We start from the raw sequence: 288,358 nt of genomic DNA, 5'->3' as shown, positions 1-288,358 counted from the left end.
GAAGGGGTGCCCACCACCCACCCCTGTGACCAGGTGGTGCCCGAGGCACATGCCTACCAGGCCTGCTGGGTGGCACAAGCCCTGGGAGTGAGGGGAGTGGGTGAGAACAGCTGCACAGGCCTGAAGAAGAAGAAGGAGATGATATTGGATTTATACCCCGCCCTCCACTCCGAAGAGTCTCAGAGCGGCTCACAATCTCCTTTACCTTCCTCCCCCACAACAGACACCCTGTGAGGTAGATGAAGATATTGGATTTATATCCCGCCCTCCACTCCGAAGAGCCTCAGAGCGGCTCACAATCTCCTTTCCCTTCCTCCCCCACAACAGACACCCTGTGAGGTGGGTGGGGCTTAGAGGGCTCTCACAGCAGCTGCCCTTTCAAGGACAACCTCTGCCAGAGCTCTGGCTGACCCAAGGCCATGCCAGCAGGTGCAAGTGGAGGAGTGGGGAATCAAACCCGGTTCTCCCAGATAAGAGTCCGCACACTTAACCACTACACCAAACCAGCTCTCCTGCAGGAAAGTCACATTCAAACTTTATACTTTTGTTATAAATTTGACTGTATAAACCTATTTCTAGCTTCTCAATAATAATAATAAACCTATATTAACAATGTAAAGTCCCCAGAATCATTGTGTGTTTCTCTGTATGAATGCCAATTACAACCACACACGGGTTTTCTGACCTTCTCCATGTTCTCATTCTTCTGCTTGCCTTTTTAATGCTGTCTCCATAGTGAAGCCCTGACATAGGTCCTGCTTAATTTTTTTTACCCCAGGCTGATGTCATGGCCTATATATCTTTGAAGTACTGACGTAAATGTTTCCCTTTGGCACTGATTGGGAGAGGGTTTTAGCTAGAGTCATTGGAGGTGTATTTACCTGGATGATTAAATGCTTGGAAAAGATGGGTGGGAGGGAGAATCCAATGTCCAAAAGCTTTCAGACATGAACAATCATTTTTCCATTAGGAAAAAAAAAAAGACACCCTTAGATATCTACAGGCAGTAAACTACTTGGCCTGAGGACTTTTATGGCAGTTCCAGTGTTTCACTTTTGTTGCTGATCGGTTTGTATGTGGAGGGATGCTGTCTGCCTCCTATTTATGGAGCTACACTTTTCTTGCTTGTGTTTATATTGCTTGGGGCTTCTGGTACCTTGTCTTGCGGACTAAAGAAAAAGAAGGCTGGGAGGGGAAGGAGAGAGTAAAGAAACAGACCTAAAAGCATTGTGGCAAAGTTAATGTCATGAAGTGGAAATGTACTGTAGCCATCTTTACCATTTTTCTTGACCTGAACAGAAATCTGGAGAAGTAGAGGAGTGGTAAAATTTTCCTTACCACTTTGCAGATCCAGCCAGTTTACTCAGTGGTTATGTACCAACTGTGCTACATTATTGCTTGATAAATGGTGACCTGTATTCACTCTTCATACCAATTTTTGGGATTTTTCTTTGCTCCTTGCAAGAAATCCCTTGAGGGGAAATGGACATGAGGGCAGAGGCGGGGTTTGGATAATTTGGGATGGGGGACTTTCAGCCTGGGAAGAAATATGTCCAGAACACATCTGTGTCTTGGTTTCCTGTCTTTGGAGAGGGGCATTTTTACTGTTTTATCTGTTATTGCTGTGCCATTTGGTTTGAGAATGAGTGGGCTACATAAATGAAATTTAAAACAAAATTATGTATGCAAATTAAATGGAAAGAGATGCTGCATAATTTCATGTGTATCGTTTTTTAAGAAAAAACAAAAAAACAATGTTAAAGCAGATGGAGGATTACCCTCTACCAGTACACTAAATTCCATTATGTTAAACATACTATGTGACATGTTTGGTTAAAGTGAAAAGCAGCAATAATTTTCAGAAGCCAGATGCACCACTGTTTATCCTCCCCCCCCCCCCCAAAAAAACCTCCTCATGTTTCTTTCTACCTTTCAGCTCTGTTTGCCTAGTAAAATGAAGTTGGTTTGGGAAGTTGGTGTGTTTTAGGCCCAGACTGGATGGAATGTTTGGCAGACATGTTGTTGTGACCCCCTCCCCCTAAAAATCCATTAGACTAGAGCAAGGTAATGTCCAATAGCACATACACCCCCCCCCCCCGCAAAAAAAACCCCTTGCCTATTCTGAGCTGTTTTTTCCTAGTGGGATTTAAAGCCTAGGAGGTAATCTTACCCACAGGAAAGAAAAACCAGGAGTCAAATGTTGTGAGGGGAGGGGAGGGTACAACAACCCTTGGCCCACAGCCTAATTGTACACTAACTCACCACTCCCACTTTATTGCTAGTTTGCCTCTGGATGCAGAAGTATTTTGCTGTTTTAAGCACCTCATTTGCCTTGAAAAGAAGACTAGGGGTTTTCCCCTCACATGAGCTGTCAAGAAAAAGGGACTTCAGTCAGCATACAAATGACAGCTTGTAGAGTAATTACAATCCCTCCCTCAACAAAACCCTGTTCTTGTGATTTTTTTTTTAAGGGGGAATTGTCTTGCCTTCAGGATCATTTTCCTTCTGGGTAAATATAATAGTCTTCCTGTTTCAGTCAATTCCATCTATAAATGAGGGTGCTGACAAATGTACATGTGCCTCTCCCTGCCACAGCTAAGCATGTGGCTGCTTTTGCAAACATCTGTGTTTCAGAGTGTGGTGTTGTCCTTGTAGGATGCAAATATTAAACCACAGCCCATATATTCTGTTTGAGGTATAATCCTGTGGGCATGCTGCCTCTCAAAACCCTTTGGTTAATGATTCTTCTCTAATCCTGGTCTTAGTTTAATGGGCTGGTTGAGCTTCCCACTTTTCACAAGCAACTGCATATTCATTTTCAGTGTCCTTTCTCTTATTACAAAATAGATGAGAGGCAGAGAGAATGCTTCAACAATCACTGTTCAGTGACACTACGGACTGCTTTTAGTTAATTTCTGGAGAAGCAATTGAGAGATCTAAATTAAAATTTCAGCAAATTAAAAACTACTCATTTTCGTGTAGACTTATTTCGTTCACAGGCCAATCCTAAACAGAGTTACACCCTTCTAATGCCACTGAACTAAATGGACATGATGATGACGTTGCTGTTTACCATTCAGTCATATCTGACTTTTGGTGATTCTACGGCCAGCTCTTTCCACGTTTTCCGATCTCATAACCGTTTCTTTGAGTTGTTCCATGCTCAGGCTGGTATTGACTGTTATGGTGTCTAGCCTCCATGTTCTTTGGCGGCCTGGTTTCCTTTTGCCACTAGGTTCATGTTTGTGGCTTCTATGCAGTTCCACATGGAGGGAGAGATGTGTGCTTGCACAGAAGACCACTCTTGATGAACAAAGGTTACAGGTAAGTGCAACCCATTTTTATCTTTGTGGCTTCTGTGCAGTCCCACAGGGGCAAGCAACTAGCAGCCTGATTATTGAGCCTAGCCCTAGTCCCCAGACCTTCCGGTCTAGCCCCCCACATCACCCTGATCCCAAAGTTATGCACACACGTCGTCTTAAAACTATGCACTTTAGCTATTTTCTTCCAAGCGCAAGTCGCTTAAAGACCAACACATTTTCCAGGGTATGAGCTTTTGTGAGTCAAAGCTCGCTGAGTCAGATGCAAATGACGACCCCTCAGGTCAGAAGGTGGAAGGGGTGATACAAAGAAGGGCCTCTTAGAGACAGGATACAGAAGTACAATGATAGAGTCTCATTCTCATTTGCATCTGACAAAGTGAGCTTTGACTCACAAAAGATTTTGTTGGTCCTTAACATGCTACCGAACTTAAATTTTGTTCTATACTACAAACTAAGACAGGCCTAGACCTCTTTAACAACTTCCCCAGTTCCTGTGTGAACAGCACCTTCGCTTTCTGGGCCCTGTGTACAAAATGGATGGGGGGGGGTGTCTCTTCTAGTTGGGGTAGGGGAAAACTTCTCTGCTATGTAACAGTTAGCCTGAGTTCCAGTTTTTCTTTCTGTTACAGGTATTTAAGTCTTAGGTGTAGCCAGAAATGTGAGCCAACAGGGTCTTAGTTCTTACCCTGGGGCTTGCAGCCTGTGTCCCTGAATGAAGTTCATGAAAAAAGTTCATGAGGCAGCCACTAGGGTTGCCAATCCCCAGGTGGGGGCAGGGGATCCCCTGGTTTGGAGACCCTCCCCCCGCTTCAGGGTCGTCAGAAAGCGGGGGGAGTGGAGGGAAATGTCTGCTGTGTACTCTATTGTTCCCTATAGAGATTTATTCCCATAGAAAATAATGGAGAATTAATCTGCGGGTATCTGGGGCTCTGGGGGGGAATCTGTTTTTTGAGGTAGAGGCACCAAATTTTCAGTATAGCATCTAGTGCCTCTCCCCAAAATATCCCCCAAGTTTCAAAACGATTAGACCAGGGGGTCCAATTCTATGAGCCCCCCAAAAAGGTGCCCCTATCCTTCATTATTTCCTATGGAAGGAAGGCATTGAAAAGGTGTGCCGTCCCTTTAAATGTGATGGCCAGAACTCCCTTTGGAGTTCAATGATGCTTGTCACAGCCTTGATATTGGCTCCACCCCAATGTCTCCTGGCTCCACCCCCAAAGTCCCCAGATATTTCTTAAATTCGACTTGGCAACCCTAGCAGCCACAGGCAATTCAGGCAGACATAAAACCACTCCCCCAAAGCAAAAGTATAATGATACTGCTTTAGCGTAGTTAAGATTGCCTACATAATGTATATATAAAATGCTATAGTAGAAAAGCAATCCAGTGGGACACCACAAATGACCCTGCTCCCCATGACTAAAGCAGTCGGGAGCTTAAGGATGATGAGCAGGAAGGAGTGCCCAGTGGCTTGAAGGAACTGGGCTCTAAAGGGTGCATCTTTATTTACGAGGAAGTCCCACTGAATCATTTTAGGCATGCTCCTGAGAAAATGCCCACAGGATTGCGGCCAGCTAAATGGATTCAATCAAGATGTTCCAGTTGACCAGTATGCGTGTATTCAGAAGTGTATTCCTGAGTTCAGTGACACAGATCCTTCCCAGCTAAGAGCCCATTGAATGAAACACATGAGGGTGCCTTCTACTGAGTTCAGGCCCTTGGTCTATTGAGGTCCATCCTGCCTGCTCTGACTGACAGAAGTTCTTCAGGGTCTCAGACAGAAAGAACTTTTCCATCCTCTGAAGCAGAGAAGCTGGGAATTGAACCTGAGACCTTCTATGTGCAGGTGCTCATAGAGCACAGCAGGTGCTCTACAATTTAGGCACAGCCCCTCCCCAAATCACTTTCTGATTCAGATGTAGGCTTTGGGGCTGAACCGAAACTCTGCTTCTTGGACACTCCCCTGTTGTTTTTTTCGCATGCTGACAACAACGGAGGTGGCGAGCAGACACATCCATTTCATTGTGCAATACAGAAGTAGGCATTTGCCTCAGTAACCCTATCACTCCAAAGACACAGCTGGAAATGAGGAAGTGAATTTTATATCTTGCAGGCGGTCTGATTTATGTACCTTTTATTATCTGGAAAAGAAAGTTCTAATTGGACAAAATACAGCCAGTGTCATGTAGCTGCGAACTGCCGCCCCAGGTCAAATCCATGCCCTTTGCCTGTTTAGATCCTGCCCTCTGCTATTGTGCTTGGGAATGGGGGAGGGGGGAGAGGTAGGGAGTCTGTGCTGACAGAGACAGCACCTGCTGGCTTATTTACCGACAAAATATTTATTGAAAAGTTATATCCCTACTAGTGTTTTACAGCATGGCAAAAGACACAAAGCATTTGCAAACCGATAGTGTAGCAGCCACAGAATTACAGAAATGGCATTGGCCGCACAGTCCTATCCTGATTTCAATGGGCTTAGACAGGGATAAAGAGCCCCATGGTGCAGAGTGGTAAAAGCTGCAGTACTGCAGTCCTAAGCTCTGCTCACGACCTGAGCTCGATCCTGGCAGAAGGTGGGCTCAGGTAGCCGACTCGAGGTTGACTCAGCCTTCCATCCTTCTGAGGTCGGTAAAACGAGTCCCCATCTTGCTGGCGGAAAAGTGTAGATGACTGGAGAAGGCAATGGCAAACCACCCCGTAAAAAGTCTGCCGTGAAAATGTCATGAAAGCAACATCGCCTCAAGAGTCGGAAATGACTGGTGCTTGCACAGGGGACTACCTTTACCTTTTTTAGGCTGGGATAACTCAGCATAAGACTGGAACTGTCAAATGTACCAGAGTCTTGTTGTTTTGGATTCCCCCTACAGGGGCAAGAGGACCTTCCTTTCCTCAGCAATTGTTCTTCTCACATGTTGACATCTTACCCCCACCCTGCTTCAATATTCAGTCTCATTTACCAAGCAGTTTCTTCTTTTCTAATACCCTGCAAACTGCTTGTTTGAAAAGGAACTTGCTAGTATAGCCAACTGAACCACAGGTCAGCATGACTCAACAAGTAACAGATTTGGAAAATCTCCCAGGAAGATCATGATGTCCTTGCCCGTCTGCAATTTAGGTGAGAAACTTGTCTGCCTGGGGATTTGAACCCAAGCCCCACAGTCCTAGTCCAACACTCTAGCTGCTACACCTCAGTGGCTTTCGGTAAGCATCTAGGTTCAAGAGCCACCTCTGCCATGAATATGGCATGGTCACAAACAAAGCTGCTGCCCAAGCTATAAAACTGGAATAAATCTAGTCCCGCTATCAGAGTTGTGGATAGGGTAAGAAAAACTGAGATCTCCCAGAGTTGAAAATAAATGTATGAAACAAATGCGGAGTTTCCAGTGAGGGTTCTGTGGAGCAACAATCTGACTCCGACAACAATGTTGATTTCCACAACAACCTTTTTGTCTGGTATGTGATGGATGAGAGGGAGGGGACCTGAGTCTGAGGAGTTCCTTGCTGAAGGCTTCCAGATGGACTTAATGATTAGGAAGAGACTGAAACCAGTGGCTTTCTGATCCACATCTTGCAGGCAAGAAGAAGATGATGATATTGGATTTATATCCCGCCCTCACTCCGAAGAGTCTCAGAGCGGCTCACAATCTCCTTTCCCTTCCTCCCCCACAACAGACACCCTGTGAGGTGGGTGGGGCTGGAGAGGGCTCTCACAGCAGCTGCCCTTTCAAGGACAACCTCTGCCAGAGCTATGGCTGACCCAAGGCCATTCCAGCAGGTGCAAGTGGAGGAGTGGGGAATCAAACCCGGTTCTCCCAGATAAGAGTCCGCACACTTAACCACTACACCAAACCGGCTCTGCGGGGGCTTTTCTCTCATAATCAATACATGGCCCAAAATCCACGGAGACAGACAAGGTAACATTTGTTGTTGTTGTGTGACTGGGTCACACAAAGCAGTTTTCAACTGAATCAAGCCCCCGGTCCATCAAAGGTAATGACTCTGGCAGGCAGCAGATTTTTCATAGCATCTGCTAACCTGATCCTTCAACTGGGGGTTCCAGAATTAAAGGTGGGACATTCTGCATGCCATACTCTTATCTCTGAGTCACAGGTATCAACTCATGTACCCGTTGCTACTGCCTTCCCATGTGCTAAAGTTTATTTTACTTGACACCTTTCCATGCAGCTTGGGCATGAAACTTGCCCTCAAAGTGTCTTTCAAAAACAAACCACCAGGACCATTCAAACCAAGCTGAAGCCCATCCCATAATAAATTCAGCCCTCAGCGGTACAAAAACCCACTCGGCTGAGAAAGAGAGAGGGAGCCACGCACAAATGTTAACAAAGGTTAAAACGCTCGGGGCTCTTTAGCTTGGAGAAACGTCGACTGCGGGGTGACATGATAGAGGTTTACAAGATAATGCATGGGATGGAGAAAGTAGAGAAAGAAGTCCTTTTCTCCCTTTCTCACAATACAAGAACTCGTGGGCATTCGATGAAATTGCTGAGCAGACAGGTTAAAACGGATCAAAGGAAGTCCTTCTTCACCCAAAGGGTGATTGACATGTGGAATTCACTGCCACAGGAGGTGGCGGCGGCCACAAGCATAGCCACCTTCAAGAGGGGGTTAGATAAAAATATGGAGCACAGGTCCATCAGTGGCTATTAGCCACAGTGTGTGTGTGTATGTATATAATTTTGGGGGGGCCACTGTGCGACACAGAGTGTTGGACTGGATGGGCCGCTGGCCTGATCCAACAGGGCTTCTCTTATGTTCTTATGTGACACAGAGTGTTGGACTGGATGGGCCGCTGGCCTGACCCAACATGGCTTCTCTTATGTGTGACACAGAGTGTTGGACTGGAGGGGCCATTGGCCTGATCCAACAGGGCTTCTCTTATGTTCTTATGTGACACAGAGTGTTGGACTGGAGGGGCCACTGGCCTGATCCAACAGGGCTTCTCTTATGTTCTTATGTGACACAAAGTGTTGGACTGGATGGGCCATTGGCCTGATCCAACAGGGCTTCTCTTATGTCCTTATGTGACACAGAGTGTTGGACTGGAGGGGCCATTGGCCTGATCCAACATGGCTTCTCTTATGTTCTTATGTGACACAGAGTGTTGGACTGGAGGGGCCATTGGCCTGATCCAACATGGCTTCTCTTATGTTCTTATGTGACACAGAGTGTTGGACTGCAGGGGCCATTGGCCTGATCCAACAGGGCTTCTCTTATGTTCTTATGTGACACAGAGTGTTGGACTGGAGGGGCCACTGGCCTGATCCAGCATGGCTTCTCTTATGTTCTTATGGGACACAGAGTGTTGGACTGGAGGGGCCGCTGGCCTGACCCAACGTGGCCTCTCTTATGTTCTTAATTCCAATCCATTGCAAGCCGTCCCCCTTCGGGACAGGGCCACACGGCACGGTTTTGGAACCGGGCCCTCTGCTTCGGCTCGAAGGCCCTTTTGCCTTGGGCAGCCCTTCCCTTCACTCTGGGAACCAAAACCGGACGGGGGAGGGGGTGAAACGGCGACCTGAGCAAGGGAGGAGCCACTCTTTTCCTCGGCGCCCGGGGCAAGGGAGGCCTGGCGGAGGGAGAGAGGAGGGCCGAGCCTGCCTCCTGCCCGCTCCAAGCCCAGCCCAGCCGGCGGGATCACCTGCCCGAGGGAGTGGCAGGCGCAGGCGGCACAACGCACGGTGGCGGCGGCGGCAGGAAGCGGAGAAGGCATGCGGCGGCAGGAGCCCGACCGGAGCAGCAGCAGCAGCAGCCCTGGGCCGAGCTGAGGGAGCCGCCCGGCCGCTCCCAGCAGGTGGGTGAGGCGCCTCCAAGGAGGGAGGCTTCCCGGGGCGCTTCATCCCCCAACTCGGCCGGTGCGGGACGGGAGCGCAGCCCTCGGGGCGCCTCCGGCTGTGCGCGCGCGCTGGGGGGCTGGAGCGGAGAGAGCGTGCGCGGCTGGCTGCCTGCAGGCTCCGCTGTTCGTCGCGGCTCCTCCAACGGGGACCGCTTCGCTGCTGAGCAAACGGCGTGGACTGCCGAGGTCTCCCTGGGAGCAGACTTCCCTTATGGGAGCTTCAGGCCAGTCGCGCGGGGGCGCTGCTGACTCCTCCTAGGCAAGCGCGCCATAGCAGGGATACGGCCCCAGCCCTCCAAGACCTTCAAGGCAAGTCCCCTGTGCAAGCACCGGTCGTTTTCGACTCCGGGGTGACGTTGCTTTCACGGCGTTTTCACGGCAGACTTTTTTTTAATGGGGTGGGTTGCCGTTGCCTTCCCCAGTCATCTACACTTTTCCACCCAGCAAGCTGGGGACTCATTTGACCGACCTCGGAAGGATGGAAGGCTGAGTCAAACCTGGAGCCGGCGACCTGAAACCAGCTTCTGCTGGGATCGAACTCAGGTCGCGTGTAGAGGGCTCCGACTGCAGCAGTGCAGCTTGACCGCTCTGCGCCACGGGGCTCTCACTTCAAAGTAAGACCTTACTTCAAAGTAAAACATGTATGGTCGTGGGAGACCTCCCTCGGGTTGAGATGGAGTCCGCCTGCCTCCCTGGGCCAAGGCTAGGCTTGCCAATCCCCAGGTGGGGGCAGGGGAATCCTTTGGTTAAAGATGGCCTGGCGGCTCCTTAATCCCAGAGGGCAGAGGGGGGGTCCTTGCTGGCTGCGGATGCTCTGGAGGTGTTCAGAGGAAGCCTCTCCATTATTACTGCTGCCTCCTGGTTTTCAGGATTGACTCGAAGTTTTCTGGGAAAGCTGCTCTGAAATGTTGCAGTGCTGAAGAATGCTCTCTTGTGCTTCAGACGGTCGAGCGATAAAGGGAACACTTTTCATTCTGCTTTCATTTCCCTGCCAGGAAATACTCTGCGCCCAGCTGCTGGTGCCTTTGGGGGCAGCGGGCCCAGACGTTCAGCTTAAGGGCCTCTTATTAATGTTGTCTAGCTGCAGTTGAAGGCACAAGAGCACCCTCTATAAAGAGGGAGGATAATTTGCTGTGCGCTGCCAGGATGCATTTCCAGTCTTTGCAGGTAACCAAAGAAGGGCTTGTGGCTCAGCGGCAGAGCACCCGCTTTGGATGCAGAAAGTTCCTGGTTCAAGCCCCAGTCTCTCCCCTTTAAAAGAACCCGGAAAGAGATGATGTGGACATCTGGAGAGCTGGTGGCACGCCAGGCAGAGTCAGTGAAACCAGCCTTGACAGACCACTGGGCTTCCTCTGATAAAGCAGGTTCCAGCGTCTATGCAGAGCCTTGTGATGTTTTTAAGGACCTCTTTCTCGGATGAAGATGCAAAGTTATTTGGAAATAACCTCCATGGGTTCTTGGAGCCCAGGAGACAGAGAGGAAAAGCATGCAGCTTGGCTTGCTTCTCTGTTTTCTTGGTGGGTGCACCAGCTCATAATGTGTGGGCATTTGCTGCTTTCTTGGTTGTGTGATTTGATTTAGGAAGCGAGGCTGAATTATCGGTAGACCTGCCCTGTGGTTCATGTGTGGATTTCTTGATGCTTTCCAGCTCTGTGCTGTTGGGAGGCAGAGGGATGGGGTGGCCCTGAAGGATTCAGAGGAAACTTGCATCAATATCTGTTGACATCTCTTTGGATTTCTGGCAAGCATCATCTGAACTGAGATTGTATCTGGCAAACATTTATAAGGGAGTATGACAGCTCTCCCCTCCCTGTTTCATTAGGTATTCAAGTGAGCATATTTCCCTAGATCACAGTTTGTGGAGTGGCACATTTTTGCTGTCATTACAGAGTGAACGTCTGACTTTCACACTTCATTTATGCTAGTTACCAAATAACAAACACCAGAATAATTTATTAATCTGTACTGTAACAAAAAGTGGCACCATTAAGATTTTCTGCTTCTGATGCCAAAGAGGCTGTGCCAGTAGAAATTTAGGATGGACAAAAGGATATTTCATTTTTCATTTCATTTTATTCGATTTATATCCCGCCCTCCCCACCGAGGCGGCTCAGGGCGGATATTCTTCCTTCACACAAAATGTACTGTCCCTTTAATAGTAGTTTTAAGTTGCAGCAATTAGCAGATGATCCCAAGTTAGCTGCTTCACCATGAAACGTCCTGTCTGCTGTTTTCTGTATTTCAGACCTTTGTTAAATAGAAGCAGGTCACTGTCATCCCCCCCCCCACCCAACAGCTGGCAACCTACAGTGGAATTCTAAACAGAGTTATACCTAGGGTTGCCAGGTTTGTGTTTGAAATACCTGGAGACTTTGGGGGTGGAGCCAGGAGAAGGTGGGGTTTGGGGAGGGGTGGGGCCTCAGCATGGTACAATCTATAGAGTAGGGGTGGCCAACGGTAGCTCTCCAGATGTTTTTTGCCTACAACTCTCATCAGCCCAAGCCAGCATGGCCGATGGCTGGGGCTGATGGGAGTTGTAGGCAAAAAACATCTGGAGAGCTACCACTGGCCACCCCTGCTATAGAGTCCACCCTTCAAGCAGCCATTTTCTCCAGGGCAGCTGATCTCTGCCACCTGGAGATCAGTAGTAAAAGCAAGAGATCTCCAGGCCCCACCTGGAGGGTGGCACCTTACACTACAGCCTCCTAAATTATTTAACTTAGGATCTGTTTAAGATTGCAGTGTTTATTCCAAAATGACTATTATTTTATTTCTTATAATAGATTTTGAGTCTAGTGGCACCTTTAAGTCCAACAAGAGTTTATTCAAGGTATGGACTTTCGTGTGCATTCTTGTATCTGAAGAAGTGTGCATGCACACAAAAGCTCATATCTTAAATAAACTTTCGTTGGTCTTAAAGGTGTCACCGGACTCAAAATGTTTTATTTTTTAGTACATGTTTATCCTTCCCTTCCTCTTGTTGAAGGACAGGTCCTTCAGAGGCTACTTGCTGTGATGACTAAATGGAACCTCCATATTCAGAAGTAATATACCTTGGAATTCCAGTTGCTCAAGGTCAGCAGCAAGGGGAGGCTTTGACTGCTAAGCCCTTCACTGGATTGGCTACTGTGTTTTTTTTTTTTAATTAGAACTTTTATTTTACCTTTATCCCATGGTGGGGCTTTGGGGAAACATGAACTTGGATCCTGTGCAAGGGGTCCATTAACAGGAGGCATTTCTGTCCGTGGGACTGATATAGGCAGGGTTGGGGAGGTCTTTCCATGTCTTCCCTTTCTACTGCATCTTACAGTGCTCTCCAAACAGAAGATAACACACTGAAGGTCTTATTTGCAGGATCTGATCTTCTCCAGTGCTTTTAGTTAAGTTGCTGTAGGACCTATACTATTGGCATGTTGATGCATTTGTTTCTTTAGAGTGAGGTCCTGCTTTTTAACCATTAAGATCATCAAAGTGATTTAAGGTGATTTAAAAATACCGTATACAAAGATACGATATTATCTTCTTGCCCTCCATCCTCTGTTCCGGATATTAGTTTGGATGTCATTTGGAACAGCTGTGTGAGGGCCTGTGTGCTCACTAGCCCCCCCCCCTTTTTTTAGGTTTGGAAGCCCCAGATGTCCCAAGAGTGAAACATGGAAGAGCCTGGTGCTACTCTGGCTGAGTCCTTGTTCAGAAAGGCAGTTGTTCTCAGTGGTGTTGTCAATCCCCAGTTGGAGGCCCTCCCCTGCTTCAGGGTTATCAGAAAGCAGAGGGGTGGTTTGAATGTCCTCTGGGCATTATACCCTATGGAGACTGGTCCCCATTGGATATAATAATCAATCTGTGGGTATCTGAGGCTCTGGGGGAACTAATTTTTGAGGTAAAGGAACCATATTTTCAGCATAGCTTCTGGTGCCTCTCCTCAAAAAACCAAGTTTTAAAAGACTGGACCGGGGGTCCAATTCTATGAGCCCCAAAAGAAGGTGCCCCGATCCGCCATTATTTCCAATGAAGGGAAAGCATTGAAAAGGTGTGTGGTCCCTTTAAATGTGATGGCCAGAACTCCCTTTGGAGTTCCGTTGTGCTTGTCACAACCTTGTTCCTGGTTCAACCCCCCCAAAGTCTCCTGGCTCCACCCCCAAAGTCCCCAGATATTTCCTGAGTCAGACCTGGCAACCCAGCAGCAGAGAAGTACATGAGCCCACAATTCAACCAAATTGTCTTGTTATCAAAGCAGCTGGCAAAACATTAAATCTGGTCACTGAAAAGCAAAGCAATATCATGGAATGATTACTGTTGATAAATAATGTGCAAATTGATGGTGCTGAATTAAATGAGAGAACACACTGCATGGTTTCTTAATTCTATTAATTTCAATTACCACATTGTCTTTCTTCTATCGAACTTTATAACGAAGGGTCTTGAGACCATGTAGTGTGAGGCAGGGAGGGCGTCTGTATTTTAAATAAACTAGGCCAACAGACTTTTGAATAAGGATTCCCTCATGGCTCACAAAAGCCAGGAGAGAGGTGGAGGAATCCTGTGAGTTGGGAGAAGAGGGGGCTCTAGGAGGCCTGGGGGTTTCTGCTGCAGTATGGCAGTTACTACTGCAGCATTACTGAGGTGCAGGATACAGTCTGTTGTATCTAGGGTTGCCAAGTCCAATTCAAGAAATATCTGGGGACTTTAAGGGTGGAGCCAGGAGACATTGGGGTGGAGCCAAGATCAAGGCTGTGACAAGCATAATTGAACTCCAAAGGGAGTTCTGGCCATCACATTTAAAGGGACAGCACACCTTTCAATTCCTTCCTTCCATAGGAAATAATGAATAGGGGCTCCTTCTTTTGGGGCTCATAGAATTGGACCCCGTGGTCCAATCTTTTTGAAACTTGGAGGGTATTTTGGGGAGAGGTACTAGATGCTAAGCTGAAAATTTGGTGCCCCTACCCCAAAAAACAGCCTCTCCAGAGCCCCAGATACCCGCGGATCAGTTTTCCATGATTTTCTATGGGAATAAATCTCCATAGGGAATAATAGAGTTCCCAGCAGACATTTCCCTCCCCTCCCCCCCGCTTTCTGATGACCCTGAAGCGGGGGGAGGGTCTCCAAACCGGGGGGTCCCCTGCCCCCACCTGGGGATTGGCAACCCTAGTTGTATCTAGTATTTGTAAATACTAAAATCAGGGCTTTCTAATAGAAAAGGCCCAGCAGGAACTCATTTACATATTAGGCCACACACCCCGACACAAAACCAGCTGGAATTGTGCTCCTGCTCAAAATAAAGTATAGCCTTGCTCATTGTTAACAGATTTGTTGCTTTTGCGTTTTATGTTGGGAAAGAAGAAAGTAGAATGGAATGGCTTTGCAAGTGGGTTCCCAAAGGCTAGGCCATACTTGTGTTGCAAGCTTTCATTAGTTTTATAAAAGTTTAAACTGTCATGTTTTTCCTCCAAGCAATAGTGGGAGCTGTAGCTTGATAAAGGTGATGAGAATCTTTAACAGATTTCTAGCCCTGCTCATAGTCTCCAGGATGCGAGAAGACTGTTAAAGTTACCCCACTGAGGGAAAAATACCCCACTTTGTTTAGACGAAGAAGACGACGACTAGACCGTAGATTTATACCCTGCCCTTCTCTCTGAATCAGAGTCTCAGAGCAGCTTTCAATCTCATTTATCTCCTTCCCCCACAACAGACACCTTGTGAGGTAGGTGGGGCTGAAAGAGCTCTCACAGAAGCCGCCCTTTCAAGGACAACTCTTTCGAGAGCCTAGAGATGTGAAGGCCAGGAGAAAAACTGGAAAAATTCAGGAAAAAAGCAGGGTTTTTTCCCTGAAGCCTTTTTTGTTTTTTTCCGAAAAATTGGAAAAATTGAAAAAAAGAAAAAAAAATTGATTATGGAACGTTTTATTTTAACACGATGAATAAAATATTTTAAGACAAGGTGTTCAAATATTTTCCAAATAATTTCTAAAAAATATGTATAGTATCAGATCATTCTAATTTCTGTGCACTGAGGACAAGCAAATCCTAGGTCTTGCCTGTTCATTGAAACTTAGTCCTACACTCCCCTCTATACACTTCCCCCCTCTTCAATTCTTTTTATGGGAATTAGTTTTTTATTTTTATTTAATACTGTGGAACGGAAATATGAATAATCGTTACTTCTGGATTTTTAAAAATTGTTTTGTGAAGGTTTTCTTTGTCTGTTGCACATAAACTAGTAAACAGCTCAGGAAATTGTTGCTCCATTTGTTACTATTACAAATAAATATTATTTAAAAAGTAAATTCTGCTTGTAATAATTGTTTGGATACACTATATTTTTAATATGCTAGTTGTGATAATTTCATGCCAAGTAAAATCGTCCATAGTCATATTTTATGTTCCTAAAGTAACAGAATGACTTTCAATCTGGAAAAGAAAAAAGAAGTGCTAATGTAGCATATTTTTCAATTTTTCCGAAAATTTCCGTTTTTTTCTGGAAAAAAATGTTTTTTTTCCAAGCTTCAAAATTTCTGGAAATTTTACATCTCTATGGCTGACCCAAGGCCATTCCAGTAGCTGCAAGTGGAAGACATTTGCAGCTTGCTTTTCTCACCAACAGTACCCAAAGTGGCTTACAAGACCATTCCCCTTCCATTTAGCCTACACAACAAGAACTCTTGGAGGTAGACTAGGCTGAGGGAGAGTGGCCAGGCCAATGTTATCTAGCAAGCCTCCACTGCAGTGGGAATTTGAGCTCAGGTCTCGGTCCTAGTCCAGCATTCCACCCACTGCATGTGCTAGCTCTGTAGCTATGGGGCATTTGCTTTTCTTCATGCAGAAGAGGAGCTTTTGTAATGCCAGTACATGTTGTAATTGCTGTGCAGGTGCAATTCTCATGACCAGCTCTGACGCCTTAAGTCTTGTATGCAAACTCCCTAAGGTGTGTGTCAAACAAGACTGGTTGCCAAGTTACGTGAGTGGGACCGGCTGTGTATGCGCACAGGGTCCCAGGCTGTAGCCGGCACTTGCAAAGGAATGCTGTCCTGGCATCCATGGCTTTTGCATTTTGACAGAATCCCATTGAAAATGTGGCTCAAGGAAAGTCTTGCTACAATGCTGTGATATCAGGAAAATCTTCAGCTAGCTGGTAGAAAGTCTGCAGTCCAATGCTCATGCATCTGAGAGTAAGTATGTAAGCCTTTTAAATAAGCATGCATTGAGGGGGGGGGCAGAGGTGTGAATCAAATTATATCAATGGAGATCAAGTCATGCTGGGAAACTGACATCACTGACATGGGGGATTAATAACAATGACAATTAGCATTTACTATATCTTGCTTCAAGAAAGGTTTTGTGTGTGTGTGTGTATGTGTCAGGCCCGTAGCCACGGTGAGGCCCAGGGAGGCCATGGCCCCTCCACCCAACCCCCATTTCCACCTGTGTGGCCCCTCCTTTCCACACTGCTCTTCCTACGACCCCATTTTTGCCACCGTTGCCGCTCTCCACAGGCTCTCCCCACCCCGTTCCTGCCTCCCCTGCTCTCTCTGCAGCCCCGTTTTCACCGCCGCCGCTCTCCCCGGGCTCTTCCCTGCCTCCCAAGCTCTCCCCGCAGCCCCGTTTTCGCCACCGCCACTCTCCCCGGGCTCTTCCCTGCCTTCCAAGCTCTCCCTGAAGCCCCGCTTTTGCCGCCGCCGCTCTCCCTGGGCTCTTCTTCCCACCCCCAAGAGCGTGAGAGAGAGAGAGCTGGGGCCCGGAGGCTGGCTGCTGGAAGAACCAAGACTCCACGGCCCCCCCACCCATAATTTTATGTCCTGGACCCCCCCATCCAGAAATTTCTGGCTACGGGGCTGGTGTGTGTGTTTGCATGCCTGGAAGTCATGGTGACTTCTAGCAACTTCTGGTGAGGCTAGGACTTTCAGAGATACGGCTTAATACTGTCTGTCTCTGCCTCCTGGCCTTGGTATGCCTTGGAGGTCTCCTTTTTCAAGTCCTTGCCAGGGTCAGCCCTGCTTAGCTTTTGAGATCTGATGAGATCGGGCTTGCCTAAACTATCCAGGTCAGGTCAAGATGCTTTGATAGAGTTGTGAAGTGCTTTGCTTACATTCTTTCAATAACTCTTACATTAGCCTTGTAAGCCGAGTCAATATTTATTTGCTTAATTTACTATCCAACTTTCTCATTGAGATTCAAAGGGGATTACAGAGTAATAAAATAATGCATACAATGATTGATGCAGTAGAACTGGATCACACACATTAAAGAGCAATGAAATCGAAAGAGTATAATACATCCAGTACACAGCATGGTATACAATGAGGGGGATGTTGTCTCCAAATATTACAGGCAGTTAAAATTGCAACTGTTACCTTTATTCCTGCGGAATTCCATCTTTCCACGTGATTATTGTATGCAAATGTTCTCCTGAACAGCTGTTTTACACACTGTGCAAACTGGTAGATGTGTGGGAGCCTTCCTCTCCTGAATTATAGAGAGTAAAGTTGAAAAACAGTGGCTTGCTCAGAGTAATAAGGTACAATCTGAACTTGGTGTTATGTGATTTTTTTTCAGCCTTATTTGGTGGACTCAAGCAAGGGAATTTTAACTCCATTGCGGAGAACAGGGCTGAAGCTTATTCTGTATACCCTCCAAGCTTAGCACTGTCTTGGTGGCTCTTGGTGTGTCAGCACAGAACCTTCTGCTGAGCGAGGCACTAAAGAGTTTGTAGTTTTGCTTCTATGAGGGAGAAGCAAATTGTCATTTGGGCTGGAATTAAAACCTCGCACCCAACCCCCATTGGGTGCGGACAGTGTGGACCTGGAGGAGATCATTAGGATAATCTATACAGGTCCCAGAAGCAAAGAGTTTAGGAGAAAGGATTGGGGCCAAAAAAGCAGAGAAAAAGGAATCTGAATTTCAGATAATAATTTAAATTAAGTTCGTAATTCTTTGTCTGCAGACTTGTCTTTACTTAATCAACCACTTAGTGTGTACAGAGGGCCTCTTGTTTCCCCATACAGAACGTCTGCAGCTTCTCCTAACGCACTTAGAATTAACAAGCAGGGATTCTTGTCCCAGCAGGTAGAAGGGCTCCCACAGAAATCTGATTCTTTAAAACTTCCATTTTAGTTATTTTTTTTCCAGCCACAAGATTGCATTTGAGCTTTTTAAAATAACTGCTGCTCATAAGCGACAAGAATGAATGCAAAGCTCTGAACGAATCTCTGGCATTTGCTTATTGGCTCCTTTCTTTTTCCTTATTTTGCATAGATTGTTAAAACCGCAACAGGTTTGTCCAAACCTTGTTCCTGAAAGGGTTTATAATCCTAGTGACTTAGCAAATATACCGGAGAGATAATCATGATGTTTGCTATTTTGCCCCCCCCCCCTTGATTTTAAAAGCTATGGTGTTTCTTTAACCCCTCCATTACCGCTTCTTCCTTCATCCCCTCTCTCCTCTGCATCTTAACTAATGCCTCATGCTCCACCTACACCCCTTCAAGCCCCTCCTTCCCAATTCATTTGGTCTATGTCTGGGGTGTCCAAACTCTTTCACACATGTTGTGTGGCTCTTGAAGCCCCCACTGCCCCGTCAGCTGGCTTGGAAAAGGCATTTCTCTTTGAATCACAAGCCAGTTGGCAGCTTGGAGAATGCATTTAAAGTTAAAGTTGCTTTCTTTCCACCTCTTCCACCCTCCCCTTCCTTCCTCTCTCAAACATCTGACATCCATGTCTTGTGGCTCTCAAACATCTGACATTTACTCTGTGCGACTCTTACATTAAGCAAGTTTGGCCACCCCTGGTCTATGTGCTATGCCCTTCCTTTGGTCTCCTGTCCTCTGAGTTTCCTGCCCCTTTGCTTGCTTCCTTTGCTGTTTAACACCAGAAGCCTCTAACCTTGCCAAACCCAAAACTCTCCCTATGGGCCAGGTGGTTGCTGAGCTGCAAATATGACAAAAAGCCATCTCACCCAATTATGACTTCATCCATAGGGAGGGAGGGAGGCTCTAGGCTGCAAATGTGTGTGATGTGTTGAAGGAGCATATGGTGGGAGTGGGGGTAGGGGTGGCAGGAGTGGTGGAGGAGGATTCCAACCCATGTTTTGAAGGGCAGTGTCTGAGGATCTCTTACCAGTCTTTAGGCAACTTTGTGTGAAGTCTTAACCTCAATCAAACTTACAACTTTCCCTTCCCTCTCAGAAACTGGACAGTAAACCCTTTCGTTTCTTGAGCCCCAAACACTCTGAACCAGGTCAGCCAGCTGGAAGGCTCACTGCCTCAAGCACACAGATGTTACTAACAGAGATTTCTTCAACCCAGAGGTGGTGTCTCATGGGGAAAGGGAGATGCTTTGGGGGGGGGGGGAGGATGGTACTGTGAGACCCAGTCTAATATTTGTGAGATATTCCCTCTAATACCAGTGGGTTTGCCTAGGTAGTAATCTTGTTGCTTGGTGTCTTATTTTATCCTCTCTATTTTGGCTGTCAAGTCACAGCTGACTTATGGTGACCCATTGGGGTTTTCAAGACAATCGATGTTCACAGGTAGTTTGCTATTGCCTACCTCTGTATCATGACCCTGGACTTCCTTGGTGGTCTCCTATCCAAATACTGACTTGGGCTGATCTTGGTGACCACAGGTTGGTCATTCTGACACAGACTAATGCCTCACGCTCCACCTACAACTCAAAGGGTTGCTGCAAGAATCAAATGGAGGAGAAGGAGAGTCATGTATGCTGTCATGAGCTACTTAGAGGAAGGGTGATGGTAAAGGTCCCCCAAATACACAAATGTGTACTGGTGGATGTTGGAGAGTGGTATGTGAACAATATGTGCAAATATCATTAGGGTTTGTAGAATCTTTCGGGCTCAAGTGCCGTGTTCTACTGGAGAAAGTTTTCCTTCCAGACGTTTTGTTCTCAGCTGCGGAGAACATCCTCAGTGGCGTTGCAGCCGGAGCAGGCGCTCTGACCTTCTTGGCTGCTGTGCATTGAGTGAGTCAATGCACAGCAGCCAAGAAGCTCACTCAATGCACAGCTCACTCAATGCACAGCAGCCAAGAAGCTCACTCAATGCACAGCAGCCACGAAGGTCAGAGCGCCTGCTCCAGCTGCAACGCCACTGAGGATGTTCTCCGCAGCTGAGAACGAAACGTCTGGAAGGAGAACTTTCTCCAGTAGAACACGGCACTTGAGCCCGAAAGATTCTACAAACCCTAATGATGTTGCCAGCCGTGAAAACCTGAAATCTTTGTGCAAATATCATTTTTGCAAGTTCAGAGAAGTGCTTAAGAATATGACTTTAAGTCCAGCCTGATAATGATCTCCATTGCCTAGTTGCAAAACAGGAATTGCATTTCAGTGGCAGAAGAACGGAACCCACATTTGGCATTGTTGTGTACTCATGTTGGCGACAATCCATCCTTTGGGGCAGGAAAGAAATGTGATACGAGTGTGAAACACTCTGCTGTTTGGCAACCAAACCAGGGGGCTATTGTATTCACCCTGCAGCATTTCTTTTAATTGAGGAAATACTATAGAAAGTGATTTTTAGGAAGTGACTTTGTCTTTTTTTGGGGTGGGGGGGACTTGATCCATAAAAAAAAAAAATTAAAAAGAGGTTTCCTAACAATTTCCTTCATCTCTGAGGCAGCATGAAGTCCATTGTTCTGATTTCCTCAATTTCAACAGTCCGATATTTCATGCTCTGATTCTGAGGTTGAAACAACATCATACCTCAAATGCAAGGCTGCTGCAGAAAAACAACAGCCGTCCCCCTTCGCATCTAGGAAGGCTGATCTGTGCCTGATGTAATTTTCCTGCCTGGCCTCCTTGTCATGGCAGATGAGGAAATGTGCAGAGAAACATCACTGTATCTTCCCATGCAGAATTATTGTTCCCATTTTGCTGATGGAATACTGAGGCCAAGAGAGTGTCTATCTGATGATTCTGTGGCACTGATGAGATTTTAACCCAGAACAGCTGATGCTCCTGCCTACTATGCTGAACCAGAGCTGGATTCAAATCCCCATTTGAGCATAAAGCTTATTGGGCGGCCTTGAGCTGGTCATGCTTGCTCTCTCAGCTTATCTTAATATGCAGAATTGTTGTGACATTCAATTGGCAGAAGGGAGAACCATGGATGCCCTGGAGGAAGGTTGGGCTAAATATGATAGACTTGTATTTCACAAAATGATCGTATAGGTATTACATACTCTTCATACACAATAGGGGAGGGACGGTGGCTCGGTGGTAGAGCATCTGCTTGGGAAGCAGAAGGTCCCAGGTTCAATCCCTGGCATCTCCAAAAAAGGGTCCAGGCAAATAGGTGTGAAAAACCTCAGCTTGAGACCCTGGAGAGCCGCTGCCAGTCTGAGTAGACAAGACTGACTTTGATGGACCGAGGGTTTGATTCAGTATAAGGCAGCTTCATATGTAGGAGGGATGGTGGCTCAGTGGTAGAGCATCTGCTTGGGAAGCAGAAGGTCCCAGGTTCAATCCCTGGCATCTCCAACTAAAAAGGGTCCAGGCAATAGGTGTGAAAAACCTCAGCTTGAGACCCTGGAGAGCCGCTGCCAGTCTGAGTAGACAATACTGACTTTGATGGACCCAGGGTCTGATTCAGTAGAAGGCAGCTTCATATGTTCAATCTAAAGAGAACTGTAGTGTGAAAAGGTTATTCCCCCCCCCCTTACAGATGTTCAGATCTTGTGCTAGAGAGCCAGCAGTGCTTAGAGTGCTGAATGAAGATCTGTGATAATTCAGGTTCAGTTCCCCATTCTGCCATGGAGCTTTCTGGAAGACCTTGGGCCAGTCACATGGTCTCAGCCTAACCTACTTCACAGGTCAGGCTGCCAACTGTGGGTTGGGAACTATCTGAAGATTTTGGGGTGGAGCCTTGGGAGGGTGGAATTTGGGGAGGAGAGGGATCTCAGGAGAGTATAATGCTCTAGGGCCCACCCTTCGAAGCAGCTATCCCCCCACCCTGGGGAACAGTTCTTGGTCATCTGGAGCACAACTGTAATAGCGGGAGATTGCCAGGTGCCACCTGGAGACCGGTAACCCTACTCATGGGGTTGTTGTATGGCTAAAATGGAGGAAAGAGTTCCCCTTGGGGAGAAAGGCAGGGGAGAAGCCAAATAAATAAATAAAACAAAACTTTCTTGATCAAAATCAAACAGGAGTTCAGTGGGATCTTAATGACCAACCAAATGTCTTCTGTCAAAAGGTATGAGTCAGTGCTTCCTTCATCAGATGCATATGAAGTTGCCTTATACTGAATCAGACCTTTGGTCCATCAAGTCAGTATTGTCTTCTCAGACTGGCAGCAGCTCTCCAGGGTCTCAAGCTGAGGTTTTTCATGCCTATTTGCCTGGACCCTTTTTTGGAGATTCCAGGGATTGAACCTGGGACCTTCTGCTTCCCAAGCAGATGCTCTACCACTGAGCCACCGTCCCTCCCCTGCTCTCCAGGGTCTCAAGCTGAGGTTTTTCACACCTATTTGCCTGGACCCTTTTTTGGAGATGCCGGGGATTGAACCTGGGACCTTCTGCTTCCCAAGCAGATGCTCTACCACTGAGCCACCGTCCCTTAATGGCTATAAAGTTGCATTAATGTTGGCATAATGTGCATCTGAGGGAGTGAGCTCCCATCCATGGAAAGATGTGTTGGAATGAAAATTGTTACTGTTTAAGATGCCACTAGGCCCGTGTTCAATTTTGCTGCAATTGACTAATGTGACTACCTATCAGGAAGCAGACATTTCTCTATCGTTTCTCAACTGTATCCTATGCCAATCAGCAGTGCTGCCAAGGGACAGGGAAAATTGTGTGTGCATATGTAATACCCATGATTTATAAGAGTAAATCGCCTTCCACTTTTTAATTTTTTCCCCTTTTGAAAGAGTTATATTAAGGTGAATTCTTCACTGTAATCTCTCCTGTCCTCAAGAAGAACTTGTAGAAGCTGCTCTGAGCTTCAGCGAGGAAAGGATTAGTACTAAACTCTGTATTGGGACATTCCTGGAGATTTGGGGGCAAAGACTAAGGAAGCTGGGGCTTGGGAAGCAGAGGGACCTTAATGGGGTATAATGGCATAGAGTGCACTCTCTGAAGAATTGGAAGGGACCTCCAGGGTCATCTAGTCCAAACCCCTGCATAATGCAGGAAACTCACAAATACTTCCCTCTGTCTGGAGAGCAGTTGTGGTTCCAGTTTTTCAGGCCCCACCTAGAGGCCGGCAACATGATGTATGTTACTTGTATAGATTCCAGTGCAACCAGATGAAAACCAGTTTGATGTCCCCAGCTGCAGGACAGACCCCAATGTGTATCACTCCTTCCTAATCCCAGTTGGGGTGGAATTTGATTTGTACCAGGTCTTTTAACTTGGACTGTACCTTGGTGTGAATCACATGTGAAAATGGAAGGGAGGAGACTTCCAGTCCATGTCTTCTCCTGGCACCATGCTGGTAAGATGCTTCAGACAACAGCAGTAAGACAGACTCCTAACTATCTGCTCTTTGCACAAGAGGAAGCGGCACAGAAGCAAACGTTTTGCAGAGAACAGAGCCAAGATGCAGGAAAGGTGCTAGGCTTCTTGAAAGCAAGTAAGCGACTCTCTTTTTTAGGCAAGGGCATTTTGTCCTCAACATGGACCTCCCATACCTAACAGCTGTAACATAAGAGGCAGTTATAAGAGACAACCCATATGTTTTCCTTAGTGGGGCAAAGAGCATGGGTGTGTGTGTTTAAGGATGGGAAAATGACATGGGGGAGGGAGGGTTAACTTCCTTCCCCTGATCTTTCTCTGACCTGAAATGCCTTCTCAGAGCTGATGTTTTCTGCTGTGGGGTGGGGGGGAGAACATACATGTTACAGATGAGGTTTCACATGATTTGATGTTCCTCCCTAGTAAAAAGCCCCATACTCAGTGTATAGAAAACTACTATGTCAGAAAGGATTGTAGCCGGCGTTCCCTCTAAGCTGAGTGAGCGCGAGCTAGCTCACAGATTTTTAGCCTCCAGCTCACACATTTTTGTCTTAGCTCAGGAAAAAAGCCCCCAAAGCACATTAATGTATGCAGTAGCTCACAACTTTAATGCCAGTAGCTCACAATTGTAATACCAGTAGCTCACAAAGTAGAATTTTTGCTCACAACACTCTGCAGCTTAGAGGGAACACTGATTCTAGCCTAATTTCCTTTTTCTTATATTTGGGAATCTTTGTTGTTGTTGCTGTGTAGTAGCATGCGTTCATAAGAGCCCAGATGCATGTTTAATACCTGTGAAAGTACAAGGCTTTGAATGGAGGGCTGGATCAGACCAGATGTGTACTTTTTGGGAGTATGTTGAGTTCTAACACAGACTCTGTCACATTGCAAAGCCACAATTCTCAACCTCCCTAGGAGGCAATTCTCAAACCGTTATCACAGAAAAGTCACCTGTGGCTGTCTTTTGTCCTTGTTCCCCTTGTGCGGGTAGGTAGGATGGTCATCCGGCTAATATATTTACCAATCAGGTGACTCATCTTAAGAGTCTGATGAGATGGTAACTTCTAGACTATGATCATGCTGCACTCCTTGGAAGAAGAGCAAGAGAAAAACGTGATGGGCAGGAATTTGTGATGGGAGAAGGTGTAGTTTAGTGGAGAACCTGCTTTGCATGGAGATGGTCCCAAGTTCAATCCCCAGCATCTCCCATTCAAAGGACCAGTCCCAGGCATAGTAGGTGATAGGAAAGACCTCTGGCTGAAGAGCCTATCTAAGTAGACAATACTGATTTTGATGAACCCCTGGTCTGATTCAGTATAAGGCAGCTACATGTATGTTCTCCTCTCCCCAAAATGGTGTTCATCCTCTGCCAGTTATGTCCCCAGGCACAGCACTCTTTATCCTAGATAACGGAATGTCAGCCATTCACCCAAGAGCAAAGGAGTGTGCTGAAAGCAAAGAGGGTTGCGCTGTCTGCTGGTGCTGTTCCAGCCTGGCAACTTCATCCCATTGAACTGAATGGGAGCCATTGAGAACGCAGATTCCTCCTCCTGCACTCCAAAGCTCCACGTTTTCATTTTGTAATCCGCAACAACCTGCCCTGGATTCAGTGTCTGTTCCACTAAAAAGGTGGCAGCCAGAGACTGCCTGAAAGCTGTATGGTGTGCACAGGAAAATGGATTTGTGCAGTGAGCTGGACTTAATGAGTTCTGTGAGCGTGATCTTAGGTGCACTTTCAGCAGATTCAAACTAAAGTAATGCCTGTCTCCCCCCCCACTCGTGTACGCACACACATCCAGCCTGTGGCTGGTTTCCGCACACTCGGATGCTTGTTTTGGCAATAAGCTGTGGTGCTCTGATATGTGCGTTGTGTGTTAAGCTTCCCTTGGCTCTTTTCTCTTTCACCAGTCAGGAAATACTGCCCAAATTCGCAAGACTGTGGAAAGAGGGGAGTCAGCTCAGCATCTCACCAAAGAAATGGCTCTTTCTTGCTTCCCTGTGAGCACCTGGTGGACCAGACAGCTCCCGGGTGTTGGATGTAGAAAAGCCAGAAGCAGCTGCGTGCCATTTCCCCACCCCACTCCCCCGTAAAGGTGTAAGCCTGAGAGTCAGGTTCCTGTTGCAGGAAAGGCAGGCAGGTGCTGTGCAGATCAAGACAGGAAGGGAGAAAAGCCTCTTTATGTAAGGTATGAATAAAAAGAAAGGGGAGGGGGAATGTTCACTGAAACCGATCCTTTTTTGAAAATGTCTTTCAGCTCAGCCATCTGAACAGGCAAAACCATCTCCAAGGACTGGCATGGGTTTTACGCATGCTTTATGCCAGTGTGGTGCCATGGTTAAATTTCAGACTAGGATCTGGGAAACCCAGGTTCAAATGCCCGCTCTGCCATGGAGATTTGCTGGGTCACCTTGGGCCAGTTACATACACACACATCAGGCAGGCATTTTCTATGGTGAATGTTGCATGCGAGTGACCACTCCTGGAAAGCAGTCCACACATTTTTTCGGTAGAAGACTACAAGTGTGTGTATGGGATGGAATGGGGTTGGTTCTCTACTTAGGAGGCAGGCAAGCTAGATCTTAGGGACAGTCTTAGCCAATGGGCGGCAGGGACAGTCCATGGCTCCACCCATTGCTGATGGAAGGGAGGAGAAGAAAAATAGTAGGTTCCCACTGTCGCTGCTCATAATTGGCCTGTCCAGGGCTCAAGCAGCCTGCTTCTGGAGACACCTCCCCTCCACCTCACAAGGGGTAAGGGCTACCCTTGCTCGGCCCTGGCAGGAAGGATTGGGGGACAAGTGATTTTGCCCACTTGCACGAACTTACCAAAGTGTCCTGGGCTGGATCATGGTAGATCTGTTGATTCCAGGGCTGCAGGTAACCTTCAGTGCTTCTTGACTTTATATGTATATCTCAGGATAAGCCTGGTCTACTGTCTCCATCTAGTTTTCTAGGGCAGGGGTGGCCAACGGTAGCTCTCCAGATGTTTTTTGCCTACAACTCCCATCAGCCTCAGCCATTGGCCATGCTGGCTGGGGCTGATGGGAGTTGTAGGCAAAAAACATCTGGAGAGATACCGTTGGCCATCCCTCTTCTAGGGGATTCTCACCCCTGCAAAGACTGTCCTCAAAACAAAGGCAAGTAGGCTACCTCTCTCTTTCAGTATCTCTCCTTGGCCCCACTGCATTTGCTTCCTTCTAGTACTGTCATGAATAAGATTGCTGATGGCTTGTGAGGTACAGCAGGTGATCATCAATGGATCTGGTTCGGGGGGGGGGGCACTAAACTAGGAGAGCCAGTTTAGTGTAGTGGTTAAGTGTGCGGACTCTTATCTGGGAGAACCGGGTTTGATTCCGCACTCCTCCACTTGCACCTGCTAGCATGGCCTTGGGTCAGCCATAGCTCTGGCAGGGGTTGTCCTTGAAAGGGCAGCTGCTGTGAGAGCCCTCTCCAGCCCCACCCACCTCACAGGGTGTCTGTTGTGGGGGAGGAAGGTAAAGGAGATTGTGAGCCGCTCTGAGACTCTTCGGAGTGGAGGGCGGGATATAAATCCAATATCTTCATCTACCTCACAGGGTGTCTGTTGCGGGGGAGGAAGGTAAAGGAGATTGTGAGCCGCTCTGAGACTCTTCGGAGTGGAGGGTGGGATATAAATCCAATATCTTCATCCACCTCACAGGGTGTCTCTCCGTTGTGGGGGAGGAAGGTAAAGGAGACTGTGAGCCGCTCTGAGACTCTTCGGAGTGAAGGGCAGGATATAAATCCAGTATCTTCATCTACCTCACAGGGTGTCTGTTGTGGGGGAGGAAGGGAAAGGAGATTGTGAGCCGCTCTGAGACTCTTCGGAGTGGAGGGCGGGCTATAAATCCAATATCATCATCATCTTCTTCTTCACTTTGTATTGCCTTTAGGTTCAGCTGGTGGATCTCAGAACCCTACCAAGCAAACAAATAAAACTGGAAGCCTACCCACCCTTGCTCTCAGTCGTTGCAGGTGGAGAGGCAAGAATAAGCTGTATCCCAGTGCCTGTAATGTTACCCTTATACACCCTTATTGTATAAGAGAAACTGTTTGGGAGGGCAGAAGTGGAGAAATGGTGGAAAGGAGTGCTTGATGGTTCTCCCCTCCCAATCTTGGCTTCCCCAGGTGACTTTTCTTGTTTTAAAAATAAAAGCGACTAGAGCAGGGGTTCCTACCCTTTTTGAGCCTGTGGCTCAATTCTGATTCTGGAATTCTGATGCATGTGGTAGGTACAGGGGGGGAAATGGCTGCCACAACAGGCAGAGCCAACCAATCACAAAATGGCTGGGGCAGGAAGTGGGGACCAACCACAAAATATCAGGGAATGACGTTTGCATAACTTTAATAGAAACTCTTCAACATTTCAGGCAGAAGCTCTGCTTTAATAATAATAATTTTTTATTTAAAGGATGCTTTTTAAAATGAACATATTGTTTAAAAATACTTTCTTGCATAGGCACAACTTACCATCAGTCATTCAGTGAAGATCCTTGTGCCATGGTGGCGGTTGCTGTGAAAGCAATTTTAACAAATCAGCACAGCCAATCAAATCTCCAATGGTCAATTAGAAACCATGCTGGTCAAAAGCCCATCTGACCCCATTCATATGGCTTGCCATCCTCCAGGTGCAGCCTAGAGATCGCCTGGTATTCCAAGTAATCCCCAGATGACAGAGATCAGTTCTCCCTGGAAAAAATGGCTGCTTTGGAGGGTGTGCTCTATGGCATTATATACCAGTGAGGTCTTTCCCTTCTCCAAATGCCACATTCCCCAAATACCACCCCCAAAATCTCCAGGAATTTCCAAACCCAGAGTTGGAAATCTAGTAGAGTTGCCAGTCTCCAGGTGGGGCCTGGAGATCTCCCACTTTTACAACTGATCTCCAGCTGACAGAGATCAGCTCCCCTGGAGAAAATGGCTGCTTTGAAGGGTGGACTATATGGCATTGCTGAGGCTCCTCCATGCTGAGGCTCCTCCCCTCCCCAAACCCCTACTCTCCTGGCTCCACCCCCAAAGTTTCCAGGTATTTTCTGACACAGACCTGACAACCCTACAATTTACTTATGCACTTTCTGGGCATGGAAAACTGTCAGCAGGCATCATGGTGCTGTGTTGAGGACCCCTGAATAGAGCATTTCTTAAATGCAGTTTAAGAGCGCTACTGGATGAGAACCAAAATCCCTCCTGGTTTTTCTTCCTGTTTTCCACCCATGGTCAGCTTCTAAGGAGTCCACAAGCAGGATTATGAAGGCAACAGCACTTTCCTGCCCCCTCCATACCCTGAAGTATGCTGCCTTTGAATATGGAGGCTTATGTTGTCAGGTCCCAAGGCACACATGCTTTGAAATAATATTTGCCCACCCTTTGGGGGCTGATGGCTCCTTCCCATCCTTTGGAAAGGAGGACACGCTCCCCTTGACTGGGCTCCTTGTGTTGATTTTCTCATGAAGTGGGAACGAGATGTTCAGCAGCGGCCTCATTAGGACCACAAATGGGTGATGGCACAGAGATGACAGAACTTGCTTTAAGAAGGAATGGGTATTTAAAAACAAGACATTGTGCTGACAGGTTGAATCCAGCGAACCACAAACCTGCTACAAAAATAATGAATGGTAGGTAGGGTGGGAGGAGCAGGAAGGGAGAGCTCTGGCGATTCAGTTCTTTCCTTTCTTTCACGGGAGCAGGAGCGAAAAGGATCCCTGACCACAGCAGTTGATCATATTACAAAAGTAACTTAACTTTGGCTACACAAAGAAGCCATTGACTTGGGGGAGAATAACCTAGTATGGATTCTGAAGCCAAATTATTTTCTTCTTCTTTTTGGCCAAGACCACTTTGGCACAAAACAGCCTTGTAATTCAGAATACAGAAAACTTGGGGGCAAAAGCCAGAGAGAAGCCAGCATTCCTGTGGTCAGCCAGCCGCTGTCTGAATCTCCCATGTTAGGGTTTTATTTCAAACTCCAATCACAGAGCTTCTCTGACAGGTTCAGATTCAAAGTGATTGGCCCCTCAGAACTTAGACAAGCAGAGTATTCCCCCTCCTCCCTCCAGAAAAAAATCCAGGTGCCTGATGTTTTTGCTCTTGGCCTCTGACAAATTGCTCTCTCAGCTCACTAGCCAGGAGAAGGGGGTTTGCCCCGACCCCAGGTAGCTGCAAGTCTGCCCAGCAAGGCGTTCAGTCAGGGGGCATGGGGCCCAAGGGCATTTAGCCCCTTGGAATGGTCCATTTTACTGGTGGAAGGAGTGCCAAGCTCCTCTCTAATGTAGCAAGGGGATCTTGCGGCTTTCCCAAACTGCAGACATTTCCTAGAATTCTGTTGTGTCTGGCGTCCGTCCTGGAAGGTACAGCACAGCGCACCTGTGGGCGGTGCCTGGAAGGGACAAACGCAGCCCGCCTATGACGATCAGTGGCGGGAAGTTTAACTGGCCAGGATTGGACCTGACCAGGAAGAAGGTTGTTCCAGGAAATGTATATAACAGGGGACCCAGCTCCGCCATGTTGTCCTTGTGATGTACTTGCTAATAAAGCATGTTGCTATCTGAACGTCTCCGACCTCAGTACATTACAATGGCGATGAAGGTGGGATAACGGTGAGCAGTGAGCAGCCTTCCAGCTCTAGTGCTTCTGCAGCCGAGGTCATGGCTACTGCTCCCGGACAAACCCTACCAGCATTTGACATCACCTGGCCCGACTTCTGGGAACCGTGGGTGGACCAGATCAACTACTACATAGAGCTGCACAAAATGGAGGCGGCGGCCGAGAAAAAGGCGCTTCTCCTGAGTTTGTGCGGGGTGGAGATCATCCAGCTGATGAAGCGACTCATCGCGCCAACCACCCTCGCAAGGGCCACCTACGACCAGCTGGTCAAGGTGATGACGAACCACATGGCGCCCCAGCCGTCCCGTCTCACACGCAGGCACGCGTTCTACACGAGACAACAGAGACACGCTGAGTCTGCCGATGAGTATCTTGCAGAGCTCCGTGCATTAGCCCTGCGATGCAGTTTCACAGGGGATCTGGAAGAGATCCTGCTAGACCACTTTGCGGTTGGCGTCCGGGAGGAGAAAATGTGTCGAAAGTTGCTAGCATACGAAGACAAAGACATCAACCTCGCGAAAGTGCTTCGACAGGCAACTGCCTTCGAACAGACGCACACCAGCCCTTCAGCGAACCAGGCCGCCACTGCCTCGATCTCGGACGGCTCCAACTAGGAAGGGGCACATCAGCTTTGCCACCAGCTGTGCAGCAGGCTGAAAACACCAACCCAACCACAGGCAGCGGAGAAGCCAAGCAACAAGTGCGCCAGCTGTGGGGACCCATACGAGCACCGAGACTGCCCCTACCGCAGTGCGAATTGCAGAAGCTGCGGAAAAGTGAGCTACATCGTCCGAGCTTGCAGGGCCAGAACCAACAGGAGGCCCCAGTCCGCACACCATTACTCAACAGACGCACACACGACAGCCTCAGACAGCATCTAGGTAATGAACTTGCCCTTGGACACCCCCGACAAGGTCAAAGTGCAGGTCTTGATCGAAGGGGGTCCCTGCCTGATGGAATTGGACATGGGATCCTCCATCTCCATAATTTCAGAGGAGACCCTAAGTAAATCCTGCCCCCACAACCAGCCGGCCCTCTGGCCCGCGGAGTTCATATTGCAGGACTTTCAAAAGAATCCGGTGCAGATCATGGGGTGGGCCAGAGTTCGGGTGGAGTTCAAAAATTTTAAAGGGGTCCTGGATATACTTGTGTTGAAGCGCCGGCTCACCACCCTATTGGGATTGGCTTAGTTTAAGTCCCTGGGCATCAAAATTGTTGGGGCGGACCACATGCAGGCCCACCATTTTGACCAAGTGTGCCGGGAGTTCCCAGAAGTATTTGATGGGGCTCTGGGAACCTACAAGGGGCCACCTATCACGCTGCAGCTGGACCCCACGATTAAGCCCTTAAGGCTGAAGGCTCAAGGGGTTCCATTTGTGCTTAAGCCAAAAATTGAGGCCAAACTGGACCGCCTTGTGGCCCAGGGGGTGCTAGAGCCCATCTCCCACATCACTTGGGAAACCCCCATAGTTACCCCAGTCAAGCCAAACAGGGACGTGCACATCTGTGCAGACTACAATTCATGATTAATAAAGCACTACAGGACCACCCATACCCTGTCCCAGTGGTCAGCCATGTCCTCGCCTCCCTGGCTTGCTGTAAGATTTTCAGAAAGTTGGATTTGGCCCAAGCATACCAACAACTTCTGGTGGATGAGCAAACGGCTGAGGCTCAGACCATCGTTATGCACTGGGGTGCTTTCAAAGTGCGGAGGCTACAATTTGGGGTCAATGTGGCTCCGGGAATTTTCCAAAGCTTAATGGACTCTCTCCTTAAAGTGATTCCCGGAGTACAACCCTTTTTCAATGATGTTTTGATAGCGGCACCTGACACCGGCGAGTTCTGCTGCCACCTTCGAGAAGTGCTCTGCCGTTTCCAGAATGTGGGTCTCAAGGTGAAGTGGGAGAAGTGCTCGCTTGGGGTGCCAAGTGTGGAGTTCCTGGGGTTTGCAGTGGATGCCATGGGAATTCACCCAACGGCCGACAAGACCAGGGCAATAGTCCAGGCCCCGGCCCCCATTTACAAGGTGGAGCTTCAAAGTTTTTGGGGGCTCCTGAACTTTTACCACTCATTCTTGCCCCACAAAGCAGCCCTGGCCGAACCCCTACACAGACTCCTAGATAAGGGCGCCCCATGGGTCTGGCGGGGAAAGCAGTCCGTAGCCTTCCAGGCGGTCAAGAACAACTTGGTTTCCAATTCCATTTTGACGAGTCCCTCCCTGTGATTTTGGCCTGTGATGCTTCCCCTTACGGAGTGGGCGCCGTCCTGGGCCACCAACTCTCAGACAGGAGAGAGGTCCCCATGGCCTATTACTCTTGGACTTTGAACCAGGCTGAGCGCAACTATGCCCAAATAGACAAGGAGGCGTTGGCAATCGTGGCAGGCGTATACAAATTCAACAGCTACCGGTATGGTAGGCACTTCATGATGGCCACAGACCACAAACCATTGCTCAGCCTACTTGCCCCAGACTGCCAGATGCTGCAGATCCTGTTGCAGCAGGTTCTGCGGTGGAACGAGTTCCTCAACTCCTACACCTACAAGCTAGTCTACCGCCCTGGCAAGGCAATGGGCCACGCAGATGCCCTCAGCCACCTTCTGCTGCCGGAGATGGACCCCGATCCGGCCCCGGCTCACCATGTGATGCTTCTGGAGTCTTTACCGGAGAGGCCCTTCCACGCCGCTGAGGTAGCCAGGTCCACGGGTAGAGACCGCATCCTTACACGCGTTTCGGACTGGGTGGGAAGGGATTGACCCACAGGCAAATTGGACCCTGAATTCAGGCCTTTTGTTTCTTGCCGGGAGGAACTCTCCTTACACAAAGGGTGTATTCTGTGGGGCAGCAGAGTGGTGGGTCCCTCCCCCACTCCGGATGCAAGTGGTCGAAGCCTTGCACGAGATGCATGGATCTATGTATGGTGGCAGGGGATGGATGAAGAGATAGAGGGGTGGGTTAGGAGGTGCCCGCCCTGCTAAGAGTCCCGGCCAACTCTGCCCGGAGCCCCCGTTCACCACTGGGAATCCAATCGGGTGCTGTGGTCCTGGCTACACTTAGATTTGCCAGGGGTAAATATTCTTTATCTTGGTGGATGCTTACACAAAGTGGCTGGAGGTCATCCCAGTTGCTTCCACCTCCACCGCGGCCACAGTCAGAGCCTTACGGAGGGTTTTTTGCACCCATGGGATCCCTGACACTGTAGTGACGGACAATGGCACCACTTTTACCTTCTGGGAGTTCCAGGAATTCCTAAATAGGTACCTCATCTGCCACATATGGTCTGCTCCCTTTCACCCTGCAACTAATGGCCAAGTGGAGCACATGATTCGCACAACCAAGGAGGCCCTGGGTCGCATAGTTCAAGGGGATTGGGACCACCGACTGTCTGCATTCCTATTTGGGAACAGGATCAACCCTTATCCAGCTATGGGTGTAAGCCCCATCAAGTTACTCATGGGCAGGAGGTTAACCACCCGGCTCGATAGGCTACACCCCGACCGGGCCCCAGACCTCTGCAGCTCCCCCGAGACCAGGAAGGCCACTAGGGGGTTCTTTCCGGGGGATCCGGTCTATGCCAAGAACTTTGCAAGCAGGCCGGAGTGGATACCAGGTCAGGTGCTGCGGCTCACCGGGTCCCGCTCATACGAGGTCTCATCAGAAGAGGGGCAGCTCCTCCGCAGACATATAGACCAACTTCGCCACTGCGCCCTGCCGGAGGAACTGGCAGGGCCGCGGGGAACGGGGAGAGCAAGGGACTGCCGCGCCGGGCTCGCTGGGTTCGCTGGCGGAAGAGCCTTACAGGGACAGGGCAGGGGAGATATCTCCACAGGCTCGAGACAACGCTCTGCCGACCGTGCCCCAAAGCGAGGAACCAGCAGTTACAGAACCCCAGGCAGCAGCTCCAGCTCCCCAGATTGAACCTTGGCAGTTGCATAGAGAGTGGCGCCTGCCCGCTTATTTGAAAGACTATGTATCTTGAACTGGGGGGGAGGAGTGTTGTGTCTGGCGTTCGTCCCGGAAGGTACAGCACAGCACGCCTGTGGGCAGTGCCAGGAAGGAATGAACACAGCTCGCCTATGACGATCAGTGGCGGGAAGTTTAACTGGCCAGGATTGGACCTGACCAGAAAGAAGGTTGTTCCGGGAAATGTATATAACAGGGGACCCGGATCCGCCATATTGTCTTTGTGATGTACTCGCTAATAAAGCATGTTGCCATCTGAACATCTCTAACCTCAGTACATTACAAATTCAACGGCTGGGGACAGACTGAAAATGGATCACTGACTCTGGAGACCACTGAATGATCCTCCTTTTCAAGAGCTGAAGGTAGGTTTTGCTCTGGTTAGGCATCCAAACTGGAGCAGGGTTTTATTTTGTTTGTTTGTTTGGAGGGGGGGGGCGGGATATCCATATCATAATGTTGTTTCCTAATCCTCCTCTGCCCAGGTCTTCCTCTTTTTTGCTGCCATCTCTTCCAAAGCTAGGAATTTTTTTTAAAAAAAAAAAGATTGTAGCCTTTGTAAGCCACATGAAGATAGGAAGGGGTGTACTTTTCCAGATTGTGTCCTCACCACAGATATTTCTTTGATTAAGCCCTGCAATGGCTGTTTGCTCCCTGCTCCACTGGAGGGCTTTTTCAGCCTTAAAAAGAAAAATTCAGCCAATGCTAGGCCACTACAATGTAATGGAAATCTGTTGCCAAGTCTCTAGCCCACATTCTTCAATGAACAGCATAACTTGCAGTGAGGTGTGGAGCATATGTGCACAAGCACATAGGTTGGTGACGATGCTGGCCAGAGGTGATACAACCTGTTTTTGCCTGTACTATCAGCACTCAGCTTGCAGAAGGTTGAAATGGGGGAGCTGAAGCAGACTGTTCTCAAAGCAGGGTGTGAAGAATCTGTTCTCTAGTCACCCTTTGCTCACCCCTCCCTCCCTTTTCAGATTTTGCTAGGGTAACTTATGAGGTCCGACTCAGGAAATATCTGGGGACTTTGGGGTTGGAGCCAGGAGCAAGGATGTGACAAGCAAATGAGGGGATCCTCTGCCTCTAACTGTGGATTAAGCACAAAGCACAGTAAGAGCAAGCCGTGGAGATAATACAGGCAAGGAAACCCGAAGGCTCACGACTGTAAATTACTGGCAAACAACAACTGTACAAAATTACAACTATAATCTTCAGAGTATAAAGATACAACATTCAAAATGTGCAAATAACAAACATAAACAATGTGTTTTTTTTCTTTCTTTCTTCACTTTGACCCAACAAGCTCCCGCTGTAATCGGGAGATGACAGAACAGCAGTTCAAATCATATGAAACTCCACTGCAGCCATTTTAGTGATTTAAAAGCAAAACCAGTGCTCTTCTTCAATGGTTGTCAGTGGAGACAAATGCTGTACCCCAAATATCTAAGCTAATCACAAGGCCACAGGCTGGAACCAGCCGTTTCACTCGTAGCTTCATCAGATATTCAAACTGGGGTTGTGTAAATCTTCATATGTTCACACTCATTCTTAAACCTCTCAAGTCAAAGGTTGCTGGCCCCTCCCAGGTCTAACTGTGGATTGGCAACCCTAGATTTTGCTATTAAGACTTCCTGCAGATGTGAAAATGAGGAGAAACGTTTCCAGGTTCTGTCTTGAGACTGGTCAGTTTCATAGGCCCATAGGGGCCTATATTTCTCTATGAAACTGCTCCCAAGCTCAGCTGAACAACTCTTCCACCCAAAGCATAGTCACTTGTTTCTAAGTCCATTGAAATCAGTTTAGAAGGGTGTAACTGCTTTGGATGGCACTGTTAAGCTGTTACAGCCAAACAAAATCAGAGTCCAGTTTCATTTTAGCTCCGCCTCCTCTTCGGGGCACCCTTGACTGCAAATTGTACACTTTTCCTCAGCCTGCTCAAGAATTTTTCCCTATTGTTGCTACCATGACCTTCTGGAGACAGTCTGAAGGGCCCCATCTCTTTCAGCTTTAAAGAGGACAGGCAAGACTGGCCTCCTCCCCCCCTTTTTTTTTTTGCTGAGGGTTTTCAAACAGAAGTTTCAAAAAGGGCTGTATTTTTGGCACCAAGCAATTTGTTATGTGCTACATCTGATAACGTGGCTCATGGTTTTGATGCAGTGTTATTGGGTTGGATTCCACAGAATAATTCTGCTAACAGAAGACTTTTCCTCTAGTGGAAGGGAGAAGACAGATTTCACTGGAAGAGGGCACCTCTGCTAGTATAGCAGATCCATAGCATCCAGTCTATGGGTTTGAAACTGCCCAGAGCTTTATGAAAAGGGAAGGTTAAAAAAAATCAAATTAAATATAATTTCTTACCTGCTACATCTTTATCCTACCTTTCCTCCAAAGAGTTTGGGCATTTCTTTCCGTAAGTGTCTTGTTTTGGCGCTCATCTTGATCTTTCTCTGATGTATGTGTGTGACCCAGCCATGTTCCATAATGACTGAAGTCTCTTTAAGTGTCCAAATGCACATCGGCCAGTCTTCAAGAATGGGGAGATGACAACAGCAGATCCTTCACACGCCACAGTAAAGCTATTGCAGCAACACTAGCCTTCGTCTACCAAAGCTGCGATTATACAGTCATCCTGCAAAGGCTGGAACTTGCTGACAACACACTTTGAAAATTATCTTCATGAATTCAAAAGAGTTCTGTGTAACTGGAAAGTTTGCACAATCCTCCATCAAAAGGCAATGGCCCCACATATGATCTTGCTGTATCTTGTTTTCCTGTAGAAAGTTTGGGTCTTGCCAGAAGTGCAAACTGAAAGGCAAAAACCAAAGAGATCTTGGTCCTTGGCTCTTACCCCATCTTGTGCTTTGGGCAAGCTGGCCCATCAGTTTCATGACCTGTCCAAAATACAGTTAGTTTGTTTTTGTTATTTAAATTGCACTTTTCCCCTTATTGTATTTTGCACTGTTGTATGCTACCCTGAATCCCTTCAGTGGGAAAAGCAGGAAATATTCTAAGCAAGCAGGCCCCCCCCCCCCCCCCCCGCTTCCATTGTCCTTTTGGGTTGTCCTAAACTAGTTGTTGTTGTTGTTTTTTTGCTCTATTCAGCTAGGATCAAGATGACAACGCCAACCCCGACGGCTGAAAACTGCCTTTCCTTGACAAACGGGACCACAAAGTCTCAAGAACATATTCTTTATCAAAGTAAGAGAAACCCAGGGCTGCCGTTTGGGGGGGCGGGTGTTGACATTCTGAGTGTTTCAGCTAGATACCCCAAAAATAGGCAAACAGTTCTATTTCACTATTGAGGGACTTGACAGTGGACTTGAAAGAACCTCTGTCCACATGAGCCTGCCCGAGATGGGCTTCTGGCGCCCTGTTCTGTGTGCCAGATATACCTAAATTAAAGTTGGAGGGTATACAAGATAAGGCCTTCTCAGCTGTGGTTCCCCAACTGTAAAATACTCTGCCTCGGGAGTCTAATCACCTGCCTTCTGGAAAACTAAGATTTTTAAATTCAGAAACTTCCTAATGTTTTCTGTTCTTGATGGCTTGATGTCCTAATCCACTTGTCTCTAAAGTGGTGCTTATGGGAACACCGTACTTGAGAATGTCTTTCCTCATGCCTGCTTGCTTCTTTCCCAAAGCCAAAAGCAAGTCCTGTCTTTCCCCCATCCCCAGGAGCAGGAAATGCTTCAGAAGCAGCTATGGAATATTACCTATAGGGAGTACACATTTGGAACCAACTGCCTCCCTCATAGGAGGGTACTTGCTTTAGAACCTAATATTTTGTGCCTGGCCCTGCCCTTGGTGCCCATTTTGCGATGGTGCCCTGTGTGTGGGTGTGTAAAGTGCCATGAAGTTGACCTGTTGAAACCTCATAGGGTTTTCAAGGGAAAAGACATTCAGAGGTGGTTTGCCATTGCCTGCCCCCATGTAGCAACCCTGAATTGCCTCAGCAGCCTGCCATCCACGTTTTAACCAGGGCCAAATATGCTTAGTTGCTGAGATCTGATGAGAACAGGCAAGCCTAGGCCACCCAAGTCAGGGCAGTGGGGCCCTCTACCTGTCTTCAACATTCTTAAAGTACCCATAGGTTTAAACAAGGTTGGAGATCCCTGCTATAATTCTGTGTTGTTGGGTTCTTGTGCTCTTTGTTGCTATAGTCTGCCTTGAATATTATTTATAAACAGAACGGCATGGCGGTTATAAAGTTTATGAAATAAATTAAGATTCCATGTTCTGTTTATCAAGCAATGGGGGTTGGCTGTATTCCTTCACTGCTGTGCTTACGAGGTGGAGCCAGCCATCACAAGCTCTGTTTGGCAACAGAGGGACTGTGTCTTCAGGGATAACATACAGAGAACTGAAGGGGCAAGCGGCATTTCACTGCTTTTCAAAAGGTGGGAAAGGATGGATCAAAGATGTAAATGCCTGGAAAACGTAAGGGTGGGCCAGCTTGAGAAGCGATGGCAGGTTTGACTTCGGGATATCATTCTTTTTTTTAGCAACAGTGTCCAGAGGGGAAGATTTAGAAGGAAGGGGACTTGTTTATCTTCCAGGCACAAGAGTCCTTGGCAGAGATCAAAGAGCCAAAGCAGGTGTAGGACTTGCATTTCCCGAGCTGCAGCCCCTTAAGTCACAGGGAAAGCTGCTTTTGAAATCGGCAGGGGGCATATTTCAAAAGTTGTCTACGGGGCAAAAATATGGAAGGGGTAATTGTTTTAAGAAACATTTTAAACATCTGGCTGGGATGCCCAGGGTTTTAGGTATGCCTTGAGTAACTCATTGATCCCTGGCCCTAACGAGCAGCTTATTAACCTGTGGAAAGATTGAATTGCGGCAGCTTGTAAATCCTCATTTTTCTGGTGTTCCTTCCTCCCTTGTATTAGGTTCGGGAGCAATTGTGGCGGCCATTGTTGTCGGCGTGATAGTGATATTCACAGTGGTTCTGCTCCTGTTGAAAATGTACAATAGGTAAGTCCAGTGAGTGGTTTTGCCTTCAGGCTCTAGTTTTGCTGAACAAACAGCAGATTGTGTATGGTGCTGGTGGGTGTTCCCACATGTTTTGCTGAAAAATAATTTTAGCATGGGATGGCTTACTTGTGCCAACACTGCTCTGCATTTTTTTTTTTCTTTTTTTCAAGTTCCTCCCACAGAGTTCTATTTTCTGGGACAAAAATATGCACAAAGGGAGTCAATGACTAGGAAGTAGGGTGGAGCTCCAGAGCTCATAGTCCAAGCACACGATCTTGGTATGTATTGTAGGCCCATTGTTATGTTCTCTCAGTGGGAGTATGGCTGCTTCCCACACCAGTTTAGTAACTCTGTATGGGCAAGCTAATACAATGACTTCCCCATTCCCTGGCAGAGGCAACACTGGTGTGAGAAGTAATCATTTCATTCATTCCTCCTCTGTGATCATACCATTCAGATGCTACTGGGAGTGGTTTGAAAACAAAACCCTCTTGCTGAATTATACCAAGTGGGTTTAGGGCTAAAAACGGAGGCCTCCTGCCAGCATGGCTGCATCAGATACATCACTACTTCATTTCCTGGGAAAGCTGAGGGTAGCTCATGGAATTTCTGGATCATGTTTGGGTTTTCCCTGGAAGTGATGTTGAAATGCAGCCAGTGTTGCACCTCCAACAGTCCTACTGGTTACCAGGCTTGGCCTGGTAATCTTGGTAGGTTATTGAGTGTCCTGAAATGGCACAGTTCAGTAAGGGAGGGTATCTTGTTGTGCTGCTGGAGACCAGAGGATCCAGCAAGTCTCTTCCTCAACCAGGATCACAATGTGGGGCAAGGGAAATCAATGTGAATGTCTCACTCACCATTCAAGAACATAAGAGAAGCCATGTTAGATCAAGCCAATGGCCCATCCAGTCCAACACTCTGTGTCACATAAGAACATAAGAGAAGCCATGTTGGATCAGGCCACTGGCCCCTCCAGTCCAACACTCTGTGTCACACAGTGGCCAAATATATATATATATATATATATATATATATATATATATATATATATATATATACACACACACACACACACACACACACACACACAAAAATTATATATGTATATACACATATATACACACACACTGTGGCTAATAGCCACTGATGGACCTCTGCTCCATTATGCATTCATTCTTAAGAACATAAGAGAAGCCCTGTTGGATCAGGCCAATGGCCCATCCAGTCCAACACTCTGTGTCACATAAGAACATAAGAGAAGCCATGATGGAACAGGCCAATGGCCCATCCAGTCCAACACTCTGTGTCACATAAGAACATAAGAGAAGCCATGTTGGATCAGGCCAATGGCCCCTCCAGTCCAACACTCTGTGTCACATAAGAACATAAGAGAAGCCATGTTGGATCAGGCCAATGGCCCATCCAGTCCAACACTCTGTGTCACACATAAGAACATAAGAGAAGCCACGTTGGATCAGGCCAATGGCCCATCCAGTCCCACACTCTGTGTCACACAGTGGCCAAAATATATATATATATATACAAAAAATTTTATATATGTATATACACATATATACACACACACTGTGGCTAATAGCCACTGATGGACCTCTGCTCCATATTTTTATCCAATCCCCTCTTGAAGCTGGCTATGCTTGTAGCTGCCACCACCTCCTGTGGCAGTGAATTCCACATCTTAAGCACCCTTTGGATGAAGAAGTACTTCCTTTTATCCGTTCTAACCTGTCTGCTCAGCAATTTCATCGAATGCCCACGAGTTCTTGTATTGTGAGAAAGGGAGAAAAGTACTTCTTTCTCTACTTTCTCCATCCCATGCATTATCTTGTAAACCTCTGTCATGTCACCCTGCAGGCGACGTTTCTCCAAGCTAAAGAGCCCCAAGCGTTTCAACCTTTCTTCATAGGGAAAGTGTTCCAACCCTGATGAGTCTTGCTGTAAAGTAATATTTGCTGTGCTCTTTTGTAGACGCATGAGGACGCAGCGTGAGCTGGAACCTAAGAATACAAAAGCCTCAATCCCTTCCACGTCAGGACAGAACAGTAATAGCACAGGACGCCCTACAACAGTGACATTTGTCCCTGTGGACATCCACATGCAGAACAGAAGACTGTGAGGCACTATGCTGCTGAGAATAACAAACTAGAGGGACATTTGGGCCTACAGGCTCTAGAAAGACCTGAAATCATCAGTGCAGGCGAAGTGTCATCAGTGGCTGATTTTCTGTGGCTAGTTCGTTATGCTTCTTTGACTTTCTTTTAAAGAGGAGCGACTGAGCAACTCAGAACTGATGAGAGAACACCAGGGTGTGGCACCCAGTCACAAAAATGGTGTTTTCCTGTCTGCAGCTGCTGTTACGAAGGGGCAACTAACACAGTTACCCTGGTGTTGGATAACAGTTGCCAACTCTAACTCAGAAAATACTGGGGACTTTGGGGGTGGGGCCAAGAGACTCTCCCATTCCCTAAAATAAATAAACAAAAATACAGGAGTGCCATTCCCCTGAATAGTCTTCATTTCCTCATTCCCCAGCAGCTGGCTGCACTTCCACACTCACTCTCTCTTTCTCTCTCTCACACAGAGCAGCTAAAATAAACAGTTTGGAAGCACACACTTTGTGGTCTCACTGAGGCAATTTACTCACCATGGGAGTTGTTGAATGTTGTATACTCAACCAAGTTCTTCAGACTAACACAGGAAAACCGGAAGTTCTGTTTTACTGTGCAAACGAATTCTGAAGAGACTGTAAAACAAACGGAAAAACTGGGCTGCTTCCCTTTCTTGCAACAGCCACATTTCTGCAGGCTCGCCCCACCCCCATTCAGCCTGGCTCTGGAGATTTAAAGGCACACACACCTTTCAAAAAAGCAAGCTGTTCCCAGGTGTCTTCTAAACCTTCCAGGATGGAAAGACACATAGTGGCTGTTGGGGTGAGGCTTCTCCCTAGCCAGCTGACTGGGGGCAGGAAGGAGCCTGCTAAACTGGAGGATCCCCTGCTGGAACCTGGGAATTGGCAAACCTATGTTGGATACTATACTGTTACATAGGGTTTTTTCCCCCCTATGTTTGCTTTGGTTCGGTTCATACAGTCCCTCAAAATGATGGATGAGAGTTGTTGCCTGCTGATTGGGAACTCAGACGAGAGAAAGAAGCAGGGGGTCCCATCTGCCAGTATTTGCAACAGTTCATTGCTGGCCATTTTTATTGTAAATACCTAAAGGACCTAGGAAAATGGAACATGAATTGCAACTGGTGGTACAAAAATACACATCCCAATAGATAATCAATTTGAACACAGAACATTAAAACATAAAGAGACCCCAAATGATTTTGTTACATTCCTCAGGTGTAGGTAATCATTGCATGAATACTCAGTGCTGTGGGAAGTATTTTTGTACCACCAGTTGAAATGTGGGATATAAATGTCAAGTATTTTTTCTTAGGGAGGGAGGTCCGTTGGAGTTTTATTGTATTTCGTATGCTTTTTTAAAAAACAACAACCCAGAATCATTAATTTTCTTAAACAAGAAAAAGGAAAAAAGTATAAATATTAAAATAAAGAAATACATATTCTTACTGTCCTTGGTTGTTATCTTCCGGGGTTTCCTATTGGTGTTCTGAGGACCTGCTCCCCTTACTTTTCCTAGATACTTTGTTATCCCATGCCCTCAGAAAAGCCAATGTCTGGGAGGAATGTGGGTAGGGCCTAGTCCGCCATTGTGCTGATGTCACTTCCGGTTAAAACTGGAAGTGACATGGGCATTCTAGCATTTCACAGAATCTCTCTAGTTTTGCCATAGGATTTTTGTAATATGTCATGAGGATCCCTATGTTACTTTCTGGTTTAAACAGAAGTGACATAGGTGCACCAACATGATACCTGCATGCATTCCTCCCCCCTCCCCCTTTTCTCCTGCAGGTACCCCAAGCAATGAAAGCAGATAAGCTCCAAAGGCATGTGAACATGGCAACCTTGTTAAGTAAGCCTGAGGAGTGCCTATCCACAATCTTGAGTTCTGTCATGGAAGAGAGGCAGGATGATAACCCATCTCTACAAGTAGCCCCTACTTTTGCCAGCTCAGGACAGCTCCAAGAGGAAATGAGGAGCTCTCATGTTCAGTGGCTTGCCCATGGCTTCCTGAAAGAACTATTGGCGGTGCATGTGCAGAGTGTAAAACAGAGATCTGTGCAAGAGTAAACTCTGGGAAGAAGGTGAGCCACACACCAGCACCTAGTATAAAAGTAGTGTATTTACAGACTATATACAAAACAACTAGTGCAGTGAATATCATTAAACTGAGTGACAAAGTGCTACGCCAGAATCCAACTCTCGAGTGAGAGAAATACAGTCTGGCACTGTAGTGCTTATATATACAGTGCAGCCAATCATGGCAGTCCATACAGTTGCTGACTTCAGCAGGTACTTTCCCCTGGTTACAGTCCAGCCAGAACCGGCTTGCTGACAAGGTTGATCTGACCTGACCTGTCAGATAGATCCACCTGCTGCTTCTTGCTCCTGTCATGCTGTGGAAGGAGGACTCAATACACCGACAAGAACAGCACATGGAAACAATTGCTCCCGTGCCTCCCTTTAATGAGAGGTGAGGTGATGATCCTAGTACCTGTCCCCCAATTTGACAGCCAATTAAGACATTAAGTGGAGTCCAAGTGTTGTGGTGCCTCCTGACCTCACCTGATGTGTCAAGGTGGGCTGAATCCTTGTCCCTGACAGACTTGTCTTGTGTATACAGGTATATATATTTTTGTATAGGAAGTCCTAGAGTCGTAAGGATATCTAATCAAATTCTCTGCTTAATGTGGGAAATCCACAGCAGTAGTTTTCCTGACGGATGGCTGCCCAGGACTCTGAAGATCTCCAGCAAGGGAAAGGCCTTAACTGTTCTAGGTTACTGGTTCCATTGTTAAATTTCTCCTAATGGTCAACCCAAAGGAAAGTTGCTGTCTTTAGACCAGCATAAATGGCCAACCCAAATCTTGTATCCTAAGGTCATTTTCACATTATTCGCCCTGGGTGTGATGTTGTTGAATAGCATTCCCCCACCCCTGCCTCCCCACAGCATTATGCATTCATTCTTAAGAACATAAGAGAAGCCATGTTGGATCAGGCCAACGGCCCATCCAGTCCAACACTCTGTGTCACACAGTGGCCAAAAAATTTATATATACGCACACACTGTGGCTAATAGCCACTGATGGACCTGTGCTCCATATTTTTATCTAAACCCCTCTTGAAGGTGGCTATACTTGTGGCCGCCACCACCTCCTGTGGCAGTGAATTCCACATGTTAATCACCCTTTGGGTGAAGAAGTACTTCCTCTTATCCGTTTTAACCTGTCTGCTCAGCAATTTCATCGAATGCCCACGAGTTCTTGTATTGTGAGAAAGGGAGAAAAGTACTTCTTTCTCTACTTTCTCCATCCCATGCATTATCTTGTAAACCTCTATCATGTCACCCCGCAGTCGACGTTTCTCCAAGCTAAAGAGCCCCAAGCGTTTCAACCTTTCTTCATAGGGAAAGTGCTCCAGCCCTTGAATCATTCTAGTTGCCCTTCTCTGGACTTTCTCCAAGGTTCTTCCTCCAGGTCCCCCCCTAGTGTTTCCAGAACACGCTTTACTCTGAAGCTTTGAGAAAGATCACAGAAAAGTCTGAGATGGTGGCTGTGCTTTCGGAAAAGTTTGATGGTCCTGCCCCTGTGGCAGCTGTTTTGTCCAACCAACTTTTCTTGCTTGCAGAGGATCAATAATGTAGGCAAAGAGGGGCTTATTTTTTTTTTAATTTCAAGCCCAGAATCATAAAAATTGCAAGCACGAAATAGTCTGTGATGATGGGGGATAGAACTGTCAACTTTTGGAAGGCACAAAGTTAGTAAAGGACCCTCAAACATGAGTAAAACCCAGGTTCCGCCCACCCATAAGTAGATCTAGTAAGTTCACAGGGTGGAGCTCAGTGGTGTCAAGGGCTTCAGTTTGAGATAAAAGATTGGAATTAAATGGCAGAACAGCCAAAAGATGCTAATCCACCTATGGTGCAAAGCCTCCTCCAGCTGAGGTAGGGTTGCCAAGTCCAATTTAAGAAATATCTGGGGACTTTGGGGGTGGAGCCAGGAGACTTTGAGGGTGGAGCCAGGAGACATTAGGGGTGGAGCCAAGATCAAGGCTGTGACAAGCATCATTGAACTCCAAGGGAATTCTGGCCATCACATTTAAAGGGACGGCACACCTTTTCAATGCCTTCCTTCCATAGCAAATAAAGAAGGATAGGGGCACCTTCTTTTGGGGCTCATAGAATTGCAGCCCCTGGTCCAATCTTTTTGAAACTTGGGGGGTATTTTGGGGAGAGGCACTAGATGCTATACTGAAAATTTGGTGCCTCTACCCCAAAACACAGCCCCCCCAGAGCCCCAGATACTCGCGGATGAATTCTCCATGATTTTCTATGGGAATAAATCTCCATAGGGAATCACAGAGTTCCCAACAGACATTTCCCTCCCCTCCCCTCCCCCCGCTTTCTGACGACCCTGTAGCGGGGGGAGGGCCTCCAAACCGGGGGATCCCCTGCCCCCACCTGGGGATTGGCAACCCTAAGCTGAGGAGACAGCTGAAGGGAAACAGCAAAGACAGCTACTGTGTTTACATAAACTACTTTTGAGGCACAGAAATCCTCAGCTGAAAATGATTTAAAATTGGCTGTAATGCTGTAAAGTCCTCAAAAGTGCAGCACAGCAAATTCCTTTGCACTGAAAGGCACTAAATAGTTAACCCACCCCATTCCTTCCATTATATGACAAAGACCTCATCTGGCAACTGACCAGAAAAGCGTGGGGGTGGGACACTTTAATCGAATCATTCCAGCTGGCAACCTAATGGGGCAGATCAGAGGTGCTGCCCAGCACGTGGTCAAGTATGCTTTTGTCATGTTCTTTTCATGTGGCTCAAGTCTGCATGTGTTTGAATTTTGGTGTTCTTTTGCAACATTACATCTCTTCAGTTGGTAGACTTGAGTATGGAACAGAAGCAACTATTTATTCCTTTGGGTTTGGTTCTTACATCTTTGTTTTAATAAAAGAGAGTTGGGTCTGGGAAACTGTATTATGAGTGAAAGACGCCAAAGAGCAGCAGGGACTGCATGCGACCTTGTGGAAATTCTGCGTGGTGCTGCTTTCCTGTAATTTAGAATTAAAAATAAGCCCTCTCCATAAATATGTATCATGAGATTTGTGTCTGTCGCTAACAGCACACTACTTCTTTAACCCCAAAACTAAACACACACACAAGGCTTTCAGTGGACTATTCTTTTCAAAGTTACTGCATGCTAGGTTTTTCATCTTAAGGACAGTGTTGCTGCTTTTCAGTATATGCAACTATGCAGCTCCCTCTATTGTTGATTGAAAAGTTTGCCTATCAACATTGCACAGCAAAGCTGAAACATGATTTTTAAAAGTATTTATACTACAATTTGTTCGCTGCTGACTGACCATAACTATTTGCCAGATCTGAATTTGAGTCTCTTTGTGCCCTCCTGGCATACCATGCTGGGGAAAGCTGAATTTCTTGAAAATCCCTCTCCTACACAACTCTTACGAGTACCTACTTCCTTTAAATCTGAATATTATAATTATGTTACTGTTATATATAAAATATTACACTGCGTACATGAAAAAAGCTTCATTACAATTTCACAAAAAGTTGCCCAATTCTTCTATGTAAAGCTAGTTCTATACAAAATGATTTAAAAAACCCCAATTTTTCTCTTACCTTTCTTGTGAGAAGCACAAGGTTGTGAGAATATTTGCAGATTTTATCTTATTTTGGTATGAGTCCAACACACAGATTTGATCTTATTTTGGTATGAGTCCAATTCTTGTATAGCACAAATATTGTGTTTTAAATTATTACGTTTTATTGTTTTAAAATTACAACTGAAACTGTCATTTTAACAAAATTGTTAGCTGCCCTGAGTCCGCTTGCAGATTGGGCGGCATATAAATTGAAGGTGAATAAATAAAATAAACACGAGTACAAAAGTTTTCAGTAGCACCCCAATTCCCCTGACGTGCTAGCTTCTTGCATCTCCACTTTTTACCTCATGTGCAGCCTCAAGAGCTTCAGTGCATGTAAAGTTTAACCCAGCCCAACAGAACCTTCCTATATCTCCTCTACATGCTTATTCAGAAGTCCCAATGCACTCGTTTTTTTCCAGGTCAACCTGCACAAGATTGGCACCCTGGAGCCAGATTTATCTATTATTTATCTACTTCATTTATAGTCTGCCTTTCTCAGAAGGCAGAATAGTAAATTAAAATCACTGCAACGAAGTAATAATAAATAATACTGCAATTGAGATGGCTGAAATTCTTCATAGACTTTATTGCTTTATTTGTGCTCCTAGCCAGGTTATATAGCTTTATGTTAACTAATTATACAGAGGGCCTCAGAAGCTAAGCAGGGTCAGCCCTGGTTAGTACTTGGAAGACCATCAAGGCAAGTCACCTTCTGTAAGGTGATGCACACCGCGAGGAAAAAATCCCAGCTTCAAGTATAGGTTAATGAAGTATAAGGTTGCTGAGACTGAGACGGGGAAAGATCTTGGGGTCATAGCGGATACCTTCATGAAAGTGGAAATCCAGTGCACATCAAGCAGATACCTTAATGAAAGTAGAAATCCAGTGCACAGCAGTGAAAAAGGCAAACTGTGTTAGGGATTATTAGGAAAAGGACTGAAAATAAAACATTCAATGTTGTAATGACTTGTGTATATCTATGGTGTGGACTCATTTGGAATACTGTGTCCAGTTCTGATCACCATATCTTAAAAGGACATTGCAGAGCTAAAAAAAAGAGTAGAGAGCAACTGAGATAATTAGGGGGTTGGAGTACCTTCCCTATGAGGAAAGGCTGAAGAGTCTGGGCCTTTTCAGTTTAGAAGAGGGACAACTAAGGGGGGGATGTTATAGATTTATAAAATTATGCAAGGATCCCCAAGGCGCAGAGTGGTAAAGCTGCAGTACTGCAGTCCAAGCTCTCTGCTCACAACCTGAGTTCAATCCCGGCGGAAGCTGGGCTCAGGTAGCCGACTCAAAGTTGACTCAGCCTTCCACTCTTCCAAGGTTGGTAAAATGAGTACCCAGCTTGCTTGGGGTAAAGTATAAATGACTGGGGAAGGCAATGGCAAACCACTTCGTAAAAAAGTTTGCTGTGAAAATGTCATGATGCAACGTCACCCCAGCATCGGAAACGACTGGTGCTTGCACAGGGGACTACCTTTACCTTTTTTTAAGAGAGAGTTAAGATAACTTTTTCTCCTTCTCCCAAAATACTAGAACCCAATGAAACTTTTGAACAGTAGGTTCAGGATGAACTAGGGTTGCCAATCCCCAGGTGGGGGCAGGGGATCCCCCGGTTTGGAGACCCTCCCCCGCTTCAGGGTCGTCAGAAAGCGGGGGGAGGGGAGGGGAATGTCTGCTGGGAACTCTATTATTCCCTATGGAGATTTATTCCCATAGAAAATCATGGAGAATTGGTTTGCGGGTATCTGGGGCTCTGGGGGGGGGGCTGTGTTTTGGGGTAGAGGCACCAATTTTCAGTATAGCATCTATTGCCTCTCCCCAAAATACCCCCCCAAGTTTCAAAAAGATTGGACCAGGGGGTCCAATTCTATGAGCCCCAAAAGAAGGTGCCCTTCATTATTTCCTATGGAAGGAAGGAATTGAAAAGGTGTGCGGTCCCTTTAAATGTGATGGCCAGAACTCCCTTTGGAGTTTAGTTATGCTTGTCACAGCCTTGATCTTGGCTCCACCCCCAAAGTCCCCAGATAGTTCTTGAATTGGACTTGGCAACCCTAGGATGAACAAAAGGAAATACTTTACACAGAAAGTAACTAAAATGTGAAATTTGCTGCCAGAGGGCATCATAATGGCCACAGCAATAAGCAGCTTTAAAAGATTAGATTCAGGAAGGATAATTCTATCAATGACTATTAGCCTTGGTGACTGAGCCAGTCACTGAGGGGAACTAATCCGACCTAGAAGGCAGCAGGAGGGGAAGGCCTTGTTCTTTATGTCGTTGTTGGGACCTCCAGAGCAACTGGCTGGCCACTGTGTGAGACAGGATGCTGGACTAGATCCAGCAGGGCTGTTCTTACGGACAGAATCCTAAGGGGCTCACCATAAGTCACCTGTGACTTGACGGCACTTTCCACTAAAAGTCCCATGCAACCTATTGAGGCTACTTCCCTTGCGAGGGTTCGCAGGCTTTGCCCGCCATCCTCTTTCCCCTCTGCTTGGTAAGCAGAAGATCCCAGGTTCAATCCCCGGCATCTCCAAAAAAGGGTCCAGGCAAATAGGTGTGAAAAACCTCAGCTTGAGACCCTGGAGAGCAGGGGAGGGATGGTAGCTCAGTGGTAGAGCATCTGCTTGGTAAGCAGAAGATCCCAGGTTCAATCCCCGGCATCTCCAACTAAAAAGGGTCCAGGGCAAATTGGTGTGAAGAATCTCAGCTTGGGACCCTTTGATGGACCAGGGGTCTGATGCAATATAAGGCAGCTTCATATGTTCAACTCTTGTGCATCACGGTGCAAGCGCGGAAGACCCGCAGCTCTGCCGTGCCCTCCTTGAGAGCCGCAGCCGCGTCCCACTTTTGTTCCACAGAGCCCTTTTGATTGGCTTGTGGCCGTTTTTTTTTTTTTTTTAACGTTCTCTTCCGCGGCGATTGATCCCGACGTGTAGGTCACGTGACCGCGCCCTGGCTCGGCTCGTTCAGGCTCCGCCCCTCGAAACGTCACCTCCGTTTCCTCGCGCGCGGCAGCCCGAAGAGCCAAAGCGACGCGAGAAGGACGTCGCCGGCGCACGCGCGCTCCGCCCTCTTCCTCTCGCTCCCAGCCGCGCGGCGCATGCTGGGACACGGAGCAGCGCTCTCTGCGGCCAGGCAGGAGGAGTCAAGATGGACGCGGGATTCTTCCGCGTAAGTGTCGCTTTCCTGAGGGAGGGAAGAGCGGCGGAATAGGAGAAAGATGTCTGAGCCGTGGCGGGGGTGGATAAAAACTGCGTTATGCCACGGCTCACCTCAGCCCGGCCGGCCCTTTCCCCTCCTTTCCTTTTCCCTCACCCGACCCTGTGAGGAGCGGAGAAAATGGCGGCTCTTTTCCAGCGCGCGGCAGAAACGGAAGGGGGGAGGGAGGGAGGGGGGGAGGGAATCTCCCGCTCTGTTTGCCTCCCCCCCGATTCTCTCGCCTTCTCGTTCCTTGTCTGTTCCTTTTTCCTGATGATTCCCTGGTCTCTTTCGTTAAACTGCTGCTGGAAAGAAAAACGCGAGGAGGAGAATCGGCCTCGGAGAATCTCAGTGGGGCATTTTCCGCCCCCCTCGTGGGCATATCCGTGTTTGCTGGAGACCAAAACAGCAGCCCAGGGACCCCTTAGAAACTAATTAATTTTTATTTATTTATTCGTGATTTATATCCCGCCTTTCCCACAAGTGGCTCAGGGCGGCTTCCAGAAATTGGTCAAACATAAAAAAAATTAAACAATTTTAAATATATAAACAATTAAACATTTAAAACAGTTAAAACCTTAAAAACCAGTAAACATTCCAGTTACATACAGAACAGACGTCTGGCCAAGCTACATTGAGTTCTCATCTTAGCTAGGTGTAGGCTAGCCGGAAGAGGGTCGTCACCTCCTCCGGCAGCTGATTCCACCATGTAGGGGCCATAACGGAGAAAGCCCATAATAGTTTATGCTTGCATACATTTCTTTCACTGTTTTGTTAATATAAATGCGTCGGCCTTGGGGATATACGCCAGAATGCATCAGGCAGGAAGTGAGGTCTGGCTCGCGAAAACTTCTGCTGGAATAAATGTTATTAGTCTTCAAAGTGCTGGTGGACTACTATTTTATTTCCGTCGCTACAAACACACCTAGCATCTCATCTAGAAAGGGCACGTTTGCGCCCCCCCCCATGGGCATTTACAGGTGTGCTGTATGCCTCCCTTTCCCCTCATCCCTCTTTAAGCAGAAAGAAAAAAGAGAGAAAACAAGAAACTTGTGTGGTGAAATCCAGAACCAAAGATAATAATAATAATTTTTATTTATATCCCGCCCTCCCCGCCGAAGCAGGCTCAGGGCGGCTCACGGACATCATGTAGTGTATTTGGTTAAGATCAACCAAATAATACAGTACAGCATACAGCATGCAAGTTTTTTGAGTTCTCCCAATTGCAAAATGTGTTGAATTGTTTTTGGATTTTGCCATGAACCAACATAGCTGCCTACTTTATCTTGCTTGGTTTTTATTGTTGGTGGCTCCTATGGAAGCCCATATATCAGTGAGGCTTGAAGGTGTTTAGTTAAGAAAGGACATCCCATTGAATTCAAGTGAACTGATTGTTTTAAGTGGATATAAAGTTGCAGTGTATGAGCTGTTATTAGACTGGGGTCTGCTTCATCAGCTGGCAAGTACATGCTTGCCTGGATATGTATATCTGTAAAGGGAGGTTACTTGGTGCATGGGTCAAAAGGTCATGAAAAGCAAGCAGGCCAAAAGAACTAACATTTCTGTGTTGAGCTATAATGTAGACAAAATGAGAACAGTTGCTGGAAAACTGGTTAGCGATAATGCAGGCTTCAATGTTTTGTGGAAGATTTGGTCTACAGGAAGGGGATTTTTCAAGATCCGTGTAAAAGTAGTTAAGGTGTGTATATATTTAAAAACAGGGAGTAGAGAAAATGTGCAAATAAGCAAATGCTTCCTTTGTGTTTGGAGGGAAAGGGAAGGTTTGTGTAATTTATTTACTTAATTTATACTCTACCTCCCCAGCTGGAAGTGCAAAGCAGCTTGCTTTGTTCTTTTTTCTTGCCTTTTGTCCCTCACAACAACCCTGTGAAGTAGGTAGGTTAGGCTGACAGCATGACTGGCCCAGGCTTATCCACCAAGAAACTTCCATGGGCAGAGCTGGGATTTGAACCTGGTTTCTCATATCCTAGTCAGATATTAAACTGCTACCTCCCAATCAGTGGCATTTGAACTTTCTATCTTAAGTGAGCACTCTTAATAGTAGCTTCTCTGCAACACAGATCTAGACCATATGTCCAGTACTCCCCGGTGGCTGAAACCTGCAGGAAGTTTTCTCGTCTTAGAAGAGCTTCTGAGAAACCCATGGTGTTGAGAAAATGATGTCTTTCATCATTTCTCCAACACATGGGTTATGTGGAGCACTTTTCCTATAAGTTGTGGGTGGCCAGCCATATACAGCACAGATGGCATGACTTTATGATGTAACACCAAGCTGATGCTGTAAAATCAGCATTCCCTTGTCTTTTGCATTGTAGTGTACATTACAGCAGTGCTAGTGATTTGTGGCATACTTCCCAAGTTTAGCTACCCTTAGGTATGGTTTTTGGATAATCAAGTTATGTTCATATGCAATAATCAACCATTTTGTGATATCTTTGCAAGTTTAAGAGTATGTTGCCATTAGTATTGGAGTTGCAATCAGTAGTCTAATTAAACTTTAATTGGTGAATTGTCCATGGTCCACTTTAATTGGTGAATTGTCCATTGGTCAAATATTCTGTGAAGTCAAGGGTAGCCTTCAGTATGAGGCAGCATACCCTTCTATTGCATTATGGGGTCATATGATACCAGTGTCAGGACTGATAGCCTTTAGCTTCCTAGCCCTGCATGATTTAGGGTACCTACAGCTGCACAGTACATTTAGAGTCATGGATGTGTTACTTTGCCACAGCAAGATGATTTAATTTTGCTAACAGCACATAGTTTACACAAAATATGACAAACGTTTTACATTGTGAGACTGGCATTGAAGTTTATTTCATAATTTCAGTTGTAATTGTCAGTGCAGTATATATTTTGGACTAATAATGTACTGAATTGTATGCTGTAGCTTCACAAGCTTCTGTAAAAGCAAAATAAAAAAATGTCTAGGTATATGGGATACAAATTTTGCTGTACTTGGTGGTGCCAGGGAATTACAGCCCAGTACAGACTGTCAACAAGGTTTGAACAGTGTCTTTTGAGGCGTTGCAGAGTTGCTGCATGGCATGGCACCCAGGTGGACGCTGAGTTTAGTGACTGTACCTGAGCAGCATCCTAAAGATGTTTTGCCAGTCTCTGAACTAGCAACATGCCTATAAAGCCAAGGAGGCACAATTATAATTTTGAGTGATTTATCTGCAGTGTGCTTCGCAAACAAAGTTGAATACATAAAAGTGTATTTTCAGATTTAGTTCCTACAGTGCATAGATTGGATTAGTGCTTGATCAGTAGTTATTTTTATATTCTCTATTTGCATGTATAAAAGAGAGAGAGAGAGATTTGCATGCATAAAAGAAGGCTACAATAAATGGCTTTTGAGTAAATGGTCTGGTTGTTTAAAATGTAAAAGCGTCTTTTATTTAGAAGCCTGATAAAATAGCATGTATGGAAGTATGATAAAATAAAAGTTCCTTCAACCTTTTTATTTGGAAGTATGATAAAAACATAAAAAGAGCAAGTATTTTTTGAAAATGTATAAGCTAAGAGATTATTTGATTACACGTCCCTTTTGGCTTGGAGTAAGAATAACACATTACCAATCATAATAATGTATGTATAACCTGGATGTCTTTAAGAATGCCCACACATATGTAATAGGCCTGCTGTCAAAGTGCCCCATGGTAATGGGATTTGCCTTAATGGAGTGCTTTCAAGTCTGATCACATCTACATATCTCAGAATTTAATCTTTGCTCTTTTATAAGACAACAGTGGTGTTCTTCCCTCTCCTTCCTGGTGCCAGTTGTTGCTTTTCCCTTCTTATACGTATCTGGTAGCTCAGTGTCCAATGTAGTATGATATCTACCATTTGTAATTAAAAGCTACTATTGCTCCACTTTCAGAATGGTATTGGAAGAAACATTTCATTTCAGTGGTTTGCTTTAACTAAAAATCAAGTGATTACTTCAAGGTTGTTCATAGTATTAAAAGTAACTTGTTTTCACTGTTGAGGTTTCATTTTACTTTTCATGGGTGCCCTGTTGTATTTATGAGAATGAACAGAAAATATAAACTAACATATTACAGTCTATTCTATAGCTATCAGTATTGTGAGACACACCTTTAAGCTTTCTTGTGAAAAGCTTATAACAGATGTGGGTGGCACATTATGAAATTTGTTTATCATGAACTCTTATTCAGGATTGCATACTGAATAATAATAAGCTTTATGGACAAGCCAGACCCTTTCAACAAAGCTGTCTAACAATGCAGTTTGTTAGAGGCGGGTGTAGAGACAATTCCTAAATTAGTCCACTGAGTAAAATAGCATTGTGAAGGGCTGATAAACTCATTTAAGTATAGGTCATGTAATTAAACTCTGTTGTACTTTTAGGGAACAAGCGCAGAACAGGACAACCGTTTCAGCAACAAACAGAAGAAGCTCCTGAAGCAACTCAAGTTTGCAGAATGCCTAGAAAAGAAAGTAAGTTCAGTGCAGACTTCCCCACTGTGTATTCAAACAATCTACATTTTTGCAGTGCTGTCCCTTTTGTGTTTTTAGTGAACATCTAGCCTGACCAAGTAGTCTAGAAAACATTGCACACTGTTTTGTGATATCTTGGTCCAAATAAAAGAATATTGGCGCCTATTATGACTGCCTGCAACCTTTGTCTAAGCTGACTTTGTTACCTTCTTCAGAGAGATTCATACTGAATTTTTCTAAAAGCTGCAGAATATAATTGAATTCAAATGTGTTAGCCTGCTATGAATATAGGAAGCCAAAAGTAAGGCTAACAACTCATTGCACTAGAAATAGGAAAGAACTGTTTTTAATTTTGCTGTCAGGTTTTGAATGTGACTAAACAGTGAAGCAGTTTCATTTTACCTATAGCTAGTTGTGGCCGGGTAACAGCTATTTTCTGAAAAAATATGCCAGGATGGTTAAAAAAATTGCTGGAGTTAATTGTTTTATGGAAGAAACCATTTAATTGCTTTACGGAAGAAACCAGTCAAGCCTTCTCAGGACAATTCTGGCCATCACTCTAGGTAGGCTAGACATTTTAATTCCACTGAGGAAAGATTTTGCAAACCATTGGCTTTTAGTGACAGGCAAAAATGGATACTATTCATCATGTTACAAGAATTCAGACATTGGTGTTATAGCATAATTTGCAATAACCTATACTGTTTGACAGTTTGTTGGAAATATTATGCTGATAAGCATAAAATATAGTAATACTTTTGTCTTATGAACACAGGTGGACATGAGCAAAGTAAACCTGGAAGTAATCAAGCCTTGGATAACAAAAAGAGTAACAGAAATCCTTGGATTTGAAGATGATGTAGTAATTGAATTTATATTCAACCAGTTGGAAGTGAAGGTAATGATTTTGCTGTGTGACTTATCTACATATTAGTAAATGTATTGCATAATGCTTTGGAAACTGTCTGAAACTTCTCTATGGAAAACAGTTGATGAAATTAGGTGGGGATGTTGTTACAATGTATATTTGTGAATAAATCACTTTGTAAAACATGTTGTTAAGGTTGGCAGTTTTAGTGAAAGGTGCTTTAGTTTGCAAAACTGCTCAGGTGGAAAAAAAAATCAGACTTACTGTGTTGATTTTGCTGTTACATGTTAAGTTACTTTGACAGCAATTTTCTAATGATGATGTGATTTATGATTTAAAAGGCCTGAACCAAAATGGAAGTTATTCCTTGCGTCTGAAGTATAGCACCATCACCTTATTAGGTCACAGCAGAGTGAGTGTCCAATGTCGCTCTGACCAACTCCCTTGATGATGCAGTGTGTGTTTGGAGGTGAGTTGTGTAAAGTGGCCGAACCAAAGACAGACAAAGCATCCAGCAGAGAGCAATTGGGCAAAGCTTTACACTGCTCTTGAAATTGTGAAGTAGATCAGGTTTAAATGCAAAAGCATTGAGGTGGTGCAGCTCTAAATTGGTAAGAGACTTCTCAGGAGAAGTTGTGGTATTAAGATCAACTTGGTAGAAAATTAACTTGGTAGAAAAAGGTTGTCTGTAGTTGGGGAGGGAGCTAATACACTTCAGAATGATGTAAAACTATCCCTCAGATTGATGTAGAAGGAAAGTTTAATTAAAAATTTGAGCTCCCACTGAAATAATGGCAAAAAGAAAAAAAAGATAAATTGGTAATGGTAGAGCGGGATTGCACCCTTGTAATAAAATTAATCATCAATCTTAAAGCATGAACTGCATTAATAAAGCTGAGTTCATGATAATAGACTCATCATTTATTTTACACAGTCTGCCACTGCATCCCAAGACACAGTGAAATTTTTTCTTTGAACTATTGGCAAAAATGCTTTTGTGCTAATATGCTTTATGCTCAATCTTCCTTCCGAAGAATTCATCTTTATGCTTTGACTGAACAGTTGACCTTTCAACTGAGAAAGGTGTTGCTGTTTAAAAGGGGAGAAAAGGCTATGCTGTATTTGAACGTAAGATTTCATTATTTTTTAACAGCCTTATTTGGAAACGTATATGTTTGCATAGAAATCAAGCTGGGGAAGTAAGCTTTTAAGGGATCAGCTGAATAAAGTTTGTAATAGGAAGTACCCTTCTAACATGTAGTAGTATAATAAAACTGAAATAAGCATTTTTTTAGTTCCCCTTCGTAGAAAGCATGATGTAAAACGTAAGAACTTTTTAAAACAATTTTTTTTCCTTTTTGTGGTTGTGTACTCATTATTGCTTGTTCGTCTTTTGCAATTTAGATAAATGATATAACATTAAACTCAAGGTGGTTGAGTTGCAGTAGGGAGTCGGAAGCAAGCCAAGGGAACATCTTTCTCTACAGGGGACTTGGCGATTCCAAAACCCCCCCCAAAGTTCCAAGAAGAAACTGAAGACACCTGGAATCTGTACTTGCTTTGTGCTGTTGAGCTGTGCTTGTTATATGGACCTTGTTGCTTTGAACAACAATGTTAGAACTCAAGTGCCCATATGTACTGTGAGCCACTCGACCTCTTAATCCTTTGTGGACATTACATAACTGTAAACAAAAAATCCCCAATATGGCAGCTTTTGTTCCATAAGCTAGATAGTGGAGGCTTAGTCTAGTTTGCTGATGAAAGTAAGCAAATGCATGCGTAAATTCTTGTTCAGTTTTCACAGCAGGACTTTCAGGTACATTGTAGCTTTATAAATTCTGTAATGTTAAATAAATGTGCATCTTCTGTCCATTGTGTGGATCACAGTAGCAGCGGAACCAAAAAAATGTTGAGAGAAGAGTGCTTAGACAACTACAAAACATTATAGAGGCATCATAACAGTTGGTATGCTGAATTTTTGCCCTGAGTTGTAGCAGCTGCACAGACCAAAATACTTATGAAATCCACAAAGGATTAACAGGCCATTCTGAATGTATTGGCAAGGTGAGAGAATTGGTAATCTGCTAGGCCTTTTATTACTAAACAGCCTTTTAGAGAGAGCTGTTAAAAACTAGCAGTGAGCATAACAATGTAGTCTCATGGTAGGTGATTAAGTCAAAATTAAAATGAGTTTGTCAGGGTTTGTTTTTTCACGTAACCTGTTTTTCTTCCTGTCATGTATCTCTTTGCAGAATCCAGATTCCAAAATGATGCAAATCAACTTGACTGGATTCTTGAACGGGAAAAATGCTAGAGAGTTCATGGGGGAACTGTGGCCATTACTGCTGAGTGCGCAAGAAAACATTGCTGGTATTCCATCTGCTTTCCTGGAGCTGAAGAAAGAAGAAATAAAACAGAGACAGGTAAGGCTTTCATAGGGCTGGCTGGTGGCAAATGGAAAAATGATTTCTGTAACAGCTTTGTGCTGTTTGCTGACGTTCTGTTTTCATGAGAGGGAGAAATCTTTTAAATTGGTGTGACGTTTTTGTTTGGATTAAGAGCATTAGACTTGAACCTGCTTTCAAATCCCAGTTCAACTGTGGGCTTGCAGGACCAATATTTCAGATAACTGACTTGAGAACAAATTCCAGGTTAACTCTGAAAATCTACTATTTCACTAGTACATTTACTGATTTCATAAATGTGTGTACATCACCTAGTTAACTAGTTCTGATTATTACTAGTTCTGTTTTGTTACTACAGGGCTGGATGACTTTTTTGTGTAGTTAGCTGTTTAGCTCATGTTTGTAATGCAGTGTACAGCATTGATATACCTTGTAAAATCTGTGTGTGGAGAGGAGCTAATACACTGTTGGCAGATGTAGTTCTCAAGCATTGTTTTTCAGTGTCTTCACCACTCAAGGAATTTTGGTGTTTTCTTCAACAACGGCTCCCACTGATATTCTCAGCAGCAAATTAAAAAAAATGCTTCTTCACTTGCCCGTTAAGGTTAATTTCATGGCAGAAATGGCTAAAAATGTGGTTAGCTCTTTAAGAGAAAAAGGACCCAGCCCAGCTGGGTTTGAATACAGTTTTTTGGTCGTACCCAGGCACTTAATGTGAAGTTGCAGGCTGATTGACAGTATCTGAGCTAGTATACTGGCTTATAAATCAGGCTGTCCAAATCTTGCTTCTTCCAGGAATTCATTGTTGTTGGCCTTTAGAGGCAAGCCATTCTCTCCATTGCCTGACCAGTTTTCCCTCTAAGCTGAGTTGGTGTGAGCTAGCTCACAGTTTTTTAGCCTCTGGCTCACACATTTTTGTCTTAGCTCAAGAAAAATGGCCCCAGAGCAAACTGATTCGTGCAGTAGCTCACAGCTTTAATGCCAGCAGCTCATAACAAGACTCCATAGCTTCAAGGGAGTATTTCTGAATGAGAATAATGACCCATCTTGTACATCTGAATGAGAATAATGAAATAGCATATGCAAGTTGAAGTGTTTTGAATTGTGTTGAAACACTAAATGAGGTGGTGGTGGAGGAGAGAGAAGTTCCTTGTATGGATTCAGCATTTGTGGCAGTCTTGTGTTTTTGATTTAAGACAATGCTCTTGTTTTAGATTGAACAGGAAAAATTGGCTTCTATGAAGAAACAAGATGAAGACAAAGATAAGAGAGACAAGGAAGACAAAGAAAACAGGGAAAAAAGGGACCGGTCTAGAAGCCCTAGACGGTAGATATCTAATTGTTGGTGTTGTCATGCATAATTGTCATGCATAAAAGTCCTGCCTGTAGTTGAAGTAATTGAAACCAACATAATGAAGGGGTCGGAGATGCTTTCCTATGAGGAAAGGCTGTAGAATGTGGGGCTTTTTTTTAAAACAGTAATGGGTGACCCAAGAAAGGTTAATGAAATAGTACATGGGGTGCAAAAAGCAGACAGGGAAAACTTTTTTTCTGTCTTCCATCCTACTAAAACTATGGGACAACCAGCTGATGGGCAGTATTTTCAGGAAGGTAAAAAGCTTTGTTAACCAGCATTCATGGGGCCGTGGAGTTGCCCGTTAACAAATATTTACTTGGCTTGTGACCAAGTGACTCAGACTCCAGTAAACTGAAATTTCCAGTAAATTGGTGCCAGTACCTTTTACTGTACTAGTTTACTTAACGAATAATTAAATTATGGAATTTGTTATCAGTGGATTTAGTGATCCCTGGAAGCATAGATGACTTTAAAGGGGTATGTATGTGGAGGGGTTAGGCAGATTCATGACGGGGAGACCCATCAATGGCTACTAGCTGTGAAAAGTCAACCTCTGAAAACCAGTTCTATAGGGAATGTCATCAGGATAAGGTCTTGGCATCTCTTTCCTATTTGTTAATCCCATGTCAAATAGATGCTCCCCTGGTCTGATCCAGCTGGACTGTTATTACATTGTTGTGGACATCTGGACCTCTTCGGTAGTGTAATTTATTGTAGACTTGAACTGCTTTTGGCAATTGTGTCCTCTACCACTAAAACTTAGCTTCACTTAGTTTTATACTGAAAGTGAAGAAGAAGAAGAAGATATTGGATTTATATCCCGCCCTCCACTCCGAAGAGTCTCAGAGCGGCTCACAATCTCCTTTACCTTCCTCCCCCACAACAGTCACCCTGTGAGGTGGGTGGGGCTGGAGAGGGCTCTCACAGCAGCTGCCCTTTCAAGGACAACCTCTGCCAGCTATGGCTGACCCAAGGCCATGCTAGTAGATGCAAGTGGAGGAGTGGGGAATCAAACCCGGTTCTCCCAGATAAGAGTCCTCACACTTAACCACTACACCAAACCAGTGAGTTGCAGACATCAGCTTTACCTTTCTGAGGCAACAGAAACATTGCTAGGAGAGAGTAATGGAAATGCTTAGTTGAAATGAATGTCTGTTTGGAATATTTTAAAAATGGCAGCTAAATTAAATCAAAATTGATTGTAGGCGCAAATCAAGATCTCCTTCCCCTCGAAGGCGCTCCTCCCCTGTGAGGAAAGAGAGGAAACGCAGCCATTCCCGTTCCCCCCACCATAAAACTAAGAGTCGTAGTGTTACTCCTGCACCAGAAAAGAAAGAAGAGACTCCTGAGCCAGAGCCTTCTATCAAAGTTAAAGAAACGTTAATCCAGGAAGCAACATCTACAAGGTACTCTTATTTATTCTTGCTTTTTTATCTCTTGTTACTATACTGCCATTATTCTGGAACTCATTTTTTAAGAGTCATTTTATCATGGCATGACTTGCCTCTTATTTTTGGAGCTTTACAAATACCATTGGAAGTTGTTGGCTTAATGTATGCTGGTATAGTAGTAGGAAGTCCTGTTGCTTGGTGGTGGAGTAGCTGCTTGGCATGCATAAGTTCTCAGGTTCAATCCTTGGCACCTCCAGTTTAAATTATCAGGCTGTAGATGATGTGAAAGACCTCTGCCTAAGACATTGGAATGCTGCCAATCAGACTAATGGATCAGTGGCCTGACTTTTGATTGGATCCAGCCAGCCATTGATTGGATCCAGCCAGCTGTGTCACACAGTCTTTCCCAATTTTCCTCTTTATAACATTCCTCTGTCCAGCATAATTTTTGTCCATGCAAATCTCATAACTTCTGGTTGAGCCTTGGTGGCGGTCAAAATGGACCCCCTGCTTCCATTTACTGCAGTGGAAAAGCTCATTTGATCCAACTCCCTGTGTTCTTGTGTATTTGTACTGTTTTTTGTTGTGTTTGTGACAGTTTTCTGTTAATTGTTTTGGCTGTTAAGCAGAATTGGCTTGTGCAAAAATGGGACTATTATTAGAGAAATGTAAAGTTGTATCCCTTCTAATACCTTGACTTAGATAGCCCAGGCTAGCTTGATCTCATCAGATCTTGGAAGCTAATCAGGGTTGACCCTGACTAGTATTTGAATGGGAGACCTCCAAGGAATATCAGAGTCATGATATGGAGGTGGGCAGTGGCAAACCATCTCTGAATATCTTTTACTTTGAAAACCCTAAGGCACAGGTGTCAAACATGTGGCCTGGGGGGCGAATCAGGAATTGCACAGGAGCTACAGAGCAAAGCTTCTATTTTCTCCATTGGCTGAGGCTCCTCCCTTGGAGAGGAAGGGGGGAAGGCAGAGCTTGCTTTGCCAGGTTCTCTCAGTCACACAGCAGAGCTACTGAGCCAAGCACTTCTTTGTGTTGGCTGAGACTCCTCCGCCTCCTGGTTCCCTTGGGAAGGAAGGCAAGAACCAGAGCTTCCTTTGTCCAGTTCCCTGGATCCCATGGGAGAAATATAAAGAAAGCACCTTTAAGATCAACGCGCTAATATTTTAAGTATGTTTTAAGTTTTTTTTAAAAAAATATTCAATTGCATTTGTCTGTGTCATTTATAAAGTTTATATCTCTGCTACCTAATCTTAAATAGGAACACACACGGCCTGGCCTGACATGGCCCGCCCTGACAAGCTCTCATTTATGTCCGATTCGGCCCTCATAACAAATGAGTTTGACACCCTTGCCTTAACAGGTCACCATGTCAGCTGTGACAAAATAAACCTTCTAATATAGCATCTATCCTGCTTGCTTAATTCAATATTAGTATCTGTCAAGTTGTGCTTATCTCAGCCTTATTATTATTATTCTTTTTGTTGTTAACCCAATTGTAAACCATAGTCTGAAACTTCAAATTTCAATTTCCACAGTGACATCTTGAAAGTACCTAAAATTGAGTCTGTGCCAGATACTAAGGAAATATCTCCAGAAAGAATTTCAAAGAAGGAGAAAGAGAAAGAAAAGGAGAAGAACCGTCAAAGATCTCCATCCCGATCCAGATCTAGATCAAAATCTCGCTCACGTTCTCAGTCTCATTCAAGACCAAAAAGGCGTCATAGATCACGATCCAGGTTAATCTTAAATAACTGTTTTCCTTTTATTTGAGCATATGCCATCTTCCATGGTCATTTAATGTTCTGATACTAAAACTTTAAATGCAGTGAGCCTAATAAAAATGATATACCTTTGAAGATGTTTGTTTTTCTCCATTGATGTCATGATCTACTAGTTAAGGGGGGGTTTTTTCCCTCCAGAGATTCCATTGGAATGTCTGAGCACATTATGGAACTGTATCTTGGTTTGTGTCCATGTGGTTTGAGTTGAGATGCTCATAGGACAGTTCAGGATCATCACTCCAAGCTCAAACTGTGTTGCTTACACTTGTGTATTGGACCTTAATTACTTCTGTGGCACCATTTTTTTTTCAGCAGTAGCACATAGTGGTCTGCCCTATGAATATGGAATCTTTTGGGGGGAGTTTCAAGTCTCAGTCTGAGTAAATTTGTAAGACAGGAAATTATCTCAGTATTCATTGATTGTATTGACAGGTCTTATTCACCAAGGAGACGCCCCAGCCCAAGACGGCGCCCCTCTCCTCGGAGAAGATCCCCACCAAGACGTATTCCACCTCCACCCAGGCACAGAAGGAGCAGATCTCCTGTGAGGCGGTAAGAATTGCTATTTTAGGAGCAAGAGTCACCAACATTTAAAGGGTGCTGGAATATTTGAAGGTGCTGATGTACTGATTGGTTGGACTCATACGATGCCTTGGGGGGAGATAGAGAAGAAGCAACACTGTGAATTTGTAGGTGTGTATAAACCATTGGTACTTTTCATAAAGCTTTGTAGAATGACACAAAACTTCATGGGAAAGGATGTGGGATAAGATAAGTCAGATATCTTCCTGTTATCCAGCACTTCACAACCATTTTGTAATTCATTCACAAACAGATTTACTGACTTGTATATGTGGCGACTTCATTTCTAGAAAGAGCTTACACTAAAGATCAAGAAATAAGCATTATGGACAAATTATTGTTACCGTATTTTTCGGACGATTAGACGCATCGGAGGAAAAGACGCACCTTCCTCCTGGAGGGCGATCCGCTGCCTCTTCCTCTGATCCGGCGCTTCCCCCGCGCCTGCTTGCCTGGCTCCATCTTCTTCAGGCAAGCGTGGGATCGCTCCACGTGGCCCCAGCGCTTCGCAAGCGCCGGCTGCAGAGGGGGCAGCGTGCTTCCTACTTCCCTGTGTGCCTGCCTTCAGCTGTGAGGTTTAAAGCAAGCGCTGGGATCGGAGGGGGGAGGGAGCAATCCCAGCGCTTGCTTTAAACATCACAGCTGAAGGCAGGCACACAGGCAAGTAGGAAGCACGCTGCCCTCTCCACAGCCGGCGCTCGCAAAGCGCCCCCCGAAGGTACGTACCTTCTGACCATAAGACGCACACACTTTCCCCCCCACTTTTTTTGGGGGGGAAGTGCGTCTGTAATGTTAAATAAATGTGCATCTTCTGTCCATTGTGTGGATCACAGTAGCAGCGGAACCAAAAAATGTTGAGAGAAGAGTGCTTAGACAACTACAAAACATTCTAGAGGCATCATAAAAGTTGGTATGCTGAATTTTTGCCCTGAGTTGTAGCAGCTGCACAGACCAAAATACTTATGAAATCCACAAAGGATTAACAGGCCATTCTGAATGTATTGGCAAGGTGAGAGAATTGGTAATCTGCTAGGCCTTTTATTACTAAACAGCCTTTTAGAGAGAGCTGTTAAAAACTAGCAGTGAGCATAACAATGTAGTCTCATGGTAGGTGATTAAGTCAAAATTAAAATGAGGTTGGGGGAAGTGCGTCTTATGGTCCGAAAAATACGGTACATCATTCCAAGAGTAAAAGAAATCTCACCTGTTTGTTTCCAGTGACCCTGAACATGGTGTTCAGGTAGCCAGTTTTGACAAAAATATTCAGATCTGTTAAACATAACTGTTTCTGAATCTTCCTCTCAGAGTGAGGTATGGAATTTTCTGTAGCTGACAGCTACCATTTCATGATGTGCAAAACCAAAATGTATTAGATTGGAGAGGGCTTTGATTTGTTTCGACTTGGAATGTCTCAAATTCCTTCTAAGACCCAGTTTTCTATGATCTCTATTGCTAAGGAGCTCTTACATATTTATACAAGGAATCGTGCAGGCTGGGTTTCTAACACAACTGCTGCAGCTTTTGAGCTTCATGTTTTCAGGCAACCTTTTTCACATTAACTTGCCTTCCACACAATGATTGTGCAGTGATGAGAAGTGTAGGTGTGTGCTGTCAAACACAGTTCATGAAGGCTCCATGAAGCCTTTTCTCTGTGAATGGGGATTGTCCTCAGTGGCTTCCAGAGAATACCAGGGTTGCCTGGAATTTAGCTTGTAAACCAGGGTCCTAACTAGCAGGACCCACTTTCCTAATCTCCTGATTGTGGCATGCTGTTTAACGTTACTGATATGTATAACTGGATCCTGAGGCTTTCTGGCGCTTGTTTTTAATTAAGGTTATGCTGAAAGTTTATTACAAGGACAGTGGTACAACTTGTAATGCTTCTTTTTTAAGGTTGTCATGAACTTTGCAGTGAGGTAGATAATGGCAGCAGAACTCGCCACAGTGTTTGTGTTTATCTTCAAGTCAATTGTTTTAAATAAGGAAGTCATTAATAACCTAGAGCAGAGGTGGCCAAATTGTGGCTTGGGAGCCACATGTGGATCTTTTACACATATTGTTTGGCTCTTGAAGCCCCCACCGCCTTGTTGGCTACCTTGGAGAAGATATTTCTCTCTTTAAATCACTTTAAGGCAGCCAGTGGCTTGGAGAATGCATTTAAAGTTGCTTTCTTTCCACCTCACCCTCCCCATCTATTTTCATCCCTCCATGTCTCGTGGCTCTCAAACATCTGATGATTATTCCGTTTGTCTCTTAAGCAACTTTGGCCACTCCTGACCTAGAGGCTTTTGAAATTCACTTATTCAGTACCTTGGAGAGGGCATTTTTGGGCTATTCTGCTCCTTGAACTACTGAGAGAACCTATTCTATCACAAATAGTAGTTTAGGAAATACAAAATTGCTTGTATTCTGTAGGTTTAAAATTAAGGTGGACAAGCATTTTGGGGGGAGATGGTCTTAAAATTGTTTCTAAAATAATGTGGTTAGAAGCCAATTATCTTTGTGATGATACAGGGCAGTGTAAGCTATCTAAATGTGCTTCGTTAGTGCATGGTTAATAAAAACCTGAATTTTGCAGAAGAAGACGATCGTCAGCATCTTTGTCAGGAAGCAGTTCTTCCTCTTCCTCTTCACGTTCGCGATCTCCACCAAAAAAGCCACCTAAGAGGGTTGTCTCCAGCCCTCCTCGTAAAACACGTAGACTATCTCCTTCTGCAAGTCCTCCTAGACGAAGGCACCGGCCGTCCCCACCAGTAAGTCCACCCCCAAAGCCACGCAGATCTCCAACACCTCAACAGTCAAATCGTGTGAGGAAGACGCGAAGCTCCGTTTCTCCAAGCAGAATCTCAGGTGAAGTCAAATAAACTTTGTTTCTTTGACAGCTGAATGCTTCTTTTGTGTAGCTCTTTCTGTATTGTGTCTGGAGAACTCTGAAAAGTTTTGCCTATCCAGAGTGGAGAGGCCAAATACATCTTTCCACTGCGTACTAAATTTCAAAATGATCATTCCACAATTACAAGCTTTCTCATGTTGGAGATTATCAGAGCATGATGAGCATCCATTAGAAACAATCCAAGGCTTTTTGTTTTCCTGTTTTTCTAATGTTCAGAGTTGCTTGCAAAAATGTTTAAACTGTAATTAATATGACATGACAACTGTTTAAATTCTGGGATATTAAACAACACATAAATTTTACAGACCTAGAATATCAACAGGAAGGATTTATTAATATGCTAATAATCCAAAAATCTTTTCCAAGTATTAACAGAAGACTAAACATATAACTTGGCTTGACAGAGTCCACAGTTATAACTGAAGCATTATAAATAACTCCGCCAAAAGCAAATAACCGGGATTCGGATCCTGTGGATCTGTTCCGCTAGCACGGGTGCTTCCACTAGTCTAAGGAACCTTCCACCAAAAAAGAAGTGTCCTCCTTAGCAAAATGGATCCATTCCCAGTCTTCACTTGGAGCTTAAGCACAGATAGAGATGGCAGTGTGTGTTTGAGAATCTTTAACGGGGAGAGAATGTCCTAAACCATTGTCATCCACTGCTACTTTAGAGGGCAGAGGTGTTTCACCTTGGAGCAAGGTCTCTCCAGAACAGACTTCTCTGCAGGATATGCTTTTCATCTTAATACTCTAGGCATACTTGTGCACCTCAGGGACTACTTGAGTGATAAGATATGCAGTCAAATTTTCCTTGGTTCTTCCTTACAGTTCTGTTGCATTTTTTTTCCAGCACCCAAACATAAAAGTATTGAAAAAAGGGAATCTCCCTCACCAGCACCGAAGACTAGAAAAGTTGAGCTGTCAGAATCAGGTAAGTGTTCTATAGAACTTTTAAAAAGAAAATAAACTTGCATGTTTCTGTGAATGCAATCGGGTTAGCGGGATTTTGTTGCACCTTGTAGGGTGCTTGTAGGGACTTGTAACATGTAAAAAATAAACAGTGGCTATGTGAGGAAGCATCATAAAACTCGTTCTGTAAATGGGGTCTGCATTCTGAATTACTGATATAAGGAATTGGGTCTTAATATAGTCTTTCAATTCACATGCTTTTCAGAAGATGACAAAGGTGGCAAAATGGCAGCTGCAGATTCTGTACAACAAAGACGACAGTACAGAAGGCAGAACCAGCAATCTTCATCTGGTACAGTATTTTGTGCCTTCACAACCAGGCCTGCTTAGAAGAGTTTAGTTTCATTCAGTGGGGCTTAGTCCCAAGCAAGCATGCTTAAGATAACGGTCTTGATATTTTTAATAAAAACACAGACCCCTATTTTACTAATATGAGTTGTTTTCAGATAACTTCTGATCAAGATCTAGTTAGTCAGGTTTCTTTGTGTGCTATGCTAGTAGGGTTTCTGTCCTGAGTTTGATACCAAAACTTGGTTTCTGGAGTTGTTTGCAGACTCGATAGAAACTTAAATGGCTTGATTTTTAGATTTCTTGCTCTGGAACAGGGAATGAATAGCACAGCGGTTAGAGCTGGATAGTGCTTTTGTTGGAAGGAAAACTAGAGATCACTTTGATTCCCTCTGCAAATGCAATCTAGGAGCTAAGGTGGTTTTAGAGACTACATGTGAGAGGAGTCTGGAGGTTGCAGATCCTCAGGCCAGATAAAAGCCCTGAGAATATTCTGGTGGTGGTGGGAGTAGTGGAGGAAGAGGAATCTAGTTGGGGTCCTGTGGCTGGTGACCCAGGATGGCAGCGTAACTTCCTCATTTCCTTGTAGTGCAGAAACATGTGCCAGGAGTCCCATCTCCCTACATTTGGACAGAGCTCACCTGTCCATGTAGTGTGTCTATGGGTGAGGTAGTTCATCCTAAAGCTATCTTTACTCTTTATAGTTTTCAGGCATACTTCAGGTCTAGCAGCGTCTTATACTGCTGACTCTTTAAATATAAGGTGGACTGCCTTTAGAGTTCCTTGGCTAGTTGGAGGTGGGGCACACTCTTTGTTGTACAGTATTGCTTTATTGGCATTTTAGAAGATGTGCAGCCTCCTCCTGTGACTTGATAATGTTGGGTCTCGGGGTAATATTTTCGCAAGAATGTTGTTTCTGTGCAGATCCAATTTTGGGCCCAGGTGGCTCTTATCCCATTCTTTCATCCTCTCAATTTGCTTATGCTTGACCAGAGGCAGAAACTGAGTGCCGTATTATCTGTGTTCTCCTGCTAAGTTCTGTGCTCTGGAACCAGCTGGTCACAGCACAAACTTCACACGCTGTTAGAAATGGTTTCTTTTCACTGGTAACCATGTGTTGTGTGTGTAGAATAGTTTGCCAAGCTTTTCTCAGAACCCAGTTACCTGGTCTAATGTATCCTGAGAGTGATTCTGGTTCTTAGTGAAGATAATTTTGCATCCTGCTTTTCCTTAAGAAAAAGATCAACGGTTGGCAGGCTGACTTTTTTTTTTCCTTATCTGGGGAAATAATGAATGCTGTTTGTTAATGGAAGGAAGTTACTATGTAAATTGAATTTAGATGGCTGCTTGAAAGCCATTTAATGGTATGTGGTACAGTGGGGCCTAGATGATGTTGCAATATAAAAAAATCCTTACATGGATGTTAAAGTGATGGTGTGTGTGTGTGTGTGAAAGAAAGCATGTCTGATAGAGTTAGATGTCTTCTATCAAGCTGTTAGCCACAGAAAGACAATTACATGCATTATGTTCACTCCCCCTCAATTATTTCTTAAAGTAACTTGATATATTTTCATTTTGACCTTGGAAGCTCATGACAGAGTTTTAAGAAACTTCCTGTTCTTCCTCCCCACACCCAGTGGTTTGTTTGCAGAAAGTCTTTGGAAGGCAAGCCCAACTTAACACAAAAATCGTTGTTTCATAAAGATCTTTAAAAAAAAAAAAAGATTACTAATGCAGTGAATCAAACATCACATATTTGTTGCATTTTAACATCTGCCTTCCATTTTGTTACAGATTCTGGCTCATCATCTTCCTCTGAAGAGGAACGGCCAAAAAAGTCAAATGTAAAGAACGGCGAAGTGGGCAGGCGCAGACGGCACTCTCATTCCCGCAGCCCATCTCCCTCTCCACGAAAATGGCAGAAAGATTCTTCCCCTCGGTAACTTTCTTTCTGTTTTGTATGCATTGGTTGTCACTTGCTAGTAACTATTGAGTTACCTGTAACTATGCCATTGTTGCTGAACTCGTTACTGCACAGGTTGGAAGTAAAAGTGTATTTATAGTGGCTGCAATTAAACATTTGTTTTTAATGAATATTGAACAGCAATAACTTTTTTGTTACATTGCTATTTTGGGGGGGTTGAACAAGCCTATTGGTTTTAGGACCTAGATGGGATGGGAAGTACAAGTGAAAGCAGTGCTTGCCTTATCCTTTTCCTGCTAAACACCAAGTTCCACTATTTCTGTTGATTTGATTCTCTTCAGTGTTATCTTCTGATTTCAGTCATTAGGTCTTGTAGAGGGAAATTTTTCTTGAGCTATCATGAAGGGATTGCCTAGTTGCCGAGAATTCTAACTTGGTTACTTTTTGCCTGCTTAATTCATCCTGTCAAGTTACCCTTTTGGGATGTTTTGACTTTTTGTTTTCTTTTTCTTCAACTGCTGTCAGGATGCAGATGGGAAAGAGGTGGCAATCACCAATTGTAAAAAGGTTAGTTAGCAGTTGAACCTGCTAATTAGGACAAATTTCTAAGAGATTATAGAAAGTGTGCACCGGTCACTGATTTAACTAACCATCTCATTGCTCATGAAAAAAAAGTGATATACCAGGGGACTGGGGAGAAGGGAGCGAGTCAAAATCCCTCTCCCAAATCAGTGTCTGTCCACTGGTGCATCTACCAGGAGAGAGAGAAATCAGATAACTGAATTAGTAGGTACAGCCCATCATAGTATATCTGTTTTCCAAATATACGTGCCACTAAAGTTGGAAAGGGATTCTGATTCCTGAAACTGAGCTGCCTGCCTCTATGAAAGTCATAAATAGTTATCTTGAGATCTTAAAATGGACTGCCATTTTTAGGCACTAAAAGTTTAGGCATTCAGGGTAATCTGGACAGTCTATAAAACAAGGGGAACTCTTTGTTCAAAGACAACCGCTGCATTTTCACAGAATTATTCTTGGACCTTTTTTTAAAAAACCCCCAAAGTTTTAACAGTGTAGCCTAATGTTATCGCTAATGCATCCAGTTTCAGGCATCTTACTTTTTTTCATCTGTCACCTAAGTTCTTTACAATGCTACAAGATCTGTTTAGGCTGTTGGGATCTTTTCACAGCATGCACTGTTTAGGTAAAGCTTTGTGCTGATTAAAGGATTTCAGCTGGGTAGCCATGAAAAGTTCATCATTCTCATTCTCATTCTCAAATCACATAAATAGGTATAAAAAGGTCAGTTCTGAGCTAGGTGATAGCAGGAGTAATCCATACTGAGATGTTCCAGAATTCTTGATTTGGTGCCTAAAGGCAGACCTACCTTAAGAGGGTGTTTTGTAAGTGGAAAGCCTTGTGCTGGAAATCATCTGGTATATTCAAGCCGGTGTGGTCATGGAGCAGGGCCTCTTGAGGAAGACTGTAATAAGCAAATAGATTCACTTAGGTTGAGGTTGTCTTAAAAGGTATCCAAGGCCCATCCTGGTTAAGCCTCTAAAAGATGAAAACTAGCACTTCGACCGGGTCCCAGACACCTAATTAGAAACTGTTAGATCATCTGTTATGAGGGCCAAATCTGACATAAGTATCCAAGATTAGGTAGCAAAGATATAAACTTTATAAAGTACACAGACAAACACAATTAAAGGGTTTTTTTTAAATCCTTAAAGCATGTTTAAAAGATTAGTACTCATTGGTCTTAAAGGTGCTTTCTTTGTATCTCCCATGGGATCCAGGGAACTGGGCAAAGGAAGCTCTGGCTCTTTCCTTCCTTCCTCGGGACCAGGAAGGGGACGAAGCCTCAGCCAATAGAAGGAAGAGAAGCTTGGCTCAGTTGCTCTCAACCCCAAGGGAGGAGCCTCAGACAATGGAGAAAATAGGGATTTTGCTCTGTAGCTCCTGTATGATTGAGCAAGCCTGGAAAAGCAAGCTGTGATGCAAAAGGAAGCAAGAGAGAGGGAGAAGGAAACAGATGACAGCCAGTTGCTCAGGGGCCTGATAGGAGCCCACCGGGGGCCTGATTCGGCCCCTGGGCTGCATGTTTGACACCCTTGTGTTAAATTGGTAGCTTCTGAATTGTCTTGCCCCATCAGTATTCTAGCTTTCACGTTCTGAACCAGTTGTCATTTTCCAAGTACTTTTTGGAGGGTGGACACTCTTCAAAGACACCTTTTGTAGAGTTTGTTGTAATTTGGGCTTGATTTCACTAAATTGCTGTGAATTACTCTTTCATTTAAAATAATTAAACTTTAATTGCTTGAAATTGAAGATGATGAGTATGTGGGTGACCCCAAGCTTCATCCAAGCAACTAAGGCTCAACTGAGCTGGGTCTAAATCTGGTTACTGTTGTTGCTTCCCCAGCAAGTGAGTTTATTGAACTCCCTGAACTCCAGCAGCTAATATGCCCAGAGGAGCCCATGTTTCAGGTTGCTGGGTCTTGGCATGTTTCTGTGCTCTGGTTTTGTCAGGCTAGCAGAAGTGTTTTGTGAAAGAGTAACAAACTGGTCATGTTGGGGTTTTAGCACAGTAAAAAAAAGTCTGCATGTTGTTTTTAGAGTGCTCTTCTGCCCTATGACTACAGAAATCAAGGCCAGTTTCAAGATTTGCATACAACCAAATTAGGGCTGAAAATGGACTTGAGATTCAAAGTCTACCCAAGTCCTTGATCAGACCAACAAGTCATAACCAGGCCTATTTTCTTTTTTTTGTGTGGCAGAAACTCCTTTGCATCTTAGGCCACACACACCGGTCACCTTCTTTACCACGCCGAAGGTAACACTGATGCAGCCAATCCTCTTGGAGCTTACAATAGGCCCTGTGTTAAGAGCCCTGTAAGTTCTTGGAGGATTGGCTACATCGGGGGTGTGGCCTAATATGCAAAGGAGTTCCTGCTACAAAAAAAGCCCTGGTCATATCCCTTATGTAGATGGATTTATCAGTGGGTTGGGTTTCCACAACTGTCAAGGAGAGCTGAGGCTTCCAGATCTGTTTCTTTGAGTTTCTGTGCCAGTAAAGGAGTAGTGCTTTCAGGACTGGTCCAGTACAACAGTTTTCTTTGAGGAATTGGTCTGGAAACATGAGGACTCTCGAGTGTGAGTAGGGTTAGTCAGTGTTGTTGCCATTGCTGCATCTTTGAATAGGAAATGTGACATGAATCTGTTGCAAAAATAGAGGTTACATGTTGTATAAAAATGACAGGGAAGATGGGCCTGGTAGCTGAACAGATGATCCTTCCGGCAGCATTGTAGCAGAAGTTACGGACACTCATGCACTGTTACTAGTCTCCTTGTCCGCACACAGCTGTGCTTGCTACATTATGTTAGCTAACAGAAGGTTGCTTCATTTCAAAACTTCCTTTCTTGGCCATTTGTGAGGGGATTCTTCCTTGACATAGCCAGCCAAGTAGATAGCAGTTTAGCAGCCTGTCCTAAAGGCTTGTTGGGAGCCATGCAGAACCATAATAGTGGCAGAACCATACTATCATGGGATGGTTAGACCCTGGAATAATGGGGTTCTGACTGGTGGGTGCTATGAGATTGCCTGGCTCAACAGTACACCACTTTATGCAGTCATACCTAGAACCTAAAAGATGTGCAGATCTGCTGAGTTTGTTTTCCCTCTATTTAGTAGGAGGAGGAGGAGCCCCTCGCCACCTCCAGCCAGAAGACGACGGTCTCCTTCTCCAGCCCCACCTCCAAGACGGCGCCGGTCACCTTCTTTACCACGCCGAAGGTAACACTGTTGCTGTATTGTAGTCATAACTCATGTCATTTAAACATCTCTTAGAAATGTAGCTAGTGGTTGAAGGTGCTTTGGAACTTAGAACAAATGGGTTGGATCCATACATCAAAAATCAACAAATTTTACTGTTTCTGATGCAGGGAACCCCTCCCCTCTTCATTCTTCAGGTTCCACTGTTTCCATGGAGCAACAAGATCAGAGAGACAGGGAAGGCAGGAAAGTTTCATTCAGCTGATAGAAAATTTAGTCGGAATCCAACCCATATCTTCAAAATTTCCTTCCTGTATTGCTTAGGTCTCCATCACCACCTCCTCGCCGGCATTCTCCCACACCTAGAAGATATTCTCCTCCAATACAAAGAAGGTACTCCCCTTCACCACCACCAAAGCGAAGAACAGCTTCTCCCCCACCCAAGCGAAGGGCATCTCCTTCTCCACAGCCGAAGCTCAGAGTTTCTCGCTCTCCACCACCCAAACAAAGAAGCTCTCCACCTCCCAAGAGGCGGTCGCCATCCATATCTTCCAAGCACAGGAAAGGATCCCCACCCAGCAGATCTAACCGGGAAGCTCGCTCCCCACTGCAGAACAAACGACATTCACCATCTCCACGGCCCAGGCCTTCCCGTACCTCTGCAAGTCCTCCACCACTGCGCAGGGGACCTTCCTCTTCGCCTCCACGGCGGCTGTCTCCATCTCCAAGTACCAGGCCTATCAGGAGAGTTTCAAGGACCCCTGAGCCCAAGAAGTCAAAAAAGTGAGATTCCCTGGCTGGTAGAACTCCCTTTGATGTCAAGGAGATAGGTGGGGTTGGTCCACCAAGGGAAACTAGAGATGTGCATGTCCCAAGGCTGTCTCAAATGATTTTTGTGTAAAGATAATGCCTGATATATGTGAGGAGGTTTGATATCATATTTTACTTATTTATTTAGAAAATTTATATGGAGTAGACTTGCTCAAAAGAGGCTTACAACTAATTAAACAAAACCATTATCATCACAAGGATTAATAGAAACAAACGCCAACACTGTTAAACAAGCTAGGATACAACAGCAGCATAAAATATGCACCGAGCAGCCTAGAATAATAGTGCCAGACTCACAGCTAATAAACCTTTCTGGGTAGTAGCGTGCGTATTATTTTGTAACTTAAAATTCTTGTTGGGACAGGCATCATACAGATAATTTCCCCATGTTTCATATTTGAGGTCCCTGCTGACATAGTTGGAAGCATCTAAAACAACTACACCAAAACTGAGAAACTGGCTGTTGCCTTAACTGTCCCAGAAACAGCTCTAATATAAGTTTTAATTTGCAATGGGAAGTCAGGATGGCATGGGGATGTGAGGAGAACAGAAAGAGAACTAATTTTTGAGCCTTTGATTTCAGCATAAAGTTGCAACATCAGAGCCGCCCTGAGCCTGCTTCGGCGGGGAGGGCGGGATATAAATAAAACTTATTATTATTATTATTATTAGAGCCTACATGCGCAGCATGTTTGTTCTAAACTGGTGTGGTGGCTGGAATGTCTTGACTAGGGATGGGCACGAACCAGGGAATGGAGGTTTGTGATGATTCATGAGAAACCACACACACACCCCCGCACATACTGTTCAGTTTCCCAAAGCGGTTTATTGAGTTGGGGGGAGCCTCAACGGGGGGTGCAATATTTGAAGTAGTTTGTGAGACTAAGAGGAGGGATGAGCAAATGTAATTCCACTTATGTCCTTTGGTGGAAGGGAGGAATAAAAAATTTAGTAGACAAAGATATAAATTTGCACAGTTCTGAGATGGAATGGAGAGTTTCTTGGTGGGCAGTTCTCAACTTGGGTGGAGAGGGATGGGATAGAGGAATGCAGAGTGAGCAGCTTAGAGTTGCGTATCGGTGGCATAAGGGGGGAAGAGCATTTGTGTTCTTACATCAGCCTTTTATACATAGGATCAATAAACTTGTGGAGTGTTTAGCCACTTAATTCTTGTTCAGAGTCTGTGCCTTTTGCTAAACTGACGACATTTTCATAAAATTTCCTGTTGTCTTCCTAAGGCCTTCCACACCGAGTCCGCATTCTCCAAGAAGGGGATCTTCATCCAGGTCTGCATCAGGATCACCTGAGCCACCCCCCAAGAAACATCAAGCCCCTCCATCTCCTGTTCAGTCTCGATCACCCTCTGCTCACTGGTCTCCTCCAGCCCCTGCAAAGAAGGCTAAGAGTCCTACACCAAGTCCATCACCTGTCAGGGTGCGTATTTTCTAATTCAGGCGTAGGATCTACTTCTCAAATGTGTCAAAAACACACAAACACTAACAGTGTGTCTCCTTGAGGCTCAGTTGGCAGCCAACCATCTCCCATGCTAAACTGACAACAACATCATTATAACTGACTCCCTATTTTAAAGCCAGTGTTTCAAATGTGAGCACCTTGTGTGTGACGTCTTGGAAGAGGTCTTGGGGGGTGGGGCAGGACCAGTTTGTGCAGTGGGCATTGTGAGGAATGGGTTGTATCTTACCACTCAGCTTGGCTAAGTTCGGAGCCGCCTTCTAAAGGAAGGGCCTCTACTGCTCAGTGGAATGATAGCAGGGTAGAATCTGCTTGTTTTCCTTTACTTGGGAGTGTTTACTTGGCTTGCTGTTAAGTGTTTTGTGTGAACCAAGAGTTAAAGGAACTGCTTGATTTTGTAGAACTCCGATCAGGAAGGGAGTGGCAAGAAGAAGAAGAAAAAGAAGGATAAGAAGCATAAAAAAGATAAAAAGCACAAGAAACACAAAAAGCATAAGAAGGAGAAAGCTGCAGCAGCAGCTGCAATGGCTGCATTTACCACGTCAGCACCAGAAGACCAAGAGAAAAATACAGAGCCCAAAAAGGTGAGGAATTGGGAGACAGGTGGAGCTATTGATGCGACAAGCTATTAGGATGGCAAACATTGGAATATGAAAACTTGTAGTAACCGACATGAAGCTTGCAGTGTTCCAATCGAGTTTAGGAACACCTTTGTTTGAATATGCTGATAGCTTTGAACTATGAACATCTGTAGGCTATGTGACTTCTTCATTTATCCACAAACCTTGTGAGCTCGGTTAGGTTGTTAAGTGTGTGATTGGCCCAAGATCACACAGGCAAGCTTCCTTGGCAGAGTGGAGGATTTGAACCTTCATCTCCCAGATCCTAGTCTGACACTTTTAATTACTACGCCATACTGAATACTAGGTTCTCTCTGAGTGCTTATTTTTCCAGCTAGAATTCCTGACTAGGTGCTGTTTGTCTAAACTCAGAGTTTTGCTGTTTGTATTAGGCAAACTCTGATGGATGACTCGTGGGTTCACATTCTGTGATGACGGAAGTAATTGCTGGCTTTCTGTTATCTTCAGGAGACTGAGAGTGAGCCAGAAGATAACCTTGATGATTTGGAAAAACATCTGCGTGAGAAAGCACTGAGGTCAATGAGGAAGGCGCAAGCATCTCCACCCTCTTAGGCTGAAGCAGGAGTTTGATCTAATGTACATTTTATTTGGTTTGTACTGAGACTTCAATTTCAAAATTGCTAAAATGTGTTTGAGCTTTAGACTTTAACATTGATTGTAATAATTGCTTAGGTTGAAGTTCACCATGTTTAAAACAAAAAGGGCATGGATCTTCATTACAGAAAGGCATTCACAGTGTACTAGTGACATCTTTGACCGTTGACATTTGTTTCACTATAATTTTCAATGCAGTATTTTTCCCTCCTCCCTGAGACAGACCTCTCAACATCTTGGTTTGCCACCTTGGAAATGTCCTAAGCATTTGCAATTTGACTTCCTGACACCAGTAAATTTTGACCTTGTAGACAGTCACTATTCATTCATTAGAAACAAAACAAACAAAAAAAGCCCCTAGCAAGAGTACTTGTGAATCCCCAGGTTTTTCTGTGGTTGCCTGCATATTGTCTCTGCTGAAGACCAAGGTTAGAGTTTGGAGATGGTACCTACTTAAGCCTGAACACAGCGTGTTCACACTAGTGCAACAGGTTTATTTAGAACACTGGAATTTCATTTGTACCTAACTTCTCTCTCCCACCCTTTCTTAAAGGCAGTTCCCATGATCAACAGTCTCAGCAAAGTTTTGCATACAGTTCTGTTCTGTAAAATGTTGTTGTTGCCCCAATCATAGTTTTCTTTCCCCCCCCCTCTCCTTGTCTTGTTGTGGTCCTTCAGTGTGTAACTTTCAGAGCTGTGGTCTCTCAAAGTCAGAAGGACCTGAACTTTGGATATTGTCATGTTCCCACTGGGGGTTTTTTGTTTGTTTTTTTTTTAAAAAAAAAAACCTTAAAGCTATTATAAAGCTTGTGGATTAAACAAAATTTCTAAATTTAATGGATGTCAGTGACTTATTGAGATAACAGTAGTTATCTGCCTTGCACTTAATCTTCAATAAGCAATCTGCTTAGCTTGCAGAAACGTGTGTTATTCCAGTCCTCCTATATGAGCTTAGATTTCGTATGTTATTTTCTCGGCTCCTCAGCTCTTGAAGAGGCAGAACTCCACTGCAAAGTACATTTTTCTGTTCTTCTAGCTCACTTAAAGACAGCTCTTTCATGAGTAGAGGTTCCTGCCAGCGCCTTACAGTAATGAATCTTCTCCTTAGTGGAGGACAGTATCTTCACAAGTGGAAGCAAGGCAGTAGGACCCATGGGTTGTAGCCAAAAGTTCTGTTTTGCTAATAGAGATTTCTTTCTCTTCTCTTCTGCTGGAGGAAGGCCCCACTGCTAGAGGAACAGGACCCTTTTGCAATCAGCCCTGTATCTGAAAGTCATAAAGAAAAGCAGGTAGCCATGCAGGTGTTTTGCCTTGCCACTTAAACTATATTGACCTATAAGGGTCTACTTTCAAGAGTGCCCTTACTGCTCAAATATAGCTTTAATGAAGAGTCTAAATGCTTCATTTTTTAATACTTGTAGACCAACAGGTCATAAATAAACAGGGAAAATTATCTTAATGCACAGACAATATGAGAAACATAAGTATACATTTTACATTAGGAAGAGATGTTATTAAATGCCATGGACAAAATTTCGCAAGGGTCACATTTGCATCGGTATCTACTAGTAACAGCTACAACTTCTTGTTTTGTGACGGAACTCCATTTTTTTTATATAGCTTATGATCCGTTTGTCGTGGGCCAAATTGTGTTTGTTGCAATCAATAAAGAAATGCCAGATGGTGTCTAAATCACCAAATTTGCAGTCACATAGCTGCTCAGATAAAGGAATTCCTAGAAACCTGTCAGCTAGTTCCCCTAGCAGCGGGGCATTTCAGTCCTCAAGGGAAGGTTGGCCTAGTTTTGAATTCAGAGCTACACCGGAATGTTTAATGTTTTTCTCAAGAAGAATAAAAGAAGATGGTCAATATTTTCATTAACTGAAACAATCCTTATGGCTACTCCATACAGAATAATTGGAACAACTTTTAAGTTAAAAATTTGAACAGAACCTGGAACATAGTTTCTACCATTTTGGAAAAAAATTAATATGCTACCAACTAGGGGCATGCATTTGGGTCTACCTGAACTGAAATTATACCCAAAAATCACCTTATTGGTATATAGCCGGGATTTTTCAGGAGGCCAAAAAAATAATTAAAAAAAAAATCCCAGATATATTAGGGAATTAACGAGAAAACCAGGCTGCCTACCAGAGCCCCAGCCCTAGCCTCCAGGGAGAACTCTCCCCGCAGGATCAGCTCCTGGGTAGGCTCTGCTGGGCAGTCCAGCTGAGCCTGTGGGAGAATTCTTTCTATAGCAGGGGTGGCCAATGGTAGCTCTCCAGATGTTTTTTTGCCTACAACTCCCATCAGCCTCAGCCAGCATGGCCAATGACTGGGGCTGATGGAAGTTATAGGCAAAAAACATCTGGAGAGCTACCGTTGGCCACCCCTGTTCTATAGGATTGGCTGCTTGGCAAGCTCTTTGGGGCAGCCTGGTTTAAAGAGACTTCCCCAAAGGGCCTCTCAGCTATTCTTAGCAGCTTTGCAGCTGTGCTCCCCACCCAAGTGTTTTTTTTTTAGCTCAGGTCTGTTGGACCTCCCAAAAATTGAGATTTTCAAAAAATCTTGCATCTAAATACTTTTACCGTTTTAGGATCTGGGTTTTTCTAGGAATCCCAGAATTTTTCTAGATCCAATAGACTCGAACCAAAAAATATTGAGAAAAATATCCCTACTGCCAACACAAGTTTTTGCTTTTTCCATTATCAGCAATTGACATGGTCCCCATTTTAGGTTAGATGAAAAAGGGATACCTAAATATGAAAAATCCTTCACTTGTTGGATTTCTTCACCGTTTAGATTCTACCCAAATTTTTGAGCCTGAGGAATGGCTTTCGCTATGCTGCACTGGTTACAGATTGGATTGACTGATTTCAGTTGCAGTCTTTGCAAGCTTTTGTGATTGTGCTGGGGAGTTTAAGCTTGGAGTATGTCTCCATTTGGCATCAGGCACTTGGAATTGTGTCTACACCCCTGGATATTGGACAGATTTTCAACAAATTCATCTTGCGGCAGCAGTCACTAGATAGCCACTAGAGAGCTTGATGAGACCAAATTGGAAGCCCTGGGAAGATGGCCTTTGCATAACGGTTCTAGGAAATTTAGGGGGGGGGGGTTGGCAGGGAGTTGAAAGTGGCTATTTCACAATCTAAAATGTATTTATGGATATTCTGCCTTTGTGAACAAAGCCAATAGTCTCAACACATACAATTGCAAGGGGGAAACAACTAATTAGAACATTGTAAAAAGTACTTCATGATATTTCAGTAACTTTTACAACAACCCTTTAAAGTGGAGTCTTTTGTTGCTTTGTTGCATATTTGGGGCTAAGAATATGCAGCATGCCTAAAGTCACCTGGTGAATTCATGGCAGTAGGGGAATTACATATTTTGTTGTTCAGCTGCTACACCGCATTGACCCTCAGGGGCTGTCTAAATCAGAATTTTTACTGCACTTCCTAAACATGGAGAGCTTTAAAGAGAGACAAACAGTTTTCACAAAGCCCAGCGCTCTGTACCCTCTGCCCCCAGGCCTGTTCTTGCCAGGAAATGTAGATATAAAACCAGTACCAGTTCAGTTACCTTTATTGGCATTAGAAGAGAAATAAAAGAGAAAATATGAACACATGTGCAAAAAAGTAAAGGTAGTCACATATGCATACAAATACATAAAACATGCCAGCAGGAGTCAAGATAAAAGAACGTTCTTAAAGGAATTAAAATCCATACAAAAATAAGTCAAAATCAATCTGTCAAATACAATTTTAAGTTACAAGACATTACTGCGTATAAGAAGAGCAGGCTGCAAACACTTTGCCACAACATCAGTTATGTTCCCATCAGTGTTGTTCAGTAGTTACAGCAGTTTATATGAATCAGGAAGCTCTACGGTACTATCAAGAATTAACGATAAAATGCTGCGCCGAATAATTAACATAATAGCATTCTAATAACACGTAAGACACTGTTTCAATGGACCGCCTTGCACAAGGGCATAGTCTATTAGCAAAAGGTGTGCTGTTAAATCTCCCAGTTAAAATAGCTGAAGGGAAGGCATTGAACCTAGCAAGAGAAAAGGTTCTGCGTAACGCTGGAGTCTGAAGTTGGTAAAAATAGCAGGAAAGCCCACGGAAGGCAAAATCCCATGATTAAGAGGGGAGCATGTCTTGTTAGCTGCATTGTGCAGTTCAGATAGATGTAAAACCACACGTTCTTCTCTTCCTGATGTTTCTTTGTGATGGGAGACAGCTTTGTGATGGGAAGAAATTGCATAGTGGAGGGAGCTGCTACAGTAAATCTCACTTTTTCATGAGTTAACTCATCTGCAAATCTTGGCATGTCATAGGGATGGTTTGCTTCCTTAGTTCAGGCTGTAGAGGGCATAAGAGCCTGGAACTTCAGACCTCCCTAATAATCCATCATGGGTAACAACAAAATCTGTTCCAGTCCCTTATACAGGGAATCACACCAGAAAGATTTATGGGAAAACACCAAGCCTCTTGATTCCTTCTTTTGCCCCTTCCTCCTTTGATTTATCTATAAATTACTCCCTTCCGATAAGATCCGAAGATGTGAGCTCTGTTCACAAAAGCACATGTAGCCAATGTTGTTAGTCTTTAAGAGACCATTGGAATTCTGTTTTATTTTGCTACAGTAGACGAACCCAGCTTCCCGCCTGAATTCATAGATACGTGCCTACCTTGAATGGTGCAGCAGGACTCAACATTCACATTTCTGCTTTCCTTATTTGGCAGCCACCAACTGTTTTGTGTTTTCAGCTAATGCTTACTGTATTTTTTGCACCATAAGACTCACTTTTCCCCCCCAAAAAAGTGGAGGGAAAAGTGTGTGCGTCTTAAGGAGCGAATACTGCAAAAAATTCACACAAATGCCTCTAAATTCACACAAACGGCTCTAAAAACTAGGTGCGTCTTATGCTCAGGTGCGTCTTATGGAGCGAAAAATACGGGTAATCTAAAAATCCAAGGCTCTGTAAATACATCTAAGGGCAGATAGCACACAGCCCTAGAATGAATGTGGGGTCATAGGGAGAAGAAGCCAAGTAAAATGTAATTACCAGGAGGGCTTTTCTAAAAAGGCCTTTAGTTCATGATCTTCTTTCTCCAATGCTAGCAGTTTTCAGTACAGCTAGGTATAAACAATTGTGCATCTGTATAGAGCACATTATGGATTAGGGGCATTGGGTGGTCGTTTTAAAAATGGGGCTTAATTTTTAGCCATGTGAAGGAATCGATTCATAGCCCCTTCCTGATTCCTTCTAGTTGACCTCTAGGAAGTCAGAAAAACTCCTGTGGTGATCCCAAGTCTCTGCCCAATGCTGTCCCCTTGCTGTGGGTACCACAGGCAGCCATCAACAACTGACAGAATGTTCTCTGCTTACCACAGTTGTATGTCTAGCACTCTGTGCCTGCGTTGCTGTCTATAGGCTCTGCCTGGTTACTGTGCCTCCTGCTGTGTTCCTACAAGCTCATGCAAGGGCAATCTACTGCAACTCTATATGTTCAAGCTATTGCACTCCAGGCTTGGCAAAATGAGCGGCAAAGAGATGTTTGTTGATTCAGCATTGTTGTGGCATGTCTCAGGTAAGGTTAGCTGGAGACACTTGAGAATAGACAGGATAGGCTCTCCCTTCTTGCCCTCCTGTTTGTTTTCTGCCTTTACAACTGTGTTTCTCATTTTAATGCCTTTACAGTTAAAGCAGAGGTGTTGACATTACACACACATCTAATGATGAGAGAGACAGTTTTGTGCCCTGGCTACTTTGCTGAGTTGCTGAAACCACACACTTGGCTCCTTCTCCCTACAACCCCACATTCATTCTAGGGCTGTGTACTATCTGCCCTTAGATGTATTTACACAGCCTTGGATTTTTAAATTCAGCATCAGCTGAAACACAAAGCCTCACATGCTTGGTGTGATGATCCTCCACTGAAGCCCCCTTGGTCATGGAGCTGGCTGGAAGGATACCGTTTTAAAGGTATCCTTCCCTGCCTCCCTGGCACTCATTCACTCCTGGAAAATGGGATTCAGACTCCCATGAAAGATTCATAGGACTGTCTGATGAATTTTTCATTCATTGAGCTGTTTGCCTACTCATGTGAATGGAATCACCTTTTCTCAATAGGATAAAAGCTCTCCCCTCTCCCCCTCCCTTTTTGAAACAAGGCAAATGAATTTTTAAGTAGTCATCCTCCCCCATTTCTTGCAGACCGACACAGGGAGATACAACTATATTTTCATGTAAAAAGAAAATACACTGGAATGGATTTTTAAAACTCTTTATGTAGGTAGCCTTTGAATGAATTCTATATATAATGTCTTAGGACATTAATTAATGAGCCACTTCGGTGGGAAGGGCGGGATTTAAATTGAAATAAACTTAAACATAACAACACCACAGGTAAAAATTCTATTCTGCTTCAGATACGACTGCACAGAAGACGGAAGAAGTGAGGCTGGGAAGCATTTCATCTGTTTTCTGTGACCGGAATTGGTTCCCCAATGCAGCAATTAGCTTGGAGCAGCAGGAGGAGAGGAATGGCAGATGGCATATCTGTATCAGTCTCTTCCCTCTTATGGAATGGATATGAATGGGAGGTGATTTCATTCAGGAGGCAAAGATTATTTATTTATTAAATTTCTAAGCTCCCCTTCCCCAGTCCCATTTCATTGTTTTTCCAAATTAGCCGCCTGCATGCTAATGAGTTAAAACAGCAATAACAAAAAATTATAAGAGTTCCAAACCAGAGATCTTCTGTGCTGGCTTCAGTTTGAACCTGTTAATAGTGATATGAATTCTCCTGCTCTGTGCACAAGAGTGCAGAGTTTTCCTGCATTCTGCTCTGCTCCTGTTTCCCCTTTCTGACCCCTGAAAAGAGAATTCGAAAGGTTCTGGGACACAGATGGAGGAGTCGTTCGTGGGTTGGGGGACTGGACTGGGGAAGGGCAAGGGCATCACATCGCTCTTTCTTTAACCAATTAGTATCAGCTGTCATTTGAGATGTTCAAGGCAAATAAGGCCATCCTCTCAAGGACTAGGTTTGACACCTGAGTTCTGTTCTGGTTTGTCCCCTAGCTTCAGCATGGGAGAGGGAGGGGTGTACAGCAGCCAGCTCTTCCTTCCATTGACAACACTCCAAAGGATGGCCAGTTGAGTGTCCTCCTCTACCAGTCTCTCAGCCTTTTTGAATAACACACTGTTTTGCTTAAGGCCCATTGATCCCTGATGAGAGTTCCTTCCTTCGGGAGAGATGGACTCTCTCCTGGATGTGGCCCCTGTGCTACTGCACCCACTTCCATTGCCACCACCCAGTGGACAAGATCGTACCACTTCAAAAACGTTTGTGTCTCACTGGGTGTTCTCTTCAACTTCCTGAAGCAGCTGCCAAACAGAGCTAGGTAAGATGTCCTGACCTGGATGACTTAGGCGAGCATGATCCCATATCTTAGATCAGGGGTCCTCAAACTACGGCCCGCGGGCCAGATGCGGCCCGCTGAGGACGTTTATGCGGCCCGCCGGGTTATGGCAAAATCAGACCGGAAGTGACGTTCGACCTAAACTCGCGTTAGCAACACACACTTCTGGCACTGGGCTGAGGCGGCGGAGACAGAGTGTGAGGTGATACCGAGGTGAGGTGAGTTCCCAGGCCGGGGTGTGTGGTGTGGGGAAGGGAGAGAGATGCGGAAGACGGAGAACTGACGGCCCGCGGCCTTGTACAGTAACGGCAGTCCGGCCCTCCAACAGTCTGAGGGACAGTGAACTGGCCCCCTATTTAAAAAGTTTGAGGACCCCTGTCTTAGATCATGGGTGTCGAACTCATTTGTTATGACCAGATTTGATAGAAATGGCCAGACAAGTTCTCATTTATATCGTAAACTGTAATGCCAGGTAGTACAGATATAAACTTTATAAAGGGCACAGAGAAACACAATTTTTTTTACTTAAAATAAAACATGCTTAAAACATTAGCACACTAGCAATATTTTGTTTAACAGTCTCTGATAACTGACAGCTCTTGTTCTGAATTGTTGCATCAAAAACAGGAGACAATGTCTGAGCTGTAGCAATCTTGAGTATGCTGTTCTGACGTGCATCTGTAAATTGCAAGCCTACTTTTGATTTGTTGACATTCATTACAGAACATGAAATGGCTGGGCATTGTGAGCTTTTGCACATAAGTTGCTTCATGTACAGGTCAAGAACATGTGAAAGCACCATGACACAGATTGAGGGCTATATATCTACAAAACTATAGTCTTCCCCAGATAAATTGCTACAACTCTTATAAGGCAATGCAAGAACAGAGAGACAGCCATGTATAGTAGTCAGCCTACTATCTGGGAAGTCTTAAGTTCAAAATCCCCAGTCAATCAAAGGAAACTGAAATGTGAAAGAAAAATCAAAATAAATGTGCTGGTGAACTTGGCCTGGACGCACACTGTCGCCTAATCCTGGCTGTTATTCCTCTTCTGGATCATGAAGGCATGAATACAGTGAAGAGGGGGCTGCAAATCCAGTTGCACCCAGGAGAGCCCTGGCATAACCACCCAACAAAACACACAATCTCAGTCTCTCTCTCTCTCTGTAGCAAGGCAAAAAGCTCATACCTTGAATAAAACCTTGGTGGTCTTAAAGGTGCTTTCTTTGTATTGCTCCTCTGCGATCGAGCAATCAAACTCTGCAAAGGAAACACTCCCTCCTTTCCCTTCCTCCTCAGGGAATGAGAAGGGGGAGGAGCCTCAGCCAACAAAAGGAAGAGAGGCTTGACTCAGCTCTGCAGTAACTGCAGCACCCCAGGTTATCTCAATCACGAGGCAGAGCTATAGAGCCAAGCTCCTCCATTGGCTGAGGCTCTTCCTCCCTTTGGGAAGAGGGAAGGAGTGAGAGGCCACTTTGCTCCACTGCCTCATCACAGGGGAGAAATAAAAAATGGCAACCAAAGGAAGCAGGTGAGGGAGAAGGAAACATGACAGCCAGTTGCTGGCAGGCCTGTTTAGAGCTTGGGGCGGGCGGAGAGATCAGGCCCGTGGACCAGACTTTTGACATCCTTGGTACAGCTTCTCTGGCTAGAGTTCTTCCTTTCTTTTATTCTTAGGGGTTTTTTTCTTCCTTTTATTTATTTGATACTAGAGGAGCAGAAAAAGAAAGACTAAAGAGTTTTTAGAAACTGGCAAGCAGTGTTCAAGAGTGGAACACCAGAATGGCAACAATCAAAGCTGAAATGCCCTGGCCCTATAAAATAAGCAGTGCTTCTCAGTGTAAACACTGATGATGACTTGGGCAATCCAGTGAGGATCTCACCTTGTGTCTGATTAGAACAGTTTGCCTGGAGATCATATTGACGTCAAAGTTCACAGCATGCGCAGTTTATGTAATACTGGATGTTGCTGCTGCTGTTTTATTGGCTTTGGTTTCAAAGCTTATTGTTTGACTGTGCCCAGCTTTCTTTTCCTTTTGAACAGACCATGCTGTTACTAAAGTGCAGGAATGAAAGAATAAATATCATAAACATCACCGGATAAAATGTTACACAGTTATCCTTGTTATACAATAATGACAGTGTGCACCCAAGTTGCAACTGACTCTTGGCATCCCAGGACTTCATGGGGTTTCCAAAGCAGGAGATGAGCAGAGGTGGTTTCTTATTGCCTGTCACCATGTAGCTACCCAGTCTTCCTTGGTAGTCATCCATGCAAGTACTAACCATTGCCAACCCTATTTAGCTTCCAAGCTCTGATGAGATTGGGATATCGGGTACTGAGGTTGCTTTAGTCTTGACATCAGGGGATTCCTTCAGGGTTACACTGATCAGATGCCAAGATTGACAAGGAGATCGACAACAGGCTGGCAAAGGCAAATCGTGCATTTGGCCGACTGCACAAAAGAGTATGGAGCAACAAGCATCTGAAAAAAGGCACAAAGATCAATGTTTACAAAGCGGTTGTGTTGACAACCCTCATCTACGGCTCCGAATCGTGGGTTTTATACCGTCATCACCTGCGACTCCTTGAGCGCTTTCATCAGCGCTGCCTTCGCACCATCCTCAACATCCACTGGAGTGACTTTGTGACCAACACTGAAGTCCTCAAGAGGGCGGAGGTTACAAGCATCGAAGCACTGCTGTTGAAGACGCAGCTGCGCTGGGCAGGGCATATTTCTAGGATGGAAAACCCCCGCCTTCCCAAGATTGCTCTGTATGGCTAACTTTCCACCGGCCATCGAAATAGAGGGGCACCAAAGAAGAGGTACAAGGACTCCTTGAAGAAATCCCTTGGCACCTGTCGCATCAACCATCACCAGTGGTCTGACCTAGCCTCAGATCGCAAAGCATGGAGGCACACCATCCACCAGGCTGTCTCTTCCTTTGAGAACGCACGCATAGCTGGTCTTGAGGACAAAAGGAGATTGAGGAAGAATCGCACTGCTACAGCACCAACCCCAAATCAGACTTTTCCCTGCAGCCACTGTGGCTGGATCTGCCTGTCCCGCATTGGTCTTGTCAGCCACCAGCGAGCCTGCAGCAGACGTGGACTACTGCACCCTTCTTAAATCTTCGTTCGCGAAGTCAAGCCAAGAGAGACACTGATCATAGTCTGTAAATACATAGATTTTAATATATGGTAATGAATGTAGGGTAGGATGGAGAGCTTGAAGGACATTGTGCTCCCCACTTTTGAGGGAGTTCAGCTGACCCTTGCTGAGCCACTTAAGAACCTTGAGGTTATACTGGATGCAGTGGTATTACTGGAAAAGCAATTTAATGCAGTTGCTAAAAAGGCTTTCTATCAACTCAGCCTAGCCCAAGAGATGACCCCTTACTTTTATATAGCTGAACTGGCTACCTGGATCCACACCACAGTAACATTGAGACTAGACTACTGCAATGCACAGTACATCGGTCTCCCCTCAAAATCAATTCAGAAACTCCAGTAGATGCAGCTTGGCTATTACGAGGAGCTAGATGGAGCTCATGTATTACTTCCATCTTGCTGGTACTTCACTGGTTGCCCATCAGTTATCAGGTTGATTTAAGGTATTCGCTATCACATACAAAGCCCTTCATGGCCTTGGCTCTTCATATTTGTGAGACCACCTCTCCCCCTGTGCTCTCCCACGACAGCTTGCAGATGCCAGCCTGAAAATGAGCAAAATCAACAACTCCCTGTACACATGCCTTCTCCATTGAGGCCTGCACCTTGTTGGAACAGCCTACCTGAGGAGGTCAGGAAGGCCACTCTCCTGGCTTTCCACAAATGTTATAAAACTGAATTGTTCAAGAGGGCTGTTCTGCACAGGCAATAGGGTTGCACTGTACTAAATGATTCACAAAATTACTTGGGAAATTATTAGGGACTGTGGTCTATACTGCTTATAGCTTAGAACATAAGAAAAGCCATGTTGGATCAGGCCAATGGCCTATCCATTCCAACACTCAGTGTCACACAGTGGCCCAAAAATTATACACACACACACACACATATACTGTGGCTAATAGCCACTGATGGACCTCTGCTCCATATTTTTATCTAACTCCCTCTTGAAGCTGTCTATGCGTCTAGCCGCCACCAACTCCTGTGGCAGTGAATTCCACACGTTGATCACCCTTTGGGTGAAGAAGTACTTCCTTTTATCTGTTTTTACCTGACTGCTCAGCAATTTCATCGAAGGCCCACGAGTTCTTGTATTGTGAGAAAGGGAGAAAAGTACTTCTTTCTCTACTTTCTCCATCCCATGCATAATCTTGTCAACCTCTATCATGTCACTCCACAGTCAACGTTTCTCCAAGCTAAAGAGCCCTAAGCGTTTCAACCTTTCTTCATAGAGAAAGTGTTCCAAACCTGTAATCATTCTAGTTGCCCTTTTCTGGACTTTTTCCAATGCTATAATATCCTTTTTGAGGTGCGGTGACCAGAATTGCACACAGTGTTCCAAATGAGACCGCACCATTGACTTATACAGAGGCATTATGATCCTGGCTGATTTGTTCTCAATTCCCTTCCTAATAATTCCCAGTATGGCGTTGGCCTTTTTTATTGTAATCGCACACTGTCTTGACATTTTCAGTGAGTTATCTACCACGACCCCAAGATCTCTCTCTGGTCAGTCTCTGCCAGTTCACACCCCACAACTTGTATTTGTGGCTGGGATTCTTAGCCCCAATGTGCATTACTTTGCACTTGGCCACATTAAACCTCATCTGCCACGTTGACACCCACTCACCCAGCCTCAACAGATCCCTTTGGAGTGCCTCACAATCCTCTCTGGTTCTCACCATCCTGAACAATTTAGTGTCATCTGCAAACTTGGCCACTTCTCTGCTCACTCCCAACTCCAAATCATGTATGAACAAGTTAAAGAGCATGGGACCCAGTACTGAGCCCTGCGGCACCCCATTGCTTACCGTCCTCCATTGCCCATTTATACTCACTCTCTGCTTCCTATTAATTAGCCAGTTTTTGATCCACAAGAGGACCTGTCCTTTTACTCCATGACTCTCGAGCTTTCTAAGGAGCCTTTGATGAGGAACTTTATCAAAAGCTTTCTGGAAGTCAAGGTAAACATCTATCGGGTCTCCTTTGTCCACATGTTTGTTCACCCCCTCAAAGAAATGTAACAGGTTAGTGAGGCAAGATCTTCCCTTACAGAACCCATGCCGAGTCTTCCTCAATAACCCGTGTTCATCAATGTGCCTACTCATTGATAATCGTTTCTACCAACTTTCCCAGTATTGAAGTCAGACTGACTGGCCTCCAATTTCCCGGATCTCCTCTGGAACCCTTTTTAAAGATGGGGGTGACATTTGCTACCTTCCAGTCCTCAGGAACGGAGGCAGATATCAATGAAAGATTACATATTTTTGCCAGAAGATCCACAAGTTCAACTTTGACTTCTTTCAGAACTTGCTGAAACTAAAATTCTGCTATGGAATTTTGTATCATTTAATAATTTGTATCATTTTATCATTTAATGTTTCATGTTAATAGTAATGCTTTGCTTCAGTTCTGTTTTGAGACTTCTGGTTGGTTCTACAGCCCTCATCCTATCGCATTGTTTACTGAATATCCCATCCATTGATTGTATTGACTCGGACTGTGTAATCCACCTTGAGTCCAAGTGAGAAAGTCAGACTACAAATAACATAAATAAAAAGAAATAAGCTCAGTTTTAGTTGAGGGAGTAAGAACTTCATTCATGTAAGTCAAGAGATCAGCTTCAAGTCCAGTTGTATTTTATGATTCAAGATTTCTCTTTTGTATACTTCCTTGAGTCTTCTTGAAAAGAGGATATCAAGGGAGGATTGCAGCATAATAGATGTAATATGAATGTTCAGCAGCTGATATGCCCTGCCTTCTCTGCCCAACAAGTTTGGGGGTTTTTTGGCTTTCAAGAAACTTTATTGAAAACCCAACACGTTTTCAATGAAACCAAATAAGTAATGTTCTACGCAACCCATGGTCTGGTGTGCCCTCAATCCAGTAAGGCTCACACAAGAAGTCCTGTGAGGAAGAGAAGCTGAAAAGTTTATTAATAGACCAGGAGATAGCTGAGTACAAGGGATAAGATCCTTAGAAAACCCAACAGTTCTCCAAGGCACACAGCAAGAGCACAGGGTTTTAAACCCAAAGTGACCTAAGCAGAATCATTATACAAAAAGGACATAATTGGCTAAACAGGTAACAACCATTTAACCTAATGAGGTTCCATTGGACAATCCCAATTTTGGGAGAATCCTCAAGAAATCGCCAAATGTTTATATTAATAAAGGACACGTAATTTTTTCTTTGACAGCTACCAGAACAGTAAGATACTTTGAACATAAAATGAGTAACATTCCCAAAGGAGTGTCAACATCCCCAGGCTAGGGACCGGCTGCCGGATGGCAATCCTGAATTCCCTCACCTGAATAGAATGAATGAAAGCCTCCCTTGCTCTGAATCCTGGGATCCTGACCCCCTCCCAAGTGTCCGGCAATTACCAACGCCAGAGACCCTGAGGCAGGGGTCCTCAACCTACGGCCTGCGGGCCAGATGCGGCCCGCTGAGGACGTTTATGCGGCCCGCCGGGTTATGGCAAAATCAGACCGGAAGTGACATTCGACCTAAACTTGCGTTAGCAACGCACACTTCCGGCACTGGGCTGAGGCGGCGGAGACAGAGTGTGAGGTGATACCGAGGTGAGGTGAGTTCCCAGGCCGGGGTGTGTGGTGTGGGGAAGGGAGAGAGATGCAGAAGACGGAGAACTGACGGCCCGCGGCCTTGTACAGTAACGGCAGTCCGGCCCTCCAACAGTCTGAGGGACAGTGAACTGGCCCCCTATTTAAAAAGGTTGAGGACCCCTGCCCTGAGGACTAATTTGAGAAGCTAAACAAAGCTCTGGCTGAGAAGGGCAAAAATGCGCTTTCACTTTTGGCTGTGGGCCAAAATTTAGAAAAGATTGCTCTAACTATCTTGTATTTTCTGATTCAAGATTTCTCTTTTGTATACTTCCTTGAGTCCTCTTGAAAAGAGGCTATCAAGGGAGGAATCTTGTTAGAGCAATCTTTTATATCTTAATCCGAACTATATTCTTATAGGCTACATAGCATAAAAATACATTAAAGAAATTCATACGTTTTTTCCCTTGTCCATGTAATCAGTAGGTGTTGCATTAAACATTAAGCTGCCAATGTCATGCATCAGTCAGGCCTATTTAGGGTTGCCAATCCCCAGGTGGGGGCAGGGGATCCCCCAGTTTAGAGGCCTTCCCCCCGTTTCAGGGTCGTCAGAAAGCAGGGGGAGGGGAGGGAAATGTCTGCTGGGAACTCTGTTATTCCCTATGGAGATTTATTCCCATAGAAAATCATGGAGAATTGATCCGCGGGGATCTGGGGGGGCTGTTCTTTTGAGGTAGAGGCACCAAATTTTCAGTATAGCATCTAGTACCTCTCCCCAAAATACCCCCCAAGTTTCAAAAAGATTGGACCAGGGGGTCCAATTCTATGAGCCCCAAAAGAACGTGCCCCTATCCATTATTTCCTATGGAAGGAAGGCATTGAAATAGGGTTGCCAAGTCCAATTCAAGAAATATCTGGGGGCTTTGGGGGTGGAGCCAGGAGACTTTGGGGGTGGAGCCAGGAGACATTAGGGGTGGAGCCAAGATCAGGGCTGTGACAAGCATAATTGAACTCCAAAGGGAGTTCTGGCCATCACATTTAAAGGGACCGCACACCTCTTCAATGCCTTCCTTCCATAGGAAATAATGAAGGATAGGGGCACCTTCATTTGGGGCTCATAGAATTGGACCTCCTGGTTCAATCTTTTTGAAACTTGGGGGATATTTTGGGGAGAGGCACTAGATGCTATACTGAAAATTTGGTGCCTCTACCCCAAAAAACAGCCCCCCCCAGAGCCCCAGATACCCACAGATCAATTCTCCATGATTTTCTATGGGAATAAATCTCCGTAGGGAATAATAGAGTTCCCAGTAGACATTTCCCTCCCCTCCCCCCGCTTTCTGACGAACCTGAACCGGGGGGAGGGCCTCCAAACCGGGGGATCCCCTGCCCCCACCTGGGGATTGGCAACCCTACATTGAAAAGGTGTGCCGTCCCTTTAAATGTGATGGCCAGAACTCTCGTTGGAGTTCAATGATGCTTGTCACAGCCTTGATCTTGGCTCCACCCCAATGTCTCCTGGCTCCACCCCCAAAGTCTCCTGGCTCCACCCCCAAAGTCCCCAGATATTTCTTGAATTGGACTTGGCAACCCTAGGCCTATTCCCCATCAAGGCTATTTGAATAGAAAAGGAGCCGAGTAGAAATGTGTGTATGTGCTTGAGGAGATTTTGGGAGGCCGAGGAGGACAGCTACGTATAGTGTCTTGTGCTGTTTTAAATCATACAAAAGATTATTCATAGCCAGTTATGCTCCACAATATATTTTTAAAAATATTTTTTTAAAAAACCGGTTTCGATGAAATCCTGCACTCCCCATGCTCATTGAATGTGGGAAGGGAACAACAGGCCCCAACCAATGTTCCCTCTAAGCTGCGGAGTCTTGTGAGCAAAACTTCCACTGTGTGAGCTGCTGGCATTAAAGTTGTGAGCTACTGCATCAATTATTGTGCTCTAGGGTCATCCTTCCTGAGCTAAGACAAAATCTGTGAGCTAGCTCACACTAACTCGGAGGGAACACTGGCCCCAACCACTATTTCAGACTGCATGTATATTGCTACTGGGATTAGAGTGGGAGTGCTAACATCCCGGTGGGACCTGGGGATCCCCTAGAATTATAGCTCCTCTCCAGAATATTGATGCCATGATCTGAGGCCTAGTGCAACCTAGAGGGCTGGGAGAAGCCTACACTGGAGTTGTTGGTGGGCCTATATCTCCCAGGATACCTTCTGTCCCTCTGATTGGGTGAAGCAGTTTGTAGGGAAAACTTGCCCAAAGGGGATGGGACCTGGGAGGAAAGGATAAAAGGTCTAACTTCAGAGGAAGGGTTTATCTCACTGCTGAGGCTGGACTTGGTGGAGGTTGCAGCTGGAAAGAGATCCCTCACCCTACGGAGGTGGTGAGTTTTGGCAAAAGAGCAGAGAATATCTAGACTCTAGTCAGATGTGTCGGGGTTTTTATTTATTTATGCCAACCTTTACTGTTTCTTATTTCACTGTTGCACTAAATGTTTTACTATCCACTATTGCTTGAGCACTTAGAATAAAACTGCTATAGTTGATAGGGTTGCCAAGTCCAATTCAAGAAATATCTGGGGACTTTGGGGGTGGAGCCAGGAGACTTTGGGGGTGGAGCCAAGAGCAGGGCTGTGACAAGCATCATTGAACTCCAAAGGGAGTTCTGGCCATCACATTTAAAGGGACGGCACACCTTTTCAATTCCTTCCTTCCATAGGAAATAATGGATAGGGGCACCTTCTTTTGGGGGCTCATAGAATTGGCCCCCCTGGTCCAATCTTTTTGAAACTTGGGGGGTATTTTGGGGAGAGGCACTAGATGCAATACTGAAAATTTGGTGCCTCTACCCCAAAAAACAGCCCCCCCCAGAGCCCCAGATACCCGCAGATCAATTCTCCATGATTTTCTATGGGAATAAAGCTCCATAGGGAATAACAGAGTTCCCAGTAGGCATTTCCCTCCCCTCCCCCCGCTTTCTGACGACCCTGAAGCGGGGGGAGGGCCTCCAATCTGGGGGATCCCCTGCCCCCACCTGGGGATTGGCAACCCTAATAGTTGAACTGCCTGGGTCCTCGTGTCTCCTTAGTCACAGTTAAAAGGTTTTGCTAATAAGGAAGACAGGGGTGGTCGGGTGGTCTGGTCCCTCCCATTCAGACCCTGACCAGAGTGGTGGCAGCCAGTAGAAGGCCCTTCCTGGTCCCCTGCTGTGTGACAATTGAGCTCAGTTCCCCTGGAGAAAATGGATGCTTTAGAGGGTTGTCTGTCTCTGTGGTGTTGTAGCCCACAGAGGTCCCTGTCCTCCCCTGACTCCATCCCCAGATATCTAGGAGCAGCCCAGCCTGGATCCCAACCTTACCCCCTTATCTCCTGGGGGTGGCCAGGGAGGACCTGGCAGCACTAGATCAGGGTCTGTGTGTTCATGGCTGTGGTGAGATTTGAGCTGCAGTCTTCCTGGCGGGTGGTTCGTTCTCTGAAGCACTGGGTTAACCAAAAAGGAACTAAGGGTCCCCTTTGTGTTTTTGTGTTTGAATAAGCTAAATAAAGACCCTTACCAAATTCACCTGTTTGTTCAGCAGCACTCAGATGTCAAATATGGATCTTGCTGTTTTCAATTAAGTCGTGTGCATGGGAAGCTCTTACTATGTTGTGTGCCCAAGTTGCCAGAAGATGCCATGAATAATTGAGCCGCCCACAGGGCAAAAGTAACCTTAGGCAGGTGTGTGTGTGTGAGGGGGAGTGCATTTCAATCACCTGTCCTTGTTTCGAAAGTCAGGAGCTTTTCTGTGTAATAACATATTGCTTGCTAATTATTGACTTATTTATAATGTTTTCTGCTTCAACCTTTCTTGGAGAAGAACAACACTCTTTTCAGAACAAACAAAATTTCCCTCTTCCTCCAAAGAACTCTACCCCCTTTTTATGCTCATGACAATACTGTGAGCTAGTTAAGCTGAGAGGCTGTAACACTGCCCCATGGTCACCCAGTAAGCTTTGAGGCTGAGCAGGGACCTGGATCATAGTCTCCCTGTGCTAACTTCAGTGCTCTAACCATTACACTGTAGTCAAACTCAATACTATAGGAAGTTTGCAGAAGTATAGGTGAGGTAATTAATACATGTAAGGGGTGAGATACCACTTATGCTGGGAAAATGTAGCTACTGGACTCCTGTCTCACTCTCCTGCTATGGACTAACCCAATTATTTTATTTTATTTATTTTTTGAGACTTGTATCCCACTCTACCATGCAAGTGGGCTCTGAACACTGCACATCATAATACACAACAAAACAATTCAATAAAACCATCACATTAAAATTAATCCAATAGAGAGCCAATGCAGTGTAGTAGTTAAATGCGTGGACTCTGAACTGGGAGAACAAGGTTTGATTCCCCACTCTTCTACATGCAACTGCTGGAATGACGTTGGGTCAGTCATAACTCTCTCAGAGCTGTTCTTCTCATAAGCAGTTTCTGTCAGAGCTCTCTCATAGGATGTCTGTTGTGGGGAGTGGCAGGGAAAGGAGATTGTACACCACTCTGAGACTCCTTTGGATAGTGAAGGGCGAAGTATAGATTCAATCCCCTCCTCCTTCTCCTCCATGATTTAAAATACCTGGTGGCAGTTAGTTTTGTTCTAGTATGTGCTAAACTCATGCCAGATAGGGGCAGTGGAGCACTTCAATGATAGAAATCAGCAGATCCCAGCGCCAGTTAATAAACAGCATCATGGAGCAACTGAAAGCAGGGGAGGCCAATGTTGTTTGACGTCTGCTACCTCAACTGAAGGCCTGGTAGAATAGCTGCATTTGACAGGATTAAAATTATCCTTCAGAAAACAGGATGTGACTGCAAAGAATTACACTGGTTTATTGAAGCATAATGGAAATGATAAAAATGAATGAATGAATTTCAGCATAGATGCCTTGTCCTCTTTGGTGGCTTTTGTGCCAACTAAGTGGAATATGTGATGCAAATGCATGATATGAATGCCAATGTGGAAAGATGAACCTTGAAACAACTCAGCATCCGAAACAGTCCAATCCACATGCCACAAGTGCCATCAAAATATAGCGGAGAAGAAAACCTTATACTGTCTTTCAGAGAAAGTAGTGAGAAATAAAAATTAGCAAGTCTCTACCGGGTTAATAAGATGAACCCTCTGCATCTCACTATTATCCCAGCAACACTAATATTGAACATATGAACATATGAAGCTGCCTTATACTGAATCAGACCCTTGGTCCATCAAAGTCAGTATTGTCTTCTCAGACTGGCAGCGGCTCTCCAGGGTCTCTCGCTGAGGTTTTTCACACCTATTTGCCTGGACCCTTTTTTGGAGATGCCGGGGATTGAACCTGGGACCTTCTGCTTCCCAAGCAGATGCTCTACCACTGAGCCACCGTCCCTCCTACATATGAAGCTGCCTTATACTGAATCAGATCCTCGGTCCATCTAAGTCAGTATTGTCTTCTCAGACTGGCAGCGGCTCTCCAGGGTCTCAAGCTGAGGTTTTTCACACCTATTTCCCTGGACCCTTTTTTGGAGATGCCAGGGATTGAACCTGGGACCTTCTGCTTCCTAAGCAGATGCTCTACCGCTGAGCCACCGTCCCTCCCCTATTGTTTCTGCACCAGCAATGTTTTGAGCTGATAGCCCAGCATTGTCCCTGTTTCCTGTAGGGAGTCAGTAAGACTTCAGAACTAAAGAAAGAACTGGGCATGGAAGAAATTGGAGCTAAAGGAAAATAAGAAAACTGCAAAATAAGAAAAGGGTGGGAGGAGGAAGAAAGCAAGATCCAGTCTCCTCCTCCTTCTCCGTCAAAGAGGACAGGAGGTTTATGCTAAAGTGGCATCAGGGACTTTGTTGAGGGGAGAGAATGCTTAACAAACTTGGTCGGATTTTGAAGTGGGACCATGGCTCAGAAATATGGACTCTGGCTTCTTCTTTTTTTAAAGCAGAAGGTCCTCCTAGCAATCTCTGAAATCTCCCACTTAAATGGATCTGATGATGTGAAAGACCTCCACTGGAGATCCAGGAGAACTGCTGCCAGACATATACACAAGACTGATGTTGATATCTTACTTCACTATAATATACTTTTTAAAAGTTTAAATCCATTCTTTCTGATATTGCTTATAGAGCCACTCAAGATGTAATTCTACAAGAAGTTCAGCACCTTCTACATAAGGGTGCAGTCTAAACAGGCCCCACATTGGAAGAACTTGATGATTTTTGTTCAAATTCACAAGTTTTGTATGCTGTCTCCCGAGGACATCTTTTCTCTCATAGACAAAGGATGTTGGTTTCCAGTTCTCGCTTTGAAGGACACACATTTCCAATCATGAGGATTGTACAAAAATTCTGTGTTTCAGATTTGCAGGGCAGTCCTGCCACTACGGTATACAGCCGTTTGGCTTAGCCACAGCCCCAAGGACTTTCACTAAGTGTTTTTCAGCAATTACAGCCTTCCTTAGGTTAAGAGTTGATCTTCATCATAGTCTCTGTGCAGTCCCACACGTGGGTCTTGCCTTCAGCAATGGATCCATACCTTGGAGACTCCAATAGCTCACTAGGAGCGTCTTTCTTGGTGTGACTTCCGTTTCGCTCTGGGGAGCAGGCACTGACTGCGCATGCCTGGAGCAACCGGAAGACGCAACCCCATCCAGTTTCTTTCCAACCGCCGCCCGGACAACACCTACCTCGCTACGTTCCTCTCCTTGGCTCGTTTATCTCCTTTGTTTCATGTGGTATCGTATTTCTTTGTTTTTCTCTGCGTGTGTCTTTCTTTTTTTTCATCTTCCTTCGTCCCTAAAAAAAAAAGAGGCCCTATTACTGCGCTTTCTTTCCCCTCTTCCCCCCCCTTCCCCTCTTCCTTGTCTGGAGCATATGGAAGGGCAAACAACTTTTAAAAAGTGCTGGAGGTGCAGGACTAAAATCCCCACAACCGACGGACATGCCCACTGCCTGTTTTGCCTGGGAGAAGCCCATAAAGTCGAATCCTGCCTTTATTGCACCAACTTCGGGAAACGGGCGAAAAAATCGAGCAGCAAGACTTCAGAGTTTTCTCCTTGAAACATCCCTCCGGGCGATGCCTGAGTCGACTTCCCCTCAGCCTCCCCCAGAAAGAGTAGGAAATTTGGCTGCGTCAGCCACTGTTCAGTCACTGAGAAAGCATAAACCTGACAAGGGAGCTTCCCGCCATTCTGAGACTGGACATAAGTCCTCTAAAAAGTTTCAACACCACTCCGAGTCTTTGGCTCTGGCTCCCAAAAAAGTTACTCGCGATTGCCCTCAGATTACGGATACAGACGACCTCGGTAACATGCCCTCTACGATCGAATCCGTGACCTCGATGCGATGTACTACCGAACCCGAGACTTCGAACCCGTGCTTCACCGAACCCAAGACTTCGAATGCATGCCTCCTCGAACCCAAGAACACTACTCTTGTCCAACCTGGGATCTCTACCCACCACAGCATCAGCCCACAGTTCCAATTGCAACCTCGGCTTCTACTGCAGCCCCTCAGCTCCCCAGATCCCCTCTTCAGGCCCCACTGCCTCCAACTTGTCTGACACCAGAGGCAGAGGTGGATCCTTCCACTCCTCAAACGCCCCCTCAGAACCCAGAAGACTCTGACTCCGATGAGGCACGCTCTTCATGCTCAGACTTGGAACAGCCCTTGTCACCGGGCTCACTGGGTTCAGACCACCAAACCAAGCTGTCTCTCTCCTTCCGACAGTTCAAAGGCCTACCTCAACCTGGTCACAACCATGGCGGAGGCCCTGAATATCACGCTCCCATCTGACTCTCCGAAGATATCGGATGTGGTCCACAACCTGGTCCAGTCAGATTTCCCAGCAGGGGTTGGGGAGTCCACCTCGAAAACAAGACCGTCAAGGGCCTGTGGACCCCGACAGAAAGACGTTTTCACATCAACTGCCTAGAACTTATTGCTGTGCACAGATTGCTCCAGTCCTTTCTCTCTGCACTCACCGGCAGGCATGTACAGATCACCATGGACAACATGGCCATGGTTTTCTGCGTGAACAAACAGGGAAGGACCAGAACTGCCAGACTCTGCCGTCTGGCCGTGACCCTTTGGGAATGGTGCATCAAGAACAATATCCACTTGACAGCCGTTCACCTCCCTGGGGTGGAGAACACTCTGGCAGACTCTCTCAGCAGATTGCGCTTGGATGACCACAAATGGTCCCTCAATCCACTCTATCTCCAGCATATTTTCAATATCTTTGAGACGCCTCAAGTAGATGTCTTTGCTTCCTGGACCAATGCGAAATGCAACCGCTTTTACTCCAGGGGCACCAATGACGCATTCCTTCACACATGGGTGGGACCCCTTCACTACATCTTCCCCCCGATCCCCCTGATATCTCGAACCATTCTCAAGCTCGTTCGGGACGGGACGGACTGCATTTTGATAACGCCCTGGTGGCCTCATCAATCATGGTTCACAAGCCTCCTTCAGCTATCGCATCACTCTTATTGACACTTACCTCTAGCAGCCGATCTCCTAACGCAACATCGGGCTCAGGTGTGGCACCACAATCCTCAACTCCTATGACTTACAGCATGGAGGATTCACCCTTAAACCTGCCGCCCGAAGTCGAGTATGTTATCCTAAATGCAAGGAAACCCTCAACTAGATGTTCTTATTCCCTTAAATGGAAATGGTACTGTACTTATGCAAGGTCCATCCAACTTGACTCTAAGACTGCACTGCTCCCGATGGTCCTACAGTACCTGTTATCCTTGCAGGCCTCGGGCCTCAGCTACTCTTCCCTAAAGGTTCATATGTCGGCTATCTCTGCCTTCCATGTGCCTGTCGAAAGACAGACTGTTTTCTCACACCAAGAAATTGAGTGGGAGGTGTGTCTTCCGGTCGCTCCAGGCATGCACAGTCAATGCCTGCTCCCCAGAGTGAAACGGAAGTCACATCAAGAAAGACGCTCCTAGTGAGCTATTGGAGTCTCCGAGGTATGGATTCGTTGCCGAAGGCAAGACCCATGTGCGTGACTGCAGAGATGACCCCTCGAAGATCATCAGTTACACATAAGCAACCTGTTTTTTTGTTTACCCATATCCAGATGACTGGCTCCTCATTGCAAATTCCAAAGATCAACTGGCATCCCAGATTTCCGTTACAGTACACACTTTAGAGTGATTGCGGGTACCATAAATTTTCAAAAATCCACCCTTACCCCCACTCAAGAAATAGAATTCATAGGGGTGAGATTCTGCTCTAACTCCTGGCTCCCAGACCTGGGCCATACAAAGTTTAGTTGCTATCTTTTCCTGTTCAAGGTTTCAAAAAGCACTTCAGATTCAGAAACCATTGATATTAATGTATTTCACTACATTAACGATCCAGTATGCAAGACTCACATGCATACCTTGCAGAATTGGTTTCCCAGATGTTTTAAGATGGGGACAGACCCACAATAGAAAAAACTATCTTCATTCCTAGAGGAATCATCCACTCCTTGTGGTCACAAGATGATAACCTGTTAAGAGGTATACCTGCGTCTCCATCTATATACAGATGCCTCCTTACGAGGCTGGGAAGGCATTGTAACTTTACATATATCAGTGGACATTGGACTGAAGTGACACTTCATATAAATGTTAGAAATTAGAGCAGTTAGATATACCCTTATTTCTCTTTCAGAGACTGTCTTTGGGAAGAATCTGCGCCTCTTCACAGACAACATGAACACAAAAATTTATAGCTACAAGCTGGGGTCAGGGGGAATAGGCTCCCTCCGACGGTGCAGAGAGGTTTCCCTCCTTTGGGAACACTTTGTTCAAAACAAAATTAACATCATAGCCATATACATAGCTGGACAGGACAATACCTTGGCAGACCAGCTCAGCAGAGACCCCTACTTGACTCACAAGTGGTCAGCGCAAATGAAGTATCTCTGTCCCATTTTTCATACTTGGCGCTATCCTGGTATAGACCTATTCAGTTCAGAATTCAACCCAAAGTGCCACATGTTCTGTTCAAGTACCGCCACAACTAACCACTCACTAGGAGATGCATTCCTCCTCTGGTGGTCTCACCCCCTATACTATGCCTCCCTACCTTCAAAGGGTGATAACCAAGCTGAAATTTTAATAGCCCCGCTTTGACCAGGACGGTCATGATTCCCAGTGTTCTGGACTTTGTTCAAGGGCAGGGGCATTCGTTTACCGGTAGTCCAGGATATTATTTCCATAGGACATCTGCATCACCACAGCGTAGAAATTCTACACCTTCATTTCTCCCTAAATCATTACTTTAACAGGATAGCAGAAGTCTTGCTCTCCTCATATATGCCAGCTACATGGGAATCTTACAAATCAAAATGGAAGCAATTCACTATTTGGGTAAGGGACAGAAAAATTAAACCAGGATCCTGCCTCTTGCCTGAGTTTTTTTGGACATCTCCTTTCATTACTAGACTCAGGGTTATCTACCTCCTCTATAAAAGTTCACTTGGTGGTTATCTCTACATTCCATTTGGGGGGTAGATTCTAAGCCAATATTCTCTAATGCACTTTCTAAAAGGTTTATGAAAGGCTGGTTTAATCTGTATCCATCTGTTAAACCTCCAGTCCCTCCAGTGGAACTTTATCTATTTATATATTATCCCAATTAATTCATAAGCCGTTTGAACCAATGGCTTCCTGCAAGCTTTTTTCCTTATCCTATAAAACTGAATTCCTCATCACAATTACGTCTGCACTCAGGGTAAGTGAGCTTAGGGCATTAAGACATTATGCACCTTTCCTTAGGTTTCATGAGGATAAGGTTGTCTTGAGACCCAGCCTTGAGTTCATGCCTAAAGTGGTCTCTCAGCTCCACTTATCTCAGGACATGGTTCTACCAGTGTTCTTTCCTACCCCCCCCCCCCCCACTTCCCAGCAGAGCAGTCAGTGCATACACTAGCTTTCCCCCCTGGTCCCTTCACATGATATGTTCCCCACTTTTCTTTTTTACTAGTATGTAGGAGATGCATATCTTTCCCCTTCTTTTTTCCTCTGTTCTGACTGGCTGAATTCCAAAAGCACACTTGGCTCTTGGTAATACTTCATAGCATCTCTGTGGCATTAATTAAGGTTGTATTTACAGTCCACTGCATTCAGTAAACAGGATCCATTTTTGTTCATCACAGCTGAAATGCCATCAGAGGGGAGGGGGATTGTTGGAAAATGACTCTCCTTTCTATTAACAAAAAGTTCTTCCAGGATCCAGCCTTGTAACCTAGCTTAGTATTGTGGTAACACACTGGGTCAGTTGCTGGGTCACTGTTTAAAATGTTTCTGAGATTTGTATCAATATGAAGGATAGATATATACTGAACATATGAAATTGCCTTTAATTGGATCAGACCAGTTGTCTGTCAAGCTCAGAGCTGTTTGTTCTAGCTGGAGTGGTTCTCTAGGGTCTTAGGGTCCCCCAAAAAGAAGGGTTTTGCCCACCATTCACTTGTCTGAGGCTATTCTAAACAATATACTTACCATGCTCCAAGTTGTTGAGGTAAGTACTAACCCTGCATGTTGACTGTTGTAGATAAAATATATTGTGAGGTATGAAAGGGGTTTAAAAAAAAATCTCATTGTGCAGTGTCCTTATCCCATCCCCAGAAATGTGGAAGTATCCTATCACATGAGATATTATTAACTTTCTAAAGGAGGTTGTAGAAACCCAGTATTTCATAGAACGACCAGAACCTCGTAGAAGGTTAAAGGTAAAGGTAGTCCCCTGTGCAAGCACCAGTCGTTTCCGATTCTGGGATGACATCGCATCACGACATTTTCACGGCAGACTTTTTATGGGGTGGTTTGCCATTGCCTTCCCCAGTCATCTACACTCCCCCCCCCCCCCAGCAAGCTGGGTACTCATTTTACCAACCTCGGAAGGATGGAAGGCTGAGTCAATCTTGAGCCGGCTACCTGAACCCAACTGCCGCTGTTTTTATTTTGGTTTCAAATAAGACTTATCAAGCCTAGGCAGATAGTAAAGCCATATCCCCTGTGAGGATAATGCAAATGTTCAAAGTGCCACAGATGAAAAAGGTAATGTTACATCATGGAGTTCTTGAGGAGGAATCCTGAGGTGACAAGCAACCAACTCAGCAAGCCAACCTTACATGATTTCCTAGAGCGTCACCACACACAACATGCTCAGTGTGATATATCACTTCCAGGGGACATCATCGCACCACACACGCTGTGCCTGTGAGGAAAGAAGTCCCCTGCTGGCAGCTGGTGAGGATTTGGCAACGCTACTTCCAGGTGACGTCATCATGCTAGGCACATAGCGGTGCACCGGTGGTCATTGGGAGCAGGGCTCCCCCTGCCAGCCAATTCCACGGTGGCAGGTTGGAGGCCTTGAAATCAGGGGAAACCCCGCCCCCGGTGGGAGGCTGGGAACCCTAGGTACAGCATACTCTTACCTTCTCACTGCTTGCCTCCATAGCTGAGGAGATGAGTTAAATCAGCAAAAACATCTGCATGTAATTAAAGAGAATACATTGACTCAAGGCCATTGCTTTAATTGTCAGCATTCTCTGGACTCTGCTAGCATGCTGATAGAAAATAGCAAACAGAGAAAACTGTTTCCAAAATCTGATTGCAAACAATCAAGCCAAGTTTGTGGATGCGCTGTTGTGCCAGTGCCTGAGCACATCTGTTGCCATTAGAGGAACCAGTGCAAAACTGCATGAATATTAAAAGTCCACAGCTTTCAGTTTAGGTTTACAAGAGAGACAGTAGTTTGAAATGCTTAAGTTCTTCCTGGAAAGACACATTTAAAGGTAAAAGGTAGTCCCCTGTGCAAGCACCAGTCATTTCTGACTCTGGAGTGACGTCCCATCATGATATTTTCGCGGCAGACTTTTCACGGGATGGTTTGCCATTGCCTTCCCCAGTTATTTACACTTTACCCCCAGCAAGCTGGGTATTCATTTTACCAACCTTGGAAAGATAGGAGACTGAGTCAACCTTGAGCTGACTACCTGAACCCAGCTTCCACTGGGATTGAATGCAAGTCGTGAGCAGAGCTTGGACTGCATTATTGCAGCTTAACACTCTATGCCACAGGACTCCTCACATCTACATGTAGCTGCCACATTTGCATGTTGCACTCAGGAAGTGCAAATTCTAGGCTCCAAATGAGCAGGGGGTGTTTTGTAGAAAAATAGGTGGTGGAGTTCATCCAGGGATTGTTATGCAGCTGCACCTACTATTCAATGGACAAGGTGGGAAGGAGGAGGTGGAATTTTCAGAAAGGTTCAGGAGCTGTGCTCCTGTGAGCGCCTGCTGAATCCGAGGCCTGCAAATGAGCCAGGAATATTGTACAAAAATGCATTCATAGGTTTCCCCAGCAGACCAAATTGCACCTCTCCAGACTGTTTCAGGTTGGAAAAAATTGAGTGACTAAGTGCAATCCTAAGGAGAACAAAATAGGAGTTAATTGCACCTTTAAGACCAACTTAGTTTTATTCAGAACGTAAGCTTCCGTGTGCATGCACACTTCTTCAGACGAGGAAGGAGGTACAGTAAGCAGAGACACCTATAGGTGGTGGGGCTTGGAATGCCGAGTGGTACAAAGTTAAAAACCAATAGTAGAATAGTAAAATTGACAAATTCAGAAAACCTTTGATCTGGGTTGAATTAGCTTGGGAAACCATAAAACAGTAACATGTCAGAATGTGGGAATGATTGTTAATTTTTCTATTGCTAATAAACCTGGGTCAAAAAGAAGGCATATATTAAACCCATCTTCTACTATATTTTAATGTATTTTTTTCCTTATGGCAAACTAGAATGATGTATATATTTATGTTACATGTTAAAAGGCAAATTAGTTGGACAGGAAAAACTTCTGGGAAAGAAATGCCTTCTTTTTGACCCAGGTTTATTAGCATTAGAATAATTAACAATCATTCTCACATTCTGACATGTTACTGTTTTATGGTTTCCCAAGCTAATTCAACCCAGATCAAAGGTTTTCTGAATTTGTCAATGTTACTATTCTGCTATTGGTTTTTAACTTTGTACCACTTGGCATTCCAAACCCCACCAGCTATGTGTGGTTCTGCTTACTGTACCTCCTTCCTCGTCTGAAGAAGTGTGCATGCACACGGAAGCTTACGTTCTGAATAAAACTAAGTTGGTCTTAAAGGTGCAATTAACTCCTATTTTGTTCTACTACTTCAGACCAACATGACTGTCTATTTGGATCAATCCTAAGGAGAGTTACTCCATTCTAAGCCCATTGAAATGAATAGGCTTAGACTCTACTTAGGATTGAACTGTAAATCAGGGGTGGCCAAACTGTGGCTTGGGAGCCACATGTGGCTCTTTCACACATATGCAGCTCCCAGAGACTGTGGAGGAATGTAATGCAAACTTACTCTCAAGTAAGTGTGCTTAGCATTGGGACCTCAGTCAGCCTCTGAGTGCTGATGCATAGGTTGGCAACTATTTCCACCATGTGTTAAGCAGGGAAGAAGGGGGTAATAAGCAGGCTTGCAAGCTCTTCTCCTCTACCACAGAGGTTATCTGGAGAGCTAGAGCAGGGAAAGAGAGAGCAAGAGCCAAGGGAGCCATTGGAAGGAGGGATGGAATTAAAGAGGGCAGTGCAGGTTTAATAGCTCTAGTAGGAGTTGCATTTACTAACCTTGGTGTCAAGGCAAAGAGAGATGCACAATGATGTTAATGTTGGTGAGTGATTTATATGGTACATGTGTGTTTTCTTCTCCCACTTGTGTCAAAAAACAATTCCCTAACCTTTCCCTATGCTGGTCTTATGGAGACTGTTATTCCCAACTTTTTTTTAAAGTCTCCTTTTTAAAGTGCATACATATGCAGTTTATCTTTCTGTGCAAAGAACGTATTAGGAGTTTTTATAAAGACATGTGTGTAATATTTGTTCATGCATTTGTGAGCGGAATCAGGTGCTCTCCATGTGGGGATCAAGAAGAACCTTCAACTCACGTCTGACTGTTACTCAGGACACAGACCTTGCATCCAACCAGTGTATTTGTACTCCATAACGTGTCACAAGCTGCTCTTTAAGCCCACAGGGCTGCTAATCCCTGGCAGGGGTGGGAAATCCCCATCTCCTCCAGCTCTCATTACTCGCCACCACTCTGAGCAGTGGCAGGAGAAAACAAAAATAAAAAACTGGGCCTCTGGCATGATGGCACTTCTGGGTTTTTCTTGGAAGTGACATCATGCTATCATTGCCACTTGTCCCCCTTTACCTCTTTCCACACCAGTCTCCAGCTGGTTACCAGGCCCTCTTGCTTATACTCTGCCAGATGAGACTGTTTTCCGCCTCCACCCTAGTAAGTGGTTATGACTCATCTTCTAGATTCTTGGAACAACCAACTGCCCGTTGTCCCCCATCAGCACTCAGGCTGAACCAAAGCTTCAAGGGGAAAGTAACTTTACAAAAAAAGGCAGAATGACTTCGGAACATTGGAAGTTGCCTTATATAGAGTCAAATGATCCACCTAGTTCAGTATTTTCTACTGAAGCTCTCCAAGCCTTCGGGCTGAGAGACCTCGTTTCCTCACACCTTCTATCTGAATACTTCCAATGCTAGGGATTGCGCCCAGGATCTTCTGCATGCAAAACAGATGCTCTACCACTAAGCTACAGCCTCTTCCCACATTAGGCCACGCAAGGCAATTAAAAAGCAAAACAAACAGTCTTATATTTACTAATGGCATAAGATGTGACAACTGCAGAGCAATGGAACGATTTGGAAATATCTGGAATGCCATGAATAGTGCCATTAAAAAAACCCAACCATTTTAATATTTCCAAATGTATAAATTTAGAATTTTTCCAGTTTCTAAAATGTACAATTCTGGATCTTCAGAATAGTTCTGGATATTCAAAATCCCATTGACCCAACTTCCTGCTAATTTCCATTGACAGCTTGTATTGAGCTGCCAGGGAATTGAAAGTGAAAAAAGAGTTTTTTTCATCCAGGATGATAGCGGAAGAGAGCAGAAAGTCCCCAATTGAAGTAGCCAGGGATTTTTTGGGGGTGATGGTACTCTCCAGTACTGAATACCAGTATATTTTTTCCCAAGGCTCTCCCAAGTCCTGAGGGAGGGAGGGATTGATGGAAATCAGTGCAATCTTATAAACTGTGTATCGACACACTTTTAAAACACAAAAGCACAGGATTTTCCTGTTGTTTTGCCAGGAAGTGGGGGGGGGGGGGAGAGACTGTGGAGGGAGAAAGGCCTTTGATTTTTATTCATGTACTTGTATCCCTCTTTTCTCTGTACTGGGGACTCAAAGTGGCTTACACAAAAGATGTTACACTTGATCTTAGCCAAAAGGCCAAGGAGCGATTGGCTGGCTCAATAGTCTACCAGGTATAAACCTTGTGTTACTAGCTTCTGTTCCCCCAGCCTTACCAACCTCAGGGGCAAGGATCCAATATTACTCAAGGAAAACTCTGGCATACAGGATAGTTAGCATGCTGCCTCTGACATAGCTCACAAATGGAAGAAGATCTGGGCCAGTTAGTGAGCCTTTTAACAGGAGCCCTCCCCCTTTAAAGCATCTAAGCTGGATCCTCCCCCTTTAAAGCATCTAAGCTGGATCCATAGCAACATACTTCAGATAAGACAGGCAGGTTAACAGGGTGCCTTGGACCTATTACAACTTTTAGTTGCTTTATGCCTCTAGATGAGGAAGATATTTCGGATATTTCTTGTGGAAGTATTGGTGACTCTCACTTATCTCTATCAGAGGACCTTCAGATCAATGACAGTGTCCATAGTCTTTCCCCTGATTCATCTCAGTGTGCCAAGGAGCAAATTATGTTTGATTTGGACTTTATGGGCACACAGTGTTTCCTGATTAGTAAATTGGCTGCAAGATGAATGCAACCAAGGACATAGTTAAATCCAGAACTGCCAACATACAGGGTTTTCTCACAACCTATTCAGAATGGAATCCACAGCAAAAGTATACTTTCGACAAAATTATTAGTATTATTATTAGTATTATTAGTATTCCTAGAGTTTATGAATCGTATTGTATTTTAAATCTTCATATGTTTTAAGAATGTTGTAATCCACCCCGAACCTGCTGCGCAGGGGAAGGCAGACTAGAAATTGAACAAAATAGAAAAAACATTAGTTATCCAGTGAGAATCTCTGGTTTAACTTGGATTAAAGAAAGGCGACCTATTGCTTGAAAATCCTCGAAAACCTAACCTAACAATAAAGGTGGAAGCATGTACCTAATCAAGAATTCCTTGGCTTTTTCAATATTTTGAGGTCATACTCCTGTATGGAATTCAAAACTACACATTAGGGCTTTTTTGGAATGGTCGATTAATCTGCCAGTTAGACTTAATGATCATCAACGTAAATGTGCAACCAACTTTAAGGCCAAATAAGAGATGTACCTTTGATACCTTCAATTATTCTAGAATGTGAGAATTTATTACTAAGATATAATGTGTCGGTTACACAAGTCCTTAATTCTGGACACATAATGCCTTTATTGAGAGTAATGAGTAATAAAATCACAGATAAGCAGATAAATAACAAGGGAAATCATGATTCCATCAAATATGGACACAGAGGATATAGTCTTCTCAGACTGGCAGTGGCTCTCCAGGGTCTCAAGCTGAGGTTTTTCACACCTATTTGCCTGGACCCCTTTTTTGGAGGGATTGATCCTGGGACCTTCTGCTTCCCAAGCAGATGCTCTACCACTGAGCCACCATCCCTCCTACATATGAAGCTGCCTTATACTGAATCAGACCCTCGGTCCATCAAAGTCAGTATTGTCTTCTCAGACTGGCAGCGGCTCTCCAGGGTCTCAAGCTGAGGTTTTTCACACCTATTTGCCTGGACCCCTTTTTTGGAGATGCCGGGGATTGATCCTGGGACCTTCTGCTTCCCAAGCAGATGCTCTACCACTGAGCCACCGTCCCTCCCCTGTATTACTGTATTACAGTCTGTATTACTTACAGACTGAAATAAATGGGTCACATTACAAATAGCAGAATTTATTGACTTAGTTATAAAGATCTAGCCAAAACTTTCTGATGCCGATGTGGCTGACGAATAGTTTTCCTGCACACGTTGGGTCTTTCTGTGCTATTATAGGAACAGTAGTTCATTGTTAAACCTCACTCTTTATTAGTAAGATTTATGTTGGTTAATTATATTTTAATTTATTTTAGATTTTTAATAGATATTTAATGGGTTTTAGTGTGCATTGTAATTGTGTTACGCTATGTTGCACTATTTTTCTTAATGTCGTTCGCTACAGCTGTGACTTAATGCAATAAACTTGACTTTCACAAAAGATTAAAAAAACGGGGTTTTTTGGTAGAGAAAGCCCAGCAGGAACTCATATACATATTAGGCCATACGCCCTGACATCACTCATTCAGTAGGTTATTTTCTGCATATTGACATAGAACAGTACAGTGCCATCAAACATTGCTGGAGAGAGAGATCCACATGCGACAGAGCGGGCAAAGGCAGGCCCAGCTTCTCCTGGGAGGGGGTGCTCATGGCTGGCTCCACATCTCTCGCTCTCTTCCCAAACCCAGTGGAGGCTGGAGGCAGCAGAGAGGATGGAAGGTGTGGTCTTGGAGCACGTGGCTGCCTAGTGCCTTCCCCCTGCCAGAGACCTTTTTATGAGCTGCAGCCCTGGCCAAGCCAACCAGAACTGTGTTCCTGTGCATTCCTGCTAAAAAAACCAAAAGTAACCCAGATAAGAAACAAAAACATAATTTACACAAACAAGGTGGGGGGAACTATGCAGTCCGAAACCAACTCCTGAGCTGGTGTGGTGCAGGTAGGGTTGCCAATCCCCAGGTGGGGGCAGGGGATCCCCCGGTTTGGAGACCCTCCCCCCGCTTCAGGGTTGTCAGAAAGCGGGGGGAGGGGAGGGAAATGTCTGCTGGGGACTCTTATTATTCCCTAGGGAGATTTATTCCCATAGAAAATCATGGAGAATTGATCTGTGAGTATCTGGGGCTCTGGGGGGGGGCTGTTTTCTGGGGTAGAGGCACCAAATTTTCAGTATAGCATCTAGTGCCTCTCTCCAAAATACCCCCCAAGTTTCAAAAAGATTGGACCAGGGGGGCCAATTTTATGAGCCCCAAAAGAAGGTGCCCCTATCCTTCATTGTTTCCTATGGAAGGAAGGCATTGAAAAGGTGTGCCGTCCCTTTCAATGGGATGGCCAGAACTCCCTTTGGAGTTCAATGATGCTTGTCACAGCCTTGATCTTGGCTCCACCCCCAAAGTCCCCAGATATTTCTTGAATTGGACTTGGCAACCCTAGGCGCAGGGTCACACTAGATGTGATGGCATCCTTGTGCCTGATATCAGGATGCTGCTGTCATGTTATATTATAATAAAATGTGTGATTTCAAGATGTCACAAGGGCCTGATAGTTTAAGGTGAATCCTTGTGATTATTTTTGTGTTTTTAAAAAATTTTTATATCCTGGTGAAAGGCCTTGCTCTAATGAATTATATATATTTCCCAATTTAATGTTTTTTTTTCATTGTTTCTGCCTTGCAAGGAAAGAAATACCAAGCGGCAGGAAGGCCTGGACCAGCCGCGTTATGTGAGCCTTGATCTACTGCTGGCCTTAGATGCAGAGGCCCGACCTAAACAAGAAAGCCTGTGAACAATGCTTTCTTTGTGCTTGCATCTTTCTGTGATCCTTGGGCACAATTGGTTTTAAAAGCGCAAGTTTTCTCCTGCCCAGCTCTCCGAGGAAAGCAACGGCTGCAACAAAGTCTCTAAGGAAACTGGAAGGCCATGTGGCTTTGGACAAGCGGCACGGATAGTTCGGTAGCTCCTCAGCTGCAATTAAATCTTGCTTCTTCCTTAGTACCTTGTCCCTGAAGTGCCGGGGCACTTGAAATTTGCTTTAGGATTGCTTTCAGGTCAATGGTGCAGTGATACTCTGAAGTAGAGTTGCTGGTTTTTCCCTCCTATCTCTGTTCCTTTGTCTGTATTAATAGCCTAAGCTGCACACATTAAGAGGAAAGCAGGCTTAGTAAGTAAAGTAAAGTAAAGAAAATTTATTTTTATATCCCGCCCTCCCCCGCCAGAGGCGGACTCAGGGCGGCTCACAGACATGGAACACCATGATTTAAAAATACAATCTAGACAAAACAAATTTAAATACAATTCAATTACATAGGTTAATTAAGATAAATAAAACAGTTGTTATGGATTAAAATTAGGTTAAGGTGCTATAGTTCACAATCATACATAAGATGGCTAGGTGGCTACAGGTCAGTTTAGCCGGGTTCTGTCTTAAAAGCAAGCTGAAAGAGAATGGTTTTGCAAGCCCTGCGGAACTGATTCAGGTCCCGCAGGGCTCGCACCGTCTCTGGAAGTTGATTCCACCATCGAGGGGCCATTGCTGAAAAGGCTTGCTCCCTGGTTGTCTTCAGTCTAGCCTCTCTTGGCCCAGGGATTTTTAAAAGATTTTGAGAGCTAGATCTCAGTGCTCTCTGCTTATGCTTATTTCATAAAAAATAATAAGATCAAAGTGGATGTTAAAAGCACAGCCTCTGTTGTTCAAAGTCAGTTGGCAACCCCCCTAGGAAGCAAGTGAAGTTTATCAACTGATGTAGGTCTTGGACCATTTTTCCTGAAAAGAGATTCAAGAATACCCCACAACAGGTGATGGTGTTGTAGTGAATACACTGCTTCTGGGGTTGCCATCATTATTTGTGATAGGGACATATTAGTGAGTCCAGTTTCAAAATGCATCTGCTGTATGAAGCTAAATGTCTATGTGGCTCAACATCCTTTACCCACGTTGCTCTTGAGAATCTTCCTGGGTTCCAGGTTTTTTAACTGCTCTCTTCCTCTGCCCAAGCCCGGGCCGTTGAGCATGAGAGCCGGAGAAAGAATCTATTGAAACCAAAGAAAAGGTCAGCCCAGCAACAAGTAAAAGAGCTTAACGGATGTCAGAGGAACTTATGCAGCTGGCCAGAAAGAACCTGGCGGGTAGCCATTCTGCATGCCAACACAGCACAGAGCTGTTTTTTCAACAGAGGAAGAAAAGCTCAGTGACGTCCAAGTTATAAAGCACAAGAGGAGGACCCATGAAGACTTGCAGGGGAGGGAAAATTGCATCCCTGCAGCTGCTTCTCACCTGCCTCTGTCTTGCTGACCCTTCCACATGTCCTGATTTTTTTCCCCTCTTCCACCTTCCTGGGAGGTGAGTAACTGGTCCAAGGACACCCAGTGAGCTTCCATGGCAGAGTGGGAATCTGAACCCAGGTCTCTCAGGTCCTAATTCAGAATTCCAACTAGAGAAGCAAAAGGCCTTGATAATACTGGCATGTCTCTTTAAAATAGATGTAATGTGTGGAAATAGGTGGCTGAATTTTTTGCTGGAATAAAAACTCATTCAGCCTCTGCTAGACAGGACAGTTTTCTCCAGGCCTGCAAGCAGTCCCTTCCCTTCCTTTGCTGTCTTCTGCAGTAAGCTCCTTGGGGCAGGGGCCTATCTCTTTTGTATATTTTGTACTGTGCACTGATGGTGCTATGCTTAAGGCAAACAGTCACCAATGTAACTATTCAGTAAAACCTTGAAGGCACTATCCTAAACACCCCTCAATTCAAAACAATAACATCAGCAAAAGTAGGTGATCTGTCTAGTTGGTGAAAGCCACACTGAATAAAATGCAAACACCATTCCGGGTAAACTGTAAACTGATTTAAAGAAGGTTCCGTTAAAAGACAGATAAAATGATTTCATTAAATGTTATTTGTAGTCTTAGCTACTTGTTGAAGTTGCTAAACAGAAAATAATCTGGGCTGCAAGTTGATGCATTTTTACTCAGTTGGAATACCTGTTGACTACAGTGAGACTTAATAAAGCTACAGTTGTTCAGAAACCAAGGATGCTTTCCTGTAAATCCCACTGAATAGGATAGTTCTAAGTATACCTGTTTTGGGTTGCTCCCTAATACCCATCCTGTGCTTGTTTACTCAGAAGAGCCAGCGTGGCATAGTGGTTAGAGTATCAGGCTAAGAACTGGAAAAACCCAGGTTTGAAACCACATTCTACCCTGGAAGCCTACTGGGTGACTTTGAGTCACTCACACACATGGCCTAAGCTACTGTAAGGTTTCGTTCAGGTGTCACTTGGCTACCTCACACAGGTTGTTCTGAAGATAAAATGGAGGAGAAAATGACGTAAGCCACTTTGGGTCCCCACTGGAGGTAGGGTATAACGAAGCAACTGCATTCAGTAGGGTTTACTTCGAAGTAATGGCATGCAGGATTGCAGCCTAACAGCAGTCCTAAAGCTACACCATTCTAAGTCCACTAAAGTTAATGGGTTGAGAAGGGCAATGCTAATCTAATACACATAAGTTTTCACTTAGAAGCAAAGCCTCTCATTAAACACATTCGTTGTAATTCTCTACTAGAATAATGCAGCAGGATCCTGGAAAAATCATTTCAGCCTTGAGTGATCAATTTGCCTCGTAAACTAATGGAAGGAAACTTACATAAATTACAGCGACTATTCCTCATTAAAGGCAGTTTCTTTCAAATTTTGCACTGCGATTGCATGGCTTTTTATTTTTGGTTTCCGTTTTTATGGTTTTTTTTATTTTAGGACTGCAAACCGTCTGGAGTGTTCTTATACAGAAAGTCGCGTTGGGAATGATCCGCATACAAAAATAAAAGGGTCTTCTTGCTACCGAAAGCAGATGATTTTGTGTTGGGAATAGTTAATTCGTCTTTGTAGGTATTAGGAGCTGCTTGGAGAAAAGTTTGTGACATCATGGAAAAGAAGTAGGGGGAAATTGCCAGGCTTGGCCCGCTGTGTGCAGACTGATCCCAGACATTAAGTCACTGGGCCTCTGTCCATCATGTCAGCCCATTTGTGCAACCCCCCCCCCCCCCAGGAAACCTGAAAGCTTTCCATGCAGAAAAAGTGGACTCTACACTATCCCAAATTAGCACAGGGTGCGGTCTAAGTTTCATGCTGCTTTCTTGGAAGTTTAATGCCAGATTAATGACTGATGCATCAACCTCTCCCGTCATCCCACCCACGAGAGCCAGGCTCCGCAGCTGCCTAGGAAAAAAAAATCCTCTTGCCACACAACTGCCCGCCCACCTCAAGCCACGCCCTCTGGGAGCCGGGAACTTCCCTTAGACCTCAGCCCCGCCCTTTCTAACCACGCCCTGTTTTTTTGCTCAGGCCACGCCCCTGACAATCCAAAAGGCTTTCTCTCCTCCACGCTTTCCCTGGGGAGGCGAAAACGCGTCCTAAGCCACGCCCCTTCTCGGGACTAGCCCCACCCCTTCGTATAAATAGCCGGTGCCTCCCTCTTTTGCTTTCCCGTCCTCTTTCGTGAGTGGAGGAGCTTCTGGTCGATGGCCTAAGCCCGCCCCCCCTTCTGGAGACTAGCCCCGCCTCTTCCTATAAATAGCGGGCGTCTCCCGCTTCAGCGGCTCAGTCGCGGTGCCGCCTCTTTCGGCGGAGGTGAGGGTCGGTGCGTGCATGAGAGCGCGGCGAAGAGGGGAGGCGGGCAGGAGCGCGCGTGCCAGCCGGCGGAGCGGCTGTGTTGCCGGGGCGGCGGCTTTCCTCTCCACGCACGAGCCGCTGGGGAAAGAAGACGGAGCCGAGCATGGCGCTCTCGATGCCGGTGAATGGGGTGAAGGAGGAGGGCGACAAGGAGCCGCTCATCGAACTCTTCGTCAAGGTAAAAATGCAACAGCGCCATAAGTCCTCGGCTGGAGAAATCCCCTTTCTTCCAGAGTGTCCACCCGCCAGTCCCATGCACGGAGTCCATCTCGGCTTTTGCTCTTTGTTCCCCAACGAGGGCACCGGCTTCAGACGTCCTCTTTGGCTCATGCTTCAGAGAGTCCTCCTGGGCTCCTCGCTGGCAGCTCTCCCGCTCTCCTACTTAGCAGCTTTTGCTCCCCTCTTTTCTCTCGCTCCTCCTTCTCAGGGAGGGGATCGGCTTGATTTCAGCTGCTCTGCAAGTCCCAGGGCACGAGAGGTGGGTTAGGAGTGGTGGAAATGTTTTAACAACACCCCTGTGCCTTTCAGAAATCCCAGGTGTCACCTCTTGCGGCACAGCTACAATAAAGTTTTAAATTGTAAACTTTCCCCCCTTTCTGCTCAGATGCTTCAAGGAAATCCTGTCTCTGTTTTTGGGGTAGTCTCTCTCCCCCCCACCTCTAGTGCATACACATTAGCCTTCAAGGCACTGCGTTTCTGCTTTTGGAGAGCCTCTCCTCTTCCCTCCTTCCAAGGCGCACACAATAGCAGCAAAGCTGCTGGGTCCCCATTCCTCATTTGCAGATTCTGTTCCTGTTTTGCATTATGGGTCCAGTGAAGTTCCTTCCCTCTAAATAGATAAGGGACCCATGGCACTGTGGGGTACGTAACCGGAGCTTCGGGTCCTGTGGTTGGAAAGCTAGATAGAACTATTTTAAAATAAAACTTAGGTGGAGCTGCTTCTTCATACAGTTTGTCATCCTCTTATCATTTCCTGGCCTTTGCTATGATAAGTTCATTGATTTATTGTAGAAGTTGGAAGTCAGGAATTTTATTAAGCCTGATCAAGTTCTAAGTGGATCCTCTTTCTGCTACACATATATTTTTTTTAGTATTTCCTTGTGTAAAGGGGGAAAGAAATCGGATGGTTTTGTGTCCATCCTTTGGTGATTTCAGACAATCCTCCGCTAACAGAGGCCTGCTAGATTCCCCTCCATGTTTTGGGTATATGCAGCTCAAAACTTTTCTCTTGCCTCCTCAACCATCCCAGGCAATGTATTGCCTCAATGTTGAAGGCTAATAGTCCATATCTTCAACCCCAGCTATTGTGTGGGCTGTGAATATTCCCCTTTAAGGGTTTCCCTACAACTTCTTTCCATAGGGCGGCCTAGTGTCTTTTTATTCCTAGGAGGAACTGTTAGTTTGACAGCCACTGCCTCAAACTGTTACTTTTAAGCTGTCCCTCAGCTACTTCTTAAACTATATTGGTTTTCTTTTCTCACATTCTTAATTAATCATAAGTCTTAGGGAGCATTGCCCATCCCCAAGGCTATAGTTGTCTTGGCTTAGATTTCCACAGTCAGTTGCAAATCTCTTGAAGGGCCTTGTTCTAGACTCAAAACAAGCAAGCCCTTATTCTTTTCCTGATCCCTTCACTCTGTGTCCCAATTCCACCTCCTTTTTGTTACCAAAAGATGTTCCCTTAGAACCTGTCTGGTGAAACTACTTCCTAGCTCCTGGTAATGCCTGGAATCTGCTTCATGTACATTCAGTAGGTAACATTCCCCCCCGAGAGGTAATTTACTGTATTGGGAGAATGTTACCTTTGGGCCTGGTTTTAAGACACTTCTACATTTATGACCACTTTGGTGAATATGTCCCTTTATCCTCTCTCCATTACTTTATACACTTCATACGGAACAACATAAAAACATTTGAACAAGCTACCTTGGATTCTTTTGCTTGATCTTTCTTGCCTCGTGTCCCACCTCTGGTTTCTGGGAGAGGAAGGCTGCATTCAAGCAGATGCTACTAATGAGTTTGTTAGGTCAGGATGAACTTAAAGACCTACAGTAATGTTTGAAATGTTGATAGTGCAGCTCCAGGGCACTTCGTTTGAACATGCAGCGTTGCTGGAAGCTTGGAGTTACCCTGTTGCTTTCATTTGCATCCCAAGATGGGGGTTTTTCCTGTTGCTGAAATAGTACAAATGCTGCCTCTCAGGCCAGCTGTGATTTGCTTCTTCCACTGCTAAAGTTTTGATCCTTCTCTGTCTCACCATGCCCAGCAGAGATTAGCTTCTCTTTCAGTGATGTCTGAAGGAGAATGGTGAATCTTCCCCCTTACCATTCTTTTTATTGTCTCTCTAGCTCTTGTGGTTACATACATTGAGTTTGTTAATGTCGGACGTGGTTTTCAGAAGGGTTAAAGATGACTCTTGGAAAGCTTTTTCTGAAAACAGCTACATGCCTCACTTCTTGCTGTGTGAAAGAAAACATCATCTGCGTCACAAAATGCCCTTTTTAGGAGTCATTTCTCTGTATGTTGCCTTTAGCCCAGGCTGCTGCTTATGTGATGTTTGATGTCCTACCAGATGCGCTGGTTTTAATGCTAATTCAGGACAATCTTGCTTTGGGAAAAAAAGCTTTCCAAAATAAGCTCTGATCTCTAATGTTAATGAAGTTTATCTTCCCTTTGCATTCTTCTCTGCCTCCGTAACAGTATCACACTCCCCACTCCACCCCCATCCCTCTGGCATTTAAGGGGCACAGTTGAGAACAGAAACTTTGAGCTAGAATCAAGGGGTGGGGCCTTGAGGAGTCTCGATGAAGTAATGTTCTGCTGTCATTACTTCATGCAGGCTATGAATAATCCATTACATACTCTTGGAGATAGTGTGAAGAGGTCTGAATGGCGTTCCTCATTCCCTTTCTATGAAGTTTGATTTTAAAGACTATGAAGAGTCTCTTGGGCATTCAAACATCCAATGTGCCTTGGAGGTGTTCATATATGACCTGTCCTACCTCCTGTATCCTTGCCTAATATGCCAGCATCTTTGTAATATAACCATAGGACATGTCAGAGTAGCATATAGTTCCTAGTCTCTGCTTCTGTGGAGAAATGGCACCTTAGAAACAGACCTTTTGCTTTGGTATGTCTAGGTTTGTCTTATGACTTTTGAGGGGCTGAACAGATTTTTTTGAACACTTGGGAAAGATATAGAGACTGCTTTGAACATGGGTTATTTTGAATAGAAGACACATTGTCTTGAGGCATTGTGTTCTTCCAGCGTTTTAGAGATTGTATGAATCTTGTGCTACGTATGATGTGGAGGAGGAGTAGCTTTTGGAGAGCTTTGGTGTTGAGTTACTGAAGGGAAATACCTACAAGTGCCTTACAGTGGGAGCCAAGCTCAAAAACCATTTGTATGTACACAATGCAAAGGCTGAGGAAATTTATTTGCACCACCTGGGCAACTGTGTTTTTGCTTATGGGGGGGGGGGGGGAAGGGATATAGGCTAGGATTCCAGTTTATGCAAACTAGGAAAAAATAGCTGCATATAAACTATAAATCTGTTCAAACAATCATATTCATTCAATCTATGCCAATACCTGTGGCTAGCAGGCAGTGTCTTTGTGGCTTGCAAATACAAGAGGCATTGGGAACTAAGATGGGCGGGAATTTTGGGACATTGGGAGCTAAGATCGGGGATTCCTGCAAAGCCCTTAAAAAGCTGGTTTAAAAATGTATTGTTTGCAGTGGGTAACAACTCTGAGGAAGAAAAACAGCCGGATGTTGCTAGTTTCCAGTGCAGAGGGATGAAACATTCATGGCAGGGGGTGGTTGAGAAAATAGTTACGCTCAGGGCTGCTATAATTCATGGCCTTTTCCTAAGCATGCCCTAGACATATAGATGAAATACAGCATTGCTTTGTAGCACTTATGCTGGTGGTCCGTGGTAATGAATAACTTGAGTCTTTGTGCCTAGCTTCTGGTGGTCTGCCTGCAGCCCATGTTAATTTATAGTGCAAATATTTGCTGGATGCTGATAAAGCAGAACAGGCTTAATAGATCTCATTCCCTAAGAGCTTCCTAGTAGGTTTACATGTATAATTGATAAAGGAGGATTGATTCCAGCCATTAGGTGCAATATTTAAAAACACCCAAGTGGAATGTAATGAATGTGTGGTATTTGTAGCCTGGTTTGAGTATATGCTGGAGCAAGGAAAGTTGAATTTTGAAATGCTGTTATGGATTATCCTTAATGTGTACAGATATTCTCCTGATCCAGAACACTGTGAGGTAGAGGTCACTGTTTCCGGACGGCTGCAGTCAGCCATATTTATTGCAGGGAGCAACAGTGCTGCTACACTGGGTATGCACTGGTTACATATGTAAACTCTGGTTATGAATGTGTAAACTCTGAATAAATTAAACAAATTCAATGTTGTACTTACCTGCTTAGTGTGTTTGTAACTTAGAAGCTTTAATTTATATATAGATGGTTTTAATATAAAGATTTAAGTGTTAAAGGTGAAGGAGAGAACAGCACTTGAACCAAGAGAGGGCAATGTATAATGTGTTCAGATCAGTAGATTTGTTCCGGTTCTTCTCCAGGGGAAGGAGAAAATACTCTGATAGTTAGCAGTGAAGATTCACCCTATTGATTGTTACCTTCATCTAAATAGTAAGACTGGTCTATAACACCTTTTAATTTCTGAGCTGTCTCTAGGGATAGTGAACACACAAACTTTTCTCTTCCAGGAAATCTAGAAACATGGCTAAGAAAAATCCCTTACTCCTAGGATTGCTAGAGGTTAGAAGAAGATGATGAAGAAGATTTGGATTTATATCCCGCCCTCCGCTTCAAAGAGTCTCAGAGTGGCTCACAATCTCCTTTACCTTCCTCCCCCACAACAGACACCCTGTGAGGTGGGTGGGGCTGGAGAGGGCTCTCACAGCAGCTGCCCTTTCAAGGACAACCTCTGCCAGAGCTATGGCTGACCCAAGGCCATCCCAGCAGGTGCAAGTGGAGGAGTGGGGAATCAAACCCGGTTCTCCCAGATAAGAAGAGTCTGCAATCTTAACTACTACACCAAACTGGCTCTCCCATTATAGTATACATGCTGTCTATAATACCTTTAATTCAGTTACTGCTGTTGCCTGATGTTTAGAAAAGAACAGAACTGAGAATGCTGACTGATGCTGTTACAGTATATTAATATGGGTTTGTAGTGCTGGTTGATTTTGGTAATTACAAACTGCTTTCTGATTTGAAAGCTTTTATAAAGTAGAAGCGTTGGTTCTTTTCCACTGCCCCTAAGATCCTTAATATAAAGTGGGCAAGTTTTGTACGCTGACTTTAAAGTCTGCATTAACTGAAGGGTTAAAGGTGGTACCTCCTGTATTCCTGATTACACAACTGTCAGTAGCTGTCTCCCAGCTACTCTTGTGTAAATATAAAGGGAGGAGTTGACACTGACATATATGAGGCATTTCTCTTACTGTGTGGTGGAAATATCCCTGAATCAAATAGAAACTCCAGGCTGAAGGAGTGCAGTGAAACTATAAGTCTGGTATGCAACAACTGAAGTCTGCTTCCAGCTGCCCACATTATGGAAACTGGCTGGTACCAAGCCAGTGTTTCTGGCATTTTAAAAACATCCTGGTAGTAGCCAGGTTTAACTCATTTCTACAAACAGTATAATGTATGTATGCGTTTTGAGATACTGGGTGTTTTCGCACTCACGTTTTACTGGCGCCACGACCCTCCTGACGCCGGCGAATCTGCATGGATTTCGCACCAGAAGCGCCGGCGCTCCCAGAAGCGCCGGCTACTTCCGTCGCTAAGCCAGCGCAAACGTTTTCCTGCATCTTTGCGATTTCCGTTTGCGCTGGCTTAGCGACGGAAGTAGCCGGCGCTTCTGGGAGCGCCGGCGCTTCTGGTGCGAAATCCATGCAGATTCGCCGGCGTCAGGAGGGTCGTGGTGCCAGTAAAACGTGAGTGCGAAAACGGCCTTTGAAAAGCTGGTCTTTAACACAGGCAATGACAAATTCTCTTTAGTGCAAGAGCCAGCCCCAGAATTTGAATGCTAGACTCATTTTTTACTAAGTGGTATAAGCTTAATATATAAACAAGCAATTACAAGAACTTATTGCATATGTCATATAACAAAATATATTTTAATGTGTGCGTTTGCAATAAAAAAGGCCAACTCCATGCTGGGAATTATTAGGAAGGGAATTGAAAACAAATCAGCCAGTATCATAATGCCCCTGTATAAATCGATGGTGCGGTCTCATTTGGAGTACTGTGTGCAGTTCTGGTTGCCGCACCTCAAAAAGGATATCATAGCATTGGAGAAAGTCCAGAAAAGGGCAACTAGAATGATTAAAGGGCTGGAGCACTTTCCCTATGAAGAAAGGTTGAAACGCTTGGGACTCTTTAGCTTGGAGAAACGTCGACTGCGGGGTGACATGATAGAGGTTTACAAGATAATGCATGGGATGGAGAAAGTAGAGAAAGAAGTCCTTTTCTCCCTTTCTCACAATACAAGAACTTGTGGGCATTCGATGAAATTGCTGAGCAGACAGGTTAAAACGGATAAAAGGAAGTATTTCTTCACCCAAAGGGTGATTAACATGTGGAATTCACTGCCACAGGAGGTGGTGGCAGCCACAAGTATAGCCATCTTCAAGAGGGGTTTAGATAAAAATATGGAGCACAGGTCCATCAGTGGCTATTAGCCACAGTGTGTGTGTATATATAAAAAAATTTTGCCACTGTGTGACACAGAGTGTTGGACTGGATGGGCCGTTGGCCTGATCCGACATGGCTTCTCTTATGTTCTTATGTTCTTAAAGTGAAATGATAAATCTTTCATTTCTGAGCATCCCTGAGACACAGAAAATGGGGAGCCAGTTGTCGGTGGAACAAGACTGGATATTGTGTCCCCCCCGCCCAATCCACTCCAGTCAGAATTCTAGCCACAGTGTTCTGTATCGGTGGTAGCCTCTGGACACTCCTCAAGGGTTAGCCCCATGTACAGTGCACTACAGTAGTCTAATCAAAATGTTCCCAGGGCAAGGATCACAGTGACAAGAGCTTTTTTTCCCCACGAGAAGCTGCATCTGAGTCATCTAAGAAACTGGTGAAAGGTCTCCTGGCCACTCTTGCCATCTGCTTTTCCCAGCAGGAGGTTCTTGAAATTTTGATGTGCCCTGGTGCTTCAGACCTGTCGAGTCCTGCTTTAACAGAGTCACACAATTGCAAGAAACCCACAGGCAGAAGAACCCTCCTCCAGCTGTGCCTGATGGCATCCTCCACACACTCAACTGTGTGTGTTCACTATTCACTAACATTGGATTTCTAGATTGTACAGTGGATAAAGCAAGAGAAAACTTACTCTGTTCCAGAGGCAATGTTGAAGGCCTTCTAGTCAAATGTCTCCCGCAAGTGGGTCACTCTGGATCAGTGGGTAGTTTTAATCGGGGTTGGTGGGGTGGGGGGGTGGGGAGCAGAATCTGCTTAGCTCCAGTTACCTTAATCAACTCTCGTCGCTTTTCACTTTTCATACTTAATGTTGAGTGTTTTAACAGCAGGCCAAATCAAGATTTGAGTTTTGTGAGTTCAGAATATGTGGAAACTGGTGCAGCGTAATAGAATATATCTTGAATGAGTCTCCTTTTGAACCGCAGTATAATAACAAAACATTCACCACGGAATGTTGACTGAGTCTACAGTGTACCTCAGAGCCATGAAATAAAAACAAAAGTGCTGCTGTCAGAAGGTAATCTTATTGGCTTGCAGTTGAAAATAATCCCATTAGGCAGAGTCCTCGTTCCAGGTGCAGCTTTCTTGCTAAAGGATAATCCAGTAAAAACACCTTCGCCTGAATCTGAAATACAACTGGGCTGGTGCATTTTCAGAAGGTGGTGATTTCAGACCCAGGGACATGAGAGATTGTATCCAGACCTGGAGGGTGAGTTCTTCAGACCAGGCCCACAACGTCTCTTGTGGAAACGGAGACTAGAGATGCAGTTAGCAGAAGTTGTTGTTTTGTTGACCCGGACTAGGTGTTTAGAATTTATTCCAGGTCTGGGCAATCCCAGCACTTCATATTTTTGGCCATTCTCAGGAACCAACATTGCCCTTCCCTTGTTCAGTACTCTTTATTTAGCAAAATATTTGTTTAAAAAGTTTATATTCTACTTTTCTCCATGATTTCAGTGTGGCTAACAAAATGCCAACAGGCAAGAAAACAACATGAAGCAGTAAAAAAAAAATTACCCTTGCATGTTGTTCCAAGAAATGACCCTATCCAGGCTTCCTGCACAGCTCCAACATGTCACATTGCCACCAGTTGCAAGTAAAAGTCCCTCTGAGGAGAGCTTGTGTGTGCAAGGCCTCCCTAAAAAAGTGAGGATGCCTTTTGAACATTTCTGGCAAGCCATTATATAACATTTGTCTAGTGCTCCAAAATGCCCTAGAATGGGCAGAGAAGGAGTGTGTCATTCTGTGAGACAGGTATAGTGAAAAGGAGATGACCATAGGAGGAGTGTAAATAGCAAGTAGTTAGGTTCATTACTGAATGGTGCTCTTCTTCCAGCCAAGTAGGTACATTGGATGGTATGATTCATTCACAGAATAAGTAATCCTTAGGGAAGAAAATAAGCATTGTCAGATTGGGCCGGGCCTTGTGTGTACCTATTTAGGATTAGGTAGCAGAGATATAAATTTTATAAAAAACACAGACTAAACACAAATATATATTTAAAAAAAATTAAAATATGCTTAAAACGCCTAGCACTCATTGGTCTTAAAGATGCTTTCTTTGTATTTCTCCCATGGGATCCAGGGAGCTGGGCCAAGGAAGTTGTGGCTCTTTCCTTCCTTCCCCAGGGGACCAGGAAAGGAAGGAGCCTCAGCCAATAGAAGGAAGAGAGACTTGGCTCAGTAGCTCTGCTGTGCAATTGAGAGAGTCTGGCAAAGCAAGTTCTCCCTCCCCCCCTTCTCAAAGGAGGAGCCTCAGCCATTGGAGAAAAGAGAGGTTTTGCTCTGTAGCTCCTGTGCAATTGAACAAGCCTTACAAAGCAAGCTGTTATGTGGAAGGAAGCAAGATATAGGGAGAAGGAAGCAGTTGCTTGAGGGCCTGATTTGGCCCCCGAACTGCATGTTTGACACCCCTGCCCTATACAAAGTAGCAGATCAGTCCTTTCCAGGCCACCGTCCTTCCCCACCAGCATAGCGTCTGTCTTATCTGGGTTAATTTTTGGCTTCTTTACCCTGTGTCACTTGATTGCGGCGGGATACTAGTTCAGGATGGCCTTAGAGAAATCCAGGGCGTGGTGTTGTCAGCTTGCTGATGAGTTATCTTCCACAATTTTTGTGGTTAAAAAGAGCTTTAAGCTTCTAGGCACAAAACCGCAAGTAGGCCAGGAACCCACCTGAGATTATGAGGTTTTTGGTTCCATAGGCTAAGCCTCTTGTCAACTTGGTTTCCTACTTTTACATCCTTTTTCAACACGTTGCTGAAATAGCATTTATAACAGAGCAGGTTGATTGTGGCTGCAATAGTTTGGTGAAGTCAGGGGAAGTGTGAGCATCTGGAAGAGGAGTTGGTTGCCCTTCCTTGAGGAAGACGCTGGAAAGCAAACGACCACAACAACTGGCAGGTTTCCCAAGTATTGTGGACCTAGATTCCAGCAATGCACATTTCCATACTCCCTTGAAAATGCTTGCTGGTACATTTAGATACAAGTCCGTGTATTAGTGTCTAGCAAATCTAGATTACAAACTCTAATTCTTGGAGTATTAGCTCTGTATACACTGGCAGGTAGATTGGTTCTGTACTGGATATCTCTATCCAGTGACTTTCTGCCTGCAGACTTTCTCCAATGCTGATCCATAGTGCCTCACTTTAGTCTTTAGGGTAAGTGGAACAATCACTACAATCGTGCTCATTCCTAAAAGGCAGAGAAGCTAGTCATCACTATGGGTTTCTTAAATAGCAGTCATTATTTGTCTCCAGTGTGGCTTAAATAATTCTCTCCCTTTGCCACAAAAGTTTGAGGTAGATTAAGCTGAAAGTGGCTCAGTGTCACCCATTGAGTTTGTGACAGATTGGGAATTTTAGTCTAGGTCTTTCTGGCCCTAGAATGCCGTTGTACCTCATAGTGTAAGTTCTGGATAAACAGTAAAAAGTGTGTGATAGTTGTACTTTTCCAGTTCCAAACAGAACTTTGGTCAAGAGGCCTGACTCTAGGCCTCTTGACTGCAAAATATTCTCGCACAAGGGCTAATTGGTATGGGATGTGGCCAGCAGTGAAGTTATCAAGCAAATGTTGGAAGCTGGTACCATCCCTAACAACTTCCAATTAACAGAAATCCCATACAGCTGAGAGAAATATCTCTCTGAAGTTGTGAAAACTAAGAACAAGGCTTGTCACATGGTTTCTTGGTTTCTCTGACAGCCAGGGAGATTACATCACTCTAAGACTCTGATTGGTCCCAGGGCCCAAGAGCAATTGGAATCTTTCTATAAGTTGCATTATACTTTGCTCAGAATGGGAGCTGCTTGAACCCTTGACGCTTCATAATGCCAGTGACGGCTAGCAGAAAACTTATGCCTGGCTGAAAGCTTTGCTGAACATCCTTCATTTCTGGAACATCGGCAACTATGCGCTTATGTGTTAGCTGGTCTTTTTTATTTTTATTTTTCTTCACAGTCTTGTCTTTAATATATATATTGCACTTAAATAAACCGTTTATTTTTATTAAATTTGTGTGAATCTTGTCTCTGCAATCTCAAAGCCTCAGTTCAGAAGCCTTGGTTAGCTCGCCTGTGATTAAAGGTATAGTTTGGGAACTCAGTGTTGCAAGTGTACCTTGCAGGGCTGATTTCTGGAATAATTTCCCTGAGAGGCTTAAAGGTTGGCTCTGCCTTTGGAATTACTTGGTAATAGTCTCTGAGCCTGGTAGCAGCCTACTATTTAGCCTGAAGATAGGGGATAGACTTTGAGAGATCTTGGTAAAGTTTTGACCCTACCTATATAACCTGGATATTCTCTCTTTTCCTGGGCTTGGGAGGGGAGAATCCAGTATATAGGTAATAAAAGGCATGACTCATGCCTAGAAGGACTTTACCGTTGTCTGATGCACAATCTTCAACTGCAGAATCTTTAGCAATTCCACATTTTTTTAAAAGTCAAGACCATTCAACATTTGGGGTTCTACTAGTCGTTTAAGTGGCTTTGGAATAGCTAAGCCTTTTCAATGGATATAAGAGAAATGGCACAAAAATTGATTGGAAGTGTACTCAGCAATCTTTTTTATGTGGCTGATGAAAGTGGAGCACTTATGTAAACTCACTAGCTACACTTCAAAAGTGAATAAAAAGTCTTTGGCCTCCGGGTAATCTTTCAGCGGGCAGGTCCAGGAGACAATATTAATATGTTAAAAACAGAGCTTAGAAGTGGCTCAAGTTCAAAGGACTCTGAATGTGATTCCTGGAGAAAGCAAACCAGGCTTTTAAGGCATCCCTTGAAATTTCTTCACCTTTGACAGCCATCCCTTCGGTGGTCAGAGAGGATAAGCTCATTTCCTCACCCCCAGCATCTTTGTTGGTCACAATTGGGCCTAATCATTGCCTGAAAACTTTTGCTCAACAAATCATTTTGAGATTTGCAATCTTGGTATCTTTCACTTAAATCCACTATTAAGCCACTGCTTCATGGCTTACCTGTGCTTTTCTTGTGGTTAGTCTTCATGTCCTCCATTGTTCTGTTTCTGACACCATAGCTTAGAGAAGCTCTTAAAGAGAAAAATTCAAATACTGGATTTGATGTAAACTATGCCGATGCAAGTTTTAGAAAGCAAGTTCTGTTGTGAAAATTTACGGCTGTTCTACACATTGACTCCCAACGAAAAAGGGGGGATGGGGGTAAGAACTTCTGTTTATCCTTTATCCCAACTGTATAAACATACCCAGACTTTTCCACACTTGGATATTGGAAGGCTGTATCACATGACCCTCCTTGCATAATAGTAACCCTTAAGTAGGGGTGTCACAAGCAGAGGACTCCACAGGCTGCCACCACTCTGGTATGGGTCTGTCTGGGATGGCTCAGAGCCCCCACCCAAACCCCTTTATCTTTCTTCCCAGCATCTGTGACCAAAGAGGCGTGCAGACCCAGGCAGTATAACAATAACAAGTTTATTGTAAGTGCTCCCAAGCAAACAAGTGGACTGTAACGTTTTTAGTGCGGTAGTGAACAGGGAAAAACAAGACAGTAAAAGTGGTTTAAAGAAATAAAAGCCCTGATGTGACTAGCTACACATTCCCTTCTTCTGCTTTCAACTCGCTCACCTTTCCCTGGGTGAGGGAAGCCTCATGACCGGAACCTATCCCCAGCTTACCCTTTTCCAGAGAGACCACTTCCCTGTCTGTAGCGAGGCCTTTTATTTCCTTCCAGATCCCACCCCTCTGGGCTCCACTGAGCAAGTTTTCCCTTCTAAACTTCTGCCCGCCCAATCAGAGACAGAAGGGAGCCCAGGAAATGTAGGCTACGCTAGGCGTAGGATCATGACAAGGGGAAATAGGTGCCTGAGTTATATTTTGCTGTTGTCATCTTGTTTCAGCTTCTGCATACGTGACCTAAGGACAGAGCAGGGGAGGCATAAGATCCAGACTAAATTTCCTGCTAACAGGAGGGAAGTTATAATTTCCACCAAGTACCCCTTTCTGCTGCAGACATCTGAATGGCACACAAATGCATCAATATATGTGGCCTTGGTGAGCTTTTATTGCAACAGATTGGGCCACAATTGCATCTCAACGGAAAACGCTGGACGTGCCCAACATAATAATTTGTGCTCTGTCATTGCTAGGTTGCTTGTTTCAGCTGTTTGGTATGGCTTCTGTCGTAGTCTAGAACAGCGGTGTCAAATATCCGGCCTGTGGGCCACCGGGCTCTTTTCTCCCCACTCCTCGTCCTGTCTTTACCCTTTGAATCTCCGAGGCTGCCAAAGTTCCCTGCTCTTCCTGCCTTGTCTGGCTGCATCATGAAACAAAGCTACAGAGAAAATGCGGAGTGGATTTTCCATTAAGGTCTCTGTGCCCAGATAAATAGGGCTCAGAGATCTTAATGGAAAATCCATTCCATGTTATCATTGCAGCTTTGTGCTGTTTCAGCATTTCTATAGCCGGTTGAAGCTTATGCTTCCTGGAGTTGTGTCCTTTCAGATAAAGGGTTGATGCTTCAAACCAGCTTGTCTCTGTTCAGTGGACCTGAGAACTGGGGACTAGTGATTATTCTAACTTGGGAACCCCCAGCCAAAGGGAGATGTTACACTGGAGAGCCACTTCCAATCTGAGTAGACCCGGGGAGGGGTGTGGGGAGCTTGCAATGCCATTTAATTGTTTCCCCAGGCTTCAGAGCATTTTATAGTTTTAGTTTCTGCTGTGGTCCTTGTGGGTTTTTTTATGCTTTATTTTAAAAATTACATTGCCAAATCCCACTATTCCCCCACCTTTCCATTTTAAACAAAATATTGCAAGTTTTAACCATGTTTGTATTTTAAGTTAAAAATAATATCTTTAATTGTCTTTGTCTGTGTCCTTTATAAAGTTTATATCTCCACTATCTCACTTTACATTTTATAGTACACATGGCCCAGCCCCACAAAGTCCCATTTGTGTCAGATCCAGCCCTCCTTACAAATGAGTTCAACACCACTGGTCTAGAGCCCTATTTTCAGGCTTTGTATTTTTGGGTGGGTTTTTTGCCAACTTCTTGGCATGGATCAGTGTTGTTGGGGGGGTGTGTGTGGAGATATTTGTGAATTTCCTGCATGTGCAAGTGTTTGGGCTAGATGGCCCTGGAGGTCCCTTCCAACTCTGTGATTCTCTCAAGCTTTTTAAAAAATGTTTTTACTAACTTTATGTAGTTAATGGCTACACTTCCTTTAGAAGTTATAGTTTTGCAGGTCTGGATCTGTTTAATTTGAGCTTACAGTAGCACTTCAGTTTGTTTCAAAGAGCTTGGGAAGCTGAGAGGGACGTGCTTTGCTGTCTGTAGATCCTACTTTAGTGTTCCTATTTATAGTGATGCAGCTTTGTTAGTGCACCTGATGACTCTGCCATATACAATTTGTTTTTGAAATGCTTTGAAGATGGAAAGAACATCATAGGGCTTGTGTTTATTTTTATATGTAATTTTGTGCAGATACACCAATATAACTGTATGAATGTGACTCAAAATGATGGTTTTTGAGTGTTGCATTCAGAATGTCCCAAGTTCTCTCTCTCTTGCATTTTCAGTTAATGACCTTCTTTGACTGAGAGCTTAGAAAGCTGCTACCAGTCAGAGTAGATAATGCTGAGCTTGATAGACCAGTGTTCTGATTTGGTAATAAGACAGGTGTAGCAGCTACTTGTTCAGTGCTGTGGGCATATGTGACGGACTCAGGCCCTTAGCCTGAGTAGCTGAGAAACAGGCTTGCAGCGATTGGCTGGAACACCAAGCAGTGGAAAAGTATCCTTTGGCGGTTTGCTCAGCAGAAAATCACCTCAGGATTTTTAATCAAAGATGGGGGGTCTTCTAGAGAAGTCTTCAGTATACCAGTCTGAAGTGAAGACAGTGGGCTTAGGCTGGGCAGTTGTAAAACCAACTGGATGAAAGGCTGAGAGCGGCCAGAGTGGTTGAGCTCCTTGTGGGAGACAGAGCTGAGTGAACTCTGTCTGGAAGAGGGAGTTTTCAAGCCGCTTGAAAGTCTGAGGGAGATTTTGCCAGTGCATCAGGCAATTTCCAGGTACAAACTAGATCACACAAATACACACTGAGGGGGAGAACTGGATTCTGGTGGTCAGCAGGATTGCCCAAGACGCAGACCAGAGGACTAGCTGTGGGGCTGAGATGCATCGGTATTCAGGGGTGTGAGTCCTGGAAGACAGTGTGAAAGGGTCTGTGAGGGAGAATACTGACACCAGTCAGGAGTTCTCTATGTGTGGGAGAGTGATTGAGATTTGTTATTTTTATGATTTGGCACTGCCAAAGTTAGCGCTAAACATCTGAAGAAACAGCGTTCTGAGTGCCCAGAAGACACAGACAGCCTGTGTGAAGTAGAGTCTAGTGTGACTCTAAAACCTACCTGGTTTATTGTTTATTTTAAAGATATTCTGCCATAGTAGTGTTATATTTTACCTCAGCCTGATTAGTCTCTACTCTCTGTAATTGTTTTATTCTGCCAACCCTCTGCCAATTTGCCTCCTGCATATTGAACAGTCATAATATTTCATCCCTCTCCCTTGCCTTTTGTTACCCAATAAATATTTTGTGGTTTTTGCTTTTAAAACCGTCTGGTGCCAATTAGTAAGAGTTCTGACAGGATTTCCGGGAGTGTTACTGAGGGACTGAGAGAAGGTGACCGGGGAGAAATTTAAAGTGGTCATCCTCCTGAGTGAAGCCTCTGACTGGGTTCCTCACGTATTAGAAATTTGTAATGAACCATAGGGCAGCAATGAACTTTGCATAATAGAGTTGTATATATTTAATTTATACAGTGGTGGTATGTCTTTGCTTGTATTCTGCTTCCCTGCTTTGTGTTTTCATGCTTGCTTAGTTATTTTTTTTACAATACTTCTGTTGGTCTTCAGTTGTTTTCTCTTAGCTTCCTGAAGGAACTTCTATAAACCAAAAGGGGAGATGCACATTTTGAATAAAACAGTGCACTATTTTACGTTACTAGTCTAATTGCATGCCTGCTAGAATAATATCTGTTTAGTTTTTTAAAATTTTGCGAATGATGACTTTTTTGGGCTCCCACAAATGTAGCAAGTGCCAACTTCCTAAGTCACTGACTTTAAATTTACCAAGGTAACCCATGTCAGTTCTGTTTTCATTCAGGGTCTCTGTCCAGACTCTGACCTGGAAATTAATCTTCTTTAACCACTTTCAGGTAGCCTGTAATGCTTCTGAGTCCTGACCACTAATTCAGAGGAGTGGGATTAATTTACCATTCTTAAAATATCTGGAACAGCTTCCAGTTTCAGCACTTTCAAAGTTATTTGTTTATGCTAAGAATAAGACTCCCAGTTAATTACATGTTTGTGCAGTGCTCTTTCCTAAAGGCATCATTTAATCCTTGCATTGTTGGCTAAACAAAGGACTAGGAGGTTTCTTTACATGGAGAAGGGAAATAACTGCCTGATCTGGGCTTGACATCCGTATTAGGCATAAACTAAATATAGTACTGTAAGTGACCCAGGACTGAAGTGTAACATCTGTGGATTTTCATGAGGTCAATGACATCAATCTTTAGATTCTTTCCTCTTGTACTTTTATGGTTTTTTTTGTGCCAACTTTATTAAAAGTTTGTTCTATACTTTGTGGTGTTTTAAAAAGTTGAAGTAGCTTTTGCTAAAACAACCAAGTTTCCGACAAAGCTACTGATCTAGGCATACAAAAGGTCTGCAATTCTTTTCTTGCAGGTTTTCATTGTGAAGTAAAATATGTGAGGTTGCTGGGCCATCTGGTGAACTTTGTACCTGTATAAAGGGTTAAATCTGGGCTGAGTATTTTTTAAAATACATATTTAATTTATATTGTATGTCCCAATGGTGACCTAACTTGTTGCATCATTCTCTCCTCCATTTTATCCTCAAAACAACTCTGTGAGGTATGTGTGACTTGCCCAAGATCACCCAGCAAGCTTTCATAGCAGAACTGGGGATTCAGATTTGGAGTCTATCAGAATCCAGTCCAGTACACACTGACTACACTAGACTAGGTTGGTATGGCAGGAGTGAACAGCTCCACCATCTAGCTATTGTGGAAGTAGTATTCATCCAGCATTGTTAACTTGGTAACTTTACAAATATGAGGGGATTGGGTTGGGGGCCGAGCCTTGCTGGAAGGAGAAGAACTGACTTCCGGGGTTGGAAAAATGGAGAGCTGACCCACTTCTTCCAAGAGGAGTGGACCGGAGGCTTTGTTTTGGGCATAAAGGGCGATTCCAACGCCTGCTGCCTACATTTTCCAGAAAGGGAACTGTCCAAGACATGCTTGAAGAATTTTGAGGGGGTTTACTTTGGCAGACGAGGAGTCCCAGAGGGATTCCTTTTCTGCTTTGAAGAGCCCTCGCTGAAGAATTGCATTCCATCATCTACAAAGGGTCTCCGGGGTCATTAAATTGACAAAAGCTCATCAAGATTCCAACTTTCTGTGGATTACAATAACATCTGAAAGGGAAGAGATCGGTACAAAGAAGAATAGACTTTGTTAAGGTAAAGATCTTTATCTACCACTCTGGGACTAAAACAAGCTTTTTAAAATAAAAAGATTAAGATCTGGGACTAACTGTAAGAGCATAAAGTCAAGAAGGGGGTAAATTTGGAACTTTTGGGACTTAAGATAGGAAAATGCAGAAAAATAACTGTTGTTTGACATACCTGTGGTTTTGAAAAAAAAACCAAAACCCTGACATAATAGAGTTGCTGATCTTCAAGACGAAACAGGAAGTGATGTTTTACAAATATCGTGAGACTACTAACCATCAAGAACGGCCAGAGAGTCAGGAAGTAAATACTGGAAGAAGGAAATCTTCAAGCCTCCAGGGGCATCTCTAGAGCCAGAAATCATAGAGAAACATCGGCAGTCATTAAAGGTCAAAGGTTTTATATTTTTAAATAAAGAACGGGACTTTAAAAGTTTATAAAACCGGCAAGAATCATCCTAAAAAGGAGAAAGATTTTGGACTATATGAGCAAAACTAAATTTTAAGCATTATTGAAGAAAGGAAAACTTTTTGAAAAAGGGGCTTGGAAAAAACGCGACTGCCATTTTGGATTTTATAAAAACTAAAAATTAATATCTTGAGCTAGGAAGCTCAGAGAATGGCGATTTTGGGCTTGTTGGAAATGGCATGCTCTAATCTGTTGAATTCTGTCATTGGTTTGCTGATTGGTGAGGTCAACATTAGAGCCTATTTTGTGCAATGGGAGGACAGTGATGTCTGATCAAAAGCCGGGAACACGTTTGAGATCAGGCTCATTGGGGGAAGGAAAAATGGCTAAACAAGTTCAAGAGCAACTGGATGCGATGGAGGCAAGATTGGCGAAGGTGATGAAGGACTTAATAACTGGAAGTGAGAAGAAACTAACAAAAGAAATTAATTCTAGTGCTGAAGAAGTAAAGAAAGAAATTAAAAAAGAGATTGAAGATCTCAGGAAAGAGTCACAAGCAACAGCGCAGAAGACACAGGAGATTGAAGCTAAAGTCAAAGACCAAGATACTATTATTAAGAAGATGCAGGAGAAAGCAACACTGCAAGATTGCAAGTTAATGGAAAACTTAATTCATTTAAGAGGTGTTCCTGAAAATGAACAAGAGGATTTAAAGAAGTACATTTCAACAATCATTGCTGAGTACATGGGAGAGGACCCTGAGGTGACGGGACCCTTGTATGACTATGTTTACAGGGTCAACTCAGAATTTGCTAGAAAGTGCAAGCTACCAAGGGATTTGGTAGTAAAATTTACTACAAGAGATATGGTGGGAAGGATTTTGAAAAATAAATGGTGGTGGAGGAAAGCAGAGTAAGAATAATGAAGGAGCTGCCAAGGAAGGTCATAAGTGACAGAAGACAATTTAAGAAATTAGCTTAAGGGCGAAGGGAATCAGATGGATTCTACCTGAAGGCCTTGGCTTTCAGTATAAAAGACTGAGAATTACAATAATAGATACTCAAGGCATGGAGAGGTTTTTTGCGGACAATAAAGAATTTGGAGATACAGAATAATTGAAGAATCATTATGGATTACAAACTAATTTCTTGGAATGTAAATGGACTAAATTCACTGCAGAAAAGAAAAGCAATGTTTCATTGGATTAAAAAACAAATTCAATATAATTTGTCTACAAGAAGTACATATTAAACAAATGGATTACAAATTTTTATGGAATAAATCCTTGGGTGAAATTTTTTTTCATTCGCTAAGGAAAAGAAAAGAGTGATTTTTTATATTAAAAAAGAATTGGAGCCAAAGTTGATTTTTTAAGGACAGTGAAGGTAGATATGTTGCAGTGGAGGTGTTGATGAATGAGAAAAAAGTTGTTATTGGGACTATATGCCCCAAATGGGGCAAAGAATGCTTTTTTAAAGACATTATGCAACAATTAGACCAACTGACATATGACTAGATATTTTGCTGCAGTCTTTTCAAATTCCATTCCAATTCTTTATTTAACAAATGTCTCATTTGCATTTGTAATATTGTAATTTCCCTTATAATTTTCTTTTTCCCTGGTCTTTTTCTCAACTCCCCTTTTTTCTTTATTTCATTTTGAATGTCCAACAGCTGTTTTTCTTTTGTTCTCTTGTCTTTATTATTCAAAGTAATCAATATTCCTCTCATTACTGCTTTATAGCCATCCCAGTCCGTCTGAAATTCTATATCCTCTTTGTCATTCACTTGAAAGAAAGCTTTAGTTTCATTTTCTAGGTATGTCACTATTTATTCTGTAGTAAATCTTCATTCAATCTCTATCTTCTCAACTTCTTAGACAATTTTGTAATGCACATTATTGGGTTATAGTCAGCCCCAATTTTGGGTAAAATCTTTATTTTCCTTGTTTCCTTGTTACCTTTAGTGCCCCACAACATATCAATTCTGGAAAAAGTTTTATGTCTTCAGGGTTAAATTTCCTCCATATGTCCTCCAAATTTTCTTGTTTGACCAATTCAAAAAAAGACTTTGGCAATTTTCCTTCTTTGTTATTATTTTTTTTCCCCCAGACCTATCCAGTGAATTCTTAATTGTTCCATTAAAGTCTCCCATTATCAAAACTTGGTCATAAGTCAGTTAATCAAATTGTTGTATAATGTCTTTAAAAAAAGCATCGTTTGCACTATTAGGCACATACAGTCCCAATAATTTTTTTTTTGCATTTAGTATTATTTCTACTGCAACAAATCTTCCATCTTTATCTTTAAATACTAATTTTGGCTCCAATTCTTGTTTAATATAAAAAATCACTCCCCTTTTCTTCTGTTCAGCTAATGAAAAAAATTCTAACCCTAATTGTTTGTTCCATAAAAAATTGTAATCCTTTTGTTTAATATGCACTTCTTGTAAACAAACTATATTACAATTTTGCTTTTTAATCCAATGAAACGTTGCCCTTTTTTGTGGTGAATTTAGTCCATTTACATTCCAAGACAATAATTTGTAATCCATCATGGTGCAAATTCTTTATGTTCTTCATAAAATCTACGCATTTCCTGTGCATTTGTAATTGTGATACTTTTCCCCTGAAGTTCAAAGCTCAAACCTTCAGGTATTATCCATCTAAACCTCATTTCATTGTCCCGTAATTTTTCTGTCAGTTTTTTGTATGTTCTTCTATCATTTATCACTTGCCTTGGCAACTCCTTCATAATTCTTACTCTGCTGCCTCCCACTATCAATGTCTTTTCAAAGTTTTGTTCATGATCTTTTCCACCATTTCTTTTGTCATATATCTTATGACAACATCTCTTGGTAAATTATTTTTCTTGGCATAGAGTGAGTTCACTCTATACATATAATCATACATATTTTAGTCTCTTCAGGATCTTCCTCCAAAAATTCTGCATTTATTTTTATTACCTATTCTCTCAGGTCACCATCTTCCTTTTCAGGTACTCCTCTCAGACGTATCTGAGTCTCCATCAGTTTGCAGTCATGGATTGTCACTTTTTCTTATATTTTCAACAAAGTGGAGTCATGTACTTTCTTTCTCCTTTCTACCTCCTGCACTTTTTTAGATGTTTCCTCTGTCTCCTTTCTGAGATCTTCCATATCTTTTTAATCTCTTCTATAATTTCTTTTTTTGATGCAGTTATCATCTCTCTCATGCCTTTCATCATTCTGGCCTCCATTGCCTCTAATTGATCCTGTATTTTCTCCAATGAAGCAGCCCTTGTATGGGTTTGCTTGTGTTCTGACATTTAAAAACATCGAAAATTTTGATCTCACCAATTTGAAATTTGACTATCAAGTTCAAAAGATTAGAGCTTGCTTTTTACAACAAGCCTAATTTTGCCGTCTTCAGAGCTTCCCAGACCGAAATATTAATTTTTAAAGTTTTTAAATCCTTCAAAATGGCAGTCGTGACTTTTTGCTTCTCTCTAAATTTTTTTTCTTTTAAAGGCTTCTAAAGTCCATTATAAACAATATGTCCAATAGTATTTATCCTCTTATCATCTCAATTATTTCCAACAGTTTTTAATGTCCCGAAAACTTTAAAAATATTATTTTAATTTTGACCTCCTTGCAATGGCTGCCGATGTTTCTCAATGGTATTATAATCCTAGAGAAGGCTTTTTGTCAGCTACTTCCTGCTTTGCTTGCCACCAAATCTCGTTTTCACTGGTAAAGAGATCTCACGATACTTGACGTGCTTCCTGTGTTGATTGTATATGCTGCAGATCTGTGAGATGGTGCTCTTTTTTCAAAACCGCAAGTAGACCAAACAATAAATTCCTTTCCACTTTTTAGCCCTGTCCTTTAAATTTACAGTCCAAATTTCACCTCTTCCTCCCTTCTTCTTCCAAGCTTTCTAGATTTCCATTTCCCACCTTCTGAATTTATTCTGTTTAACTGTAAATAGTCTCGGAATGAAAGATAGTAATCTGTACCTTTTCTGCCAATTAACCAGATCCACACCGGTCTTCTGTAGCTTTAGATGTTTAGCAATGTCCAAGAAGGTTAGGATTCTTTTGAGCTTATGTCAAATAAATGATTCTGAGAACTTCTGCAGATGATGAAAATGCAACTCCTCAAATGAGCCCCCCCCCCCCCGGGTCTCCCTTTTAGCCAAGGTAAATCTCCAAGTTTTCTGAGCATATTTTGGACTAATCTCTCGCTGAGAAAATTTGCCTTCCACTACCCCAAACAGATTAATTTGCCTTCCACTACCCCAAACAGAAGTTCCAGCCTGCTCCTGTTATAAGAAGCAGTTCAGCTCAGCATTTTCCTCCCCCGGAAGTCTATGACCAGATATTGTTAATGAGAGACTTTAATGGAACTATTAAGAATTCTTTGGATAGGTCTGGGAAAAAAAAATAGTTGGCAAACTGCCAAAGTCATTTTTTGAACTAATAAAACAAAGTCTGGAAGATGTATTGAGAAAGTTTAATCCTAATGTACGTGATTATACTTTCTTTTCAGCAAGGCACAACTCCTTCTGAAGGATTGATATGTTATGGACTACCAAAGATTTGGGACTTATTACAAATAAAATAGAGATTCTTCCGAAAATAGGTGCAGACCATAATCCATTATTGCGGTTGGCAAAAGACAGGAAAAAGGTGAGGAGACGGAGATTAAATGAGGACTTTTTGCAAAATGCAGAAATAATGGCTTCTCTTGAAAAAGAAACAAGCCTTCTTCCAAATAAATGAAAATCAGGATGTTCAATATCAAACCATGTGGAACGCGTATAAAGCTGTAATGAGAGGAAGTTTAATTACATTGAACAATAAAGATAGAAGAGACAAAGAAAAACAAATGGTGGATTTACAAAAAGAAACTGGCAAAAAAGAAAAAGAACTGCGGAAAAGACCGGGGAAGAAGAAAATTTTGCAGGAGATTACAATCTTACAGAGTCAACTGAGGCGTTTATTGAATAAGGAGGTGGAATGGAGCTTAAAAAGACTGCAGCAGAAATCTTTTGAGGGTGCTAACAAACCTGGGAAGTACCTGGCGTGGCAAATGAAGAAAAAAAAGGGAGAATAAATTTATAAACAGAATTATAGTTGGACGTAAAGATATTGTGGATCAAGCAGGAATTAAAAGGGAATTTTACAAATACTATGCTAAACTATTCAAAGGTCAACAAGTAGATAAAGAGAAAATAGAAGTGTACCTGCAGAGAATAAAAATAAAGCCATTAACAAACTGTGGAAAAAACTTTAAATGAACCAATCAAAAAAGCTGAAATAGAAGCAGCAATTAATTCATTGAAATTAGGTAAAGCATCAGGTCCTGACGGCTTTTCAACAAAATTTTACAAAGTCCTGGTAGATGTATTAGTACCAAAATTCCAAAAGTTGATGAATAATATTAGACAAGATGGGAAAGTGCCAAATACATGGAAGGAAGCAGTGGTTTCATTGATACCAAAGGAAGACAGAGATGCCACGAGTGTTAAAAATTATAGACCGATTTCATTACTTAACAATGACTATAAAATCTCTGCTAGGATACTAGCAGAATGACGCAAACAGCACTTAAATACCTTTATTCAAGAGGAGCAAGCAGGTTTTCTCCACAGAAGGCAAATAAGAGATAACATCAGAACAGTAATAGATATTGTAGAATATTACGAAAAGCATCCAGAAAGAGAGGTAGCATTGTTTTTTGCCGATGCAGAGAAATCTCTTGACAGTCTTAATTGGGACTTTATGTTTGCGGTGATGGAGAAATTGATATTGGGAAGTGATTTTATAAGAATGGTCAAGGCAATTTATACAGAACAACAAGCTAAACTTTGTGTGAATGCAGACCTGACAGAGCAAATGACAATTAGCAAAGGAACAAGACAGGGTTGCCCTCTATCTCCGTTGCTATTTATAATGACTTTAGAGATTTTGCTGATGCAAATCAAAGAGGATAAATAAATAGTGGGGCTGAAATTGAAAGGTTTCTCTTATAAATATAGGGCATTTGCAGATGATGTAATGTTTATTAATGAAAACCCATTACAAGTGACGCCCTTGTTAAAATTAAAGAGTATGGAGAGTTAGCGGGCTTCTATATAAATAAAGAAAAATAGAAAATTCTAAGTAAGAATCTGTCATTGAGCAAACAGAAAGAACTACAGAGTATAACTGGATGTGATGTTACCTCGAAGGTAAAATATTTATAGAGATTATGATGAGAAACATTGATTTGTATAAAACAATTATGAAAAGCTTTGGCATAAAATTGAAGATATGTTAAAGTGGAATAAACTGAATATGTCTATGCTGGGTAGGATCTCTGCAATCAAAATGAATGTTCTACCAAGAATTATGTTTCTTTTTCAAACAATAACAATAGTGAAAGATAGCAAACAATTTAATCACTGGCAAAAAAAGATTTCAGAATTTGTATGGGCGGGTAAAAAGCCAAGAATTAAAATAAAAATTCTGATGGATGCAAAAGAAAGGGGTGGTTTCCAGTTGCCTAATATTAAGTTATATCATGATGCAGTTTGTTTGGTATGGATTAAGGACTGGATAACTTTGCTTAACAGGAAATGATGGGTTTTAGAAAGCCAAGGGAATGTTTTTGGTTGGCATGCTTATATGTATTATGGGAAGGAGAAGATGGATTTTTCTCACATTCTGTTGAATACTTGGAAAAAATATATAACAAATATGGTGATGAGAGAAAGCCGTTATGGATTGTGCCAACAGAAGTCATAAAGTTGTCTTCAGATCCACAGGAGGATAAATGGCTATCATATAAACAACTGCTAAAAATACAGGGAGGCAAGGTGGAACTAAAACCGGTGGAAGAATTGCAGGACAAACTTAATTGGTATCAACTGCAACAAATTAAAAACTTGCTGGAGCAAGATATTAGAAATACAGGAATAAGACAAGAGCAAACAGAATTGGAAAAAGTGCTGTTGGGCGAAAATGAAAAATTGATTTCAAAAGTTTATAAGTTACTATTGAAATGGTCTACAGAAGATGAAGTAGTGAAACCTCTAATAAAATGGGCAATAAACATGAACAAAGAAATACAAATGGAGACATGGGAACACCTATGGAAGAATTCTATGAAAATATCGACGTGTTACAATATAAAAGAGAACGGTTTTAAAATGTTGTATAGATGGTATATGACACCTAAGAAATTAGCAAAAATGAATAATCAAATATCAGACAGGTGTTGGAAATGTAAAAAACATGAAGGTTCTTTCTACCATATGTGGTGGACTTGTGATAAAGCGAAACAGTTTTGGCAAATGATTCAACAAGAGACCTCGAAAATTTTGGGTTATGACATCAATTTTGGGTTATGACATCAAGAGAGCACCAGATATCTTTACAAATGGAAAGTTTTCCAAAACAAGATTGGACATTGTTGTGGTACTTGCTTTCAGCTGCAAGGACATTATATGCACAAATATGGAAGCAAGATAAAATACCAGAGAAATGGGACTGGATCTTAAAAGTGTTACACTCGAGTGAAATGGATAAACTGACTAGAATCTTAAAAGACTGTAAGTCAGAAAAATTCAAGGATGATTGGAAGAAATTTCAAGAATTTGTTGAAAAACAATGGAAAGTCAAGAGACACTTAGTGGTTTTTGATAATATTTTCTGAACTTTTAAGGGGAAGTTAAAGATGTAAATGGATTTTTGATTTGATATGCAATTTAGTAGAGGGTTAGATTATGAGATAAATAGAGGGCTAATTTTAATAATAATTAATACATAATCTTGGTTTATTTTGTATTAAGGTAAATTGGAAGTGAAGATTCTATAAGCGTGAATTTTACCTTTTTTTCTTTTTAATTGTTTTAGATACCAGCGGAGGTCAAGAAAAAGAGGGTTGGGTGGAGGAGGAAACTTTGTAATGTATTGGTTAATATTTTGAAATTTATGGTTGATGAATATCTTTCAATATGTTGCAAAAATAATAAAATTGGTCTAACAAGGAAGGAGAAGAACTCAGTTTCCCTGGCTGTAACTGCTTACTCAGTTTCCCTGGCTGTAGCTGCTTACAAGTCCTTTGTAAGATGAGAGCAGTGAAATGGATTGGACCAGATAGCAAGCAGCGGCTGGATCCATTTTGCTCTTAAGCAAAATGTTCCTTTTCCCATTTCATATGATTTCATAAGTGCTCCTAGACTTCCCCCCCCTAACTTGTATTACGAGAATGCTAATATCATTGGTTCTAGCTAATGCATGCCTGCAGCAATCATACTAATGTGTATAAGAGGATATTGGATTTATACCCTTCCCTTCCACTACCTAATGGAGTCTCAGAGCAGTTTACAATCTCCTTTCCCTTCCCCTCCCCAGAACAGACACCCTGAGGTAGGTGGCGCTGAGAGAGCTCTCTCAGAACTGCTCTTGAGCAGAACAGCTTTGAGAGAACTTGTGACTGACTCAGGGTCACGTCAGCAGGCGTCTGTGGAGAAGTGGGGAATCAAACCCGGTTCTCTCAGATCAGAGTCCGCACATTTAACCACTACACCAAACATATATAGTATTATAAAAATCTCCCGAATTGATTTGACCTGTTACCAGTGCAGGACACATAAAATGAACATGTATTCTGCTGGCAATCTTCAGACATCTTGGGAAAGCAGTTGTCTGTACAGAACCCAGCTCCCGAGGCTAAGTCCACTGTATAATGCTATGTGTATGTAAAGTAATCTGAGCTGGTCTTTGAGCAGCCATAGTCTAGCAGTTATAATCAGGATTATCAAATATATACAATGCCTATAATGTTTGAGAGTCTGTAGGCTGTACTGAAATTCAGTTTTGTATCTGTATTTGAAAGTGGCTTTTAAGTAGCTTTCTCATTTTTTTTTCTTTGTCTGTTTCTTTAATGCAAAGCTTAGAATAACATGATTAAGTCACCACATGTGAAATAGCTTTTCCTGGGAGCTGTAAATTGACTTGATGTTTTTTATGTGAAATCTGGTATGTGTGTTTCTTTGCTTAAACTCAACTGTAAAATGTTTACAATAGAAATTTCTCTTTGGAAGAATTCTGTGGTGCCACAGGGATAAAGCCAAGTGCCAGGAGTATAATTTGCTTTGTATTTCAAAGTTTGAAGGGGGAAGCAATATTCTTTGTTGTTTTAATACAGATTTGAAAACTTGTGTTGTCTTTTTTGCGATGAGGCCAGGTGAAAGTGGGGAGGGGGTTTCTTGTGCTGCAGCCAAAGCACATACTGTACTGTGGTTACTAACAAAGACAAGCAAAGTTCTTGGGCAATAGCTCTTCAGCTTTGACCTCCTCCCCCATATGTAGCATTGAGTCCCAAGCGTGCTTTTAAAATATAGAACAAACAGGTCCAGTGGCAACCATTTTTGTAATCTTCCCACTTCAGATACCACAATGCTTTATCTTGAGCTTGGTGACACAGAGGGGTTGTCAACAACAATTGTACTGGAATACAAGAACCTAGCTTTTGATAGCAAAATAAATACCACCTCCTAAACACTTCAGGCTCAGATTAACTCTGGAGGGACCATGGTATTTCTGGCATGATGGTAAATTCTTCCATTGCTTACTTAGATAGTGATATGTTTATTCTTAACATAAGAACATAAGAGAAGCCATGTTGGATCAGGCCAAAGGCCAATCCAGTCCAACACTGTGTCACACAGTGCCCCCCCAAAATTATATACATATATTTATATCTATATATATATATACACTGTGGCTAATAGCCACTGATGGACCTCTGCTCCGTATTTTTATCCAATCCCCTCTTGAAGCTGGCTATGCTTGTAGCCGCCACCACCTCCTGTGGCAGTGAATTCCATATGTTAATCACCCTTTGGGGGAAGAAGTACCTCCTTTTATCTGTTCTAACCCGACTGCTCAGCAATTTCATCGGATGCCCACGAGTTCTTGTATTGTGAGAAAGGGAGAAAAGGACTTCTTTCTCTACTTTCTCCATCCCATGCATTATCTTGTAAACCTCTATCATGTCACCCCGCAGGTGAGGTTTCTCCAAGCTAAAGAGCCCCAAGCGTTTCAACCTTTCTTCATAGGGAAAGTGTTCCAACCCTTTAATCATTCTAGTTGCCCTTTTCTGGACTTTCTCCAATGCTATAATATCTTTTTTGAGGTGCGGTGACCAGAACTGCACACAGTACTCCAAATGAGACCGCACCATCGATTTATACAGGGGCATTATGATACTGGCTGATTTGTTCTCAATTCCCTTCCTAATAATTCCCAGCATGGCGTTGGCCTTTTTTTTATTGCAATCGCATACTGTCTTGACATTTTCAGTGAGTTATCTACCATGACCCCACGATCTCTCTCTTGGTCAGTCTCTGCCAGTTCACACCCCATCAACTTGTATTTGTAGCTGGGATCCTTGGCCCCAATGTGCATTACTTTGCACTTGGCCACATTGAACCTCATCTGCCACGTTGATACCCACCCACCCAGCCTCAACAGATCCCTTTGGAGAGCCTCACAATCCTCTCTGGTTCTCGCCACCCTGAACAATTTAGTGTCATCTGCAAACTTGGCCACTTCACTGCTCACTCCCAACTCCAAATCATTTATGAACAAGTTAAAGAGCATGGGACCCAGTACTGAGCCCTGCGGCACCCCACTGCTTACTGTCCTCCACTGCGAAGACTGCCCATTTATACTCACTCTCTGCTTCCTATTAATCAGCCAGTTTTTGATCCACAAGAGGACCTGTCCTTTTACTCCATGACTCTCGAGCTTACTAAGGAGCCTTTGATGAGGAACTTTATCAAAAGCTTTCTGGAAGTCAAGGTAAACAACATCTATTGGGTATCCTTTGTCCACATGTTTGTTCACCCCCTCAAAGAAATGTAAGAGGTTAGTGAGGCAAGATCTTCCCTTACAGAACCCATGCTGAGTCTTCCTCAATAACCGTGTTCATCAGTGTGCCTTCATTCTTGCTGCATCCTTGAATTCAAATTCATGCAGGCTTGAAGCTCACTAGGTAGCTTTGGCTAAGCCATTACCTCTCAGGGTTGTAGCTTAGCCAAAGCTACCTAGTGAGCTTCAAGTGTGTGTGTGAATTTGAATCGGGGTCTCCGAGATCAGAAACCATGAGTGGTGTCCTGTCAGAAAATACAGAGTGTACCCTAAATACAGTATGAGTGCTTGGTATACCCTAAGTGAGATGAACCATCCCACCTGATTTGCAGAAAGATAGCTGAAGGTTCCATGCGTTTATTTTGCTACTAAAGATGATATCCTTCTGTCCACCAAATAAATTACTGTGTGCTTCTAGTGCTTCAGATGTTTGCCAAATCAGAATTGGCAGTTATGACTTGTGGTGTTTAGACAGTAAGAATGCCCACAGGGCCCATTTTTAATTTTAATTGTACAGTGCTTTGTTCAGAAAGCACTTCAGAAATATTGCAGTAATCCAGCCTTTTCCCCTGAGGCATGACGCTGAATATTCAAGAGACTCTTAACCAATAATTTCAATTGTGCATTTGTTATCATGTGAGATCTTCCCTTGGGCTAGTGCTGCCGTTGAAGGTAAATGACCGCTTTAAAAAAACCCCTTTGCTGTGTAAAAAAGAGATACAAAAGTTTAGGTACTTCCTCCCTCACGGATTGCATCCTAGGTCTCTTGTGTTTTCCTCGCCTATTTCCTTTTTGTAGCTTAGAAGTGAAGGGATTGTGTGCTTGTGGCAGACTGTAGTTTGTGGTCTCACCTGAATAGGAATGGGCATAAACCATTGGCATGTGGTTTGTATTGGCACGTGGCTGTTCTGCAAATTAAATCAAATGGGGAGGTTCACTTGCAAACCGAATGAATTTGTGGCCCTGCAAACCCTATTGAAAGGGATTTCGGTCCCTTTAAACAGGGTTTGCAGAAAGCCCAAAAAGCAGATAGGTGGCAGGGAGCAAGCTGCTCTCCATCATTCAACTGTTTTTGCAGCTTTCCCAGGGAACAGAACAGTAAGTCCCTGCCTTCTGCTCTGTCCACAAACCACCACAAATTGCTTTAAAATCATGCAAGTTTGTGATGGTAGACTCATCATGAACTTTGTTTTGTGAACCATGAACAGGGCAAAATTCATGATGAATTTTTTTGTTATGGTTCGGTTCATGCCCATCCCTACAACTGAATCTCAAACTACGGTTTGCTTTCATTCCTCCAAAGCATGGCTTAATCATTATTAAGGAGGCAGGGAAGAGAGCATGGCTCCCCAAAGACTTTCAGGGCTCACTTCCATATGTGAATGCAGCTGCTGAATCACTATTTTGTCACAATGTAATCTCCCAGAACTATTCTACTGCTATCAAGAATTGCTGTGCAGGCCCATGTTGCATAGATGAACATGGACCGATGCTGTATACAGTCTTCTCCTCCCTCAAGCTTTGTTTTGTATCATTTAAATCTTTTTAAGTATCTCCTGAAAATGGTTAGATTTTTCCTGCTGTGTTGCTGAACTGTAGGAGCCTTTAAGCAAAAAATGGCCACAAAAATCTTACTGTGCGCACATTTGACTGCTCCCCCTCCAAGCTTTTAAGAATTGCAAGCGGTGAAAAATGTGAAGCAGCTCTTAAGGTGTGAGAGAAATCAATGGGATAGTCCTAGTAATGGGCATGCTATAGCAAGCGGTTATACATTCTGGCATACAAGCAGCTATTCATAGGAAGCATCTGTGAGAAAAGATACATGGCAATGAATTCTGTAAGTGTTTGTATAGATTTAGACTCTTTTTGTTTTGCTTTGCACAAAGTCCTTTTGTTCGTAACTGTGTGCACTGGCAGTTTCTGCTGTCTGGTCCAGCAAAATGTTGTCATTCCTGTGTTGTCATGGCTCATCTTGAAGTTGTATTTTTGTATTAAATCTGCCTTAGCTTACAAAGGGTCAAAGCGAGTCTTTGTTTAGCATAGTTTCCCAGATATTGATGAAACTGGGGGAGGGAAGGACCTGAAGAGGTGTAAGCTAACAATTTTGAATAAAACTGCATGCAATACTTATGTGTATTGGTGGTGGTACTGGTTCCATATTGCTAATTAGAAATACACTGTTCTTTGTTCTGCTGGCTTAAACCTTTCACTAGGATGGCTGTGTTCTGCAAAAGACTGTGCTACTCTTGCATTGTTTATTTAAATAAAACATGTATATTGCTTCCCATAGAAATGTACATTATCTTCTGCTCTTAATCAGGCAAATGTGTAGATCAAGGTGCCTCAGCCTTTTCAAGCTTATGGGCATCTTTGGAATTCTGGCAGGGTAGAGAGTGCAGCCACAAAATGGCTGCTGTAGGAGGTGGAGCCAACTACATAACAACTGCCACAGGAGGCAGAGCCAATCACAGAATGTCAGGAAATGTGCTTATTCATAATTCTAATGGTAACTCTGCAACATTTCTGGCAGAATCTCCGTGTAACAGGATACCTTTTAAAATGTACACAATAACACAGTGAAATCCTTGTTCTGTGGCTGAAGCCACTTTTTAAAAAATAGTCACATTCAGTTAGAAGCCCTGCTAGAGAAAAGCCCAACCTGACCCTTCCCGCTTCTTAAAAAAATTCTTGGCAGGCACCATAGTACCTACTGGCAGAATTCATAGAGATAGATTGAGACAGATAACCATGTTTGTAACAGAAAAGTCTAGTAGCACCTTAAAGACAAAATTTGTGGTAGGGTATATGAAGAAGTCGGAAGGTATCTGAAGAAGTGAGCAGTGACTCATGAAAACATAAACCCTACCACAAATGTTGTTAGTCTTTAAGGTGTTACTGAACTCTTTACTTTTCTATTAATTCATAGGGTGTTAATTCTTTTCTGTTAATTCTCATAGGGTTGCCATAAGTTGGAAACAACTTGATGGCACTTACACGTGTATGTGCATCACGTAATGACAAAAAGTTGGTGAAATAATAGGGCTTTATTTCTGCATTTCAGATCATGGGTGTCTAAGGCCAAGCTAGACTTAAATGAAACACGATATAGCACTCTGGTCTTCACTAGGCAGGAAAAGGCATTTCTTGGGGGACATTTGTTATGTGAGAAGCAGAAAGGGATCTGAGGTCTTTTCCCGACCTGCTGGTTATCTGGTCCACATTAGCAAAGATCCAAAAAGTCACAGGGAGGGGCAGATGATTTTCTGGGGCAAGGACATTGGTAAGGAAAGGGTCTTTGTCATGGCATGTTTTGGATCTTGTTCATGTTTTCAGGCTTTTTCTGCTTAAGGAAAAAAGGGCAATTGTGCACATATCTGCATATGTAAAGTCTAATTTGATTCTGATAATGCTTGTTGTTTTGGCCAAGCAATATACTTGACATAAGCTTTAGAATGTGACTGAATTAGCTGCTGCTTCTGGTACTGGGAGTTCTCATTTCAGATTTAGAACTCAGAGAAGACAAGGACTAACTCAGGAGTAAGATGGATTTGTAGAAGCTGAGACTTGGCAGGCAGTTTTTCCAGCATTCAAGTTGACATTGCTGTTCTTCTGCAAAGGCTGGGCTTTGTGACCTTCAGCTTCCAGCTTGTGTATTTCTGCAGAACTGAGGTTGTTGTTGTCCCCCCCCACCAAAAAAAAAGAGGTTTTATCAGTAGTGACCTCATATGTCATGAACGTTTCACTCTTGCCTTTTTAAATGTTTTGTAGACTTCAGCTATTTGCACAAAGAAAAGAAGTGAAATGGAAACAGTCTCTCATGGAAACTTAGTATACAGTGCTGGCATAAGGCTCTGGTAATCCCTCTAGGGCAAACCTGGGCAGTATAATAAAAAGTAGAGACATCACCCTGCCAATAAAAGTCCGTATAGTCAAAGCGATGGTATTCCCAGTAGTAATGTTATGGCTGTGAGAGCTGGACCATAAGGAAGGCCGAGTGCAGAAGAATAGATGTTTTTGAGATGTGGTGCTGGAGAAGACTCTTGAGAGTCCCTTGGACTGCAAGAAGATCTAGTCAGTGAGTCCTAAGGGAAATCAACCCAGACTGTTCCCTGGAAGGTCAGATGCTGAAGCTGAAGCTCAAATACTTTGGCCACCAAATGAGAAGGGAGCACTCACTGGAGAAGATCCTGGTGCTGGGAAAGACAGAAGGCAAAAGAAGAAGGGGACGGCAAAAGATGAGATGGCTGGACAGCGTTACTGATGTCAAAAACATGAATTTGAGCAGACTTTGGAGGATGGTGGAAGACAGGAGGGCTTGGCGTGACTTTGTCCATGGAGTCGCGGAGAGTCTGACTCGACTTTGCGACTGAACATCAGCAACAATCCCTCTAGACTTGCTAGTCAGCCTTGTTGGTGTCAGTTGAGTCCAAAGAGTATGCAGGGTGTAAGTGAAATGGAAGCAGTGCTCAGTTCTGAAGAGAAAAGGTCTAGGCTGTAAAATTAAGTAGCAGGTTCTGGGCAAGTTGGATCCCTACTCTATTAGAACTTAAGAGCAGCCTTGCTGGATCACACCAGTGGTCCATCAAGTCTCAACATCCTGTTTTACACACTTGCTAACCAGTTATTCTGAAGGGCCGATAGGGCATAGAGGCCAAGACTTCCCCTGATGTTGCCTCTTGGCACTCATATTCAGAGGCTGACTAATTTATACTGGAATAGAGGATGCAGCAGCAATTAGATTGATAGGTTGTTTCCTTTGCAGAGACTCTTCCACCGCTGCAGCAGCATCCTCCAGAAATAATCCTTTGTTCATAACCAAAGGCAAGTGACTTCTGTTAACATGAGACAAAAAAAATGTTTGTAGTTTAATTTTGTACATATAAGATACTGCCTTATACTGAATCGGACCATTGTTCTGTCAGGGTCAGTATTATCAGGGGGGGTTTTTTTGAGCAAGAATGCACAGGAACGCAGTTTTGGCTGGCTCGGTGTTAGGGGGTGTGGCCCAATATACAAGCAAGTTCCTGCAGAGCATTTTCTACAAAAACAAAAAAAGCCCTGAGTACTATCTACTTAGACCAGGGGTCCTCAAACTACGGCCCGCGGGCCAGATGCAGCCCGCTGAGGACGTTTATGCGGCCCGCCGGGTTATGGCAAAATCAGACCGGAAGTGACGTTCGACCTAAACTCGCGTTAGCAACGCACACTTCCGGCACTGGGCTGAGGCGGCGGAGACAGAGTGTGAGGCGATACCGAGGTGAGGTGAGTTCCCAGGCCGGGGTGTGTGGTGTGGGGAAGGGAGAGAGATGCAGAAGACGGAGAACTGACGGCCCGCAGCCTTGTACAGTAACGGCAGCCACCACAACAGTCCGGCCCTCCAACAGTCTGAGGGACAGTGAACTGGCCCCCTATTTAAAAAGTTTGAGGACCCCTGACTTAGACTGTCTGCAGCTCTCAAGAGTCTCAGGATGAGGTGTTTCTCATCATCCTAATAAATTAGAGCTGCTGAGGATTGAACTAGAAACTTTATGTCAATCAGGTGTTCTGCCACTGAGCCGTGACTCTTCCCCCTCAGGCACGAGATGTATAATGTGTCTTCCATATTCTTGGATTTCTAATAAGACAGTATCAAAAGTGGACTGCAATCTGTAGCTGAAAACTCCACACAGGAGAACGGTTTCTTACCCTTTTGGGGGAACTGTAGAGAAGGAATAAACCATTGAAGTCCTTTTAACTGAATTCACAAGGATAAAAACAAGCAACGAAAGCAATTTCTGACGCTGACTGTTCCAGACTGCTTCATGCAGTCTTACAAAAACACACCTGTGGCTTCGGGCTGAAAAAACAGAGGGATCACTAGTTTTAGCAAATGCACGTGGTTAATGCAACTCAGTGGAAAGTGTTCAAGAACTGCTTGAAGAAAATGTTGTAATAGAAAGGGTAGCTAGATTTGGATGAATTCATGCTTGCTGGGAACAGCCTTATCAATTCCATAATTAGCACTTGATTTTTAAGATATATTGGGGGAGGTAGGAAATAGCATAAAGGGGAGAAGACATGTAAAACACTTTCTTCAAGAAGGACTCTTCTTGGTCCCCCCAGCTGATCACTCCAGCATAGGGATGCCAACAACCTGGAGGAAATATCCTACCCCCTTAACAGAGGCTCAGTGTGACACTATCTACCTTCACGTCATGAAAATGTTCTCTTGCCCCTTTCTACACAGGAAGTCTCTGTTAAAGGGGCAGAGCTCCACCCCCCCCACCCCCCCCCCCCCGGTTGCTGGCAACCCTGCTTGGCCATATTGTCTCAGAATTCCATAGGTCAAGGGAGCTGTTCCCATCTGCCCCCAATTCTGGGTGGCACTTAATACTTTGGGAAAATGAAGTGGATTGAAAATATATAGTTTCCTGCATCCCAAACTGCAGTGTGTGTGATTGTTTTGCAGGGTTGTGATTTGATGCACTCAATTAGCAGGGATGCCCTGAACATGAAAAATGTGCCTTTTTGTGCAGAAATTTAGCATCTATGACTAGCTTGACCTGCTCTGTGCTTTGATCAGCCAGCTGTTTAATGTTAATTCTTAATCTGTGCAAGTCTGCTATCTGCTTTAGTATGAGAGTGAGTCTATCAGCACTCCCAAAATATCTTCTGCTACCCTTTTGTCTGATGCCTTGGCACTCCCTCCCTGGTTTATTGGAGACACTAAATATTTTGATTCCATTTACTCATCATTAAGGAGAGCCTAATAAGGAAAATGTATTTAAAATTAATAGACTTCCTGAATTTCCTAAGACTGCTCTTTCCTTTCTTCTCATTGAAGAAGCCAGGAATTCAGGAGATTGCTTCTAGAAAGAATGTAGATAAAAGTCAATTAGCTTCTTGTGCCTTGCAGCTTTACACAGGGTTTCAACTTTCCAAGGCTTACCTAACAGTTCTGTTGTATGTTGCCGTTGGTCCATAAGTGAACTCATATTTCTGTTGCTGGGCTATCTTGTGCTTCCCTTTGGCTATATTGCTTTCTATCCTAGTTGCACTGGCTGAGATCCTGCTTTCTGCAGCTTTCTTGTATCATTCTTAGGTGTTATATTTTTAAGCAACTGTGTGTTACCCCCTTCTTGAGTCACATGGATTTCTCAAAGGATTTCTTGAAAGGCATGCAACTGGAAAAACAAGTGGCAATCGTGGTAGAGTGCTCAATTAAAATTCTCGCCGAACAATTTTGTTGCATACCTAGTTGCATTCTTATTTTGGTTTTCCCTTCCCAAGTTCAGTCTTATTGTTTTTTAAAAGGACTCCAAGCTCAGTAAATGTAAAAGCAAAATGAATGTCCTAATTTATGTGAGAGAGCTTAGGTTGAGCGAATGACACCTTGAACTTAATATGAACATATGAAGCTTTCCTGTACTAAATGGTAGTGGTCCTAATTGCCCAAACTAGCCTGATCTTATCAGAACTCAGAAGTTAAGCAGGGTCTGATGGATGGGAAACCATGAAGATTTGGGCCTGCTATGCAGAGGAAGGCCCTCTGCTCATTATTTGCCAGTGCAGAGGAAGGCCCTCAGCTCAACTTTTGCCTATGCAGAGAAAGGCAGTATGTGCTCATGTATCGCCTATTCAGAGGAAGGCCCTCTGTTCATCTTTTGCCTATGCAGAGAAAGGCAGTATGTGCTCATGTATCGCCTATTCAGAGGAAGGCCCTCTGCTCAACTTTTGCCTATGCAGAGAAAGGCAGTATGTGCTCATGTATCGCCTATTCAGAGGAAGGCCCTCTGTTCATCTTTTGCCTATGCAGAGAAAGGCAGTATGTGCTCATGTATCACCTATACAGAGGAAGGCCCTCTGCTCAACTTTTGCCTATGCAAAGAAAGGCAGTATGTGCTCATGTATCGCCTATTCACAGGAAGGCCCTCTGTTCATCTTTTGCCTATGCAGAGAAAGGCAGTATGTGCTCATGTATCGCCTATTCAGAGGAAGGCCCTCTGCTCAACTTTTGCCTATGCAGAGAAAGGCAGTATGTGCTCATGTATCACCTATACAGAGGAAGGCCCTCTGCTCAACTTTTGCCTTGAAAATCCCATGCGCTTGAACTTCATACAGTCATGACTCAATGGTACACTTCTTTTTAATACCAAGTCAAATCATTGGTCTGCCTAACTCATATTGTCTACTTAGCAGCTCTTCTGCACACAAAGCAGGTACTCTGCCACTGAATCCCAGCCTGGAGCTTTACGGATAGGCAAGGGCAGGAAGTTTTGGACCATATCCAAACCAATCTATCCACCGAATATTAACTCCTGTAAAAAACAACAACAACATATACTTAGAACCACCTTGAACTACCAGCTCTTGGTTTTGCCTGTTGGTAGTTCAGTTTTAAATGTCACGGAGGTGCTCTTTGGATATTCTGCAAGTTACGATACCTCCCTACCTTTGTGTAGCTTCTGGGTTGCTAGAAGGACTTCCACATAACCCAGTCTTGTGGACAGAGCCAAGCTAAGCATGGAATGGCAGGTTCCCGCATTTGAGATGTTTTCTTCAGAAAGTCTGTCTTGCTCTTAGAACCACGTGGGTAGCTGTGTTGGGCTGAAGGAGCACAACAGAGTTTGAGTCTAAAAACCAACCAAGTTTTATTCTGTATGCTTTCGTGTGCACACACACTTCTTCAGATATCTGAATCTTATACTTAGAATAAAACTTTGTTTGTCTTGAAGGTGCCACCAGACTCAAACTTGGTTCTGTCTTTCTCTTAGTTATTGCCCATGGTAGGGAAGTCTCTTGTATTTCTGCCTGATCTTATTGCTGTATTGAGATACAAAATAAGGAAATCACTTTACTGTTAAAATGCACTGCTAGCTGCATAAATGTTAACTTTTTAGACATAAAGCACTTTAGAAAATTGGATTATTGGTCTGTAAGATGAAAAGTTCTCTTAGGCCTATGACAGTTTTTCCCCATATCGTTGCTCATGAAAGCCTTTGTAAACCCTGTTTGTTTTTGTTTTGTTTGTTGTTGTAAGGAAATCTCTGTGACATGCAGTTTAACTGTTTTGAAGACTTTGAAGACTGGCAGAACTAACTCACAGGTTGTCCTTTGATTTGCCAAGTCCCTGCACTTTGTGTTAATTCTCTTTTAATCATAATCTAAAATCTGTCCCCCCCACCCTTTTTTCCTTGTACTGCTACCCCCCTGACAAACGAGTGTAGCTTGCAGTATTTGTACAGATTTTAGAAAAGGAAGATATTGGATTTATACCCCACCCTTCACTTCCCAACAGAGTCTCAGAGCAGTTTATAATCTCCTTCCCCTTCCCTTCCTCACAACAGACGCCCTATAAGCAATGTTCTGTCTAAGCTGCAGAGTCTTGTGAGCAAAAATTCCTCTTTGTGAGCTGCTGCATAAATTAGTGTGCTCTGGGGTCATCCTTCCTGAGAGAAGACAAAAATATGTGAGCTGGAGGCTAAAAATCTGTGAGCAAGCTCATACTAACTCAGCTTAGAGGGAACACTGCCTATAAGGTAGCAGGGGCTGAGAGCTCTGTTGGAAACTGCTTTTGAGCAGAACAGCTCTGAGAGAGTTATGACTGACCCAAGGTCTCTCCAGTAGTTGCATGTGGGAGGAGTGGGGAATCAAACTTGGTTCTCCCAGATAAGAGTGTGCACTTAACCACTACACCAAACTGACGCTCTCTCATAGTATTCCAGCATCAAGTTTTCAAAATGCCACTTGAATGTAATCCGCTGCTTGACAAAATCCTTTTGAGCCGTGAATCCAAAATGTATGGCATTCCTGTGATGTTCTTTTTGCAGTATGTGATCAGAATATTTTGGGTCACTTTGAAGAACAGCAGTGGAAAATTAGGGTTTGTAGAATCTTTCGGGCTTAAGTGCCGTGTTCTACTGGAGAAAGTTTTTCTTCCAGACGTTTCGTTCTCAGCTGCGGAGAACATCCTCAGTGGCGTTGCAGCCGGAGCAGGCGCTCTGACCTTCTTGGCTGCTGTGCGTTGAGTGATAACAATGGAAAAGACAGCATAGACACACAATTATTTTTCTCTTTGAAGGGAAACCTTCTTTCCAGAACTAGGTCTGAATTATATTTTGCATTCAGATTACTGTTTTACTGTTTGGTAAGAGATGGAATTACTATGTATATGGAAAGTACCTTGTCTGTTAAACTGGAAGCAAATGCTGATTTGGATTTGTATTCCGTAAAGCTGCCATTTGGGTAGGGCAAGTTTGCTACTTTAGAACTGGGTCTGCTTAACAAACGTTGAATTCCATAAATGCTCTTGAATGCTTTACATCTGCAAACAATTAGGGTTAAAATAGTTTTCTCCCCGACTTTCCTAGAACAGTAAAGCTTTCTCCTTTTGAGAAAGAGTTTGCAGTAAATGATCTCCATCAGCTATACCATGAGTTATAGAATCATGGAACTATAAGGGAGCAGGATCAGAATTGTGGAGCTTTAAGGGAGCAGAATCATCACTTAATTGTGACCTTGGCTGAGATAAGAGATTACCAGACTAATGAGGGGTCACTGTTTACCAGTTCTTAGGTGACTGGAAGAAGTAGGACATGAGTAAATAACATACAAGCCAGATGTCATGAGCAGGTGATCTTTTATGTGTTAAATTTCACACCTCCCCAAGCTGCCTTATATAGCTTGTATTCTGCGCGCTAAATTTGGAAATTCAGGCTTCTGAGTTTTAATACTTTTTGCTTATTGCTTCAGCTCTTAATCTCATCTAAATAAAGATGCTCCGTAGTTCACATACTACATTTCCTCTTAGTAATGAAACATTTGTCAACACCTTGCAGGTTCAAGCTATTTATTATGGCTTTAATTGTATTCTCCCTTTGGGAGGGGATGCAGCCTTTTTTCTTTTCGGTGCTGGATCAGGAAGGGCAAGGTACTTCCTGAGAAACTTAGTGTCTTGGGATAACCACAGTAACAAATACATGGTCTTCTAGACAGATATGGAACACCATGTTGCCCATGTTGGAGGAGCTGCTGACTGACTTCTGGGCAGATTCAAAATCCTAGTTTTTACCTTTGGATCCCTTAATGGCCAAAGGGATCCCAGGGTATTTAAGATTGCCTGCTCCCGTATTTATATAAATTTGGTATTAATCTGTGTGCCAGTTGATCACCTTTGAAAACCTGGTTCTGTCAGTATTTATCTTTTTTTTTTTTTTGTTATATCCAAATTTCCAGAGCTGGTTGGCTGAGCTTGTGAAATTCGGCATCAGGTTAAAAATTCTTTTAAAAACCCCCAAACTTGGGCTTTTTGTATGTTTGTGTTAACCTGCACTTAAACGTTGCCCCTAGGTTTTTTCTTCTTTTATACTGGTTTTATGGCATGAACCAAGATTGTTTCAAGGAGAAAATGTTAATATGACAGTTGCAGGAAGATGCTCTTGAGAGGGTTGTATATGATGTGGTTGGTTATTTTCCTCAGAGTTTTTGTTGAGTTGGGGTTCAGTCTCAGTATCCAGGGTTGCCCTGAAGCTGCTAAAATGGGTCTGTTCAAAATACTTTGGGTTCCGGGCAGACTTTCCAGAGACTGAAAGCTTTTGGCCTTCCTGCCCAATAAGACTTGACTCACTTTCTTCAAGAAAAACAGTTCAGCATTATCGACATGTTCTGACAGTTGTCCTGTTGAATTGCTCTGGTTATCTGCAAACCTGGTGCATTCCTACTAATGGGTTTCCCCTCCTTTTTCCACAGGCTGGCAGTGATGGAGAAAGCATAGGAAACTGTCCCTTTTCTCAGAGGCTCTTCATGATCCTTTGGCTCAAAGGTGTGGTGTTTAGTGTTACGACAGTTGACTTGAAAAGGTAGGAAAAGTACAATTTTGTGATACCCTTCTTCCAAATCTGGTTGTGCAAGGGGTTGATTTCCTTTCACACAGAGAAGAGTTTTGAAGTTTGATTCCCATAGTTCTCATTGTTACAGGCAGGAGATCCTTCCCTCTTTATAAATGTGACAGACTTCTTGGTTCGTTCAATCACAAATAATGTCTCTGAATCATCAGTGGGATGCTTATGAAATCCTGTTTTTGTCTGGCTACAATTTTTGTGAGGGTGAGCCCATATTTGATCATGGGACTAGAATGTATTAGGATTAAACTAAAATAGCACAAAACAGTGAGCACAAACTTAATCTAGATATCTATCAGGCAGGAAGTTTAGCCAAAAAAGGGTGAGAAACGCTTTAGGGCATGATAGAAGGCTCAGTGCGTTGGCTGAGCTGGCCAGGGAGCCTTGTTGCAACAAGAAAATCTTCAGATATGTGAGGAGCAAACATAAGTTGTTGCTGTTACTACCACCACCACTACTACTACTACTACTTTGCCATTAGGTCATGGCTGATTTATGGGGACCCCAGAAGGTTTCCAAGGCAAGAGATGTTCAGAAGTGGTTTGCCATTGCGCATCTCTGCATAACAACCATGGACTCCCTTGGTGGTCTCCCATCCAAATAACCAAAACTGACCCTGCTTAGCTTCTGAGGTCTAATGAGATCAGACTACCCTGGGCTATATATATATAAAAATTTTTGCCACTGTGTGACACAGAGTGTTGGACTGGATGGGCAATTGGCCTGATCTAACATGGCTTCTCTTATGTTCTTATGTGACACAGAGTGTTGGACTAGATGGGCCATTGGCCTGATCCAACATGGCTTCTCTTATGTTCTTATGTGACACAGAGTGTTGAACTGGATGGGCCATTGGCCTGATCTAACATGGCTTCTCTTATGTGACACAGAGTGTTGGACTGGATGGGCCATTGGCCTGATCTAACATGGCTTCTCTTATGTTCTTATGTGACACAGAGTGTTGGACTGGATGGGCCATTGGCCTGATCTAACATGGCTTCTCTTCTGTTCTTATGTGACACAGAGTGTTGGACTGGATGGGCCATTGGCCTGATCTAACATGGCTTCTCTTATGTTCTTATGTGACACAGAGTGTTGGACTGGATGGGCCATTGGCCTGATCCAACAGGGCTTCTCTTATGTTCTTCTGTGACACAGAGTATTGGACTGGATGGGCCATTGCCTGATCCAACAGGGCTTCTCTTATGTTCTTCTGTGACACAGAGTGTTGGACTGGATGGGCCATTGGCCTGATCCAACATGGCTTCTCTTATGTGACACAGAGTGTTGGACTGGATGGGCCATTGGCCTGATCCAACATGGCTTCTCTTATGTGACACAGAGTGTTGGACTGGAGGGGCCATTGGCCTGATCCAACATGGCTTCTCTTATGTTCTTATGTGACACAGAATGTTGGACTGGATGGGCCATTGGCCTGATCTAACATGGCTTCTCTTATGTTCTTATGGCTATCGAAGTCAGGGCATACAATGAGTAGTTTCTTTAAAACAGAGGCCAGGGATGTTGTAGACTTCAGTCCCAGTGCTGTTGCAAAACAAATGTTAAGATGTGTGAGAGGCTCTGAGATGGGGAAGCAAAAAGTGGCAGTTCTCCATTGCTATTCCAACAAAAAGGAAACATGGTAGGGAATCCAAAAAGCCAGTGTGGATGAACAGAGAACTCTGTGATGTGTTGAGGGAGAAAAAGGGAAATGTTCAAGAAATAGTGGTAAAGACATACCTCTAACAAAGAGTATCTGTGGTTTGCTAGGCACTGTAGGTCAGCCATCAGAGAGGTCAAAGCTCACACTGAGCTAAAGTTGGCCAGGGAGCCTTGCTACAACAAGAAAATCTTCAGATATGTGAGGAGCAAAACATAAGATAAAAGAGGCGTTGGGCCCATGGTTGGATGAAAATGGAGAAACTCTGACAGCGGACCGAGCAAAAGCAGAAGGGCGTAATGCCTATTTTGCCTCAGTTTTTCTCCTGAAGAAGAGTACAGACTTATCTAGAGATGGTAGTAGGCGAGGCACAGCATCTGGGCTGCTGGTTGACATGGACAGAGAGGAAGTTGAGAAGCACCTGGCTGCATTGAATGAGTACAGATCCCCTGGGCCAAATGGTATGCACCCAAGAGTGCTCAAAGAACTTTTGAGAGCTTGCAGAGCCTTTATTCATCATCTTCCAGACCTCTTGGAGGACAGGAGATGTGCCACAAGACTGGAGGAGGCAGGTATTATCCCAATTTTCAAAAAAGGGAGGAGGGATGACCCAGGAAACTATAGGCTAGTCAGTCTGATCTCTGTCCCAGGGAAGATACTGGAGCAGATTTTAAAGGGATCGATCTGTGAGCACGTAAAGGACAACTTGGTGATCTGAGGACATCAACACTGATTTGTCCCCAACAGACCAACCTCATTTCCTTCTTTGATTGAGTGATGAACTTAACTGGATTGAGGGAATGCAATTGATGTTGTTCACCTGGATTTCAGTAAAGCTTTTGACAGGTTTCCCCGTGATGTTTTGATAAGTTAAATAGAGGACTGTGGACTGGACTCTAGGATAGTTAGGTGGATAGGGAATCGGTTGGAGAACTGCGCTCAGAGTGGCATTTCATCTGAATTGAAGGAGGTGTCTAGTGGGGTGCCACAGGGTTTGGTTCTGGGCCTGGTACTTTTCAGTATTTTTATAAATGATCTGGATGAGGGTATGGAAGGGGCTACTTGTTAAATTTGCAGATGATACCAAATTGGAAGCATCAGCAAACACACCAGAAGATAGAGAATTCATTGAATTCATGCTAGAAAAGTGGGCAGAAGAGAACAAGATGCCGTTTAAGAGAAGAAAAAATTGAATTTATACCCTGTCCTTCAGTTGGAGTACCACAGTGGTTTACAGTCTCCTTCCCCTTTCCCTCCCCACAACAGACAGCCTGTGAGGTAGGTGGGGTTAAGAGAGCTCTGACAGAAACTGTGTGTAGTTCTGGAGGCCTCGCTTGAAGAAGGCGGCTGACAGATTGGAGTGGGTGCAGAGGAGAGCGATGGGGATGATCAGGGGCCTGGAGACCAAGCCCTATAAGGAACGGCTGAGGGACTTGGGAATGTTCAGTCTGGAGAACAGGAGGTTGGTGAGGGGGACATGATTGCTCTCTTTAAGTGTTTGAAGGACTGTCATTTAGAAGAGGGCAGGGAGCTGTTCCTGTTTGCAACAGAGGATAGGACTTAAAGTAATGGGTTTAAATTAAGGGCTGGATATTAGGGAAAACTTTTTTACAGTAAGAGTTGTTCAACAGTGGAATGAGCTGCTGAGAGAGGTGGTGAACTCCCCCTCACTGGCAGTCTTTAAGTAACAACTGGGCAAACACTTGTCAGGGATGCTGTAGGCTGATCCTGCATTGAGCAGGGGGGGTGGACTAGATGGCCTGTATGGCCCCTTCCAACATTGTAATTCTGTGAATCAAAAGGCAATGCATTCTGTTAAAAAATAATCCAGAGTGCAACACCGTTTAGCTCCAGTGTCCTGAGAACTGAGGTAGTTCTGCTTGAGTAAAGCTCATCGTTTTGAGCCACATAAATCTAGAGAACTGAATCCTTCTAAATGAAACCATGTCATTCTAGTATAATAATAATAATAATAATTTTTTATTTCTATCCCGCCCTCCCCGCCGGAGCAGGCTCAGGGCGGCTCACAACATAAAACATACATTACATCAATTATACTTATAAAACATGGTTAAAACAATTACAGAGTATTAAAATTAACATAACAGTATGGCGTTATAAACAGGTTTCAATAAATTTCAGAAGTAAAAACATTTCAAGAATAAAAGCATTTCTAGCAGCATATCTAGATTTGTCACAGTTTCCCGCTAGTTGAAGGCCATCTTGAAAAGGTGGGTCTTACAGGCCCTACGGAATCCCTCTAAACATCGTAGGGCCCTCACCTCCTCAGGGAGTTGGTTCCACAGTAATGGAGCAGTAATAGAGAAGGCCCGGTCCCGGGTGGCTTTCAGTCTGGCCTCCCTTGGCCCAGGGATATTCAGCTGGTTTTTCCCAGATGACCTCAGTGCCCTCTGGGGCTCATATGGGGAGAGACGGTCCCTTAGGTAGGTAGGTCCTCAGTGCTCAGTGTTTATGGTATCTAATGAATGAATTTTGTTTTTGGAACAAACTACTTGTGCCCCGAGTATAGGTATGTGTGTGTGTGTGTGTGGGGGGGGGGGATGGACTAGTGTGGCTTCTTATTCTGTTATACAGTTTCATTATAGCTCAACTGAATGTATATTACAGTGTGATATGAATATGTATTATTTGGCTTTTTGTTGTGCTGTGTACTGTGATGGAGCTGGTTGATGGAACTCAAGTAATCACTTTTGCTGGCAAGGATCAGTTGTTGGACTTCAAAAATCTGCCAGATTCCTAACAGTACAAAATTTCATGAGCAAGTGTTTGTGGAGCACAGGAAAAAGTTAAATCGTATAAATTCACAGTTCTGTGATGTGAACTTCCTTTTGCAAGACCTTGTTTAATATAGTTGTATGGGAACAAGAGGGTATTTCCAGTCCAATTCCTGTTAGTAGCTATGGACACAAACAAAAAAAATGCATGTTCTTAATGGGGCATGCCAGGCCCCCACCCCACCCCCCACACTGAGTGCTCATATGTTTTCTGCCTCTCTGCAGTCACTAAAGACAGAGGCTTCATTCTTTTCCCCCTTCAGGAATGCAACTTGTGTGCAGGAATTAGACTTCTTTTGTTGATAGGAGCAGGGCTGCAGAGTTGAGTTTGTCTGAGAATTGAGGACAAGTTTGTTTTGAATTTTTAAAAATCCTCTTTGGTAAAAGACTAATCCAGTGGTGTTCTTGGGTTCCTCAGAAACTTATTGGGGTCCTTTGAGAGTGATGTCTGACAAGATTCCTTGAACAAAATAGGAGTCAATAGCACCTTTAAGACCAATGTAGTTTTATTCAGAACGTAAGCTTTCGCGTGCATGCACACTTCTTCAGACGAGGAATGAGGTACAGTAAGCAGAGACACATATAGCTGGTGGGGTTTGGAATGCCAAGTAGTACAAAGTTAAAAACCAATAGCAGAATAGTAAAATTAACAGATTCAGAAACCTTTGATCTGTGTTGTATTAGCGTGGGAAACCATAAAACAGTAACATGTCAGAATGTGAGAATGCCCTGTTAATTATTCCATTGCTAATAAACCTGGGTCAAAAAGAAGGCATTTCTTTCCCAGAAGGTTTTTCCTGTCCGACTAATTTACCTTTTAACATGTAACATAAATATATACATCATTCTAGTTTGCCATTAGGAAAAAAGACATTAAAATATAGTGGAAGATGGTTTTAGTATATGTAATGAGATAAACAGCCAATATCCCTAGTTTGAGTATGTCAATACAAAAAGGTTATTCTGATACACTGTGCTAAAAGAGAAATACATTGGAATACTGTGGATATATCGCCCTACTTGGTGAAAGTAGGTTTAGCATATGTAATGAGAAAAAAACCCAAAACAACAGCTATAGGTGTCTCTGCTTACTGTACCTCATTCCTCGTCTGAAGAAGTGTGCATGCACACGAAAGCTTACGTTCTGAATAAAACTACGTTGATCTTAAAGGTGCAATTGACTCCTATTTTGTTCTACTACTTCAGACCAACACGGCTGCCTATTTGGATCTAAGATTCCTTGAAAGATGGCTTGTCGACTACTGCCAGCCTTCCCCTTCAATGTGCAGCTGCTATGTGTTTGGTGCATTGAAAGGCACCCTCGGTTCACACAGGGTGACAGCAAAGCCCAGTGCTCCCGTGTGCAAGAACATGCTTGGTTTCCCGTATCCTTTCTAATGTACAGAATAAATGGGACCAACTTTACCACTCGATAAAATCTAATAATAAGGCTTTCTGGAGAATCATTTTGGGTAATCAAAAAACCAATTCTGTTACTGACCCAACTTTCTGCGCAAACATGGATTGATTACTTCTCTAACATTTTTGCTGCTCCAGGTGTATCCACTCCCATCTTAGTAAACCCCATAGTTACTGATATGCCGATCTGACCTCTAGTAACTATAGAGGAAATCAGTGATTTATTGAAGGATTTAAAAGCAGGTAAAGCACCGGGCCCTGATGGCCTTCCCGCTGAGGTATTCACAAAGTTTGCTGACTGGTGGCTTTTGCCCCTTGCAAAATTGTTCTCTTTCATTGATCTGCACGGTTCCATCCCAGACTCTTGGCTTGATTCTATAATTATCCCAATTTACAAAAAGGGGGGGTTGGAGTTACCAGAAAATTTCCATCCCGTTAGTTTATTATCTATAGTGGGCAAATTGTATGCCAAACATTTAGATTAACTGACTGGATGCACCTAGATAACATCATAGGTCCTGAACAGATTGGCTTATCCAAAGGCAAATCTGCTATGGACCATTGCTGTACTCTGGCCTTCCTTGCTGATAAATACTTGCATACCGGGACAAAAAAATTATATGCTGCCTTCATTGACCTGAAGGGTGCATTTGATTCAATGGATAGAGCCCAACTATGGATTAAGCTAGGATATCTGGGAATGGACTGTTTCTCTTGAGGAAACTTCATTCCAATACCTTTTGCCAAGTGAAATTTTCTTCTAGTGGTGACTTGACTAGTAAAATCCCAGTGTTAAAGGGGGTTAAACAAGGTTGTGTGCTGGCCCCGCATCTTTTAAATTTATTTTTAACTGACCTGGGACAATTTTTGAACCCTATTAATGGTCATCCACCTAAACTAGCAGGCCGAGCGGTCCCCTTATTACTTTATGCCGATGATACTACCATCCTCTCTTGCACAAGTGTGGACCTGCAAAGGTATTTGAATGCCTTTTATGACTACTGTAATTGTAATTCACTCTCTGTCAATTATGCCAAATCTAAAGTAGTTGTCTTTTCAAATTGCTGGCGCCCAAAGAGATGGTTTATTGGCAACTCAACAATTGAGCAAACAAAAACATTTAAATACTTGGGGATCACTTTTATTCATAAATTAAGCTGGGTTTCACATCGTAACAACACAGTCCACTTGGCTAAATGTTCGGTTGCTCAAATTAAAGTTTTTCTTTGCAAGGGGCAACCAATTAGTTCCGGCGGCAATTAAAGTGTTCAAAGCTAAAATGCTAGTCTATGGTATCCTTATATGGATCTCAGCATTTACCAGGAAAGTGGAGGGCATTCAAGCCTCATTCTTTAGACAAATTCTTGGTATGCCAAAATGTGTGTCCTACTTTACTCTCTGCTCTGAAGCGGGTCAGTCTTTGGTAGAGACAAAAGCCTGGATCACAGTGTTTAAATTCTGGCTCAAAATTCACTTTAGAACAGATCCTAACAATCGTCTGAAAAGAAACCCATATATCTCATCCTGGTCAGCAGTTCTTATGTCCAAACTTAACCAGTTGGGGATAGAGGTTGATGATTTTTTTACATCTGATGAGTCATATATATTCAGATGTATTAAATTGAGATTGTTGGAGTTGGAGGAAACGAAACTACTCCCAACAGACCCTTATATTTGCTCTCCAGTATCCTTAGGTCTTTATGCTTTCTGTGGCAAAATGCCCCATTATCTATCAGACTTAACCATTCCAAGTCATCGCAGGGCATTTATGTTGGCTAGACTAAATGCATTTCCCTCCAAAGTTCTACAAGGGAGATGTCATTGAGTCCCTTTAGGCAACAGACTCTGTTCCTGTGGAGTGAATATTCCCGACTCAATTCAGCATATATTGCTTGATTGTTCCATTTATCATAACCTCCGTAAAGATTTATTTTGCAAGCTTTCTTTCTCCCCAGATTTGTCTATTCTGCCATCCTGTTATTATTTATTGAACGATACTGAGTGGGAGGTTAGCGAGGGTGTGGCAAATTTTTTGGCTGACATCCTTAAATTTAAATCTGACCATGTATGAATGTATCTGTAATCTCGGTTTCATTTTGATTTTGTCTCCAGTGTTTAAATTTTATATCCTGTGTATTTTTATTCACAACTGTTATGCCATTAAAGGTTTGTTATGGTATGAATAAAACTACGTTGGTCTTAAAGATGCAATTGACTCCTATTTTGTTCTACTACTTCAGACCAACATGGCTGCCTATTTGGATCTAAGATTCCTTGAAAGATGGCTTGTCGACTACTGCCAGCCTTCCCCTTCAATGTGCAGCTGCTATGTGTTTGGTGCATTGAAAGGCACCCTCGGTTCACACAGGGTGACAGCAAAGCCCAGTGCTCCCGTGTGCAAGAACATGCTTGATTTCCCCGTATCCTTTCTAATGCACAGTGTTGCTTCAGTGTTCAAATCTGTGCAGAAGGAATTCCCAAAAGTTTATTTTATTTATTTATTTTTGAAATTCCATCCTCCCCATGAGCGGGCTCAGAGTGGTTCTCCGGTGGTCTGGACAGTGGGTCGGTCCGACTACTGGGTATAGGCTCCTCCTCCTCTTCACAGGGTCGGGTCTTCTAAATGATCCGAAGGGGGGGAGTGGCCTATACCTCCCAGCTCCCGCCAGTTTTTTTCCCGGCCCTGCACGAGCAGGACGGTTTTTCTAGCGCTCCTGAAGAAGCGCAGAAGATCCGAAGGAGAAAAATTTCTATTTTAAAACGCTGGAGGCTGGGAGCGTAGGGGCTAGCCCCAACAAACCCGGCAGAAGGGCTCACGCGCAGGACTACTCGCGAGTAGACCCTGCGACGCCGCGGAGAGCGCCGGAAGCGAGCGTGGCCCTGTTAGGCTCCGTTTCCACCCAGACGTGAGTGGAGCGGAGCGGAGAAAGACGGGCGAGTCAGCGACAGCGGGGTAAGTCGTCCCGCGGTGGGGAGGATCAGCGCGGGCGATTCAGAGACTGGGAAAGGGCCCCTTTTACCCAGAACGCTGTTTGCACGCCTGGACCCTGAACTGCCTAGATTACATACCTGGCAGACGGGGAGAGCTTGGATTTGGATGGAGGGGTTTTGCCTGGAGGGTACTGTTTCTTCAGTCAGAGGGCGAAGTTAAGGCTGCTGCCCTCCATTTTGGGTTGTTCCCGCCTTTTTTTGCTAGTGCCTTTGGATTTGGGCACCTTGGAGGGGTTTCGCCTGGAGGGTACTGTTTCTTCAGTCAGAGGGCGAAGTTAAGGCTGCTGCCCTCCATTTTGGGTTGTTCCCGCCTTTTTTGGCTAGTGCCTTTTCCCTCTCACTTCCCTTGTAGGGATCTGGTGTTCCTCAAAATGGCGGCTAGTTCACAAAGCACCCCAAGTGAACTCGATTTGCCTCTGCTTGCAGGAGCCCTGTCACCTCAACAGGAGACTCAGAACCCCGACCTTACAGGGGAGGACGCCAAGTCTAACCTATTACAGTGGCTTAAAAGGGAAATGCTGAAGGAGTTGGGACAGGACTTAAACAGTCAGTGCCAGGACTCCTCTTCTCCTCTGACAAAGCAGAAGAGGCAGGAGGGAAGGAAAAGACGCAGAGACCCCAGCCCTAGTGATACTCTGGGGCAATCGAAGGGCAAGGCTCACCTAGGTCTGGATTCCCCTCTCCTGAGTTCAGCTGAAGAATCAGAGGACTCTGATCAACTATCTGATAAGGAGGAAGGCGAGTTATCGGATGAGGAGGAGGAAAAACCTGACACTGTGCAGTCCAGACTTTTCCCCCTGGAATACTATTCCAAGTTGCTCCCTAAGGTTTTGAGGACCCTTAACTTTGTGGCCACCCCCAAGGAGGATGAGGAGCTGGATCCTGACCTTCCCACAGGCTCAGGGGAAATGATGCCAAAGCTGAGCAGTGCTCAGACAGGGGTTCCCTTGCCTGCGACCTTCTTTGCTCTGGTTAAGGCGGAGTGGGAAAGGCCAGCTAAACCTAAAGCCAACCAACAGGTCATCCCTAAACTTTACTCCCTCATCCCACAGGCCACTAAGAGGCTAAAACTGCCGACAGTGGATGATCCTGTGACTAGCCTGATCTCCAATTCGGTCCTACCCATGGATGCAGATGGTTTACCCAGGGATCCATGTGATAGGAGGATTGAGCAGGCTCTACGTAAGGAGTTTGAAGCAACATCATGGGCTATCAAAGCGGCCACAACATCCTCATTGTTCGCTAGAGCAATGTGCACGTGGTCCAACAACTTAGCAGCAGCGGATAGTGGAGCTCCCAAGGAGTTCAAGGATGAGCTTAAAAAGATTGCTCTATCTGCCGCTTTTGTTGCAGACAGTTCCTTAGACACCATGCAGCTAGCGGCCAGAGCCATGGCTTGTGGCGTGGCGGCTAGACGCAACATTTGGCTGCGTAATTGGGAAGTTGATACTACAGCCCAGGCCAGGGTTGCAGCAGTACCTTTTAAAGGATCCTTGTTGTTTGGAGAGGGCCTGGATAGGTTTCTCATTGAAAACAAGGATAAAAAGAAAGTCCTACCCTCCAAGGGTAAAGAAACAAAACAGAGGAAACCTTTTCTTTCCTTTCGTGGCTCCAAGAAGCAACCCAGATCAGGCCCCTTTCGTTCCTTTAGAGGAAAGTGGCAACAGAAAGGGCGTGATTCCAAACCCTATTATTCTGGGAAGTCAGACCAGAGTTCCAAACCCTCTTCCAAAAAAGGGGGATCTCAATGACTACGCCCTTCACCAGACAACAGGGAGAATAGGGGGTCGCCTCTCCTCATTCGCAGACATCTGGAACCAATCGATTCAGGACAAATGGGTTCTAGAGGTAGTGGAACATGGCTATGCCATAGAGTTCCATTCCCCCCCTCCCAACCACTTTCGTTGGGTTCCACGGAAAAGAGATTTGGTGGCCCACAAAGCTATGCTGGTGGCTATTCAACATCTGTTGGACATAGGAGCAGTGGAACCTGTTCCAATATCCCAACAGGGTTCAGGAGTTTACTCCATAATATTTTTAGTTCCAAAAAAGAACGGGGAGTTCAGAACCATCCTGGATCTGAAGTGGCTCAACAAGTTTGTTCCAACAAAGCACTTCAAAATGGAGACCCTTCGGTCAGTGTTGCTAGCCATTCAGCCTCAGGATTTTCTGGCCTCTTTAGATCTATCAGAGGCCTACTTACATGTGCCCATTCGGGAATCACACAGGAAGTTCCTACGCTTCTCCTACGGGGGGAAACATTTTCAATATCGGGCATTACCGTTCAGCCTGAAATCTTCGCCCCGGGTCTTTACAAAGGTCCTGGTGACCCTGGTGGCGGAGCTGAGACTACAGGGCGTGGCTCTGTTTCCTTATCTGGATGACATTCTGGTGAAGGCGGGGTCATTCCTACAATGTCAGGAAGACATTCACCGGACAGTGACCTTGTTGCGCAGACACGGATTCGTGGTGAATCTGGAGAAGAGCAATCTTCTTCCCTCTCAGAGGCTAGGGCATCTGGGAGTGGAAATAGATACAGCCATGGACAGAGTATTTGCAACCCTGGAAAGAAGGGAGAAGTTCTTTCTCCTCTTACGGGGGATCCTACAGCAGAGCAGGGTGTCGGTCATGGTGTTAGCACAATTGCTAGGGATGATGGTCTCCTTTCAGGATCTACTCTCCTGGGCCAGGTTCCACACTCGCCCCCTGCAGTTTTTCCTTCTACCGTTCCAGGATATTATAGGGAACAAAATCCCCAAGTTAGTGACATTAACACCAAAAGTGAAATCCCAGTTACAGTGGTGGATGGACCCGGATCTTTTCAGTTCAGGTCATCCTCTACGCGAGCCCCTGAGGGTTTGTATGACCACAGACGCCAGTCTATGGGGTTGGGGGGCCCACTCACAGGATCAAATGATCCAGGGTCAATGGGAGCCCCACGAATCGAAACGGAGTATCAACTTCCTGGAACTCAGAGCGATTCGGCTAGGATTGCAGGGTTTGCAGGTTGTCCTGAAAGGTTGTCATGTCCTGGTGAAAACGGACAATTCAACAGCCAAGGCGTACATGAATCGGCAGGGAGGGACCAAAGTGAAATCTCTCCATGCCGAGGCAAAGATTCTCTTCGAATGGGAAGAGAACAGTCTCCTATCAATCAAGGCAGTACATGTTCCTGGAAAGGACAACCTTTTGGCGGACTGGCTCAGCAGACGCTGGCTGGATCAGACGGAATGGATGTTGCACAGAGACACATTCCGTCTGATAGTGGACAGGTATGGACCGGTGACGGTGGACTTGTTTGCCACGGCAGAAAATCGTCAGGTGGACAGGTTCTTTGCCAAAAACAGAAACACAAGAGCAGAAAACACCGATGCTCTCAGCGCCGAGTGGCCAGTGGGACTTCTGTATGCCTTCCCACCCCTTCCTCTTTTACCCAGGGTGATTCAGAGGGTGGTAGAGTCACGAGCGGAGATGGTATTAGTGGCTCCCTTCTGGCCGAGACGATCGTGGTTCCAGGAGCTTCTGAGGTTGTCGGTCCAGCCTCCTTGGCGTTTGCCGAGGAGGGACGACCTTCTGTCTCAGGGCGACATGTTTCACCCTCAACCAGACCTGTTAAAGTTAACAGCCTGGAGGTTGAGCGGTTGCAGCTCGAGGGACTAGGGTACAACAAGAGGGTGGTGGACACTATGTTGGCATCACGCAAATATTCCACGAATAGGGTATATAATACCACCTGGAAGGTTTTTTCTTCATGGTCGAACCAACGAGGGTGGGACCCGATGTTGGTTAAAGTTAAAGGTATCCCCGGGTTTTTACAGGAAGGGGCAGACAAGGGACTTTCCACCAGCACGTTGCGTAGGCAGGTGGCTGCTATTTCGGCTATACAAGGGGTGCGGGGACGTAAGACCCTGTCAACGCATCCGCATGTCAAAAGGTTTCTGAGGGGTGTTTCTCTTCTTAAACCTCCACAGGTGCATAGATTTCCCTCATGGAGGTTGAATATAGTCCTACAGGCTTTGTGTGGACGTCCCTTTGAACCTCTGGCTTCCTGCGGGATCAAGGAATTAACCCTTAAGACTCTTTTTTTAGTAAGCATCACCACGGCACGAAGAGTGTCTGAGTTAAGGGCATTGTCGGTGGATAAGGAACTTTGTGTGTTCCATAATGAAAAGGTGGTTCTGAGACCAGACCCATCCTTTATTCCTAAAGTCAATTCCGTTTTTCATAGGTCCCAAGAATTGGTTCTTCCGAACTTTTGTCCCAATCCTCAGTCCTCTAAGGAAAGGGAGTTACACTGTCTGGACGTTAGGAGGGCGCTTAGTTTTTATATTGAGCGCACCAAAGAGTGGAGAAAGTCTGATTCCCTGTTTGTTTCCTTCAGCAAAAAATCACAGGGACAGCAGGTTTCCACTTCTTCCCTTAGCAGGTGGCTACGGGAATGTATTGGTATGGCCTACAAGGCCCAAGGTCAGAACCCTCCAGAGGGGATCACGGCTCATTCTCTGAGGGGTGCTGCAACATCTGCTGTGTATCGGTCCTTCCCATCTTTGGAAGCTGTTTGTAAGGCAGCAACTTGGAGCTCGGTACATACCTTCACCAGACACTATAAGGTGGATAAATGGGCTTCAGCGGAGGCGGCCTTTGGGAGGCGTGTGCTGCAACATGCACTCTAAACAGGGAAGCCGGTCCCGCCCGGGGATGTTCAGCTTTGTTACGTCCCAGTAGTCGGACCGACCCACTGTCCAGACCACCGGAGAACGGAAGATTTGGTCACTTACCGTGAAGCTTCCTTCTCGGTGGACTGGCAGTGGGTCAGTCCGGCCCTCCCGTTAGAGGTTGAGCAGCTTCCTGGGTTTTGGAAATGGATCTTGGAGCCTCGCCTGTTCCTCTCCTGAGTGATGTTGCTTTCTGTATTGGCAATGTTTTGTTTTCAATCTCCTATTTTAGGGGTGTTTGAAGCGTAATAAACGATTTTCCTCGTTCATCTGCCTCTGTATGTGAATGGGGAGGTTGTGGGAATCTTTATTCCTAGGGGGATGCGGCTTGGTTACACCTGGCGGGAGCTGGGAGGTATAGGCCACTCCCCCCCTTCGGATCATTTAGAAGACCCGACCCTGTGAAGAGGAGGAGGAGCCTATACCCAGTAGTCGGACCGACCCACTGCCAGTCCACCGAGAAGGAAGCCTCACGGTAAGTGACCAAATCTTCCGTTCACAGACAGTAATTAGGCCATTTGGCGAACATAAGCAATTAATAAATAATTAAAATGCATTACATTAAAAATTAAAAACGATTGCACCGTTTGTTGTGCACACAATCTCAGAAACTGGTGCTGCTGGACTCTGAGGTTCATTTAATCCGGGCTGCATAGAAGTGGTGTTTTCAGCAGGGGAGGCTGACTTTTTTATTGGACGCCCGCCGCCTCAGCTAGAGACCTGGTGGAATAGATCCATTTTACAGGCTCTGAGAAACAGTAAAAGGTCCTGTGGAACAGTAAAACGTCCTGCAGGGCCCTGAGTTCACACAAGAGCATGTTCCGCCAGGCCAAAGCCCTGGTCCTGATCTAATGGATGTCCCTCAGACAGGAGACAGCCAGCAAATCTTGCTTGGTGGAGCGCAAGGCTCTCTGGGGGACATATGAGGAGAGGTGGTCCCTCAGGTATGTTGGTCCTAGGCGATGCAAGGCTTTGAAGGTCAATACCAGTAACTTGAAGTGGATCTGGTACTCAATCGGATTGACATTTGGCATAGCACTGGCTGAATGTGTGCCCGCACAGGCAGTGCAGTCAGCCGGTGTGCCAATGCATTTTTCACCAGCTGGAGTTTCCAGATCAGCCACGAGGGCAAGCCCACATAGAGTGAGTTACAGTAATCAAGCCTGGAAATGACCATTGCATGGGTCACTGTAGCCAAGTCCTGGGGGAAGAGGATAGGAAGATAGAAAAGTTTGAAAGTCCCTGGTTGGACCTGCTGACTGCTGCCAAAATTTGGAATTGGAGGGGTTTGAAAATGGAGTTCTCTAGTCCAGGAACCCTGAGCTCAAACCTCTTGAAAAGCTGAATATGGCTTGGCCTTTTGCAGTTCCTTTCTGCTGCTGTTGCACCTTTCCCATGCAAGCATATTTGACTGTGGTAAAGAAGACAGCAGTTGTAGCCTCCATTAAGCCAGCTGGGTACCGTGGGGTATCCATTTCCCATGTTTCCCAGTGGTGCTGGATGCTGATTTAAATTGAGCCTGGTAGATTTCAGTGTATGTCCCATAGACAGTTTAAAAAAGAAAAAAAGGAAATGCCTATGGCTAGACTGTTCTCTGGGCATATGTCCAGGGAGCCTTACAAAATCCAAGTGACACACTCCATAATGACACACAATTAGTGCTGCTGCCCCTTTGCCAGCCTTGAAAAGATGGGTGTTCTTTCTTCTGGCATATTTATAGCAATGTTCCATGATTCACTGCTATAGCTGCTCTCCTTCTGGCAAAATGGCCTCCGCCCCAGACACATGGTCCTTGCTTTTCTCCTCTTTTGGCCATGTCTCTGTCAGGCTGACTTTGCTCAGGGTTGGGAGAGGAAAAAAAAATCCCAGGGGCTTGATTGCCCATGCATCTATTTCATATATGTCCCTGAAAAGCCCTCCTCTCCTTCCCTAGAAATTGGAAATAATTCTCCTAGTTTGAATTTTCACCTTGAGAGCCAGTGTAATGAACTGACCATAGAGTTCCAGGTTCTGACCACTGTAGCTCACTGGGTGTCCTTGAATAAATCTGTATGTCTCACCTGAATCTATCTTGCAGCGCCATTGTGAGTATACAGCAGGATAACTTGGTGTACGTTTTCCTCAGCTGCTTGAGAAAGAGTTGCCCGGAAACATAAGGAACTACTGTTCCACATTGTATACAGGGAGAGGGGGATGTAAATTTCCTCCCACTCTTGGCACAGAAGCTCTGGGAGTTCCCTGGTTGCAGTGTGGTAGAGTGGCTGCCCATGTTTCTTGAATACAGCTGAGCCACTTGCAATGTGGGTGGAAGTTCTGTTGAAACATGTAGGAGGGGGGATTATAGCCATGTGATGCAACACAAGCTTCTAAGTAGTCCTTGTCTGCAGCGAGTAAGACTGTTCTCTAGACAAGGAAATCTTTTATTTTAAAAATTTGGATGAAGGTGGCTTTTTCAGGCAACTGATGTATCTAAAAGAGGCCCTTCCACAGTCACAGACCTCTCCTACTTTACAAGTCAAAGGTCCCAGGTTCAGTACCTAGCATCTCCTATGTGTGGGTTTGTGTGTGTGATAAGAATTACTTTTTACAGAATTGCTTTAAACAACACAATTAATTTGATGAATTTTCTGTCACTGGCTTTAAAGTGGGGTAGAATTATGGAGGGACGGATCTATCAACAGTTGTTAGAAGTTATGGCTGAGTAAGACCTCCATGTTCAGAGGCAATATACCTCCTGAATGCCCGTTGCTGGAGTAAACAGCAAGGGGACACTTGGGCTTGTGTGCTCCTACTATGGATCTTTGGGGGCAGCCAATCATCTCCTTGGAGAAATTGATACTAGGCTATGTGGACTGCTGGCTTAATCCAGCAGGACTGCTCTTACGTTCTTATGTGCACGAATAGCTTGTACTATTGTGTGTAGGCAGGCAATCGGGCAGGCTAGTACAGATTTTTCCCCTACTACTTTGTACCAGTTTACAATGCATTGCTTCCTTCATTTGGCAAGAGCCTCTTGTATTCCACAATGACTGTGCTGTACTGACATGATGGAAAATTTAGTCACCTTCTGAGTTCTGCCATCATTCTTCCTTGAGTTTCCAGATTTTCCACATGTGTGTTCTCTCCAACAGCACAAAAGTTATCTTATAAGAGTGGCTGGGCGTGGCTTTGCTGTGAGGATGCATAGTTGCAAACACAGCCTGAACTTCAGCATTAAATCAGGTCATGGTTGTGCCCTGATTTTCTAGGGAAGTAGAATGGCACTTCTTATTAGGCTGCATCTCTGTAATGTATGTTGTATCTGCCTGGCTTTGGAAAACTTAGTGGAAGTGTATTGGAAGACCTATTAGGGACTGCATTGGGATTGCTCTTAGGCATTTCCTGGTGTAACCCCCTCACTCAAATGGTACAATCCTTCATTTATCATGGCTGATCTAAAATGAGCATCATTTGCATCTGTTATGTTTTATAGGAGCTTATCTTGTGTGTGTGTGTTGGTATGATTGCACCAGTCCAATCCAGAGTAGACACACCCTACAAGGTATGAGTGGGAAACAGGGAAGCAGGGAAAAAGAAGCAAAAATGGACCTGATTGGCTCTATATTTGTTTGAACTAAGGATGTTGTGCGAGCTAGTACTTACTTTTTGAAGGTACATTCTTCTCCCTCTCTTCCCTTTGCTTTCAAATGAGGCCTGATGTGTTTTGCACAGGTAGCAGCCCAATTTAAATGACCTAGTGTGTGATTATAGTCTCATAGGGGAGTGTGTTTGCCTTGCCAGCATCTGTCTTTTGGCAGCTGAGAGAACAGAATGCAACCTGATAAACATAGTTTGCTACATTTGTCTTAAGCTATTTTTTTTCTTTCAAAAGAAACCTTCTCCCACCAGTGGGAGAAATTGGAACAGAGCCATGCTAGTAATTTCCTGTAATTATGGTGGGCGTACACAGCGGTACATAATTGAAGCTTAAGCTATTTAAGATACGCAACTGACTCTCAACTCAGCAGCTTTTGTAGGAGAACAAATTAGGGATGCTTAATGTTTGTTTGTGTATGCTATTGGGTTCACAACCATCTAGTATTCTGTCTGTATTTTCTGCTTTTTGACAAAACCACAAGAGATGCTCAAGTATTAAGCACATTAAGTTTAGTGCAATATTTTATATATCTCATCTGCCAAGAGATTGCATTGGCACAGTGTGTTGTGCAAGGGGAAGGTAGTCCAGTGGCCGTTATCATTGGCACCTCCAAATGGTTATTATTCTGTCTAGTTTAGGAACTCTTTGAGTATACTTTCTACAATTGGAAGTGTTCCTTTAGTTTAATGCTTTTTCATGTGCTTCCTGCCAGAAGTGAACTTGATAGGAAGTGAGGTCAGGCAGTTGCCTCCAATGTTCTCTCTAAGCTGAGTTAGTGTGAGCTAGCTCAGTTTTTTAGTCTCCAGCTCACACATTTTTGCCTTAGCTTGGGAAAAATAGCCCCAGAGCAAACTACCGTATTTTTCGCTCCATAAGGTGCTCTGGACGATAGGATGCACCTTCCTCCTGGGGGGCGATCCGCTGCCTCCGCCTCCGATCCCGGCGCTTCCTCTGTGCCTGCCTGCCTGGCTCCAGCTCTGATGTTTACAGCAAGCGCCAGGATTGCTCCCTCTGCCGTCCGATCCCGGCGCTTGCTTAAGCATCAGAGCTGAAGCCAGGCAGACAGGTACGGAGGAAGCACCCTCCCCCTCCGCAAACCCAACGCTTTGCGAGCGCCGGCTGTGGAGGGGGCAGTGTGCTTCTTCCATGCCTGCTTGCCTGGCTCCAGCTCTGACGCTTACAGCAAGCGCCAGGATCGGAGGGCAGAGGGAGCAATGCTGGCGCTTGCTGTAAGCGTCAGAGCTGGAGCCAGGCAGGCAGGCGCGGGGAAAGCGCCGGGATCAGAGGCGGAGGCAGCGGATCGCCCCCCCCCCCCAGGAAGGTAGGTACCAGTACCTTCGCTCCATAAGACGCACACACTTCCCCCCCACTTTTTTTGGGGGGGGGGGAAGTGCGTCTTATGGTGCGAAAATAACGGTAATTTATGCAGTAGTTCACAACTTTAATGCCAGTAGCTCACAAAATAGCATTTTTGTTCACAAGACTCCCCAGCTTAGAGGGAATATTGGTTGCCTCAACAATTTATTTCATTATTAAGCATATTTATAGTCTGCTTTTCTTCCCAATAGGGGTCCGGAGCATCTAATACACACAGGAAAAGAACAAACCAAACAAGAAAAGGAGGGGAGGCTACTAATTGGAGAAGGAGATATCACTCTGTAGGCTGATCGTCTGCTCATTTCTAGGCCTTACTTTCAGGCTTACTTTCAGAGTCCCTTTGACTCTTTCCTGTCAGCTCAGGCTTCTGGGCATACCCAGATCTTATAACCTACGTGCAGAGAGGAGACCAAACAATTGGAGATGGTGTTCAGCTGCTGCTAACTAGCATGATCTCCCCAAATTTGTACCCTGACAGATAAATGATAGTAATGGATTTCCGGGTGCCATTAAAGGAAGTAAAACAGAAAAGCTAACTTTTGGGGAACAATATCTTGTGATGTCAGTGGGTCTTCCAGAAGACAATTTGATTAACTGTTCAAAAGTCCTCCTCCCATTCTCAATATCACAGCTGCTGACATTGCAGCTAAATGCCTTTCCCCCTTTTTACAGGGATTAATGTCCTGACCTGGATAGCCTGATCTTGTCAAGTCTTGGAAGCTAAGCAGGGTTGGCCCTGGCTATTATATTTGGATGGGAGATCTCCAGGGAATACCAGGGTTGTGATGTGGAGGCAGGTAACGGCAAACTACTTCTGAATGTCCCTTGCCTTGGAAATCCTATGGCAGGGGTGGCCAATGGTAGCTCTCCAGATGTTTTTTGCCTACAACTCCCATCAGCCCCAGCCATTGGCCATGCTGGCTGGGGCTGATGGGAGTTGTAGGCAAAAAACATCTGGAGAGCTACTGTTGGCCACCCCTGTCCTATGAGATGGCCGTAAGTCAGCTGTGACTTGATGGCACTTTCCACTACCACAGGGATTAATAGCTCAGGGTGAAGAATGGTTTCTGCACTGGAAGCCCTGCTAAGAGAAACTTCCTCCCCTTTCACTGAAGTTCCGACTGAAATTTGGGAGTCTGTGTGTAGCTGCTTTTCAATAAAATTAATGATGTAGAGAGCTCTGATGAGATGTCCTGCTGCTCTCCACTAAAAGAGCTGTTAGTTTTCTGGGATGCCCTTAAGCAGCTAACGTGAACTCCTGTGTTAGGGCAGAGACTGGAGGCATAGCTTACTCCAGAGGGAACAATGGTGGATAGATGGTAAGTCTCTGCTTTCAGAAGCCTGGATTGTTTTTCTCATCTGTGTATAAGTTCAGCTGCTGCTACCATCTCTGAAATATGATTCTACCAAGTAAATATGATTCTACACTTATTGTAACTGGAGAAATTATTCTGAACCACAAGGTTGACAATGTTAATGCAAATAAAATGGTGAAGCACAACGATGGACCTTCCCCCCTCAGCCGGCTATTGGAGGAGGAAATTATATTTTAAGTTTTGCTTCTTAGCCTTGAGTCTGCTAACAGTTTAATGGTGTATTTTGCCATATTTGGGTTTCTAGATGTCTGCCAGTTTGTGTGCTGTTTACTTCCTGGGAGACAGCAACAGGACAACTGAGTCTTGCACATGCATGGGATGCCTGTGCTATCCAGACACTAAATTGGTTTTGACACGCCACACACAATTGAGGGTAAAAAGTCTCAAAGGCTAGTCAGTCAAAGAACAGGCGGCGAAGACAACATGGTGTAGCTCACAATGATTATATGTCTGCCTCTGAAGATATGGTCTTTAGATGCACATCTATTAAGTGGTGTACATAGCCCTTTTGTAATGAGCTCACAGGTAATAATGAAGTTTTTCTTAGAATTGCCAGATAATTGGAGTCTTTCTTCGTAATTACAAGATAATTAAGGCCTTTTACCTTAATAACAAGATTATTTACAGTCCTTTGAAAAAAAGAATACTGTGAAGCATCTTACTGATTATCGGATTCATTGTCTCAGATCCTTTAGCACATTCTTGAAGTTCTGGGTGTCCCCTGTCTTGGGCGTTTTGCTTTGGGAGCCCTCAACTTGGAGGTCAGAGGTAGTACTTTTTGGAGGCAGAGAGACATTCTCATCTCATCACAGTAGCGTTAACTGTAGTTTGCTAAAAATTAAACATGTGGAATGTGTTAAATGTAGGCAACATTGTTTGTGTTTACACTTCCAGGAAGCCTGCAGATCTCCAGAACCTGGCTCCAGGGACTCACCCGCCCTTTATCACATTTAACAGTGAAGTCAAAACAGATGTGAACAAGATTGAAGAGTTTCTTGAAGAAATCCTCTGCCCACCCAAGTAAGTGTCAATGAGGGGGTGATGGTGGGCGGAAAGTGTGATGTTGGAAGTTGTCATTGTCTGTTCTCAGGGTGGGGTGTGTGTTTCCCCTTCCTGTTGCCACAAAGAAGGGTTAAGAGGGCTGTGCAAAAAATTCTGAAAAAATCGGATTCGGAAATATTCGGGGCCAAAAAATTTGGAATACTGTATATTTCCGAATACCGGTACTCGGAATAGCCGCATATATGGTAGATGCGAGGCTATTTCCGAATATACAGCCCCATTATACCCTATGGCCATTGAAATCAATGACAAAATATTGGAAGCTGTCTGGAGGGGAGGGGGTTTGAGGGAGAGCCCCTAAATTTGCAGGGGACCGGCAGGGGACTCTCCCCTACAAACCCCCTAAGTCCCAAAAAGATTGGGCCAGGGGGTCCCATTCCAGGGGCACCCAAAGAGGGTGCCCCTATCTCACCATTATACCCTATGGGCCATTGAAATCAATGGCAACATAGGGCATAATTAGAGGCTACTGGGGGGCAGGGGTTTTGAGGGACAGCCCCCAAAACTGCAGGGGCCCCACAGGGGACTCTCCCCTACAAAACCCCCAAGTTCCAAAAAGATTGGGCCAGGGGGTACCTGTCTTTGGGCTCCCCAAAAGGCCCATTGCCAACAATGATGGGGAAAGCCCAATTAGCCGCTTCCTCCACTATAATTGCTGTGGGGAAAGTGATTCTGGCCAGAGGGGGGTTTGAGGGAGAGACCCCAAAACTGCAGAGCAGCTTCAGGGGACTCCCCCGCATGCAACCCCCCTGGCCCAAAAAGACTGCACTCCTCTGTGGGCACCCCAAAAGGAACACTGTTCCCAATGGTGAGAAAAAACCAATTAGAGCCACTTCCTACTACTGTAATTGTCATGGGAAAAGTGGCTCTGGGGAGCAGGGGGTTTTGAGGAGAGCCCCCCAAACTGCTGTGCAGCTTCAGGGCACTGTCCCACACAAAACCCACAAGGCCAAAAAAAAATTTGGACCAGGGGTCCAGTTCCTGGGGCTCCCAAAGCCAAACCTAACTTCACACCAGAGAATCTCTACAGAGCCCAAAAACCCCTGCTCCCCAGAGCCACTTTTCCCACGACAGTTAAAGTGAGGAAGTGGCTCTAATTGGTTTTTTTCACCATTGGGAGCAGTGTTCCTTTTGGGGGTGCCCACTGATGGGTGAAGTCTTTTTGGGCCAGGGGGGTTTCAAGCGGCTAATTCGGCTTTCTCCATCATTGGTGGCAATGGGCCTTTTGGGGAGCCCAAAGACAGGGACCCCCAGCCCAGTCTTTTTGGGACTTGGGGGTTTTATAAGGGAGAGTTCCCTGCAGGTTCCCTGCAGTTTTTGGGGCTCTCCCTCAAACCCCCTGCCTCCCAGTAGCCTCTAATTATGCCCTCCGTTGCCATTGATTTCAATGGCCCATAGGGTATAATGGTGGGATAGGCGCACCCTCTTTGGGTGCCCCTGGAATGGGACCCCCTGGCCCAATCTTTTTGGGACTTGGAGGGTTTGTAGGGGAGAGTCCCTTGAAGGTCCCCTGCAAATTTGGGGGCTCTCCCTCAAACCCCCTCCCCTCCAGGCGGCTTCCAATATACCCTATTTTGCCATTGATTTCAATGGCCATAGGGTATAATGGGGCCATATATTCGGAAATAGCTGCACATCTACCGTATATGGGGCTATTCCGAGTACGGTAATAGGAAATACACGGTATTCCGTACCACTGCTCTGTGATTGGCCAGAGAACACTGTTTACTTGGATACCAAAGTAAACAAAAGAACAACAGTGTTGCTGATGGCTGGGGGATTAGCCCAGACATCAGCTACACAACAGCCCTGCAAATGCAAATGCATGCTTTGGATTGGCTGCAAATGCATGCTTTGGATTGGCTGCTGGGGCTCCTCTCCCCCTCCCTCCCTGATCCCAGGGAGGCTATGGGAGAGGCGGGAAAAGGCTTCCAAAGGCGGGAAAGGAGGCAAGCAGCTCCCCTGAGGCTGCAGAAGCTCCTTTCCCGCCTTTTCCATGGAGTTCCGTATACTTCCAAATATCTATTCGGAAGTATATGGGGAGCCGTATACGGCTCCCGTATTATGGCTGCAGATTGGATTCAGAAGTATACGATGCCATATACTTCTGAATCGGGTGATTCGGTGGTTTTTTCGGTTCAGCCGAACGGAATGCACACCCCTAGAGGTAGGTCAACAGAAGCGGCATCTGTACTTAATACAATCTAAAACAAATGGGAACCTGCTGCATATCACCAAGGAGATATCTGCTAAGGGTTTATATTGGCATATGCCTTTGTGGATTAAAGTTCGATGTAGTGGGTCCTCATTAGGCAGACAGCTCCATATGAGGTATGAAAAATAGCAAGGTGAAGAATTTCAAAGGGGGGAGACTCCAGTGTGAAACTGCCATATTTAGAGTTCACAAGAAGATTTGATGCCATCTCCGCTGAATAAAAACTTTGGATTCTTTACACATTAAAAGTGGTAACTGTCTTAATAAATCCTATTAAGTAGCATAGCAAAACTAGAGAAATGTCTAGTTACTGTAGTTAGGAATTGTTTCTTTACTTTTTATTACTTTGTGAATATTATGTGATTAAGTTTCACCCTATAACTCTGCATTTTATGGGCCCTTGGCTTTATTATTGACTTTTTTCATACTTTGATGTCTGCCTAGTGAGGGTCTACTACATTACCTGACAAAGGGGGCTATAATCAATGAAAGAAGAATAAGATCTTTTAAATATTTAAAATACTACTAGACACCTATTTGTTATCATTTGCAGTGCTTCCTGTGAAGTTTGACTTTGCCTAAACAGTGTAGGATCTACCCCAGTGTTTCTGGAAAAGGCATTTTTGGTCATTTCTATAGATGTGCTTGACATGCCAACTCTGTAACAGTAAGTGGAGGTGGTGGAGATATTGTCTCTGCAGAGCTGTCACAAATGAACAGCACGTGTAAGGTCATACAGGACTTTATGTTTTTGTTGTGATTTTTAAAACCAAAATTTGTGACATAATGAAGAAAATACTTTCAAAGAGACGAGTAAAGACTCTTGGGTGACAGGAAGGCTGCCTTTAACCCCTCTCCTAACACAAATGTTCCTGCCATCTCAGCTGGCGACCTATCCCTGATTCACCACCTCTGTTTCTTCCTCTTACACTTTATGCTGTGTCCTAGGTCTTTGTCACTTTTGGCTGCTTGTTCTCCTGTCACGAGTGGGGTGAAGATCAGAAGATTAGCACTGGGAAAAGGTTTAGCTGAATGGCTTCATTAAATGTCTCCCCATCATGGGAAGTGAGCACAAGCAGCTTTCTTCACAGGAAAGAACCTTTGTTGTCTCCTCATTTTACCTGTAATAGGCGCTGATGAATGCAGGGGCTTGCTGCTTAAAATTCTGCATGGTCAGGTCTAGTGAATGCTTATTGATACTTGGGGATGAAGTCAAGGGTACTCTCAGGTCTGAAAGTTTGTTTTCCAGGGAAATGTCACTTTAAATTCTAAGCTACTTGAGAGGGGGGTTTATTAGAGGGGCAACAGGTAAAAGATAGGGAAAAAATCATTTCTTTTTTGAAAAGTTTGCTCCCTAGATGAACTGTTTGATATAAACTAGGGATGGGCACAAAATGCCTCTCTGGAGTCACACAGCAGCACAATCTCTCCATTGTATCTTATGGGCCATAGGGTACAATGGAGAGACTGTGGGCTGGAAAAGAGAGGGGGTGGCATTTAAATGCCTCCCGCTTCCTCCCCCAGCCATTGTGCTGCTGCAGGCTGGCTGGAGAAGGGAAGGGATGGTGTTTAAATGCCTCCCTCCCCTCCCCCTCCCTCCCCGAGCTATGTGGCTGCTGTGCTGTCTAGTGTTTCCAGATGGCCTACAGAGGCAGGCCAGCTGAGGGAAGGGAATGAGAGGCAGAGTGGGTCAGTTTGAATCTTACCCACTCTCCCTCCCCTTCGCCTCACCTAGCTGGTGGTGGGGGCGGAAAGGAAGGGAAAGGAAGAGCTAGTTAATTTCAGTCCACTAAAATGGACCATACCCAAGGGAAAGCAAGCTCTGAAGTCATTTAAATGGCTTTGAACCTTACTGGGGACCAGACAAACTTGATGAACCATTAAACAGTTTGGGCAATCAAGCGAACCAACACAAACCACCATTTTTCCAGTTCGTGCCCATCTTTAATATAATCCCCCCAGTTTTCGCAGTTCTGACACCATGCCAGCAAAGGATCCTCTAACTTGAAAGAATGTCTTCTTTTAAAAAAGATCTTAGGGTTTTCAGGGGGATGTTAGGAGACCCAAATAGCCCCATTTGGTATGAACATGTCAAGGCTTGGGACCTAAGCAGGGTCAGTAACAGTCAGTACTTGGAGGGGAGACCACCAGGGAAGCCTGAGGTTGCTACATGGAGGAAGGCAACAACAAACCATCTCTGCTTCTTTCTTGCCTGGAATACCCCATGGATGGAGTCACCATGGCTTGATTGCACATTCTTATGAACATATGAAGCTGCCTTCTACTGAATCAGACCCTCGGTCCATCAAAGTCAGTATTGTCTTCTCAGACTGGCAGCGGCTCTCTAGGGTCTCAAGCTGAGGTTCTTCACACCTATTTGCCTGGACCCTTTTTTGGAGATGCCAGGGATTGAACCTGGGATCTTCTGCTTCCCAAGCAGATGCTCTACCACTGAGCCACCATCCCTCCTACATATGAAGCTGCCTTCTACTGAATCAGACCCTCTGTCCATCAAAGTCAGTATTGTCTTCTCAGACTGGCAGTGGCTCTCCAGGGTCTCAAGCTGAGGATTTTCATGCCTACTTGCCTGGACCCTTTTTGGAGATGCCAGGGATTGAACCTGGGACCTTCTGCTTCCCAAGCAGATGCTCTACCACTGAGCCACCGTCCCTCACCGTCCTTCTTCTTCATTACAAGTCGTCATTGATGCCTCATAAACAAGTCTCCATCTCAAAATTAATTTGAAGACGTTTTCGGCAGTGCTCGTATCTCAGCTAAGGCTGTAGAGGAGCTGTTACTTTTTTTGTTGTGGAAGAAGCATTGCAGCTTACTGGAATCAAAGGACTCAGTGGAACATGATGTGAGCAGGGAGGTTAGTGTTACAATCCTACCAGGATAAGGTCTGTTGTTTTAAAGTAGGGCCTACAGCATTTAACCTGTTCTCCAAATAGAAGTCCCCACAGCTCATGTAGCTGCTGTTAGCCCTGGCAGGGGGCTAACCTGGTTGTAACTGTATTTTTCTTCATGCTGCAGCCCCTATCGAAATTACTCCCCTCCCAGCCAAGTGTTTTTTTTTTATATTAAGGAAATATTTTGAGCTATCCAATCATGGGACTCTAGTTACGATCCAAAGTAGGTTTGTTAATTGTAGTGAACTAAAATATAATTTCAGTAGTATACGTAGTTTAGTGGATTTATGGAACGAAGAATTCTGTGCTCCAAAATCTTAAAAGACTTGATGGCCAATTAGTATTGTGTTTAAACGGCATCCTGTTAACTGTTGCCTGAGTAGAGCCGACAGTGTAAATGTTGAATCCGTAAGAGGCCAGCTGGCGCCTGAGGAAAAACTGTAACACTCCTCTTTCTAATGTGATCCTCTACTGCTTGCTTTGGCAAAATTTTAGGCAACTGCTGACATAGTTAATGAATGATCGTTCTTAGGGCAGGCAGATAGAACCTCTTTCCATGAGGTTTCCCACTTTGTGTTTAACTGACCAATGCTGAGGGCTGATTAAAAATGTTGGTGTCTAAATTATTGGATTTATCTTCAGTTGGAGAAGCAAACGGTTCTCAGAACTGCTGTAGCGCATGAGGGAACAAACTAAACACCAAGTGAGGCACAGAGGCAGTGGGGGTGTGAAGAAATATAGCAAGCTCCCAAGGCAAAGCACAGCATACATATTGGGAGGTGATGGAGTGCTGCCTCTTAAACTTGGCATTGTTTAGGGCCTCAGAATGTCTCAGTCCAATCCTGAAATGCCTGCTATGACAACCATATTAACAATTTATAAGTAAATTCCACAAGGTTTTCATCAATAGTAAAACATGCTCTATATTATAAAACTGGCTTTATTCTTTTTTGGAATTAAATGTATGCAGTTTGAAAGGATCACTGCTATATTGTAGTCAAAATCACACTGTAAACTTGGAAATATATCTTCCTCTTCAGGTATTCAAAGCTTTCTCCAAAACACCCAGAATCGAATACTGCTGGAATGGACATATTTGCCAAATTTTCAGCATTTATCAAGAATTCCAGGCCAGAAGCTAATGAAGGTAGGGAATCCATTCTTGGGTTATATACCTCACATGGAGCTGCTGAACATATTTGCTGTCTCCAGTTGTATTAATACTGCCGTGCAGGTTTGTCTCTTTCCTTGATGAAGAAGCAGTTGCCTTCAAGCAAGTAGTGTTCTTTAAGGCCTTTTACGGTACATACCTGACAAATGTAACAGGATCCTGTCCACCCCACCTTTTTTGCCAGAGGGAGACAGATGCTGTCTCAGGAGAAGATGATCTTGTGTGGAAAAGTGAGGGAGGAGTATCTAAAACGTTCCTTGCCTGTTCTGTTGCAGTTTCTCCCATCACATGTTGGCAGTGCTCCAGGAGGGAAGTGGTGGGGTAGGGGTGAGGAACAGAAACACATTTGGAACAGAAAGGATTAAGTGCCTGTGCAGTCATTCCCCCCCTGTAAATTTCCCCCTCTCTTTTTCTCTCCATTAGTCTCCATTGAGATTTTGTTGCACACTAATTCTTCTAGACTTTGATCACTGCTGTGATGGGCAGTTCTGTTCAGGGCACATGATGATAGAGTAGCCAAACACCTCTTGGTCTCTTTGCCAAAAACATAGTCTGACATCCACTAAAACTCAGGTGAGCTCCAGAAGAGGAAGTCCAAAGCCTTTCTGCCTAGTAGCTGGATTCTTGCTGGGGTGGTGTGGGGACACAGGATGTAACTGCTGTGGCATATCTTGGCTGCCTCCAAGAACAGCGTAATGGAAGATGCCTCTGACAACAGGGTGCATGTCTTCCTGCCAAAGCTGTCTTAACAGCTGTCCTTTTTGTCCTGATGTAAATTGGCCCAAGAATGGTTTGTTCTTAAGAACATAAGAGAAACCATGTTGCATCAGGCCAATGGCCCATCCAGTCCAACACTCTGTGTCACACAATGGCCAAAATATACACACACACACACTGTGGCTAATAGCCACCGATGGACCTCTGCTCCATATTTTTATCTAACCCCCTCTTGAAGCTGGCTATGCTTGTAGCTGCCACCACCTCCTGTGGCAGTGAATTCCACATGTTAATCACCCTTTGGGTGAAGAAGTACCTCCTTTTATCCGTTCTAACCCGACTGCTCAGCAATTTCATTGAATGCCCATGAGTTCTTGTATTGTACTTCTTTCTCTACCTTCTCCATCCCATGCATAATCTTGTAACCCTCTAACATGTCACCCCGCAGTCGACGTTCCCAGGCGTTCTTGTAGTTCCTTGAGTTCTGCTTAGTTTTGGAGTGGCATTCTTTTCTTGGCTGTAGGGCTTGCTTTATTTTTAAAAAAGTTACATTACACCTTTCTGGCCAAATAGGGCTATTCTAGGCATCTTCTGTTGCATAAACGGCATTGAGCCATGTTAGCAAGAACATTAGCTAAATTAGATGGCAATAAAAACAGCCCGCTCATAATCTTAATGCAAGGAATGTAAACCAAAATGTGTGCCCTGTAATCAGCAAATATGTTGGTTAATTGTGCAGACTGTGCCTGGTGCCTCAGTGAATGTCAGCGGGGAAAGATACTGGATCTGAAGGAGCCGTTCTAGGTGCAGTTGGTTGTGTAGTAAAGGACGGTTATGCTCAGTTCATGAACGTGAGCAGCCAGTTTGCTTCCATTGTGTTTGCTTGATCTCCAGCAAGCAGAGGTTTCCTTCATCTTTGCTCTTTAAGAATCGGCCTTTCCTGAAGTGAATGGCTTCCATCCATTGCCTGAAAAATACATTGTGCTCCACAGGAACAGAAGACCACCTTCTGGCGCAGCTGTTTCCTTTGAATCCTTTTATTTGTGCCTCCGGGTATTTAACATATATGAAAGATGCAGATGTTTGTGGCTTGTGCGCAGGCATGTGTGTATTGGTAGGGGGCATTGGAGACAATGCACAGAACAATGGGCCCATTAAATGCAAACAATTGTCCAAGTGCCAAAGCTACTGAAAAGGACAAAAACTCTGCTCAAATGTCCTGCCTAAGCTTAACAGCCCTTATGTAGATACATTCTTGAAGTGCTTGTGTGCAGAGACGGCTATATGTTCATCACTGTGGCTTTTTAAGTTTCTGTAAAACAGGAGCTGCCGTATCTCAGGCTTCTTTTTGAACTTGTGGAATAAGGACCTTATCCTGACTTGAAGCAAATGATTGTGACAATTACAAACTAGACTCCAGATAATATTGAAGAAGAAGATATTGGATTTATATCCCGCCCTCCACTCCAAAGAGTCTCAGAGCGGCTCACAATCTCCTTTCCCTTCCTCCCCCACAACAGACACCCTGTGAGGTAGATGAAGATATTGGATTTATATCCCGCCCTCCACTCCGAAGAGGCTCAGAGCGGCTCACAATCTCCTTTACCTTCCTCCCCCACAACAGACACCCTGTGAGGTGGGTGAGGCTGAGAGGGCTGTCACAGCAGCTGCCCTTTCAAGGACAACCTCTGCCAGAGCTATGGCTGACCCAAGGCCATGCCAGCAGGCGCAAGTAAAGGAGAGGGGAATCAAACCCGGTTCTCCCAGATAAGAGTCCACACACTTAACCACTACACCAAACTGGTGTACCACTGTTTGAGGACCACTGTTGATGACGGACACTACATAAGCTGAACCCGATACTGTGTAAATAATATGCTATAAATGAAATTATATTAATAAAAAAACAAAGTTATACTCTCATAAATTCATGCACAAAATAATAAATAATTGCCAGTCAGAAATATTCAATATTGAATCCTCTACCATGTCGATATAATAAAGTTCAATGTACGACTCTCATCTAGTATGTTTTGCCTTTAAATCATATGAAGTTCATAAGAAATGTTTCACAAGATGATGCTCACTCTGAGATACGTTGCTATGGTGAGCTAGTTCTCCACCTCTTAACCTTACTCCCCCCCCCCACACACAAAGACCACACCCAAACTCCTCAAAAATCACTGAAAGCCAGAAGCTGAGAGAGAGCGTTAAAAGCTTGTGGGGGAGGAGGGCAGGATAGAAATACCATAAAATAAATAAAACTAGTTAACATTAAAATATAAACCAAAGGGAAAAAAGAGCTGACCAGCCAGAGGCCTTTGGCCTTAACTCCCCTCCCCCATGATCCACCACCCATCAAGCCCAAAGAACAAACTAACAGTAAAATAAGGAAACTTTTAAAAATGGTTGTTAAGGCAAACTAGTCACTTTCTTCTCTTCACTCTTCTCCAGGCAGGCAACAGGCAGGATCAAGTCCATAAAGTCTGGCTCAGAGCAGCAGCTGAAGCAAAAGCCAGCCACACAGTCTCTAACCAGACCTCGCTCAGCCAGGCCCTTGCATTTATTTTCTCTGCCCATGCACAGAAGAACTTCAGAAAAGAACAAACTTCTGTGATTGTCAGTGTTTCCTCTTAACCTGAAATCCAATTGACCAAATTTCCACTGATCTTCATCGTGGTCTCTGTTCAGTCCCACATATGGGTTTTCCGCCTGGAGACCAACCTAACCTCGGAGAATTCAAAGCTAGCCTAGGTGTTTATTTTGGCGCGCATTCCCTCTCGATCTGGGGAGCAGGCATCCACTGCGCATGCCTGGAGTGAGGGGAAGGTGCTCCACCCACCCAGTTTCTTCTTTACCGCCGTTCAGATTGACCTACCTCATTGCATCTCCTCAACTTCGCTCTGTTTTTCTTCAATTCTTAACTTCATCCTCCTCTTCTACATCCTGACTGGTATCGTTATTCTATTAAAAAAAATTATCTTCTTTACTATTACCCAAAACAACCTTTAAAAAGTGCACCCGGTGTGGGACCAAAATTCCCTCGACCGACGGACATTCTTTGTGCCTATTTTGTTTGGGGGAGACCCACAGAACCAATACCTGTGTTCATTGCAGCCAGTTCGGGAAACAGACCAGGAAAAATTGTGCTGCTAGACTCAAAAGCCACCTTTTAGAGTCCTTGTTGTGGCCTGTAATGTTCCACGCTTCTGGGTCTCAGACTTCGTCACCTTCCCTAACTCTGCAAGGGGACGTGGTTCGACCGGCAGCTTCCGTGGCATCAGCTTCCAGTAAGCATAAGTCCGGAAAACACACCAAGAAATCTGACGACTCCAAGAAAAAACACCGGTTGGAATTGTCTTCCAAACGTCACTCGGAGTCGATACCTTCGAAATCCACGTCGAAGACTGATCGTCAGTCCTCGGACTCGAGACCCTCCGACCATACCATGGCTTCAACCTCGCACCCGGCGGCATCCACCTCAGTTTCAGTATTGACGGCACCGACTGTTCCTGTGGAACTCTTGACTCCTACCGATGTCATAACCGAAGAGGTCATCCTCATCCAATCTAGATCTCCGTCTGTCCACGAATCCCTACTGGAGGACATCCTTGCCACTGAGTCCTTGGAACCTTCACCTCGACTTCGAACTCATCGAGCCAATCTTCTGGGGGTCCACTCGTTCCGTGAAGTGTCGGTACCTTGCACCTTCAAGGATTCGGCTGTCTCTCCGCTACATCGAGAGTCTCCAACTCAACTCTATGCTGAACGGTCTCCAAACCGACGCAGGGATCGTTATTACTACTGCAGCCCATCTTGTTCCAGATCGCCGTCCCCATGTCGGCACTGGCAATACTACAGATCTTCTAGATTACCATCCCACGAGTTCCATCGACCCCGGTACTTTGAAGAATCCCACCAGCCTCGGTACTGTGAAGAAGTCTATCAACATAGATACCATGAACCTTGGTACCATGAAGTCACATACCGACCTCGGTACCATGAGGAACTTTACTACCCTCGATACCACAAAGGTTCATCTCCTCATCGACCCCGACATTACAGTCAGGAGTCGAAACCACTATCACCGGCTCCCTCAACATCTGCTTTCTCAGCTCCATCGAAACAGCAGATACTTCAGCCTGACCAACCTACCCTTCCGGGTTAGGTTATATCACTACTGACCAAGCCCTTACACGACCGTCCTATGACTCCTATCGATGATCGAGGAGTCCAAAGCTGAACACTGGGATTCTTCTCAATCTGCAGCATCTGCACCAGCATCACCTATTTCCGATGTTACCAAACTGGCCGATCTCTCACCATCTGAAGGATCCAAGGCTTACTGAGACCTGCTTACCAACATGGCAAATACTCTCAATATAAAGCTCACCACTGATCTACAGAGAGTATCCGATGTGGTCCGTGATCTAGTCCATGCTGACTTGCCTACGGGCTCCTTCCTCCCAATGCTCCCTGTTCACCTAGAAGGCTTAAAGGAGGCTTGGGACCAGCCCGCATTGGTCCCACCTACATCAAAGAGGACCGAATCTTTATATAAAATCCATGCACTGGATTCTAAATTTTTATTCAACCACCTTGCACCCAACTCCATGATTGTGCACTCCTTGTCTAAGTCCTTCCTTGTCCTAAGTCCTTCCTTCGATGGTCAGGGCCTCTTTAATGCTACAACTGATGACATCCTGGCCACTGTCGATGACAGTAGAAAAAGAGCTAGGAGATTAGGAGTCAGTCAACAACAGTCTCAACCTAATAGACAGAAAGTCTGGAAACTGTCCTATTATAAACGCCCCCGCTCACCTAGACAGGCTGACTAATGGAAGCGCAAAGCTCCACCAGCTAAACAACCCTTCCATCAACGGCCTTGTGCACAGACCACAAAGAAGGCAACTCCTGCTTCAAAACAGTCTCTTTGACTTCCTAATGCCATCTCCTCTTCAACCACAGCATCTACCCAGCATCACAAGACTGCTTCCATTTTACCCCATGTGGGAGTCCATAACATCGGATTCCTGGGTCCTGGTGATCATCCACAGGAATTATGGCCTACACCATAAAGTTCAATTCGCCCCCGAGGCTCCATCGATTCATACATACTCCTCCATCCCTCCCTCTTCAGGAAGAGATCTCTGCCTTGCTGGACATGGCAGCCATAGAACCAGTCTCATCACAGTTCCATCGCACAGGGTTCTATTCCCGATACTTCCTGGTTCCAAAGAGAGATGGAGGACAACGCCCAATACTGGACCTTCACAAGCTCAATCACCATATCCTGTACAAAAAATTCCGCATGATTACCCTGCAGTCTGTTCTCCTGTTGATCCCAAAAGATGCTTGGATGGCTTCAAGACGTCTAGTTCCACCTTACCATCAACCATCACCACAGAAGATTCTTGAGGTTTGCCGTCGGGGACCAACACTACCAGTTCCGCTCCCTTCCCTTCGGCCTATCGACTGCACCAAGAGTCTTCACAAAGTGTATGGCGGTGGTGGGGGCGACTCATCGGCAACAAAAAATTTCCATATATCCTTACATAGACGACTGGCTCATTGTGGCCCAATCCAAAGAGCATCTTCAAAAAGACATATCAACCACTCTATCTCTTCTTTCTTCATTGGGTTTTCAAGTCAACCTGACAATGTCCAATCTGATACCAACACAGGACATCCAATTCATAGGTGCACGCCAATCAACGGTATCCCACAAGGCCTACCTCCCTGCAGACAGGGTTCACCATATACCCAAACAGCCTTCATTTTTAAGCGCATGCTGGGACTTATGGCTGCCACAACCTCTGTCCTGTGCTTTGCAAGGCTCCGCGTGCGACCTCTGCAATTATGGTTCGTACGGACGTTCCGCCCGCATCGACAACACCAAATGACTTTACTCACTGTTCCACACCACATTCTCCCATCTCTGGAATGGTGGACAATGAAACATCATCTTCTGGCGGGAATGCTGTTCATAAGGTCGCCCCTGTCAGCCATTGTTACTACAGATGCCTTGAGGTGGGGTTGGGGAGCCCACTTCGGGACACTAACGGTACAAGGGCAGTGGACAGCCTACGAGAAATCCCTACATATCAACTGCCTGGAACTCTTGGCGGTCCACAGAGCACTCAAGTCATTCCTATCGTCCCTTCACGGTCTGCACATCCAGGTCACCTCAGACAACATGGCAACCGTGGTTTATATCAACCGTTAGGGGGGCACTGCTTCTGTTCACCTCTGCAAGTGGGCCTTAGCCCTTTGCATTGGAGCATTGCTCACAACATATTCCTAACTGCTGTACACCTGCCGGAAATCCAAAATGCTCAAGCGGATGCATTAAGTCGTCACCTTGTGAATGACCACGAATGGACCCTCAACAGCAACTATCTTCGACCAGTCTTCAGGACATTCAGGGTTCTGGCCATAGACATCTTTGCCTCTCGGGACAACACTCAGTGCCCACGTTTCTACACTCGGGGACCTCCATCCACGCAATCTGCGGGAGATGCCTTCCTCCATTCGTGGTCAGGACCACTACACTACCTGTTCCCACCTATCCCACTGATAACGAGAACGCTTCAGAAAATCAGACTGGATCGGACCAACTGTACCTCATCACTCCCTGGTGGCCCTGCCAACCATGGTTCACCACCCTCCTTCTTCTCTCGAACAGTGTGTTTCATCGCTTTCCCCAAGCTCGGGACTTGATCTCTCAACAAGACGACAAAGTCCTGCACCACGACCTGGGACTTCTGCAATTGACTGCCTGTAAAATCAGTTTCTAGATTTTCCCGCAGAAGTCCAACATGTTCTTCTCAACGCCAGAAAGCCTTCCACTAGAAAATCCTACTCTCAAAAATGGAAGCGCTTTTCAGCATATGCTGCTCAACATAACTTCCTTCCTGAATCATCCTCTATAGCTCAGATTCTGACCTACGCTTTGTCTCTGTCAAACTCAGGCGTAGCCTACTCCTCTCTAAAGGTTCACCTGGCAGCTATTTCAGCCCTTCATCCACACATTGAAGGCCACACTGTTTTCTCTCATTCTGCAACAAAAGCCTTCCTAAAGGGCATTCTGCATCTTCAACCTCCAATTCGCCAACTGCAACCCACATGGAGTTTGTCTCTTGTTCTGAGCCAACTGATGAAACCTCCCTTTGAGCCGATGGCATCCATTCCACTGCATCTCTTGACATGGAAGACGGCGTTGCTGGTGGCGCTCATATTCGGCAGAAGAGTCAATGACATTTGTGCCTTTCGGTCAGACCCCCCATACACTGTCTTCCACCATGACAGAGTGGTTCTACGCCCTGACCCTGCCTTCCTGCCGAAAGTCGTTTCACCTTATCACCTGGGAAAGTTGACCACCCTGCCTTCCTTTTTTCAAAAACCTAGTGACGGCGGTCAATGGACCCTACACAACCTTGATGTACGTAGGGCCCTCGCTTTCTACATTGAAAGGACAGGTCTTTTCTGTAAGGACTCTAGACTTTTTGTGGCTTATGGAATACATAATCAGGGATACAAAATCTCAACCCAGAGGTTTTCAAAGTGAGTTGTGGCTGCCATTGCTTTATGCTACCAATTGGCTAAACAATGCGTACCTGAACACTTGTGAGCTCATTCCACTCGAGCTGTCTCCACGTCATCAGCCTTTTGTAGAGGCGTACCGATGGAGGACATCTGTGCCGCTGCGGTCTGGTCTTCTCCATCTGCGTTTGCCACACACTATGCGTTAGACGTTTGTGCTCAGCATGACGTATCCTTCGGGAAGGCTGTACTTCGCTCCATTTTTAACTGACGCATACAGCCCCATGCCCTGTAAGTACAATATTTCTTATTACTTTTATGCATGTTAACATGTATTCTTCTCTTACAGAACCAGCACCCGCCTCCGTGCACTTCAGCTTACCAGTAACCCATGTGTGGGACTGCACAGAGACCACGATGAAGATAAACAGGTTGCTTACCTGTAAGTGATGATCTTCGAGTGGTCATCTGTGCAGTCACACATGCCCGCCTAGCCGTCCCCGCTGCTGGTTTATTCTCTTTTCTGCTAACAATTTTCTCTATGCAGCGGCTAGAAGAAACTGGGTGGGTGGAGCTCCTTCCCCTCGCTCCAGGCATGCACAATGGATGCCTGCTCCCCAGATCGAGAGGGAATGCGCGCCAAAATAAATGCCTAGACTAGCTTTGAATTCTCCGAGGTTGGGTTCGTCTCCAGGCAGAAAACCCATGTGTGTGTGACTGCACAGATGACCACTCAAAGATCATCAGTTACAGGTAAGCAACCTGTTTTTCCTTCCCTCCTCTGTCCTGTTCCCAGGGAAATGGGTGGGGAAAGCAAGGTAGTTCGCTAGACTTCACATTTGAAGCCAGGAACAACCTTGCAAAATTGCAGACCTTCAGTGCAGTGCCATTTGCAAATGCATTGCAGTGATTGGCTCTAAGCTCTCTCTATGGCAGGGGTGTCGAACTCATTTGTTATGAGGGCTGGATCTGACATAAATGAGACCTTGCCGGGCCAGGTGTGTACCTATTTAAGATTAGGTAGCAAGATATAAACTTCTTAAAGGACACAGATAAAAGTGACTAAAGATTTTTTTTTTTAAAGCCTTAAAACATGCTTAAAACATTAGCACTTGTTGGTCATAAAGGTGCTTTCTTGGTATTTCTCCCATGGGATTCAGGGAACTTAGCAAAGAAAGCTCTGGCTCTTTCCCTCCCTTCCCAGGGGACCAGGATGGGGAGGAACCTCAACCAATGGAGAAAATTGAGGTTTTGCTCTGTAGCTCCAGAGTGATTGAGTAAGCCATGTAAAGCAAATTGAGATACAGAAGGAAGCAAGAGAGAGGAAGAAGGAAGCAGACAAGAGTCAGTTGCTCGGGGGCCTGATAGAAGCCCTCTGGGGGCCTGATTCAGCCCCCAGGCTGTGTGTTTGACACCCCTGCTCTAAGGGGATTTTGCTATTGGCTTGGTACAGCCTGCTTACGCCTCCCGCTTCTGGTATTCCAAGGAGGTCTTCCATCCAACTAGTTGCCAGGGTCAGCTGTGTTTAGTTTCTGATCTGACTAGATAGGGTTTGCCTGGGCTATCCAGGTCAGGGCCAGATTTAAGAATCTAATTTGACTTATAGAAAATACCTGAAAAATACCAGTAAGGTATTTTTTGGGTATTTGTTTGACTTTGTTGATACAGAATGCAAACCCCTAGTTGAGATCACTATCCCAGGATGATCAATTGGTTACAGTTCTGGATGATGTTGGAGAACCACAGAACAGAAGCATTCAGTAGTTTTGCATGGAAGAGGTTCAAAGTAAATATCAGAGAAGCAGTTCTGCAGAATCACATGCAACAATAAGCAAGGCTGGCATGTAGAACTGCTAGTGCATGCTTTGCGTGGCATGAGGAGTCTAAAGGGTAGAGCAAACCTACCCTTCTGAGCATAAAAAGAATGATTAGTGTAATTTGTGTTAATGTGTCTTGAGCCCTAAAAATCTTTGCTGGAGCATTTTCTTTTAAAAGCATGGGGCATGTTCACTTTCTATAGATGACAACATTCTACATTATGAATGGATTAAATAAATGTATACATTTATTCTCTACATAAATATGACCCTGAGACTTAAGTTCCTGAGAGCAGGGGTTACAGAGACTCAAAGGCTGGGGATAGGTGATTCCTGAAGGTTGGAGGATAACGTGTGGCCCTTTCTCGGGACTGCCATTCAGAGTTGAGTGATTCCATCAGGGCTCTTTTTGTATCCCTCAAATTTTAGTGTCTTACCAATCGCTAAAGCTACTTCCCACATTCTTCGCTAATTGAGATTCCCAGGCTGTGAAAATCTGTCCCAGATAGCAAACTTTGCATAGGCATGCTGAACAGCAAACGCTTGTGTGGGGTCAGAGAGATTATCCCATCACAGACTCTGAAGTGTTGGGAAGAGAGGAGGGAGAACCGGTGCCCTTATGCTGGACTTGCTGCATCAATCACCGTGACTCTGGTGTGGCACCTCCATTGCTACTTCACAGTGCCCTTATCTCTCTTCAACAGCATTTAGTGATTGGAGCTTGTACACTCTTTGAGACCCATCATGTGAATTGCTTAATACCCAAAGCCAATCTATGTTAAACCTTTCTCAGAAAAACAAAGTTGGTGTCCAGTGGCTCCTTTAAGACCACCAAAGTTTTATTCAGAATGTAAGCTTCTGTGTGTATGCACACCTTGTCAGATGATGAAATGGGGGTACAGTGAGCAGTGTTACATATAGCTGGCGGGCAGTGGTTAAGCATGCAAAATAGTACACAGACTCCAATGGCAAAATAGTGAAATTAACAAATTAGAAGAATAGCAGGTTTGGTCTGGATAGCAGCAGTTGTGTAGGAAAGCAGCAAAGGCAGTAAACATATCAGAAATGGAGAATGATGGTGAGAGTCCACCATTCCAAGGCAATAAATATAGAGTCTGTTAATTGCTCTGTTTCTCCTCCAGCATGGGTTAAACTGAGAACACTATACCCCATTTCATTGTCTGATAAAGTATGCAGGCACACGAAAGGTTAAATTCTGAATAAAACTTTGGTCTTAAAGGTGCCACTGGACTCCAACTTTGTTCTATTGCTTCGGACCAACACGGCTGCCCAGCTGGACCTTTCTCAAAAAGTAAAAAAAAAATCTCCTGCACTGAGAGATTATGACTCCTCACAATCTCAGAATGACTCCTAACCTCTCAACTGGATGCCAGACTTCTAGATCTTGAATTATGTTTCATCTAGGTAAATAAAAGCAGGAGATTATTAGGGTTTGTAGAATCTTTCGGGCTCAAGTGCCATGTTCTACTGGAGAAAGTTTTTCTTCCAGACGTTTCGTTCTCAGCTGCGGAGAACATCCTCAGTGGCGTTGCAGCCGGAGCAGGCGCTCTGACCTTCTGGGCTGCTGTGCATTGAGTGGGGCCAGGGCTGCTGGAGAGCTGCTATTTCTAGGCTGGAGGGGGTGTGGTGAAAGGGCAATTGGTTTGTGGATGTGCCCATTGTTTGGTGGGGCTTCCTGGAAAGGTAGTGATAAGGAAACTGGCTGTTGAATGTGACCATTGTTCTGTGTTAATTGCTGGGAGGGTTGGAAGGGGTGTGAAGATAAGGAAGATGGTTGTTGACTGTGCTGATTGTTCTGTGGAATGTACTGGTTGTTCTGTGACCCTTCCAACCCTCCCAGCAATTAACACAGAACAGTGGTCACATTCAACAGCCAGTTTCCTTATCACTACCCTTCCAGGAAGCCCCACCAAACAATGGGCACATCCACAAACCAATTGCCCTTTCACCACACCCCCTCCAGCCTAGAAATAGCAGCTCTCCAGCAGCAAGGGCCTCACTCAATGCACAGCAGCCCAGAAGGTCAGAGCGCCTGCTCTGGCTGCAATACCACTGAGGATGTTCTCCACAGCTGAGAACGAAATGTCTGGAAGGAAAACTTTCTCCAGTAGAACACGGCACTTGAGCCCGAAAGATTCTACAAACCCTAATGATGTTACCAGCCGTGAAAACCTGAAATCTTTGATAAAAGCAGAAGACATTTTGCACAGGAATCTGATACAGCAGCTCAGTATACAAGAACAATATCCTTTCCAAGGTGCATTTCCCTGGTGGCCTTTGTTGCTTTGGGTCACAGCTAGGGTTATCCACAGTCCTGGAGCAAAATGCCCTGTCCCTTTAACAGAGGCTTAATGGAATGTTATTTACTAGGTGTTGCTTACCTCCATGCCATGAAAAGCTTCACCTGCCCATTTCCACACATTAAAACTCTATTAAAGGAACAGGATATTTTTTTCCCACTCCTGTTGGCAACTGTGCTCACAGAACAAAGGAGAAGAAACATTTCCTGGATTTCTGTATCAAGAAGAAGAGAGAAGAGAAGAGATTGGATGTATACCCTGCCCTCCTCAGAGAGGTTTATAGTCTTCTTCCGCTTCCCCTCCCCATAACAGAGACATCCTGTGAGGTAGGTGGGGCTGAGAGAGCTCTTTCGAGAATTGCTCTTAAGAAAACAGCTCTTTCAAGAGCTATGACTGTCCTAAAATCCCTCAGCAAGTGCATGTGAAGAAGTGGGGAATCAAACTTGGTTCTCCCAGATTAGAGACCGTGCACTTAACCACTACACCAAACTGCCTCTGTCTTGGCAGTGGATTAGTTGCTTCTGTGTATATTTTTTAAAAATTATTTTTATTACTTTATAGTACACCTTTCTACTGAGTCTCAAGGCAGAATATACAGTATAAATCAACACATTCAGTAGAGCAAGGCATCTAATAACCAGGGGTCCCCAAGCCCCAGGCGGCAGACCGGTCCTGGTCCGTGACCTGTTAGCAACGGGGCCACCATTCCCTGTCCTCCCTGCTGCCACCCCCACACACTTGACCTTCGTAGCGCTGCAAACTGGTGCCGCTTTACGTTGCCCCCCGTGCGACGAGGCTCTACTCCCCGTCATTGCCATGACCTGCCCCATCCCCTTCCTTCCCCAGTGCTGTGCTGTGTTCTGCCCCCCCTCCTCAGCAAGCAGAGGAGCGAGGAGGCTTGGAGTCAGCCCTACCTGCTTCAGCAGGGTCCAGGCTGATTCAAAGTTGTTTGAAGAGCAGACTGGAGGAGGAAGAGTTTCGCCCCCTCCCTCTGGAAGGGAGGGTGAGGAGAGAAGCCTCCTTCAGTGCGCTATTCAAATAACTTAGAATCAGCCTGGGCCTTGTCAAAGCTGCCCGAGCCTCGTTCCAATACCCCTCTGATCACGTGGGGTGGGGGGGGGGATGAGGCTCAGCTCTACTGCTTTGGCAGGACCGGGGCTGGTTCTAAGTTATTCGAATAGTACACTGAAGGAGGCCTCTCTCCCCCCACCTCACTTCCAGAAGTGAGGGAGGTGGCGAAACTCCTCCTCCAGTGTGCTCTTCAGACAACTGAGAATCAGTCCGGTTCCTGCCGAAGTGGGTAGGGGTGATTCCGAGCCTCCTCGCTCTTCTGCTCACGGGGGATGAAACACAGTGCAGCGCTGGGGAAGGAAGGGGAGGGACGGGCTAGGGTAGCCAATCCCCAGGTGGGGGCAGGGGATCCCCCAGATTGGAGGCCCTCCCCCCCCCAAGGTCATCAGAAACCGGGGTGGGGGGGAATGTCTGCTGGGAACTCCTGTTATTCCCTATGGAGACATTCCCATAGAGAATAATGGAGAATTGATCTGTGAGTATCTGGGGCTCTGGAGGGGCTGTATTTTGAGGTAGAGGTGCCAAATTTTCAGCATAGCATCCAATGTCTCTTCCCAAGATACCCCCCAAGTTTCAAAAAGATTGGACCAGCGGGTCCAATTCTATGAGCCCCAAAAGAAGGTTCCCCTATTCTTCAGTATTTCCTATGGAAGGAAGGCATTTAAAAAGGTGTGCGGTCCCTTTAAATGGGATGGCCAGAACTCCCTTTGGAGTTCATTTATGCTTGTCACACCCTGGCTCCTGGCTCCATCCCCAGTGTTTCCTGACTTCACCCCCAACTCCTCAGATGTTTCTTGAATTGGACTTGGCAACCCTAGGGTGGGCTGTGGTGGCGGCAGTGGCAGCAAAGCCGGTCCCTGTTGCCAAAAAGGTTGGGGACCACATAAGCAATGTAATAGAGCTAGGATTATTTTTAACTCTGCAAAGTAGGCTGAGAAATTAATTAAGTATACCTGCAAGGAAGACTAGGCTCTTTATTAAACACATTAACTCTTGAAGGAAGGCAAGATTCTGCTTCACCTTACGCCAGGTTTTACCCATAGACTTCATGTTTGTCTTTGCAGCTTATGGACCAGACTTTTGCTGTTTTCTTTTAAACAAAAGCTGGATTTTATTTTAAAAAGGAAGCTCAATCATGTGCGCCGGTGTCAGGTTTTTGGTGCAGCCTCCCACCAATCCAGATTAGAGAGCATGTACAAATAGAAGCGAATGCGTAATTTTGGATTCAGAACTGATATATTCTTTGAGTGTATGTACAATTTTGTGACGTCTCTGGAGTAATAATTTACTCCTCATTAGGGTTGCCAAGTCCAATTCAAGAAATATCTGGGGACTTTGGGGGTGGAGCCAGGAGACTTTGGGGGTGGAGCCAAGATCAAGGCTGTGACAAGCATAATTGAACTCCAAAGGGAGTTCTGGCCATCACATTTAAAGGGACGGCATCCCTTTTCAATTCCTTCCTTCCATAGGAAATAATGAAGGATAGGGGCACCTTCTTTTGGGGCTCATAGAATTGGACCCCCTGGTCCAATTTTTTTGAAACTTGGTGGGTATTTTGGGGAGAGGCACTAGATGCTATACTGAAAATTTGGTGTCTCTATCAAAAAAAAAAACCAGCCCCCCCCCCCCCCAGAGCCCCAGATACCTACAGATCGATTCTTCATGATTTTCTATGGGAATAAATCTTCATAGGGAATAACAGAGTTCCCAGCAGACATTTTTCTCCCCTCCCCCTGCTTTCTGATGACCCTGAAGCGGGGGGAGGGCCTCCAAACCGGGGGATCCCCTGCCCCCACCTGGAGATTGGCAACCCTACTACTCATTCAGGCATCTGTAGCACAGTATGCACTTTTCCAGTCATGCAGCAGCCTGCAAGAGTTCTAAGCAAAGTGTGCAAAGGCCCCTGTTCTCTTTCAAGCTGGAAAAAGCTTTACTTGGAGAGATGCTGCACTGAGTGTTCCAGGTATTCTGTGAAGATGACAAGAAAGAGGGTGTGTGTGTGTGAGAGAGAAAACCTGCATGTGTGGAACTGCTGGGTTGCAGCCACCGGCTTGAATCCTGGCTTCAGTCAGTTTTGACAGAAGCTGGGAATTGCATTGCTGTAACTAATTCAGACGAGAGACGGAAGTGTATTTGTGAACATGTTCCCACAGAATCATTCATAGTTCCTGTGGAGAAATGCCATTTTAGGCAATGGTTATGTGGGAGTTGGCAGGAAGAGGCCATAAAACTCTAGGCAAGGCTTTGGCCTAGTCTATGCCTCCTTCCCCCTCCCCTCCTGTCTGGAAGCAGCACTTCTAAGGAGGCCTCCTAGAGACAGGAAGTCTTTCAGGCTGGTCTCCCAGAAGGCTGCAGGAGGGAAAACCAGTCCCTGGGCAGGAACTGGGGTTTATATTAGAGGTTTTTGGAGGGAAAGGGGCAGTTAAAAGTTGTCAGGGGGAGCTGACAGTCGAGAGTTTGATTTGGTTCTGGATAGGGTTGCCAATCCCCAGGTGGGGGCAGGGGACCCCCCCGGTTTGGAGACCCTCCCCCCGCTTCAGGGTCGTCAGAAAGCGGGGGGAGGGGAGGGAAATGTCTGATGGGAACTCTGTTATTCCCTATGGAGATTTATTCCCATAGAAAACAATGGAGAATTGATCCGTGGGTATCTGGGGCTCCGGGGGGGGGGGCTGTTTTTTGGGGTAGAGGCACCAAATTTTCAGTATAGCATCTAGTGCCTCTCCCCAAATACCCCCCAAGTTTCAAAAAGATTGAACCAGGGGGTCCAATTCTATGAGCCCCAAAAGAAGGTGCCCCTATCCTTCATTATTTCCTATGGAAGGAAGCCATTGAAAAGGTGTGCCGTCCCTTTAAATGTGATGGCCAGAACTCCCTTTGGAGTTCAATTATGCTTGTCACAGCCTTGATCTTGGCTCCACCCCCAAAGTCTCCTGGCTCCACCCCCAAAGTCCCCAGATATTTCTTAAATTGGACTTGGCAACCCTAGTTCTGGATAGTGTGGTCAGGGCCAATTGTATATTAGGGAGAGAAGGAGCATTTATCCCTACTTTCATTTATTACTTCTGTTCACCCTGTATTTAAAAATGCCTGTAAATAGTTGCTTGTTTTAAATAAATGTTTTATTTGTTTAAAAGGTAGTCCCTTTGTACCACCAAGGTTCCCAAACCACCTTAGACCACACTACTGTTAGAGGGGAGTCCAGGGAAGGCATACAGTTGGCAAGGGTGCCAGTCCTCCAGGGGTCTCCCAAAGGAGGACTGTGGTCTCTGTGTTAACCAGGTGCTGGGTTGGCAGAGGACCTTAAGACCTCAGAACTGGCAAAGGGGATTGGGAGTCCTGTTCCTCTCGGTCAGGAACCCCTAATTTGAACAGGTGGTGGCAGCGTGCCCTAGTGGTGGGAAGAGGATAAGCTCCCTCCAGGAGTTGGCAACTCAAAAGGGAGTTGACGGGACCGGGTCTGAAGGCAGAATCTGGCCGGTTCCGTCACAGTTCCCATTCCAGGTTACAGGGAGCTGCTGCTGTCCCACTTGACATGCAGCACTGGGCATAATAGCGTGCAGAAGGCTTTAGTTGGAGTCCATCGGTACTCAACTGCATGTTATTTGCCCCCGATCTCTATAAAACACAGCCTGCTTTTATACATTGGGCCAGCTGGAACAAAGGATAGCTGTGTGTATTAGCCACTGATGTGGACAGGAAGAAGAGTTATTTTGTAGAGCGTTTATCAGTTTGCAGGTACCATGAAGCTGGAGTTGAGGTTGTAAGACCTTGAGTTGCCAGCCTCCATGTGTGACCAGGAGATCTCCCCCAATGACAGCTGATTATCAGACTAAAGAGATTAGTTCTGAAGAAAATAGCTGTTTTGATGGACTATATGGTGAACTGTACCTGCTGAGGACCCTCTCTTCTCAAAATATTTCTGTCCCAGGCTTTCCAGCCCAGAGCTGGCAGTCCTGTTTGGATAGCCTACAGAAAGGCATACATGCCTTGTGCTGTTTTTTTTTTTAATTATTATTAAACTCCCTCTGAACATGTCAGCTCTGGGCTCTTTTTGCCACTTCAGAGTCTTAGAAGTGGCTTCTTGAAATACCATAGAGGAACATTGCTGGTATTTTCTTATTTACATAAGTCTGCAAATGTTAAATTCTTCAGCATTCCAGATAGCAAGAGCAAAGGTCTCTCTCCCCCTCCTTCCCTTGTGCTCTGGATGGAAACCTGTACTATATGCAAGACTGCCCTCTGCTGTTACACGGTGGCCACCTTCAGGCGTATACACAACAATATAATTTTTAGGCAGAGAATTCTGTGCTTTGGGCCTTGATCTTAGTAAGAAGCAAGAGCTGAATTTCATGAAGAAGGAATAAGAACATAACATAAGAGAAGCCATGTTAGATCAGGCCAATGGCCCATCCAGTCCAACATTCTGTGTCACACAGCGGCCAAAAATATATATATACACACACACACACATTGTGGCTAATAGCCACTGATGGACCTTTGCTCCATATTTTTATCTAACCTCCTCTTGAAGGTGGCTATGCTTGTGGCCGCCACCACCTCCTGTGGCAGTGAATTCCACATGTTAATCCCCCTTTGGGTGAAGAAGAATATATTCTCATTGTCAGCTTTTCTGACTATTTATTGCCTTACACATTATAAGGGTGCATGGCAAATCTAGCACAATCCAAAGGAATTGGGTAGGGGCTAGGTGAGAATCCTTGGTGGCTTAACTCAGATGTAAGGACCAAACTCTTGTTTATGTGAGTCAACCCCCTAAATGGAGGGGGATCAAGTTTGCACCCTTCCTCCCATTTCCTTTCGCATGTGATAGGTTTCTGCTTTTGTAGCAAACCATAATTTGTTAATTAACATGAAATAAAACACTCCACTCTGATTATAACAAATCAGGTTTCAGAATCATGATTACATTGAGGGCTGGGAATCCTGGTTTGTAAGGAAGAGAGTAAACCTTAGGTGCAAATGACGGTGGCTTGCTGTGAAAGTGCAGTCTTATAGGTACATATTTGTGTGTGTGTCATTAAGGTTCTTCTGACTTACGGTGACCCTGTGAATTAATGGGTTTCAAAATGTCCTACCAACAGCCTTGCTCAGGTCTTGCAGACTGAAGACTGTGGGTTCCTCCGTTGATTTGCCATATACAGATCAAACCCCATCTTTCTGTTCAAAGGCGACCTAAAGCAGCTTAGCGTAAATTAGGTACAAACTGCAATACAGTAAAAAAAGGCAAATCACTGATTTAATTAATAAACTTTTGTGAACACTGCTGAAAAGACAGGTCTTGAAGATCTAATACCTGTACAAAAAGGTTCATCTGGAAGACCTCCTCTGGGAGGTTATTCTGTAACCCCCAGGCCACCGCTCCCCTACAAAGTCTGTTACTCTCCGAGGATCTTCTGCAAATATGTCTGTCTTCCTCTGCTGCCGTTAAAGAGGGAAGGGAGCAGACATGAGAGAGATGATCTTTCAGCAACGCTAGGCTGTGAGAAAGTCTTTTTGCAACTTTGCAGGATTTTGTTTTCTTTCCATTTCTTATACAACTGCATTTTCTTTGCCCAAGCCTTAGAGCGAGGCCTTCTGAAAACTCTGCAGAAGCTGGATGAGTACCTGAACACTCCTCTCCCCGATGAGATAGACGAGAACAGCATGGAGGATGTCTTGGTTTCCAACCGCAAGTTTCTTGATGGTGATGAGATGACACTAGCAGATTGCAACTTGTTGCCCAAGCTACATATTGTCAAAGTAAGTATGACCTGAAGAGCAAGGTCTGGTTCATGAAAGCCTGTTCGGAATTTGACTCGCAGCTGAACATGTGAACTCTCTGGTGAAACGTATTGTAAGCTGGGCGATTTGGAACTTGGATCAGGCTGTGGAAGCACACCTTTGAGTCTTCCTTCAATGCTATGCTCACTGTGTGAACCAGTCCTAAGGCTTAAGTGGCAGTTTGCCCCAGCCTAAAAGATACAAACAAATCCAGCAGGTTATATTGAGAGCAAGTGATTGGAGTTTGAGTCTTCCTGGATAAGGGGCCATTTAGAGGCTTTTGGAGGGAATTGTTGCTATGGATTTTTTTACTTCATGCTTTTATGCCCCTCTCCCCTGTCAGCAAATCCACTCTGCGCTGGCATGAGGAGGTCTTAATACCATGGCCTGAAAAATCTGCTTTAAATGCCCCCCCTCTCATCCTGCTTTTTAATTTGATGAAGGGTTCTGGTAACTCAAAAGCTTGCCTCTAAATGGAGGTACCTGATCAACGCTGGCAGCCATGATGAATTTACCAGCCCTTGTCCCGGAGACAATGCCTTTTCCAAAGTCATTGGGTTGGTCCTAATAAAAGGTCCTACGTGGCTTTCTTGTCTTTTTGGATTACACTTTCAGATCAACATGGCTATAAACAACTTTTCCACTTGAGAAGCAGCCTTTGGTTGCCTCCTGGAAGGGAAGTTCTAGGCTAGCTCAGAGAAGCAGGAACATGGAGGAAGAAGAAGAAGGAGGAGGAGGAGGAGGAGGAAGATATTGGCTTTATATCCCGCCCTCCACTCCGAAGAGTCTCAGAGCGGCTCACAATCTCCTTTACCTTCCTCTCCCACAACGGACACCCTGTGAGGTAGATGAAGATATTGGATTTATATCCCGCCCTCCACTCCGAAGAGTCTCAGAGCAGCTCACAATCTCCTTTACCTTCCTCCCCCACAACAGACACCCTGTGAGGTAGATGAAGATATTGGATTTATATCCCGCCCTCCACTCCGAAGAGTCTCAGAGCGGCTCACAATCTCCGTTCCCTTCCTCCCCCACAACAGACACCCTGTGAGGTAGATGAAGATATTGGATTTATATCCCGCCCTCCTCTCCTAAGAGTCTCAGAGCGGCTCACAATCTCCGTTCCCTTCCTCCCCCACAACAGACACCCTGTGAGGTAGATGAAGATATTGGATTTATATCCCGCTCTCCACTCCGAAGAGTCTCAGAGCGGCTCACAATCTCCGTTCCCTTCCTCCCCCACAACAGACACCCTGTGAGGTGGGTGGGGCTGGAGAGGGCTCTCACAGCAACTGCCCTTTCAAGGACAACCTCTGCCAGAGCTATGGCTGACCCAAGGCCATGCTAGCAGCTGCAAGTGGAGGAGTGGGGAATCAAACCCGGTTCTCCCAGATAAGAGTCCGCACACTTAACCACTACACAACACTGGCTCTCCACTGGCTCTTCTGGCTCTCTCTGGAGCCAGAAGGTCATACCACTTGGTATATTGTATATATTTTTTGTTTGTATAAATGAGGGAAAGAGAAGGTGGGGTCTGTGCCGCCTCTTGGTCGCACATGGACTTGGAAGAAGCCTGAGCTCCCTCCTCATAGTCATAACTTGCGGGGTAGGGTGGGATATAAACTAAAATGAGTAGCTGTCCATCAACGTTCCCTCTAAGCTGCAGTCTTGTGAGCAAAAATTTTACTTTGTGAGTTACTGGCATTAAAATTGTGAGCTACTGGCATTAAAGTTGTGAGCTGCTGCATAAATCAGTGTGCTCTGGGGTCCTCCTTCCTGAGCTAAGACAAAAATGTGTGAGCTGGTGGCTAAAAATCTGTGAGCTAGCTCACGCTAACTTGGCTTAGAGGGGACACTGCTTTCCATGCCATCTCCCCCCAAGTGCCTCTGCCCTCTCTCTTGAAAGAAACCAGCCTTCTGCTTGAACAAGCAAAGAATGTGTGTCTTTTAGAAGTGGTGTTGCCATTAGGCAGCCATTCTTAGATGTCAAATTTGAGCTTCATTAAGGATGGCGGGAAATTTGCCTCTGGAATAAAGGGGAAAATCAGATTCCTCCCCCCCCCCCCCCTTATGGGCATGAAGTGCCATGGATTTTTCTTGCCTTTTCCAAAGTGATAGGCTGCTGGTGTAGTTGCATAGCAACACTTTCATTTGAATGGCATTTGTGCAGGGCAGCTTCCTTGTGAATTATGTCAAGTGTTAGCATATCTGGGGTGCTCTTTGGATTTTTCGTTCCAGGAGCCCAGTCATTGGGCTAGCCCTGAGCTACTCAGAGATTCTTCCCTTTTTTGTTCCAGGTTGTGGCCAAAAAGTATCGCAACTTCGATATTCCCAAGTCCATGACAGGCATATGGAGGTACCTGACCAACGCCTACAGCCGTGATGAATTTACCAACACTTGTCCTGGAGACAAAGAAATTGAAATTGCTTACAGCGATGTAGCTAAGAGACTCACTAAATAAGCAGCACTTCACCTACGTTCATAACAAAATGCTTCTTTTAACAGACTGCTCTTTTGTTTTTGACTTTTTAAGATAGCAATTTACTTTGCATGAATTTGCAGTTATTCAGTGTTATGTTTCATAGGACTTGGGGGTACAATGGTCTGCTTAAAACTTGCAAATGAAAGTTTTGACTTTTTGCCTCCTGTGACAATTTGATCCTGCAGCATACCAATTCTGCAGTCTTGCCCAGGAGCGCTATACAGCTCATGGCTTTTGCTAGCATGAGCTAAAATAAATTTGCATATACTGGGTCCATATTAGATGAGGACCAGTTTAAGCAGCAGACCTGTAAAGCTTTTCTGGACTGAACTACTTCAGACTGTGGGGATGAGCTCCAGGTTAGAATATCTCCCTAGTGTGTATACAGACTAGTGTGTTGGGAACAATAGTTCAAAAAGCCTTTTGTGGATTTTTAAAGATAGCCAAGGAAGGTTCTCCCCCCACCCACCTTTGGAGAGCATATTACACAGCTTCTCTCCCCAACTGCCTGAAATGGTTCACTTCGTGAAAAACTTTACTGCTATGATCCTGCTAGCCCTTGATCTCAAATCAGCCTAAGAAGTGTTTCTTGATATGGCTGAAGGATTATTTATCTGTTTTGGGGGGGGATGTCTTTAAACAGCTATGTGTACCAGAGCTCTTAGAAATACTGTACTTGTTGGTCTGTCTGCACTGTGTGTCCCTAAGCTGCCTATTGCCTGCCCTAAAAAAGAGCGACTTGCAGAATTACTGGGGAGAAACTGGGAAGACTGCCTTTGCTGCCAAGGAGACATCAGTGAACAAGCTGAGACACCAGGAGGCTGCACTCTTGGGAGGGGAGTTAGCTGTAATAGGCATGTATTTGCATGAGTCCCTTTTGTGTGTGTGGGTTTTTTTTGTGCTGTGGTCCTCTTGAACTTCAACATTCGGTTGGGTCAAAATCCCCAGAAATCTTCATTGAAGAATGACTTTAAGCAGACCATCAGAATAGAAAAATATGGCCTTTGCGACAAACCCCCCCCTAAGCTTATTAAGAATAGGAGGATGCTTTTTTTTTTTTTTAACTTAAACTTTATTCAAGGAAGTTTAAATATAGTCTATACACTATATTAAAAAAGAAGTTAGAGTTCTTAAATGAACACTTGCTTTAAAAAAGTTAAAGAGTTTGTAAACTTAAGATTTCAAGTCAAGTCCAGTAGAGTTTCTTGGCTGCCGCTTCTGCCCTGCTAGCCCTCCGCAAAATCCTCTTTGATAGGGGTACAGTAGGCAGAGAAGGTGCTGGCGCTGCTCAGAACCCCCTTCCACCTTAAAAAAAAACAACCCACCAGCAGCTGGTTCTTGGTGTCCAGGTTCCCCAAAGTAAAAAAAGGAGATTGTGTTGTTCTGCTCACAGGCCAAGGCCTCTTGGTTGTTGACTGGCTTTAAGGCCAGGATGCTGTAGGCCCAGTTGTGGCACTTTTTGGAGTTTCAGCGGCAGTCCTTGAAACACTCCCATCTCCTGCTTCCAGCAGCCACAGTGCCTGTTGCTGCAGCCACCTTTGTAGTTGCACCCCCAAAAGTTCTTGGTTGCTCTGGTTATTTTTTGCTGTTACCTAATCATCAGGAAGATCCTTTTTGCTTTAAGGCACTGAAAGTTTTCTTAATATGCAAATTGAACAAATCTTCAAAACTTGCGCTGTTAAATGCCTTAGATAAGTGCTAAGATTCTCCTTGGGTGCGAAGCTGCTCTTATGTCACTGGGTAGAAGTATCACTGCTGATGTTTCCTGCTCACTGTTGCTAACATCAGAATTTTGCTGACAGTACTTTTGAAACATTTTTTTTTAAAAAAAATATGTGCAAGTGACCTTTAAAAACCATCGTGGTTGCCTTAAATGGACCATAGTTCCAAAAAATATATTTTTTCTCTTCTGAAGCTATGGAATACGATGTTATTGTGTTAACTTTTCCTGCCTTCATTGTACCTTCAGTTGATCTTTGCATAAATATCCCTGACCTCTAGCTTTTCATGCCACAGTCATTAGGCATCAGATTTTTTCCCCCTAGATTGGTATCAAGTAATAGCACTGTAAATTTAATTAAAAAACAAAAACAAAACTTTTTGTATTCTTTAATAAAAACAGTGAAGTGTTTTGAGGCATGGAGTGACCTTTCCATTTTTAAAGAAGCCATCAAGGACTACTCCAACGAATGTCTCACCAGTGTACTTTTTTGAAATTTATACAACAAAATGTAATTTTTCTAAATATAACCAATTTTTAGTTGTCGAAGAGTGCTATTTCTTTCCAGTCTGGAGTTATTCAGCATAAACCAGTAGCACAGAAGAGGAATGTGAAATCTTTTAGGAGAAGTAACTTATTAAGAGGGGTTAAAAGCTATGCTTTTTATTGTAAGCTTCATATTATTACCGCATGATCTATCATGAAAATTAGTGGAAACAGGTGTCTTGGAAACAGGCTTGTATTTGTTACTGGTAGCTTTTGTGGTGCCTTCCTGCTATTCCCATTTTAAATATGTCCAGTGTTAACTGCAAAATCAGTTATATGCATATTTTCTTGTTAAGGGGGGGGAGGTGCTTGAAGCGTCTTCTGTTTCTGACATACCCTGAAAAGGGGAGAGGGGGGAAATGCTTTTGCAGCACTTGTTTGCTGGTATATCTTCATTTTTAGTTTCCCATGCCTGAAATACGCTCCCAATTCTTGCTGATGTTGTCCATGCTGTCTCTCAGTTGCTACCTTGCTGTGCAGTTTCCCCAGTTAGATGCACGCGTTCAGTAATGATGTGGCAAAATGCATCATGGTAAACTCTGGATGGTTGCTGATTATAATCCAAACTTAAGCACAACTTTCTTGCCATCCTGGTTGTGTTTTTCCTGATACTGACTGAAAGTATGTTGTCAGAAAACTCGCCCTTTCAGTAATTTGGTAGGAGGGGTAGGTGGGAAGGCTAAAGCTAAGACCAATATGGACTGTCTTTTCCAGTTGGAGCTAAGCAGTTGCCCCCCTCTGTTTTTTTACTTGGCAGACATTTTTTAGGTTACTAAATCTGCTTAGGATAGAGTAGATAGAGGGTTTTTTTGTGGATTTTGGACAAAGTAGCCCTAACAACTGGGGATTTGAATTGAGGTCCTGTCTGGAAAGTCCTTTGGCACTTCCCAACTACGTGAGTCAAAATAGAAGGACATTGAGTGCCAGCTTGTTTTAAATGATGCTATAAAATAAGATAATTTTTCATCCATCACTTGGTGCTGATATTATGCCTTAGCACGATTGAATGAATATATTAATATAGGAAGTGGTTAAATATTATGTTCTTGATCCTATCAAGCTGGAACCAGGAAATCTTCATTAATATATTTTAAGGAGAAAAAACTTGCCTCCTTAGTATTGATGTGTATATATATAGCTATGATTCCACTTATCCCTTTTGTATGATGCAGCCATTCCCACAAATTATATACATGCCTTCATGGCCCATGTGGATGAAAGAATTTTGTTCTCTTCCCCTAGCAATTGAGGAATTAGTGACTTCTGGCTTCAGACAGGGAACAAAAACTCCATGTATCGTTTTTCTTTTTCAGTGGCTTTTAAAATAAGTGACCATCGAACTGTTTGTCACCTTCATTGATTTTTTAGTGCTTTCGGTTTGATTGACTTCCTGGAAGTCTTGAATGATCACCAGCTCAGATGAAATCTTTATTGTGTCGCTGTTGTGAAGTCTGGAGAGGAAGGAATATGGCAGGTTTATTCCAAGGAAGGTCTCCCTTCTTCACAGGGGTATATATTGTGTGTTCAATTGAGGGATCGTCACTGAGTTGAAATTTTTTTTTTTGCTTTTAGCCCTGCATATTCTACAAAAGCACTCTTGGTGGTGGGCCTGTTCACATTTCCTTCCACCTGACCATCATTATGTTTAAGAGCATGAGGTGGTAGTCCCACATAAACTAAAAGTACAAGCAAGGACACAGCAATTTGGATGAGATGGGAATTGCCATGGTCCTGTGGGATCTAAGCACATGTACATGGAACCTAACCATCATGCCACATTGTGTGAAGCAGCCAGTAGTGTAAAAACCATTCCCCAGTGCCATATTGAATTCGATCCTGTAATGGATTGTTTATCTGGTGTGACGGGGTTACCTCTCTTTCTGCCAGAGATGCTTACAGTTCTTTGAGACTGAGAATTTAGGATATGGTAAACGTTCAGTTGGAGCAATCTTGGAATTTCTTCTTTGCATACGTGTAAGTGGGAGCAAATTTTTCTAAGCGATAATCCTGGGACTGGCTACATGGACTTGCAGGTGGGAGTCTGAGGTCTGTGTCATAGTCAGAGGTGACCTTCTTGTAAGACTAAATGAGGCTCATCAGTTGTCTCTCACTTAGTACCCTGTTCCCTGGGAGACAGTCACCAGTGAAGTTCTCTTGCATAATTGCCATTGAAATCAACTTCTTATTCCTTTTTGGAGCTTGCAAAAAGAACTTTCCAGGGGTTTATCAGTCTGTGTCCGGAATCTTAGTTGGATTTTCTGCCTGATGCATCAAAAAGCCTTGCAAATACTCTGTTCTGATGCTTTGAAAATACGATTCAAAAAGGAAGGCTTGGCAGTGTCAGGCTTTTCCTTTCATCCACCTCAAATTTTTTTTTAAAACATCCAAGTGTGTACTCTTGTCAAGTGATTGAGTTTCAAGATAGTTTGCTGTTCTATAAATTTTCCTGCTAACCTCTTGTGTCAAAGTGTGGAGAGTCTTAAATAGCAAGAATAATGACTGATTCCCCTGTGATCCTTTGTGTACATTCTGTAGGTGATGGGAGTGAACCTCAAGCTTGCTCTCCACCTGTTCTGGTAGAAGAGCTGGGTGAACCAGTGCCTACACATGCTGGAACATTAACAATTGGTCTGCTGCTTCAAAAGAAACTGATTTTAGGACTGGAGTTTTACTGTTTCTACCTGGTCTGTGCTGACTCTTGTATCTTTAAAAGCAGCTTGATCTGCAAGTAATGAAGGTCTTAGCTGTAATGGCAGATTGAAAAATTGGCTGCTGTAAACCCTACTCATGTGCTAAAGTGTGTGTGTAGGCATCAGTGTGACACGGGAAAGCTCTCTACGTGCAATGGGGGACATGCACAGGAGCCCAGGACTACCTCCCATGCTCTGATGCAGGTGGATTAAGGTCACATGGAACATGACAGCTTTTGTAGGATCCTACAGGGCCATGCTTTACCTTTCTTTTTCCCTGAAACTGTTGCTTTAGGAAGATGAGATAGGAAATGAAGTGTTTATGCTAAAAGCTGATGACAATTTTCTTTTGTTTGTGACTAATGGGAGGTGTCTTGTGCAAACCCATAGTTGGGTAGAGACTGTCAAATTCTTCCCTGTCCTTTTGAGCACATCTGACAATGTTCTTATTTTAAAACAGCATTTTTGAAGCTTATCATGGTCAACTGTTGCATGTAAGGAAAGGGGGGAAGGGGAGTGGGTAGGAATGGGTTATACATTTCCAGAATGGGCAGGTATTAATATGGCTTCAATACAGAGTGATACTTGGAGTCTCCAAACAACTTATTGTACTATTGCTTATCTTTTCACTTTTCTGGAATATCTTTTACAGATATACCGGCAAACTGCTGGCAGCTATTGTTTAAAAAATAAAATTATATTTTCACTTACGATCATGGCTATGTTGGATTTGTGACATGATATCTCAGGTCTTTGTGCTTAAGAACCCCAGTTACCTGGTCATCCATGGAGCATAAGATTCTCCTTCAGGAGATGAATACAAAATGAGCTTTAAAACAGTCAAGTGATTTCCCAGTTGGATCTTTGACCTGGTATACAGGAGTCAGTGGGGTACTAAACTTTGGACTGATACTTTCTAAGCTGTCTATACAGACAGCCTTATGTCTTTGTTATAAAGGGTGGGGGGACTTCATGATTTAAACCTCCACACATGCAAAGGACTTTAGAAGTATTTATGTATTCTTTTATAGCTCACCTTTCTCATTGAGACTCAAAACACAGTTAAAACAGTGCTGCAATAACAATGTAATATGTACAAACAATGCTATAAAACTGTATTACATATCTAGAGAACACAGCAAGAACGCAGTATAACAGACAACAAAGCAATTGGAGAATAATTCAGTAATCCATATAACATAAAAATTTACAAAAAGTGCAATGAAAACTGCCTAAAAAATTTAAAATGTTGTACTTCTATTACTAAGGGCATGCTTTTGTTGAAATGTTGTGCCTATAAGACCCCTCCCCCTGTAAACACAAGGTTTCCTAATTCCTTTGTTCACAAGATCTGGCAGTCAAATGCAAAGGGTGATATGGGTGATATCTTCCTCCAGCCAAAGGATATCTCTATTAAGAGAGTTACTTATGTGAAGGGAAGGTGCCATAATTCTCAACTGGATCTGCAGAATCCATCCCAAGGACACTGTTCCATTTTATGAGGGTTCTTCCTCTAGTTTGTGAGAGAGGAGGAGCAGTAAGTGACCATGAACCTTCCCGAGCTTGAAGGAAGGGGAGCTAAAAATCTAAAAGGTTTTTTCCTGTGATTTGAGGGATATTTCCATATTTTTCCCCCTATGATTTGAGGGGTAGTCCATCTCCAATTTTGAAAACTGGCCATTCTGACCAATATCTTGAGGCTCCCACAGTAGTATCCATTCATCTGTCTATTATCAACACTATGCAGCTATTATAAATTGAGGACTTTTAAAAGAACTCTTGATGACTGACCTTGCTGATATGAATGAAAGTTTAATACGGTCAAAGACCAATCAATTAAATACAAATAACTTAATAAGATACAGTCAGGCAATACTATAATGGGAATAAAACATACACAGTATAAAATATAATTAGGCAATAATATAATGAGAATAAAACATAGACAGTATAAAATATAATTTCCTCCCCAAAAACACTGATTAAATTCCAGAACCAAGGCGTTCAGTTGGGTATTTCCCTTAGGAATTGCTTCCAGAGACTTATAGCTCGCGAAGCTATAAGATACAGTCAGGCAATACTATAATGGGAATAAAATATAGACAGTATAAAATATAATTAGGCAATACTATAATGAGAATAAAACATAGACAGTATAAAATATAATTTCCTCCCCAAAACACTGATTAAGTTCCAGAACCAAGGCATTCAGTTGGGTATTCCCCTTAAGAAATGCTTCCGGAGACCTTGCTGATATTTGTCCATCTCTCTCCATCCCGTTCTGTCTCAAAAGCAAGAATTTGGTCACAATCCCTGATGAAATATTTAAAACTTCCAACAAGACTCTCTGTCCCTTTACCACATCTCTTAAATCTGCCTACCCGCTGTGATGGATACCTATCACCATTAGAGACTATCGCTCTGTGCCCATGTAGTTTTTGCACCACTTGAAAGTATTTTTGGGAGGGGGAATAGTCTTCATTGGAAATGCTCAGTCTTTTTTGGAAACAGAATTGCAAAGTTCAGTGGGCTGAAACTGACCTCCCCCCACCCCACCCCCTGCTGTTCACTAAGAGTCATCTGAGGGCTCTAGAGTCTGGACCTAAAGCAAGTTTATTTTTTAAAGACTATTTTCATTCTGCTGTGTAACTAACAGAATGAAAAGCAAAATGCAGATTGACCTTTTATTTACTTAGGAGATTTCTATTCTGCTACATCAGATTTCTGCTTGAGGCAACTTACATTTAAAATAATTTGCCAATTCATTTCTATTTTCTATTTCTATTTATTTATTTTATTTTATTGCATTTGTATCCCACCCTCCCCTGACTGGCTCCGGGTGGCTAACAACAATAAAAACAACATAATGCTAAAATAAAATTGCAATAAAATCATTAAACATTTCATATAATTTTGTACAATTTAAAACAATCATATCAGTTTCAGTTTCATTCCCTGGATTCCAAGATGGCATGGTTAGTTCTTAATGAGCACTACATGTAATAATGATGTTAGGTGGTATTTAGCGCTCTACATTTATAATGGGATGGATTCAAATACCAGTACTGTGGGATGGTGGAATAGTGGTCACCACCCCATTAGATGTTAAATGCTAGCCTAAACAATTCTGTCCTGCAGGCCCTGCGTGTCAAGCATGCTTGAATATTATTGTCAATTGATTGTTTTAGGGTCCATCTAAATCTGATCTGTGAAGTGCCAAGAAGGACCCAAGCCTGTTTGTTATTCTTTCTCCTTTCCCTTCCCCACTTTATGGCTGTTAATTTAGAGTAGTGTAAAGGGAACAAAGTAATCAGCACCTTCCCATACATTCTCCGGAGGGAGGATGAGACATCTGGCAAAAGCTAGGACAAAGTTCTGATAAACGTCCTGGGAAAGTAGACAGTTTGATAGTTTAGGTGTGAACGCTTCCCCGCAGCCCCCTCCCTTGGAATCCTTTTGAAGTATGCCTTAAAAGTATTGTATCAATGTATCAGTTTAATTACTCTCAAGAAATGGCTTCGGCTAAGGTATGGGTCTATCAATAAACGCAGTCTTTGTATCAACTTCAACTCGTCATTGAACCCGCATGCTTGACACTGCGGAATTGTGGCAAGTCCCAAAAGGCCCTGATGTTTTCGGGAAGGACGTTCCATAGGGCAGGGGCTGTCACCGAAAAGGCTCTTGCTCTCCCCAGGAATTGGCTCAGGGCAGGTAACAACATATAAAATTGCAATAAAAATTATACAACATTAAAACATCAGAATTCATTAAAATACCAGGAGGGTGACATAAGAACCTCCTATATGTTGCCCCAATATAAAACAAGCCATTTCCTTTCCTTCTAATATTGATGGAAGCATTTGTCTGCCAATGGTAATACTGTGTAGGTGAATATTGTTAGCAAATTGCCTCAAGAGAGAGATGGGGAATTAAGTGGGCAAAGATGGCAAACTATTGTGGGAGTGATAATCTCTGTATACCAGAGCCAATTCTCCAGAGCAGCACCCCTTAGAAAAAGAGATTTTAAACTAAAAAGTTTTATTGAAAAACTCAAAAGCATACAAGTAAATTCAGATTCTCATGTGAGAAAAAGACCCCTAATTTCAGAACATTGTAGTCACCCGTTTAGTTGTCAGGGTGCCTGGAGACTTAACTCACACATCTGCCAGGAAAACATGAATTTTGTCTACCAGACTATAAGGAACTTATGTGAGTACTAACAGCCACAACGTTGCGCAACACTCCGTGTCTCTGGAAGAGTGCCACCCAGGAGAACAGATGGGTTTCCAGTCGCTCTGTGGGATCACCATCTCGGCTGTTGCAGCGGAAGCAGTTGCATCACCAGGAACTGTCCAGGCAAGCAGTTTCCAGCCTTGACCATAGAATCCATATGGGAAGGCTAACATCACCAGCAGCCATCTTCCTGCAGTGCCAGACTCCATTACAGCAAAGCGGGATGCTCACGTACTCAACAGATGTCACATATGCATAAGGCAATCAAGCTTATCTTAGGCGTGGATCCTGTCAGACTGCCTAAACCTTTATCCAACGGAACCCAAGACAAAGGATGGTGTCAGTAAAGGAATGAAGAAGAGGAAGAACATCTTCACTCAGAGCCAAGTTTCTTTGTATAGATCGGGTGTTACCTTAGGTACCAATTTGGCCATCTATTGTCACCTTTTAGATAAGTTTTGATAGCCTTTTAATCACGTCCACCCCAATAATTTCACCCATTCTTTCCCTTAATTGTCATCCTAGAGCCTCCCCCTTTGGCTCATTGTTACCTGGAAGTCCAATCAGGTAACCAGAGCCAGGTCTGCTCATTGGCCAGGTAGGAGCATCCAATCAGTTGCCCCCAATAAACTGGCTATTGGCTACCGCATAAGTCCAGCCCTTATGGTCATTGCGGAGCCTCCCCTTTTTCTGAGGTCATGTACCAGCTAATCACTGTCATCCGCCCCTGTTCCTCCCATCCCCTAAGTGCTCAAGGTAGTCCTTATAACCTGTGACCCAACTCCCCACAGGTGTGCGTCTAGCAGTACCCCTTTCCTGCTGTTTAGATACATCCCCGATTCTTGGCCAGTTGAGGGTCCCTTCCCCATCATCCTCGTTTGTCACCATTGGAGCCTTCACTGAAGACTACGATTGGTAATTATCACCCTGTTTGTCCATCCTTATGTTACCTCTATGCATTTCTCTCTCTTTTATTAGGTCTGTATGTATATTATGAGTCTATTACCTTGTATGTGTGTGTTCTATATTTTTCTGTAATAAAATCATAATTGTTTTACTTAATTAGTGTCCTTGGTAAATTTAGCAATAATTTCTGGAAGTGGAATCCTGTATGCATAGATTCTAGATCCTTTTTAAGCCAAAGGTGCCCACCTGTCAATTCCCCAACCTCTTTTGAGGGCATTTTGGCTTACACTCACCACATACAACCCTAAGGAAAAAATAGGTAGGAACATGATAGGGACATTTGCATTAGTAGGAAAATTGTTGGTGGGGTGATACTGGTACCTGTTCCAACGATATAGATTCCTCAACTGATCAAAGCCACCAAGTATTACACCATCTTTCAGTTTGCAAAAATATAAGGATTGTGTACAACACGTAATAGACAATACAACAATGATAGAGGCCGGTGGTGCTAGGGCCTTCTATAGTAACAGAAAACCCCAAGGGGCCAAAAACCCCCATCTCCAAATGAAAAAACAAAAGTCCAAACTTGGAAATAGTCCAACTGAAATTCACAAGGTGGGTGCTCCTTGTGAATTTCAGTTGGACTATTTCCAAGTTTGGACTTACATCTTTTCATTTGGAGATGGGGTTTTTTTTGGCCCCTTGGAGTTTTCTCTCACTTTAAAAGGACCTTTCACCACCGGCCTCTATCATTATTGTATTGTCTATTATGTGTTGTACACAAGTCACCCCATTCCCGTATTATTTCCCCTAATGCGTCTTGGAGATCAGCTGATTGGAAAGTGGGGAAATGAACTTTTAAGACAAACTGACCACATAAACAGATTCAAACGTGAATAGATGCTTTTTTTTAAATGAAGAGTGCAGGAAGGAGACCACCATGGTTTTGGTAAGCGCAAGTCAGATTAAACTGAAACTCAGTGAAATAAGTTGATCAGCTAGAAAAATCTTGAAATTGCTTCATAGCCTGTCTCACATAAAAGCTCTTTAAAAGGGAGAAGACTTCTTCATGGAGGAAGGACAGTCTGGAAAAGATCCATCTCCACATCTACAGGGCTTTCCTGGAGGCACCAAGTTGAATGTGTCTCACTGCCTAGGGCTATCAATGGATCTAAAGCGGACTATCTAGGACAACATGGATGGATTTCAGATTCTGCCAAGAAAAAATCAATTTCAGCTCTGTTCCAACAGTGGCAAGATTGCCAGCAGCAGCACAGCAGCGAAATGAGAAAGGTCAGTCTACCCAGAAAGGGCTTGATGGTATATGAGAGCAATGTATAAAACAGCACCTAAACCTGAACTTCAGTACAAATGTCAGGTTTTGAAAGATGTTTGCTTTTTAAAAGTTCAAGCTATGGCTTAGTTTTTACCACTAAAATCTAAGTTTTGTGGCATTTGAGGCTGTTTGCCATCACTCAGATTTAAGAACATAAGAGAAGCCATGTTGGATCAGGCCAATGGCCCATCCAGTCCAACACTCTGTGTCGCACAGTGGCTCAAAAAATTATATGTGTGTGTATGTATATATACATATATGTATACACACACACACACACACATATATATATATATATACACACACACACTGTGGCTAATAGCCACTGATGGACCTCTGCTCCATATTTTTATCTAACCCCCTCTTGAAGCTGGCTATGCTTGTAGCCGCCACCACCTCCTGTGGCAGTGAATTCCACATGTTAATCACCCTTTGGGGGAAGAAGTACCTCCTTTTATCCGTTCTAACCCGACTGCTCAGCAATTTCATCGGATGCCCATGAGTTCTTGTATTGTGAGAAACGGAGAAAAGTACATCTTTCTCTACTTTCTCCATCCCATGCATTATCTTGTAAACCTCTATCATGTCACCCCACAGTCAACGTTTCTCCAAGCTAAAGAGCCCCAAGCGTTTTAACCTTTCTTCATAGGGAAAGTGTTCCAACCCTTTAATCATTCTAGTTGCCCTGTTCTGGACTTTTTCCAATGCTATAATATCCTTTTTGAGGTGCGGTGACCAGAATTGCACACAGTATTCTAAATGAGACCACACCATCGATTTATACAGGGGCATTATGATACTGGCTGATTTGTTTTCAATTCCCTTCCTAATAATTCCTAGCTTGGTGTTGGCCTTTTTTATTGCAATCGCACACTGTCTTGACATTTTCAGTGAGTTATCTACCACAACCCCAAGATCTCTCTCTTGGTCAGTCTCTGCCAGTTCACACCCCATCAACTTGTATATGTAGCTGGGATTCTTGGCCCCAATGTGCATTACTTTGCACTTGGCCACATTGAACCTCATCTGCCACGTTGACGCCCACTCACCCAGCCTCAACAGATCCCTTTGGAGTGCCTCACAATCCTCTCTGGTTCTCACCACCCTGAACAATTTAGTGTCATCTGCAAACTTGGCCACTTCACTGCTCACTCCCAACTCCAAATCATTTATGAACAAGTTAAAGAGCATGGGACCCAGCACCACACTGCTTACCGTCCTCCACTGCGAAGACTGCCCATTTGTACTCACTCTCTGCTTCCTATTTATCAGCCAGTTTTTGATCCACAAGAGGACCTGTCCTTTTACTCCATGACTCTCGAGCTTTCTAAGGAGCCTTTGATAAGGAACTTTATCAAAACTTTCCGGAAGTCAAGGTAAACAGCATCTATTGGGCCTCCTTTGTCCACATGTTTGTTCACCCCCTCAAAGAAATGTAACAGGTTAGTGAGGCAAGATCTTTCCTTACAGAACCCATGCTGAGTCTTCCTCAATAACCCGTGTTCATCAATGTGCCTACGCATTCTGTCCTTGATAATGGTTTCTACCAACTTTCCCGGTATTGAAGTCAGACTGACTGGCCTGTAATTTCCCGGATCTCCTCTGGAACCCTTTTTAAAGATGGGGGTGACATTTGCTACCTTCCTGTCTTCAGGAACGGAGGCAGATATCAATGAAAGATTACATATTTTTGTCAGAAGATCCACAAGTTCAACTTTGAGTTCTTTCAGAACTCTTGGATGTATGCCATCTGGACCTGGTGACTTATTAGTTTTTAATTCGTCTATCAGTTGTAGGACCTCCTCTCTTGTCACCTCAATCTGACTCAGGTCTTTCAACACCCCTTCCAAAATTAGTGGTTCTGGAGCGGGCAAACACTTCTCATCTTCCACAGTGAAGGCGGAGGCAAAAAATGCATTCAGCTTCTCAGCCATTTCCCTATCCTCCTTCTGTAATTGTTTGACCCCTTGGTCATCCAAGGGCCCCACTGCCTCCCTGTCTGGTTTCCTGCTTCTAATATATTTGAAGAAATTTTTATTGTTGGTCTTTATGTTTTTTGCAAAATGCTCCTCATAGTCCCTTTTTGCCTGCCTGATCACAGTCTTGCATTTGATTTGCCACAGCCTGTGTTCCCTTTTATTAATCTCACTTGGACTAGCTTTCCACCACTTAAAGGAGTCCTTCTTACCTTTTACACCTTCCATTACTTTGTTTGTTAACCATTCAGGCCTTTTCGTATGCCTGTTTGTGCCTTTCCTAACTTGTGGTATGTATTTTATCTGAGCTTCTAGGATTGTAATTTTAAATAGCCTCCAAGCTTCCCGAAGGGTTTTGACTGTATTTACCTTTCCTTTCAGTTTCCTCTTCACATGCCTCCTCATCTCAGAGAATTTACCCCTTTTAAAGTTAAACGTGGTTGTGCTGGTCTTTTGGAGCAACTCTATATTTATACAAATGGTGAAATCAATAACGTTATGGTCACTGCTCCCAAGCGGTGCAATCACTTTTACATCTCTCAGCAAGTCTTGGGCATTACTTAGGACCAAATCCATGATCACCCCACCCCTGGTAGGTTCTGAGACCATCTGCTCCATAGCACAGTCATTGAGAGCATCAAGAAACTCAATCTCTTTCTCTCGACCAGAAAACATATTGACCCAATCAATCTGCAGGTAGTTAAAATCATCTATTACGACACAGTTTTTACGTTTAGCCGCTAACTTTAATCCTTCCATCATATTATAATCGTCCTCTATCTTTTGATTTGGTGGGCGATAACAAACTCCCATAGTTAAATTTCCTTTTGGGCCCTCTATTTCAACCCAAAGCATTTCTAAAAGGGAATCTAATTCTCTGACCTCAGTCTTACTGGACCGTATATCCTCTCTGACATACAGAGCCACCCCACCTCCAACCCTTCCCTCCCTATCCTTCCGATATAACTTATATCTAGGAATCACCGTGTCCCACTGATTCTCCTCATTCCACCAAGTTTCTGAAATTCCCACAATGTCTATGTTTTCTCCCAACACTAAACATTCCAACTCACCAATTTTACTTCGAACACTTCTAGCATTTGCATACAAACATCTATAATTTCCCAGGCAAGCTAGGCCCACAACCTTCCTCCTGCTGTCTCGAGATTTTGGCAGACAGTCCATACTGTTTGTCACCATTTCAGTGGACAACTCCGATCCATTACCCGGTAGAAAAGTAACAGCTAACCCTTCATATCTTTGAGATGAGTCCTCCCGAACCAGAGACATTTCATCTCCTGTCGGCTTTCCCCCAAGATTTACTTTAAAAACTGCTCTGTCACCTTTTTGATTTTAAGTGCCAGCAGCCTGGTTCCATCTGGGGACAAGTGGAGACCGTCTCTCTTGTACAGCTCCCGCTTGTTCCAGAAAGCATCTCAGTGCCTAACAAACTTAAACCCTTCCTCCTTACACCATCGTCTCATCCACACATTGAGACTTCTAATTTGTGCCTGTCTCTCCTGCCCTGCACGTGGAACAGGTAGCACTTCTGAGAAGGCAACCTTGGAGGTCCTGGCCTTAAGTCTCCTGCCTAGCAGCCTAAATTTTTCCTCCAGGACCTCACGACTGCATTTCCCCACATTGTTGGTGCCAACATGCACCACGACCACTGGCTCCTCCCCAGCATTGTCTATCAGCCTATCTACTACACGCGTAATGTCCGCTACCTTCGCACCAGGCAGGCAAGTCACCATACGGTCAGTACGTGGTTTTGCCACCCAGCTGTCTACTTGCCTAAGGATTGAATCACCAACTACCAAGACCCCTCCTCTCTCCCTGCCCAGGGATGGCCAAAAGAAATTAAACTCCAGAACACCCGCACACGGGCCTTTTCTTCCGCGGCCCCACATCTCTGGAATCAGCTCCCAGAGGAGGTGCGGGCCCTGCAGAACCTTGACCAGTTCCGCAGGGCCTGCAAGACCGCCCTCTTTAAATTGGCATTCACGAACAGCTGAGCAATAAGTGCATAACAAGAAACACTCGCCGTCTACATCAATTGTTAGGTTTAATTTAATGTATTAGATTAATTGTTTTAACTAATGTATTAAGTGGTTTTATTATTAATGTTCATTAGTATAATGTTTTATCAATGTATTGTTATCTTTTTTGTTGTTAGCCGCCCTGAGCCTGCTCCGGCGGGGGAGGGCGGGATACAAATAAAATTTTACTTACTTACTTACTTGGTGCGAAAGGATTCATGCTCACAACTTTGATTTTCAGGTGTGGAAATATACAGACCAACCAAATGTTGATTTAATGACATGCAGATAATGTTAAATGTGTACAGATGTGTATAAATGTGTACAAAATTTTGTGTATGGAAGATTTAAGAAATGATTCCAGAGTAAATAAATGTGGGTTTAATTCATGCAAGGCAGAAGCAAAACCAAAACAAGGATTTTGAGGGTTGAACCAGGAAAAAGTTTGTCATGCTCAGAACAGAGGCAGGGATTTGCTGCTGGAAAGTCCAGGGCCCTTTTTATACCAGTTGTTTCCCTCGTTTTCTCTGCGCATCTCCGTCACCTTTTAAATTTTGTTCTACATTTCCTCCCAGTTTTCACCTTGCATGTCTGTTGGGTTTTCTTTGTCGTTTTACACTGCTTTCCACCCATTCATCTCTCAGTTCATTTTCCTTCCTTTGTATCCCTGGCTTTTTTTATACTGGTTTTGCAGCAGACTTTTCATTTGCCTTGCTTCCAAGCTGAAGGCAGTTCAGAAGCATATGCATTTTCTCAGATCTTTCAACCCCTCCCTTTTTCCGCCCATGGTCCCACCCCTCTTTTTTGTCAACCCTGCTGTCAAGATAGAGGTTTTTTCTTCCTCCCATTCTGCGCCTTCTGGCTTCCTATTTCTGCTCCAGTATTGCTTAGGTTTCCCATCTTTTTAATTTCATTTTTTTAATGAGCCCTTTGAGTTTAGTGTTACAAGTTAATCACTAATCTTTGATCCATAGAGAAAGAAATGATTTGCAGGGAATACTTTAACAGTTTCATAGAATCATAGAATCTAGGGTCATCTAGTCTAACCCCCTGCACAATGCAGGAACTTCACAAATACCCCCTCACACACACAGACATAAATCCCCAGTGATCCCTGCTCCATGCCCAGAAGATGGCAAAAATTTCCAGGATCCCTTGCTGAACTGGCCTGGAGAAAAAAGTGGCGATCAGCATTTCCCTGGGCATGTAAGAAGGGGCCACAAGAACTAAGCACAGAGGCAACCCTTCCTGCCTTCCTTCTCATGATCGGCCTAATTCACAGAATCACACTGCTGTCAGGTGGCCATCTAGCCTCTGTTTAAAAATCTCCCATCACCTCCCGAGAAAGCCTGTTCCACTGGGGAACCACTCTGTTGGGAAGTTCTTCCTACTGTTTAGCCAGAAACTCTTTTGATTTAATTTCAACCCATTGGTTCTGGTCCAACCTTCTGGGGCAACAGAAAACAATTCTCCACCATCCTCTTTATGACAGCTGTAAAGATAAATATAGTTTGTCTGTAGTTAAAAAGAGAGGTGGTGGTGGGTTTTTTGTCTCCTCCCTGGACAGATGGGAGGAGGCATTTGAGAATTCGGTAAAAAGCGATACTTTTCTTAGAGGCATTTGAGAATTCGGTAAAAAGCGATACTTTTCTCCCCCCCCCCCACTTGTGCTCCCCATCCCCTCCACTAAAACCAGCACAAGGGGGAAAGGTGCTCTGATGGACTAAAATGCAAAAGGGGAGAGGAGATCTAGTGCTGGGGAGGGGGGGAGTTGGAAAACCAAGACCAGGGGCAAACTCAGCAAGGACAGCTGATGATGTTAACCCAAGGGGAGGGTTCCCCAGAGACAAAGTTGAGGGTCCATGGGTCTAAAATGCCAAAGGGCGGAGGTCTAGCACCACTCCAATTAAGAAAAAAAAATGTGGCTTTTGGTTGTAGTTGCAACCTCTCCAGCAGGAGTCTGTGCATGGACGTGGTCTTCTGGTGGCACACAAAAATACCTGTTTATCGTAAATGTAATAAAATCACTGAATAGTTTTGAACTGCCACATCATTACATTTATCTTGGTTTCTACATGAGGGAAAATGAGAGTTCTATTTCCAAGAATGGCTGAGTAGCTCTGGTGGTTAGAGCATCATTCTCATTATGCCAAGTTTGATCCCTGTGTGGGCTAGGGTTTTTTTTTCCTTTAAAAAAATTCAACATAAAATAACGAGGTACCAGTTTAATCTTAGACTTGCTTCCAGAAACTGAAAACTTGCCCACCATCTTCCCAAAGCCCTCTCTGTACTTACTGTTGATGAAAGTGAAAGACAGGATGTATGTGGGCTTAACACATCCCTTCTGCATCAGCAGCAAATAAGGCAAGGGGGGGGGGGGATATAAAAGCAGAAACTTTTTTTTAAGGACCTTGGTGCAACCTAGCCAGCAAGCTCATTGCAGGCTGTTCTGCCCTCTCCCACCGCTTGCAAGGAACCCTTTGGTTGGTGGACTTTACTGTGCAGCTGTGATAAGGCGATTTTGTAAATTAAAAAAAAAAGGATGCTCCCCTCACCCCACGTCACAAGTGACTTCCCACCCCTATTTTTAAAAGTGTGGCTTTTAAACTGTACCTACAGAATAAATATACTGGATTGGTGATACAGCAGGCACAGAAATCTGAAGTCAGGTTTGAAGGCTTGATTGCTTGGATGCTCTGCAGTGAGTTGTGAGTGCAGAAAGGACCCAGGCTGGGTTTGAACCACAGGCATTAGAGAGGATTTTCATGTAGCTGCTGTTTGTACCTTTATCCTCTAGGTGTCACTGTTTTCCTGCTCCTTTCATTGTTGGACCTGAGGACCGGCAGAGCTCCAGCACTGTATTTAAATGTAGCAATTGAGTCATACTTAAAAATTTGCTGCTACTTCAGTATTAAGAACCTTTCAAGGTGGCTCATAACATGCTAAAAATACATGCATTAAAAATAACCCTATGCAAAGTAGAAGTAAAAAGCCAGCGTGGTGCAGTGGTTAGTGTGTTGGCCTGAGAGAACCAGGTTTGAATCTCTGCTTTGCCACAGACGCTCACTGGGTGACTTTGGGCCAGTTGCTCTCAGCCTAACCTACCTCACAAGGTGGCGGTTGTGCAGAGAAATGGAGGCAAGGAAAATGATACTATAATGATACGCTTTTGGGTCTCCATTGGGCAAAAGAGGGAAGTCCTGGAACAACTTGGCTTGGTAAAGCAGCCTTGTTTGATGTCCTCACCTTCCCCACAAAGGTGCAATCCACTGTGGCCTGGTCACCAGTTTTTTTGGGGGGCCGGGTGTTATTCTGGAAGAATTGAGGATGGAACCCTGATGGAATTTCACAAGGGCTCCCAGGCTGAGCTTTTAAGGAGGGCCTTTGGGGTTGAATGAGATTTAATGGATTATGGGCTGTATGGGATTTGGTTGGACAGTGCTTTGTTAAATTGGCACCGTCACCTTATATTTTAACTATATTGCTGCTTATCAGTTGTTTTCTAGGTGGTTTCTACTCCTTTTACCTGCCTTAGGTCCCAGTTATCTTGGGAGAAAGGCAGGTAAAATAGCCGAAAGCTATTTTAGTTAAATAACTTAAAAGACCTAGTGTTAGTTTTGCTTCTCCCCCAGCTCCCAGCAAAAGCTCTCTGCACCATAGCAGGTTCTGTCTCTCTCCATGAGACAAGAATCAAAGAAGCTCACGAAGCTCTCTCTAGAAGGAAATTCTGTAACTGGGGGCAGCCAGTGAAATGGCTAACAGCTGAAAAGGCTGACAGTGAAAGGGCTACCGCTAACCTAGCTCTTAGGGAGGTGGACATTGGAGTTGGACCTTGGCTGGTGATTTGTATATGGCAGCAGAGGGCCATTTAGGTATCCTGCACTAGGCAGTTGACTGGTGATACACAAGCAATACTATTTCCCCTGTTTTCAAGGCCCTGGAAGGCACACACAACAACATGATTATATGAAAGTTTCCTTTGAAGAGCCAGTCATCCCAGGGAAACCGGGTGTGTGCAGTTTTACCATATAATTGTTCATTTCAACAGGGTCTGCCTACCTGCTTCAAATAAGTTTGCCATATTTGGTTGGTTCCCCTCCCTCCCTTTGCTATTTTTCTTGAAGTGCATGTGGCTTTCTGGGCGTCTTTGTGGTGGTTCCTTTTACCAGTTAGATGAGTATTTTATTGGGCACCTTTTCAAAGCTTATCTGCTGCACTGGCAGACCAGAAACTATGACCTGATACTAGGGCCATATCCAGCCTTCCTTGGTAGGTGAGGCTGCCACATTTCCAGATGGGGCTTTAGACAAGTGAAAGGAAGAATCTATGATATCTGGATAACCAACAGAAACTTCTACACCCCTCTAGCCCAGCTGTTTTAGTATCTATGAACTGTTTACTTCCCCAACATAAGAAGATGGTGCAGAGTTGTTTTCTATGGCCCCAGGAGGTCGGACCAGAACCAACGGGTTGAAATTAAATTAGAAGAGTTTTTAACTAAACATTAGGAAGAACTTCCTGACAGAGCGGTTCCACAGTGGAACAGGCTTCCTTGGGAGGTGGTGGGTTCTCCTTTGGAGGTTTTTAAACAGAGGCTAGATGGCCATCTGGCAGCAATGCTGTTTCTGTGAACTTAGGCAGATCATGAGAAGGAGGGCAAGAAGGGTCGCATCAGTGCTTAGTTCTTGTGGCCCTTTCTTACATACCCAGGGAAATGCTGTTTGCCATTTTGGGGTCAGGCAGCAATTTTTCTCCAGGCCAGTTTTGGCAGGGATCAGTTTCGGGAGGGTTTTAAGAATTTTTTGCCATCTTCTGGGCATGGAGCAGGTATCACTGAGGTGCGTGTGTGTGGGGAGTTACTTGTGAATGTCCTGCATTGTGCAGGGGGTTGGATTAGATGACCCTGGAGGTCCCTTCCAGCTCTATGATTCTATAATCTGAATGGTTATTTTTCTTCATATTAGCAATTCAGGTAGTCTAAACTCTGCCTGATTTTAATAACACCTTCCTTCCTAATTTTTTTAAAAAATCTTCATTTTGGACAAAGACCATAATTGTTACTTTTAAAGAATTTTATTAATAACATATGGTAACAATATCCATTAATAACTTTTTTTAATCTTTCTCATATGCTATTTTCTAAATCCCCCTCCCCCTGTTACTTGACTCCCGCCGATGTTATAAACTTAAAATGCTAACACTTAAAGGTACCTTTAAACCATATAAATCATATAAACCTAGATTCATATTTCTTCTTTTTTCTAATACTAAATCATTATTAAAAAATTGCCCAATGACCTTTTATTTTCCATTGTTTTTCTACATAACCTCTAAACTTTTTCCACTCCTTTCTATAAACTTCCAAATCATAGTCTCTTAAGATTCTTGTTAGTTTATCCATCTCACTCCATGCTATAACTTTCGTAATCCAATCCCATTTTTCTGGTATTTTTTCTTGCTTCCATAACTGCGCACACAGTGTCCTAGCCGCTGAAAGCAAGTACCAAATCAAAGTTCTGTTTTCTTTTGGAAATGTTTCCATTTGTAATCCCAACAGAAATGTCTCTGCAGCTTTCTTAAATTCATATCCCAAGAGCCTGGAAATTTCTTGTTGAATCATCTGCCAATACTTTTTTGCTCTTTCACAAGTCCACTACATATGGTAGAAAGAACCTTCATTTTTTTTACATTTCCAACATCTATCTGGCATCTTATTGTTCATCTTTGCCAACTTTTTAGGAGTCATATACCATCTATACATCATTTTAAAACAGTTCTCTTTAATACTCTGAAATGTTGAAAGTTTCATAGAGTTCTTCTAAAGATATTCCCATGTGTCCATCTGTATTTCTTTATTTACATTGATTGCCCGTTTAATCATTTGAGATTTCACTACTTCATCTTCTGTAGACCATTTTAAAAGTAACGTATATATTTTTGAAATTAATTTTTCATTATTTTTCATTATTATTTTTGAAAATAATTTTTCACTTTCTCCATTTCTGTTTGCTCTCGTCTTATTCCTTCAGCTTTGATATCATTTTCCACCAAGCTCTTTATTTGTTGCATTTGAAACCAGTCATATTTGTTATTCAACTCCTCAGCGGATTTCAATTCTATTTTACCACTTTGTATTTTTAATAGTTGATTGTATGATAACCCTCTTTCTTCACCGGTCTTAGCTGTTATTTTTTATCACTTCTTCTGGCACTATCCATAATGGCTTTCTCTCATCACCATACTTCTTAGGACAAAGACCATAATTGTTGATTATATAGATGGCTTATGTCCTCAGTATAAGGACATTAGGAAGAACTTCCCGACAGAGCGGTTCCACAGTGGAAGCCTGTTCCCAAGAAAGCCTGTTCCACTGTGGAACCGCTCTGTCAGGAAGGTCTTCCTAATGTTTAGTTAAAAACTCTTCTAATTTAATTTCAACCCGTTGGTTCTGGTCCGACCTCCTGAGGCCATAGAAAACAACTCTGCACCATCTTCTTATATTGGGGAAGTAAAAAATTGCTCTACTTTGTTTTTGCCTTCATGAAAATGATCATATAATATGACATGATATGTTTTAGTCTGTTTGAAAATAAATGATAGAAATTGTAAACAAACAAATTATTGGAAAAGGGGTGGTGGTCTTCCTTAAGGCATCCTTCACATATGCACATACTCTGGATGTTCATGGTTTTTGATTTTGTCTTTATTTTTGGGAACTGCCTTAAGCAGGTCTTTGAAGAAATGGCATATAAACATAAAAACAGTAAATCAAAGCCCTAGAGAGGATTCCAGCTACCTCTCCATACATCTTGAACATAAGAATAACAGTCGTATTGACAAAACTTGAGCAAGAAGAAATCTCGTGTGAACACAACAGGGCAGATGAAATGGAGAGTGAAGTGTCATCCACAAAAGAATTTCCTTTTTTTAACCAGGGCTGCTACTAAAACAGCTAAGCTCTCATTCGTGCCATGGAAATTTAAATGCCTGTTTTTTGAAAAATCTTTTATTGAGGTAGTGTACCCACTGGCCCCAAGGGTGGAGTTTCAGGGGACATGAAATCACTTCCTCTGGGATGTTCTATGAAATCCCCTGGTCTCTATGGTAAGCACCACAGAGACTAAGGAAATTCTTAGATCATCACAGAACATCACATTAAGCTGGTTTGGAGGATGTGACTTTGCTTCCTGGTGGCCCTCTAGGAATCCTTCCAATCTCTCAGGCATTTACTAGAGAGACTGGGGAAATTCCTAGAATGTCCCCATGAACACTATTCTACCTCCCATTTCCCCCCAAGTCTGCAAACCACGAACAGCAAGCAAAGGGCAAGCCTTATCTAGCTTCATATTTCCCCTTGGCTTTCCCCCTTCAATTTATCTAAATGAAAGCCAGTTGCAATTATTTTGTCATGCTTTAGTGTGACCGAGAGATGGAATCCAGAGCAGGGCTGTGCAGGCAAGAGCTGCATATTGCCACCGAGGATCAGGAGAAAGTTTCATTCACTTTTTCTCATGGAAGGGAATGGCGGCTGTTCTCTCCTCTGGAGTAATAAACCAAATACACTTGGGAATACCATTGGTGCTGCTGATGTTGGGTGATGCAGCCCTTCCTGGCGGGGATCTTGAAAATGTCTCTCTGTGATTCTCATCCCTCTAATTTCCTTGCAATATAGAACCCCCCCCCCCCCTTTTCATGCATACCCCATCTTTCCTGCTTGCTCGTTTCTATAAAAAGTTCCTAACATTATGGCAAGCTGTGGTGCAATCAAGGATAATTCAGATTACCCAGTATGGAGAAAGCTTGATTACCTGACCTGGGGAGCAGGTGCAGGATCTACCTTAATGGTATCCACATACACATTGGTTTTCCCAACAGGCGAAATAGCAGACATCTGGAACCACTGCTGGTTGGGAAAATGGTGGTGGTGGGGAAGCTGAAGCCCTTTCTTCATGTGTGCTGCGGTTTGAATCCAAACTGAGCCCCACATACGTGGGGATGGGGAAAGTGGGGAACACTTTCCCTATGAAGAAAGGTTGAAACGCTTGGGACTTTTTAGCTTGGAGAAACGTCGACTGCGGGGTGACATGATAGAGGTTTACAAGATAATGCATGGGATGGAGAAAGTAGAGAAAGAAGTCCTTTTCTCCCTTTCTCACAATACAAGAACTCGTGGGCATTCAATGAAATTGCTGAGCAGCCAGGTTAAAACGGATAAAAGGAAGTACTTCTTCACCCAAAGGGTGATTAACATGTGGAATTCACTGCCACAGGAGGTGGTGGCGGCCACAAGCATAGCCACCTTCAAGAGGGGGTTAGATAAAAATATGGAGCAGAGGTCCATCAGTGGCTATTAGCCACAGTGTGTGTGTATGTATAAAATTTTTTGCCACTGTGTGACACAGAGTGTTGGACTGGATGGGCCATTGGCCTGATCTAACATGGCTTCTCTTATGTTCTCTTATGTTCTTATGATGGTGGATAACCCACAACGAATGTCTTGCACATGGAGATCCCAGACTTAACTTTTGTACCCTGTAATGTGCAAATCACTGAAGAGAAATGTTGGAAGGGCTACTGGTAGCTGAAAGGGCCTTAAGGCAAGTTACCTCCAGTGGGCTCTTTGGAGCTAGAAGAGAGATGTGCAGATCTCTGACCTTGGATTGGGTGGTTTGTGTGAGAATGGCCACATTCCTCAGGTTGGAGGGCTCATTACCAGCCTGACTGTTCTGCACTCTGTTGCCAGCCGCTGAAGATGCCTGAGTTTTTGCACCATCTGAGCTTCCCCATAACAGCCTTTATCTACAGTGCCAGATGAGAAGGAAACTTGGAAGCAAGTGTCAAAGTTCCCATGCCTTTCATGAGCCGGGCTCTTGTGTTCGTATGTCTTTTTTTTTCTCTCGAGCCAATCCCTCCTAGATGATGCTGGAGATGTTCCAGAGATGGAGGGAAAAAAGGCAAACTCATGATCCTTTTGATGGCAGGCTTGTGTTTTTACCGCCGGACCCACAGATGAATAAATGGGTTTGAAGACAAAGATCAAGCATGCAAACTTCAAAACAGAGGATGCCAAGTGACATCTCTGCATCTACGAGGCCCTGGGCAAAGGGCTTGGCAGGGCACCATAGGAGAGCGATTTGTGTCAGTTTTTTTTTTTCATAATAAGCCTTCTGCCTAGCAGAGCCTCTGATTGAAGCCAGATTGCTCTTTTAAGCAAGAGTTGTTGCTGCTGGAGCAACTGAAGGAACTGTAGTAGCTCTGTCACTCTGCACTGGGGGAATGTCTTTTTCTGGGGGACCGAGTGAGGGCTCTCTAATCTCTTGGCCGCCGTAGTTTGGGTGGAGGGCTCCCGTGCTTTCCGAGAAAAAGAAATACTTTTCTGTCGAGCATCTTCTTGAATGTCATGAGTTGGATTTAAAAGGCTCTTAGCTGGGGCTGAAGGTCTGAGTTTGAACATCAGAGATGGAGCTTGTGAGCATAGGGGTGGAGAAAAGCAGAGTATGGCACACCTCAAAAGTGAAATGTGTGTGTGTGTGTGTGTGTGTGTAGGGGATATCCTGTCCTGTTGTTTTTCTAGCAACCAATTTGACAGTAACAAAGGCCCTTTTATTCCTGATAATCTGGCAACGCTATGACAATACACCCCCCCCCGCCCCATTTATGTAAGCCAAAATGCCCTCAAAAGAGGTTGGGGAATTGACAGGTGGGCACCTTTGGCTTAAAAAGGATCTAGAATCTATGTATACAGGATTCCACTTCCAGAAATTATTGCTAAATTTACCAAGGACACTAATTAAGTAAAACAATTATGATTTTATTACAGGAAAACATAGAACACACACACATACAAGATAATAGACTCATATAACATACATACAGACCTAATAAAAATAGAGAAATGCATAGAGATAACAGAAGGATGGACAAACAGGGTGATAATTACCGATCGTAGACTTCAAGGAAGGCTCCAATGATGACAAACGAGGACTAGGGGGAAGGGAACCCTCAACTGGCCAAGAATTGGGGATGTATTTAAACAGCAGGAATGGGGTACTGCTAGATGCACACCTGCGGGGAGTTGGGACTGTTATAAGGACTACCTCGAGCCCTTAGGGGGTAGGAGGTACAGGGGCGGATGACAGGTGGTCAGCTGGTACATGACCTCAGAAAAAGGGGAGGCTCCACAATGACTATAAGGGCTGGACTTATGCAGTAGCCAATAGCCAGTTTATTGGGGGCACCTGATTGGATGCCCCTACCTGGCCAATGAGCAGACCTGGCCCTGGTTACCTGATTGGACATCCAGGTAACAATGGGCCAAAAGGGGGAGGCTCCAGGATGACCATTAAGAGAAAGAATGGGTGAAATTCTTGCGGTGGAGGTGATTAAAAGGCTATCAAAACTTATCCAAAATGTGACAATAGATGGCCAAATTGCTACCTAACGTAACACCTGATCTATACAAAGAAACTTGGCTCTGGGTGAAGATGTTCTTCCTCTTCTTCATTCCTCTACTGGCACCATCCTTTGTCTTGGGTTCTGTTGGATAAAGGCAGTCTGACAGGATCCACGCCTAAGATAAGCTTGATTGCCTTATGCATAGGTGACATCTGTTGAGTACGTGAGCCTCCCGCTTCGCTGTAATGGAGTCTGGCACTGCAGGAAGATAGTTGCTGGTGATGTTAGCCTTCCCATATGGATTCTATGGTCAAGGCTGGAAACTGCTTGCCTGGACAGTTCCTGGCAGCGCAACTTCTTCCACTGCAAAGGCCGAGATGGTGAGTGCACGGAGCGACTGGAAACCCATTTTTCCTCCTGGTTAGCACTCTTCCAGAGACACGAAGTGCTGCCGCAACGTTTTGGCTGTTAGTACTCACATAAGTCCCTTACAGTCTGGTAGACCAAACCCACATTTTTCTGGCAGATGTGTGTGAGGAGTCTCCAGGCACCCTGACAACCAAATGGGTGACTACGATATTCTGAAATTAGGGGTCTTTTTCTCACATTTATGGAGATCTAGAAACTTGCTGTGTTTTGAAAATGAAATGGGCCAAACAGTGTGATTTGCACTTGTGGAAACTTAACCTTGACTATTTCTGTAGAAGTGAAATTCCTGCATCGACATTTTTAAAATAGTGCCATTATTCCTCTTTGAGGGTTTGACCGCTTTCCAATTGTTGTTTGTTCTCTGCAGTTGTGCTTATGTTGTATACATGTATTTATTTACTTCATTTATACCCCACTTTTTCCCAGTGGGGACTTAAAGTGATTTCTCCATGCCTCCATTTTATCCTCACATCAGTTATCCTCTGAGATAGCTTAGGTTGGGAGTATGTGACTAGTCTGAGGTCACCCAGCCAGCTCCATGGCGGAGCAGTGATTCAAACTTGGGTGTCCCAGATTCTAGTCTGACCCTCTAACTAGTATACCACCCTGGATCAACTGGACTTCTAGTTACTGCTGAAGTCCAGAACTCACTTATCAAATGAGAGCTTTTTCCTGGAAGCCATTCACCTTGGTGCATAGGGATAACAGCAATGTTCAAACACATTTTTGTACACATGCAAGAAACTGTCTTGCCTCCCTAAGGATGACCTCATCTGTTGCCAGGCTGAGGTTCCTGGCTTTCCAAAACAGGTAATGTGACTAAATCCTTAGGGCTGGGGTGCACTACAATTACATTTTTATGAAAGTTTCTAAATAAGGCTGCCATTTTGCAACTGAAAGCCTTGGATCCAACCAGCTTTCTTGCTGCATGTCACCTGACATCCCTTTTTCATCACTGCCCCAGCCTTTTCAGGGAGTCAAACCTTGGACCCAACCAGCTTTCATCAGCAGAAAAACTGGTAAGATCCAACCCACAAGTTTCATGGCAGAGATGGAGCTAGTTCTGGTGAAGCTGTGTTGGAGTCAGCCGGGTCCAAGGCAAAGCTAAGAAAATAGTCAGTAAGGCTCAGGTTGACCATATCTTAAGCTTACTGCTTTTCAGACCTCTCCTTCCTGAACCTTGGTTACTGGCCACAACATTACTGCGTTGCTTGGTTGGCAAGACTATCCCCAATTTCTTGAAAGTACCTTGAAGACTCACTGTTTTGTGGACTAGACTCCCTTTTCAGCAGTGGCTTGAAACTTATCCTCCATTGGTAGATAGTGGGCATAAAATACCTGTAATAAGATTGTTGTTCGGTTATTTTATAATATCTGAATGTAGGATCCTGTTTAATAATAAACCACTAGTTAAAATTAAAAAAAAAAAAATAAGTGGGCATAAAAGAGGGAGGAAATCATAACCAGTGGTGAATGTTGAAGCAAAAGAAGACTCCTATGGCACCCCAAAGATGCATACATTGATTATGGCATAAGATTGCAGCAGCAGAAGCAAAAGCTGATGTTACTGCAAACATGTTAGTCTTTAAGGTGCCGCAGGACTCTACTTCTGTTTCTCCCTCCTTGCGGTCTACTAATGCCTCCCAGGAGGTGGTATTCATGGAAGACAGATGATGTTAGAGTCTGGAGCCAAGTCAAGATCCCTGCTGGTGCTCTTGCTTCTGTCACAGCAGCCCTCGTGCTTGTAACCACTTGGTCCTTTGGAGAGCAGAAGATCCTGAGAAGATGGGTACTTACGATAAACAGGAAACCATCTGTTTTGTCCTGCTCAAACAAAATAGAAAAGTGAATTTGTAGAACAGGTTGTTTTTGAGCAGGCTTCCGAGGGCTCTCACATATGTTTGACCAGCCCTGTTCTGGTTTTATAACCGAGAGACGGGTGCTTGGCTGCATGCTGGAATGAGTACAGCTTGCCTTTCTTGGTGGGGCTGGCCTCACACCGCTCTTCAGAACATCTGCAGGAGATCTATCCTGGGCATCGTAACACACGCCACTGCAGCAAGATTCTTTGTAGCCTGACACCCACCTTGCCCCATGGATGTTTCATCCCTCACCGATGCTTCACTAGTGAAAACTATTAAAGGGAATTTTTTTATGTACTTGGTGTATTTTTTTTCCATGTAGGTATTAACATCTCCCAGTGGTCATGATTTCATCACCCAACCAAGCCACTGCAATAAGATGAGGATGGAGGGGTGACATGCCCAGGCTAGTTGGCATGAGGACTGGACTATCAGAAGAGAGCAGAGTTGCCCAACCCCCTGTGGATGAAGGTAGAGGTTCAACAGGTCCAGCTACCAAAAGGAGAAGCAACACACACCTGTACAGCAAAAGGCTGCAGTGTTGGAGATAGAGAGGTTAGCGGTGCCCCCTACCAGTTTCCTCAATTGTAAGTGGCTCACCCAGAATGTTTTAATCCAGGGGTCCTCAAACTACGGCCCGCGGGCCAGATGCGGCCCGCTGAGGATGTTTATGTGGCCTGCCGGGTTATGGCAAAATCAGACCGGAAGTGACGTTCGACCTAAACTCGCGTTAGCAACGCACACTTCCGGCACTGGGCTGAGGCGGCGGAGACAGAGTGTGAGGTGATACCGAGGTGAGGTGAGTTCCCAGGCCGGGGTGTGTGGTGTGGGGAAGGGAGAGAGATGCAGAAGACGGAGAACTGACGGCCCGCGGCCTTGTACAGTAACGGCAGTCCGGCCCTCCAACAGTCTGAGGGACAGTGAACTGGCCCCCTATTGAAAAAGTTTGAGGACCCCTGTTTTAATCCTTAGGAGGAGGGGGGGAAATGGGGTCCTTACTGGTGCCTGTATTTTTTCCTTCCTTGGGTTTTAAATCCTATCAGGGTAGGTTTCCATTCAGGGGAACAATGTGGTAGACATTAAGGGCATTGGGGAAAGTCCTGCTGACCCAGTGTAAGGCAAGTATGAACTTGCTCTTCCTTTGAGGTGGAGGATTTGGCCCTTCTCCAGTGCCTAAAGATCAGAGAATGGAGCTTGTGAGCTCAGGGGCAAGGCCTAAAAGATTAAGGGGTGGGTAGAGCAGGATGAAGGGGGAGCAGAGCCTAATAGTAGGAGGATCAGAGCAGGGAATATGGAAGGTCAAGGGAACTCTGCCGAGTGCTTTGGGGCGGAGCTTGATGAATGTGGGGGAGGGGGAGTACAAATAACTATGTGAATACTGGAGAAGGAAGAACTCAAGACTGAAATAGATGCTCACATTTGTAAGATGAAATTAAGAAGAAATTTGATGTCCTTATGCCTTTCTGGGGGCAAATAAATGGGACCATTCCTTCAGTGAACAAACTGTCATTTTCAGCATGGCTGAGCAGGAAAAAAAAACCCCCGCCTCCTCCTAAGAAATTTCACTAGTCAGGTCATACGTTTTTGTGCTTCCTTCATAATTTTGTGAATGGTCCATCCCAGCAGGAAGTCTAGAAATATTCTGGGAGTCTATGTGGGGTCATTGTGGTCATTTCCCACCCCTTCCCATCTTAAAAAGACAAAAGGGTTTTGTGAAAAAGGAAGCCGCCTTTTCAGTGCAGCTCTAGTGTTTCTGAGGATCCCAGCAAATGAGGCTATACTGATCAGCCCCACAGAAATGTGGATAAGTCTTGGCATTGTGTAGGGACTAGCAGGTTTGAATCTCCGACTCTGCCATGGAAGCTCATTGGGTGACCTTGGGCCAGGCACACTCTCTCTCAGCCTAACCTTACTGGTTAGGTGGTTACGAGAATAAAATGGAGACACAAGAGAACGATGTTGTAAGCTGTTTTGGGTCCCTGCTGGAGAGATAAATAGGGTATAAATACTTAAAAATACATATGTTGGGGTGCCATACATGGTTCTCCTTATGACGACTTTGTAAGGTAGGTTAGACTGAGAGAATGAACGATGTGCTCAGGGTTATCTAGTAAGTCAATATGCGGAACGATTTGAACCTGGGACACCTGATCTAGCTCACCAACCCCCTGACATCACCATTGTTTCACACAGGACTTTTTGTTGATAAAGCCCAGCAGGAACTCATTTGCACATTAGGCCACACACCCTGACACCAAGCTCCATGACTCTCAAGCTTTCTAAGGAGCCTTTGATGAGGAACTTTATCAAAAGCTTTCTGGAAGTCAAGGTAAACAACATCTATCGGGTCTCCTTTGTACATCTGTAACGAATGTGACTGATATGTTCACTAAAAGCCTAAGTGTGGACAAGTACACAAATCTGAGGTCTAGATTAGGTCTCACTGCCTATGCCTTAGGGGGAGTGTCAGCATGTATAAATGCTCTGCAGCAGAGATCAGCTCCCCTGGAGAAAAAAATTACTTTGAAGGATGGGCTCTATGGCGTTGTACCGTGCTGAGGTCCCTCCCCCAACCCCACCCTTTCCCAGATCCACCCCCAAAGTCTCCAGGTAGTTTCTAACCTGCACTTGGCAACCCTATACTCTTGTAAGGGCGGAAAGGTGGAATATAATTTTTGTAAATAAACTGGCAATCCTGAAAGCAGGGCAAGTTCCTGGATTCCCATGCCACTATCCAAGACAAGGAGACAATATTGCTTCCATTGTGTCATTCTGGTATGCCCATAAGGCAAACATTACCCTTCTAGACAGGCTGTAAAGATATGTGCCGTGTAGCAGTGATCTAACAGAACTTGTTTCTGGTTAGGCTATATTAGAGCAAATCACATGCAAATTGGCAAGAGAAGTTGCATTGTGTTTCTGAGGCTATATTCCAGAGAAATTTGGCTCAGAGCAAGAAGAAGCAGCAGAAGCAGAATTAAAAACAGCAGAAGCAGAGATGGGATTTATACCCCACCCTTCACTACCTGAAGGAGTCTCAGATTGACTTACACTCTCCTTTCTCTTCCCCTTCCCACAACAGACACCCTGTGAGGTAGGTGGAACCGAGAGAGCTCTGACAGAAACTGCTCTTGAGTGGAGCAGCTCGGTGAGAACTTGTGACTGACACAAGGTCACATCGGCAGGTGCATGTTGAGAAGTGGGGAATCAAACCCAGCTCTCCCAGATAAGAGTCCACACATTTATTTGCTTGTTGTTTGTTTCTGTTAATTTATATCCCACTCCTTCCATGAACGGCAGCAAGAAGAACGGCAGCACTACACCGAGCTAGCTCTCCAAAGGCTAGTTTGACAGGATTCCAGGCTACTGGGATTCAGATCACTTAAGAGGAAGAACATGCAAAACCACGCTCTTTAGTTCAGCAAAAAAACTCCCCAAGCCAAAAAGTGACATCATGCATGGTTTTCATGAGCCAGTGTATCATTTTTGCAAGGGGTCTTTCCAAACAGTTCATTTGAACATTGTCTCGGAGGTTGATCTGAAGACAAACAGCTATTGAACATGCAAAGCTGCCTTATGTTGAGACTAGGCATTATCTTACCTCCTCTGACCAGTGATAGCTTTCGGGGGTGTCTGGTTGAGGTCGTTCATATCACCTATTACCTGGACCTTTTTACTGGAAATGTCAGGAATCAAACCTGGGACCTTCTGCATGTCAATGATTCACTACTGAGCCACATCCCCTTCCTAGCTGCCTTTTGTTAGTCAGACCGCAGGATCTCAGACATCTTTCACAGCATATGTCACCTGATCCTTTTAACTTGAAGATACTGGGGATTGAATTGGGGACTAGGGATGTGCAAAAAAAAAAAAAATTCGGAAATACACGGATTCGGAAGTACACGGGGGAAAAAAATTCGGATTCCCCTTGTACTTCTGAATGCCGTATTCGGAATAGCCGCATATACAGTAATGCGAGGCTATCTCCGAATATACGGCCCTATTAACCCTATGGGCCATTGAAATCAATGGCAAATAGGGTATATTTGAAGCCGCCTGGAGGGGGGGGGGTTGAGGGAGAGCCCCCAAATTTGCAGGGGACCTGCAGGGGACTCTCCCCTCCAAACCCCCTAAGTCCCAAAAAGATTGGGCCAGGGGGTCCCATTCCAGGGGCACCCAAAGAGGGTGCCCCTATTCCATCATTATACCCTATGGGCCATTGAAATCAATGGCAAATAGGGTATAATTGAAGCCGCCTGGAGGGGGGGGTTTGAGGGAGAGCCCCCAAATTTTCAGGGGACCTGCAGGGGACTCTCCCCTCCAAACCCCCCAAGTCCCAAAAAGATTGGGCCAGGGGGTCCCATTCCAGGGGCACCCAAAGAGGGTGCCCCTATTCCATCATTATACCCTATGGGCCATTGAAATCAATGGCAAATAGGGTATAATTGAAGCCGCCTGGAGGGGAGGGGGTTTGAGGGAGAGCCCCCAAATTTGCAGGGGACCTGCAGGGGACTCTCCCCTACAACCCCCCCAAGTCCCAAAAAGATTGGGCCAGGGGGTCCCATTCCAGGGGCACCCAAAGCCAAACCTAACTTCACACCAGAGAATCTCTATAGGCCCCAAATGCACTACATCCCTCTATCTAATCTATGAACCCTGCAGGCCTGGCACCAATAAAAACCCAGTTGCCAACGTCGTGGCAGTACAAAACACAATCTGCTCAAGGTCTGCTCTGCAGACCTGGCTGCAGCAAACCCAGATGCCAGCTCTCCAGCCCTGCCCCAAACAACACGGGGAGAGCTGGCAAACCACAAAAAGCCTGCTGCCTCTGGGTCTCTCACCCAGGTGCCAGCTTCCCTGCCCCAAACAACACAATCTACAGGTGCCAGCTCTCCAGCCCTGCCCCAAACAACACGGGGAGAGCTGGCAAACCACAAAAAGCCTGCTGCCTCTGGGTCTCTCACCCAGGTGCCAGCTTCCCTGCCCCAAACAACACAATCTAGCCAAACCGAGAGCACACTCAGATTCCAAAAATCACTCTATAACAACAAGAAAGTGACCCAGCCCACACACACCCTCGCCAACCCCCACACCAACCAGAGGTAATTTTAAAAAACCAAAACAAAACCAGAGAATCACAAGAGGCCAAGCAAACCAACTCAAGATTTTAAAAAGTGACCTTTCACCAATAAGTCAACAACAACACCCCCACCCCTAAAACCAGAACCAGAAAAGAGGGACAAAACAATGAAAATTAGGCCAAACAGCACCCCCCCCAATAACCTGAAGATAAAAGTAACAAAGCAGCAACACAACACAGCAGCAACAAATCAAACAATGAAACAGTAAAAAACTCAACTTTTAATAATACAGGAACTCCCCCCCCCAAAAAAAAACCCTTCACCCTAACCCCAATAAATCCAAGCCACCCAAATCAGGAGAAGTAAAAGGACACTGCACTTTAAAAAGTCCTCTCACTAAATTAAGATATCGGCAAATTAGCAAAACCACCCCACCCCAGGCCCCCACACCCCCAGCAGAACCTCACCTCAACCCCAAATGGGCTACCCTACCCACCCAGCACTCACCCACCCAAATCTGAACAAGTAAAGGGACTCTAGTCCTTTTACCAACAAAAACTAAAACAAGAACCCCAAAACTGTCTTACCTTGTCTTCTCTGAGTCCAGGGAGGTGGTAAGGCAGTGAGAGAGCACAGAGCAGCAGGCAGGAGCTGAAGCCAAGGGCCAGCCAGTCACCAGCAGCAGCACAATCTCTCTCACACCAACCCACACCACATACACCAACACAGAAATGGAGGAGTCCAGCAGGAAGACTCCTTTAAAAGGTTCTCTGGCCCTACAGAGAGCAATTTCAAAAAATAACACTGCTCTCTCTGATTGGCCAGAGAACATTGCTTACTTGGATACCCAAGTAAGCAAAAGATCAAAATAACAATGTAGCTGATGGCTGGGCCATCAGCTACACAGTACACAACAACAGCCCAGCAAAGCATGCATTTGCGATGCATTTTGCAAATGCATGCTTTGGATTGGCTGCTGGGGCTCCTCTTCCCCCTCCCCCCCCCTCCCTGATCCCAGGGAGGCTATAGGAGAGGCAGGAAGCTAAGCAAGCAGCTCCATTGAGGCTGCAAAAGCCACTTCCCGCCTTTTCTATTGAAGTTGACACACTGAGCAGCCTTTTGACAGCCGTACCGTATTCTTCTGAATAGAGGTTCGGAAGAATACGGCGGCTGCGTTCGGGAGCCGCATAATGGGCGGCAATGGCTTTCGGCTGCGGGCAATGCAGAATACAGCCGAATCAGCGTTGATTCGGCTGTATTTTCGGCTCGGCCGAGCCGAATGCACATCCCTATTGGGGACCTTCTCTACCACTGAGGCATGACCACCCTCTCACCAAAATGGAGGTCTCATAATGGCTCACTCTCTCCGAATTATCCTGGATAGTCTTGTTTCGCCTAGCTTCTCCACAATCAATTATTCATTTAAATGCATATACTACTTTTCAACAAAGTCGTTTATATTAGTACAGGTAAAACAATGAAAACATCATATAAAATAGATTCAGGTGGGTAGCTGTGTTGGTCTGAAGCAAGTGTTATCAAAGATTTCAGGTTTTCACGGCTGGTAACATCATTAGGGTTTATAGAATCTTTCGGGCTCAAGTGCCGTGTTCTACTGGAGAAAGTTTTTCTTCCAGACGAATGCACAGCAGCCAAGAAGGTCTGAGCGCCTGCTCCGGCTGCAACGCCACTGAGGATGTTCTCCGTAGCCGAGAACGAAACGTCTGGAAGAAAAACTTTCTCCAGTAGAACACGGCACTTGAGCCCGAAAGGTTCTACAAACCCTAACAACAGAACAAAGTTTGAGTCCAGTGGCACCTTTAAGTCCAACAAGGTTTAATTCTGGGTATGAGCTTTCGTGTGCATTCACACTTCATCATCTAAGAGAAAAATTGGAGACTGCTCTGGATGCCATGGCGGGGTTCTTGACTGCTACTTTCCATCCCAGTGATACCCTCAGATATTTGTGATATCTCTTTGGAAACGTGCTGCTCTATTTTGGGAAGATACCCTACCTTTGATCTGGAAATGAAAAGTACATATATTTGTTTCATTCCTGGAAAAGATCCACAATGGAAACATACAGTGGACGGTGCTGGGTTAGTTCAGTCCATGCAAGACCCTGTACGGATGCATTCAAATCTTCCTGGTGTCTCTTGGTTCTCACACTGTGATCACATTTTGAAAGGCGTGGCAGGAAGGATGGGTGCCTGGGAATCTTTCCTTCCTTGAAAGGGGACATTGTTAGCTGAGGGTGGGAATCAGTGTTCTGTACACATCTCATAACACACCAGTTGGCATCTGAAGTCTTTCCAAAACCAAGAACATGTGTTCCTGCCGTTGCACCTCTGAACAGCTTCAATAGCTTATTTTTTTTGGGGGGGGAGGGGGTGTCTCAGTTCAAAGCTTCCAGAACCTTGAGATCTGGTACCATCAGAGTCAAGGTTCTGACGTAATGTAATCACGAATGGGTTTGTACTTTCAGGGAAGCAAGCTCTGCTGAAGTCAGAATTGGTCTCACTCCTACTAAAGGCGTAAATCCAACTAAAGTATGTAATCAGTGGAACAAGCTGGTGGCTATACTCTTCAGTTCCACTGTGATGAACCAGCTGGCAGGCTCGTTTGACGTAGTGGTTAAGTGCATGGATTCTTAACCAGGTTTGATTCCCCACTCCTCCACTTGCTGCTGAAATGGCCTTGGGTCAGCCATAGCTCTTGTAGGAGTTGTCCATGAAAGGGCAGCTGCTGTAAGAGCTCTCTCAGCCCCACCTACCTCACAGGGTGTCTGTTGTGTATGTGGCGGGGGGGAGGTAAAAGGAGATTGTGACCCCTCTGAGACTCTGAGATGGCAGGATATAAATCCAATTTCTTCTTCTTCTCCTCCTTTTCCTCCACCTCCTCCTTCTCTTCTTATGGAACGAGACTGGTTGTGTATCTCTGTTTGTCATCCAAAAATGGCTTCAAATGGATTTTGCTGTGCAGTTCCATAGCAGGATAGCCACCATTTTAGAAAGCGCAATTGTGTCACAGAACCATTTTGTGGTTTTACTCAGAGACAACTCCTTCCATTTACAGTGGGGTTCTCTTGGATTTGGAAGTGAGGGTGGGATGGTGACGAAGGACCTTGTGGTGACAAGGGGCCAAGGGAGGTGAGGGTTACTGGAGATGGAAACACATTATAAGTGTCTGTATGCCAGTTCTAGAAGTCTTCAAGCCAAGATGGGGGAGCTGGAGTGCTTGGTGCTTAATTATAATTGAGATATGGCAGGTATCTCAGGAACATGGCAGAATGGGAGAAATCTATGGGATACAGTCATTCTTGGATATAAGCTTCATAGGCATGACAGGGATGGATGGGTTGGGAGAGGTGTTGCATTGTACATCAAAGAGGACATAGAATCAAATAAGTTAGAAAACACCAGGGAATTAACTCCCCAAGAGAAGCATTATGGGTGGACATACTGAGCTCTGGTTACCTAAGTTAAAAGCAGGAGTTCTACTATCACCCAACTGATCAAATCCTTGAGGTTGATCTTGAGGTGAAGAAGGAAATAAGGGAGGGAATTAAAGCAGATAGTGTTATGACTTCAACTACCCTAGTGCAGAATGCCGCCGCCCGGCTGTTGTTAGGGCTCCCTAGATGGGAGCACATTCAGCCGGGGCTTCGGGGACTGCATTGGCTGCCAATAACATACCGAGTTGGGTACAAGGTGCTGGTTATGACCTTTAAAGCCCTTTATGGCCTGGGACCTGCCTACCTTAGGGACCGTCTCTCCCCACATGCTCCCCAGAGAGTGCTGAGATCGGGGTCTCAGAACCTCCTTATAATCCCTGGGCCAAAGGAGGCCCGTCTGAAAGTGACCAGAGACAGGGCCTTTTCGATTGCAGCCCCCTGTTGGTGGAACCAGCTCCCGGAGGAGGTGAGGGCCCTGCGGAACCTTGAACAGTTCCGCAGGGCCTGTAAAACAGCCCTCTTCCGGTTGGCATACAATTGACCGATACCGGGATGCGCGAGAGTTGTAGAGGTGGTTGTACTGTACCAATTAAGAATAGTGACCTCCAATGCTATTAATTTCGGTATTCATATCAATGGAAAGTTACCCCTAAAATCCAAAACTGCAACATTTGATTTCAAAAGAGAGAACTTTACAAAAATGAAGGGAACAGTAAAAAGGAATAATTAAAAGGAAGCTGAAAGGGAAACGACAGACAAATCTCTCGAGGGGATTGGAAGCTATTAAAATCTACTAGCCCCTGTGTGTGTAAGTGATCGCTAAATTCAGCCACTGTACCAGAAGACTGGAGAGTAGATGTTGCACTGATTTTTAAAAAGGGAGGAACCAGGAAATTACAGGCCAGTCAGCCTAACATCTGTCCCAGGCAGATTAATAGAAACTCTAATCAAAGATAGAATTATTAGGCACATAGAGGGAGAAAGCCTGCTGGCTTCTGCAACGGGAAGCCCTGTCTCACCAACCTTTTGGAGTTCTTTGAGAAAGTGAACAAAAGTGTAGATATGGTGCCCCATATATACTTGGACATTCAACAGACATTTGACAAAATACCTCACCAAAGACTCCTGAGCAGTCGTCATGGAATAAGAGGACAGGTTCTCTTTTGGATTAAAAACTTTAAATGGTAGGAAGCAAAGAGTAGAAATGAATGGACAGTTTTCACAATGGAGGGAAGTATACAATGGGATCCCAAAAGCATTGATAGGGTGGGTCAGTGGTAGAGCATCTGCTTGGGAAGCAGAAGGTCCCAGGTTCAATCCCTGGCATCTCCAAAAAAGGGTCCAGGAAAATAGATGTGAAAAACCTCAGCTTGAGACCCTGGAGAACCACTGCCAGTCTGAGAAGACAATACTGACTTTGATGGACCAAAGGTCTGATCCAGTAGAAGGCAGCTTCATATGATATTCGAGCCAGTACTCCGTGGCAGACTGGCCAGGGTGTCAGCTTGCCCAATGGCAAGTGGGCCCTGTAGGCCCCTGATGAAGTGGGCCCCCTTAAACATTAGGCAATATGTTAAAGATGTTAATGACCTTTTAGTAGCTTGAAAATATGATAGAAGTCCTAATATTAGTGGCTAAAATTTACATTGTATTTAGGGTTACCAGCCTCCAGGTGAGGCCTGGGGCTCTCCCTCTTCTACAACTGATCTCCAGCTGGCAGAGATCATCTCACCTGGAGAAAATGCAATCTGTATTAACATTTAGTTGAGACCCTGGAGAGCCGCTGCCAGTCTGAGAAGACAATACTGACTTTGATGGACCCAGGGTCTGATTCAGTAGAAGGCAGCTTCATATATGTTCTACTATATACTTAGGGTTGCCAAGTCCAATTCAAGAAATATCTGGGGACTTTGGGGATGGAGCCAGGAGACTTTGGGGGTGGAGCCAGGAGACACTGGGGGTGGAGCCAGGAGCAAGGGTGTGACAAGCACAACTGAACTCCAAAGGGAGTTCTGGCCATCACATTTAAAGAGACCGCACACCTTTTAAAATGCCTTCCTCCATAGGAAATCATGAAGGATAGGGGCACCTTCTTGTGGGGCTCATAGAATTGGACCCGTTGGTCCAATCTTTTTGAAACTTGGGGGGTATTTTGGGGAGAGTCACTGGAAGCTATGCTGCAAATTTGGTGCCCCTACCTCAAAAAACAGTCCCCAGAGCCCCAGATACCCACAGATCAATTCTTCATTATTTCCTATGGGAAGAAGTCTCCCATAGGGGATAATGGAGTGCAGACATTCCCCTGCCCTCCCCCCGCTTTCTGACGACCCTGAAGCGGGGGGAGGGCCTCCAAACTGGGGAATCTCCTGCCCCCACCTGGGGATTGGCAACTCTATATATACTGCCAGTAATATGTACAATATATGTACACTGTAATTACTAATATATATATATCAAAGATTTCAGGTTTTCACGGCTGGTAACATCATTAGGGTTTGTAGAATCTTTTGGGATCAAGTGCCGTGTTCTACTGGAGAAAGTTTTCCTTCCAGACGTTTCGTTCTCAGCTGCGGAGAACATCCTCAGTGGCGTTGCAGCTGGAGCAGGTGCTCAGACCTTCTTGGCTGCTGTGCATTGAGTGGGGCCAGGGCTGCTGGAGAGCTGCTATTTCTAGGTCCTTTCACCACACCCCCTCCAGCCTAGAAATAGCAGCTCTCCAGCAGCCCTGGCCTCACTCAATGCACAGCAGCCCAGAAGGTCAGAGCTCCTGCTCCGGCTGCAACGCCACTGAGGATGTTCTCCGCAGCTGAGAACGAAACGTCTGGAAGGAAAACTTTCTCCAGTAGAACACGGCACTTGATCCCGAAAGATTCTACAAACCCTAATATATATCTATACATTTATTTCGTAAAAGTTTTAATTGTACTTTTCCCCCACTTATATGTTTTTTTTGAAAATTTTATGTATTTCTTACACAAATGAAACGATCGCCTTACGCCTCCCGGCAACCAATATTTTTAGACCAAGCCTGCCACTGCCAGTGTTATTTAATTGGTTCATAAATGTTCTGAACAAGGGGTGTAGTGGCCAAGGCTGTGGATTATTCAGGATTGTGAAAACCAAGGCTGGCTCTGAAGAGCTCTAAGAAGACCTCCACAGACTGGGTGAGTGGGTGGCTGTGTGGCAAATAAAGTTCAGTGCTGGTACAATGGAACAAAAAATCCCAGACTTCAAGTACAAGCTAGTAGGGTCTGAACTTGCTGAGACTGAGAGGGGAAAGGATCTTGGAGTAGTTGTAGATAGCTCAATCAGAGTGTCAATCCGGTCTGCTATAGCAGTGAGAAAAAGGCAAACTCTATGTTAGTGATGTTTAGGAAAAGGATTGAGAATAAAATGGTTAATATTATTATAATGCCCCTGTATAGATCTATGGTGTGACCTTATTTGGAATACTGTGTACAGTTCTGGTCACCATATTTCAAAAAGAGCATTGCAGACTTGGAAAAACTAGAGAAGAGGGCAACCAAGATGACTGGAGTTACCTTCCTTATGAGGAAAGGCTGAATGGTCTGTGACTTTCCAGTTTAGAAAAGAGATGACTAAAGGGAAACATGATAGAGGTAAGTAAAATTATGCACGGGGTGGAGAGAGCTGATGAAAATAAGGGCATCCAACAAAACTGATGGAAAGTAGGTTCAGGACAGACAAAGGAAATACTACTTCACACGGAGAATGATTAAAATGTGAAATTCACTGCCAGAGGATGTAGGGATGGCCACAGGAATAAATAGCTTTAAAATAAAGATTAAATAGATTCATAGATAGAGGATAAGTCTATCAGTGGTTACAAGCCATGGTGACTGAGGGGATCCTCCACATTTAGAGGCACTAAGCCTCTGAATCCCAAAGCTAGGACGCAACATCAGAGGAAGGCCTCTGTGCTTTGTTGTTGACCTTCCAGAAGAACTGGTTGGCCACTGCATGAGACAAGATGCTGAGCTAAATGGACCACTGGTCTGATCCAGCAGGGCTCTTCTTACGTGTTTATGTTCTCTCTGTCCCGAAGTCTTCATGTCCTGATCCCTTTTCAGCCACCCTATTTTGTAGGGGCAGGGGTTGTTAGCATAACTTTAGGAAGCACAGGAAGTGTGGATTTTTAAATCTAAATCTGTGCCAAAGAAGACTGTAAACTGGGGGAGGGGGGGATCTTTGCAAAAGCATAAAGAAATCCTGCAGAGGTCACTCTATGCTAGCAATTTTGAAAGGGGGTTTCAGAGCAGTGGGTGGGGGGAGGCGTAATGCATGTTGAGGCCTACAAAAAAACCCAACCCTGAACTCAGAGGTCTACTCTACAATTTACGTTACTTTAAAAAAAAATGTGCCAATGCAAAAGAATTCGCATTTCATCTAAGGAGTAAAGTTTTTGGTTTTTTTCACTCTGATTTTGTAGGGTTGTTTTAACTACTAGTTCTTAAAGGAATATCTACAGTGCCACTTTAGGTTCATATTATGTAGGTCATGGATTCCTCCAAAAGCATCTTGGGGATTGTAGTTTGATGACTTTACTAAGTTCCTATTCACCCACCCTCATGGCATTGCAGGTCCCCAGAAAGAGAGAATGACTAAAATATATCTGTGCATAGGGACTAGGCTTCACAACCCCACCCCGCCCTGGCGGGGGACGCCCGAATTTGCAGCCTCTGCCCCCGCTCTCCAAAAATCCGGAAGCGGGGGGGGGGGGGGGGAGAAGAAACGGCACAAATTTTGGTGCCACTCGCTCTGGGCCAGTGAGAGAAAAGAACATGCAAACTGATCCGTTTGTAAAATGTGTTCCTTTAAGGCTGCGCAGAAAACACTATTGTGTTCCTAGAAAAACAATTTTTTTTGCAACCCATGGGTTTATTGCAATTGTGTGGCTGTTATTAAAATCTTATTAATCACAAGCCAGTGTCTCCCAAGGCAGCAGGCCTCCAGATATTGATACCAGGCCTGACCAATCCAGAACAGTCTATTGTCTGCCAATAACTATGGTTGCCAACCTCCAGGTGGCACCTGGAGATCTCCCACTATTACAATTGATCTCTAGATGATCCAAGATCAGTTCCTTTGGAGAAAATGATAAAGACAGCTGGGACTGGTGTAAATAGTAAACTATGTAAACAACCACTGGAAGCAATAAAACTTTCACATCAATCGTATATAAATGCATTCTTTTAGTGCAAACCAAAATAAGACAAAACTAAGGAATACTTGATACTCAACCCCCCCCCCCCAAAAAAAAATCTTTACATAAATCTTTGGAGTACAACTTCCTCATCAAAGTGAACATAGTGTAGATGTGGGTGGAGTCCTTAGGTCGCTGTATGTTCCACTCGTGAAAGTACGGAGAGAACAAAGAACCGCTTTTGAAAGGAATCCTCACAGTTTCGCTTATCAGTTCTTCTTCAGCCTTTTTTTCCCGACGTTACACTGAGCCACAGCTCTATTTTTTACAACAAGGATCAACACATGCTCTCATCTGCTGCTACCGGCATCCCCATTCTGTTTGTTCTCAAAGGCTCTGAAAGGCAGAACTTCTCTATCACAGGTGGCTCACCTGAAAAATTCTGGCCACGACATTGCTAGTTTCTTGGGTTCCCATCCACCTCAAGGTTGGTAAATTTCTGAAGGTTTATGGGTACAGCCTGGGAAGGGTGGGGTTTGGGGAGCTCAGCAGGCTAGAATGCCATAGAATTAGGGTTGCCAGTCCCCAGGTCCAGGTGAAGGTTCTCCAGGTTTGGGGGCTTCTGCCCACAGCTGGCCAGTGAGGGAAACCCCATCCCCAAACAACAATGTTGCTTTGCGACATCCCCAATGTGATGATGTCATCATGTCAGAGACATTACGCAGTGATGCTCTGGTTTGAGGGCAAAACTCTATGAAACAGGTTTTTATTGCATCACCATGCAATGTCCCCAACATGATGATGTCACGTCTGGGTAATGTTATTGCATCAGGGACATCCTGGAATGCCCACCAAATCCCCCCGCTGGTGCGACACAGGCATCTGGCAAGTCCACTCTCCAGGGCATCCGTTTTCTTCAGGGAATCTTGAATATTTTTGGGCAGGGGAGGGGCCTCAGCAGGATATAATGCCACAGAATCGGGATTCTTGGAGATCTTCAAGCTGCGCTTGGGAACTGGCAACCCTGCTGGTTGCAGCATGAGAGCCCTGACAGAAAGGCCTGGAGCATGGATATTCTACTCCAGGGGTCCCCAATCTTTTGGTGCCTATTAACACCTTTAGAATGCTGACACAGTGTAGTGGACACAGCCACAAAATGGCTACTGTGAAAGAGCTGCAGGAGGAGCCAGGGCCAGCCATTCATGGCTGCCGCATCTTCCCTTCAGTCAGACAGTGGAGCTCCTTGTGCTGTGGTGAATGATAGCTGCTGCCAAAGCAGCATTTTAAAAAATCTGCACAATCAAATCTCCAAGAGCCAAGCAAAAACTTTGCTGAACAAAAGCTCCACCTTCTAAAAACACTTGGTGGGCACTAGAAAAGGTGTCATTGGGCACCGGGGTACATATGGGTAGCCTGTTGGGGGCCCCTGTCTTACATATTCATAGCCCATTACTTTCCAACTCATCTTTAATCTTTTAGTTCTGTTCCCTGTCCCCACAACACCTAGGGTTGCCAAGTCCAATTCAATAAATATCTGGGGACTTTGGGGGTGGAGCCAGGAAACATGGGGGTGGAGCCAGGAGAAAGGTTGTTACAAGAATAATTGAACTCCAAAGGGAGTTCTGGCCATCACATTTAAAGGGACTGCACACCTTTCATCTGCACATCACATTTAAAGGGACTGCACACCTGCCCTCCATTGGAAATAATGAAGGGTAGGGGCACCTTATTTTGGGACTCATAGAATTGGACTCTGTGGTCCAATCTTTTTGAGACATGGAGGGTCTTTTGAGAAGAGGTATTGGATGCTATGCTGAAACTTTGGTGCCTCTACCTCTAAAAACAGCCTCCCCAGATACCTGGGGATCAATTCTCCATTATTCCCCATGGGAATCAGTCTCCATAGGGAATGATGAGTGCCCAGCAGACATTCCCCCCCCCCCTGCTTTCTGATGACCCTGAAGTGGAGGGAGGGCCTCCAAACCGGGGGAATCCCCTGCCCCCACCTGGGGATTGGCAACCCTACCTACATTAGAAATAATGAAGGATAGGGGCACCTTCTTTGGGGGCTCATAGAATTGGATCCCCTGGTCCAATCTTTTTGGAACCTAAAGAGCATTTTGAGGAGAGTCATCAGATGCTATGCTGAAAATTTGGTGCCTCTACCTCAAAAAACAGCCCCTCCAGAGCCCCAGATACCCCCAGATCAATTCTCCATTATACCCTGGGGGAATCGATCTCCATAGGGAATAATGAAGTGCCCAGCAGGCATTTCCTCCCCCCCCCCGGTTTCTGACAACTCTGAAGCGGGGAAGGGCCTGCTCCCACCTGGAGATTGGCATCTCTACTCACAACTTGCTGAACTTCCAACTTTAAGTAACACAGAGCAACCAAAGGTCCAAGTTTACCTTTCCTATGCAAACGACCTCTGAAAAGATTGTGCAACCAACAGAGGGTCTGGACTGCTTTCACAGCCACTGGGAGCAGCCATGTTGTTCTTCTTCCTCCCCCGCCCGCATTCAGCCTTAAAGACACAGACACACCATCCCAAGACCGAGCCTTTCCAAATGGAGTCTGAAGCCTCCGGAGGTGGAAAGGCACATGACGGCTGTGGGGGTGGGGCTTGCCCCTGTTGGCCAGCTGACTGGGAGTGGGAAGAAGCCTGGGCAAGCGGGAAAACCCCTGCTGGGACCTGGGGATTGGGTGATACTCTGACTTTGCAGCACCCCTTCCACAAACTGGCATTTGTTTGGGGGGATTTTTTCTTGAATTTGGATCTCACCTTCCCCATGTGTTTCACACTTCCTTTGAAAAGGGATTGTGCGGCTATGATGTCATGTACTTTGTCAGCGAAACCCCTCCCCCTTTTTTTTTTGCACATGTGCAGTAACATTTTAACATCATAACATTGTAAAAAAGGCTGGATGTATCATGGGGAACTGCATGGTTGCCTCCAGGCTTTCTGACAGCCCCCTCTCCTCCCCACCTACCTACCTTGTCCACTGAATAGTAGGTGCAGCTGCATAACAATCACTGGATTAGGGGAACGGTCAGCCAGCCAGCCACCAGGAGCTTTGCCACACCCCCAGCAGCCCTCATTAACCCCTGGTAGGCTTCCCAATCCCCAGGTCCCAGAGGGGGATCCCCCGGTTTTACAGGCTTCCCCCCTCCCCCAGCGGGGGAAGCCCCGCCCCCACAGCCATCATGCACCTCCATGAACGATTCCCATAGGGAATGATGGGGAATTGATCTGCAGGTATCGGGGGCTCTGGGGGGCTGTTTTTTTGAGATAGAGGCACCAAACTTTCAGTATAGCATCTAGTGCCTCTCCCCAAAATACCTACCAAGTTTCAAAAAGATTGGACCAGGGGGTCCAATTCTATGAGCCCCAAAAGAAGGTGCCCCTATCCTTCATTATTTCCTATGGAAGGAAGGCATTTAAAAAGATGTGCAGTCCCTTTAAATGTGATGGCCAGAACTCCCTTCAAAGTTCAATTATGCTTGTCACACCCTTGCTCTTGGCTCCGCCCCCAAAGTCCCCAGATATTTCTTGAATTGGACTTGGCAACCCTAACCCCTGGAGAAGCCCACACCACTCTTTCTCCACTTCTTATGTGATTTTGGGTGATGGGTGGCTTGCTGTGGGGGAGGGCAGCCAAGGAGAACCCCAGTTGAGCAAGGCCTGCTTGGTCTGGCCGGATCTCCAGCTAGCCTAAGCAGGCCTTGCTTGCCCGGGGCTCTTCTTTCTTGTGCTGGGTTGTTTTTGGCTGGTGGGGTGGTGGTGGCATATGCTAATGAGCTCCACCACCTATTTTTCTACAAAACGACCCCTGGTTGCCTCCATTTCAAAGGTCTCTTGCGCCTCCTTAGTCGCCAACTAAGAAAATGGCAAGTGAAGATTCGCACTAGGGTTGCCAATCCCCAGGTGGGGGCAGGGGATTCCCCGGTTTGGAAGCCCTCCCCCCGCTTCAGGGTCGTCAGAAAGCGGGGGGAGGGGAGGGAAATGTCTGCTGAGAACTCTTATTCCCTATGGAGATTTATTCCCATAGAAAATCATGGAGAATTGATCTGTGGGTATCTGGGGCTCTGGAGGGGCTGTATTTTGGGGTAGAGGCACCAAATTTTCAGTATAGCATCTAGTGCCTCTCCCCAAATTACCCCCCAAGTTTCAAAAAGATTGGACCAGAGTGTCCAATTCTATGAGCCCCCAAAGAAGGTGCCCCTATCCTTCATTATTTCCTATGGAAGGAATTGAAAAGGTGTGCCATCCCTTTAAATGTGATGGCCAGAACTCCCTTTGGAGTTTAATTATGCTTGTCACACCCTCGATCTTGGCTTCACCCCCAAAGTCTCCTGGCTCCACCCCCAAAGTCCCCAGATATTTCTTGAATTGGACTTGGCAACCCTAATTCGCACAAAATCCTAATGAAAATAGTATTCTGTTTGTGATCATTGAACTGGATACAGCCATTCGTACCAGTGTTATTCAGTTATTATGAAGCATGGAAATGTTGCACATTTTTTAATTTCCATGATTATCAGATCAATTATATAAGTCCATTATTTTCATATATTTACAAGTCTGAATTGTCATCAAAAACACACCAAGAGCTATAGGGGAAGAGAAGGGATGGGAGAGAATGAAGAAACAATAAAAGCGCAAGGTGACAAAACCTTAAAAAAACACACACACAGAAAGGAACGGAAAAGAACTTCATGGATGGGCAATTGCATGGAGAAAACTACATTAAACTTCACTGCTCATTTCGTCCTTGCTTTATAATACAGCAATATTATTAAGTTTTAAAAATCAATGTTGTAATGCAAACAAAACTACACTTTAAAAAAATCAGTCCATTTTTGGGGGACTTGGGGGATGGGGTGTACTCGCCACACTGGCACCACAAAAGGGTGGCAGGAAACAAAGTTCGATTTTGGGAAGTCCACACATGAAAACTGCAAGTTAATACTCAAAAGGGGGGGGGGAATCATGTGAAAAGTGGATCTGGAAACATGTGGGGTAAAGGGGCAGCTACTCCTGGAGCAGCAAAGAATTGTGCTGAAAGTTTTACAAACAGTGTTTTAAGAACACCAATGCGGTTGTTTGCACACGTGCGGGTACAGTCTTGATGGCATTTTACACACCCTCACAGACTCTGCTTGAAATGATCATAGAAAGATCACAGTCCAAACGTGTTTGTTCACCACATGGTTGAGAAAGTGAACCTGCCTAGAACTGTGCCATTTTCCTTACCTCATCCCCACTGTGGTCACCTTTTGCCCCCTGTACCAGCAGAGTGCTTTTGGGGGCAATTACAAGTTCGTCTCTGCAGGGTGTACAACTGCAGGGAATAATAGTTGTGTAAAATGTTTTTTATTAAGAAGAAGATATTGGATTTATATCCCGCCCTCCACTCCGAAGAGTCTCAGAGCGGCTCACAATCTCCTTTACCTTCCTCCCCCACAACAGCCACCCTGTGAGGTAGATGGAGATATTGGATTTATATCCCGCTCTCCACTCCGAAGAGTCTCAGAGCGGCTCACAATCTCCTTTACCTTCCTCCCCCACAACAGTCACCCTGTGAGGTGGGTGGGGCTGGAGAGGGCTCTCCCAGCAGCTGCCCTTTCAAGGACAACCTCTGCCAGAGCTATGGCTGACCCAAGGCCATTCCAGCAGGTGCAAGTGGAGGAGTGGGGAATCAAACCCGGTTCTCCCAGATAAGAGTCCACACACTTAACCACTACACTAAACTGGCTCTCCAGCCATATACAGATTGTCACTGCTCTCTAGTTACAGTAAAGATGCTGAAGGGTGTTGATCTTCATTGCTCAGAGCTCATGCTAGTATGCGGCTATGTGGGAATGTCGACATATATTCAGAGATTTGGAGGTGGGCAGACTCTTGGCACATTGCTTTGCCAAGAGGAAGAAAGAGATCATGGGAGTGTGCTTGGAGTCTCAGTGAGGCAATCCGGATATGTGGAGGCTTCACATTTAACTAACCAAATAAGCAGATCCATCTGTCATTGCATCGTATTAGATAACAAGGTAGGTGTGGGTAGTAGGATGAGGCCCCAGCATGTTGTGGTCAGAATGAACATGCCTGATGCTCACTTCTTCTCTGGTTCCTGTTCTGGAAAAAAAATTATTTGCAGGTAGCATTCCAAAAGGCTACAATGCATATCTTCACCAAAGGATTTGAGTACGCTCTGGGGCATACCTCTAATACAGACATGCATTTATCTAGTGGTAAGTTACCATAGGGGAGTGTGCTTAGCTAATTTAGTTGCCTATAATTGTTTACTTAAATGGTCCAGAGAGTCTTACCATACTTGAGGACTAAACTATGGTTGCCAATTTCCAGGCAGGGCCTGGTAATCCCCCAGAATTACAACTGCTCTCAAGACTACAGAGATCAGTTCCCCTGGAGAAAATAGATGCTTTGGAGGGTGGACTCCATGGCATTGTAGCCTTCTGAGCTCCCTCCCCTCCCCAGCCCCTGTCATTCCCAGGCTCTACCCCCAAATCTCCAGAAATTTTTTAACCTGGGGTTGACAATTCCCTGCAGTTGTACACCCTGCAGAGAGGAACTTGTAATTGCCCCCAAAAGCACTCTGCTGGTACAGGGGGCAAAAGGTGACCACAGTGGGGATGAGGTAAGGTACTAAACAAGATGGCATCCCCAGGGACTTCCTGCCATTTTGAAGAACTGAGTTCCCACCGGTAAACTGCTTTTAGCCATACATACCATAGGAACCAATTGAAGTTGGGATCACAGCAGTGTAAGAGGAGGAAGAGCTCCAGTATCCCTCCATGCCGCTTTTTAAGACCAGAACTGGATCCAACATAAATTGGTTGTGACTTGACAGCATTTATGCTCATAAGTATTTTGTAGCTCGCATAGCATGGCTCTCTTTGGTAAAACATTTGGTAATACGATGGTCTGGTTTGTGTCTGTTGGATGTCCCCAGAGAAAGGTTGAAGACCTGTCACAAGAAGAAATTCATAAACTGAGTTTGATCACTTTAGCCAAACTCTCCAAAAGATACTATTTCTTCTACAGAGAAGGATCCACTTTGCATTTTATTGCTTTTAAGGCTCTAGACAGGATCTTGACAGACCTCAGATTTTATGCCTGCAGCAAAAGTAGAGAATAAATTCTGTATAAAATGTGTGAAAGACAAAAATGCAGGTGGGTTACTCTGAGAAAGGTTGGGTTTCTGTTTGAAAGACTAGATTGGAGTCTAGGAACACCTTATAGACCAAACAAACCAACACCTAAAAGACCAACAGGGTCTCAATTAATTACTCTCAGCATTCCACAATTAAGAAGGTTATATTTGCACATCAATCTTCAATTTTGATATACATATTTATTTACTTTACTTTGTTTCCTCCTGTTAAACAACCTTTATTATTTTTCTGCTAATTTGCTGCTCAGTGTTCACCCTCTACCTATACTTTTGGACTGGTAAGTTCCATTTCAATGTATCTAAAGAAGTGTGCATGCACACAAAAGCTTATACCTTGAATAAAACTTTGTTGGTCTTAAATGTGCCACAGGACTCGAATTTTGTTCTGTTGCTTCAGACCAACATAGCCACCTGAAGATTTCCAGGATATCAGCTTTTGAGAATCAAAGCTCCTTGCACTCAATGCACAGCAGCCAAGAAGGTCTGAGCGCCTGCTCCGGCTGCAACGCCACTGAGGATGTTCTCCGCAGCTGAGAACGAAACATCTGGAAGGAAAATTTTCTCCAGTAGAACACGCCACTTGATCCCGAAAGATTCTACAAACCCTAATGATGTTACCAGCCGTAAAAACCTGAAATCTTTGACAAAGCTCCTTTCATCATATGTTTGAAAGGCGGTCTTTCTTAGAGATCATAAGAGAAGTCAGGCTGGATAAAGTCAATCGCTCATCCAGTCCAACACTCTGGGCGTTTTCGCACTGACCTTACGCCGGAGCGACGTCCCTCTTCACCGCGCAGCGTCTGCGCGGATTTCGCACTAATTGCTCCGCAGAACCCGGAAGAGCCACAAAGTCCCGCGGCTTTTGCATCGCAAATGTAAAACGCCAAAAACCAGTTTACATTTGCGACGCAAAAGCCGCGGGACTTTGCGGCTCTTCCGGGTTCTGCAGAGCAATTAGTGCGAAATCCGCGCAGATGCTGCGCGGTTAAGAGGGATGTCGCTCCGGCGTAAGGTCAGTGCGAAAACGCCCTCTGTGTTACACAGTGGCCAAAACTCAGGTGTCATCAGAAAGTCCTTCAGTGGGGTCAGAACTCCAGAAGCCCTCCCACTGTGGCCCCCCAAGCACCAAGAAGACAGAGCATCTCTGCCCCAGACTTAGTGTTCCATATATACCTTGTGACTAATAGCCACCGATGGGCTGCTGGTATGTTTATCCAGCCCCCTCTTGAAGCTGTCTATGCTTGTAGCTGCCACCACTTCCTGCAGCAGTGAATTCCATGTGTTAATTACTCTATCAGTGAAAAAAGACTTCCTTTTATCTGTTCTAAACTTACTGCTTGTCTGGGCTTTTTTTGTAGAAAAAGCCCAGCAGGAACTCATTTGCATATTAAGCCACACCCCCTGATATCACCATTGTTCCACATAGGGCTTTTTTTTTTTAGAAGAAGCCCAGCATGAACTCATTTGTGTATTAGGTCACATCCTCAAATGCCAAACCAACTGGAACTGCGTTCCTGTGAGTTCCTGCTAAAGGAAAAAAAGCCCTGCAGCTTGTTAACTTCACTGAATGCCCGTGAGTTCTTGTATTGTGAGAAAGTACTTGTATTGTGAGAAAAGTATTTCTCTCCCTTCTCTATCCCTTGCATGATTTTGTAAAACTCCATCATGTCAGTCATCATTTCTCCAAGCTAAAGAGCCCTAACCTCTTTAATCTTTCTTCATAGGGAAAGTGTTCCATCCCCTTAATCGTTTTAGTTGCCCTTTTCTGCGCCTTTTCCAATGCTATAACATCTTTTTTGAGGTGTGAGAGCCATGACTGTGCACAGTATTCCAAATGAGGCCACACCATATACAGGGATAAAACCAGCTGATTTGTCTTCAGTCCCCTTCCTAATAATCCCAGGCATAGCATTTGCCTTTTTAAAGTGCAGTTGCACACTGAGTCAACATTTTCAGTGAGTTATCTACCATGACTCCAAGATCTCTCTCCTGGACAGTTAATGTCAGTTTGGATCCCATCAACATGTATTTATAGTTGGGATTTTTGGCTCCAATGTGCATTACTTCGTACTCTACCAACTTACCTGGTATTGATGTTAGACTGAGCAGTCTGTAATTTCCTGGATCTCCTTTGGAACTTTTTTTTAAAAGATGGCAGTTACATTAGCTCCTTCCCAGTCCTTGGGAATGGAGGCAGATTTTAGTAATAGTGGGCAATCACCTCTCATCTTTGACAGTGAAGACAGAGGCAAAAAAAAAATGCATTCAGATTCTTTGCCATCTCCCTATCATCCTTTAGTAATCCTTTTACCCCTTTGTCATCCATGGTTCCCACTGCCTCCCTGGTTGGTTTCCTGCTCCTAATGCATTTGAAGAATTTTTTATTATTAGTCATACTTTTGCAATATGTTCCTCATAGTCCCTTTTTGCCTGTCTGATCACCGACATATTTTATTTGCCTAAGCCTGTGCTCTGTTTTATTTACCTCACTCAGACTAGCCCTCCACTGCTTAAAGGAATCCTTCTTACCTTTTCCTGCTTCCATTCCTTTGTTCATTAACCATGCAGGCATTTTTAATACCTTTCCTAGTGAACCTGTGGTAGACATTTTATCTGAGCTTCTAAGATTGTGGTTTTAAATAGTTTCCAGGCTCCTGAAGGGATTTCAATTTATTTTTCATAAGCCCCCTCATCTGAGAGAAGCTACCCCTTCTAAAGTTAAATGTGGTTGTATTAGTCTTTTTGGGCAACTCCCTATTTACATAAAAGCTAACCTTAATAGCATTATGGTAATTCAACTGGTACTATTATGTTCACATCTCTCACTAAATCTTAGGCATTACTTAAGACCAAGTCCAGGATCCCCCCCCCCCCGGTAGGTTTAGCGACCATGTGCTCTTTGGTACCGTTGTTGAGTATCTAGAAACCCAGTCTCTTTCTCCTGACTACCCATATTGACCCAATCAGTGTGTAGGTAGTTAAAATCACCTATTACGATACAATTATTTTGTCTAGCTGCTTTCCTTAATTCTTTTGTTGTTTTTAAATCATCTTTGATCTGGTGGGCAATAAACTCCCAGAGTTAAGCTTTTTTTTTGGGCACATTATTTGCACCCATAGCGTTTCTATAAGTGAATCTATTTCCCTTACATGCTCAATGTTATTGGACTCTATGCCCTCTCTGACATACAGACCCGCTCCGAGAGCCAGGTGGTATAATGGTAAAGTGTGGCAGACTCTAACCTGGCGAATCGGACTCAGTTCTACACTCCTCCAAGTTAAGTCAGCTGAGTGACCTTGGGTCAGTCACAGCTCTCTTAGAGCTCTCTCAGACCCAAAATAAATTTTGCTCAACACATAGTGGTGCGTAACACTAAGAAAAGCTAGTACTTTAGGCATACAACACCCGATGATGATGATTATGATGATGATAATTATTTATTTATTTATTTATTTATTTATTTATTTATTACTTTCAATTTATATCCCGCAAGCGGACTCAGGGTGGCTCACAACATCATAAAATACAATCAGTCCAATAAAACATATAAAACCATAATTTACTTATTTCAGTTTTAAAACCGTTCTATTGGTGCTGTTTCAGTACAATATAGGCGGAATTGGATTCTCGACTGTGATCGCCAGCATTCTGTAGGATGTCCGGTGGCAGCCCTTTTTCAATTAGACCGCAAAAGCCTGTTTAAACTATTCGGTCTTACAGACCCTGCGGAATGCAGACAAATCCCGCAGGGCCCTTACGGCTTTTGGAAGGGTGTTCCAAAGTTCTGGTGCTGCCACCGAAAAAGCCCTGGATCTTGTCATACACAGCCTGGCTTCTTTTGGGCCAGGGGCGGACAACAGCTTTTTTGTCCCTGATCGCAGTGCTCTCTGGGGGATATATGGGGAAAGGCGGTCCCGTAGATAGGCAGGTCCCTGACCACTCCACCTCCAATCCTTCCCTTCCTATCATTCTGATATAATTTATATCCAGGAATCACTGTATCCCATTGATTAGCCTCATACCGCCAACTTTCTGAAATGCCCACAGCGTCTGTTCTTCTCTGACACCAAGCATTCCAGCTCTCCCATTTTATCTCAGACACTTCTAGCATTTGCATATAAACATCTGTAAGTTTCCAGACATGTTAGGCCTGCAACCTTCCTCCTGTGGTCTCTAGACCTTGTCAGGCAGTCAATATTGTTTGTCACCCTCTCAGTGGCCAGTCTTAATCCATTTCTCTCTAGAATAGTGTTACCCCCTTCACCTTTTAGAGATGTACCATCCAGAGCCATTCTAGATTCCTTGTGGTTGTGAACAAACTATTTTTTTTTAAAATGTCTTAAGTCTTGTACAAGTAAAATGTCATCAAGTTGCAGCAAAGTTATGGGAACCCTGTAGTTTTCAAGGCAAGAACTAACAGAGGTGATTTGCTGTTGCCTGCCTCCGAGTGGTGACCTTGGAATTCCTTCGTGGTCTCCCACCCTAATAATAACCAGGACTGATCCTGCTTAGTTTCTGAGATCTGATGAGACCGGGCTAGTTGGGGACATCTAGGTCAGAGTGCCTTAAGCCCTACTGTGTTCTTAAATGGACGCATTAAACCTGTTTGTTACAGGTTAGTACAGAAACATACATTGGTATGTAATGCACATAAAGGCTCTTGCAGCTCTTTATCTCTTCAGCACCAAATACTGCGGTGTGGGGGTACAAAGACTGTATGCAACGATAAACGCTGTCCCTGCCTTTACAAATAATCCCCCCCCCCCATAACCAGGTATGCCTTGTCTGATCTAGCTTTCTACTCACGAGAAGTTGCAAAAGTCATTCTAGTCTTAGCTTGCGCTTGCATCCTTGCTGTTGGACACAAACAGATATTTATTTCCTGAAGTGGGTGATCAGCAGAAAGAGCACTGTTTGGCCAAGACTGAAGATTCTATCTGCTGTCCTGCCCTCTGGAGTGAAAAGACAACTGTGTTTTTGGCAGGAGGTGGAAAAGGATATGCAGAGATAGAATTGGGGCACGAACTCATTCTTGGTGATCCTTATCTGCCATTATCAGCAATCTTTGCATTCAGATCATATGTTCAGTAGGGAGGAGTCTGTTCTACCGGTATAATGGAGACCAAGGCCAGTTAAGGTTTCTGAGTCTGTTCTTCCAGTTATTGCTACTGTTCTGCTTCTCATCCTCCTTGGATCCTCCTTTCACATGGGCCGTAAGTGGCCCCATCACTAGAGCTTTTTAACGTTGTACCTTTTATTTCTTAAATTTCCACCCACTTCCTCAACACAGTTCACTCAATTAAAACAAAACAAACCTGTTAATCTCCAGGTGTGACCTGGACTTCTCCCAGAATTCTGAGGGACCTCCAGACTACAGAGATCAGCTACCTTTAGAGAAAATGGCAGCTTCAAATGATGGCCTGCATGGTATCACATCCCTGCTGAGGTCTTTTCCTTTCCCAAACTTCATCCTCCCCCACTCCACCCCTCAAATCTCCAGGAATTTCCTTACCTAGGGCTGGTAACCCTAAACACAGTAATAATGCAAAAATCAATAAAAATGGTCAAAGGTAATTTTATAAATAGATCAGAAATCAAGTCTTAAAATAAAAAGCCCTGGTGCCAGCATTAGTCTCACCTTGTCTGTTTCATCTGATCGAATCACTGGCAATGACAGATTATACGTGTGGGGATCATTTTCCTCTGCAGTTAACATTAAATATTCCACAAAGTAATGTTCTTCAATCTGCTACCCCTCTCCACTTAAGTCAGAATCAAAACAGACTTAAGACCAGTGCATTGGAGAAATGGTACTGTAAAGGGAGTAAAGAGTGTTAAGAACTGTCCTAAAGTTTGTCAATTTAAGGCTAAAATTTCCATCTCTTCCCCACTAGAGATGAACTTAATAAAAAGCCCTCCACCATAACATTCTGTTGCAGGTTGTTAAAACTGGCACCAATCAACCTCCCCGTGATCTAGTAAAGACCATCCTATTTTCTTCTCCAAATCAATGGTGAATTCTCCTGGTGATTGGCTCTGAAGATGGAGTTCCACAATGAGGGTGCCACTACGTAGCAGGCCCTTGATTTATTTTGCTTCTGTTGAGACTCAGTTGTAACATGCTATATGTACACTTATTCAGGGCTCATTTTGTAGCAGGAGCTCCTTTGCATATTAGGCCGCACACCCCTGATGTAGCCAATCCTCCAAGAGCTCACAGTAGGCCTTGTAATAAGAGCCCTGTAAGCTCTTGGAGGATTGGCTACATCAGGGAGGTGTGGTTTAATATGCAAAGGAGCTCCTGCTACAAAATGAGCCCTGCACTTGTTGTGATCTGAAAGTTAACAAAGGATTGATTTCAGTGGGAAGGAGAAAAATATAGCCCAGCCCCCAACTTCCTGAGGGAGTCCTTTCATAGCTCAAAAAAGAGGAGAGAGAGAAACAATAGTTCTTCCAATCTCCACAGAAACCCAACCCACGCATGACTCTACCAAGAACTTTACTTCACAGAAACCTCCTCACCCACACAGCCTTAGAACCTGCCGATCATGCCCCGAAGGCAGCATACTGTTGCACAGCAACTTCCGGAAGCTGTCAGCCCAGATGATTGATTACTCTTCATTGTATGGGTCTCTAACACACCTGCAGGCACACTGCTGCTCCGGAGAAGTTAGGCAGCAAACGGAGCACCTGTCTTCCCTGTAAGTGAACTTCCTCTTGAGGAAAGAAGAGCAACTAAGGAAACTGGTACATCTGGCGCTTGGTCACACCATGTGATAGAACAGGTTGATGCGTTCCCATGGCTTTTTCATTATGTTACAGTAAACAAACACCTTATCTGTCAGGGAACGATAAACAGGCAGAGTCAGTTAAGTGGAGGAGTGTTCTTAGAATTTCCAGAAGGCAAGATCAAGCCAATCATAGCCTCCAACAATTCACAGATGATGGTGCTTGGAACATTCTTTTTGACACCAAGGGCCACTTTTGCTGAAGGCTCTGTTCTTCCAGTTCCTTGAGGAAACGACTTATGCTATGGTGTTGGAAGTGCTGTCAATACACAGCCAAATTATGGTGCCCCTGTAAGGATTTACAAGGCAAGAGACCTTCAGGAGTGGTTTGCCATTGCCTGACTCTGCATAGCAACCTTGGGCTTCTGTGGTAGGCTCCCATCCAAGTACTAACCAGCACCAACCCTGCTTAGCTTCTGAAATATGATGAGATAGGGCTCATCTGGACCATCTGGATCAGGGATGTACAATGTAGCAGTTTGCTTTAAAAGAACCATCCTGCAGTTGGTTCTATTTGAACAGGATTAAAGAAAGCTTTCCTGAAATCCAACTCTGGAAGTCCTGTGATGTCATGCTTATCATGAGCAGGATATCATGTGGAAGCTCTTTTTCCTCCCAAAATCTTAGGGCATGCTGTATTGCAAAGCATTGTAAAAAAAAAAAAACATACAGAAGCATAATTCTTGTAGAGACACTAGGGCTGTGGTGTAATGGATAAGATTGTGAGGTAACTTCTGGGATTTTCTGCATAGTTGTTTTCCATTGCTTCTGTCTCCATACTGCTTTGATTTATCCTTGCCATTCTGCATGAATATTAGTTTTCACTTCAGTTTTTTTGTCTCCCCCAGTTTTTTGTCTTTTGAGACCACTTTTGGCCTAATGTTTTCCTGGAAGCCAGTTTTGAGTCTGCCTTTTCCTAGTGCATAATGTTTCTGTTGGTTTTCTTATCCCATCCACCTCAGACCCACTCTTCAATGACTGGAATGTCATAATTGTTAAACCACTCCCTCCTCACGATGAGTGATTTCAGGTTTTGTTTTTTTTAAAGGGCCCTAAAATATTGATATATTGATTTAATGACACCAATGATGACAAAACCATCCCTTGTGACTTTGGGCTTCTGTGGTAGTCTCCCATCTCATTGAAAATGATAACTCATTGAAAATGTCAAGACAGTGTGTGATTGCAATAAAAAAGGCCAACGCCATGCTGGGAATTATTAGGAAGGGAATTGAAAACAAATCAGCCAGAATCATAATTCCCCTGTATAAATCGATGGTGTGATCTCATTTGGAATACCGTGTGCAATTCTGGTCACCGCACCTCAAAAAGGATATTATAGCATTGGAAAAAGTGCAGAAAAGGGCAACTAGAATAATTAAAGGTTTGGAACACTTTCCCTATGAAGAAAGGTTAAAATGCCTGGGGCTCTTTAGCTTGGAGAAACGTCGACTGCGGGGTAACAAGATAGAGGTTTACAAGATTATGCATGGGATGGAGAAGGTAGAGAAAGAAGTACTTTTCTCCCTTTCTCACAATACAAGAACTCGTGGGCATTCAATGAAATTGCTGAGCAGTCGGGATATATATATATATATATATATATATATATATATATATATATATATATATATATATATATATATATATATATATATATATATATTTGCCCACTGTGTGACACAGAGTGTTGGACTGGATGGGCCATTGGCATGATCCAACATGGCTTCTCTTATGTTCTTATGTTATGTTCTTATCTAAGTACTAACCAGCACCGACTCTGCTTAGCTTCTGAAATCTGATGAGCCATCTGGATCAGGGATGTACAATGTAGCAGCCTGCTTTAATATCCTGTGCAATTCATCCTGATAAATTTTTAACTAAGCCAAAATAGGCATACTTTAGATACAGCAACTGATATACATTCCAAAGGTCTCTGTTTCTCAGGTCAATTCCAGTTTTCCTTGCCTTTGGTGAACTGCTCTTCTGGATTTCTTAGTTGTTGCACCTGGCAGATGCTTGATCAAAATCTTGTTGCTGTTGTGGGTTATCAGTACTGCGATTCTTCAGGGACTAGCTCTCTCTTCGAATGGGGAAAGGATGCAAAATTTCCCTTCTGCGCTCATGCACCTGAAGCAGCTGCCAAAGTGTATTTTTAACTGGTGATAATTTGCTGTAGAATTATTATATCCCTGCTGACCCATGAGCAAGTATCACTCTTGACTTTTCCATCCAAAAAGAATATGGTCATTGCTGGGTAAATGAATGCCAAACACAAGAGGAAGCCGTGTGAGACTAAAGAAGAAAAAGCAAAAATGCTCATGGCTGCACTAGCTGTAAATATGCTTATGTATTGAATGATACCAAAAATCTCAAGTTATTAAAGAACCATGTTTAAAAATATTACAAATAATTACAATGGGTAACAATTCAAACCCTATACATTGTTTTTATACATAATTCCATTGCAGACTCAGAAAAGATACAAACAATTAGAAGCGCAAAGTCCAAAAACAAGCTAGTCTATTTCAGGGAATTCCCGTTCCTTTCCATGTGCTGATGTTGAAGTCTGAGGAAAATAGCTTAATATATATAAATACTACTGGTGTATGTATGTAGTTTAGTATGTATAAATACTACAGCTGGTGTGGCCACAAGCATTTTTGCTTTTTCTTCTTGGGTAAATGAATGCAGCATATATTCAAAGGAGTAAAATATTCAGCAACAACTGGGGTGGGGTCTTAGATAACAATTTTTGATATGAGCAAGGGGGATGTTGTAAGGGTGTCCCTAATTTTCTCCAAGAAATATTGCGAGGTATGAATTGACCAGGGACAGGTAACAAAACCAAGGACTATCTTGGATGAATAGTGACAGTGGGAATGTATGACCAATATCACCACACTTTAAAGACTATGGACAACAACACAGCATGCATAATTCCTGAAAACATAAGATTTGTAATATAAGCAAATTTGGGGCGAGGTGGGGTCAGAGGAATTCCTAGGTTAACTCTCCTGACATGTTAATATACAAAAATGTTCACTGATGTTATCCAGATCCATTCTTTTGGCAGTATTTTCTGTCCTGATGCCTTAGGATGGTGTGATTTTGTTTTGTTTTTTAATGATGCTGGATTTGCTGATGACTTCGCCTTACATTTGGTAACTCGGGGAATTGTAGTGCAATCCTAGACAGACTTGCAGTGGACTAAGAAGGACGTAACTGTGCTTAGGGCTGCACTGGAAGCCATGATCCAGTCAAATTCTTTTTAGTTCTATTGGGTTTCAGTTTGTGTGTGTGGTGGGGGAGGATTCCTTTCTCATACTATGTATAGCCTACTGTGACTCACTCTCTAGTGAGATTGTACAGAGCGAAATGTCATCAAAATTCCTAGCAAGAGATCAATAAAGAACCAATAGAGTTAAGGGAGCCCATCTGTTTAACTGAAAATATATACCGTAACTTAATATTACTGTTAATTGACATGTTGATTAATAATTAATTATTACTTAACCAATAATCAATTGGTTTTCCCTGGTCCAAAGGGCATCCACCCAGCCTCGATCAGGGCAAGTTCTTTTTCTGTCCTGGTCCGTAGCTGGTGGAACGTGCACCCACCTGAGCAGTTCCTCAGGGCCTGTAAAACAGAGCTGTTCCGCTAGCTGTTGGTTGAAGTGGTGGACATCCAATTATTTGGCCTCCCTGCACAGATGTTGTGCTGACCATCTGCCCCATGTGGAATTTTGATACGCTATGAATGGTGAATTTTTGCCACCATCTGTCCAGTCTATGGTTTTGTTTTTTTAAAAAAATTCTATTTGGATTTTTTTTTAATCCTGTCACTCACTATCTTTCAATTGTTCAGCTGTTCTATTTATTTTTAATGATAATATGCGAACTGATTTTTAATGTTATGCAGTTTGTTGTTACCTTCCCTGAGCCCATTTTGGGAAGATCAGAATATAAATTTAATAAACAACAACAAGAAGTTTCCATAGCACAAACACTGGTTGCTATGAATCCTTTATTAGGAAGCAACACACATGAGGGCAGGCAATAAGTAATAAATATACACAGGAACAGCCTGAGCAATTTTTTTAGTGCACTGATTCCTGGGAATTGTTCCTCTCTATCATTTCTCTTTTTGTAAAGCATCTCTTTGCCGTCTTTCACATATTGGTTACTCTAGCATCCCACCTACCCCTCCAATATTCCTTAGTTTAAGGCCAAACTAGATGTGATGGTATCCTTGGGGCTACCATAAGGTCGCCACTCCCATTTTAAAGGGATTTTAAAAGGCCAGAAGGGCCTGATCAGTGTGGTGCTCTTGTCCCCTCCCCCATGCCTTTGCAAGTGCTAAAATAGCTGTTGGAAGCAGCCTTTTTGGGGGGAGTGGTCTAAGAAAGAAACAAGAACTCTTCAGCCTGCTCCCCTGCAGGCCCTTGAGAATTTTAAAATCACTCTAAAATGATGATGCGTCCTTTTGTAGAAAAAGCCCAGCAGCAGAGACTCATTTGTATATTAGGCCACACCTCCTAATGTCACCATTGTTTCATACAGGGCTTTTTTGTAGAAAAAGCCCAGCAGGCGCTCATTTTCATTTTAGGCCACACCCCTGACATCACCATTGTTTCACACAAGGCTTTTTTTGGTAGAAAAAGCCCAGCAGGAACTTATTTGCATATTAGACCACACCCCTGATGTCACCATTGTTTCACACAGGGCTTTTTTGTAGAGAAAGCCCAGCAGGAACTCATTTGCATATTAGGCCACACACTCTGATGCCAAGCCAGCCAGAACTGCATTCCTGTGCGTTCCTGCTCAAAATAAACCCTGTGTGTCCTCATGACAGTCATGAGGATGCTGTTGCATCCAGTTGGGCTTTACAAATTTCCTCTTCCTTTTGAAAGAACCATAGGTTGCAGACTCCTGAGATAGAGGGCGTTTTCGCACTGACCTAGCTCCGGAGCGACGTCCGTCTTCACCGCACAGCGTCTGTGTGGATTTCGCACCAATTGCTCCGCAGAACCCGGAAGAGCCGCAAAGTCCCGCGGCTTTTGTGTCGCAAATGTAAACTGGTTTTTGGCGGTTTACATTTGCGACGCAAAAGCCGCGGGACTTTGCGGCTCTTCTGGGTTCTGCGGAGCAATTGGTGTGAAATCCGCACAGACGCTGTATGGTGAAGAGGGACGTCGCTCCAGAGTTAGGTCAGTGTGAAAACGCCCAGAGATAACATTGTATTTTAATCAGCAGGACTTAAAAGTCCTTACCAACTGGCTTGTGGCTTCTGAATTGCTTTTTTTTTGGGAAGAAGTGTTTCTCAAATTGAGTTTAAATACTGGAGTTTAGAAAAATACAATTCTGGATTCCAGTGTTTAAGAATTCACTATTTTGAATTGGTGTAAAAATTCATCCTGGCTCTTATTTGCTTACTTCCACTAGAAGGGAGATTCTCACCATTTATCATAGGTCAGAAAACTGAGTTGTAGCCAGAGGCGTCACTAGGGTGGGTTGCACCCTGGGGTGTAACTGATTCAAGTCACCCCCCCCATTGGGCATCACCCCTTTTGGACGGCTGCGTCACCCCCTCCGCACACAACCCCGCCCACTTCACATGGCCCCTCCCTCATCCACCCTCTGGTCACATGACCAGCCCCCTCTGGTCACGTGACCAGCCCCCGTAATCCAACCCCGTTGGAGTTTTGGAAGCCCACCCCCCCCCCCCCCCATGCACAGAAAGCAAGCAACTCAGCAAACCGGCACCGGTTTGGGAAGCCCCTCTGCCCCCCCACCCCCCAGGCACACAGAAAACAGGCAGGACTCACTCAGCAGAGGCACCGTTGGAGTTTGGGAAGCCCAGCCCCCCCCCTTCCCCATGCACAGAAAGCAAGCAACTTGGCGGCAGCGTGAGCTGGGAAGCTCAGCCAGCCCGCCCACTCACCCCCGCTGAACAGAATGCTGATCCCCTTGTGGTAGAGGTGGCAGCGCGGCCCCGGTTTCAGAATCCCGGCCAGCCCACACAGCAGCAGCGTTCTAGTCCCAGGGCCAGCCCCTTCCTGTTGGGGGGGGGCATGGGTCAGTGCCTGGGGCCAATGAGAATGCTCTGGGGGAGGGCCGATGCCCCCCTTGGCCCCGCCCTAGTGACGCCGCTGGTTGTAGCACTGGTCAAACAATGGGTCCGAACCAGTTTAACATTCCCATGGAGGTATGAACATCTACCCACAGAGGACAACTGTCTTGGCTTCACTCATTTCAGCATCAGCCCAAAATGCCCCTTAAAATCCTGTTCCTGGGGGAAAGGGGCAGTTCCGAGTCCTGACTACTTCAGGATAAGGAGCTGAGAACATGGCTCTCCATGGTGGGAATGTCTTGGGCCCATGGAAATATTACACATTGTCTATTATTACATATAATTGAATAATGAGAGTGGCTTAGTAGTAGATTTCCTCTCCTCCCTGCCCTGTTTTGGTATCATTTGTATCACAACTGCCTTTAGAATCTGACTTGCATTTTGTAATAGTGCTATTTGTTTGCTGGATTTCTGTTTCTGTTTTTTTTTTTTTAAATTTGCAATTGAAGGCTGACCCTGATGTTCCAGGACCAGAGAGAATTGAATTGTTCACATTTATTTAACTTGTTCACCTTGCTTAACGTTGTAATTCATTGCCATTTCCCAAAAAACTTAATGTGATGATGATGATATTGGATTAATATCCCGCCCTCCACTCCGCATTTCAGAGTCTCAAAGCGGCTTACAATCTCCTTTATCTTCTTCCCCTGTGACAGACACGCCATGAGGTAGGTGGGGCTGAGAGAGCTCTCACAGAAACTGCCCTTTCAAGGACAACTCTGCCAGAGCTATGGCTGACCCAAGGCCATTCCAGCAGGTGCAAGTGGAGGAGTGGGGAATCAAACCCGGTTCACCCAGATGAAAGTCCGCACACTTAACCACTACACCAAACTGACTCTCCTTATTCTGCAAGAATGTTTAATTTAAACATATTAGCATAAGTATGCCTGAAGAGTTTAAAGACCATGTAAAGAACAAAGTTAATAAGCTCAAGTGAATGTGAACCAGAAGAGCTATGGATTGAAACCAGAGATATTGTCAAGGAAGAACGTATAAAGACTATTCCTGTAGCCAAAAGAAAAGAAAAGTCTCATTGAGTACAATTGTGAGAAACAAATCACTAGGAGAGGCCCTATCCCTTCAGGGTTGTCAGAAAGTGGTGATGGGGAGGGAAATGTCTACTGGGAAAAGTCTACTGGGCATTCCATTATACCCTATGGAGACCAGTTCCCATAGGATATAATGGAGAATTGATCCATGGGTGATGTTAAGAAAAGACTTCTTGCCATTGATTTTATGTCAGCCAGTTGCCAATGTTAATTGTGATTGTTAAATCTGCATATATGCATTTCATATATGACTTTCACATGTTACCTTTTATAATGTATTTGCTGATTAGCTTTGCTTTGCTTTGCTCATTATTTAGCCCATGTAATCTTAGAGTGGACTGGAATGTGCAGTGAACTCACAGGCAAGTCACAGCCTCTCTTTCCATTTGGCCTTGGAACACAGGTGTTTATCTGAGCCGTTGAAAAGTGCAGTTTGGAGTTTTATTTCCAAAGAAAGACACTGAGTGACTGGGTGGGGGGGACTGAACACATAACAGTTAAAATGCTTTGCCACCATTTTTGCATGCCTGGGTTGCTGATGTCATTAACTGCCATACCTGAAGTATAAGTGTCTGGCCTTATCTTATGAGGTCAGTTCTAACAAAAAACATCTTGCTGTGATCATGTATATTTTCAATAAAGTCCTTATTTGAGTCAAATAAAAGAGGCTGAGTTGATGACAGCTGCAAAGGTGTCTGGGGTTTGGGGGGCTGTTTTTGAGGTAGAGGCATCAAATTTTCTGCACAGCATCTGTTGTCTCTCCTCAACCCATCTCCCAAGTCTCAAAAAGTTAACAAGATTGTGCCAACAAATATAGGAAACAAAACAATGGTTCACAGACTGAAAATGCTCAATTTACATTCCAATTCTGAAAAAAAGGAGACATCAAAGTCTGCAGCAGCTATCAAACCATTACATTAATTTCTTGCACAAGTAAAGTGATGCTCAAAATCTTACAATGAAGACGGTTGCCATATATGGAATGAGGAATGCCAGATGTTCAAGCTGGATTCAGAAAAGGAAGAGGCATTAGAGGTCATATCACAAATTTACATTGGTTCCTGGAGCATACAAGAGAAGTCCACCAGAGAAAGGGCTTTCTCTGTTATGGCCCCTACATGGTGGAATCAGCTGCCGGAAGAGGTGAGGGCCCTGCGGGACCTTGTTCAGTTCCGCAGGGCCTGTAAGACGACCCTCTTCCGGCTAGCCTATAACTAGCTTGAGAATTTTAATGTAACTTGCTGGATTTCTTTTATATACAGTTGCAATATTTATTAATGTGCATTAATAATTAAGGTTTTATCTGTTTTATCTGTTTTATCTGTTTTAAATACGGATCCCTTTATATGTTTAACTATTGTAATTTTGTTGGATCTACTATTGGAAGCCGCCCTGAGCCACTTGTGGGAAGGGCGGGATACAAATCTTAAATAAATAAATAAAATAAATAAATAAATTTAAGAAGAAAATCAGCTTGTATTTCATAGATGTCAGCAAAGCTTTTGACTGTGTGGTTCATGAACAGCTATAGCTAGTTTTAAAAGAAATGGATGAGGGATGGTGGCTCAGTGGTAGAGCATCTGCTTGGTAAGCAGAAGGTCCCAGGTTCAATCCCAGGCATCTCCAACTAAAAAGGGTTCAGACAAGTAGGCGTGAAAAACCTCAGCTTGAGACCCTGGAGAGCCGCTGCCATTCTGAGTAGACAATACTGACTTTGATGAACCGAGGGTCTGATTCAGTATAAGGCAGCTTCATATGTTCATATGTTCATGGGTGTGCCACAGCATCTGATTGATTTGATACACAACCTGTATTCCAGACAAGAGGCCACTGTTAGGACAGAATATGAAGAAACGTAATAGTTTCCAATTGGCAAAGGTGTCTGAAAAGGATGTATTTTAGCTCCCTGTCTCTTCAATCCATATGCAGAACTTATCATAAGAAAAGCTGGAGTAGATTTAGATGAAGGTGGAATGAAAATCGGTGGAAGGAACATTAACAATTTGAGATATGTAGATGACACTACATTATTGGCAGAAAATAGTGAAGACTTGAAATGACTACTGATGGTTAAAGCAGAAAGTGCCAGAGCAGGATCACAGCTGAACATCAAGAAGACAAAAGTAATGACTACTGGAGGAATTACACAGCTTTAAGGTTGATGATGAACAGGGCTTTTTTTTTTTTTAGCAAACGTCCAGCAGGAGCTCATTTGCATATTAGGGCACACCCCTGACACCAAGCCAGCTGGAACTGTGTTCCTGCTCAAAAAAAAGCCCTGTTGATTAAGAAACTGAAACTGGCAAGATTTTCTATTCCTTGGCTCCATCATCAACCAAAAGAGAGACTGCACCCAAGAAATCAGGAGACTGAGACTCAGAAGTGCAGCCATGAAGGAACTAGAAAAGATCATAAGTATGGGTAATTTTACACTAGACCTTTAAACTTGGTTCAACCCTGTCCCCAAATGAACATTCTACACTGAACTCAAATTCACTTCTGGTTTTATCTCCAGTTATTTTTCATTTCTACATTCAATTGAGGTTGCTCTGGTGTCACCCCACTGTTGTCCTGGGTTATCACAATGCTGTTTGTCCCAGGGTTTTCTTGTGCGTTCCGTGGCAATCCCAGTACAGATTAGTGTAGAAGCATCAACTCAGTTTGGAACCTTTTAGCCCCTTTATCCTTCCACCTGCAGTTTCACCGATCTGCTATCTGTTGGCGCAAGTAAGCTCTTATTTCAGTAGGAGGATTCTAATATATTCCTCCCTTCTTTTCTTTGTCATCCATTTTGGGTTGTGTGCTGTACGGTTGCTACCAACAACCCATCTTCTTTTGTGTTTGGGTTGCAGCTCCATCGGAAGTGAGCTGGGGTGGGGGAGGCTGGTTTCTCCCCCCCCACCCACATTGGATGGATTTGAGTGACTCAAATGTGGTGCGGGTACCCCTCCTTCTTGGTTGTGGAGGAGAGAGCTGAGTGGGCAGCATATGCCCAACTGCCAGGATATTCTTTTTCTCCCATTGGGAGGAGGATGCCTTCCCCATAAAGCTCTCCTGCCTCTCTTTCTCCTGTGTTGATCCCCAGGGTTCTGGGGTGCTGGATCCCAAGTCTGGCTGCCCATTGGTACTCTGGAGGGCCCTCTACCAAGAAGGACTTCCTCTCACAGCCTCCAGATCCCCTAAAGCAAGGGTGGGGATCCTTTTTTCTGCCAAGGGCCATGTGGATATTTATAAGATCATTTGTGGGCCATAAAAAATTATCAACTTAAAAAACAGTGCTCTGCTGAGGGAGAATGATTCAGGCCAGCAAAATTAATGCAAATAATTGGTTTTCTATTTGAAATCATGTGAGGAGAGCCTAATCTGGTACACACCCCCCCCCGGCCCACCGCCCTAGGCAAATGCATAGGTCCAGGGCTTGTTTGTAGAAAAAGCCAAGCAGGAGCTCAGTAGCATATTAGACCACATCCCCTAATATTAGCATATTAGGTCACACACTCATTAGCATATTAGGCCACTGAACTGTGACAGTAACTTTTCCAGGCCCTGCAGCAATTCTGGCCGGCTGGCCAGGCCCCAGGGAGGCTGCCACAAAGTACATCTGGGCCCTGTGATTTCTGCCTGGCCCTGGGGAGGCTGCTGCACAGTGCGGCTGGGCGCCATGATCCTCGCTGGCCAGCCAGGCCCCAGGGAGGCTGCCACATGGCTTGGTTCGGTCTCCCTGAGGGCCACACCAAGTGACCTCGAGGGCTGTATACGGCCCTCGGGATGGAGGTTTCTCACCCCTGCCCTAAAGGGAGAGCTATTTCTCTCCCCCTCCGCTTCTACCTTCCCCTCTGTTGATGACTAGGAGCTTGAATACAGAATTAATTACCTGGTAAAAGCAAGCAATTTGAACTGGGATAAACGATGGCGTAGAAAAATAATCAGGGATAAATGGAAGGTAAATGGCCCCAGTTGAATTTTGAAAAAAAAACTGGGTTTAGGTCCTAGTGGGGAATCACACGATGTGTCACTGGTGACCAAGATCAAATAAGTTCATGCTATAGTATTCCCCACTATGATGTAGAGGTGTGGAAGTTGGACAGTGAAGACTGTGGAAAGGAAGCAAGTAGATTCCTTTGAGATGTGGTGTTGGAGGAGAGTTTTACAAATAACATGGACTGCCAAAAAGACAAATAAGTGGGTTCTAGATCATATTAAACCTGAACTCTCCATAGAAGCTAAAATGACTAAACTGAGGCTGTTGTACTTTGGCCAGATTATGAAAAGACAAAGGCCATCAGGAAGAAAACAATAATGCTAGGCAAAGTTGAAGGCAGCAGGAAAAGAGGCAGAGCCAACATGAGATGGGCAGATTCAATAAAGGAAGCCATGACCCTCGGATGGCAAGACCTGAGCCAGGCTGTTAATGATGGAACGTTTTGGAGGACATTAATTCATAGGGTTGCCATAAGTTGGAAGTAGGGTTGCCAAATCCAATCCCAGAAATATCTGGGGACTTTGGGGGTGGAGCCAGGAGACACTGGGGTGGAGCTAGGGGGGAGGGGGGGAAACGGCGCCGGGGAGCGTGGCGAGCCACCCTGCCTCGGACCGGGCGACGCCGCTGTGCGGCTGCCGCCTCTTCTCCGCTCGCCGTGGCTGCTCCTCCGAGATGGGCTCAGGCTGAGCCCATCTCTGAGGAGCAGCTGCGGTAGGGTGTGGGGGGGCAGCAGCGGCATGGCGGCCTTGCCCGCTCCGCCTCTGGGGTGGAATCGGGGGGGGGGGTTGGAGGCGGGTCGGGGGCGTGGCGAGCCGCGAGTCTGGGTCCTAGAAGGGCCCAGATTCGCAGCTCGCCATGCTCCTGGCCTGCCTCCTCCCTCTCCTTCTCTGGTTTTGCCTCGCTGGTTTTGCCTGCGCTGCTGCCGCCTCTTGGCTGCTCCTCCGAGATGGGCTCAGCCTGGGCCCATCTTGGAGGAGCATCTGCGGTGGGCGGGGAGGGGGCGGCAGCGGTGCGGCGGCCTCGCCCACTCCAGGATCGGGCGGCTCGCCATGCTCCCCGGCGCCGTTTCCCCCCCCCGCTTCCATTTTTGGGGGGAGCGGGGGAAGAGGGTGGAAATCCTGGGGTCCCCCGCCAGAGTGGGAGGGTTGGGAAGCCTAGTTGGAAGCAACTTGTCAGCACTTCACACACACACACACACATATATCAAACTTGGAGATGATCAAATTAACCTTCTTTTAAAAAACCTGAAAAACATTCTAGAATCTGTGGGGAAAGAAGAGCATGGGTAGCATCACAGATTCTAGCTAATAGACAAATAGAGAGAATTGTAAAGCAAAGATCTTCCATATTTGCTCATCTTATATGTTAGCTGATGTTGCTTCCTAAGAGCAGTTGCAGTTTCATTTTCTGCTACGGCAAGAACCTGGCTTTGCAGCTGGTATCATTAACATACCTATCAGCAAGTCAAACACTAGATTAATAAATCACTAAGTAATTTCTCAGCCTTATGCATCAGGATAGCTGCCTGGCTTTTTGAAAGAGATGCATGCAAATATTTAAACGCTGTAAAGCTGATATGTTTTTATCTTATATTATGTTTTGGTATTTTGTGTTAGAACCTGCTTTGAGCCCAACTTTAGTAGGGGTGAGTGGGCTACAAATTGAAGAAATAAATAAACACATATGGGCCATTTTTCCTGAACAAAAACAGATATATAATTAGTTATATAGTCTTCATCCTTCAAAAATGTTTTAAAACCACTCTGGGGATTGGCAGGGAGGGGCAGGGAGAGGGATATTAGTGGTGTTGCAACGGTTAGCCAATAGGCACCGCCAGGGATTTTTTGGTAGAAAAAGCTCAGCAGGAACTCATTTTCATATTAGGGCACCCCTCTTGACATCACAGGAAGTGACATCACCCATTTAGTAGGTTACTTTCTGCATACTGACACAAAACAGAACAGTGCCACCTGCTGCATTTTATGGATGTGTGCTCTCACACAGTCCAATGAGAGACCTTGTTTCACTCCCCACCACATGACCAGAGAGAGAAAGCCACATGTGGTGGAGTGGGCAGTGACAGGCCCAGTTTATCTCGGGAGGGAGTGCTCGTAGGCGGCTCTGCATTTCTTGCTCTCTTCCGCAAGCCCATTGGAGGCTGAAGGCGGCAGAGAGAACAGAGCATGCAGTCTGGGAGTGCGCAACTGCCTAGTGCCTTCCATCTACTAGAGGCTGTTTTTTGAGCCGGAGTCCTGGCCAAGCCAGCCAGAACTGTTTCTGTGCGTTTCTGCTCAAAAAAGCCCTGAGCACGGCTGGCTTACCTCTGGTTCAACCAAAACTGTACTGAGACTAATTTTTGCAGGCTCACCCTAGGTTGGGGGAGTAGCAAATGTGTTTTTCAGAGGCCACTTATGCCGACAAACTACCATCCTTTTAAAATGTTACACCCGTCTTGTAACCAGTGATAGACACCATTGCTAGGATAGCTGATCTTATTTGGCTCTTAATACCTCCATTGGAAAGGAGCTCAAATGACAGAGAAGGATCAGGATTGCAAAGGAAAAACTGGGCTCCCTGTTCTCCGGGCCAGGCAATGTGCCCCAGCTTTAAAGCTGTGTGTTATTCTGTCAGCTGCATTGAGATATTAGGAGGTGAATGGGCTTTTTTTTTTCCACTGAAAGGCTTGAAAGATTGTTGTTTTAATTGTACACTGGCCAACAAAAGTATTCAGAGCCGGCTTCTTTTGCAGTAAAACGGAGAAGGCTGGGCTGCTAGCAACCGTGCTTGGATCCCCGAAGAGAAATGTAGGGAGTATCTACTGTGTCTGTTGCCGAGTTTCCTTTTTGCCTTCCTCTCTTAGTTATTTAGCACTTTTTCTAAAACCTTTAGAGTACAATCAAACTGGCAATTAATAAGAGACAAAATAGCAGAAAACAAAACTGTCCTCTTGAAGTTACCTATTGGTGTGCTGGGTCAACATATGGAGAGAGGGAGCTGGGACAAATGCACTCATCCCAAACCCCAACCTATGCGCTGTCACTATGCGTGGGTACAGTACCCACATTCAGGAATGTTGATTCCTGATTGTTTTGGAATAAGGGATCAGAGTTCACAAATGTACTTGTACCCATGGCAGAGGAATGCATGGGGGGAGGGGTTGGGGGTCAGCGCACTCAGTTTGTTTTTTGCTTTTTTTACTCATTTCAATTTACAATACAAAATCAAAACATAAATGAGAAACTATTAGGGTTGCCAATCCCCAGGTGGGGGCAGGGGATCCCCCGGTTTGGAGGCCCTCCCCCTGCTTCAGGGTCGTCAGAAAGTGGGGGGAGGGGAAGGAAATGTCTGCTCTTATTCCCTATGGAGATTTATTCCCATAGAAAATCATGGAGAATTGACCTGCGGGTATCTGGGGCTCTGGGGGGGCTGTTTTTTGAGGTAGAGGCACCAAATTTTCAGTACAGCATTTAGTGCCTCTCCCTAAAATATCCCCCAAGTTTCAAAACGATTGGACCAGGGGGTCTAATTCTATGAGCCCCAAAGGAAGGTGCCCCTATCCTTCATTATTTCCTATGGAAGGAAGGAATTGAAAAGGTGTGCCATCCCTTTAAATGTGATGGCCAGAACTCCCTTTGGAGTTCAATTATGCTTGTCACAGCCTTGATCTTGGCTCCACCCCAATGTCTCCTGGCTCCACCCCCAAAGTTCCCAGATATTTCTTAAATTGGACTTGGCAACCCTAGAAACTACAGGAATCATCTAAATAATACATAAAACATTAATAGATAGGTCACTAGACAGAGTCAGGACTCTGTATGAGCAGGAACACACAGGAATGCGGTTCTGGCTGGCTTGGCATCAGGCGTGCCCTAATATGCAAATGAGTTCCTGCTGGGGTTTTTCTGTGTGAAATAATGACGATCAGGGGGTGTGACCTAATATGCAAATACATTCCTGCTGGAATGTTCCATCTACAATGGAAATACGTTCCATCTATAACGATCAACTACCATCATCGACTCTCTCTCTCTCGGCTTGACTTCGCGAACGAAGATTTAAGATCATAACTACAATCAAACAGGGTGTTGTTTTTTTTCTGGGGGAACATGGTGGAACATGAAGTTCCAGAACCTATTAGTGGAAAGAAAATTCTCAAATAAATGTTTAAAAGTTCATGAGGGGGCATCTGTGTGTTTTGCCTTCATTTCCCTCTTGAGAGTCTGGCACCTCTTTTTCCAGAAAAAAAGCCCTGAAATAATCATATCTTAAACATAACCATAAACTAAAAAAAGAAAGAAAGGTAAGGGTAGTCCTCTGTGCAAGCACCAATCGTTTCCGACTCTGGGGTGACATTGCTTTCACAACGTTTTCATGGCAGACTTTGTACAGGGTCGTTTGTATTGCCTTCCCCAGTCATCTACACTTCCCCCCCAGCAAGCTGGGTACTCATTTTACCGACCTCGGAAGGATGGAAGGCTGAGTCAACCTGGAGCCGGCTACCTGAACCAGCTTCCGCTGGGGGGGATCGAACTCATGTCGTGAGCAGAGGGCTCTGACTGCAGTACTGCAGCTTTACCACTCTGCGCTGTCTGTCTGTCATCCACCTATCTCTAATTTTATTCTTTAATGTCTTTATTCTATCACAGCTTTCTTCATGTCTAATATTTTAATATAACAAATACATTATAAGCATAACAAACATATATAATAGCACATTCATGTGGGGGCAAAGTCTGTGTGCTTCCCCTGGTTCCCCCTTGGTGTGCATTGGTCTTGTGAAGAGGATTCAGGAGTACAGAGTTTGCATAAAGATACTGTATACCAGGAGTGTCGAACTCATTTGTTATGGGGGCAGGATCTGACATAAATGAGACCTTATTGGGCTGGGCCATGTCGGGTTGGGCCAGGCCATGTCAGGCCAGGCCATGTGTGTAACTATTATAGATTAGGTAGCAGAGGTACCTGTTGCATTAACCATCACCAGTGGCCTGACCTAGCCTCAGATCGCAAAGCATGGAGGCACACCATCCACCAGGCTCTCTTCCTTTGAGAATGCACGCATAGCTGGTCTTGAGGACAAAAGGAGATTGAGGAAGAATCGTACTGCTACAGCACCAACCCCAAATCAGACTTTTCCCTGCAGCCACTGTGGCCGGACCTGCCTGTCCCACATTGGTCTTGTCAGCCACCAGCGAGCCTGCAGCAGACGTGGACTACTGCACCTTTCTTAAATCTTTGTTCGCGAAGTCAAGCTGAGAGAGAGAGAGAGAGCAGAGATATAAACTTTATAAAGGACAAAGACAAAGACAATTAAATACATATTTTAAAAAACTAAAAACATGCTTAAAATATCAGCACTTGTTAGTCTTTAAGGTGCTTTCATATTTCTCCCATGGGATCCAGGGAACTGGGCAAAGGAAGCTGTGGCTCTTTCCTTCCTTCTTTTGGGATCTTGGAGGGGGGGGGGAGAGGAGCCTCAGCCAATAGAAGGAAGAGAGGCTTGGCTCAGTAGCTCTGCAGTGTGATTGAGAGAGCCTGGAAAAACAAGCTCTACCTCCCCTCCTTCCTCCCTAACGGAGGAGCCTCAGTCAATGGGGAAAATAGAGGTTTTGCTCTGTAGCTCCTGTGCAGCTGAGCAAGCCTTGAAAAGAAAGCTGTTATGCAGAAGGAAGCAAGAGAGAGGGAGAAAGGAAGCAGATGACAGCCAGTTGCTCAGGGGCCTGATAGGAGCCCTCTGGGGGCCTGATTTGGCCCCCAGACCACATGTTTGACACTCCTGCTGTATACATCTCACTGAGCATGCATGGCTCTGGCATTGTCAAGAAGTCTGAAAAAGTAGGTCTTTTATGCACCTTCAAGTGACTGTTTGTATCAGAGTTTACTGTGGTGATGCCATTCCCCCGCAGAGTAAACCATGACGCTCCATGAAATGTTGTGTAGAAGGGATTTGTTTACATTGTGTATGAACGTGTGAAAGAGAAATCCTGCATCTCTGCTAGAAGGCAGTAGTCCAAAGGAGGTAGTTTGAAAAAGAGAAGGGAGTTGAGGTGGTACACTTAAGCTTCCCCCTTCCCGCTATTTTCTCCATCCCTCACAAGCTGCTTGCTGCCCCCTCATGGAGTTCTTGAAGTATGTCTGTGGGGCAAAAAGTCATCCCAGTCTCTGTCATGACTCCCCAGTGGGTGTTCCCACCCATCCCTAATTGTGGCTTATGATGTCTCTGCTCCTCTCACTTTTACTTCCAGCAAACAGGTTTGTCATCTTATTAAATGTTATTTCTAAAACCTGCAAAACCTGTGTACCGAGGGGCAACAGCGAGGTGAAAAGCACTGTAGACGGACACCACCCCTCCTCTCCAGAGTTCTCAAAACTCTTTAGCTCTCAAAATCTGTCACCAGGCTCTGGCCTTAGGGCCAAGTTAGTTGTCATCAGTGGTGGGGCTCTTTATTTTCTCTCTTGTTCATGTACCAAGAAGACAATGGGCGTTTTCGCACTTACCTTAAGCCGGAGCGACGTCCCTCTTCACCGCGCAGCATCTGCACGGTTTTCGCACTAATTGCTCCGGAGCACCTGGAAGAGCCGCAAAGTCCCGCGGCTTTTGCGGCGCAAATGTAAACTGCCAAAAACCGGTTTACATTTGCGACGCAAAAGCCGCGGGACTTTGCGGCTCTTCCAGGTGCTCCGGAGCAATTAGTGCGAAAACTGTGCAGACGCTGCGCGGTGAAGAGGGACGTCGCTCCGGCTTAACGTAAGTGCGAAAACGCCCAATGTGAGTTGGAGAGGAGCGGGGCTTTTTTTGAGCAGAAATGCACAGGGATGCAGTTCCCAGCTGTCTTGGTGTCAGGGGTGTGGCCTAACATGCAAATGAGTTCCTGCTGGGCTTTTTCTAAAAAAAAAAAAGGCCTGGAGAGGAGTGTCTATTTTTCTAAATGAAAAGAATGGGCAAGTCATACCTCCCCTTCTCCACCTTGCCTCATTGCATTCTGTTGCTTTAAGCACTTTCCTTCATGTACTGGAGGTAAGCTGAAACAGTTGAGGGCAGTGAGGTCTGGGAAGAGGAGGCCTCAGTTTCCCTAACTGGCTATAAGGGATGGAGGACAGTGAAGTAAAGTGAGAGAAGACTTCAGACGATGAAAGGCAGTGAGCCAAAGTAAGGAGAGGCTTCAGCTTTCCAGTGAAGTAAAACAAATGAAGACTTCAAACTATGGAGGGCAGTGACGTACAGTGAGGGGCTGCTTCAGCTCCCTGGCCTGCTTATTCATTCTGAGGTAAAGATATACATCTCCACTTTGTACATGAATGGGGCAGCCACCTGGATAAATACACATGTCAGCCCCCTCATGTCTAGTTTAGCTCAATAATCCTTACAACAACATATCAAGTCAGATCCCTCCTTGCTTACTTTTAATGTTTTTTTTTTTGTTCGGTTTTCACTGAAACCTACCCTAGAAACTTAGTCCCACTGTAAAATGCAGGAAAGTTTCCTCAGTGCATCTCACATGATTCAGAAATCTAGAACAAGCAAACTCAAGCTGGTTTCCCATTCCCCCCCCAAACATAAGCACTAGTAGCTGGAGAGAATCGAATTGCTTTAAAGCGTCAAATAGGATCTTAAAATGCTCCCAGCTTCAAATCTGAAAGGGTAAATGTGTTAGTCAGATGCAGATCTCCAGACTACTGAGCTCAAGTCCGCTGGAGGAAGTGGCAATGTCAGAGGACTCTGTGGTACACCATACTGTGGTATACCATAGACTCTGCCCTCCAAAGCTTATGCATTCCAGGAGAAACAGCATTCCTAAAGTGACAGCACATCCGTCCTAAGCAGATGCCCCGAAATCTCCAGAAATTTTCCAAGCCAGAATTGGTGACCTTTCCATGAAAGCTTGTGGTCAAATTAAAAAAAAAAACTGTTAACCTTTAAGGCACCATGTTTGTTCAAAATCCAAGCTTCAAAATTTGAAAGATAGGCTTATACTGAGTCACATTTGGAATTAGAATCTGCCTCTAGGTTGGCAGCCCTGGCTTTTAAGTATATGCCATCTCAAACCCATATCTGGAAACACACACCACTTTAAGGAACTGCTTTCTTTTTCTCTCTGATAAGGATGAGTCTGTCGAGTTCTTTCGGTACGTCAAGATAAGGCTTATCTTCCAGAAACTTGCATCACGGATCCTTCCTACGAGCAAGCCGGTCTTGCCCACTAGTGACCATTTACTCACATGTTTTGGTTAAAACAGCACAGCTCGGGAGGCGGCCTAACGAGCTACACGGCCACGCCTGCCCTAACCGTCATCTCACACGCAGAGACTCCCACGGCTGAAGCAGGTCTTAATTAAGTTAATACCAGGAAAGCACTTTGAAATCCTCATGTGAAAAACTGCAATAGAAAAATGATTATGCTCCAACCCAGAACAAGCTCTTTGAAAATTGTTAGTATGACTCCTTTTGTTCAATTGTTGTCGGTGCTGTCGTTCCATCCTTGGGCGCTAAATTGGGTTGTTCTTTGCCAGAGGAGTTGCACTGCTATCTTGTTTTGTAAAGCTAATCAGTTTTAATGAAGGCAACATTGATGCTTCCCGCCCCCCCCCTCCCTTTAATTCCTTGAAGCAGAGTCAGGCTAAAGGCGATGTTGGGTAGCAACTCAGTGGGTATTGAAGTTCCTGGCACAAAACCATCTTGGAGAAGGATGAAACGGCCCCTTCAATAGTTCAGAAGTTAAAAGAAATCAGCACTGCGGGCCTACAAAAAAAAAAAAAAAAACACCCCAAATAACCGGCCATGTGTTTAAAATTGTTCCTAGATTGTACAACTTTAGAATGGGGGAATTAAATGTTTGGATGCGCTCAGGGTGGGATTTCCATATCACAAAATAAATAGGATTGCTTCAACAAAGTGGGTTTGATCCACTTTGACATCCAAACTGTGGGTTTTTTTTTTAAAATGCATCTAATGTTGTCCCCTAACTGCACACTATAGTTTAGTTTAGTTTAGTTTATTTGTCATTTGTATCCCGCCCTTCCTATCCAGGTTTCCCCCTTCTTTGCTCTGACCTTTCCCAAACCTTGTTTGATATGAACTCTTTTTTGGAGCAGTTGCTGTCAAGGCTGTGAAGCTGCATATTTTGAAGGTCCTGCCCACGTCAGTCCCATTTCCCCGAGGCACCCCTACACCCTGCCCCCATGCCACTAAAAAAGGAATTATTGGGATTCAGAGGAACGAGTAGATTAGGATCATAAATTGTTATGCTATTATAATGCATAGAGAGTTAGTGATTACCAATTCTTTTTTGAAAACCAGAAAATGAAAAAAGCCCTCTGAAAGCACAGGGGGAAATAGTGGGGAAATGGCAGCTGATGGGGAAAATGTGCCCAAAACTTCTGTATCCCAATAGTCCCACAGCCAAGAGGAGTCCCTTTGCATTTGGGCTGGAATAGTAGGGTAACAGAGATCGCTTATAATGAGGCTGCCCAATAGGGTTGAATCAAATATTCTTCCACTGCAGTTGTTGTGTCAATACTAGTGATTTTGTTGGGGTAGATTTCCCCCCTGAAATATTTAAATGACATGGATACTGCTTTTACACCAAGTAAATGCTGCTTTCTCTTTCCTGGGGTTTCCAGCTCTTTAGAAGGTGATACACATCCAACCAGCTAGGAGAGGGCAACTGAAGGGGAGGGCATGTGAAGGCGAAGCTTCTTGGATGAGTTATATGGCTGTCCTCACTCATTCTATGATGCCATGGACGGCATGACGTCTCAGTGCTGCCGCAGCCAGTCATATCTGGCTATATGATGATACAACTGCAAGTGAAGGCAGTTGAAAGGTGAGTAAGCAAAAGACATGGGTATGGATTAGGGTTGCCAAGTTCCCTCATTGCACTGATGGGGGGGTTTGGAGGGGCATTCCAGGGTGTCCCCAGTGCAATGACATCACCTGGAAGTGATGTCATCATGTTAGGGACATTGTGCCGCAAGGCTCTGCTTTGAGGGCAAAACTCTGTGGCAAAACTGGTTTCAAACCATAGAGTTTTGCCCTCAAACCATAGAATTGCTGCACAATGTCCTTGATGTGATGACATCGCTTCCAGTGACATCATTGCATCAGGGATATTGCATGGCAATGTTGCTTTTTGGAGGTGGGTTTGGTGGTGGGCAGAAGTCTTGAAAACCAAGGGAATCCCCACTGGGACCTGGGGACTGGCAACCCAAGTACAGATAGGCAAACATTTTTTGCCCCAGACACAAAAAGTCATTCAAAGAACACAGACACTTTTCCAGCATGGCCAGAAATATTTGTTGAAGAATTGTGAGCTGCTTCTACTCTGCTCAAAAGCAAGCATATAAGGGAGAAAGGATCTAGACTGGGGTCGACGCAGTAAGAGACCAGAGTCGGAGAGTGATTTCAGCAAGCTTTACTTCAGGAACACAACACAGACTGAGCTCTATTCAAACCTCCCGCTCCTTTATACAATTCTTGCCCCCTTCTGATTGGACCTTAACTATGTACATGGATTGGCTATTTACAGAGGCCTAAGGGCCTATCAGGGTACAGTATGAGCCTAGATGTTGATTGGCTACTTATGTTTCAATCCTTTCCTGATTGGGCACGCTTAGGCCTTCTCTGGAACCCTGGTGTGGAGTACAAGCTTGGCTTGTTCAGCTTCCCTCCAAAAGTAACAGTTCCCTCCAAAAGTAACAGTTCTCCATTTGAACCTAGGACACAACACCCCTCCCCCCATAGTTCCAGCTATCAGGTGACATAGTCCTGGAGATATGCCGGAGGCCGGCGGTCTCGTGTCGAGCGTCGGAGCTCCAAGGAGACTGGGCGTTCCGACTCGGTTGGTGGTTCCGCGGCTGCAGAGCTGGAGACATCTGGGATGGCGGCCCTGGGAGACCTGGGTTCAGCTGCGCAGTCGGGGGTCTCCTCCTGCTGGGCTGAAGCGGGCTCCACGGAACCCTGTTCTGTGTCAGGCTCACGGGGACTTACGTTGTCCGGATCTGGAGCCTCTGACCTTGGCTCCCCGGCAGGCAGGCAACCACAGAGTTGGTCGATGTGTCGCCTCAGGAGATGTCCACCCTCCAAGGTCACTGCATAGGAGACCGGTCCAATGACGTGGTCCACCTTTCCAGGGAGCCAGGCGGGGCCAGTGGTGGCATAGTTCCGTGCCCACACTGTCTCACCTGGGTAGAACCCTCTGGGGGCTTTAAGGTGTTCCAGCGCCGGTCGCCTGTCTGGGGCTCGGTCAGGGTGCAGCTTGTCCAGCAGGGTGGTGATGCGGCGGCCCATGAGGAGTTCGGCTGGACTGCGACCTGTGGAGGCGGTGGGTGTGGTCCGGTAGGCCATTAGGAAACACGCCAAGTCTTTTGGCCAGTCTGAGGGGCCCAGACGGTTCAAGGCCTCCTTTGCCGTGCACACCATCCGCTCTGCCTGGCCGTTGGTGGCTGGATGGAACGGGGCAGAGCGAATGTGCCTGATGAGGTTCCTGGTTAAGAAGTCCTGGAACACTGTGGACGTGAATGCTGTGCCGTTGTCGGTGACGATGGTCTCCGGCAACCCGTGGGTTGCAAAGATGGCCCTCAGAGCCGTGATGGTCGCCTGCGATGATGGCGAGGGCACCTGGACCACCTCCAACCACTTGGAGTATGAATCCACTAGTATGAGTAGAGTCCGCCCATGGAAGGGGCCAGCAAAGTCCATATGCAGTCTTGACCAGGGGGTTTTGGTGGATTCCCATGGTTGCACTGGGCCACGTGGGGGGTCAGGCCTTGACACCTGGCATGTCGGGCACCTTTTAACCCAAGCCTCAATTTCTGCATCGAGGCCGGGCCACCAGACATAGCTCCGTGCGAGAGCCTTCATGCGGACTATGCCCGGGTGTGCCTCGTACAGGGCTCTAAGCACTTGGTCTTGCAAGGGTTTGGGGATGACGACTCTGTTGCCCCATAGTAGGCAGCCTTTGTGGGTGGATAGTTCGTCTTTCCGGGCTGCAAACGGAGTAAATTCCGGCCCAGTCGAGCCCTTGGGCACCCCCTCCCCACCCAGTCCAAGACACGGGAGAGGACTGGGTCACGAGCGGAGCGGGCAGCAATGTCGCGGGCGAGCAATGGCCTGTCCGGAAGCATGTCCATCAGTAGGATCTGATGAGCCGGGGCTGGATCGGGATCCACGTCAGGCAAGGGCAAGCGGCTCAGGGCGTCAGCATGGCCCATTGCCTTGCCCGGGCGATGCACTAGGGTGTAAGTGTAGCCGGCTAGAAAAATGGACCAACGGAGGACCCGTGGGGACAACACCTGAGGGGTCTGCCGGTCTGATGCAAAGAGGCCCAAGAGGGGTTTGTGGTCCGTATAGAGGGTAAAGGGCCGGCCGTAGATGTAATCATGAAATTTTTTGACGCCGGCCAAAACTGCCAACCCTTCTTTGTCGATTTGGGCGTAGTTCCGCTCTGCCGACGAGAGGGTCCGCGAGTAGTACGCGATAGGGACTTCGGTCCCATCAGGGAGTCGGTGGCCCAGAACTGCCCCCACGCCATAAGGGGATGCGTCGCATGCAAGGACCAAGGGCAGGGTCTCGTCGAAATGGGCAAGGACGGAGTTGGATATCCGGAGGCCCTTGATATCCTGGAAGGCTTTAGCGTGCTGGCGGCCCCACGCCCAGGGTCGGTTCTTGTCTAGAAGCCGGTGCAGGGGTTCGGCCACCGCTGCCTTGTGGGGGAGAAAAGCATGATAAAAGTTTAGGAGGCCGAGGAAGGCCTGGAGTTCTTGCTTGTTGGTTCTTACTGGCATCCCACCTTCGTCGCCAGTGTAAAGTACTGGGGTCGACGCAGTAAGAGACCAGAGTTGGAGAGTGATTTCAGCAAGCTTTACTTCAGGAAAACAACACAGACTGAGCTCTATTCAAACCTCCCGCTCCTTTATACAATTCTTGCCCCCTTCTGATTGGACCTTAACTATGTACATGGATTGGCTATTTACAGAGGCCTAAGGGCCTATCAGGGTACAGTATGAGCCTAGATGTTGATTGGCTACTTATGTTTCAATCCTTCCCCTGATTGGGCACGCTTAGGCCTTCTCTGGAACCCTGGTGTGGAGTACAAGCTTGGCTTGTTCAGCTTCCCTCCAAAAGTAACAGTTCCCTCCAAAAGTAACAGTTCTCCATTTGAACCTAGGACACAACAGGTGTCAAACTCATTTGTTATGCGGGCCAGATCTGACATAAATGAGACCTTGTTGGGCCAGGTCATGCTGGGGTGGGCCATGTGTGTACCTATTTAAGACTAGGTAGCAGAGATATAATTTTATATAGGACACAAACACAATTAAAGATTTATTTTTTTAAAACCCTTAAAACATGCTTAAAATGTTAGCACTTGTTGGTCTTAAAGGTGTTTTCTTTGTATTTCTCCCATGGGATCTAGGAAACTGGGCAAAGGAAACTCTGACTCTTTCCTTCCTTCCCCAGGGGACCAGGATGGGGAGGAGCCTCTGCCAATAGAAGGAAGAGAGAGTTGGCTCAGTACTGCTGCTGTGCAATTGAGAGAGCCTGGCAAAGCAAGCTCCCCCTCCCCTCCTTCCTCCCCAATAGTGGAGCCTCAGCCAATGGAGAGAATAGAGGTTTTTTTTTTTAAACTTTAAATTTTTATTAATTTTTCAACAATAACCAACAACTCAGATACACGCTTAGTAATCGAATAGATACAATAATATACCTGCGTTACATTTGTGTCTTAGTTATCTTTTAAGTTAAATTAACTAGAGCTCTGTAGCTCCTACACAATTGAGCAAGCCTTGCAAAGCAAGCTGTTATGCAGAAAGAAGCAAGAGAGGTAGAAGGAAGCAGATGACAGCCAGTTGCTCGGGGGACTGATAGGAGCCCTCTGGGGGCCTGATTTGGCCCCCACGCTGCATGCTTGACACCCCTGATCTAGACCATCATTTGTATGCAATTAGTTTGTTTGCCTAGGCACATCACGACAGTGCCAGCAACTTTAACTGTCTGTCAGGGGTGCATTGGCCATTAAGGCACCCAGGAAAAGTAAAGGCTGCCAGCAAAACCATTGGGTTTGTGCCAGAAGTGATGTACTGCTGTCAGAGTAATGGCAATTTTCACCCCATTTCCAACCCCCCCCACTGTTCTATCAAGGGGTGGTGGAAGTTGGCGGTATAGTGCGCAGGAGGTCTCCCACTATAGGGGCTGACGTAGAAACCCTAGGAAAAGTCCTGATTGATCAATTATTTGAGGGACTGTTCCAAGGGGGGTTAAAGCTGCAGTACTGCAGTCCTAAGCTCTGCTCAAGACCTGAGTTTGATCCCTGGTGTAAGCTGGGTTTTCAGGTAGCCGGCTCGAGGTTGACTCAGCCTTCCATCCTTCCAAGGTCAGTAAAATGAATACCCAGCTTGCTGGGGGGAAAGCATAGATGACTGGGGAAGGCAATGGCAAACCACCCCGTAAAAAGTCTGCCGTGAAAACGTTGTGAAAGAAACATCATCCCAGGGTCGAAAATGACTGGTGCTTTTACAGGGGACCTTTCCTTTTCAGGGAGGGGGTGGTGAGGGCCACCATCAATTGTCCTTGCCTCTTGCAAAGTGGGCAGGAATTGTTGCCAGTCTAGCTGTAAGAAAAAGGGTGGGTGCAAGATGGGCAGGCATGGCAACTGTGCGCAACACCAGCCCCTCCAAGGCCCAGTGTTTCTGTTTGTTTTTGTATGTTGATGTTGTAAGTCTTTGCAGTTTACCTATATCCATTGTGGGTGTTTTCAGATTGGTTTGGCATTTATACACAATTGGCTTGAAACCAGGCATCAATATATATCTCTCTAAAAGGCAAGTCATGTTGCCAACAGCTCAACTTGTCACCCTTTGGCTGAGCCATTTGTCACTCAATCTTGACTGAGAGCAGCCCCACCCTCCAGCCCCAGGACAGATGAGAATTGAGCCATTGGGGAGGCTGCCTTTGCTGACAATGGACTTTTTCCTCAGTGACTGTTGCTAGGCAACCATAGTATTCCAAGCTTGGTTCTGTCAGTAAAAGGTGGTGATGGGGAGGCTCTTCCCAGGCCTATTTTGGCCTTTGAGGGAGAACTCATTAGGGCCAGTCCTGATTAGGGTTGCCAGCTCCAGGTTGGTGGGGAATTTGTGGAGATTTTATGGTGGGGAGGGGAGAGGCCTCGGCTAAATATAATGTCATAGAGTCCACCCTCCGAAGCAGTTATTTCCTGCAGGGGAAGAGATATTTGTTGTCTGGAGTTCAGTTGTGATATCAGGAGATCTTCAGGCTCCACCTGGAGGTTGGCTACCCTAGGCCTGGCAGCACCCTGTGGTTGACTTGATGCCACCTGACTGGCATGACTTAATGAGGCATGGCTGCTTGCTACTGTTCAGCAGCCACTCTCCTATGACAGCCAGTGTGGCATAGCAGTTAGTGCTTCAGATCAGGGTCTGCCAAACCCAGGTTCTTGCTGTGGAAGCTAACTGGGTGATTTTGGACCAGTCACAGACTTTCAGCTTAACCTACCTCACAGGGTTATTGTGCAGATCAGAAGGGGAAGAGGAGAATAATGTAAGCTGCTTTGGTCCCCACTGTGGAGAAAATTGTCCTTTTCCTAGGTAGAGACTGCAGGGAGGAGATGGAAAGCTGAAATCAGAGAGGCAGAAAAAGGTAGTTTGATAGTTGGCTGGGAAGGAGATAGGGTTGCCAACTTCAGGTTGGAAAATTCCTGGAGATTTGAGTGGTGGAGCGTGGAGGTACCTGAAACTATACTCTCAAAAACCAGCAGCTCTGAAGCTGGAAAATACATGATACTGTGTCCACAGAAAACTGTGACTGCAAGTATCAATGAGGTGATGCATATCAAGATCTCCCCTTATGTATGGCTGGATTACCGCAAACTGCAAATACTGAATGGGTCAACTGTTGTGTACTATTCACGTGTACCCCCAAAGTTTCAAAATGATTGGACAAGGGGGTCCAGTTCTATGAACCCCAAAAGAAGGTACCCCTATCCTTCATTTCCTATGGAAGGAAGACATTTTAAAAGGTGTGCTGTCCCTTTAAATGTGACGGCCAGAACTCCCTTGGAGTTCAATTATGCTTGTCACACCCTTGTTCCTGGGTCCACCCCCAAAGTCCCCAGATATTTCTTGAATTGGAATTGGAAACCCCAGTATAAAACCAGAAAAAAATTAGAAAATAAAATACCCATACAAATATAGAAAAGACAGACTAACAGCAGATTGAGCACAGCAAAAAATTACTTTGCAGGAGCTATACAAAATGGTCAAGGCTTTCCCACATAACAGGCCCACATTCCTACGGACTAAACTGTTTACACATACTACATAACTTTCAGATTAAAATAAAATTCCCTAAATTAAAAGGATCAATAACCTGCACAATAACCATCTCAGAATTTTCACACCATCATAAACTGTAGAACAGATGGCCCATGTATCGCATGTTGTATATAGTCATTTAACCCCCATGGGTGGGTAATGACTTGATGCTTGCACAGGGGACTACCCTTACCTTTTTACCCCTAAGCAAGGGTCGTTTTGTAGAAAAACAGGTGTTGGAGCTCATTAGCATAACTCACTAGCATATGCTGCCCCCTCGCCAGCCAAAAGCAACCTGACACAAGAAAGGAGAACCCCAGGCGAGCGAGGCCTGCTTGGGCTGGCTAGAGATCCAGCCAGCCAAAGCAGACCGCACTTGCTTGGGACTCTCCTGGGCCGCCCCCCTCCCCAGTCAAAAGAGATCCAGTCACCCCAAGCAGGCCTTGCTTGCTTGGGGCTCTCCTGCCCCCCCCCAGTCAAAAGGCCGGCAAATCACCCACTGTCCAAAATCACATAAGAAGTGGAGAAAGGGTGGTGTGGGCTTCTCCAGGGGTTAATGAGGGCTGCTGGGGGTGTGGCAAAGCCCCTGGTGGCTGGCTGCCCGCTCGCCTAATCCAGGGATTGTTATGCAGCTGCACCTACTATTCAAAGGACATAGGGTTACCAAGTCCAACCCCAGAAATATTTGGGGACTTTGGGGGTGGAGCCAGGAGACACTGGGGTGGAGCTAGGGGGGAGGGGGGAAACGGCGCCGGGGAGCGTGGCGAGCCGCCTCGCAGCTGCCGCCTCTTCTCCGCTCGCCGTGGCTGCTCCTCCGAGATCGGCTCAGCCTTGGTAACTTGGTAACCCTATGTCCTTTGAATAGTAGGTGCCCTCCCCTTCTCTGGTTTTGCCTGCTCCTCCGAGATGGGCTCAGCCTGGGCCCATCTTGGAGGAGCAGCTGCGGTGGGAGGGGAGGGGGCGGCAGCGGCGCGGCGGCCTCGCCCGCTCCAGGATCGGGCGGCTCGCCATGCTTCCCGGTGCCGTTTCCACCCCCTCCCCCCGCTTCCGTTTTTTGGGGAGCGGGGAAGAGGGTGGAAATCCCGGGGTCCCCCGCCAGGGTGGGAGGGTTGGGAAGCCTAAATGGACAAGGTAGGTGGGGAGGAAGAGAAGGAACCCTCAGAAAGGTTCAGGAGCTGTGCTCCTGTGAGCTCCTGCTGAATCTGAGGCCTGCCCCTAAGAGACTAAATTTTGGAGTATTAGGATCCATTCTGCATTGTTCCTTAGTATGGC

At 44.6% G+C, this 288,358-nt stretch overlaps 3 protein-coding genes and 1 non-coding gene across 11 annotated transcripts; 3 read left to right on the top strand and 1 right to left on the bottom strand.

Annotated features, from left to right (window-relative positions):
* The first annotated feature begins 37,337 nt into the window (after positions 1-37,337).
* NCMAP (non-compact myelin associated protein) lies at positions 37,338-41,831 on the top strand. Its single transcript, XM_060258356.1, has 3 exons — positions 37,338-37,430; positions 39,119-39,203; positions 41,190-41,831. The coding sequence occupies exons 1-3, from the start codon at positions 37,346-37,348 to the stop codon at positions 41,335-41,337; spliced, it is 318 nt and encodes a 105-aa protein (XP_060114339.1). The 5' UTR covers positions 37,338-37,345; the 3' UTR covers positions 41,338-41,831.
* An 8,224-nt stretch (positions 41,832-50,055) lies between these two features.
* Positions 50,056-77,338, top strand: SRRM1 (serine and arginine repetitive matrix 1). Of its 8 annotated transcripts, none has more exons than XM_060258345.1 (18): positions 50,056-50,202; positions 54,625-54,714; positions 55,490-55,612; positions 57,835-58,005; positions 59,202-59,314; positions 60,550-60,750; positions 62,286-62,486; positions 62,964-63,083; positions 65,692-65,963; positions 66,857-66,937; positions 67,181-67,267; positions 69,058-69,202; positions 69,713-69,754; positions 72,879-72,983; positions 73,287-73,745; positions 75,032-75,227; positions 75,668-75,850; positions 76,355-77,338. In XM_060258345.1, exons 1-18 carry the CDS (start codon positions 50,182-50,184, stop codon positions 76,457-76,459), a joined length of 2,715 nt encoding a protein of 904 aa, XP_060114328.1. In that variant the 5' UTR covers positions 50,056-50,181; the 3' UTR covers positions 76,460-77,338. The 8 variants fall into 8 exon arrangements, with proteins under 8 accessions (XP_060114328.1, XP_060114330.1, XP_060114329.1 ...); XM_060258347.1 differs by having other exon boundaries at positions 50,083-50,202; positions 60,580-60,750; XM_060258346.1 differs by having other exon boundaries at positions 50,083-50,202; positions 72,882-72,983.
* Positions 77,339-96,235: 18,897 nt separating this feature from the next.
* On the bottom strand, positions 96,236-96,302 carry TRNAP-AGG (transfer RNA proline (anticodon AGG)). The gene has a single exon. It is a non-coding gene; the product is annotated as a tRNA-Pro (tRNA).
* Positions 96,303-114,149: 17,847 nt separating this feature from the next.
* Positions 114,150-209,443, top strand: CLIC4 (chloride intracellular channel 4). The gene is made up of 6 exons (XM_060258087.1): positions 114,150-114,452; positions 154,567-154,676; positions 175,583-175,708; positions 181,915-182,021; positions 201,092-201,273; positions 203,592-209,443. Exons 1-6 carry the CDS (start codon positions 114,378-114,380, stop codon positions 203,754-203,756), a joined length of 765 nt encoding a protein of 254 aa, XP_060114070.1. The 5' UTR covers positions 114,150-114,377; the 3' UTR covers positions 203,757-209,443.
* Positions 209,444-288,358: the final 78,915 nt, after the last annotated feature.

The sequence above is a fragment of the Heteronotia binoei genome, chromosome 17 (genome assembly GCF_032191835.1).
Source record: "Heteronotia binoei isolate CCM8104 ecotype False Entrance Well chromosome 17, APGP_CSIRO_Hbin_v1, whole genome shotgun sequence".
Classification (NCBI taxonomy): domain Eukaryota; kingdom Metazoa; phylum Chordata; class Lepidosauria; order Squamata; family Gekkonidae; genus Heteronotia; species Heteronotia binoei.
This window is presented reverse-complemented; position numbering and strand designations above follow the sequence as displayed.

What these genes read in the sequence shown, in the direction of transcription:
- NCMAP (XM_060258356.1), top strand. Translation starts at nt 37,346, where the DNA reads ATGACAACGCCAACCCCGACGGCTGAAAACTGCCTTTCCTTGACAAAC. An exon ending in AGAACATATTCTTTATCAAA is followed by an intron (nt 37,431 to 39,118) that starts GTAAGAGAAACC and finishes CCCTTGTATTAG; the next exon opens with GTTCGGGAGCAATTGTGGCG. An exon ending in CTGTTGAAAATGTACAATAG is followed by an intron (nt 39,204 to 41,189) that starts GTAAGTCCAGTG and finishes GCTCTTTTGTAG; the next exon opens with ACGCATGAGGACGCAGCGTG.
- SRRM1 (XM_060258345.1), top strand. Translation starts at nt 50,182, where the DNA reads ATGGACGCGGGATTCTTCCGC. An exon ending in CAGAATGCCTAGAAAAGAAA is followed by an intron (nt 54,715 to 55,489) that starts GTAAGTTCAGTG and finishes TTATGAACACAG; the next exon opens with GTGGACATGAGCAAAGTAAA. An exon ending in GAACCAGCAATCTTCATCTG is followed by an intron (nt 67,268 to 69,057) that starts GTACAGTATTTT and finishes ATTTTGTTACAG; the next exon opens with ATTCTGGCTCATCATCTTCC.
- CLIC4 (XM_060258087.1), top strand. Translation starts at nt 114,378, where the DNA reads ATGGCGCTCTCGATGCCGGTGAATGGGGTGAAGGAGGAGGGCGACAAG. An exon ending in CAGGCCAGAAGCTAATGAAG is followed by an intron (nt 182,022 to 201,091) that starts GTAGGGAATCCA and finishes TCTTTGCCCAAG; the next exon opens with CCTTAGAGCGAGGCCTTCTG. An exon ending in CCAAGCTACATATTGTCAAA is followed by an intron (nt 201,274 to 203,591) that starts GTAAGTATGACC and finishes TTTTTGTTCCAG; the next exon opens with GTTGTGGCCAAAAAGTATCG.